The following is a 251629-nucleotide window of genomic DNA, read 5'->3' as shown; positions in this document are numbered from 1 at the left end:
AATAGAAAATTGAATGTATACTGAAAACTTCACACAATGAATAAACTTTCACCATTCGGATCCAAAAGTCTGCATTCTGAACGTGAAATTTTGTTTGACTGAGAATCTGAAATTCAGCTGCTTCAGGCTTGCTGGCATCCCTCAATAGATTTGATTTTGGCAGGTAACGAAAGATGTTGAAGAGGCCATCATTCAGGGTTGGAGCCTTAGCCGATAGTACCTCCTTGAATCTATATCCTTTCAATTTCCCCAGGTGTTTCACCTTTGGAAGATCTCTCTTATTCTGCTTTGTATATTATTTTAATGCAACTTTTAAGCATGTTTTTGTGTGCTGGCTATTTTAATGGATTGCACATGGCTTTCCATGTGCTAATGAGGCGAATCCGTCAGCAAAACTGGGGCAGGAGGCCTTTTTGTGATTCATCCACCCTCCTCTGTGCAGCCCCCTGTGACCCCCTCCCAAATCTGATGTCACTTTCCAGAGCGGATTTAGGGGAAAGCAGGGGGCTGCAGGGGAGGGGGGGCAACCACCCAAAAATTGTGTCCTTTAGCCCAGATTCCTTCCATCCATGGACAGAACACATCGGCTAATATCTCCTCCATTGTGCTTGGTAGTCTTTTATTATTAGCCACCCTATAATTTGATTGACTGGTGGAGGAAGGTCATATCACTCTGTCCTGCTTCCTCCTGATTGTGCAGGAAGAGACTTTCCTTCATCTATGGTTAGCCCAGAAGCCAAGCAGGCTGGGAGAACAGAAGTGATCATTCCTTTCCCCACTAGCTCGTTCACTCGCCTGCATGTGATTTCTGCTCACCTATGACTACCAGGCAAGCCGTTAACGAAAAGCCTGGATTCATGGTCAGATTCAGTTTAAGCCTGTACACCCATCTCATAAAGGCATCAGCTGTCAAACACTAATTAGCACTGCATGTTATCTACCAATTGCTGCCAGATTTATTTATTTTATTAAAAAAATAGCATTACATGTTATGTGAAAGACAATTTATTAAATTTTGTGAAAGACAATTTATTAAATTTTCCAATTAAACACATTTAAACAAAAACAAAACATACAACCACAAACACAACAACACGTAATAAACATAATAAACACACAAAAAAATTCTTCTTAACATCTTATCAACTATTACAATTTTCATTGCTCTGCCGAGCTTTGACTTGCCTCCTTCCCCCCAATCGGTTTTCTTATCCATTCTTATCTCACAGTTCCTTTATTCCTTCTACTTAAAGTCAATTCGTAGGATTTATTTCAGTCCTGCAAGTGTCTTTAAACTTCTACAGTTCTTCTCCGTATAGTCCACAAATTTACTCCAATCCTTTTGGAACTTTGACTCTCGCTGGTTTCGAATCCTGCTAGTCAGTCTTGCTAATTCCGCATAGTCCATCATTTTCGTCTGCCACTCTTCAATCGTCAGTAACTCCTGGGTTTTCCATTTTTGGGCTAACAAAGTCCTAGCCGCAGTTGTCGCATACATACATAATACTTGATCTGCTTTCACTATCTCTTGTCCTATAAGTCCTAATAGAAAAGCTTCCGGTTTTGGGGGGAAAGGTGTATTTAAAAATCTTTTTCAGTTCATTATATATCATTTCCCAAAATCTTTTGATTTTTTCGCATGTCCACCACATATGATAAAATTCACCATCCTTCTCTTTACATTTCCAGCATGTTTTGCTACTCATCCTAAACATCTTAGCCAATTTTACTGGTGTTAAATACCATCTATACATCATCTTCAAAACATTCTCTTTCAGGGCAGTACATGCAGTAAATTTCAATGTTTGATTCCACAATTTCAACCATGCATCATATTCAATATTATACCCAAAATCTTTTGCCCATTTCATCATCACATCTTTTGTCAATTCATCTTTCGTATACCATACTAACAACAAATCATACATTTTTGACAACAATTTTGTTCTGCCTTCCAACAAATCTATTTGAAATTTGGACCTTTTATCTTCAAAACCTATTTTTTTATCATTTATAAACACATCATTTACTTGGTGATATTGCAGCCATCCAGTCACATGTTATGTCAGCTATTAAATATTATGCCCGTCAGCAAATGCTATTGCGAGCCAGTATTGCCCACTATGATACAGCGATAGTTTCCAAAGTGTCTTTTAGGGAACTATGGATTCTTTTGAATGAGAAAATCAGTAATGGCAGCCAGACTTTCCCCAGATACTATGAATCACTTTTGCTGCTTTTATTGGGGGGAGTTGGGGGGGTGTAATTTTTATCCCTCCCAAAGACAGCTTGCTCTTCATTGCCTCCTTCCTACACACAGGGGCAGATGGGGCTCATCCACCTGGGAAGGTAGCCCATCGAGGAGAAAGGAAACTGACTCTAAACTTCCACTGCCTTGTGAGGCACCTTCAGGAGAAGAAAAGGCTAAGGAGGAAACCCTACAGAAATCTGGAGCAGAGTCCCCAAGGCGGTTGGATGGGGTCTTGAACGCCTCCTTCCGGCAACTCCCGCAGGCAAGCTGGTGTCAAACGTATTGCTCTGCTTTCCTCTGGATCATGTCAGCGAGGCCAAGAGAGGGGCATCTTGTTGTCTGTCAGAAGGCAGGTGTGTCACTGCCTAGCGCAACAGCCTCCACTGGCTGCAGGGAATGGAAGAGGAGGGTGGCGCTCCGTAGCACAAATGGGAGCCTGTTGTGTGGACAGAACAGCAGCATCAGATACAGCCCACTGACTCCATAACGATTTCGTCAGGTGACTTCACTGGAAGGACTGACAATGGAGATACGTCATCAGAATGCTTATTGGGGGAGAGTGAAGCTGATGTATTCTTTTGTCCTCCTTGCAATTTGAGGATATGCTAAAATCAATTCTGCTGGTATACAATTAATGATAACACATAGTAAACCGAGTGGTACCTTGGGTTATGAACTTAATCAGTTCTGGAAGTCTGTTCTTAAACCGAAACTGTTCTTAAACTGAGGCACGGTTTCCCTAATGAGGCCTCCCGCCGGTGGTGCCCTTCCACCGTTCGGATTCCATTCTTAGACCGAGGTAAAGTTCGCACACTACTTCCGGTTTTGCAGAGTTTGTAAACTGAATTGTTCTTAAACAGGACTGTTCTTAAACTGAGGTACCACTGTATAGGAAAAAAAGTCTGAAGCTCTAAACAGAAGTTTTATCTTCATCTCAGCTACAGGGATAAGTATACATACACAATCTTGATAAATTTTACAGGATTTGATTTGATTTTACTGGATTTGATAATTTTTACGGGATTGATCAAACAGGATTTGTTAAAAAATAGACATATTATGGACCCTGTATGCAATGCTGTGTACTATGGAAAAGCCTCAGTAATACCTTGAACAATAGCCTCCCTAGACCTTTGACAAAGTTCAATGGAAACATTTATTACAATTTTTATCTAAAATGATCTTTGGAAATTACTTTATATTATTTTTGTATAAATTGTACAGCAATAGCACAGCAGTAGTTCAGGTGAATGGATTCAGAATACCAAAATATGCAAAGAGGCACCAAACAAGGATGCCACTTATCACCACTATTATTTGAATGGAAACATTGGCTTATGCTATTCGAACTAATCAGAAAATAACAGGAATATTGATAAATGGACGTATAATAGCATTGAACCTCTTTGCTGATGATATTGCCCTAAATGGACCCAGAGACATCCTTGTCAGAGGTCATAGGGAAGTCCATTTACCTTAACCGGTAACAATCGCTTTACATGAGAAATTAACTAGGAGAGTCCACAGCCCGAATGATGTATTTGATACCGATGATTTTGTTGAAATATGGCACCCCTTTATAAAATATTCCAATGAACATCCTGATGACTGGCCCCCACCCATATAGATTTATCAGCAAATTTGACACATTAGCCTTCTGTTTGGGGAGTGCGGTGGGGGGGGGAAACAATTGTATTGTTTACGTTTATGTCTTTTTCTGAAAAATTAATGAAATACTTATGAAACCAAATTAATGATCATTTTGCATAGGTTTTTGACATCTTACCAATAATGATCACCAAGCAATTAAGGATAATTCCCATGGTTTCCATTACCAAGAGATCAGCTAATCGCAGGCACTGTGTATCTATAGGGGAAGCTGAATTAGTCGACATCAAATGATTAAAATGTGACAGCAGAACAGCAGAAGTCATTAGCAGTCTGCTTTCCTCTGATGATATGTTACAATTGCGTGCCTCATTTTTTGGCTCACTGACTCCACCGCAAAATGTTTTCCTAGTCTTGCAACAGACACTTAATAAGATTAATTCTGTCCTTGTGGAACCAGAGAGCATTGTCAAGACACCGAAACCTCGCTGCATAGTTTGAATGGGTTTGAATAAGCCCCTCTATTCCACGCCTCCCTGCTTCTCCATGCAAAAAAAGAAAAAAGAGGGGGGGGTCATGCAACTAGATTTTTTTCAATAAAAAAATCTGAATCGGTGAGATTTGGGGGGGAAATAAATAAAAGATTGCACAAGAAAACATTTTTAAAAGCCTTGGTTTTGTCATCAGGTTTAAAGACGGCATTGCATTTTGGAAATTAATTAGCAAGGACTGTCATATCATTAGCAATCCTCTGACAAGAAATATAATGAATAGTCCTTGGGAACAATGTCTCTGTAATACCTGCAGAGCTAGATGGTAATTCATTCAGAATCTCAGAGTATTAAGTGTGAACTTTCTCAACTGGAATCACAGCACATCAGAGAGGCACACATGCAAGTTGCTATTAAGGACACACAAACAGTTAAGAATAGCCTACCTAGTAAAGTATGTGAATGCAATTTAGAATGTTTGTTGCTTAGTCCTTTAGTCGTGTCCGACTCTTCGTGACCCCATGGACCATAGCACGCCAGGCTAACATTTAGAATGTTAGCCACCTATTATGGTTAGACACTATCTAATTAAGTAGTAGATATATAGGTATATTAGTAAATATATGTAAAAGCAACAACACTCTGGTGTTCCAAACTTTGAACAAAATATACGCAAATGATATAAAGGCAAAACAAAAGAAATTCTCAAAAGTGACAGAGATAACATAACATCCCCCCCAAACAGGAGTAAAACAGAACTATGTTTTAACTGAGCTTTGTTGGGCCACATTTTCCACCTAAGATAGGCAGGTGCAAACTCTCTTTTAAAAAACATATACAGAACTTGGAACTCAATTTACCACTGAGCCAAGTTTATCATTTTGCTGTGGACTGATAAGGCCTTGAGCAGCTTGGAAGTGTGGGTTATTTAATAGTTTGATAAAGAATAAAATGAGAATTCTGCGAATTCTTAGATCCAGGTTTGGGGCAAATATTCTCATGGTGAGAGAGCCCCAGCAGAGATTTAAAATCATAGAACATGCAGCAAAAGGAAGCGTTGAAATATAGGTTGTTAGATCTTTAAAATATCCCTTTTAAGTTCCTTCCTCTTTAGCACAGAAAAGACCACACAGTTTGGTAAGTTAAAATTGGTTTTTACTTACAAACTCTTCAAAGGTCAGATTCATGTGCTTTTCCACATAGCAGTCAGAAAACACAGGCAGCAAAATTTAGGCTACAGAAATTGGCAAAATGTTTCTAAATCATTGGTCTAGATAGAAACACAAGTACCCAAGCCTGCCACTGCCTAAAAAAAGAAAAGGGGTGATAATTGACTCCCTTCCCTTCAATTGGGGCCATAGGAACTCAATGCATGCCTTCCCATCTCCTTCAGAAATGCTCCTAACAAATGGTAGTTGGCTTATGCATAAACCTAAGAAAATCCTACAGGAAGAAAAATTCTATAGAGAGACAAGCCAACAGCAGATATAAAGACAAAGAGGACACTATATGTGTTCCACTCCTTCTAATAGCGAACTCAGGACTTGAATGGTGCCCTGACTGTAGTCAACTTATCGTATAAAAGGGCTAGTTAGAAAACTGGAGAACCTACCAAAATACCAGAATCATTAACCAGCTTGTAGATGAAACAGAGGCCATCATTATCTATCTTTTGATGTGGTTTTAGGAAAAGAGGCTGATTTGGTCACCACACTGCCAGCAGATGGAAAGAGGAGTTTGGCACTTGTTATTTCTCTTGAATTTCTCAGCACCATTTTTTTAATGCCATTGAAAAGCAAAGATGAGAAAGGCCTCGGAGTGTGGTCAAAGAAAGGTTCAAAACCTCTAGTTGTGCAGAACTCCATCTAATTAAGCTCGATGCATTTTGAACCAAGTTCTGATTCCATGGCATTCATGGGCTCAAAGGGTTTCAGTCTCCAAACTCTGTTGCAAGGTTTAATTGGGTGAGATCATGCAGAAATTTGGGGTGTTGCATCATCCGGATGCTAATGACACCCAGCTCTCTGGGTGTCTCTCTTTTCTATCTGGTCTTGGGGAGGCAATGGAAATTCTGAATAAGAGTTGTGTCAGGGATGGACTGAATGAGAGAGGACAAACAAGCAAGCCTAGCGCAGCCAAGTTAGACATAATAGTTGCTGGGAGTATTGGCGGCCTGGGGGTTGGGTTCTACTCCTCGAAGACTTTGGTTTTACAGCCGGGGTGGAAAACCACAGGTCTATGTATCCTTCAAACAACATAGAGACTGAGGAGGAGAAAGAAGGCAATGCTACCATTTGGATTGGGTACAAGTAGGAAGGCAGAGAGATGGGAATCCCTGAGGAAGGCACCACTGTTTCTAAGCATCTCTGTCTGACCCTTAGGACTTCCTCTAGCCCTCTATCTCCTCCCCAACCATACCTTGGAATGGCCCAGCATCTTGGATCTCTTTGTGTCTTGACATCCAGGATCGTGGATGCCTTTGCTTGGCAGGAATGTGTCATTGAGTTCTGGTCAATGCCAGATTTACGTATAAGATAAGCAAGCCATAGTTTAGGGTCCTACTCTCTTGGGGCTCCCGAAAAAATTAAACGAAAAATATGGATGTACATTTCCAAAATGTAAGATATTAATATACTTCTTCTTAATTGTATTTCACTATTAATATACTTCTTCTTAATTGTATTTCAGTTCAACATTTACTTTGATGAAATACATATTTTGTAGGTGCAAAGCAATTTAAAGTGAAAGCCTTCGCAGACGATTTAGTTTTAACATTGGAAAATCCAAAGGAAAGTGTTGCAGAAGCTATAGAAGTAATGGAGAAATTTGGCCAATTAGCAGGATTCAAATTAAATAGACAAAAAACCAAGGTTATGGCAATGAATATGACGAAAGAAGAAAAACAGGAATTACAGTTAAAACATGGACTCGACGTGGCTAAAAAGGTAAAATATCTGGGAATATGGATGACAGCAAAGAATATTAATCTTTATAGTGATAATTACGAACAAGTATGGAAGGAAATAAAGAAAGACCTGGAAAGATGGACTAATATGAAAATGTCATTCTTAGGAAGAATCGCAACAATAAAGATGAATGTATTACCTAAGATGTTATTCCTATTTCAAACTATACCTGTGGTTAAAGGTACGAGGCAATTCCAAGAGTGGCAAAAGATTTTATCAAGATTTGTCTGGCAGGGGAAAAAACCTAGAATAAAGAATAAAATTTTGGTAGATAAGAAAGAAAGAGGTGGATTCGCCCTGCCAGACTTGAGACTTTATTATGAAGCGTCTTGTATCTGTTGGATAAAAGAATGGATAACTCTAGAGAATACGGACTTGTTAGATTTGGAAGGTTTTAACAATAGATTTGGATGGCATGCATATTTATGTTATGACAAAAAGAAATCACATACCGGGTTTACGAATCATGTGATAAGAAGATCTCGGTACGAGGTGTGGGAAAGAAATAAAAGGCTGTTAGAGACTAAAACACCCTGGTGGGTCTCACCAGCAGAGGTATTAACAGTTAAGAAAGTAAATATGGAGAAGAGGCGGGCCACGTATGAGGAAATCTTGACGAAAACTGAAAAAGGATGGAGTTTAAAACCTTTTGAGGACATTAAAGGAGTGTTAACAGGATGGATAGAATACCATCAAATAAATGATGTGCTTAAAGAAGATAGAAAAATAGGTTTTGAGGATAAAAGATCCAAATTTCAAATAGAAGTGCTAGAAGGCAAAACAAAGCTTTTGGCAAAGATGTATGATTTGTTGTTGGAGTGGTATACAAAAGATGAGTTGACAAAAGAAGTGATGATTAAATGGGCAAAAGATTTGGGGCATAATATTGAATATGATGCGTGGTTGAAATTATGGAATCAAACTTTAAGATTTACAGCATGTACTGCCTTGAAAGAAAATGTATATAATATGATGTACAGATGGTATTTAACTCCAGTTAAATTAGCTAAAATGTATAGAATGAGTGATAAAAGTTGCTGGAAATGTAAAGAGAAAAATGGTGAATTTTATCATATGTGGTGGACATGCGAAAAAGTTAAAAGATTTTGGGAAAGTTTATATAACGAATTGAAAAAGATGTTTAGATATACTTTTCCAAAAAAACCAGAAGCATTTTTGTTAGGAATAATGGGAGGAGAGATTAGAAAAGAAGATCAAACACTGTTTATGTATGCAACAACCGCGGCTAGGACTTTGTTAGCCCAAAAATGGAAATTACAGGAATTACCTACAATTGTGGAGTGGCAGATAAAAATGATGGACTATGCTGAACTTGCTAGATTGACATGCAAGATTCGTGACCAGGGGGAGACAAGGTTTCAAAAGGACTGGAGTAAATATGTGGACTATATGGAGAAAAACTGTAGATCATTAAAAACTCTCGCAGGATTAAAATAAACCTTACGAATTGACCAATATGTCAAAAAAGGAACTGCAAAAAAGGGAATTAACAAGAAACCCGCATGAAGGGAGGGGGGGAAGTCATAGCTCGGCGGAGCAAGGTAAAAGATGTGAATATAAGATTTTGTATAAAAGATTGGTTTTGTTAATTTGTTGAATTTGGAAAACTGGAATAAAATGTATTTTTTTTAAAAAAAAGATGAAATACATATTTTGTTATGTGCAAATGGCTTTAGATACCTATTAGGTCTATAAATTACCATATAGCATAGCATATATTCAACACAAAAAACAGTGACAATTTGTTGTTGACAAAGGACAGCTGGACATATAAAGGGCCCCATTACCTTCAGTAGCTTAGGGCCTCCTCAAACCTAAATCCGTCCCTGGATCTGGTCATGCTTCTTTCTTCTCTGCATGGAGGATAGATGCCTAGTCAAACACATACAGAGAGTGTGGTTATGCGAGAACATAAGACGCTGCTTTGTACCGAATCAGACCATTGGTCCATCTCACAAAGAATCGTCTCCGCTGCCTGGAACTCCCTAGGGTTTCAGATGAAAGTATCTCCCAGCCCTTCCTGGAGATGCACTTCCAACAGGCAGCCCCCACATGAATGGGAGGAGGGAAGGCACCTGTGTCAGCAAGCATCATGCTCACACAGAGAAATAAACCCTTTGCAGCTCTTCTCTGCTGAGGATGGAAGGGAGGGATGCTGTCCAGTCCTGGCATCCCATGAAATGTAAGCATGTTTACAATGGCATGTTTAATATAGGAGAGGCTGAGCCTGTGCAAGCAGGAATGGAGCAAGAAGAGCAAACAGTCTCTTGTGCGTAGTAGAAGGGATATTTACAGAGACCTTTCATGGGTGCCATAAGAGGAACTGGTGAGCACACTGGTAACCATTGGCTACTGGTAGGTTAAAGGTGCAAGGCCTTTTCAACAGTGGCACCAGGTCTGTGGCGCTTTCTCTCTGAAAAATCCCACTCCACCCTCTTTGTTTCATTTAGACACCAGGTGAAAGCTGTGGTTTTCCAGAAAGTCTGTGATACCATCCTAGACTGGGGGAAAATTCTTTGTCTGATTGCTTCTGTTGGTTTTATTTGACTTCTGCTTATTTTAAATGTTGTTAGTTTTCCTTCTGTTTCACTGTTTGATCCTTGTTTTGACATGTAAATTTGGGAGCCACCTCGAATGTCTTTCTAGATAGACCCCCAAACTATGTGTGTGTGTTATATCACAAAGAGAGACTCGGAATCAAAAAACATTCGTTTAAAAGTGTGACCCCCGTCGCTGACCTGCTGAGCAAATGCAAAATTCAACCTTTGGAGGAAGCCGTGTCTTTCTCCCCCCAGGAGCCTTCTGCCTGAGGAAAGTGTTGCGGAGGAGTTTCATTTTGGGACAGGACACACCGAGAGACAGGGGGCTAGGCATGACAGTGCAATCACATACAGTCCCTTGTGCTTAGCCATGCGTCATGTACAATTGCTCCTCTGTGCACATTCGCAGCCACCCACCAGGGAGCCTTTCACAGAATCTGACAAGGACAATTGAAAACAAAGGAACCAAACTCCACTCCCCAAAAAACAGCAGCAAACTCCAGGGCTTTGAGTCCTGGGAGACTCATGTTCCCTAGTCCTTAATTTATTTATTTTGTGATGGGAACGGACTGGCAAGCGCTCACTCTTTTGACAACTCCAGAGGACAAGAGTCGTCCTTCCCCCTTGTGGCTTTGTCTTCCTGGCAGTGGAGCTGCTTGGTCTATTAGACTCTATCGAGCAGCGCATCCTGTCCCTGCAAAGCAACGGATGGATGGATGGATGACTCAGTTCTGCTGCTGACATGGGAGCGGAAGGCAAGTGACAGAGGAGAGCAAATTGATGTCACAAGGCATCTGGGTCATCCCCCGAGACTGTGGCTCGGGGGTAGAGCATCTGCTTTGCAGGCAGAAGGTCCGTAGATCAACCACTGGCGTCCCCAGGTAGGGCTAGGAGAGACCCCTGCTATATGGACCAATAGTCTGACTCAGGATAAAGTAACTTCCTACGATCTGCTTAAGAAGGATGCACAGGTGCAGCATCGAATGGTGTGACATGCCAAAGACATGGCCAGCTTTCCATGTAAACAGACTGTGCATCGTAGAACATGCCCCAGGATGCTCTGCAATGCACAACGACCACAATAGTTGCAATGGTCATACTGTACAGGGATTCTTTGGCAGACTAATCCACGTAGACAGGGAATCCTGAGACAAGATATTGAGGAGGAGGAGGAGGAGGAGGCTCCCTTGGGAGGAAGGGCACAATGCAAATGTAATCATAAATAAAATAACAACAATTATAATTAATGCCACCTCTGCTCTGTGCCAGAAAGCAGCATAGCAACTAACTAAAGAACACGTGGGCATTTCTTCAAAGAGGGATCCATGACAGCTGCGCAAAATGATGCTATTATTCCAAGGCTGGTCCTACCATTTCAGAGAGTGAGGCAGCTGCACCAAGTGCTAGAGAGCAGGAAGTGGTGGCGAGTTTTTGGAAGCCATAGCCATGTGTGCTATGCAACATGCGCAGCACAACCTAAGCTAGCCTGTTGCCCTCAAGTGTTGTGAAGGTTGCTGTCCCCATCACCACTACTGCCAGTTTGGTTTGGGGTTTTGCAAATAGAATAGGGAAGGGATGCCAAGCTTCCTTTGCCTGAGGCAGCCATACATTTAAAGTCACACACACACACACACACACACACACACACACACACACACACAAAAGAACCTGAGAACTGTAGGAAATTACAGTTTCTAAGGTTCTTTCAGAGGAGGAATGTGCTTTAAATGTACAGTGAGTCCACAGCCATCCACAAATGACTGATTTGCACTGCCTGAGTGCTGCTATGTGGTTTCCTACTTGGGCAACAGTTATTCCACAAACTGTAAACTTTTGATCCAGCTGGTGAACCTTTGATCCATGAGTCAGACTAATTGTGAGAAGAAATTGCAAAGATTTTCATAACCAGTATGTGCTAGTTTGTTCACTTTCCTTGAAGTCAGCATGCTTTTCTTTGGGTCTGTTTCCTGTTTGTGCCATAGATTATTGCGCAACTTTGTCCGAGGCAGGAAAAAAAAAGGCGGGTTCAACTTCCTGTTCTCCAAGTCAGCAACCTTCACTGCGAGAAACAAGAACACGCTTGAGGAAACCACAGGAACAAGTCTTCTACAGTACTATTTCAGGCTTCTATTATCCTGGTGCCCCCTACTTCTTTCCTAATACCGTGAGACTAATACCGACACTTCCATCAAAATGTGCTTCCTACCAGCAAGTCATTAACCACCTAGTTTAGTACTGTCTCCTTTGACAGGAAATGGCTCCCCACCAGAAGTTTTTCATATTATTATGCATTTAATTTATCAGTCACTTTTCACAGCAAAAAAATCTCAAAACAACTTTACAACCAAAGAATGCAGCATATAAAAACAAAACCAGAGAAAATTTAAAACACTAACAATGCAAGAGATGTTAAAAGCTCGTCCAAAAATGAATTAATAAGGGCCAAGTCCTGCCCACTCCAGAAAAAGATGAGGCCTTTCTCAGCAGTGGCACCCTCCCTGTGGAGCACCCTCCTCACCAGATGTCAAGGAGATAAAGAACTACACAACTTTTAGAAGACATCTGAAGGCAGCCATGTACTGGGAAGATTTATTATATTATGTTTTTAAATGAGCTGGGAGCTGCCCCAAGTGTCTGAGGCAACCCAGCCAGATAGGTGGGATATAAATAATGTTGTTGTTGTTGTTCTGTTGTTGTTGTTGTTGTTGTTGTTGTTGTTGTTGTTCTGTTGTTGTTGTTGTTCTGTTGTTGTTGTTGTCGTTAACAACAACAACTGAAGGCCATGGTCAACAGAAAAATCTTAGCCTGGTTCCTAAAAACTGACAGAGATGGTGCCATGAAAAGGATGGACTCATGTTACCAGTACTCACTGTTTCATTGGGTGCTTCCAAACTCTCCCTATTTTGGAGGCAGGACTCAATCACATATTGACAGATTCAGGTTGCGCAATTAAAGTGGATCTGGTCTCCTGCACAAAAACAAAAATAAAGCTTTTAAAAATGGGGCTCTTTGCAGTAAGGAAAGTGATGGGAACATGCACTGGAAAGTGCAGGATTGTGATTGCTTGACATGACCTCATAAAAAAGGAGCCCTGGACGGTTAAGTAGTCCAGTCAAAGGCGACTATGGGGTGAGGAGCTCATCTTGCTTTCAGACTGAGGGAGCCGGCGTTTGTCCACAGACAGCTTTCTGGGTCATGTGGCTAAACCGTTTCTGGCGCAATGGAATACAGTGACAGAAACCAGAGCGCACGGAAACGCCGTTTACTTTACCGCCACAGCAGTACCTGTTTATCTACTTGCACTGGCATGCTAGGTTGGGACAGAGCAACGGGAGCTCACCCCATCACATGGATTCACACCACCGACCTTCTGATTGGCAAGCCCAAGAGGCTCAGTGGTTTAGACCACAGTGCCACCCACGTCCTCATTCAACTTCCCTGGAAGCATATCGCAACAACTGCTCTGTAAGCAGGTCACCTGGAAGCAAACAAAGTTTCAAAAGTCTACATTAGGGTAGCCAACATGGTGCCCTTCAGATGCTGATGGGCTACAACTCTCAGCTGTCCATACCAGTGTGGCCAATGGGCAGAGGTGATGGGCATCACAGTCTAACAATATCTAGAGGGCCCACCATATTACCTACCCCTATGCACTTCCTGCAGAGTCTACATGTGCACTTCCTGCAGAGTGTTACAATGAAGAGCGCTCACTCTCCTATAAAGAACATTTCAGAATGGCGTGGGAATAAATGAATGAACGAATTACTTATACCCTGCTCATTTGGCTGCTTTCAGCATAATATAAAAAATAATAAAATGTCAAACATTGAAAAACTTCCTGATAAAGGGCTGCCTTCAGATGTCTTCTAAAAGTGGTGTAGCTCTTTGTCAATAATAAATAATTGTTATGAATGAGGGGAAGAAGACTTTCACCAGTTATCCATGATGTCACATGCACTAACCAATAGGTGCCCATGACACTTCAGCAACCATATTTCAGGTGGGAACCGTACAGCAATGATTGTACTAGCCGGTGGGCAGGGGCATCTCCAAAGATCAGAAGAATTTTTAGCAAAAGATCTCATCCCACACTTTTGGAAAAGTTTTTAATGATAAAAGTCTGATCATCACAACACTGACTTAATGATATACAGAGCTTAGATCCAGCTTTAGAACATATGAGTCATGCTTCAGACATGTCCTTTGCTGCTTGTGAAAAGCCTCGTACAGTGTAATTATTTTTAAATTGTGTTCAGTGCTGAATACTTAAAGCCCAGCAATATCTTTCGACATCTGGTCCCTTACCCTAGAATACTCTATTATGCAGCAGTGATGGGGAATGTATTGTCTTCCGGATGCTTCTGAACTACAACTTCCATCACCCTGACCATTGGCCATGCTGGCTAGGACTGATGGGCTCTGGAGTCCAATAACATCTGGAGGGCTACAGGTTTTCCATCCCTGGCATGCAACCATGTATTCATTTAAACAAAGGAGGACTGTGTTGGGTATTAATGCTTAGAAGACCCCAGAATAGGGGTTTTCACATTTTATGCATTCAGGGAACGTTTGTACTGCAGTGCCAACTCATCTGCTACAGAACTCAAGCACATTGCAAAGGATTCAAGGCCACTTTGTGGTCTTTGAGACTTTGCCTTTTTACCTTGCAGAAAATTACAGTAAATCCAACAATACAGTTGTAGCTATGCACTACCAGGGAAGTTCAGTATTGGCAAATTAAATATACTCCGGGGAAAACTCATCCACTAATCTCTGAGGAACATCTAATCAGCTTCCAAGACACACCCCGCCCACACACCCAGGAGACCCTGGAAACAATTTAGAAACAGGGCTTAATGTGAGCCAGAGCCAAGTGCCCAAGTATTCCTGCTCACATGTTAATGTGTGCATGCACATGCACACTAGAAATCAGATATATGTATTTCCCCACACAGAAATTTGACTTCTGGAGACCCTGGGAGGAAGCCAGACTGAAGAGCTGGTTAGCAATTCTGGCAACTCACAAAGACAGCACTTTCACAAGCCATTCCCTGAAGTCACAAATGGGAACATGACAAAACAGGGACGGTTTTGTAGTGGAACTTGATGCCGGAACTTTCAAAAGTTGTAGAATGGAGAGCCTATACAGGTCCCATATTAGAAGTCTGGAGAACATATTGTTCCTGCAAGTTCTTGGTACAACACAGCTTGCCTCTCAAGGCCCCTCCAGACCAGTGGGTTGTTGTTTTTAGGTGTACTGTTCTGCAAGATGTCATTGATGCCATAACAGCACATCAGTGCTGGATTTATACTGGGCTGCCCACACATCCTTCTGCTTTATTCAATGTTCTGCTATTCTCCCCCAATGTTTCCATATTATTGCCATCTACAGGGGCACTCTTGCACTACAGCACAACTAAAGCTGGGCACACTTATACAAACCACAAAAAAGTTACAGGATTTCAACATACAATATACATAAGGGTCTGGTGGATTCTGTTTCAGTGTATCTGGCGAAGTGTGCATGCACACGAAAGCTCATACCAAAATAAAAACTTAGTTGGTCTTTAAGGTGCTACTGGAGGAATTTTTTTTTATTTTGCTTCGACTCAGACCAACACGGCTACCTACCTGTAACTAGGATTTCAACAGTCAGGAAGTTATGTGGCATGCATTGATTGGAAATGAAACAGTATGTCCATCCCTGAACCTTTGCATGCTCAGACAGTATCGAAAGCAGGATCATTCATAACAGCTCAGATACCATAATGAACACAAACCATCATGAATGCACAATAAAAAGACATTGGCAAGGACCCCCATTTGTCTCCATCTTCTGCATCAAGTGAAATAAACAAATGTTTGAAAACATAGACATGATCTGAGGAACAAACTAAGGGGTTTAGGAGCTGAGAAGCTTCTTTTGACCTCCAATTTCTTGGTGTTAGTGCCAGCATTCATCTTTCACACCCTAAGGTAAAACACACACATACACACCTATCCTGGCTCTGCTGCTGCAAGTCAGGCTGTGTTAGGTTAGTACCTGCCCAAACTAGGCTCAGTGCCTACCATACCTCTCTGTCCTCCTCTATAGCCACCCTGACCTTCCTGCTTCTGCCTCTCTGCGTCCAAGCCAGCTGTACATAGAGTGCAGGAATCTTTTGCCCAAGGTGGGGATTGAACCCACCACTTTGACATTAAGAGCCTCATGCTCTACTGAGTGAGCTATGCAGTCAGAGGCAGCAGCATTGAGCACTTCATTTTAAACTAGGATTCTAGTAGGAGGGGGAAACCATGGAAAGTCGCTGCTATCTGGGATAGGCATTGCTGATTTTGCTTAACCATCAGTCTGGCATATAAGGAGCTTTTGATATGTTCCTTAATAACTCCATCAGCTCAGTGGGGCACAATAAGCCTTAAGATGGCCTGTCATTGGCTTGGCAGTCAGAATGGTGGAGAAGGCCAAGCCCATAGCATGTTTACAGGCCAAGGTAAAGGTAAAGGGATCCCTGACCATTAGGTCCAGTCGCGGACGACTCTGGGGTTGCGCACTCATCTCGCTTTACTGGCAGAGGGAGGCGGTGTACAGCTTCCGGGTCATGTGGCCAGCATGACTAAGCCGCTTCTGTCAAACCAGAGCAGCGCACAGAAACACCGTTTACCTTCCCACTGGAACAGTACCTATTTATCTACTTGCACTTTGACATGCTTTCGGACTGGTAGGTTGGCAGGAGGAGGGACCCAGCAACGGGAGCTCACCCCGTCGTGGGGATTTGAACCGCCGACCTTCTGATCAGCAAGCCCTAGGCTCTGTGGTTTAGACCACAGCGCCACCCGCGTCCAAGGTATGTGCGTGCAATTGCGAATACCTTCAAAACTACAATCCGGAAACCTTCCTCTCCTCTTTTAAAAGCCTTGGTATTATTCATAAATGCAGCTCAGGAGCTCAGATGCTTTGCATCCAACTGCAAATGCCCCCAACAGGCATCCTAGCAAATAGACAGAGTACCAAAGATCTAACAGTCAATTAGACCCCACAAAGCCCTCAGATCTGTTATATGAAGAAAAAAACCCAGCAGAGCCAGCCCAAAAGCTGCTGTACCACAACAGTGGAGCATGTGCGGTGATTGACTCTCCAGTAATTGGATTTTAGCAGCACTGTGGAGTTGACTATAAGAAGCCACTGTCTCTCTGGTGTTAAATATTTGCACTTGGGATTTGCTCAATCTACTTCACAGGGAGTTCACGGGTGCCAGCCAAGGGAAGGAAACACTCAAGGAGGTGGGTGATACGAATTCTGCTCTCAGCTAAGCAGGGTATTAAAGGCTTGGTTCCACCACGATGTTCCTCGCTCACCTGTGAAAACAGGGTTTTAACATTGCCTGGAGAAGAACTCTCAGACAGGAGCACAAAGCACAAAACTTTGCCCCATAGAAATTACCACACTAGTGATAGGAGTGGAAGAGATTCCCCCAAAGACAAGTACTTTGAAGGGGTGCAAAGTGCTTGAACAAGCTTTGGTAGAAAGGTTGGGAGTTCATATTGCTTGGGGAGAACTGAGGGCTCTTCCAGCCAACTTATTTATTGAGCATTCATCCTGATTTGCTTGTACAAAGCTTACCTGGAGCTCAGATTAGACACAGCCTTTACTGAGCATTAATTCTGATTTGTTTGAGAGGAGGTGATACAAGAAGAGGGAAGAGGAGGAAATTGGATTCAATTCTCATATAAAGGCAACATTTCAGGCGGCACAACGTAACAGGTCAGCTAGGCCAGAGGGCTTGGAGACTTTCAATGTTTCTGTAAGAAGTTCATGTTTTGAGAGCTGGCACCCCAAAAGGCAGTCATGTTCTTCACAGCAACATTTGTTCAAAAGCCTTTGGATTCTGCTCCTCTTCTTTAAAACAAAAACAACAACCCTGAGCTCCTTTGCTGGTGGTTTGGTTGGTTCAGTTCTGTTATGTAAAGTTCTTTTTTCAGGAGGAGGGAAGCTCGTTAGGGCCGAAAAATGTTACCAAAAAATGTTACAAGGTATTAAAAAACAAATCATCCTATGGTATGGGAAATATTTTAATATCTGCAGAATGGCTCTAAATCATTTTGCACAAGAACACAAGGCAAAGGAAGGCTGAAGGAAAGGAATGTCCCTATTTATAGCATTCTGTGTCACTTCTGTGCAATTTCAGTCTTTAGAAAGGTCTTTAGAAAGGAGAAAGGTTGTTTTCTGCTGCTCCAGAAAAGCGGACACGGAGCAATGGATTCAAACTACAAGAAAGAAGATTCCACCTAAACATTAGGAAGAACTTCCTGACAGTAAGAGCTGTTCGGCAGTGGAATTTGCTACCAAGGAGTGTGGTGGAGTCTCCTTCTTTGGAGGTCTTTAAGCAGAGGCTTCACAAGCATATGTCAAGAATGCTTCGATGGTGTTTCCTGCTCGGCAGGGGGTTGGACTGGATGGCCCTCTTCCAACTCTATGATTCTATGATTCTATGAAATGAAATGAAATGTTGATGAACTGATACATCTGTTTTCCAGGCAAATATTTTACACACACACACACACACACACACACACACACACACACACACACACCGTTGCTCTTGGTAGCTCATAATTAAGATAATAAAAACTGTAAAGACAGACTTTCCTTTGTATCCTCTGTGGGCGTGGATGTGAGACAGGAAGCCAAGACAAAGTGTGAGCTGCTTGATGCAATGCTACTTTCATTGGGACTTGCAGCAGGTTCAGTCATTAGAGCATGAGAGCAGCTCGTTCTTATTTTAGACGTTAACACATCCTGGCAACAAATTTGACATTCCTCAATCTTCCAAAATGTGGAGTTTGTTGCTAAAGTCATGGGTGACTGTTAGGCTACAGCCCACCACTAAGGACATCTTTCTGTGCAATCCCCGTTGAAATTAATGGGAATAGAGCAACAGCTGGGCAAATGAAACCTGCCAGCTGGGATATTAACACCCACCCACCCCACTCCCATTGCAATGCCACTGAACATCGTTTGGATGTACAGTGGTAACTCTACTTATGAATAACTCTACTTATGAATGTTTCTACTTACGAATGGAGCTCCGCCCGCCATCTTGGATGTGGTTTAGATTTTTTCTACTTATGAATTTTTAGATAGGGTTGCTTCTATTTACGAATTTTTTCTCCCAATGCATTTCAATGGGATTTGACTTACAATTTTTTTCAACTTACAAATGTGCATTCGGAACGCATTAAATTCGTAAGTAGAGGTACCACTGTATTGCGTGTCCCCAGCCATAGAATCTGTTTGCAATACAATAAAATGCCTCAGCTGGAAGTTGTCCCCCATCTGCAGGCAAGGAGTGCTTCTCTCCTTTCTGAGACACCACAGCTGCATATCTAGGGTAAGAGTGCAAGATTTCTATGCTCCGCGTCGCACAGCACAATTACTCATCTCACAGAAAAAGCAAGGCTTGTTCTGCCATGGGGCCTGCACTGGTAATTATGCCACATGATGATGCCGTTCTTAATCACAGCTCTGGAGCCATAAAAGCACCATGCCTCCCAGCTATATTTCAATTATGGGCATGATACAGAGAGCTCCAGGGTATCTTCATCAGAATATATCCTGTCCACATTGCCAAAAAGAAGGAAATGTATCACACACACAAGAGGGGACAGGTTGGGGTGTGTGTGCATGTGCTAATGTATATATAGAAGCACATTTGGAAATAATATCTATAGCTTAAATAAAAATGCAATGGATTTCACCATAGTCGGGTAAACTGTGACCAGTCTGCTGCTCAGGCTGCTGTCCAAATGCTTACCTGTTGATGGGAAACTTCAAGGCCCCTGCTTTCATTTATGATAGTGCTTTATCTTGAAACTAGACGTGGCCAGCCCTTCAGATAGAAGATTTTCCTCTGCAGTGGTATTTTTTCTAGAAAAAGAGGTGCCAGAACTCACCACAAATGCCTCCCTCGTTCTCTTAGAATGGCAATGGCGCCCACCTGAAAGGTGCTGGAACTGAGTTCTGGCGAGTTCCGGCTGGGAAAAAAAATCCCTGGTTCTCTACATGGTCAGCTGAGAGTTCTGTATATTTGCAACACTTCTGAAAAAATTAAAAGGGAAGAGGATTGTGAGGAACAGACCGGGATCTGATCCATCGGAACAAAATTTCAGAGCATCTTAGCAAGCGCGAAGCGCTGCCGTACACCCTCGCAGGAAATATATGCAAAGAAATGTGCTGCTTAAAAATACAACAAAAACCCAGGATCAGGGAATTCAGAGTTATGGTCCCCAAAGCAGCTGTTACTTGAACCTCTTGCAGCATATGGAGCACTTTCGTTTACAATAGGAACATTATGTTTCAGCACATGGGTGAGTTATGAAAGCGGCGAGAAAGGGCACAGAGAAGGCCTACGATTCTGTACAGACCCTGCCTGGCGCCTTTGGCATGCAAATTGGACAGAGTCACATGACAGAATGAGTAAAGAGAATGTCCAGCGCAGGGTTTCTCAAACTTGGGTCTTCTGCTTTTCTTGGACTAGAACTCCCATCATTCCTAGCTAGCAGGGCCAGTTAGGTCAGGGATGATGAGAACTGTAATCCCAAAACAGCTGGAGACCCAAGTTTGAGAAACCCTGGTGTGGCGTGACCGTGTGCGAAACTGCCTTTCCCTCACTGCTGGGAAAAAAACCAGAGACATCTGAGCTACACCAGTTGGTGGTTTGGTCAGCTTCAGAACCAGCACTTCCTCTGCCACCTCCTTGAAGGCTGGGAATGAGGAGGAACAGAATGGCAATGCCTCCCAGATCTTCTTGTCGTCCATGGAAGAGTCCCAAGTCCCAAGTGGTCTGTGCACATCCCTGGACCCTTTCTGCTCCTTCCAGGTTATAGATGTCCCATGTTTCATAGATGGAATAAAGGCTTGCAAAAATTGGTACGTTAAGCAAAATTGCATGCAACATTGGGTATAATAGAAGAAAATCACACTAAATTGAGAATGAATTTTCACAAGGAATTCTCTCTCTTTTTTAGAAAATTGAAAACGGATATGGAAATGTGGAGAACCAAATAAAAGACTGGGGGTGGGGTGGGAAATGAGAAACTGAAATCGGCAGGTTTTCCCTTTCCACCCTGCAGAGCAAAGGCCTGGCAGCGGGAACAGTTTTCATGACTAAACATGAGCTCATATTAAACCCTGTCCTTACTAACAAATGCTTTTTGTTTGTTTGTTTTAAAAAGTGCAACTTCTGTTCCTTGCAAAGTTTATTGACTTCACCTGCACACTTCTAGCTAGATTAATAAAGCATGTGGAATGGAGGGAATTTACACACACACACACACACACACCCCAAATTGTAAAAGGTGCTGGGAAGGATTCGAAGGTGTCTTCAGTCTGAACATTGTTTAAATTTCCCTTCAGTGGAAATGCAAGGAGTCGGGATTATTGCTTTGGCCCTGACAGAATTTGCCATCATCCCTGCCAGAGGTTATTTCTCCACAGACAAGTAAAAATGCTGAGGAGCAAATTGCTTGTCTCTGGAAAGTGCAAAAGCAGGAGCTAAAGCCAGGAATCAGTAAAGAAATCTGAGAGAAGCTGTCATGAATGCTTTAGCTGAGACTCGTGCATTGCTGGGGGTTGGACTAGATGACCCTTGGGTCCCTTCCGACTCTAAGATTATATGATTCTTTGAACCAGCTCCCCCTAAAAAATCAGACAGGCACGCAGAGCTGCACCGTTAAGATGCACACAACCTATTTGCCAAAAATGGAAGATCAAACATGATTAACAAACGCCTGCAGCGTGGATCTGGTTGCCAACAAACCCAACTTTTGCGCCAGCCGTAGTGCGTAGCTTAGCAATATGAACTGTTCACAGAGGGCCACCACTATGCAGGGCCCAGTAAAACTAAATAAGAATAAGAATAAGGCATATGTTTAGTCCACTAAATGTGACAACCTGTAAGATTTTTTAGGAAACCACATAAATAATGTGTCATAGCTGCATAAACACGAACGTTTTCCCTAGGAAAAAATGAAAGAACTACGTATAATTATGTTGGTTTTTTTAAAAAAATCTTTTCTTTTTGGTCAAATGTATCAATTCTGTTGGGTAGCCCAATCATTAGGCAAATTAGAGTAATTTGGGGGTCTTTCCCTTGTCCTGAGTTGATGTATATCAACAAACACACACCCCAAGTCAGATCAAGAACCCCACAAACTAGAAGGGTTTTTTTAAGTTAAAAGCTTCATTTTGGAAGTTAAGTTTTTAATCCAATGTTGCTGTGTTTTAACAAACAAACAAAAACAAAACAAAACAAAACAGAGCTTCTATGGGCTCTGCAGGCAGCATTCTTAAAAGCTACACATTATAAGGCATATCTGGACACAGGAAGCTGCAAATGTTTTTTTAAAAAAACAAACAAAACAAAACAGGAATACACACCACTTAGCCACTTAATTATTTTAAGGTAAGCTAAGCATACATCAAACACCCAATTCTCCCCACATAAGGGATTATAGAGGAAATGAATCATTTTTACTTTCCGCACAAAAATTCCATGGATCTCTTTGTTTGGCAGGCTTCATCCACACTTGCAGATTTCACCTAGTTTAGCCAAAAGGTAGGAAGTTATAGCCATTATATATATATATTTAAATCCTCATTGTAGTGAATGGGGAACACAGACCTTCATTTTATACTGAGAAGCTCAGGTGACAAATTACAAATCAAAGCATAGAGGGCACAAAACAGTGCATACGCAGATTGGAATTTTATTTTATTTTAATGTACAGATACAGGATGACTCTCGAAGCCTGTTCAGACTCCTAGAATATATGCTTTTGACAGTTTGAGTTAAGTGCTTGATCTGAAATTTTTGTCTCTTGGATGATTGTGAACTAAAACCCATCGTTTATGTGGCCATTCTTTAGTTGAATGCATTTGTACCCACGAAGTTCCAAGTTTGAGGTGGCAGGAACACCTTTTACTATGCTCTAGAAAAGGGAAGCGTTTTCAGTATGTCGAAAACTCTCTTTTCAGAACTGCTGTGCTTATTAGAATTTACACCTCTCCTTGGATTATGTATATGCCTTTACATTCAGTGGGGTTTTAGTTTGTTTTACTGCTGTTGGGTTCTTGCAGCCAACAACTTTATTGATCAAATTGTAACTGGAAAGAGGAACTGTCAGGGACTGCTCTTTCCATAAAAACCAAAAGTGCTAGCTCTGCAACCTCCAAACCATTGTGCTCCTCCTCCTCCTCCTCCTCCTCCTCCTCCTCCTCCTCCCTCAGAATTTCAAGTAATACAGGTATGTACATTGAACAACTGCTGTAAAATGTACCAGGGAACTTTCTTTTCCTTAGCATTATTTAGTTAGTTAATGCGCAAATCAACACACAAGGCACTTTACAGAATACAAGGGCGACAGGTCCCTGCTCCAAGGAGCTTGCTATCTAAATTTAATGCAGGGAGTGGGGAACAGCAGAGAAGGGGCAGACAGAAGTCTGCTATCTAGGGCAAATGGGGCACAGACCAACCTCTGTCTTCCCTCCATCAGTCACTGCTTGCCTGTCTTCTTAGTTACAAAAAGTCTGGGGGGGGAGTGGGCTCTGCCTGCCATTAGCTCTGGCTTCACCTGGTAACTTTTTCTGCCACCTTGCCACCAGTAGACAGACGTCAGCAGGGAAAGGATGTGCAGTTGTTTCAGTTACACGCGTTTGGGCTCCATTAAACTTTAGTCACAGTAGAGCTGATCTGAGAGCAGACATGACAGGATATCTAAAGTAAAATGCGCATTCAGCTCACTTGATTTGAGCAGGGGGTGAGGTAGCAAAATGTTTCTAAAATACATCTTAAAATGCATTAAAAAATACATTTTGCCTGGACATCTGAACATCTGTTTGTGAAGCCTGACTAATCCTGACCATGGTTGTGCAAGTGATTATGTTAAAAACAAAACAAGGAATATTTTGGAGAGCAGCTAGCAATATTTGTTTACCCACTCTCACATCTGAACTAAGAGCTCATCCATACTTTTCTTTATGCCGTGTTTTGGTTGTATTCTATATCAATGACTTATCCTGGGTTCAAGAGCTATTTTCCGTTACCCCTGTGTGCTCCTGTCAAAACCTGATGTTAACATCTACAATCGGATCTTGTGAGCTCTGGGGAACATCTTGAGAGAGATTTGCCCCACTTCCTAAACCATTCCTTAAAATTGCTTATAAACAGGGTTCCTTGTACTTTTCTCCAGATTCCCCACCTCACCTCTTTTACCCTCTTTCACTTCAACAATAAATTTTCAGTTCAACTTCCAAGCAGTGCACTTCTGGTTTACTCTTACCATTTAGGAGCCGACCCTCAGCCTTGCAGGTTACACATGCAAGAGGTTTCCTTTCAACCTCTTAAGGTTGGGTTCATCAGAGTTCGCCTCTTATGCACTTCAATTGTCTATGGCAGGGGGGGGGGCTGTTGTCCTCCAGGTGTTACTGGATCCCAGTTCTCAGCATGGCCCATAATAGTTCAGGATGATGGGAGTTGTAGTCTGGCAACACCTGGAAGGCCAGAGGTTTTTATAGGTGTGATTGTAGATGTGACTAATCTATCAGAGAGACGAATGCGGTAATGGTAAAGATAAAGGACCCCTGGACAGTTAAGTCCAGTCAAAGGTGACTATGGGGTTGCGGCGCTCATCTCCGCTTTCAGGCCGAGGGAACCGGCGTTTGTCTGCAGACAGCTTTCTGGGTCATGGGCCAGCATGACTAAACTGCTTCTGGCACAACGGAACACCGTGACGGAAACCAGAGCACACGGAAATATTGTTTACCTTCCTGCCGCAGTGGTACCTATTTATCTACTTGAACTGGTGTGCTTTCAAACTGCTAGGTTGGCAGGAGCTGGACAGAGCAACAGGAGCTCATTCCATCCAGAAACCTTCTCAGATTGCCACTTATCACTTTGATAAGTCCTGTAGAGCTGCCTCTTGCCCTTGCCCTTATTGGCTAGTGTCTATGACATCATTGCTTCTGCTAGTCTCATGTCCAAAGTATGGCATTTGGTTAGCAGGGTGTGCAAGCCTATCAGTTCAACACAGGGATTGAGAGTCTGCCTGGAAATCTTCTTCAATGGGAGGTATGATCCCCCTCTCAGCTGCACATCACCTTAAAAGGAGTTCTGTACATCTATGAGCAAAGCAGCTGGGTTTAGTGGAGGTGGGCAGGGAAATATACGATGTCCATGTTTCCAAAGTCTCCGTACTTCCTTTGGAGTACAGTCGTACCTTGGTTCTCGAACGGAATCAGTTCCAGAAATCCATTCGACTTCCAAAAACATTCGAAAACCAAGGCGCGGTTTCTAATTGGCTGCAAGAGCTTCCTGCACTCAATCGGAAGCTGCGGAAGCCACGGAAGCCACGACGGACGTTCAGCTTCCAAAAAAGTTAGCAAACTGAAACACACACTTCTGGGTTTGCGGTGTTCGGGAGCTAAAATGTACATGTACCAAGGCATTCGAGAACCAAGGTACAACTGTCTTCACCCAAATGACTCTAAAATAGGTGTCCAAATTTCCTGTGCCTACACGTAAAACTAGAGCGCCACATCTACCAGCATGCACAAAATGGCTCCCCTCTGCACTCTGAATTGCACCCACCACACTCAACAGCGACATGCATCCCAGACTGAAAGCATTCTTAACATCACGCATTTAAAAAATGCCCTTTGGAGCCACTGCAGACCCAAGACCTGATTTGGGCTGCTCTGCATCTCATGCAGTCCTATTATTAGATGCAGCAACCATGAAAACTCACTATAAAAATAACACTGCCATGAATAATATTGCATGTATATTTGTTTCATACAGAAACAGCAGGATCACCAGGAACTAATTCTGCCTTTAATTGCTGGGACCACAGACACACCTTGCAGGTTTTGAGCCTCCAAAAGTTAAATGCACAACTTCTGGAGCACCTTGTAACATTTCCCAAAACTGCACTGAATAAGTATTCCAGAAATGCACAACAAGATCATCTACCGCAAACTTTTATTGGCCATTATCCTGCCCTGAATATGGTGCAATCACCCCAAATGCAGTAAAACTTGGTCGTTTTTCACAATGTTTCCCTGTGTAACTGACAAATTTATTGGCACCATAAAAAGGGCACTTTTTTTAAAAAATCCCAAGGGTGTCTTAGAAGTACTGGTGTCAAACATGTTCCTGTTTTCATTACTGTCCAGGCCACCACAGGGCCCAGCTAGACTCACTGTCTTCTCTCTTCCTTTTAAAGTTAGATCACGCTGGAAATTTACATCTGCAACTCTCGCTTATACCAGGACGGAGCGGCTGCCAAGACCCAGACTGGCAGGTCTGCCCCATTTGTGTGGGGCAGACAAAGAGGGACATGCGGTGAGGGTTGGGGGGTGCTGCTGCATGCATGTATCTCTTTGGTCCTTTAAATAGCAAGTGCCACCTCACACTTGCCTGGGTACTAGTGCCACATTCAAAGATGTAAGTCTCTGGAGCCACCATATAAGTTTTAGAGTGTGGAGGCTGACATTTCAGATGATGCATACCTGGCCTGCTTCTTCTCTGTTCTCCACCAGTACTATGCATAGCTGCCAAGTATCCTGTATCCGCAGGGAAAACCCCTTTTTTCTTACTGTTTCCCGGCGGTCTCCCATTTGGTGATAAATCCCGGCATTCTCCCTTAAATTCGCTTCTTCCCAGCGGCCATTTTTCTGGTGCCGCTTTGCCCTTCTATGGGCACCAGAAAATGGCAACGCCGGCGCCGGAAGTCGCTTTTACGTGTTTCCGGTCATGCGCGGAAGCGACTTCCGGCGCTGGCGCCACCATTTTCTGATGCCCATAGAAGGGCGAAGCACCACCGGAAGTTGCGTCACGCAACGTCCGGTCATGCGCGCGCTGCCGATCCCAGATCTTTACGACCCGGACTTGGCAGCTATGGTAATATGCCCTTCAAGTGTCCCAACTTTCCCAGGACATCCTGGAATTATGGAAGACACCCCAGCTTCTGATTTGAGCCTGGAATGTCCCGTTCTCCCTCCCCTTCCAGGGCCTAATAATGCTAAGTGGATGGCAAGGTGGGGCTTTTCCTCACTCCCAGAGGTTAGGGTCATTAAAACAGAGCACAGCAACTTCATATTCATATCACAGAAATTGTGCATTACTGGACATTGTAGGGTTGCCATATTTCAAAAAGTGAAAGTCCGGAGACAAAAGTTGTTGAGTTGTTTGAGGAATTTCACCAAAAAATCAGCACTTCTGACATAGGTTGCCCCAGACATTTTTCCCCAGTTTTTGGAAATTCCGCCCCAACGCTATTTCTGAAGGACGAATCCCAGATATATCCAAGAAACCCCAGATGTATGGCAGCCCAATTAATGGGGGAAAGAAGAGGAGAGGATATTTTTTTCGGCAGCATTCTGTTACATGAGATATACAGAGCACTCCCTTGCTACAGAAAGCCGGCGTAAGCTACCCCTATTCCAAACTCTGTTCAGGAGGAATTTGACTTTTTGCTGGCTTAGTTCCACTGGCTTGCTAGGTGAAGATGAAATGAGTTTGAAACAGATGTATGTTTCTTCTTGCCCTGTCCTACCCCAAAGGTAGGGTAGGGCAACCGGTTCGGCCACCTTGGGTGCTGTGCTAAAGGGGGCGCCCCAACAATGCTGTACAACAGAGCATGAGAGGCAGGGGCCACTGAATTTTAGCATCACACAGGGCTCCACTGACATTTGTGAGCCCAGTGTCTGCCACTGCCTGCCCACTCCATACACCCTTCACACCCACTTGGAATGACCTCTGGGGAGGGGGACTTATACCACCTAGGCTGTGAAAGCCCAAGGTCTGCTGAGTAAAAACTCTCTCATCCATTACTCCCATTTGGTTTCCACAGCTCCCTTAACAACTACCTAATTTGGCTAGAGGGGATTAACCAGATCCAAGCAGCCTTCTTTGGGTAAACTTTATCAAGTAGTTCAATTTGTGTAATGGCTATTCCTTCAGTCCAAGGGTGGCTAACCTGCAGCCCTCCAGTTATTAATGGACTCCAGTTCCCATCAGCCCCAGCCAGCATAGCCACTCGTCAGGGGTGATGGAAGTTGGAGTCCAGCAATATCTGAAGGGCTACAGGTTAGCCAACCCTATTGTAAAAGAATCTCACAGAAGTCTAGCAAACCTCTCTGTCCAAGTCCACCCGATACTTGCTTTTATTTCATTTTTCTGCATTTGCGCATTGTTTGAATACCGAAAAGATCAAATATAGGAATTAAATTCAGCTGTGTATGACTGTTTGTGCATACTTTCCAGGCCTGGAAAACGTCAATATAGCACTTAATCAATGCTATCTATAGAGGAATATCCCTTTAGCATAGAATATAGCCAAATAACACTATTTCTGGCCAGTTTGGGATTTTGTTCCCGCTTTAGATTCCCAAGAGGCTAAGAAAGAAAGAGTTCCACATGAGGAGATCAACTTCTGCTTCTTTTCACACTGTATGTCAACCAGCATGACATCATGCAATAAGAACTCTTATCTTATCCACACTGGGCTTATCTGTACTGCTGACTTAAACTGGTTTTAAGAGCCCTTCATTTCTCTCAGGTGCCTTGGGGCTCTCACTAGGGAGGCAATCTAGAAACAGCATTCCTTTGGAATATTCACCCGCCCACCACCACCACCACCACAGATAAAAATTTTCACAAAGTGCGGTGTGTGCTTTTGGCATTTGTTAAAAACATAGATTTTTGCTTGCCATTTCCTAGCCATTAATACTAGATCACATTGCCCTGTTTCTGTGATACTTGGGGAGAGTGGGGAGTTAAGACAGCTTTGGTTTTGTGGTGTTGTGTTACTGGTTTTGCCTTATTGAATGTTTCGACATCGACTTTCTACTGTAAACCACTTAAGATTTTTTTATATATACTGTAAGCAGCCTATAAATTCATCAGTTATAAATAAATAAGTCACAACACACATAAACACCCCAATCCCAATTCCCAGGGTTCTTAGATGGAATCTAAAACACTTAAAGTGGTATAAAATTAACGTGGGTAATTCTTCAGTTACAATCAAGACTGGGTTCCATTGTCACTGTCTAGGGTAGGCATCTCCAACCTGCAGCCCTCCAGATGTTTTGGCTTACAACTCCCATGATCCCTAGTGTAAGGGTGACTCCCTACAGGGAGCCAGCCCCCATCATCCTGACGTCCACCTCGTCAAGTACAGAGAGCACCAGTGGTTCTGAAGCAGCCAGAGGGGGAGGGGGAGACTCGGAGGAGGAGAGAAATCAGAGGGAGGAACAATGGGAAAGCTCGGGGGCAGAGGGATGCAGGCAGACGCTTAGGGATGCTGCAGAGCCAGGGCACCGATGGCTGAGGGAGGAAGCTGAAAGGGCATCACTCCTTCCGGCACCAGAAGTAAGGAGAGCGCCGCAATGCAGGTCAAGGGGGCGGCGTTTTGGGGTGCCCAGACTAATTTGCTGGCATAGGAACAGACGTACACCATTGCCGGATTCTGATTTGGGATGAGAGATCATGTTTTAAGCTGTCTCTACACTGTAAATAAATAGCACAATAAACGTCTTTGAAGACAAACTGGACTCAGGTGGAGCTACTCTAGAGTAGCCACGACGACCCTCTGACACCTAGTTTACAGGGCAAGCACAACAGCTGTTGGGAACTTCAAGGTCCCTGCTCTCCCTTCTTATGATCTTTATACTGGACCTGGAGACTCCAACAGAGAGCATTCCATGGCAAGGAGGGAAAATGACAGGGCAGAAGCTACATGGAGCAGGGCCTTTTCACTGGTGGTGCCCATTGTATGGCTTGCTCTTCCCAGACCTGCTCTCTTTTTTGCCTGTATTTTGGAGCTTTATAATTTAGGAAGACTTTGGAAGAACTGGTTGACAAGTCTTTATCAGTCGCTGACGTATGAGCAAGCGAATTTTATTTGCTGCTATTCTGGGCTTCTGCTGCACCAGGGTTTACACCAGCGTAATAAAGTTGTAATCCAAATGCAGATAGCAACAGCTGTTGGGACATAACAGCAGTGACAGCCACTCCCATAGCACCCTTCAAAATTCTGCCATTACCTACCAACCACAATGATGCACATTGATGAGGCACATTCGCCAGGCAGGGAAGACACCAATCGACAACTGCCGCAACCATGATGATGTGGCCTTGCACAGTTCACACCCCTTGACACATAATTTACCAGCCTGTTGCCAGGCACTGCCCACAATGTTTTCTCCTTGGGAGGCTGTTTATACAGCTTCTTCTTTTCTTTTCTTTTTCTTCTTCTTTGGCAATCACTCATAGCCGAGTAAGATTGTCTTCCATGAACTCGGTCTTAACAATGAGTCCATAAGTGACTGTGGAGGCCAATTCTGGATCCACACGTCCTTCCACAGTGGGGAGATAGGTTTCCGGGTGGGAGTTGATCATGGTGAGGGTTTGCCAAGCATGCATTCCTCTCAGCACATTTCTCCCTTTTATCCTGAGTTCGATCATCTTAGTCCATGACACCTTTGGTAAAGGTTGTTCTCCAACTGGAGCGCTCACAGGCCAGTGTTTCCCAATTGTTGTTGTTTATGCTACATTTTTTTAGATTTGCCTTGAGAGAGTCTTTAAACCTCTTTTGTTGACCGCCAGCATTACACATTCCGTTTTCAAGTTCAGAATAGAGTAGTTGCTTTGGAAGACGATAATCAGGCATCCCATCCCCACAACATGACCAGTCCAACGAAGTTGATGTTGAAGAATCATTGCTTCGGCACTGGTGATCTTTGCTTCTTCCAGTACACTGGGTGATTGAGCAAGTGAGGGCTAAAGCTCATTAACCCCCATAGGGAATAATGAGGATTGCGGCCGGACCCTGCAGAAAAGACTGTGTGTGTTTAGGGGGTGTGTCTAAGCTTAAGTGAGAAGATGATTGGAGGGCTGAGTGTTGCTGGGGTGAATTGCATGTATCCATTCTTTGATTGACAGGGCAAGTGCTTAAGTACTCAGAGTTTTAGTTCCCAGCTCATTCCTGGCTAGTGATTTTGAATCTCCCTCCTGCCCACCTCCTTTTTCTTGCAGGTTTAGACTGACCTTGCTATGGCACCGCCTGTATTCAGGGGCCAGTAGGAATTTTTTCCAGTTGGCTCATTGGCTGTTGCCTTCTGGTTTTTCGCCTACTGCTTAGCAATAGTCACAACTTGTTAGGTTGGCGGGTTAGGCTTTGGTTGATGAGTTTGGGAGGGGCATGGCATGGAGGTGCATGCCCCTCAGTGTTGCTCTTATAGAAGTATTCCATTAAAGGAATCCTGGGGCTCCGGGGCTCTAGTCCTTACACCCCCGCAATGGTGTGGGGCTGGGGCCAATACAGAGCACGAGCCTTGGGGAACATTTCTGGTGGGGGAGATGGCCTGGCCTCAGCTATCTCCTCCACCATGGGGTGTTTACTTGACTTTCCTACGGTAGGAAGTCAGAGCTGGTCCTGTCCCACCGTGGGGCAGAAGATTAACCAAAGCCTAATGCCAACACTCAAATTAATTTGTAATTTTGAATAAAGTTGTGGCCAAAATTATGCCAAAAACAAAACCTAAAATGATGTGTCTGTCTGAGTTATTGGTGGGAATTTTCTGGGGGTCTTGGTACGCAAACAGCAACAGGATAGCAACATACATTTGTAATCTCAAGGCTTAGAGCTCCAATAGAGAAGATTCAAAGCCAAATACATATCAGGAACAGTTGCCTTCAAGTGCAACCCACTACAGGTTCATTTTCACTGTGGGTTCTGTGCACATGCTGGTAGGTCCTTGTGAGCTTCCTGTAAGCAACTAGTTGGCAAATCTGAGAACAAAATGGTAGATTCAATGAGCCAATGCAGCATGGCTCTTGATATTTTTATTTGTTTCTTTAAAGAATTGCTATACCATCTTGAGAGCCAGTGTGATGTAGTGGTTAAGAGCGGTAGACTCATAATCTGGTGAACTGGGTTCGCGTCCCCGCTCCTCCACATGCAGCTACTGGGTGACCTTGGGCTAGTCACACTTCTCTCTGAAGTCTCCCAGAGTGGTTGTTGTGCCACTTTGAGACTCCTTAGGGTAGTGATAAAGCGGGATATCAAATCCAAACTCTTCTTCTTCTTCTTCTTCTTCTTCTTCTTCAGTGAAGAAAGGCTTCTAAATCAGTGCAAACAAGATAGTCCCTGCATTCAGGCTTTCAATCTCTAAAGATATGATACCAAAGGAAAATAGGAGGGAGGGAGGAATAAGCAGATTCAGGTTTAAGTTCCTGGCTACAGGTTCTTATAATAACCTCCTGGAGTGGAAAACATCAAAGACAAACAGCCCAAAGTTGGTGACTTCTCAGCTGGGAGTAAACTACAACCATGGTGTAAAATATTCTCCATGGTTTGGGAACATGTCAGAGGATTGGGAAAGCATCAGATCTGAATGATTCCCTTCTCTTTTCAGTTGTGCTGATACTGGAGCTCCAATGATGGCAGAGTAAGAGCTGCAGCAGCTGCAGAGGGAAGGGATCCAACATCTATTCTGTAGTTCTAAACCAGGCATGCCCAACCTTCGGCCCTCCAGATGTTTTGGCCTACAACTCCCATGATCCCTAGCTAACAGAACCAGTGGTTGGGGAAGATTGGGAATTGTAGTCCAAAACATCTGGAGGGCCAAAGTTTGGGGGTGCCTGTTCTAAACCCTCTCTGAAGTCAGAGCACACTCTCTGTCCTGTAAGTGGAACATCTGGTGCTACCTATGCATGCAGAATGCCCTAGGAAAATAAATAGCTCTTTGCCCAGCACCAAAATGACATCTGTGCAGGTGCCAGACAAACCTCTCTGGGAAGCGGATTCCGTAATTAGGGTGCCACCACTGAGAAGATCCTTTTCCCCCCCCTCACTTCGGATGGTGGGGGTACCTACAGAAGGCACTCTATATAGAACATCTCAACATATAGAGATAGCTTCTCCCTCAAGTCTCCTGGTCATTGTGAACTTCTTTGAAGGTCAAGATCTATAAATTTTACTGGTGGAGTTGTCTTTCCCTGGAAGACAAAGAGGGGTATCTGGGTTGCTTCAAGCAAGCGAGCTACAGCAGCACTGTGAGAAAAGTTCCTTGCACAGACATGTGAATCATGGCAGGATCATCCAGTTGAAAACAATAATTTGGACCCCCTCTCCAGAGCATTGATGCTGATACGGGCAACCAGATAAACATACATGCATTTCTAAGAAGTCCAAGACTACAACCATAGCACCCTACTCACCACTAAGAATCTCTGAGAGGAACCTGATGTCCCTATATGATTCATTGAAATATATTTAAAATTTCAACATAAAAAATGGGAGAGACAAATCAATTCCAGTTTCCAGCACTCTTCTCCAATGGTCAGTAGTGCTGTAAAGGAATATTGGCATCCCTGATAAAGGAGCGGCTCAGTAGAAATTAAATTTTAAAAGGATGGAGTAAGATATATTGATCCCAACCTTTCCAGAGTGTAAAATATTAACCAGAGGGCCTTTATTTTACACCAGACAGAGCTATTAGATCAATTAAAAACAAGGGAAACTTGGCTGCAAGCATGTGGAAAACAGCTCTGATTGAAGTCTTAATTTCACCTGTTTCCCCCCCCCATTGATATCCGTTAAGTTTGAGAAGATTAATTTGGGTATTTAAGCAGGAAAAGAAAAGAGATTTTCCTTCACTTATACATGTGCATTAAAGAAGACTATGGCTAAGAAATCCCAAGCAACATAGGTAAAATGCTCATTCTTATGTTTCGGCCTGAACACAAAAGCATCCCAGATGTTCCTCTGTTTGTTATTAAGCTGCTGTGGTAAAGGGGTCATAGCATGGAAATGGAAATGGTCCAACAAACAGCATTATTTGACTAAGGCGCGATTTGAAATCCATGCTTAGTCAAATATTTCTTGAGAAGTTGTTGGGAGATGATGGAGGAAAAGGTGTGCCTTTAAAGCACTATGATACCACTTTAAACAGTCATGGCTTCCCCCAAAGAATTCTGGGAGCTGTAGTTTGTTAAGGGCCCTGAGAGTTGTTAAGAGACCCCCCCCCCAATTCCCCTCACAGAGCTACAATTCCCAGAGTTCCCTGTGAAAAGGGACTGATTGTTAAACCACTCAGAATCATAGCTCTGGGCAAGGGTTGAAATAGATAAGTGTGCTTATCTTTTCCTGAAGTTGAAACATGATAGTCAGCCACAGGAATAAGAAGGGGAACGAAATAAATGAATCCATAGCTAAGGGTTTTTTTAAAAAAGCAGGAAGGGGAAGGAACTGGTGAGCTAAGAGTCTGATTTGAAGGTCTTGTGAAGCAATGCCAAAATCGCAGTCAAGGCTCTGAATTTCCAATCTACCTATCCATAGTGTTAGGGGCTTCATAAACTGGATGCTTACTTGGAAGAAGTTACTATTTCTACAGTAACTGTACACAAAGTAACCAAAATAGGGGGTGTCTCTATTCTGTTTTTAGTGTAACCAGCTACTGTATTCATGAAAGGCCTTCCAAATTTAGAGTTCCAGAATTCCTGATCCCGTTCACAGAATGGCTTTCTAGAATTTGTAAAATTTGTCATGGTGAATTTTGAAGTGTAGATACTTGCCATACCCAGGTTCCCATAACCTCATATCTTCTAAGGCTGTACAAGAAAAAGTAACTTTTTACCAATGCGGGGAGTATGGCTTCGATACCAAGTCAGTTCCTCACCTCCCAACTTCCCCACCTACCCATGAGTTTGCTTAACATTTTCAGCTTGATAAAGACTCCTTGCTCACTATTTTGTGGGTTGGTCAGAAGAAGTAGATTTTGGATATTTTTTGTTCCCCCAAAATGAGAATGAGAAATGTTGCATGTAACAATTATTCAGGAAAAGCAAATCCATCTCTATGGGAAGCACTGTTGCTCATTAAAATAAATTTAATAAGCCTAAGGAATTAGCAGAGTCCTTCAGATTTGGTTTGTCTTGTCCTTTTGTAAAAAGATTAATGAAATTTCAAAGGAGAGTAAATTGCTATTGGAAGGCATATTGAAAAGAAGGAACTGTAGCCAAAAGTAATTAAGATATTTTTAAGATTTTATTATTATTATTTCCAAAAATCAATTGCGGTTCCACATCCAATTCCTTTAAAATAGCTTCAGCCAGTATTCCCAGTGTGTAAAACTGTAAAAGCTCCAACAAATTTCTGTCCAAACCTGATTAGTTTCTCATTAGCAGGATAAATGTCTCCAATAAGCACTCTGCTTGGCTCCATTTTGGGGACTTAAAAAATATATTCGCTTTCAAGTTTCATACTTAAAAGGGTACACCTGGTGCAAGAGAAAAGGGAAGCATTTCCATTAGCAAGACTGATAATATCTTAAAACACAAATACCTTTAGCCATATTTTACACTGCTCTGATAGATCTCTTTAAGGAAAGGACAGAACGCCCAAATTAGTGTCATGTAATGTGTCATTAGTGAAATGGTCCTGAGCACTGTCCGGTTCAGTTTTCATGGGTGAATTTCAGTTACTGGGACTTTAGACAAAGTGCTTTTTTGAGTCCAGCCAACCACTTGTGTACTCTACAAAATCTAGCAAGAAGGGGGTGATTGGCTGGCTCAGGGGTCTTCCTTATCAAGAGAGAAAATGTTTCTTTACCCACTCCTGAAGAAACCGAAACTGCCCCCAGAATATGTTAACAACTACAGGGTGTTGTTTATTTCTTGGGCTAGTGTCTTGAGAGAGCAGAAGCCAGGCAATTGCAGTCATTCTTGAATGAAACAGGTATCTAGATCCCTAGATCCATTTCATTTGAGCTTCAGGCCCAGTTTTGGGATGAAACTGCCTTGATTACTTTGTGGGATGCCCTTTGATGGGGGAGAGACAGGAGGAGTGTGACTATGTCAGTTCTTCTTTTGATATCATCAATCATGGCTCTGGCTCATAGTCTGTTTCCAGGTCCAGCTTAGTCTTGTTTACACCAGATTTCCTTAACCTGGTGCCTTCCATATGTTTCTGGACTAGAGCTCCCATCAAGCCCAAGGTCAAGGATTATGGGAGTCGTGGTCCAAAGCATTGTGGGGTAAGCAGCCTCCTATAATTAATGCATGAAAGGGGTTAAGACCATAGAGTAAGCTGTCCTGCCAGGCTTAGCTAGGTCACACACACACATAGTGCCGGTGCAGTGTCAGAGCAGGTTTCAAGGTTTGTTCTCAGGCGTATAAATAATTGTAATTAGTTAAGCATTGGCACTGCTATTCACACCTTGGCATGTAGATTACTGAGGCAGCGGGTTGTCTTTATGGTACCCTAAGTGGAGACACTGATCAAAACCTGCATCTCATCTCCCTTGGGTCTATAAGAACTAGGTCGACATCGGTGGAGGCAGCCCAAACTGAAGGCAAGAAGGCACAACAATGTGACTCTGAGTCTGTTGAAACAACTATCCTCTTCTGGGGCTTTCATTCACTGTATGAAATACAACACAAAAGCAGTAATCAAGCAATTCACAATTGGGAACGATTACTGGAAGACTTTATAGACCCTTTCCAGGAATATCTTTCACTCCAGCACCCATAAAATAAAATAAAAACCTTGCTCTCTCCTGGACTAATTTCCCCTTGTAAAACTAAAGCTATAATAACTATCGGCTGTGCTTTATTCTGGCCTTCTGTCTAGAACTTGGTGCTTCAGAGTCCTTTGTCAGACCCTCAAAGTGTCCCTATTTTCCAAGGACAGTCCTGGATTTACAGAAGCCGTCCTGGTTTCTGATTTGATCCTGGAATGCCCCGCTTTTCCTTAAGACGTCCATATTTTCATCGGAGAAATGTTGGAGGGTATGGACTTATGCAACCCAGAGTCAAGGAGATAAGTAACTATACAAACTTTAGAAGACATCTAAAGGCAGCCCTGTATGGGGAAGTTTTTTTTTTTTAATTTATTTTTATTAAAGGTTTTCTCAGTTTACAAAGACATGGGCAGTGTCTCTCATAGCATTTTTACAGATCAGTTTCAATTGTTGAGACATTGGGGAGGAAAAGGGGGAGAGCGGTAGATAAGGGAAGGGGGTGGGGGTAGTGTGACAATGTTTCTAGTTTACTTAAAGTGTGTTGGGGGGGGTTGTCAGCATCGGTTGTGCAGGTTCTTTGTTGTACATTTGTTTTCCTTTGATGGTGAGAGTTGTTGGGGTTGGCCTAGGATATAGTTTTCTTTTGTGGTTGGCTGTGGTGGTCTGTTTTGTGTTTTTTAATGTTTAATGTTTAATTGTGTTTATATATATATTGGAAGCCACCCAGAGTGATTTAGGTGACCCACTCAGATGGCCATGTTATTATTATTATTATTATTATTATTATTATTATTATTATTATCATCCCTATTTTCATCAGAGAAATGTTGGAGGGTATGCTCTGTAACAGAAAGAAGGGTTTTTACAATGTGATATGGTTGATTTTTTTACTTTTACCAGCAGGTGTGGTCGATCAAGACGAGGATTTCAATTTAACCCTAATGAGGGGGTGGCATCCAGTGGTTATTGTTGTTGTTTGTGTGTGCTATAGACCAGGAGAGATCAATATCATGCCCTCCATATGTTTGGGGCTATAGTTCCTTTCATCCTGACCATTGGTCATGCTATTGGAGGATCGGGGGAATTGTAGCCCAAAACATCTGGAGAGAACCTCATTGATTACCTCTCATGAACTGGAGCAAGCTTTTCGAAAATTGCCCACTGAAAAGACATGAGTGTGCTTTTTTCCATGGAAGTTTTTTTTCTCCATTCTTAGCTATTGTTCTCCGCTTTTCCCAATGCACATGCCAAAAACTCTCTGAATCATGAGACCTCTAGCTGTCATCATTCCTTGCCAAAAAGCAGCTTCTCATCTGGTATGCTATACAGACAGCTTTCTTTTAACCAGAAGTATTGTAAGAATTGTTGGGTCACCATTCTGAACACTTTACAAAGAGTATCGGGTGGGATGTATTTGGAAAAAACTCAAAATCAAGTTTGGTCATGAGTTTGCCAGCCAGTTTAATCTTTCTGTACTTTATTATTACCCCCCCCCTCAAAAAAGGAGAGAGAACAGGTTTCTTTATAAGAGATATGCAGGACAAGGGACCTCTAATGTTGACATACAATAATAATAATAATATTTATTTATTTATTTATACATACATACATACATACATACATACATACATACATACATACATACCCCGCCCTTCCCGGTTGAGAAACCTAGGCTCAGGGTGGCTAACAACAAATTTAAAACACTTAATTGTAATACAACATAAAATACAGTATAAACATAAAATACAGTATAAAAGCATGAATAACAATAAAATTCAAAGTTCAAAAATCAATTTGGGGGAAATCCATGCAATAAACATTAGATAGTCACCAGGGCTACCTGGCTAAATTAGACCTACTTGGGCCAGCGAGGAGGCCAGGGGAGAATTAGCTGTGGGGTCCCAGAGTGGTTAATCTTCATAAAAAGAGGAGGGGGGAGAAAGAAGGGAAATAAAAGATCAAGCTGAGTTCAAAATTAAAGGCCATCCAACTGAGAAATGACTGCTGAAGAATTGACCAAAGCACTGGGCAAGAGATTCAACACCTCAAATTGTGAGACAAGAATACAGTAATTTTGTTCTTGTGCTGAGCTATTGCTCTTCCTTCAGTGTTAAGATGATACTCTTAGGGTTGCTGAACTGACCACATTTCTAACTCTCTCCTCTTCCTTCTTTCCATAAAAACTGAACTTTAACTTTAACTTTTGCACTAAATGAAAATACTGCAATAACCGGAGATGGGAGGGTGGAAGAAGAAGAAAAATGAGAGTTCATAATTAACACACACAAAAAAGAGAGTTCATAATTAACACAAGATGCAAAAAAGAAAAGAAAAGAATATAAATCAGAAGAATTTCCAGCAGTTAGAACATGTAAAAACAGCAGAAAACATTTTGTGATTGAAACTATGAAACGTTTGTAGCCATAATATAAAGTTTGCTGAGCATCCCTTCTGAAACTGAAGCAACGAAGGATATATGTACAGTGGTACCTAGGGTTGCGGACCCAATTCATTCCGGCAACCCGAAAGGTCCACAACCCGAGCGGCGCTTTCACGCATGCGTGAAGCACGCAGAATGCATCTGCGCATGCGCGCATGGTGGAACCCGGAAGTAAACACACCGCGTTCGTATCCTGAAAGAACACAACCCGCAGCGGACGCAACCTGAGGTATGACTGTAATTTGGTTCTTTTGGTCGCATTAGGGAGATAATGGTAATTTAACATAGCATCAACAGCAGCTTCTCCTAGAAATGCTCTCAAAATTATTTTGCCTTGTATTCCAGTCCTGTTCTGCCTAGCTGCTAGAAAACTGAGATTTAAACAGGACTGGAGGCTTGCCATAAAGGATAGATTTACTAGATTTATATTTCATAAGGCAAAATCAAATACTCCTCAGTGCATCAACTCAAGCCTGAGCCTAACAAAGCCTATTTTTCACAACTGGAAGCCACACACAAGCTTGCTGCTTTATGAAAGAATCCTGTTTTAGATTTGTGCACACATAGATTTTTACCCCTCTAGAAAAGGTGGGAAGGAAATATTTGTATGCCTGGCCAGGAGAGGCAAACAAACGAAAAGAAGCATATGATAACATCTTTGTTATTCATTCGCACATCAGGCATAGGTAATTTCAGTTCCTTTACTGTAGCTTCTCAGATCCAATGCGACTATAAAAGCCATTCTTTAAAGGCATACCTAAAAGAATTGCTTTTATGGAACAAAATTCACTCCACCCTATTGTAAGGGAGGGAATGAGGGAGGTTCCCTCCTTTTAACTCTCAGGATTAATGTGACAGTGACACAGAGTTAGTTTAAAATGTGATTTCTTGTTCTCAGCACCACCTCCGTGTCGTGCAATCTAAAAGACTGCCCAAAGGGAGATGCTACTGCGTCATTTACGTAGAAAAATAAACAAAAGATGTGGCAGTTTATTGGGAACTCTGTGCTGCTTATGTAAACCACCCCAGACTCTGCATTCATCTGAGGCCCTTCTCATGAGGCCATGAGGTCTGGAGGGTGGCAACATGAGAATGGGCCTTCTCCCCGTTTGTAGAATGCTGTTCCCCAGGGAGGCTTGCATGGGCTGGTGCCTTCTTTATACGTTTTTATGCGTCAGCCAAAAACATTCCTGTTCAACCAGGCCATTGACTGATTAATATTCTGCAGCCTTTTAAATGTGTCTGTGGGAAGTGGGTATTATTGTGTTGTTATTTTGATTTAATTGTTTACTTGTGTTTTATCTTGAATTTTATTCTGTGAACTTCCCTGAGATCTGTTGATGAAGGGTGGTATATAATTTTAACAACAACAACAACACTGCATGGGAGCTTTGCATAGCACTCTCATCAAAATGCTATCACATATTATTTTCCCATTTAATTCAAATTGACCAGTTCCATGGAAAATCTGATGGGGAAAAAAGAAATCCGGTGGAAATGGTCAGTCTGGATTAAATGGAGGAGGAGAGATAATGGTTGGCATATTAATGAAGATGACACCACACAGACTTCTGCACAAAACTTTCCTGCATGAGCAGGACCAATAGACTACCCATAGTGTCTGACCAAAAAGACGCACCTGCAATACATTTGTGCCACCAAATGATGCCATTTCTCATTGTTTGCAAGATGACCCAAAGGTCCAAAACAAGCTATCCAAGGTGCCGAGCTTCTTGACACACAATCAAAGCTTTCCCTGCGCTACTTTTGCTTCTCGAGTACAACCAGATATTACCATGGTATCTCCAGGTAGGGCTGTGAAAGTCTCCTGTCGAAAACCCTGGTTAGATACACCAACAGTCAAGCTAAGTTCTTAGCCATTTTTCTTCCATGCTCCATGCAGAACATGGCTGTTCCACAGTTAGGGGAATGAAGCAGAGAGCAGAGGGTAAGGAACCATTGATTTTGCTGAGAGTTGTGAATATGCAGGTGACAAGGTAAAGGTAAAGGACCGCTGGATGGTTAAGTCCAGTTGAATTCGACTATGGGGTGCAGCACTCATCAGGGAGAAAGATCCAGCGTTTGTCCGCTGACAGCTTTCCGGGTCATGTGGCCAGCATGACTAAACCACTTCTGGAGCAATGTAACACTGTGACGGAAATCAGAGCATACAGAAACGCTGTTTACCTTCCCACCGCAGCAGTACCTATTTATCTACTCGTGCTGGTATGCTAGGATGACAGAAGCTGGGACAAAGCGATAGGAGCTCACTCCGTCGCATGGATTCGAACTGCTGACCTTACGATCAGCAAGCTCAAAAGGCTTGGTGGTTTAGACCACAGCGCCACCCATTGGAGCCCATTGCAGCAGCGTGAGGGCCCAACAGAGCCCATCGCAGCCCTGCCAGGCCTTTCAGTGGGTGCACGAGAGCCCCTTCCCTTTGTGACATCGCACACGATGTTGAGCAAAACCTGACATGCCTGGCGCATGCTCAGAGTATGATTATTTTTGGAGTCCATGAAACTTCATGCCATAATAAGATGTCCCGAGTCTGGTTTTGTGGTACTTTATCTCATCCTTTGCTTTCTTAGGGAAGAGGAGCCCTATTCTGGGAACTACACCAAGGTCCCCAACCACATTCCCCCCCATGCACTTTATGGATTTTATTAAGTACAGTGGTACCTCAGGTTAAGAACTTAATTCGTTCTGGAGGTCCGTTCTTAACCTGAAACTGTTCTTAACCTGAGGTACCACTTTAGCTAATGGGGCCTCCTGCTGCCGCTGCGCCACCAGAGCACAATTTCTGTTCTCATCCTGAAGCAAAGTTCTTAACCCGAGGTACTATTTCTGGGTTAGCGGAGTCTGTAACCTGAAGCGTCTACAACTCGAGGTACCACTGTATTACAATTATTCCATTGGTTGTTCAAAATAAAGTAAGATACAAAAAGGAAAAATCAATTCAACATCATATGTCACTGATACATTAAATCACAGATAGATAACCTTCTATTCTTTAAGTGTGACTTCCAGGGCCGGCCCTATGGCAAGGCTGGGTGGCGCAGGGCTGCCAGGAAACGGGGCAGGGGGGGGGGCGCCGGAGGGATCTTCGCGTCACAGCGCCAGATATGCTTGAGACGGCCCTGGTGACTTCCGTCCACCTCACTACAAGTCCTTCCTTCCTTTTTTTAACTAAAAAATAAAAATCTGAATTTGCATGAAATGTAGCATGAGAAGTTTCAACAGGGTGTTTCTTTTCCTTTGTAGATCACTGGGGGAAATCCTATGGCAAGATCTGCTTGGATGAGCAGCTTAGAACACAGCAGATCTCCGGTTGATCCAGGATCCTGGCTCAGCTGCGCTTAGACAACATTAAGGTGAAGATGACGATGGCATAACTTGCTCAGCCAAGCTTTAGCTGAAGCTGACAGAGCCAAGGCCAGTTTAAGTCCCCAAAGAGCGGCATTCTGGGGGCTAGACCAGAGAGTGGGGACTTAGCCTGGATCCGAACCCCATTCAGCTCAGTCACACGACCTGGCGACTTGGCATCGAAGACTGTTTGAAAGACTTACCACCCACTGCTGAATGGCTTTTGGATCTGGCGTAACTATATGGCGTCTTAACTTGCTTTGCGCCAGTTTCTTGTGCAAAGCCTTGGTCCTGTTCTGAATGGAAAACACCATGTATGAATTAGCCTGAAATTGTTTAATGGGATTGCACAAAAACACTGATAATATGCACAGAACCCTCTGTAGCGAGAGGGTGTGTTCAATAATTCAATTTTTTGCGCCCGAGGGAATCAACTGGCAGGCCGCATTTTTAAAAAACAAGCAAACAAACAAAAGAGAAACCTTTTTGCTTCATCATCTACTTTTCTAAAGTTGACAAAATGAGGGGGAAAGCTAGAAAAGCAGCCGTTAATGGATAATGACAAGTAGTTTCTTGTGGTCTTAAAACAAGCCATCAATTTGCAGGCAGCCTTTTAGATTCTACAGGCTAAAAAAAGAAATTCAATACCATTCAAGCCGGTTGCATGTTGCTGAGTGATTTTTTTATATATAAAAAAACAAAAAAACCAGGAGGGGAGGGTGGGGATGTATTAAAATGAAATGATGCCCTTGTACTTTATCTGGATAATAATGCCATTTGGATAAGCATTCCACAGGCGCTTGGCTAACTTTCATCCTTGGGAAAATGAAAAACAACGCAAGGAACATTTGAAATGCTACAGCAAGGTATTCACTTAATTTGCTGCATCGATGTCGCCTGAGCTAGGAGTGAACTCGTTTTTTGAATGATCACAAGAGCCATGCTGGATCAGGCCAAAGTCCCATCTAGTTCAGCAGTTCATTCTCACAGGGACCAACCAGATGTCCGTGAGAAGCCCAAAGGCAGAACCAGAGTTCAACAGCACTGAGATTCCCAACAACTTGTATTCCGAGACATACTGCCTCCAAGAATAACCAGTATCATGCACAAACATCAGCTTGGGGACAGGACCGGCCCTACCAGTAGGCAGAGCGAGACAGCTGCCTCAGGGAGCAGCAGCAAGGCGTCAGAGGCAGATATGTGTTTGCCACGCTGTCCGTTCTACATCCCCATAATGATCCTGCTGCATTTGGGCATGATGTCCTGTCGCCAGTGTTGAAGTGAGATACGGAAATAGGGGAGAGCCACCTTGTCCTTTGCTTCGGGCAGCACAATCTCTTGGGCCTGTCCTGTTTGGGGGCGTTGTGATTCCTTTATTGGGACTAAAATGCTGGTTTAAGGCACTTCGGGCAATACACATGGTTAATCCCATACAACAAAGGCAGCTGCTCTAATTGTCAAAGTGTTATAGACGTTGAGCCAACACTGCCACCCCCCTTGGCTGTCCTATGTACAGTGGTACCTCGACTTACGAAGACGATCCGTTCCGCGGCGCTCTTCGTAAGTCGAAGTCTTTGGTTGTCGAAGCGCCCATTCTGCGCATGCGCGGACCGTGCGCGTGGCAAAAAGACTTCCGGGGTTGTCGACTTCATAAGTCGAAACCTTCGGAAGTCGAGTCATTTGGATGTCGAGGTACCACTGTATAGGAATGCCCCCCCCCCTCATTTTAGGCATTAAGTGTTTCTGTAATTTCTTGCTACACTTAGTCGGTGGAACCCTCTGTTCCTTTCTCTTTCAGCTAATCCTGGACCTAAGATCTTCTCAGTGGCTGCTCCCAGACTTTGGAACTCCCTCCCTAGAGAAGTTAGACTGGATCCCTCCCTATTGTCCTTCTGCTGGCAGGGGGACACCAAAATGGATGATGAGACAAGATAGCAAGTTGAGGGAGACCCCAACCCCAACCTCAGGGTCCTTGCTAGCACACTGCCCCACATCCTACTGGAACACTTCCTCGGATTTTTGGCCAATCCTGACTCAGCCAGCCTGTGACAAAAATAATTATACTGGGTGCTTTCCCAGGGGGATTTCAATGTGACTGGATCACTCCCAATATGACTAAAATTGGTCAACAGGGAGTTACATTTGTAGATGAGGAAAGATAGCCACGTATGACATTCAAAGATCTTTGCGGGGAACGCAAAATGCAAGAAGATACAAAATGCAAGAAGATACATTGATGAGGTTATCTTGCATTTCTGTGCTGTAACCCCATGGCACTTCCAGCCCGAGGGAGGCCCTGCTCAGTTTATCACAAGTGACAAAATACCACAAGAGATAAAATAATGCCGCCCCCACCCCCAAAAAGAAGAAAAAGGCATTCCTGGTTGCCACTGTTCTCTCTTACCTCAAACGGATATTGTCTCATTGAGATATGCCAAGCGGTGTTTTTTTTTTTTTAAAAAAAAGTACTCCGTAAGCGATTATTGCTGTGGTCTGAAGAAGCCACCAGAAAAAATATATATGCTGGCACATTGTTTAAATGTTTACAAACAACATCAACAACCCCTGTGCATTTAAATAAGTAAATAATTAAAACTACTTGTATTCGCTGAAGAAGAAGAAGAAAAGGCAGGGAATTGCCTCATGGATTGCAAGCGGTGAGCAGCTATTTCTCCTTCTTCCTGCTTGACCCCCACGCCTCCCCAACAGATCACTCTGGGCTGCTCAGCCACACGCAAGGCGATCCAGGGCTGTCTCAGCCCAAACCAACACCCAGATTTCCCCGAATCAGCCCAGTTTGGTTCAGGACTCATTCGAATCCAGTGTGCAGCCCTAATATAAACTCCTTGCATGTGAAATCTAGCACTTCAGGGAGAGAGGCTCCCATTCTGCTGTTTTCTGCCTTCAAGGATGCTTTTCGTATTATGTAAGGGAACATTCAACAAGACAAGTTTCCCGCCCACAGTTTGAAGTGATACAGTCCATTCCACCACTGAAGAAAAATACACCACATTCCGTTTGCTCTGCAGGCCAAGCTACGTGGAAAAGCTCTGAATTTCTACAGGGAGAACGGACATTGCACTTATCAGTAAGCTGCACCTCAAAATAGCTAAATATTTCATTTTTTAAAATTTTCTGCACACAAAATGGGGTAGAGTGAGCTGAGCTCCAGCAACATCTCAAAGGCTGCAGGTCCCTCAATCCCCATTTTAAACAAATGATGTATTCAAGAAGTGTGAGCAAGCCATACTCTGGCTCCCACTTTCAGTTTTGCAGCTCCACCCAGTTATGAGTTAGACTTTAAGATCACATTTGGTACCTCTCGAGTAGCCTTTGAGAACCTGATGTCCTCCTGGTGTTTTTCGACCACAACTCCCAGCACTTGCTAGCTAGGGATGATGGGAGTTGTAGTCCTGGAGACAGGTTGACAATGGCCGCTTTGTGGACAGAGGAGAACATACAAGAACACAAGAAGAGCCTGTTGGATTGGGCCAATGGCCCATCTAGTCCAGCATCTTGTTTTCACAGTGGCCAACCAGATGCCTGTGAGAAACCAAGGAGCAGAACATGAGCACTAGAGCACTCTCCTTTCCTGTGGCTTCCAGCAACTAGTATGTGGAAGCCTTGCCGCCTCCGACTGTGGAGGTAGAGCATGGGTTAGTAGCCATTGATAGCCCTTTCCTCCATGATAATAATAATAATATAATATAATAATAATTTATTATATATACCCCGCCCATCTGACCCACTCTGGGCAGCTTCCAACAAAATATTAAAATACAGAAATCCATCAAACATTAAAAGCTTCCCTAAACAGGGCTGCCTTGAGATTAGAGTTTGTCTAATCCTCTTTTAAAGCCATCCAAGTTGGTGGCCATCAGTGCCTCCTGGGAGAAATAATATCTTAGAATTTCGAAGTGTCAGGCATAGCTCTAGTGGCTTTAGCCCAAACGTAGCAGAGTTTTCCTGCACAGCGCAGAAGCTAGTTGAGGTGGAAATGACTAGTCGGCTAGACGCAGAATAACTATTTACAGGATTTATTAAAAGAAAATAAAAGCAGCAGAGTTTCTGCATACAAAGCAAAGCAAAATAAATCCTCTCTGTCTCTCTCTCTCCAACCATACGCAGCACTCCTACACCTAACACCCAACAAGAAACAACTGTGCTAGCATTCCTAGATAACAGAGTTCAGTGCTGGTCATTAACCAATCAGAGAGTAGTTTCCAGGCCAGGCAGACCTTGGCTTTCTGCCAAGAGTAAATTGACACTGCCTTGAGTTAATTGTATGAAGCAAGAATCTGTAAGTTTCCCATGAGAACCAATTAACAGAAACTGAACATAATAATAGTAATTTTGTTTGTTTGTTTGTACCCCACCCATCTGGCTGGGTTTCCGTAGCCACTCTGAGTGGCTCCCAACAGAATATTTAAAACATGATAAAACATAAAACATTTAAAAAAATTCTAAACAGGGCTTCCTTCAGATGTCTTCTAAAAGTCAGATAGTTGTTTCTTTCCTTGACATCTGATGGGAAGGCGTTCCACAGGACAGGCGCCACTACCGAGAAGGCCCTCTGCCTGGTTCCCTGTAACCTCACTTCTCGCAGTGAGGGAACCGCCAGAAGGCCCTTGGAGCTGGACCTCAGTGTCCGGGTGAACGATGGGGGTGGAGACGCTCCTTCAGGTATACTGGGACGAGGCCATTTAGGGCTTTAAAAGTCAGCACCAACACTTTGAATTGTGCTCGGAAACGTACTGGGAGCCAATGTAGGTCTTTCAGGACCAGTGTTATATGGTCTTGGCGGCCACTCCCAGTCACCAGTCTAGCTGCCGCATTCTGGATTAGTTGCAGTTTCCAGGTCACCTTCAAAGGTAGCCCCACGTAGAGCGCATTGCAGTAGTCCAAGCGGGAAATAACCAGAGCATGCACCGCTCTGTCGAGACTTCCATAGTTCAGCTATGTGCTGAGAAGGGAAAGGTTGCTGAGGTATCCTAAGCAGGATGGAACTTTGCCTTCTACAGGGACCTGTCTCCTGTCGTGCTGAGGGGTGGACAGGATGGGGAGAGGTCCTGATCTGCTTGTTTTCTTGTTTCAAAACTTCCCTCCTCCAGCCCTTCAGAGTCCTTCAAGGGCCTGGTGCTGTTCCTCAATAACGCTCAAGCCAAAAGGAATGAAATGCAGGGAGAACGGAACTGTATTTAATTATTCATTTTATGTAATCTGAAATGAATGGGACTGGAAAGTATCATAGCAGCCTGGAACAAAGTCTCTCGAGATGGCATCACTTTAATCACACCACAAGGTGGTCCTCTTAAGCACCGTTGACATAAGCTGAAATAAATCAGAACTATTCTCCATTATATTGCAAGCAAACAAAGCTCTGACAGAAGAGCCAGAAAACAAATTCTTGGGGAAAGAGCTGGGTGCAAAGAGCAACGTCATTTTTTGGCACATCCTCTTCACTCTTCATGTAGGGCAGGGAAAAGAAAACAGCTTAACGTCTTACAAGGTTCTTCCATTGAATCCTGCTAAAATGCCCCTTTGCCAAGAATCTTCCTTTGTTGGGCCTCATCTGCACTATACATTTAAAGTGGGATCATGCCACTTCAAACAATCATGGCATCCCCCAAAGAATCACGAGAACTGTAGTTGGTTAAGGGTTTTCGGGAGGCACCTTATTTCCCTCACAGAGCTGCAGTTCTTAGAATGTTTTAACCATCAGTCCCTCTTCCTTGGGAAATCTGAGAATTGTAGCTCTGTTATGGGATAGAGGGGTCTCCTAACAACTCTCAACACCCTTAACAAACTACAGCTCCCAGGATTCTTTCGTAACTGTTTAAAATGGTATGGCACTGCTTTAAATGTATAAGTGCCAGGGACCGTGCTGAGGAGGGCTACACTGAGGAGGAATGGTGGGAGCCACCCCCTCCCCCTGCTCCTGCTCCTGAATCTTCCCAGGAGCAGGAGGACAGTAGAGATTTAGAAGAGTGGTTTGCAAAGGGGCATAGTTCAGAAGGCAGAAGCTGGGAAATACTGGATGAGGAACAGCTAGGAGAAGAAACACTGGAAGAGAGATGGTTAACAGATTCACAGTCACTGGACAGCATTCCTCCGCTCTCCCCAAGGTTAAGAAGAGCTCAGAAAGTCTCAGAACAGAAAGCTCAGAGGGTACAAGCTCAGATTACAAGACGTAGGAGTGACGTAGATTAATAAGGATGGAGGGGGTGTGATCCTTCATTGGAAGCACCGCCATTCTAGGGAGACGTGTTCTTTGTTCTCTCACTATGATTATTAAAGATTCTAACTGGTAAGACCTTCCTTTCGTTTGATCCTTTGTTTACTGCCACGGGAGAGGAAGCTGATTCCCCAAAGCTTGACAATATGGTAGATGGGACCTAAGTGACCATAGCTATGAAACCTGGTGACAGGAAGGGTGTTTGTCAATGCTAGCAGAAAATAAACCTGCTTAGTCGTTGTTCACCATTCTTTGAAAGGCCCTAGACCTCGCTAACTAAACGTTCCCAACAGTTTGTGAAACCATTACCACAATTCTTTGGGGGGGAAGACATTACAGTGAAATTTTACACTTTCAAAGACATTCACATGTGTAAAGGCTGTTTGAACCAAGGCTAACGTGAAAGCTGTTGTATGCTTTCATAAGCCTGTATAACTCTATTAAAGGAGTAGGTTCATGGGCCAGACCACCAGCAGTTCATCTAGAGCAATCTTCGACAACTGGGTGCCATAGGTGCCAAGTTCCGGATTGAAAGATCTGGGATCAGCAGCGCCGCGGCGCTGGAAGTCACTTCTATGCACTTCCGGACATGCATAGAAGCGACTTCTGATGCCGTGGACATTTTGGAAATGGGCACAGCGGCATCGGAAGTCGCTTCTACGCATGTCCGGAAGTGCGTAGAAGCGACTTCCGGTGCCGGCGCGGCACCAGAAGAACATGGCTGTCGGCAGGAGCTCCGTAATCTGGGGGGAATACGGGGTATTTTGCCATTTGGGACACCTGCGGGAAACAGTAAGAAAATACGGGGGTTTCCCAGGGAAAATGGGGTACTTGGCCACTATGCTGGGTGCCCTTAATATGTTTAGGACTACAACTCCCTTCAGCCCTGGCCAGCACATCCCTCGGCCCAGTAAAAAATACAGACCAAGACAATGGGTGTTTATTATCATTAAAGAAAGCTACCTTTTAGTTAACCATTTGCTGACTTGCCTTGACACTCCAAATCAGCTGCCTGAGGGGACCATCTTACCCTGCCTAATGGTAGGACCGGCACAAGTGCAGATTATTGCTTCATAATCCTTCCCTGCTCTTTCCCATTTCCCACTGCATCCTGTGCTTTGCTCCTGTGCACATCCAGCAACATGCCATAATTAAGCACCTTTCTAATGATTTTCCAGATACCGTAAGTAAATCCAGAAGAAGAAGAAAAACCTGTGAAGTTCAGTTAGAGCTCGCCCACACTTCTATTTACTGGTGAATTAGAGCAAACAGCAATAGGGTTTTCTGCAGATTGACTTTGTTCCAATGCAGCAGGTTTTCCCCGAGGAAACAGGTGAGACAAAAGAAAAAGCTCTCAGACCCATGCCTAGAAATTGTGTGGATGGCCCAGGAATCGAGAGATATTGTTATTTGGGAGGGGCATGAAAAACATTCCAGCTTGCAACTTGAGCAAAAGCAGGAAAGAAAGGAAAAACTAACTTGAAAAGATGCCCTATCTTCTAAGGAAGGATTCCCACCTCCCCACCCCTAAGCAGGTTTTTAAAGCAAAGGCTTTTAAAGCAAAGGTTCAGCCACTGGCTGAACAAATGCAAGCTGGTTCACATTATTGAATATGGCATATACACAAGGGAGAAAAGCCAATGACAGTGGAGAAGCTGACTGTGCTAATTTGAGCCAGCAAGCTGAAATTCAACTGTGCAGAACCGATTCCATCCACCCAGCCAATGTTTGCTATTTATTATTATTATTATTATTATTACTACTACTACTACTACTATTGAAAACTAAACATTTAGTTAACCATCTGCTGACTTTCCTTGACATCCCAAATCAGCTGCCTTACCTTGCCCAATTGTAGGACCAGCCCATGGGCAGATTATTGCTTCATAATCCTGCCCTGTTCTTTTTCCATTTTCCATTGCTCACCTTCCTCCCTCAGCAGCTGAAGCAAGGAGCACTTTCGTTTCCCATCCTCACCCTGCAGCAATGGGGAGAACCAGACCAGAAAGCACAGCAGTGACCTTTCCTGCTGCATGGGCAACACGGAAGGTAAGAGTGCAACTTTGGGTTGGCAACCTGGCAATGCCAGCCACAGTCATGTTCCCCTGATGCTGCTTCTCCTTCAGAGACTGTGCCAGTTCTGGACTGTTGGTCAAAGGGCAGCCCTGCAGTGTCTCAGCTCTTCACAATGCCCCTGCTACTAGCGTTGTCAACTCAGCTCCTGTCCTTGCTTTTTATCCTGACACACTTTTGGGAGGGGGGGGGTGAGCTTTCCTGATGACTTCTCTCCATGCCAGGAAAAGCTTCCTCTGTTCTCGGTGTATTAAGATGAAATTTGTAGGGATTCAGGGGAATGGAAATGTGTTTTTTAGTTTTGTTTTCCCCCGTTTCATAAGTTGTATTTTTAAGCCATTCACCACCCTGGGCTCCTGCGGAAGGATGAGAGAAAGAGAGACAGATTTCCCCCTACATATATCCCCCTCACCCATCTGTTTTTCATTGATTTCCCTCTCTTCCACCAGTTTGCAAAATCAGAACTGAGCCTGTCTGTTCCTTCCCTAGAGTGATGGGACGTTTGCCGGGGACAATTAGCCGGCACAGGAGGGAGTATGCAAGCACTCCTCCTCAAATCCTTCCCTGCCAATGTCCTCTCCCCAGTATTCTCTTATTCTTTTTTAGGATTTAATTTCTGCTGAGGATGGGACTAATACATGACTGTATATACATGGCTTCTGGCTTCTTAAGTTCTTATGACACCCGTTTGCCTAGATAATGTCTAGCTTGGCTCTAAATCTAGAATTCTAGGGGAAACTGTATTGACTCTTGGTCTCCATCATGTCCCAGCAGGATGGAGATACAAAGATGTTGTCCAATGTGGTCTGGGTTCTGCATGATACATTACCCAAGCCCTGAGTGGGCCAGGGATCCACTTTGGGAACTGCACTCACCATATGAAAATGCCGTTTTATTCACAGCAGACACCTGGAAATTAGACACCAGACATATTTGCCATTATGGACACTTTAACAATTATGACGTTTATGGGAGTCTGGGTTAATGATTTTTTTGTCTCACAAAGATGTCTTGTTACACAGGATGATAAGATTTAGAAGGCAAGGGCTTTAAACAGAGGTGTACTAAACGCACCCTGGAAAAATAGCACTGGGGATATATCTTTGATTTTTGCCTTGAGTCACTTGACGCTACATCTCTGCAAGTTTGAACAGTGGGCGTGTTTGCTTTTAGAAGCTGCCAGCTTTAGGACATAGAATTAGAATGTCTTATTTCAGTACAGAAGAGGGTGCCTGAACTCTTAGGGGGAAATCTCATTGCATGCAGCTCCTCCTTTCATTCCTCTATTACTACTGGAAAACGCACCAGCAAAAATTCTTTGTTTTAATTCTCCCATTAAAAGGACAGGATATCAATGCTGTAATCCTGTGTAAAGGGACTAGGAAGTAAACCCTATTGACGTCAGGTTCAAGCTGCAAATTTGCCAAGCCTACATAGAAACCCTGCCCTTTCCTCTTTAGATGAACAAAGTTTGGTCAGCACTCTGATTTTAAAAACATCCATTGAAATATTTGAACTTGCATGCACTGTCAACAATCCTGTGCTCAGGTCAAGTGTGCTTCCTTTTGAGTCTCATCCCCGTGAGTCCCTAACGCTCAGAAATCTGAATTTACAGGTACCTAGCCTGCTCTGGCAGCTTTTTGAGATTGGAATGGGTGCCATAGTTTGAGCCCTGTAGTGGACAGCACATAACTCACCTCTGCCATCTAGGGTAACAGAATCGTAGAATCATAGAGTTGCAAGGGATCCAGGGGTCATCTAGTCCAACCCTCTGCAATGCAGGAATCTCACCCTTGAACTGAGAAGAGCACAAAGCATTTTATTAATTTTTCTGAATTAGAAACAGTTGCAATACTGGTTAATGCCTAGCTATCAACCAATGGTTAAATGTTCTGTACAAGATGTTTTTGGACTGGAAAAGTACAGTCAAAAAAGGTCAAAAGGGAAAGTTTCTCTCTGTGTTGATTAGATTTCACAATAACTAGAATAAGAAGTTCAAGAGGGAGATTCGTAATTACAAGAGAGGGAATGTATAGCACCTGGGGAGGTCTCAAGTGGCTTGCCGAAAAAAGGGGGGGAGATGATTGTATAAATTCTGGAGTTATTAAATTGAAGGTGGGGGTTTTTTGTTTTTGTTTTTTTTAGTTTTCAGAAATTTGAATTTTTTTCTTATTTCTACAGTTCTTTCAGCTGCTGTGTGGACAGATGAAATAATGCAGGTTTGGGGTAGGCTGAGAGAAGCTGATGAAGTGACCTTTATGTGGGCATTTTCACATACAATTCGGTGAGGCATGGAAGGCTTGAAATAATTTGCTGCCTGTACTGGAGGAGTCCCACAAAGCACAGCAGCGGTGAGTGTAGCAGGGTCAGGCGCTATAAAAATCTGTGTGTGGCTGCCACATATAGTGAACTACAAGTGGAAGCCTTCTTAGCTTCCAGATTGAGTCCATCTACCCAACCATTGGATCTTTCCGGGTAGGAAGTAGAAGAAAGGATTTTGTTTTGTAGTTTAGTATTGCTTAAGCGACAAGGTCTTTCTGAGCACACTGGTATGTTCCTGTATTTCCTCTGTGGTCCTGACGTCTGCCTTGCTCTGACAGGTCCAGCTCAATTCATTTTCCTGCCTGAGACAAAGGACAAGATGGCTCCTCCTGGCGCCAATTCTATGCACCATAGCTGACTGGACTAGCAAATAAATCTTAATTCAGTACTGGAAAGAGGATGGTGCTCTCCATTAGTGTACCTGAGCACAGCTTGCTAGTTTAGGGGTATTATGACACACACAGCAGAGGACAATGGCCTGGGAACTCAGGAAGAAATGGATTGTGGGGCTGTCCCATTGCTTCCCAACATCTGCTTCACTCTGCCTAATGGTAGGCCCTGGCCTCTTTGGTTCTGACTCCTGGCTGGTTCCTTAATTCTGCATCCTGATGTGTCCCTCAGTCCTGTCTTCATGACCCATAACGTTTCACGTGACTCTTAATTCCCCGTTTCTGTCTCATCTCAAGCTGCTGCTTGTTCCCCTGCATGTTCTATTTAGAACTGGTTTTTACCTCAAACTTGGGTCCCTGGCTGTTGTTGTTGGACTACAACTCCCATCATCCCTAGCTAGCAGGACCAGTGGTCAGGGATGATGGGAGTTGTAGTCTGACAACAGCTGGGGCCCCAAGTTTGAGAAATACTGGTTTAGAACAATGGCCTTTGGTGATGCTTTGATAGTACCATGGACAGCTCCATGCAGCCTCTATAAGACCAGAGATGAGATGTTGCTTCAGCAGCAGTCAGCCTCCGACTGCACCTTAAGCAAGAGCAGCAGCTTTATCTCAGGTGCTATCCCTGCCTTTGATGAGCAGAGCCTCATCATTTTGAAGGACCCAGCCTTCCTTTAGCAGTTGGAGTCCCTCGAGTCAGAAGAGGAGACTGTGATGTCCTCAGGCCTGAGAGGTACTCGCACCAAAAGCTTATCTTGCACAAGATCTAGGCCTGAGGGCAATTCTATGACAAGAAGGAAAGATTCAATTCAATTCCTATGAAATACTGCTCTTCACAACCTACTGTTCATGCATATATGGCAGGGATGAGGATCATGGGGTCTTGGGACCAAATGTCGCCACTCTACCCGATCCTTAGAAATCTCTGCAGGCCAAACACCTCTGCCCAAAGAAAAACGTCATTTTCTGCCTAATTTTGCCTCTGGCCCTGCTCAGCACTAACACGTTGCCGCTGGGAGGTTGTTCAGAAATGAATGTGTCCCTCAGCCTTGAAATGCTTCCCTACCCCTGACATACAAGGACAAGCCAGATCATTCCCCAGGCCACTGATCTTTAATGAAATAGCCTCCCCTTCTCATTTTAATAATCCAGTTTTCTAAAAGTCTTGAGGGAATAGGCATCAGTCAGAGAAAGGTGTTGATGGAATGAAATAAACCTTACAGCCTTTAAAAATAGGCGCACACAAAATATTTTGCCACCTGCCGTGCCAGCAATTAGTATACATCTCGAAGACAGCAGCCATGTGGCAACCTGCTTCAGGTTGAGCACGCTGCTCGTGGATGCTCTGCCATGGAGCGGCGCTTTTGACGGGATTCCTAGGGAACACAATGAAATATTCATCAGCTCATATTTGTAAATGGCCCAGCAACATACTGAGTAAATGACCTCCGATGAAACGTTCGCATTAAAATGGAATAGAAACCAGGCGAAGCGAGGGAGCTACAAACAACCCGTGTGTTTTCTCAGTGCTGAAAAGCAGCACAAAAAAAAAAAAAGAAGGATTTCCTGGTGTGGAGCCACTGCCTTGGCACTGAGCTACACACAAGGAGGATGCCTGTTTACCTGGGAGAGGCTCACCAGCGGGGCTGCCAGCACTAGATTGCTCCATAAGCATCTCCAGGAGTGCTTGTGCCTAGAAAATAGCTGCGGCAAGGAGAGGGTCTTGTTTTATTCTCTGCACTAAACACACACACCTCCAAGCTGCTTTGCCAATATGCAGGCCGCCAAAGCACATTCGGCAGCTACCTATTGCCATCTGAAAGGAAGCCTGTGCAATAGACAAGCCAGAGTTGCACCTCCTTCATACCTTCCAACTCCCTGTTAGAAAAATCCGGGATCAGCAGCGCTGGCACTGGAAGTTGCTTCCAGACATGCGTAGAAGCAACTTCCGGTGCCAGCGCCACCCAATTTCTGGTGCCCAGACATGGGCAGAGCACCCGACATGCGCAGAAGGATTCTCCCTGGCAGGTACTAAAATCTGGGGGATTTACAGGATTTTTTCCAATCCGGGCTGCCAGGGGGAAATGGTTTAAAATACAGGGGTTTCCCGCAAAAAACGGGAGACTTGGCAGCTATGACCTCCTTTCTTTCTTTCTTTCTTTCTTTCTTTCTTTCTTTCTTTCTTTCTTTCTTTCTTTCTTTCTTTCTTTCTTTCCTCCCTCCTTTTGGCACCTCTGTTGAAATTGAAATTGTGAGCTCTATAAGGCAAGGGTACACAAAACTTAGGAAGCTGCTTTATACTGTGGATCTGTCTAGTTCAGTATTGTTGACACCGATTGGCAGCAACTCTTCAGGGTTTCAAACCAAGATCCCCTCTGGTCCTATATGGAGATGCCATGAGCTATGGCCCATCTGAAGGACAAGATGTTTTCACTACATCACGCTGAAAAGTGCCTTGTATGGTCAAGGATGTTATTAAAATAGTAATGAAATAATGCAAGAGGCCCTATAAGATAAAGGCTGTCTTTCCCTTACGTAGATAGGTATACAGAGCTGGGCAGTTCTGCAAGATCAGTTCTAAAGCTTGCAATCTTTCATATTTGGAAAGCCAGCTCTTTTAAGGACGGCTTCCTTTGGGACCCTCCCCACCCAAAAAGAAAGTTGTGTAAGTAGGAACTTCTTTGGTCTTGCCTTTTGAGGCTGTGAAGAGAGATGAGTTTTCTCTCTTCCCTTTCGAGTCATCATCACTATGCAGGCAGTGAAATTTTCAAGGAGGTTTCCAGTTCTGCAGTGCATCACTGCTGGCGGTTAGGTCCCCGTATAGGAATGTTCCACTCTTGAGGTTGTGCAGGGAATACAAAACCATTTCAGAAACCTGCCAAAAAAAGAAAGATGTTGGTGTTCTGAGATAAGCACAGGCATCTGAGTCCAGCTGGTTTCCCCTCTATCATTCCTTACACGTAGGCCTGAAATAAAAGTTTGAAATTGATTGCTCTGGCACCTGCAGCAGGGTGAGATACACTCACTAAACCAAACTGGAAACAGACAGACACACACAGAGAGAGGGGGGGGAGATGTACGTATGTTAAATGTTTCACATTGAGAAGATTTGTCTTTAGGTCAATACTATATTGTAGAATGAAGAGGTGGCTTGCAGAAATTAGAATGTAAACAGCACCATCTGGTGGCTAATGGAAGGGGGAAATGTCTGGAGCAAAGACATTTTCCACAATAATTGCTTTTGAACACTCCATAGTGCCCTGCAGATGTTTTGGACTACAACTCCCATCGTCCCTGGGCATTGGAAATGCTGGCTAGAGCTGGTGGGAGTTGTTGCCTACAACACCCAGAGGGTGTTGGCAATTCCCACTAACACAATGGGGACTTTGCCCCCGCCCCCCGTGGTGCCTCTTCTCCCCCATCTTACAAGTCTCTTAAGACCCACCACTCCTGCTGACTCCAATCTGCACCGCGGCCCTTTTAAGCCCAGGTTCCTGTTTCTCTGCCTTCAGCTCCCAGTGGTACCCTGGTGATAGACATCATCAGAGTATGCCACCAAGCTCAGAGCTGACCGCCATGCTGCAAGGGGCAGAGAGGCAAGATCTGTGTGGCTTGTTTCCAAAGCACCTACAATTGGAGAGTCCAGTCCACCACGCTGATGGCAGGTGAGCCTCAGGCCCAATGTAGCTTCCATGATCCGCTGCTATGGTCACTCACTCTCTCACTCAATGCTGGGGCAGTGCTACGAGGGGTGGATGGAAAACAAAGCCTTGAAATCAGGACGCCCCAATTTCAAGTCAGAAGCCATGGTGGCTTTACCAATTACAGGACTGTGCTAGGAAAATCAGGGCAGTTGTGGGGTATGCCCCTCTCTCCACCCTCCATCAGGGTAGCCAAACGGCATTATCACAGTTCAACATCACACCTCACCCAAGAAAAAGCACTTGAGAAGGGAGTGGGGCAGGACGTGCCATGGGGAGAGGTGTGTGCCCTCCTTAGAAGAAGAGTTTGGATTTGATATCCCACTTTATCACTACCTGAAGGAGTCTCAAAGCGGCTAACATTCTCCTTTCCCTTCCTCCCCCACAACAAACACTCTGTGAGGTGAGTGGGGCTGAGAGACTTCAGAGAAGTGTGACTAGCCCAAGGTCACCCAGCAGCTGCATGTGGAGGAGCAGAGACGCGAACCCAGTTCCCCAGATTACGAGTCCACCTCTCTTAACCACTACACCACACTGGCTCTCCTTAGAGTCCTGGACCCCTGGCTGAGAGCCCTGGAGGGCTGCATTTTGCCCCAAAGGCCTGCGGTTCCCATCCTTAATTTAGAAAGAAGGATAAACAAAAAATTGCAGCTTGGGGATTTTAAAAATATGTGGGTCCCAAAATGCAGATTCGGGGAGACCCTGGATCTAGAAAGGGTTGAAGAGCAACACATGCCTCTTTTCATAATGTGCTAACATTACCAGCAATGTTAGCTTCCAGAGTGGATGTTTTTGAAAAGCGAAGAACAAAAATGACGGAAGACACGATTTGCATTTGTACCATCATAGCGGCAAGTGCTGCTGTCAGCTTGAACAGATCTGTGACAAACCGTACAACTGGAAGGTCAGTCGATTGCACAAGCCTCCGCCTCTGGGGCAATGGGGTTCCTGTGTTCCATTATAAGTGGCGACCCAAAGCAGGCACAGGTCACCGTTAAAAGGCGCTGAAAATGGATGCTGAAATTCTCTGTTTCCTCTAGGCATAGTTGACTAAGCCAGGCTGCATTACAAACCAGATTCCCCACCATAATGATCTGGGTATCACCTGCCTCTTATGAGGAGGATCTTCCTGCACATTTACCTCAGATCTTCCGTACAATTAGTGCATTGAATTTTGAAGTGGCATCGGTCCATTTAAAATTTAAAATAATCATTTTGCTACTTGGGTGAGATTTCACACATGCACAACGAAGCTTTGTCTCAGTACCAATTTTAAATGTAGATCTATTTCAATTATTTTGTCATTGCTAGTGCATGTGGTTTTTCCTTCCCAAACTGCTAATTGTGGCAGCTTACTGTCTAACAGCACCACAGGCCTACTCAGAGGTGAACCCCATTGATTTCCATGGGGATTACAAGCCAAATATATGAATTCGCGCATGGCGGTAAGAGGTCGGGCAGAGAAAGAATGTGTAAAATTGACTTTGCAAGCTAGCATCCAAATTGGACTCGCACGAAATTCTCAGTTGGAACTTTTTGTCAATATTAAATACAGCACATTTGCCGCCAGTGCCAGACACTCCTTCTCCATCACATTCCCTTGGATAATTGTTCTTGCTTTAACCAGACATTGCTATTGGTTTGTTTGATCAATTGTTTGATCAAACTAGACAGATCTATGGCCCCGCTATCCCTCTCCTGGGCCAACTTACGTGATCTGCACTGCAGCTCAGGTGTAGATGGGCTGACTCTGAGCCTGCCCACTTCTAATAGGAAGTGAAATAACACCAAGAGTGCAAACCTTGACTTGTGCTCACATGTGCCGCTCTGTATATAAAATGAACTCCCAATTGTTACTTTGCAAGCACTGATCTGCGCTGACAGTGAGCCCCACTGAGATCCTCATGGTGCCATGGGTCCCCTGGTGGGTTACCACCAATTGGGAACCACTAGTCTAATACCAAGTCATCGCAAAATATAATGCTATGGAAGCAGTAGGTTATGGGGAAAGGACAACGTGGGCAGCATGAGAGAGGTGTGTCCAATTATTCATGGTGTACTGTAAGTGGGTGGGGAAGAAATTATTCTAGTTCTCTCATAAAGCTAGAACCCAGTGCCATCCAATGCAGCTCAGTGTTTCAAGACATACATTTTCACACAGCGCACAGTTAAGCGATGCAATTCACCCCCACATGATGCTGCGATGGCCACCAACTTTGGATGGCTCTGAAAACCATCCTGGAGGATAAGGCTATTGTCAGGGGGTTGTTGCAGGGAGTAAAGACGCTCCAGTCTGCGCTGTCTTTAAGAGTTTTATTGTGCATACTATTTACAGTGCAGAGATATCGGAAAACATGACCGCCTAGTCACTTTCAGAACTTGGCAATGGCTTCTGTCTGCTTTTCGGCCAGCATAAAAGCCTGGGCACCCCAAAACGCCGCCCCTTCACCCTAGGTGTGGGCGCGCACCTCAATTCGGGCACCGGAAGGAAAGGTCTCCCCTCTTGCTGGCTGGGGCGGCGCCTGGGCTCCAACGTCTCGCTGAGCCCCTCATCTGCTGACCCTTGACCAGTGTCCCTGAGCCCCTCCTGCACTCTCTGTTCCCCGTAGCGTTGCCAGGGCTCAGGCGCCTCACTGAGCCCTCTCTCCATTCTGCTCCATTCCTCATTCCCTCCTCCTGACTCGCTGCTCGTGCTATCGCTAGGCAAAGTGCTGGTCAGGATGACGGGGGGGGAGGCTCCCTGTAGGGTGTCCCCCTGACAGCTATCAACAGCTACCAGCCACAATGTGTATATATTGCCACCAGATTCTACTCAATATTGATCCAGAGCAGATTCCAGCATATAGTTAGCAGAGTAAAAACATAAACATGCTGCAGGATTACCAAAAAATAGACCAGAGGCAATTGTATTTCATCCAGCAGAGCTTTACTGCTACTGAAGGCAAATGAGCAGAATGGTGACAAATCCAATACAGTAGTACCTCGGTTTTCAAACATAATCCATTCCGGAAAACCGTTCAAGTTCTGAAAACCGAAAACTCAACAGCCGACAGCTAGGTCTCAGGATCTTGGACTCAGCAGAAGCCACATGGCATGTTCGACTTCTGAGGCATGTTCAAAAACTGAAGCATTTACTTCCGGGTTTACAACGTTTGTAAACCGAAATGTTCGTCAACAGAGGTGTTCAAAAACTGAGGTACCAGTGTACATTCAGGATTGGCACTGTCCATAAGAAATCCAGTTGCAGCAGACTTAACTTAAACTTACAATAAATTATAATAAGACTAAACCTTAACACTATAGCATACTGTGTACAGAACACCACATCAGAAGTAAAAAAAGATAGAAAGTGAAAGTGAAACCCAGGCTCCTTCAGGCCTCTTATAAATAGACTATACCAGATCACAAGAAGTTGTTGTTGTTTTCTAAAAAACAATAACCAATGAAAGAGAATATTATTGAGTGGCAGAACATGGAACCATGTGCTTCAGCCTCCTTTGAAATTGTTCAAAAAACTTACTCTAAATACTCTGCCCACAAGCAGAGTGCAGCAACACTTTCCCCACTTGTTATTGTCAGTTTGCATTTCTAAGTGCAGAAAGTATTGATCTGATGTGTAGAGATCTTTCCTATTCTAATTAGTTCAAGAGGGTTCTGGAAGCTTCTCTGTGTGAAAGAAACAAGCAGAAGGTTCTTGATGCTTGGGTCATTCCTTCCGAGAAGCTGAGTACAGCTGGTGGCTTAAACTGGTTCTGTTATCTCTTCGGTCAAGGTCATAGTGACTATTCTCACATCATAGAACTATACTGGTGAAATATCCGCAACAATGTAGTAGGGAAACCCTAACCCCTTTCAGATATTTACTATGTAGATGACCACAGCATTCTTCTCCACAAGATTGAGAAGCCAACCGTGTAATGATTGCACATAACCGAAGGTGGAGCCGCTTACCACAGCGCCACTGCCTTGTTTCCATGCATGTATCAGTAGTATGAAGAATGTCTTTAAAAGGAGACCAGGAAGAGACTTTCTCCCCTGTAGTGAGATCCCTCCCTTCCTCACACTGATAAAGTTCTCAAGAACATGCGCCAGAGTAGTGTCCAAGGAGAAGTTGCTCCCATTGCCCTCTGGAAGCAATCATTTCTGCCTCACCCGAAGCTGACAATGCTCACTTGACAAATCAATATCAACACATCTTTTAAATTGGGATTTTTCACAGTATTGATGGACCTCATGCTTGCTTTTTTTCTGAAGTCATTAGGGCTCTGGTGTGTCAATGCAGTAGAGGGACATGAAATGTTTTTGAAGCTTAAAGTGAAATGATGATGGAGATGATGATGATGTTGGCTTTTGCTTTGCATACAGTGGAAACTTTTGATTATCCTTATAAGTTTTTCAGCACATAAGAATAACTCTCCTCTGTTCCTAGGATCCTTACACAGCATTACCACTGACGTTTTTTAATCTGTGAATGTGTTTAAATGCAGTCAATTCATCGAGTGAGAAGCTGCATTGTAGATCCATTCAAAAACATTAATTTCATTAATGCACATCTCTGCAGTATCCTCATTTCCATTAGTCTGCTAACACCTTGCTTTGCAAGTAGTTCCATCGAAGTAAAGTGGACCACTCAAGGCAAAACTACACATTTTATGGGGATCCATTCCCAGACCCATCAGATGTATAATTTTGCTCTTGTTAAAACACACACACACACACACACACACACACACACAAATTAAACACATCAAAATATGCAATTCTTATGTAATACATTAAATTTAAGATAGCAGCATTTTGTTGTTGTTGTTTAGTCTTTTAGTCGTGTCCGACTCTTCATGACCCCATGGGCCAGACCACGCCAGGCACTCCTGTCTTCCACTGCCTCCCGCAGTTTGGTCAGACTCATGTTGGTGGCTTCGAGAACACTGCCCAACCATCTCGTCCTCTGTCGTCCCCTTCTCCTTGTGCCCTCCATCTTTCCCAACATCAGGCTCTTTTCCAGGGAGTCTTCTCTTCTCATGAGGTGGCCAAAGTATTGGAGCCTCATCTTCACGATCTGTCCTAGCAGCATTAAAGACTTCCAAATCCAGACCAGGGAAATGAATCCCAAGAGCAAAAACACTGTGGGATGGAACACTGGGGCAGACAAGTCACAACAGTTCCTAGAGTGTCCACTAAGAGGGACTCACCTGAAGGGACACCTGACTAAGTTCAGCTTCCTGTTCCTCCAGATATGCAAATGAGATGGATTAACTGGCAGACAAAAGCTCCTAGCCAGCAGCCATTCTCTCTCTTAGCCATTTCTCCTTCAACGGGAACACATCTCCAGAGAATCTACAGTTAGGATGGTTCTCCCTCTTGGCCTGCAGCCAAGAGAGAGACCAAATGGAGCCTTACTTTACTAAGTAGTCTCCACATGCATACATTTGTAACTTTTCTACGTAAACCTGCCTTTCTGAGATTATGCTGTTAACTCAGGATGAAACTGTAAGTAAACTCTATCTTATTTTATAAACACTGTGTTGTGTATTTCTTTTAAGAGGGACAAAGGGGACTTTGCCAGGAAGTATAATATTGTACAGGTTCTAACAAACCTGAACGCACACGCTTTGCTGCGCACAAAAGGGGAATGTCACTCTGCTGATATTGGAAGATTGCTAACACAAGCTTGGATAGGATCTATCTAATAATATATCCTAATCCACATCCCTAACATTCCCACAAACACCACCTTTAAAACTCCAGATGAGCTGTTTCTAGAAGGGTTGTCCCTAGTACTACCCAATCATTACTTTTCTGTTGATGTTCTACAAGGAGAAGTGGAATTGACTTTCCACACCTTCCCTTTGCACTTCTTCTGTGTGTCATCAACACCAGTGGATATGATTATAGCCGCTGCGTGGTTGAGAACATTTAAAACTCAGCACTTATTCACTATAACCCGGGGCAGGGGAACTTAATGGTCCAGGGTTTTGTTTTGTTTTAAATCAAGCTACTGCAAAACAAAATCTGACATCTGGTTGGGGGGGGGCACATTATGCTCCTTCTTGAGTAGTTTGTCCACCTTTGGTCCCCACCCTGCACTCAGCTCTCACCTGTGGTTTCTAGAAGCTGGCAGCACGCAACTGCAACCACATCCTAGAAAGGGCTCCAAATGGCTGGCTAAACCAAGTGAGGGAAGACAATAGGCCTCAAACTCTCAGTGAGTTAGGGACTTGCCCTGCATGCAAAGTCATGCTCTGGCAGTTACAGGTAGGTAGCCGTGTTGGTCTGACGTAGTCGAAACAAAATAAAAAAATTCCTTCCAGTAGCACCTTAGAGACCAACTAAGTTTGTCATTGGTATGAGCTTTCGTGTGCATGCACACTTCTTCAGATACCAATCATGCTATGGCAGATTGAGCAGATGAGACCAATAGTGGGTCCAGTGGTCAAGAAGGCAGTTTCTACACATGCAGGGGAAGGTGGGGCTTGTCAACCTGGGAAGGCAGCCCATCAGGGAGAAGAATAACTCTTATCCTAAACCCATATGCAAATCTGGTAAACCATATGCAAATCTGGAGTGGAGTCCCTAGGACAGTTGGATAGCGCCTTGTACAGCTCCTTCCAGGAATTCCTGCATCCAAGCCAGTGTCAAACATATTGCTCTGCTTTCCTTTGGCAAACATCAGTGAGGCCAAGAGAGAGGTCTTGTTGTCTGGGCTGCCCAGGACCTCCATACACACTGGCCAGGCTTGCACACCATGGAAGGTCACTTTGGTGCTACTAATGCAACGGTTTGACTTCACCCCCAGAAGTGCACTCCATTGTCTCTCAAGACAGACAGGTGAGACGTCCATAGCTCAAATTGACACATGTAGTTCCTCTCTTCTCACCTCTTCTCATCTCCTAAACACCCGCAAGTTTATAATACAAGTTATTCTATTTTTTTAAAAAAAAACCAAAGCAAAACAATAGCAGAAAAGGGCTATTGCTATGTGCACATTCGTAACTGTGACATTTACTGGCTGGAGGAGCACGAGGCTACATAAGGGATGAGACTACAGCCACATAACTTTTCTCAATTCAGACACAACCTGTCATTGGTCTGGAAAAGAAAGCCCTGTGTTCACTCTCTAATAACAGGGATACTCAACCAAAGGTGCAGACCATCAGCTTCAAATTCCCTCTTAAAAGCCTTGCATCACACAGCAACTATCCCATTTTGTAAATGGAAAGAGCAGAGAGGCCCTTCCTTAGAAGTAAGTCCTATTGAACTCAGTCAGTAGGTTTTATTTCTGAGTGGATTATGTATGAGACTGGACTGCAAAACTGGTTGGACTTTTCCTTGTAACCTGATGAAGCATGAAGGCGCTATAAAGGCTTTTGGGGACTGCATGGGCGATAGCATGAGTGTTCTTGCCGCATGGAATTGAGGTTTAGCGAGTGACTCATTCTTGGACCCTTCATTATTAGCACACAGTAGCAGGAAACACAGCACAGAGATCTTAAAAGAGGAACACCGCCCCTCTGGTTAGCCAGTTGCTCACTCTTTTATACCATCTCAAGGCACGAGTCCTTATTGGATTAACATTTGTTTAAGCAGTTTGTGTAGTGGCTTGGAGCTGCTGCATTTACTAGAGGGAGGAAGTAGGCAAACTGACTGTTTTCAAGAAAGAGACGCAACCACACAGTCCCTCTTCAACAGCGTGAAGATGTTTAAAGTTGTTTCCTTTGTCTTTTTGTTGGTTTATACCACCCCCAGCGTTGAATGGCCTATGCACCTCCTCTGCAAGACTGATCGGCTGGAGGTAAACTACAGAAGCTGTGGTGAGATCTTTTCGCTCCATTTAACTTTTCCTGATCAGCAGAAAACAGGCAGCTGCAGAGCAGTAGGTGGCTTGCTAGAGTTGGACATGGCAGACCTGTGGCAGATACCACATTCAGCCAGAGATGTGTGTGTGTGTGTGTGTGTGTGTGTGTGTGTGTGTGTGTGTGTGTCCCTTTCATGTGCAAGAATCTCCATCTTTTTCCTCTTTTTTTGGAGGGACCTGATCGACATACAAAAATGATCCAGATACAAAATTACATTGTGTGGATTGTTTCCTCCCATTTATCTAAACAGAGAGACCATTCTGTGCAAGGAGCTTCTTGCGTACATCAGAGTTCCTCTGCTTAGAACTCATCACTAGATTGGAGCAATTGTTTTCCAACCTACTGGTGGGGGGGGATGAACCATAACTAAGTTGTAGAGCATATGCCTTGCGCACAAAAGGTTCCAGGTTCAATTCCTGACTTATCCTGGCACTGATTTGAAAGACTTCTGTCTGAAATGCTGGAGAGCTGCTCCTGGTCTGTGTAGACGATGTGGAGCTAGGTGGATCAATAGTCTCATTCAGTGTATCATTCATTCTGTGTTCTTAATCTGCTTCCACTGGGCCATGGGAGCTTTGCATCAGGTAAAACTGTGCCATGATGAAACTTTCAATCGTCAAGATTAAAAACAGTTGTAATAAAATAAAGAGATAAAATATTTGAGGGGACCAGGCCCCCCGAAATTGATGGACATTGGCATTCAAATGGTATGTGTGCCGCATCTTGTGATCAATTATATGGGAAGGGACTTATCTGCCACCCCCCACAATATTTTATTCAAGTTGGCACCCCTGCAGAGATACAAGAAAAGTCCCTAATATATGTCTTTCACCAATTCAGCATGAATTTGGGCTTTCAAACCAATTTCTAATAAAATCAACAAGGAGGTAAGGATAGGCCCACTGCAAAGATGACCCATGAGCAGTCAAAAAAATAGGTATAGCTCGGAATAATGCAATTTTGTAACTTAAAAAAAAAAAAGATTTAATCATGCTTGTTTATATACCAACTTATTTTCTCTCTGTAGCTGCTTGCCACAGTGGTGCAAAATTCTGGATTTCTCTCCCCCCCCCATTCATACACCCTTCCATTCCACCTGACATGAGGCTTAACGTGCTACTCAGAAGGAGCCATGTTATCGAAAGCTGGCGCCGTGCTCAGCCATGCGGCAGCTGCTCCTCGCAGCGGCATTTCCCATGGACTGTGGGCTTGTTTGTTCTTCAGGTCTGCTGGAAAGAATGAGGGAAACAAGCTGCTCCGAAATGAATGGAAACGCAGCCGCTTGGGAGTGCTTCCTTTTCAACTCGGCACCTCGGCTGGCCTTGTGCTGCGCTGATGCGCCCTGCAGTGGGGACAAAGGGAATTAGCTTCATAGGCATCTCATTCACAAGAGGCACGTGACGTGAAAAGTGATTAATGGCAAAGGAAGAACCCGAGCGTTTGTTTTTCCAATTCATCCAAACACAAAGCCTGCCCTCCCTGCTGCCGATGGGGCCTCTCCCCTCCCCTGAAGCTCAGGCTTTACACATCCATTAAAATAAAACCAGTGAGGGGCACGAGGAGCAAATAAATATTTGGAATGAAATCTTTTAGCAGCCGGTTCTTAGGAGACAAAGTTAGCTTTCAGGTATTATAAGCGGATTCCCCTCCTGTAATAGGAAAATAGAACTGGCGCTATGAAACTGGCTTGTTTTCTCCCTTGTTTTCAGATGAGGAAAAACACACAGGTATCCTCTTACTGGTAGTCCAGTACCTGCCAGCCTTAGCTTTCCTAGACTTGCTACCTGTGACCCTTTTCTCTAGTCTAGACACATGGGGTAGGGGGCATTTACATTTTTAAAAACCCATGAGGTAATTTATATGCATAGCTTCATATTTAGAAACGATTACTAGAATTCAAATAGAAATACAAATTTGCATCTCGCCACTGCGGAGAAGGTTGGGAACAGGAGACCTGGGTGCCGGCTCAGTCTGTTGTTCAAGTGCTGCTCGCCATTGATGGGAAACCTTGTGGTTCTTTTGCCTTTAAACTGGACTTTAAAATAGAAGAGTCCTGCAAACAGGGGACTGTCAACAGATGAGCCACTTTTTACAACCCAGTTGTAAAAGCCAGTTGTGAGTATCCCTGAGATCTAAGGATGAAGGGCAGTATACAAATACAATAAAACAAAACAAAACTCTCTCACACACATGATAAGCAGACAGGTTTATTAAAAAGTATTTTCCTATATATATATACCCCAAACTTTATACCATCTGGTTCGTGCCACAAACATTGACTAGTGAACACAATCCTATACCTTGGTAGAACATGAGGTTTTCATCAGCCTAAACATGGTTAACCCAATGCTGCATGTGTTTTTGAAATGTGTTAGCCAACCCTACTTCCTTGAATGTTTGATTTTTCCTTACAAATGGATGAGTAAATGAATTAACTCTGGTTGGTTAGCAAATGGGGGCCTCTAGACCAAATGTATGCCCCCAAGAGCATAGATTTTTGCCCATCCACTAGGTTAACTGTGGGGAAAGCGAAATTTGTGGCAGGCTACTTTAAAAGCTGGTGGCGTTGTAGTGTAAACCACTGAGCCTAGGGCTTGCTGATCAGAAGGTCAGTGGTTCGAATCCCCGTGGTGGGGTGAGCTCCCGTTGTTCGGTCCCAGCTCCTGCCAACCTAGCAGTTCAAAAGCATGTCAAAGTGCAAGTAGATAAACAGGTACCGCTCCGGCAGGAAGGTAAATGGCGTTTCTGTGTTCTGCTCTGGTTTCACCAGAAGCGGCTTACTCATGGTGGCCACATGACCCGGGAAAACTGTCCACGGACAAACGTCGGCTCCATCGGCCAGTAAAGTGAGATGAGCGCCGCAACCCCAGAGTCGTTCACGACTGGACTTAACTGTCAGGGGTCCTTTACCTTTTACTTTAAAAGACAGAAAGTGATAGAGTGATCCATCGCCACACTCATCCATGTCCATCCATTTCAAAATGGCCATTCATGAAAACTGCTTGCTGACCAGTCCTCCGACCTCTTTACTTATGGAGATCATGAGGAGAAATAAGCCCTGACAATCATCTTTCCTGAACAAAAGTGGATTTGAAGGGTCCCGTTTTGAGCAGAGAAGCAGCTAAAAATTTTTGTCTCCCTGCCATCCCCAGCTCCTTTTCTCATTGTGAGGTTTTACGTGCCAGCATTTGGAATCCTGTAGGAGAAGATGCAGCCAGGGAAGGGTTATTTGGATCAGAAAAATAGTCCATTAAGGATTCCTTCCCCTATCTGCCACTTCTCTGATCAAATTGGGACCCTCATTGAGGGGAGAAACCAGCCATATTGGAGCAGGGTTATGCACATTAGTCCCTGCCCCCCAGCAACAGATTGAAGGACAGTGAGCTTTGGCTGAATAAGGGCTTGGACCTGGATTAAACATCCAGCCCACTGGATGTACTTTGGCTGTGGCTCTCATGAGTTTTTTCTTCAGCTCATTTCTCAAAAGAGCTTAAATCTAAAAGCATGTGATTCGGAAGATTAGGCCTGTCTGAATTTCTGTGCTTCCCTTGTATCAAATTAGCGGGCAGAGATACAGAGAAAAATAAGAAGTTCATACCTGAGGAGAAAAAGGATCTCTCTCTCTCTCTCTCTCTCTCTCTCTCTCTCTCCCCTCTACACACACACACACACACACACACACACACACTTTTCTCTCTCCACAGCCAAAGTACTGTTCCTACCCTCTCTCTCAGTCACTCTGACAGATTAAAACCCGGGCTCATCAACCATCGTGACAAGAGATCAAGAAAAAAAACAAACCCAGAAGCCAGTACATTTCAGATTTGTCTTTCCCAGAGGTTGTGGGCTTAGATTAAACTCTGTCATTTAACATGAAGCATAACCCGGTGCTATTTCCAGAAATCAACACTGTGGCAGCAGGAAGAAAAATATCCCTAAGCTTCAAGGTACCAAAATGGCTCCCCAGTGCATGCTTAAGGAGAGTCAGCAATAAAGACAGATTAGGCGCCAGATGGTTTTACTGATCATGTGAGGCACAAATCAGGGCATGTCAATAGAGGGCGACTTATAAAGCACTCAGGTACCTGACGCACAGGATGACCTGAGCAGGCCCCAACCAGGCTCTGCTCTTCGGGCAGGCAGACGCTGCAGTATAGGCAGCCCTTTCCTTGAGGGCCAAATACCGATGCCTTCACACTCAACCAAGCAATTCAAGTTATATTGCTTGAAGTAGGCTCACGAGAACCGTTTCAAGTCTCAGCAAAGGGAGAGGAGGGGAGACAAAATTCACCACTTGGATTTAAACACTTCTGGATGTTTCCTAGATTAAACCACAAAAAAGTATTGTTGTGAGTTCGTGGGGGGGGGGGTGGGCTGTTTGCCTGAGTTCCCTTAAAGGGTTGCCATACATCCAATTTCCCAGACATATCCAGGATTTAGCCCTTGTATACAGTTTCTGGGAATTACGGACGTATGGCAACCCAGATGTTTGGGCAAAACTCTTTTTTTTTTAAAGCTCCCTTTTGGAAATATGGCAACCCTACCTTCATGTTCCTGAATCCAGCAAGGATTCCATTGCTGGAATAGCCAGGCCAGCTTCTTGGTGAGATAATGGCACAAAAAGCACAAAATCCAGAGGGGTGTGTGTGTGTGTGTGTGTGTGTGTGTGTGTGTGTGTGTGTGTGTGCTAGAAGCAGGAGGCTGCAGGCTGAAGTCAGTGAGGGAGAGCCATGCTTGATTTCTGATGGAATTCAAGGCAATGAGAGAAGCAAGACCTTCTTGGGGTGTTAATGCTGTGAGCACTGTGAGCACTCCATCATATGCTCAGGCAGTGTTTCTTTTCTGGGGGGGAGGGGAGGTGCCAGTACTTCACTGGCACCTCCTACGCCCTCACTGCTCTACCCATCATGAGCATCACCAGCAAGGAAACCAGGGTGCACATGGCAGGCAGCAGAGCGCACTGCATGGTGGAGAAGCACATGCCATGCCATGCCATGCCACCCATTCAATCTAATCTCAGTCTAATCAGCCATAGTTTTTTGCCTGTGTATTCTTTCCTCCCCTAGCATCCTTCTTTTCCTCACACATTTCAATAAGAACACTTCTCAGGGCAGGGTTGGGTGGGACATATCCTGGTTTGCAAAGGGAAATTAAATCATCATTTCCCTGTCAGAGTGCCTTAAGAAACTGTGGTTTAACAAACCACAATAGAAGTACCAAAGTCAAGTGTGTGCAGGGCCACATGCTTCATTCTTGGTCTAAAAAGCCCAGGTGTCTGAGATTTGAGTTCGTCATCACCAAATGTGTCATAGTCTTCATACCACAGGCAAACTATTGTTTGCAGTAATCAAAGTTTGCCCTACTCAATTGTTATAGAGAAGATGAAGCACATTTCCGAGCGCAGTTCAAAGTGTTGGTGCTGACCTTTAAAGCCCTAAACGGCCTCGGTCCAGTATATCTGAAGGAGCGTCTCCACCCCTATTGTTCTACCCGGACACTGAGGTCCAGCACCAAGGGCCTTCTGGCGGTTCCCTCGCTGCGAGAAGCCAAGTTACAGGGAACCAGGCAGAAGGCCTTCTCGGTAGTGACCCCGCCCTGTGGAACACCCTCCCACCAGATTTTTAGGAGACATCTGAAGGCAGCCCTGTTTAGGGAAGCTTTTAACATTTAATAGATTATTGTATTTTAATATTCTGTTGGAAGCCACCCATGGGCGGGGTATAAATAATATATTATTGTTATTATTATTAGCCAGAAAATTAGGGAGAGGAGACAACGGAAGCACATCAGGGGAAATGCAGGCATGAAACCATGACTTGGCTGTGACACCTGAACCAAATGCCAGTATGCCGAATTAGAGTGAGGAAACAGGTGTTCCTGAGAGACAAGGGTTGTCTATTATGGCCAACAGTGACTCTCTAGGGTCTCAGATAGAGGTCTTTCCTTTCACCTGCTATCTGAGATATTTAAGAGGAAAACAGCAGCAGCAGCAATAGCCTGGAGATGCCAGGGATTGAAATCTGTAAGGAAAGCGTGTACTCTGCCCAATGGCCTTGCATCCCAAGCCCTTGGGTGTGTTGGGGCACACATGCCTCATAACCGATTGACTGCCTGAAATGTTACAACTTCCTCCTTTCTCAGGCAAATTGTTTGGGGGGGGTGTTTCATCCCCCAGCAGGAAGTGGGGTGGCAGAAAGCCCAAAGTGTGTTCACAGTGCTGCAGACCTCTTAATAATGACCTTCTGCAACTATGCAAGTGTAAAGCTGAAATGTGGGGGGGGGGGAGAGAGCTTGCATCAGCTGTCAGAAGTTTTGGGAAACACTGCGTTCAGCAAAAACATTAAACTATGATTTTTTTAAAAAAAAATGTCCTGCAATCATTTTTTCATCAGTGCTGTTGGGAGTATTAAATGAGAGGGTGTATTTTTAAGGGCTTTGAAAGCACTATGTAGGTGTTAATAATTATTCGTTCATGTGTTTGTTTCCAGCTTCCTTCCTGCTCTATTTTAGTGTGAATCTGGGGGATGGGGGGAATGAGCTAAAATAATTCACTGCCCTGCCATTGTTTCACTGCTCCCAGAAGTGTAGTACGGAAAGGCCAAAGGATTCCAACCACCACCACCACCACCAAGAACTACATGAACTCAGCCAGATCGATGCCTTAGTAGAAACCCAAAGCAATAATGTGTTAGAAAATTATCCACTAACCGTTCAGGGTTATTGAACCAAATCATGCATGGGCAGTAAGAGGATATTGGTGGAGGAAGTGATGGAACAAGTCTAAACCCCTGTTCAGGTATTCAAAGAACAAAAGGGGAGAAAGAGTGGAGGGGGCAGGAGGTTGTGGATGCTAGCCCCTCCCCCAATGTCCCTGTAGGCTACGCCCCCCAACCTTCACTCATTAATGCTAAATGCCTGAACGGGAATTATTTATGGAAGGAATTCAACTTTGTGCTCTTCTGACCATTAGTATTGCAGCTTGACAGGCAAAGCGATTCCCCCCTCTCCTTCCTCTTAGGAGTTCTCCTGACCCCTCCAGAGCTAATTTCAGGGGGACAGGATGCACAAGGAAAGGATCCCTGCACACCCAGAGTTCCTGAGCACAGGGAAGGTTCTAAGCAGGCTCAGCCAAACAAAGAACCGCCATCAGATCTTCAACCTTGATATCCAGGGGATCTGGGTTGGTTCAGGTGGAGAAAGGGGGCATTGGGGGAGAGCTGGTACATGCTTTTATTCCCTCCTGTTTCTTTGAACACCCGAATTGGGCTCTAGCATGCTTCTATTAGTGATTCCAAAATGCTGGGAGGGTCTCCTCTCCCCAGTGGGTCATAGGAGCATCAGATACTTCATTGTTTGGGACAGAGCAACCTGTTGCTTAGATCAGTGTTTCCCAACCAGTGTGCCTCCAGATGTTTTGGGACTACAACTCCCATCATTCCTGACCACTGGTCTTGCTAGCTAGGGATGATAGGAGTTGTAGTCCCAAAACATCTGGAGGCACACTGGTTGGGAAACACTGACTTAGATTATTCGCTGAAGGGATGAAAGAGATGAGAATACAGAGTTGGACAGGCAGCTAACCAAGTATTTACCCAAGTTGTTCCCTGGCTTATGGCCTTTTTGATAGGGTGTCATTGCGCGCACACACACATCTCAGCAAGCTTCGTTTCCAGAACAGGAGTCCATTTCCTTTTACCAAGTCAGGCTGTGGGTCTATCCAGCTCAGTGTGGTCCAGTGTTCTCCAGGGTTGCAGATTGGGGGTCTTTCCCAAACCTATCTGGAGATGCCAGGAGCTGTCCTTGGGACCTTCTGCATGCAGAGTTTGTGTGGCACAGCATATCCCATCCTCAGAGGATGTAGGGTCCAGTTTGCCATTTTTTTCCTTTCTCTTGGGGCATTTCTGCTTCTCGTTGGCTCATGAGGCACAAGGTGCATATGCAGTTATTCTATGATCAAAAGGATGAAGTATGACGAGTAAACTTTGGATTCTGCGAGTGGGAACAGATTGGAGGAAGTGGGTGGAGGGAAGGCTGTGAATTCAACAGTGCCACTTTTTTTCTAGAATGTGGCAGCGAAGTGAAAAGTTGAAGTAAGAGTGTCATTTTCTCCTAGGAAAGAAGGGTAAACATTATGACTCTGTGAGAACGGAGGATGTGCACATTTGCAGCCTGCAGTTGGACAGGTGGGTGGATGGGGCTCCCTCAGTGAAATAAGGAGAAGACTGGTGCTTAGTCAGGACTGCAAAATTGGGCTGGGCTTCTTTGATTATAGTAACTCACTCTATGCGGGGCTGCCCTTGAAGCTGACCCAGAAACTCCAGCGGGTGCAGAATGCCGCAGCGAGGCTCCTTACGGGGTCCCGGCCGCGGGATCACATTCATCCAGTGCTTTACCAGCTGCACTGGCTCCCGGTGGAGTACAGGATCAGGTTTAAGGTGCTGTTTTTGACCTTTAAAGCCCTATGCGGCTTGGGACCCTCATACCTACGGGACCACCTCTCCTGCTATGCCCCGCGGAGGACCTTAAGGTCCACAAACAACAATACTCTGGAGATTGTTTAGGTGGCTAGATTGGCCTCAACTAGGGCCAGGGCCTTTTCAGTATTGGCCCCAACTTGGTGGAACGCTCTTTCACAGGAGACCAGGATCCTGCAGGATTTGTCATTTTCCACAGGGCCTGCAAGACAGAGCTGTTCCACCTGGCCTTTGGGTCGGAATCAGTCTGACCCTTGTGTTTTCCTCCCTCATGGTTTGGATTAATGGACTACTTAAAATGAGGCTGCATTTTAAATTTTAATATTGTATTTTAATCTGTATTTTAATTAATTGTTTTCTTTTCTTTTACGTCTTATTGTAATTTTATTGGTGTTAGCTGCCCAGAGCCTGGATTTGACTGGGGAGGGCGGGGTTATAAATAAAAACTTATTTATTTATTTATATTTCCAGTCTGTGCATTTCAACGTAAGAAGAGTTTGCTGGGCCATCTAGTCAAGCATTATATTTTCACAGTGGCCAAACAGATGACTGCAGGAAGCCCACAAGCACAACAACACTCTCCCCTTCCTGTGGTTTCCAGCAATGAGTATTCAGAAGCATTGCTGCCTCCCACAGTCCACTGCTTAATCTGAGCCAGAGCTCACCTGGAGTTAAGCCCAGAATCCGCTTTCAAAAGCATAGCTCAGCATCAAAACCTGGGAAATAATATAGACAAGAATGCATATATACAGCACCTTTCCTTTATCAGCTGAATAATCACCAACAGCCTCCCCACCACACAACCTGGGGAGCGCAGAAACACCAGACAGACGTGCAAGTTAGACGGCACAGCACCCAGGCTATTTTGAGCATCAATATCCATTAATCAAGATGGGTCGGGTTAATTGGCTGTCCCAGGCACAACTCACTAGCTTGTGTCTCCCAAGCTACACAGTTTTCTTAAATGGCCTGCAGCACCCTGTAGAGCAAGCATGGCCAAATTTGCCCCTCCAGATGTTTTGAGACTACAACTCCCATCATCGCTAGCTAACAGGACCAGTGGTCAGGGATTATGGGAATTGTAGTCCCTAAATAGCTGGAGGGCCAAGTTTGGCCATGCCTGCTGTAGAGGATAGGAAAAAATGCTGCATTGACTGAAATTAGCCCAATTTGCCATTCTGTGGATTGCACACACACACACACACACACACACACACACAAACACACAAACAAATATACACAGAGAGAGAGGTTTCATGGCATCTGAAACAAAGTACAACATGCCAGCTGCTGTACATCTCTCCCCACTGCAGGTGCGAAACTAATCCACACTTGAAGGCACAATGCACAGATAGAAGAATTACTGTTCTCAGATCTGTGACTTGTGCAGCATACAAGCAACATTTTGAAGAAGGAAGGAAGTGTCTCTCTTCCCCCCCCCCCACCACCACCCCTGACCTTCTGCACAAAAATAAAAAAGAAGCGAAACCTTCTCTTGCAGAAGTCAAATTATCATTATCCAGAAGAGGCTGAGGAGGAAATGGGAAAGGGGTAATGAAAACGCCGAAAAGAGAAGTCAAAATCAACCTGGTTTTGTAGGTCCTTCCCTAAAATACAATGACAAAATGACTGTCAGAAGTTTTTTAAATTAAAAAACCCATCAAACAATGTTCTAATGCTAACAATGTCAAAAAAGAAAGAAAAAGATTGCTGCCAAGTTTCCAACATACATTAAAGGGAGGTGCCTGGGTGCTTGTCTCTTTATGTATCTCCTTGGCTGAAATAAATGTGCGACATGGCTTCAACTGTGTTGGCATTTTCCGCAACCCGCACAAAAGGCAGCCAGTGAAGAAGACTGAGGGAACAGAGAAACACGAACGCCAGGAGATCACATCTGCAATATTCGAAAACCAGTAGGGAAATCTCGAAGCCTAGCTAGCTTTGACATGTAACCACTGAAAACAGAAATAGCAGGAATGGTGAGGGGCAAAAGTAGGGCTCCATTTCAATAATTGCCCCATAATTCAGGGCTGGCCTGCAGTCTTTTTTCTATAGCATTGGCTTTTAAACTGTGGCGTGGGAACCACCAGTGGTCCTTGGTGCCCATAAGGCGGTTCTCAGCACATAATGAAAGCAGAGGGAAACACTATGAGGTTATTGGGGGTTGCTCTGTTTCAAGTGCCATCTCAGCAGTAGGGGAGGGGGGGTCTGATGCCCCCCAAAAAGAGTTCAAGTTTGGATAAAATCTAGAAGGAGAGAAGAGGTGGCAAGACAATGGTTTCAGAATTCTGAGTGACCCTGGACAGCTCTGGACAGCTCTGTACAGAGCTCAAGTGGGAGACTCTATAAAAAGTTGTTTCAGATGTTGTTTCAGCCTCAGACTGAACCTCCAAAAGGAGCTGCAAATCTGAGTAACTGGGTCTGTCTTCTTGCTTTAGTAGTCGTCAACTTCAACTGAGATGGGGAGACTGTGGTCCCACTTGAGTTTCTGACCTGGAGTCCTCAAAGTCTCCAGGCATGACCTCCTTGGACCTAAGGAGTACAGGCATTGTGGGATCCTCTTGCACAAGTTTTTCTGGATTAATATGGATATCAGGGACAGGGGGCAATTGCTAAGCTACGCTACGCTACGCTACGCTACGCTACGCTATGCTATGCTATGCTATGCTAGAGTTTATTTATATACCACTTTTGCACCCAAATCAGAACAAGGCAGCTTCCTATGCTGCTATGTAACTGCAGCAGGTTTTGAGGTTCCTTGAGTTCATAGAATAAGGAAGAGTGGTGGCACTCATAGAGAAATGGAACACCACATCATCAGACCAAAATAGTGGTTCTCATTGCAACATTTCAGAGTGGCGCTTTCATAGGACATTTGATCTTAGGGCCCCTCCAGACTGGTGTTTTATTGCAGGTTTTATTCTTAATGCAATTAGTGCATTAGTGGGAGATATCTTTTACAGTACAGTACTTTATTTTGTCCTGTGATGCTTTCCCAGTGCTACCATATTATTGCCGTCCAGAGGGGCTATAGCCCAACAAAAGCCAGACAAAAATAACCAGAACATTTGTGGTCTAAGAAGTGACAAGATTTCAGCGGGAAGTTACAGCATTGGTACTGACTGGAAATACAGCAGTGTGGCCAGCCCAGAACCTGTGTAACTGCAAGAAAGGGGGGTTGTGTGTGTCCACCCTAATAGCATCAAATCATCATGAATGAGTATTCAGTGGAGCCACCAGATTAGCAGAACAATATTTTTTGGATATCTCTACCAAACCTGCCATTTAGGGGTCCACTTGCTCCTAATTCAAGTCTCCTTTGTAATGTATAGAAAATTGGTTCACCTGTGGCTTTCATTTTCTTTTCTTCACAGATCCACTACAAGATTTGGCTTTTAGCATTGACACCTGCTCCAGTGAAGTGCCCGAAACTCTTAACATCAGAATAGCAACCATTTTAAGTAAGTATAACATGTTTGACTGTCTCCCAGGATCCTCAGTCCTCAGAACCCAACCACAGCCAGATGATACCTCCAAGGATGGGGATTACTGAGTCCCTGAAGCTCCCAAGAGGCAATTGTCCCTGGACAATGAGGCCTCCATCCCTGCTCTCCGAAAAGGGCATTCTACTCTCCTTCCTTCTCAGACTCAGATGACTCCTCCCCTGAACTATCACCAGCTTAAAAACGCCCTCTTCCTATGCTACACCAAACACAAGGGTTGCAGGGTATCTTTCAAATATGGCATAGCACATACCTATGTAATGGGACACATAACCTTTATTTTCCAGAACAGACCCCTGCCAGGGAAGTGGGGGGCTCACCCTGACCTCTCTCTGACAGTCTGTATAATGCACCCATCGACTTCAGGCCAGTGCTGAAGCAACGCTCCAATTTCCTTACTTCCAAACTTGCTTTTATCTATGCAATAACAAATCACACGCGATGAATTGCCATTGCAAGAGTCCAATCCAGATCAGGACCCAGGGAGCAGGACAAGACTGAGTGTGTGTCTAGATACATTCAGCCAATCTGAGCCCTGATAATTGGCCTTTCCCCCAACATGTACTTGTCTAATGTGGCAGTTGTGGACATATGTGTTTAGTTGGACTTACTCCCAAAAAAGTTGTCTAATTTTGGAAACCATCACTATTTATTACACTCAGAAATGCATAACATCTTGGTGTCACCAAGGTCCTCTTCAATATGCGTAAATTTGAAGGATATCCTTCTTGGAATCAGCATCCCAGTAATGGAATTCCTTCCCTTTTCAGATTCATTGGACATGGGCTTTGTTGGGTTTTCAGGACCAAGCTGAACTTGTTGTTCATACTGTTGATTTCAGCTTGTTCATTGTGTTTGTTTTAAATGTGTGTTTTGTGTTTGTTTATTTTAATGTAGGGGACCCGTGTGGTGCTGTGGGTTAAACCACTGAGCCTAGGGCTTGCTGATCAGAAGGTCGGCGGTTCGAATCCCTGTGACGGGGTGAGCTCCCGTTACTCAGTCCCAGCTCCTGCCAACCTAGCAGTTCGAAAGCACGTCAAAATGAAAGTAGATAAATAGGTACCGCTACAGCGGCTTTGTCATGCTGGCCACATGACCTGGAAGCTGTACGCCAGCTCCCTTGGCCAATAATGTGAGATGAGCGCACAACCCCAGAGTCGGTCACGACTGGACCTAATGGTCAGGGGTCCCTTTACCTTTACCTTACTATTTTAATGTAACCCTCTCTGGGGTTGTCTTGGCAATGATGAGCAAGTAGGAAATATTTTAAATAAATAAATAGTGGTGATTAAACCCATTATGTAAACAAAGAACAAGATTTCCCTCCCTCCCTCTTCTTTAAAAAACAAAAACCTAACATAGTGACAATGTTCTGATTTCCATACAATTGCTCATTAGATTTATATTCTGTCTCTCTCTACAGGGTACAGCATCAGGAAACTGTCTGTGGAAGTAACTCTTGGCCTAAATGGGGGGAACTTTCCATTTTTCTCCAAGGAACTTTGCGGAGAAGATCACCCAGAGTTTCGTTACTGCGGAAAGAAGAAAGGAGGTGATTTATTTTTCAGGAATAACATGCTAAATGTTCAGTGGCAAGCAGTTGTAGTGAGCAGGGAGAAGATGCAGTGTCAGTTGAACACACCAGGTTGGAAATATCTGACCAGCCTGTTTAATTTCACACAAACAATTTTCCATGTCGAAATCTTATCCTACAAAAAGCATTGTGCTAGAATTGTCTTGTAGGAGGTTCTACTTACAAGGCAGAGCACAATGTGAAGGTATACAAAGCTTACAGGTAGACAGGTGTTGCTCTGGTCTGGTAAATGCATGGACGGAAGACTACCAGCAAAGCTCATGGGTGTCTTGTTGAATTCCAGGATGAGCAAAGATAGGACACAAACATCTTAAATAAATGCAAGCCCAAGGGATAAGTGAAGCACAGCACCTTTAGCAAGGAAAGGGCAGTAATTTAGTGGTAGAACACCTGATTTGAATGCAGAAGGTTCCAGGTTCAATCCTTGGCAGCTTCAGGTAGGGCTAAGACTGTCTCCTACCTGAGACTCTGGAGAGCCACTTCTGGTCAATGAAGACAGTTCTCAACTAGACGGATAAATCTTACTACTACCATTCATTCCTTATTACTGCAAAATGTCTACAAGTAGAAATATGACTGGGTTAAATTATGCAAGGAGCATGGAGCAATTGCAAAACACACAGCTGCCATTCAGTACATATGCAATAGCGCTGTTTTCGTTACACTGGTATGCATGGTATTGGTCACATTCAACAACACTGAAAAAATATCAATAGTCTTTGCGATAATGAACAACATTCCCACTGCCAAACATGCATTTCCACAGCTATATACCATAGGGGTAAAACAAATCGTATTCTTGGCATACATGACTGGTAAGCAGGGTGATCAATTCGTTAAAGATTTGTCAATCGATCAATCAATCAATCAATCAACTGCCTTGCTCGGAACAATTCACTAATGAATTTTCCATAAATATAATGACCTATTGCAAAGTCATACTAAAACAGCCTTTTTAAAGCTTCCTTCCCACATTACTTAAAATAACTCCTCATTTTATCCTAGCTTCTAATAAAGACAATAAGGGGAAGGCATATTTTAATTTTCTCAATCATCAGATTTGGCATTTGGAGGAATGCCTGGCCTGCAGCGTGAGAAGTCCTTCAGGAGTTTTAAGCGTTGTTATGGGCCCTATCAATTAATCAGGAGGAAAATGGTCATCTGCCATTAACACGTTAGTTTATTAAGCCTGAAATGCTATATACCAGGGGTGGCCAACTCCCAAGAGACTGCGATCTACTCACAGAGTTAAAACTGGCAGTGATCTACCCCCTTTTTAGGGGTTCAGGTCAAAGTTGTTGAGTTTTTTCAGGGAGGAGGTAAAATGTTGAGCTTTTTTCAGGGGAGCCACAGTTCAGCTTCTTTGGGGGGAGCCAGTGATCTACCAGTGATCTACCGCAGAGGTCCAGTGATCTACCGGTAGATCACGATCTACCTGTTGGACATACCTTCTATATACACTTACCTGGAATTTGGAGAGTCCAACAAGTTCTGCTGCACTGGGTGCCAGCACTAGAGGGCACTGCAGGGCTTCCCAGCTACAACATAGTGACTTGAGCAGAACGGAAGGTGAGAGGTGGGGCGGGGTGCCAAATTTTGGCTTCGTATAGGGTGCTGTCGAAATGTTAAAGACCAACACCTGCCAGTGAATTTGGGGGACTCAAAATGTCAAGCTTCAGTGACCAGGAAAAGGCTGAGCCACAGAAGCAGGTTTTTAGAGTTTAACTATGAGGGTAGGTTGAACATGCTACTGCTTGGTGGAGCATCAGATATTGCTCATTGCTGTGCAGCCCTGTAGCACACGCACAGACAGTGTGCAATAAATGAGAAACAAACGTGCTTTGGTAGCACAATAAGGTAATCATGTGCAAAGGCCCCCGTCGCTCTTTCTCTGCTGCGGTCACATCTCAATCTGAAACATAATAAACACTGCGCTGTGAGTTTCATGACCACGCAACAGTTCATCTACTAAGATGGCCTCGGAGGAATTGCTAGCACTTTTTAAAAAATATGTCACAGAATAATAGACAAATACTACATGAGCAACCAATCATGCAAATTATAGAAGTCGGACTGATGGAAACATTACATTCTGAGTCTCTCTTTCTCTCTCTCAATTGTATATTGAATTAAAGAAAAATGAGGAGGAGGAGAATAAAGGCACCCACAGATCTCCTGGCCGTCTGCCTTATTCTGATGAAGTGCTTAATAAGAACCTGTAGAAAATACATTAGAGAGTACTGGAGTCCGTCCGTCCCAACACAAACTGCTGTGCACATATTAAATCAGAAGGCCACATTTTTTCTGTGGGTTTGCAAATCCTCAGTAAGACAGGAAGTATTGTTACACACACACACACACACACACACACACACACACACACACACACACCAAAGTGAAGCATATTGTGGCAAAAAGTCACAGCTAATTCTATTAGATATTACTATATATCTTCATCTATAGACGCTGCTCCCAAATGCTAATAAAACTTTTTCCTCAGTGCTTTGAATTGAAGCTACTTTCCCTTTAGTGACATGTGATTACCGGTACAAATATGTCCACCCACATGCTCAAGGAGGATAATAGTACAGGTTATCTATCTATCAATCATCTATCTCTACACTCTAGATCAGGCATCCCCAGACTTCGGCCCTCCAGATGTTTTGGACTACAATCCCCATCATCCCTGACCACTGGTCCTCTTAGCTAGGGATCATGGGAGTTGTAGGCCAAAACATCTGGAGGGCCGCAGTTTGGGGATGCCTGCTCTAGATTCTAGTGTGTAGGACAGAGGTAGGAAACCTTTATGTCTCACAAGGCAATACTCTTACCAGGATGGGTAAGAGTTACCAGCACTAACCACCTGTCAGTCACATGACATCATTATGACATCGCAAGATTGCCAGGTGGATTGTCCTGCCCACTTGTCAAAATCCCCTGCAGGCTTCCCAAGCCCCAACTGCCATGGAGAAAGAAGCCTGCATTTTAAGGTGCAGGTTACAGGTAGGTAGCCGTGTTGGTCTGGGTCGAAGTAAAATAAAAAAATTCCTTCAGTAGCACCTTAAAGACCGCTACTGAAGGAATTTTTTTATTTTACTTCGACCCAGACCAACACGGCTACCTACCTGTAACCAGAACTATGGAAGGCACCACATTGAGCCGCATGAAATGGAAGTCCATCAACCTCACCAAGAAACTTGCACAGGTACAAACTGACATCCTCTTTCTGTCTAAATGCAAAAACCTGGACAACCTACCTAAGGGTCTTAGAATTAAGAACCCTCTTCAATCAACTTATCCCACAGAATATACTAGAAAACTATGCCACACTTTATCTAAGAAACTGCTCAAACATCTTATCGGCGTTCTGTATTCCAAACAGAAGTTAATAAAGGAGGAACTCTCTGCACTGGACAACTCCATCAGGAATCACCCAGCCTGGCAGAAGTTCCACAAGGAAAAACAAACCATTTACCACTCTCAACTGGAGTTACTGAAGAACCAGAAAAATAAAAAAACTCTGCAACCTTTCCAACCTACAGGCCACCAATCAAAAAACTTAGTTGGTCTTTAAGGTGCTACTGAAGGAATTTTTTTATTTTAAGGTGCAGTTACGCTTGCTTTCCACAGTGGCAGCAGCAAATGGGGAGAAAGATGTTCACACTTCAGCACTGGAAGAGGGAAGGATCAGCACAGGGCAGCTTCACAGAGCCACACTGGGAGGGATAAGTGGCTGCCATCCTCGAGCAAGGCTTACACCTACTGCTAATAATAATAATAATTTATTATTTATATCCCGCCCATCTGGCTGGGTTTTCCCAGCCACTCTGGGCGGCTTCCAACAAAATATTAAAGTATAATAGTCTGTCAAACATTAAAAGCTTCCCTAAACAGGGCTGCCTTCAGATGTCTTCTAAAAGTCTGGTAGTTGTTTTTCTCTCTGGTGGGAGGGCGTTCCACAGGGCGAGTGCCACTACCGAGAAGGCCCTCTGCCTGGTTCCCTGTAACTTGGCTTCTCGCGAGGGAACTGCCAGAAGGCCCTCTGTGCTGGACCTCAGTGTCCGGGCAGAACGATGGGGGTGGAGACGCTCCTTCAGGTATACTGGGCCAAGGCAGTTTAAGGCTTTAAAGGTCAGCACCAACACTTTGAATTGTGCTCGGAAAAGTACTGGGAGCCAATGTAGGTCTTTCAAGACCAGTGTTATGTGTTCTCAGTGGCCGGTCCCAGTCACCAGTCTAGCTGCTGCATTCTGGATTAGTTGTAGTTTCCGGGTCACCTTCAAAGGTAGCCCCACATTGCAGTAGTCCAAGGGAGAGATAACTAGAGCATGCACCACTCTGGCGAGACAGTCCACAGGCAGATAGGGTCTCAGCCTGCATACCAGATGGAGCTGATAGACAGCTGCCCTGGACACAGAATTGACCTGCACCTCCATGGACAGCTGCGAGTCCAAAATCATTCCCAGGCTGCACACCTGGTCCTTCAGGGGCACAGTTACCCCATTCAGGACCAGGGAGTCCTCCGCACCTGTCCCCCCAAAACAGTACTTCTGTCTTGTCAGGATTCAACCCATTATGGGTTGTAGACAGTGCTTTTTGATTTTATAAAAATGTTTAGAGGTACTCTCATTTTGACTCAAGAAAATCACCATTTTATAGTTCAAATCGGGGGAAATAAATATACAGTAAATGGACAAAAGTACAAAGATTCACATAATGTTTAAGGGTATGCGTACCCCCCCCCAAAGAAAAAAAGCACTGGTTGTAGGCAGCAAAGGAGCAATCAGGAGTCCACATTCAGCTCCCAATCGTTCCTCTGCAGCCTTGCCATTACCTGAAGTCATGCATGATGTCAGAAGTAGGGTGAGTTGGCATGGCTTCCTCAAAACAGCCTTGTGGGCTAAATTGGGAGGCTGGCAGACTAAGTCTGCCCCATGGGGCAGAGGTTCCCCACCCTGGTCTAGAGCAAGGAACTGTATTCCACAAGATGGAGGCAACAAGCAAGAAAGCCCCTTTTCATGTATCTTCCAGACATGCTTTGGAAATGAATAGCCATCTCTCTCTCTCTCTTGGCCCTGTTTTGGTTCCTGTCTTGTTGGCACTGGCCACATCTATTTGATATTCAGGAGGAGTCCTACTGCCCACACTCAGTTAAAACAGCTAAATACCCATATGTCCCGGTCACTGTGATAAACTGCTAGATGTCCAAAAAGTTTGTATGTTCTTAATGCACCAGGGCCCCTTCATGGATCAATGCCTTGTCGTGGCGAAGGGGCTTGAATAACTCGGAGAAGCTATGAGCTATGCCATGCAGGGCCACCCAAGATGGACAGGTCATAGTGGAGAGTTTTGACTAAACGTGATCCACCTGGAGAAGGAACTGGCAAGCCACTCCAGTATCCCTGCCAAGAAAACTCCATGGACAAAGACAACAGGCATATAAAAGTTATGACGCTGGAAGATGAGCCCCTCAGGTCGGAAGGCGTCCAACATGCTACTGAGGAAGAGCGGAGGACAAGTACAAGTAGATTCAGAGCTGATGAAGCGACTGGGCCAAAGCCGAAAGGACGCTCAGTTGCGGATATGCCTGGAAGCGAAAGGAAAGTCCGATGCTGTAAAGAAAAATATTGCATAGGAACCTGGAATGTAAGAACCATGGATGGAGGTAAGCTGGATGTGGTCAAAAATGAGATGACAAGAATAAATATCGACATCCTGGGCATCAGTGAACTAAAATGGAAGGGAATGGGCGAATTCAGTTCGGGTGACTATCATATCTACTACTGTGGGCAAGAATCCTGTAGAAGAAATGGAGTGGCCCTCATAGTCAACAAAAGAGTGGCAAAAGCTGTAATGGGATGCAATCTCAAAAATGACAGAATGATCTCGATACGAATCCAAGGCAGACCTTTTAACATCACAGTAATCCAAGTTTATGCACCAACTACCGGTGCTGAAGAAAGTGAAATTGACCAATTCTATGAAGACCTACAACACCTTCTAGAAATGACACCAAAGAAGGATGTTCTTCTCATTACAGGGGATTGGAATGCTAAAGTAGGGAATCAAGAGATAAAAGGAATAACTGGCAAGTTTGGCCTTGGAGTTCAAAATGAAGCAGGGCAAAGGCTAATAGAGTTCTGTCAAGAGAACAAGCTGGTCATCACAAACACTCTCTTCCAACAACACAAGAGACGACTCTACACATGGATATCACCAAATGGGCAGCATCGAAATCAGATTGATTATATTCTCTGCAGCCAAAGATGGAGAAGTTCTATACAGTCAGCAAAAACAAGACCTGGAGCTGACTGTAACTCAGATCATCAGCTTCTTATAGCAAAATTCCAGCTTAAACTGAAGAAAGTAGGAAAAACCGCTGGGCCAGTAAGATACAATCTGAATCAAATCCCTTATGAATACACAGTGGAAGTGAGGAACAGGTTTAAGGATTTAGATTTGGTGGACAGAGTGCCTGAAGAACTATGGATGGAGGCTCGTAACATTATACAGGAGGCAGCAACGAAAACCATCCCAAGGAAAAGGAAATGCAAGAAAGCAAAATGGCTGTCCAACGAGGCCTTACAAATAGCGGAGGAGAGGAGGCAAGCAAAATGCAAGGGAGATAGGGAAAGATACAGGAAACTGAATGCAGATTTCCAAAAAGCAGCAAGGAGAGACAAGAGGGTCTTCTTAAATGAGCAATGCAAAGAAATAGAGGAAAACAATAGAATGGGGAAAACCAGAGATCTGTTCAAGAAAATTGGAGATATGAAAGGAACATTTCGTACAAAGATTACCATAATCAAGGACAAAAGTGGTAAGGACCTAACAGAAGCAGAAGACATCAAGAAGAGGTGGCAAGAATACACAGAGGAATTATACCAGAAAGATATGGAGGTCTCGTACACCCCAGGTAGTGTGGTTGCTGACCTTGAGCCAGACATCTTGGAGAGTGAAGTCAAATGGGCCTTAGAAAGCACTGCTAATAACAAGGCCAGTGGAAGTGATGATATTCCAGCTGAACTATTTAAAATTTTAAAAGATGATGCTGTTAAGGTGCTACACCCAATATGCCAGCAAGTTTGGAAAACTCAGCAATGGCCAGAGGATTGGAGAAGATCAGTCTACATCCCAATTCCAAAGAAGGGCAGTGCCAAAGAATGCTCCAACTACCGCACAATTGCGCTCATTTCACACGCTAGCAAGGTTATGCTCAAAATTCTACAAGGCAGGCTTAGGCAGTATGTGGACCGAGAACTCCCAGAAGTGCAAGCTGGATTTCGAAAGGGCAGAGGAACCAGAGACCAAATAGCAAACATGCGCTGGATTATGGAGAAAGCTAGAGAGTTCCAGAAAAACGTCTACTTCTGCTTCATTGACTATGCAAAAGCCTTTGACTGTGTCGACCACAGCAAACTATGGCAAGTTCTTAAAGAAATGGGAGTGCCTGATCACCTCATCTGTCTCCTGAGAAATCTCTATGTGGGACAAGAAGCTACAGTTAGAACTGGATATGGAACAACTGATTGGTTCAAAATTGGGAAAGGAGTACGACAAGGTTGTATATTGTCTCCCTGCTTATTTAACTTATATGCAGAATTCATCATGCGAAAGGCTGGACTAGATGAATCCCAAGCCGGAATTAAGATTGCCGGAAGAAATATCAACAACCTCAGATATGCAGATGACACAACCTTGATGGCAGAAAGCGAGGAGGAATTAAAGAACCTTTTAATGAGGGTGAAAGAGGAGAGCGCAAAATATGGTCTGCAGCTCAACATCAAAAAAACCAAGATCATGGCCACCGGTCCCATCACCTCCTGGCAAATAGAAGGGGAAGAAATGGAGGCAGTGAGAGATTTTACTTTCTTGGGCTCCTTGATCACTGCAGATGGTGACAGCAGTCACGAAATTAAAAGACGCCTGCTTCTTGGGAGAAAAGCAATGACAAACCTAGACAGCATCTTAAAAAGCAGAGACATCACCTTGCCGACAAAGGTCCGTATAGTTAAAGCTATGGTTTTCCCAGTAGTGATGTATGGAAGTGAGAGCTGGACCATAAAGAAGGCTGATCGCCGAAGAATTGATGCTTTTGAATTATGGTGCTGGAGGAGACTCTTGAGAGTCCCATGGACTGCAAGAAGATCAAACCTATCCATTCTTAAGGAAATCAGCCCTGAGTGCTCCCTGGAAGGACAGATCGTGAAGCTGAGGCTCCAATACTTTGGCCACCTCATGAGAAGAGAAGAATCCTTGGAAAAGACCCTGATGTTGGGAAAGATTGAGGGCACTAGGAGAAGGGGACGACAGAGGACAAGATGGTTGGACAGTGTTCTCGAAGCTACGAACATGAGTTTGACCAAACTGCGGGAGGCAGTGCAAGACAGGAGTGCCTGGCGTGCTATGGTCCATGGGGTCACGAAGAGTCGGACACGACTAAACGACTAAACAACAACAACAACAATGCACCAGGGAAGAAGCGAGCTGGAGAAAGCACATTAGACATCTACTGGAACAGCAACTCTGGATCTCAGTTCGTTTCTGAGCAGGGATTTCATTTCTAGTTTTCTTCCAGTATATTGGAGTTATCCATTATAACCATGGATATTATGTGCTCAGACAGTACACTACCTAGCTGTAAAATCATTTCTGGCTCTCTCACTTGCTACTGATTTATTTCCTTTGCAGAACTAATCTACTATGAAGGGCCTGTCTCGGTGGGATTCCATGAGCTCCCTCAGGTAGGCTTTTTCTAGTTTGCCCTCTGAAATACAAGTATTATTCAAGTAGCAAAACCACCAGGGGCAGTGATGACATTATAAGTGAACATGCCCCCCAAAGGGGTGAGCCAATCATTGCAGGGTTATTCTGATCTAATGACTTCCTCTTCTTTCTTTCTAGGGAGACTTTGATGTGAAGGTGGAGCTTTTAAATCAAGACCATCGCACTATTATTTGTGGTAATTTCACTGTTAAGAGTCACTGAAAGGGTGTTGCTATATTTTTGATGCAGTCATTAAGGGACATGACTAAAGGCACCATGAATTAGAGAGGGGATTTGTTTTGCTTTTGGAAACCCTACTGTCTGCAGTCTGGCAGATGTGGCGTGGCAAAATAATGTAACACAAAGGTTTAGTTGCAATTGCTGTTTACATTCTGTTGACCTAAAGAAAGTGCAAGATCCCTGTGCGCCAATTTGTCCCGCCAAGGTTCAACGCAATATATTCAGCTTTCCTTCCTATAACACTCTGCTTCCTTTCATTACATGTATTGTTTAAACTCAAGAGTATGAATCGAAGGATAAGTACATTGAGGTTCTCTCAGTTACTCATTCTTCCAGTCTGAAATTCAGTTCCCCACATTTCTGCAGCTTTTTGCAAAATCCTATTTTTTTAAAAAAAAATCATGAAATTTCTTCAGCATTTTGCGCAACTTTTTCCTAATAAACATATTTTATACGCAGTTTTGATTTGTATACGCTTATGTGCAACCAATTTCTCATCATATAATGTATTTTAGTATGTTATTTTCTTGAATATATTCATTTTTATGCAATTTCCCCTCAATATATGCATTTTTGGAAACATTGTTTACAGTAGTTGGAAAACTGTATCACAAAATCTGCTGTCTCAGGGAAACTGGTGGAAAGTATTATTAAAGATAAAGTAAAGCATATGGAAGAGCAAGTCTTGCTGAAGAGCCAGCATGGCTTTTGCGAGAGCAAGTCCTTCATGAACCATTAGAGTTCTTTGAGAGTGCCAGCAAGCATACAGGAAGAGGTGATTTGCATGACATAGTATACTTGGACTTTCATCAAGCTTCCAGCAAGCCTCCGTGGTTTCCCACATTCAGTTAAAGCCCAGAACATGATGTCATGAGGTAACAGCCAGGGGCTGGCTGGTGACCCACATGTTCCACCCTGAGTGCTGTTGGTGGGGAGGAAGGCAAGGCGTAATGTAAAAAAATGGAACCTAGAAGTAAGTCCAGATGAGGCAAAATCAGAGCAGGAGATAGGAGTTACAACCATTTGCAGAGGAGATCAACAAGCGCAAATGAAGCTAAGCACCTGCCGATTCTCCCTTTGCAAGGCACCCTGTCCCTGCCTCACCTTTGTTTCGGCAATCGTGGGTGTGTGAACACATGCCTACCAAGGTAGCATGAAGTCCTGTCCTAATTTAGAACTGACTGCATCTGGCTGCCTGAAATAGCTTTGCAGAGCCAAACACAGCTATGCTTAGCAACCTCACAGATCCCGATTATAACCTGAGCGAAAAGAACACCCTATGGTGACACACAGCTCCAGGGAGGAGGTGGAAGATGCTTTTAGAGAAGCAAGGAAGCCCACCATCTTCCTGAATATCAAGAGAGGCAGAGGCTCAAAAGCTTTCTCGGTGTGTTGGAAAGAACTTTGAAGTTTGCGCCCCGCCCCCCCAAAGAGTAAGGATTGACTGTCTTCAAAAGGAGCGCTGGAGGAGGGGGTTGCGCAGCATGCAGTGATTTTATTTTTAACACCTTTGTGTTATCACTTTATCAATGAATTTTGAAGCAATGTCTCTAAGGCTGTTGCTCTCCACCTCTTTTGCACATTTGGAGACCTAGTGCTGGCAGCTCTCACAGCCAACTCTTATGAGTATAAATACTTAACAGGTTTTGCTAGGGTTTGACCATTTTCCTTGTCCCACCTTTTGGGGGGGAATACGTTGCATTATGCATATATTACCAGACTTGCATGGTCACATAAACATCATCATGACATGCATTGTTCTTATTTATTTGATATGATTTCTGTACCCACTTTCACCAGAGGATCACAGGGCAGTTTGCAAGATAAAAATTACCATCATGGAAATTTATGTGTAGATTACAGAACGATGTGTTCGCGGCCTGTAGTTTGTGGTATGGTTATGTACTATTTTTGTGTATGATCCCTGGACCTTTTTTGGAGGGGGGGAAAGAAGATGCTAAGTAGGCAGCTTGAACAGAACTGGGTGCTCATTGTAAGAAGGGATAGCATAGGAGACAAATCTCAAACACAGTGGAACTCAAATTCTTACTGAGATTCATTTGTACCTCATTATTGGCCCATCCATACTTCACACAAATGGCACCTCAGTACACAATCACATTCCTGAATCTCTTGCTTATGCTTAGAAGCTAGCGGCAAGTGCAAAGCAGCCCTACGCTGCAAACATTTCAAGCTACCTAGATACAGCCGTTGCACAGAGACCAGATCAGATACAGTGTCAAACTATGGTTTGTTGCTGTGCGATTCAGCCCTGTGTTCAACAGTACTTCAATTTATCTCATACACTTTTGATTTAGCAGTGCAAGAGGGCCCCTCCAAACAAGAATCGTGCATTGCAGGACAACCAATAAAATAGATTAACACCACCACAAATGCACTACTATTGCATCAATGACATTTTACAGAATACACCTGCAAAGAAGGAGGGGGAGAAAATGCTGCTCTGCATTGGCTCTTGCTTAAACAGCAATCCTTAAAACCAACTAGCAGGTGGCAGTGTTAACCTGTCACACGGCCTTGAGGCAGCCATAATCTTTTGGCGGGAAGCCAGGTTCTAACTGACCAGAAAGCCATTGAAATGGCTACTTAAGCTTGTTGTTGCTGTTGTTGTTGTTGTTGTTAAATGACAGAAATGGGAATTTTTGAAACATGCAGCAGCATTATGGCTGTGCTATAATCTGCCGTGTTTTTTAAAGCACACACCTTCCAGGCTTCTTGACAGTCATTGGTAAACTACCTAAAATCCTAGTTACTGAATGGAAACAGAAGTTCAGACAGGGCTTTTCCCTCACGTGCCTAAACTGCTAAATTTGGAGGATTCTGGGCACTGTAGATTACCGCTCATAGAATTACAAGTCCCAGTAAACCGTCACAATTTACAGTGCTCAGAGGAATGGGGAAATGTGCTTTGAATTTGCTTTAAAAGCATAGTGTTTATGTATGTCACCATCAATTTAGCAGTAGCATTTCTCACAACTTGCATAGGTTTGTGTGAGCAGGCCCTGCCCTCTGTCGGGAGCATGCATGGGTTTTGATAGCCCAGAAACAACTGTTAATGTAGAAGCCAAAATTCTCAGAATTTTTGGAACGGCAGGCTTTCAGAGAAAAACTTGCAAATCATTCTGTGATAAAATTGAGGTCGTAACAAGTTGAAGTGCATCAAACTCTTGGGGCCCCGTTTGCCAATTTGGTATGTGTGTGTGTGTGCGTGCGCGCGCACGCACGTGAGTTTTCCGGTGGGGATGCTGGAAGAATCATATTCCACTGTTATATTATTTTGTAAATTGCTTTGGGTTACTTTTTGTAAGAGGAAAGCGACCAGTCAGTGCAACCGATAAATAAAAATAACAACAGCATCCTTCCATGCAAACATAAGAACAGCTATTTGGGAACTGTGTTTGGACAGTAATATGCCAACAACATCACCAAATCTTGGCCAAAGGCAGCAAAATAGCCATTTAGCTCCGTCCAAGCCACTAGCAAACTGCCAAGTGATTTGCTACTCCAGCTAATCTGAATCGCTGGTGGGCATCTGAATGCTTTCTCCTCTTAATTATAGCCTTTGTGTTACAGTGATTTAGACTGCTCTTGCCTTTTGTTTGCGATGAGGGCTGGGCGTGCATAATAGCAGGTAACACAGTACGGCTACAGGAGGGGAGGGCAGGCCATGCCAGCATGTGCAAGAGCGAGCTAAAAAAACAAACCAGTTCATCTGGAAACGAACAGCACAGCAGCAAAGGAGTGTTACTCATCGTCCATCATCTCCCCTCCATACTCATGCAAGGACAAGAGGCAGGAGGCCAGTGAGTCTTTGTCGTCCCCGCCCCCCCCCCACAGTGTTTGCATACAGCTAATTACTGCCACCAGTCTCCTTGGCAAGATAGGAGGGCATTCCTTCTGGGTGCCTTTTGAAAGTCAGGCCAATTATGTTCAGTGCACTGTCCCAGACTTTGCGTGTTGTGTTGTTGTAGCTAACCAAGCGAAGGAAATGAGAACCCCACTGCGTACACACAATTCATTCAAAGAGCATATACTGTAAAGCACAGCCCCCTTCCAAACCATCCAGGGAACTGTAGCTACAATTCCCGGCACCCTTAACAAACTACAATTCCCAGGATTCTTTGGGTGTGGGGTGTGCTTTAAAAGCATGGTGTGTGAGCGCTTTCACTTGTCAGCAATTTTGTGTTGTTTTTTTAATGCACAGTGCCAGCTATCATTAGCAAGTGCTGAGCTCAAATAAATTTGCTTGCTCATTTGTTTGTTAATACGTCTATATTCTACCTATCTTCCAAGAGTTCAAAGTGGATGGGCTTAGTCTCATAGGCCAGATGGGAAATTTTGGTCTCAATAATCTGGATTACAGTGGTACCTCTAGTTACGAACGTAATTCGTTCCGGAGGTCTGTTCTTAACCTGAAACTGTTCTTAACTAGAGGCGTGCTTTCGCTAATGGGGCCTCTTGCTGCTGCTGCGCCGCCAGCACACGATTTCCATTCTTATCCTGGGGCAAAGTTCTCAACTCGAGGTAACTCTTCCAGGTTAGCGGAGTTTGTAGCCTGAAGCGTTTGTAACTCGAGGTACCACTGTATTGGTATTCCAAAAGTTGGCAAATTGCCCTTCTTTTTTGGGGGGGGGGAATCTCACATAATCTAGAAGTATTCAGGGGCAACGTTTTTGAGATCACTTCTTTGCCATTTGTTTGAATTTTATTTTGTATACAAAGGGTATCAGGTTCCACTAATTATTGACCACACATCCTTTCCCTCTTGGTATGATATATTATTAACTCAGTAAATTGCACACCTGAATGCTACACTTCTTTATTGGCAATTGTGACAACTGAATCTCTCTCTCTCTCTCTCTCTCACTCATAATGTTTTTTTCATTATTTTTATTTTTGAAACTTGTTTGTTCATATTAAAACTCAATTTTAAAAAAATGGGGGAGGGGAGAGAATTAAACCTGGAGGGTTTAATTCAGGCATCCCCAAACTGCGGCCCTCCTGATGTTTTGGCCTACAACTCCCATGATCCCTAGCTAAGAGGACCAGTGGTCAGGGAAGATGGGAATTGTAGTCCAAAACATCTGGAGGGCCGAAGTTTGGGGATGCCTGGTTTAATTCCTCTGAAGAGCGCTGGTTGACATACATAGTCAGGATGAGAGATGGTAAGCTGCCCAAGGCTGCTTTGGTGGCTGAGCACAGATCCCAGGTCTTCCTGGTCCAAGTCCAACGCCATGCTCCACACACCACACACACGCTTCAAGCTCTCTAATCATGCCTTCATCCATTTTGTTATCATCCTTCCTCCAGCCCTGAACTTTTGTCCTAAGCAACATACTTGGTTCCCTGCCAAAGATGACTGGATTATATTTTGCAATTGTTCTCTCCGTTTCATTAGTCATTAACCCAACACCACCTTTCCACTCCCCCTTGTGTTCTTCACTCTACATTGTGCCCGGATCACTTTGACATCTTAAAGTCTCTCCTGGGCTTGCCAAGAAAAAGAACATGCTCTGCAAGGCTGATGAGGCACTCCCTTGCACCACAAAGAAATGCCAGTTGGTCCTTGGAGGCAAGGCATCGTACCTTACTCCCAACAGGTGCAAGTTCTTCAGCAAAGAGCGGGGTGTTTAGTCCCTGGTCCTGCTCACCCAGGTCGGATAGAGTACAGATCGCTTCCTGAGGACAGGACAGGAGTTGTGACATGTCCAGTTGTAAACTAAACAGAAGTTCAGAAGCTGGCTCACTCCTACAATAAAGGTTTGTTGCTAAAGTAAACCACCTGTTAAATATTATCCAGCTAGATCGCTAGTTCTCAACCGTACAAGCTGCAAAATTACAGATGTGGAAGTTACTCTTTGAACTCCAGGCAAGAATGGATTCAAAGAGAGAAGATGTGCATTTATTTACGGAACAAATTCCAGGTCATGCAGGATGGTGGAGCTCAGCCGGCCAATGTCAGACCACGTGCTGTGAGGGGATGCAAATCTGGAAGATGTGATGCAAGATGGAACCGGCAAATTCTGGAGCAACAGCAGACAGCCTGGTGACAACTCGGACCAGAGACAAAGTCTTTATGGGGACAGGTATATAACCCCACTGACCACCTCAGGTCTGAGCTAGAAGCTGCAGTTCTGCCCTTTGGCCATCTGCAGTGAGGGCTCTTGAGAGCAACTCCCTCCTCTGTCGAGCTGCCACAGTGGAGCAGATAGCACTGGCCCTGGTTCTTGCCATCAAATCCCTGTTTCAAATCCAACAGCCCCTTTCATTCAGTTGATTTACTGGCTTCCATGTTGGACCATTGGCTATCTTCTGTGTCTGTTTCCTTGCTTACTTCCTGTGTGCCATGCACACTGTCAAGATCCCTGCAATTTGCATGCTGACTCTCCAACCTACCCATCGTAATCACAGGAATTTGCTAGCAATAATAAACCAGGTATTTTCTCCACAGCATTGGCCGTCTCAAGCCAATCAATCAGGACAAAACTCAGTAAGAACCATCTCCCTTAAAAAGAACAGCAATGCTCCAATAACAACAACAACAAAAAGTGTAAAAAAATAGGGTGATGCTCTCTCACCTTTGGAGTGCCCCAAAAGGGAAGGTCCCCACTGGTGTTTTCCTTTCAGAATCACCGCACAGAGTGGGGCTGAATTATGGTGATAGGTGACTGAGTGACAGAGAAGTTGCCAGGTCTTATAAAGCCCACTGACCACTACCCCTTCTTTCTGATTCATGTGGGTACCAAAAATACTGCCATACATAGCCTGCAGCACATAGCAAGGGGCTATGGGACACTGGGCAGGGAGATGAAGAGACTTGGGGCACAGGTAGTCAATCAATCAATTCTTTATTGCATTAGCATTTAACAAGATAGAACAGAACAGTGCCAAATGCATGCCACCCAAACTTAAATCGATCGATGCTACAGACAAGACATGGCATAATAAAACTAAATTACAATAAAATAGGTAGAGCTAAAATCTAAACACTAAAGACCAAATATCTAAAATTACTAATAGATATATAACAAATAAACCAGGGGTAACCTCTACAAATTAGACTAAGAACAAAATAAGGAGGGTGATGATGGTCCAGGGCTGAATCGCGCTACCTTGTCAAAGAAACCATGAATTTCAATGCCTGTAAGATGAAAACAGCATGAAACTTGCGTGTTTGCGTCCACTAATAGGAATTTCAAACAGTCTACCTTAGTTATAATGGTGGGTGGGATCAGGAGAAGCAGCTTAGATCTTATTGAATCATATAAAGGGCAGTTTAAAAAAATGTAAAAATTCCCCCATCTCTTTCATATTACAGGGGCAGAGGCGCTGATCAATAGGGATCTTAAGGTATATACCCTGGAGGAAGGCTGTGGGTAAAGCATGCAATCGGGCCATAGAGAAAGCTCTTCTTAGATTGGGCTCCGTCAGATCACTCAAATAGTTTGCAAGTGATCTTACGACCTTCACTCTGGGGAACTACATAGAGAGATGGGCTGTCTTTGACCGCGCCAAATCCATGGCTTCGTCTTTAGCTAGGATCCAATCACGAATTTTGTTTTTTCATCAGTCCTTCCTGTTGAAGGTCGTGTGGCCCAAGAAGAGAGAGGAAAATCCCCTTACTGTCAATGTACGGGCCTCATGGCATCATCTCAAAGGAAGGAGTGGAGATAAAGCAGAACGCCTGGAGAAAAACTAGCCTGATAGGCGCAAGGGTCATCGCCAGGGTCATAGCCAGCCACTGCATGGGTACCCGCTACCACTTATTTTAAGGAGGCCATATATAACAAAAGAATTTCAAAGGGAGGCTCCAGCCTGATTACAATCCGCTGGATCACAGTGAGTCAAGACATTCCCCTCTGTTCCTTTGGATATGAATAACAACAATGGTTTCCTTTCCCATTGAAGATGTTAATTAACACAGCATTGCAAAGTTGCATTGTTTCATCAGCTATGACTACTGTTGTAAAGGCGCACAGTGCTTATCTTGCATACATGCTGGTTCTAGCTGAATTGTTACTTATCTGTGCTTCTTGTCTTCCACTTCCCTTTGATCTCAATGCTTACAGCTCTTCCGCCTTACTACCGTGTGTGTGTGTGTTTCTGCAACTGAGGATTATGCCTCATCTAATGAAATCTGACGAAGTGTACTCTAGTCCAGAAATGTTTGTGCCATTTGTAAGTCTTCCAACTGCCACCAGACTCTCTGATGATTTTGTTTGCAGCAGACTAATGCAGCTGCCTCTCTGGAAACTGATACTGTACGAAGGTATGGAAGTACGACAGCACCCAGAGAGGTTAGCCATAAGAGGGCAGCATGCACTTAAGATAGATATACTGTATAACAAATTGAACAGCGCTTCCATTCAAAATGTCCTCAGCTAGAGGAACAGAGGTAATTTAAAACAAACCACACAGGAAAAGGAAATAAACTCCCGGGATAACAGTGTGTGTGTGTGTGTGTGTGTGTGTGTGTGTGTGTGTGTGTGTGTGTAAATAATATTTAATATTAATAATATTTCCCATATAATATTCTTATCTGTTATTTAACTAACCAGGAGATCTGGCAACTGCAGTTTTAGCTTAAAGGTAAAGGGACCCCTGACCATTAGGTCCAGTCGTGACCGACTCTGGGGTTGCGCGCTCATCTCGCATTATTGGCCGAGGGAGCCGGCGTATAGCTTCCAAGTCATGTGGCCAGCATGACAAAGCCGCTTCTGGCAAACCAGAGCAGCACATGGAAACGCCATTTACCTTCCCGCTGTAGCGGTTCCTATTTATCTACTTGCATTTTGACGTGCTTTCGAGCTGCTAGGTTGGCAGGAGCTGGGACCAGACAACGGGAGCTCACCCCGTCACAGGGATTCGAACCGCTGACCTTCTGATCAGCAAGCCCTAGGCTCAGTGGTTTAACCACAGCGCCACCTGGGTCCCTGCAATTTTAGCATAAGATGGGTTAATTTTCACTCAAACGAAGGAGAAACTTACATAATTTTGTCACCTTTTTTGTTGTTGTTCTGTCACGCCACCGTAATAGGGAACAAAAAGGGGAAAGTAGGGAATGCTGGTCTCTGTTTCTGCTGTTCAATGGGTTGTTCCTTCAAATCTCATAAAAGCGTTTTGCAGACAGGTATCAAAACACGTAAATTTATTTAACTGTAACTAGCCAACGAATGATTTAAAAGGCAGAGAAGTCATCAACTAAACATTATTCGTTAACTGACAGTTCTGCTTTGCAACCACCTGATGCCAGGAATCTTACATTTGTGGCTGGGAAGCCTCCAAGAGTTACAGGCATTAAGAGGCTGAGAAAGAGGAAGATGGAGGCAGACAAGGACCAGGTTCTCACACAGAGTTAGCATGAGAGGGTACATGGAGAGAAAATCACGGCCATTGTGCTCATCCCCCAAGTCCTGAAGCCAAACTCAGAGAGAGGGAGCATACCCTCACATGAGATTGCCGAAATGGTGAATAGGAGCGTGGAGCCGGGGTTGAGAGGAGGCTCCGTATTATGTTCAAGCAGTGAGAGAAAGATAAGCAATAAAAACCAAGCTCACATCCACACCATGCATTTAAAGGCTCCCCCCCCACACACAAAGGTCACTGGGAATTGTAGTTTGCCAAGGGTGCTGGGAGCTCTGCAAGGGGGAAACTACATTTCCCAGGATTCTTTGGGGGAAGCCATGTGCTTTATGGTGTGGGTGTGACCTGAATGCATTTATTGCAGTGGAGGGGGTATGTGTAGATATTAATGAGGCAAAACAATGGCTGGCAGCCTGGAGTCTGCTGTTAACTCTCTCCCCATCCCGCAATCTTTGAGTGCATGAGATAGGTCTGTTGATTGAACAGGGAGAGGGGGTCGTCCTCCAGTGGGGCACCCCACTCTAAAATTCACCCCTCAGGATACAGAAACAGCTTGGCGTGCAGATGTTTTGTGGCCATGACATTATACGGGCATGGCGGGAGCTGTGAAACTCGATCTCGGCACCTGGATACAATCTTCAGTACCAGACTCTGGAAATGTTAGCTTGGCTGCCGAAGATATGCATCACGCTTCGAAGAGCGTAACAGCAAACTGCCAAGATTATAAGTGGTGGGGCTTCCCCCCATCTCCACCTGGGGGGCCAGGGGAGAGGACCATCCTGCTTTGAGCAGCTAATTTATATCAAGCTGTTCTCTCACCCTCTTTCTCCTCAAGGTTAGCAAGCATCCAGCTGCCAGTTCTGAAAAATTGTGAAGTCCTCATTCCACACTCTGAATGAAAGACTCTTGCATTTAAATCAAAAGGATCACATCAGCTTGTAATAAATGCAACAAGGCCAAAGTATCCTTGAACTTCAACATTGCCATTTTTTTCCTCTCCAATTCCACCCTAAGACGAAAAATTGCCTTGGATGTGGTTTAGCACAGTAAGAGAAATTTGATGATGGGGACAGATAAATAATAACGCATCATAAATAAAGGGCATGGCCCACCCACCTCATCTTCATCTTCTATTACTGTCTGTGATGCAGGTGAAATCCTTGGTGGGTTGGGTTCAAAGTCAGATAAGGATGTTGAGTCGATGGTGACCCAGCGAAGGCCACAGTGAGCCCTGAAGCGTGAATGACTCAGTAGAGAGAGGAAGGAAGGAAGAGAGAAAGGACAGCTAATTAGGACTAACGATGACCAGGCAGCTCAGGGGTTAAGTAGGCAGCTGGGGGTACAATAGGCCAGGGGCTAGCAGTCATAGAAATGAAGCCCAGGGTTTTCTGCTGGAAAGAATAGCTATCCTGCCATCTACAGATGTTGAATGAGAAGGAGGCTGAGAAGGAGACATTTTTTCCAATCCATTCAAACCAGGGTCCTGCATTGCAGGGGGTTGGACTAGATGACCCCCGAGGTCTCTTCCAACACTACAATTCTATGATTCTATTAAATGGACTCTTCAAGGTTGCTGACTTTCCGCTTTGTGATTAGGAGCACTGCTTGGATCATATATTCTCCGAAGTACATCCAGGAGCTTCACCTAAGGAAGAAAATAGCTTTGTACATGCAATTATAAACACAACAACGAGCAGGGTTCATCTAATGAACCCCATCAGTAGGACTTCTGTTTGTGCAATCTCCCTGCGTGCCCCCCCCCCCAAAAAAATGGCTCAAAGGAAGTTGGGCGGACCTCCAGGACAGTTCAGGGAGAGGACGTTCCCTCTGACAAGGTGATATGCTTGCATAAAGGAAACATTTGCAATAGCACAAGATTGAATTTCACCCAAATATTCTCCTTATAGCAGGCAATAGAGCCCACGTGCAAGGTCTTAGCTTTTCTGCCCTCTCCCCCAAGCACAGTGTGACGTTAATGTACTTCAATGGAAACCCAACACAATGACAAGTTTGAAGCCTGCGTTGCTTGATCATCCCACAGCACAAATCAATAATGAAGTGATGCTCTTTCCCAGTGTCCACCCCAACTGCAGAAAGGCCCAGCTGAGAACAAATGGGAGCAGTCTGCAAATCGCTCTGTAGAAAAGAGCAGGCGTCGGATTAATGGGGACTACAGCGATCTATCACTCTCCGTGAAAAGGAAAGGAACCCTGTGCTTCCTCCTCCATCCCTTTCTCACCCCCATTTTCATCGCAGCTAATCGGGCTGCCACAGCAAACACTCTCATATTCCAGTGTCTTCAAGGCATATTGAAGGGGGGGTATTATTATTATTTAGAAAAAAAGAACAGAACAGAACAGAACAGAAAAACCAGCAGGAGTCTCATTCCTGCTCAATAACACATCGTCATTTAAATTGATTTAAACTGCACTAATTTCCCCAAGGAACCATGAGGATGATTGCTTAGCGAGGAAATTCCATTTTTTAAAAAACTAGCTTTATGGCGGAAGAGGGTTACCTACTAAGGGGGAACCCTCAGGAACCAGCTTGTGCTTCTCAAATAGAAACAGTTTAAGTCAGCGGCATAGCTGCCAAGTTATCCCTTATTTTAAGGGATTTTCCCTTATGCTGAATAGGCTTCCTCGCGAGAAAAGGGAAAACTTGGCAGCTATGGTCAGCGGTGGTCAGTTTGGGTCTAATGCAAGCTGGTCAAGAGACCCTCCCAAGGAACTGGAAGCGCAGTGGACCAAGAAGAGTGCCATATACCCAAGCTAAGGAACCTGCCAAGTGCCATTTCAAATATGAAATATGATGCCCTCGAGGCCTCAGGACGGGAACCTCTGCAACCCTCCATGACTATCTATCTGGCCCTTGGGATCATCCGAACAACACACACCCATCTCAGGCTATAGCCCTCACCATCCCTGCTTTGCACCTCCTTGGCTGTTTTCGCCTTGCTGGAATAATAATAATAATAATAATAATAATAATAATAATAATAATAATACCCCGCTCATCTAACCGGAGTGCCCCAGGCACTCTGGGCAGATGGGTGGAATGTGTCCTGAGATCTGTTCAGGGCCGACCTGCGCATGAGGCAAGGTGAAGCAGTGGCCTCAGGCAGCAGATCCAGCCTTCTCTGCAGTGGCAAGCTGGTGGTGGCAGTGGTGGTGGGCAGTGGCAGTGGCAGAGGAGGTGGCTGGGCCACAGATGAAGTGACCACAGTGGTGGGCGGCCATGGAGGAGACAGGGGTGGCATTTTCTGTTTTCTTGAAGCAACAAAATGTTCTGGGCTCGCCCTGACTCTGTTAATACTGTGACAAAAAATGGGTGCCACCCTCAGACACCCCTCTCTGCCCAGCAGCAGCAAGATTCCAGGGGGTTCCAGGCACTCACCCAGGGTCTGTGTTCCTTTGAGAATCAAGACTTGGCAGAGACTGTTGTATCTTTAAGAAATATGATTTATTCACATATTTACACCTGAGATTGAAGGGAGGGAGTCCAGATTTTTACAGCATGGTCATCTCAAGAGGGATTTGTTTCCCACAGCAGTGCAGCAAGGCATCTCTCCCAGCCAGCCTTCAGCCAGCCTTCCCAATATGGATCCTTGTCTTTTTCTCCTCCTCCTCCTCCTCCTCCTCCTCCTCCTCCTCCTCCTCCTCCTCCTCCTCCTCCTCCTCCTCTTCTTCTTCTTCTTCTTCTTCTTCTTCTTCTTCTTCTTCTTCTTCTTCTTCTTCTTCTTCTTCTTCTTCTTCTTCTTCTTCTTCTTCCCCCAGCACACCTTGCTAAAGACACTCTTTTCCTGTCACCTCTCTCACACACCCTGCCACCTTGAGCCACCACCACCTTTTGTCATGTTAACGCCTCTATCCCAGGTGAAGCCCTGACTTGGAAAAGAAGTTGAGCCTGTATTTTTCCACTGACCTGCAATCTTCCCTTCAATACTCCACGTGGTTGTTTTGCATATCCCACGAGGTCAGGGGATTTGAAATCTGATCCCCAAGCATCTGTATGTCAGAGAGGTGGGTGAGAGGGTTTGTAGAACCTAATACATTTTTTATTGGTGCAACTGATGCAATTCATTTGCCTCCATGAGATGATGTTGACCTAGAAGCACCTACGAGGGCTCTTAAGTCTGCACTGTGTGTCTCTGTACTTCTGAACATAAAAGCTTAAGTGCATCTCAAAACGATGACCTTCCTGGTAGTTGTACTGCTCTGTCAATCTATACAGTATATCTAGCCAGGTCCTTTTCAACCCAGGTGTTCAAGGGCATCAATCCTGCTCATTGGTTTAATCCCCACCAAAGTTACAGATGAAGTAGAACCATATAACGTCTGGATGAGTTTTAACCTCCAAGGTCCTTTGTGCCCCAGTTCCCAAACGTATTATATGAATGAAGGAGCACTTCCTTGCATGCACACAAGTGGCTATTGTCAGAATCATTAGCTGTATGAAATGAAAAGGGAATTTACGGTGCTGGGTTTCACAGTGGCATTCTGAAGCTTAAGATCAAGGGCTGTGACATTTTTATAGTCCTTTTCCTCTATCCCCAACATAAAGATGAAGCAACTTTAAGGGAAAACATCTGGTCTCACTTTTCTTTTCTCCACCGCCGTTCCCATCTGACAAAACTGCAACGCCCGCCAGTTCTCCCTAGCAAAATTAGCTGTTTGTGCTTGTTCTGTTCGAGAGCCCAGGCTCTCTCGACTGCATCATCTCAGCGAGGCGAAAGAGCTCTAAGCATTGCGAGAGTGCACTCTGCCTCAGGCCAGAGGCATCCTTGGTCTGACCACTTGAAAAAGCAACACCTGGCCCCCAGGGCTTGGGCTACCATACATCTGGATTTTCCTTGACATTACCGAGATTTCAAAAGCGGAATTGACATTTCCAGGGAGAGTTTCCAAAGGGTGGTGCTTTGTCCTGGATCTTAGTATCTTTGTGTTTTTGTAAAAAGCTCAACAACTCCAGTGGTTTCCTTAAAAAAAGCTGAGCCAGGGGTGTCCAGGTTTTGGCAACCCTACACAGGGCCCAAAGCTGCCTTGTGAGCCACGCTCAACATCTCTACAAGCCACACTGCTTGTTAAAAGCATTAGGAAAACAAGCCATTTAAACTGAAACTGAGTCTGTGGGCTACTGCCACAACATTGAGATCATCTTTTACAGTTCAAGAACAGGGCTTTCTTTTTTCCCTTCAGAGCAGATTTGGTGAAGAAGCCAAAAACAACTTACTCCAGATTTCTCCTGTTAAGAGGTCCTATGGTAGCCTGCAGGTCCCCATACATGCCTCTTAAACGTCTCACGACCTCAATACTTCAAGGACTGTCTCTCCCATATGAACCAACACAGACCCTACGGTCATCATGAGAGGGCCTTCTTTGTGTGTGTTCTTTGCAAGAGGTCCGGAGGGCAGCAACACAAGAATGGGCCTTTTCTGCAGTGGCTCCTCATTTGAGGAATGTTCTCCCCAAGGAGGCTTGCCTGGCGCCTTCATTATATATGTTTTAGGCACCAGGCAGAAACATTCCTCTTGTTCCTGTCCGCCACCCATCCAGAGCAAACAGGCACCTGTTGCTGCCACCCCAGCCATTGGCCATGCTGGGAGGAGCTGAAGTCCAGCCACAATTGGGGGGCCACTGGTTCCCCCTCCCTGCTCTAAACAGTTGCGCTAGGAGACAAATGGTCTCCGACTCTGAATAAGGCAACTTCATAGAGGCTGCTGTCTGTACCCATCGATTCATGCCAACTAAAGGAAACAGTTTGTGCATGTGACAATGTGGATTTTTACCCACGATGAAACTTTAAGCCACCCAAAAATAAATTTAAAAAAATGGTTTAGTCTGTTAAGGTTTCACCAGAAAGTCTCCTTCAGCCTCTGCAATATGTAACAACAAGGACAACTTTAAGCCACCCAAAAATAAATTTTTAAAAATGGTTTAGTCTGTTAAGGTTTCACTAGAAAGTCTCCTTCAGCCTCTGTAATATGTAACAACAAGGACAACTTTGATGATGTGAATTGGCTGTACCCACAATCCACAATTCATTCCAGTCAATGTAAACCCTTCCGTTCCTTCCAAATCAGAGAAGGAAGGGAGAAGGAAGTAAATGCTTTGCAATCTCTTCCTTAGCTTTATATGCTTTTTTTAAAAGTGCTTTATTTATTTATTTTTACAAGAAACACACATAAAAAGAAAAAGGGGCCGAAGCACTGAGACACACACAAAAAGGCCTCTGTTTCTCTTTGATCTGTTGTTGTACAAGTACCAGGGAGAAGGGATCAAAGAAAAGCAGCTAAATTAAACATGGTCTTAGAACAGTTGTTGCAAAAAAAAAAATGCCCCAAGTGTAAATATTGAAATATTTCCACAGAACCACCTTCTTATTTCATAGCACCTTAAGAACTCCTCTATCCCAGATACATTTCCGAACTATCTTCATGGAGGGAGATCCCATAGTTCTAACTGCTCCTATCTACTAGGGATAGTTCCTGGGACCTGCAAATCACTGTCTCTTAAATCGTTGTCATCATCATTACCATCAAACAGGATTTATATACAGCTCAATTATCAAAACCTCAAAGCACTTTACATAACATGCACTTTAAAATTACCGATAAAATCAGACAACTGACACCATATTATTGTATAGAGCAGGGTTGGCTAGCTCAGATCCAGCTGCTCTCCACACCCCACAGCAGACCCACACAAATTTGGGCAGCGGGGACAAATGGGACAACAAAGGATGACACTGCCCTGGGGTAGGTGAAGAGGTTTGAACTTCTCTGCCCTGCCCAGTGCCCTGATGAGGATGTGAAGTATCCCTTCCCCGGTCATCGGATCAATTGCCTGATTATCAGGGAGGAGAAATAAAATACATACCGCCTCAGCTGATATCAGGTGAAGAGAGAGAGAGGCCGGTTTGGTGTGTGTGTGTGTGTTGGCCAGCCACACCTGCTCAGGTGACTGGCCAGGGGTGAACCATTAGCTGCCGCCGCCCCATCAGAGTGTCAGACTAGAAGTCCTGGGTTCCAATCCTTCCCCCACCATCTTCACTGGTTGTGAGAACGAGAGGGGGGTAAGAACTGTACATAAATCACCCAGAGCCACTTGGAGGAAGGAAGGCTATAATTAGAAGAAGCAAAATAAATAAAGGCAGCACCAGATACAGCACAGTGCACTCTAAGAACTGCCCTGAAGGATTTCTTTGTGCTTGCATTAAACTCTAGATGAACTCCCACCTTTCCATTGCGAAGGGTTCCTTGCGTCAATTCTGTTATCAAATGCCCCGTCTCCTGAGAGCCAGTGTGGTGTAGTAGTTAGGAGGGGTAGACTCGTAATCTTGTGAACCAGGTTCGAGTCTCTGCTCCTCCACATGCAGCTGCTGGGTGACCTTGGGCTAGTCACACTTCTTTGAAGTCTCTCAGCCCCACTCACCTCACAGAGTGTTTGTTGTGGGGGAGGAAGGGAAAGGAGATTGTTAACCGCTTTGATACTCTGTTGGGTAGTGATAAAGCGGGATATCAAATTCAAACTCCTCCTCCTCCTCCTCCTCCTCCTCCTCCTCCTCCTCCTCCTCCTCCTCCTCCTCTTCTTCTTCTTCAGCTTTGCTCAGGCCGGTTTTGCAGCAGTATGTGAATGACAGCTCTTGTAGGAGACTCCCTTTATTTCCTCAGCAAACATTTTTATTTTTTTTATTTTTGGATGAAATGCCATCAATGACAGTTGCAGATTATATAACCCTAAGGCAGAGCAGGATTTCCTGGTGTACAGGAAAAAATAGTAAAGATGCACCACAAATGCCCTGGATTGCAGAGAGAAACTAAATGCAGCAAAGCAGAGCGAACTGGTTCTGGATCCCCCTTTGTTTGCTCTTGTCTCCAAAATACAGAAGAAGAGCCTAGCAGGGAGCAGCGGATGTCAGAGTTGGCAATTTCCCTTCCTTTCTTTGCTTCAGCTCCTCAAAACTGCCCTGGCTGCCTAAGTGCCCACCCACAGGCCTGGCTTGGGAGAAGCAGCCAAGCATATTCTGCCCCAGGAGCAAACCGTGCGAGGCTTGAGCCACACACCTGTGAGCCACACATGCAGGCACCTGTGCGAGCCGCTCACTCGGCCTCTCCTCTGCCGAACCTACTGCAGGACCTGAACCGGGGCTGGGAAATGCCAGCCCATTCTGCAAGCCACGCCAAAGGAATCACAGCAGCTGTCGAAATGCAGATCGCCCGCAGCCTGACAGTTGGGAGGCTTCGAGTGCAGCGGTTTTTTCCCCTGGCAGTGGAGAAAGCTGCGTAGAGGAGAAGAGGTTAACAGGGACAGGAAGCCTCCAGAGTTAAGGTAGACTTCCGGATGTTTTCACGGAGAGAATCAGAGACACAGTAGGCCATCTAGACCGGAGGAAGATAGTCTCCAAAAGAAGACTGTCGAGCATCACCCTTTAATACAGGAATCAGGGCCGCATTCCATTCTGAGCAATCCTCCGAGGACCATATGGCATGGATGGGTTCTACACTCACTCAACTCCATCCCAAAAGGCTCCAGACTCTTCTCTGCAGGCAGATGCAAGGGCAAGGAGGAGATGGGGAAACTTTCCACAAGCATCCTTAAGTTAACAATATTTTAGGATCCAAGGGTACATCCCCGAGGGTGTATCTGGCCCGAATTAGGATACATCCCCGAGGGTGTATCTGGCCCGAATTAAATTTCTAAGCCTTTACACAACTATCAGATTTGCAAGGCAGTTTATTCATGTGATACTAATTCCAGCAACAATGCCATCACATTGTTAAATCAGCCACAGTAATGCACTAAAGCTCGACTCTGTAGAAGTTCTCACATATGAAACAATCTTCGAAGCGCTGTTTTAGCTTCATTGCATTAAAATCCACTGGGTCCCATTTAAACATCAGTGGTGCTGCATAGCTGATGTCCGCAGGGATCTAGGACAACCTTCGAATCTTCTCTTTAAAAGCAAATCACACCAAAGTTTTTCCCACCAAGCTGCACAACTGACATTGGAAGTTCTATCTAGTGTGACCGGGCAGAACCGTGGGGGAGATGTTTTTACAGCCACAGGAAACTGCAGCCCAAGATGGGCAATTTGGGGCAACCATGAAGCTATTGATAAAATCTTTGAAATGGATCTGAGTGGGCATCTGAGATGATTCACTTGAGCAAATCCACTTTTATTGTTGTTTGTTTAAGCAAGAATGATTCACACACATACCAGGTCACAGTCAGGCAGGGGTGTGGTTAAGTAATTTTAGATGCTGAAGTTACAATGGTCACGGCCATCTTCCTTAGATGGCAATGTAAATTACTTCACTTTTTTCACTACTGATTTTTAAAAGCACTTTTTCTTTTCTTTTTACCAGATCTGCCTAGTATACCATTGTACTGTAATATTCAAAAGGGAACCTCTATGGCAAATCCCTGCCAATGCAAGAGGGTTTTGATTAAAGACCTGTTTGTTGTTGGTGGTCTTTGAGCGATAATATACGTTCCCTTCAGGTTTCCACTTAATGTGGGAAGATCAGGGCGGAGACACTTCCTTACTCCATGTGTAAGAATACCAGAGGTATCCTTTGAAGACCTAAATAGGGCTGGTGACGCTTGGAGATTGGGTAGGGTTTCCTCGCCATCTAGGCTCCAGCCCATGGCAACTTCCAGTCACTGCTGACCCTAGCTGTGACACATCTGTCCAAAGTATGCAGGTGGTGCTGTGCTCTAAACCACTGAGCCTCTTGGGCTGGCCGATCAGAAGGTTGGCAGTTTGAATCCCCGCAACGGGGTGCTCTGTTCCAGCTCCTGCCAACCTAGCAGTTCGAAAGCACACCAGCGCAAGTAGATAAATAGGTACCGCTGCGGCGGGAAGGTAAATGGTGTTCCCGTGCGTTCTGGTTTCTGCCACGGTGTTCTGTTGTGCTAGAAGCGGTTTAGTCATACCGGCCACTTGACCCAGAAATCTGTCTGCAGACAAATGCTGGCTCCCTCGGCCTGAAAGCAAGATAAGTGCCACAACCCCATAGTCGCCTTTGATTGGACTTAACCGTCCAGGGGTCCTTTACCTTTTACCTTTTTTTTTACCAGCAGAAACTGACCTCTGGAGGCAACACTGCAGATTTTATTTTTATTTGTTCCTTTGGTCAGGCATGGGCCCACACTGTGAGAAATTACGCTCGTGACTTTGTGCAAAGGATGCAGTGTACTTGTAAAATGCTGCAACACAAGATAAGACACCTCAATTCACTCCTATCCGGCACTTGTGTTTTGAGAATGTAGACAAAATTGCTTTGCAACTTAGAAGGCCAACCAGACCCAACCAGTAACTGAACGCTTTTCTTCCTTTTTTTTTTAAAAAAAAGGAATAGGCATTGAAGCTGCAGGAGGCCAAGAAAACAATGGAGCTCACGCTCAGATGCTTCCCTGAGCAAATGGAAAATTGGGAGTGTGTGTGTGAAGCCGCAAGTACCATTGCCTTGTGCTGGACCAGAACGGATGGAGGCCTGCCATTAGGTTCGCTGAATACAGCAGCTGATACAGAAGCTCAACTTTTCACCAAACGTTGTTAATTCCAAATTCTGTCTCAAAAGCTCTTTGCACTTGGTTGCTTCCGTTCCAGAAACCGAATGCATCAAGCTGCCTAGCTAACAGCCTGCTGGGTTTTTCCTTCCTCACAGAGCAGAGAAGGGAACAAGAGGAGAAGCTGTTGGGCTTGTCGGGTTTCACAGAACTCTGCGTGAACCACTTTTCCACATCCATTCAAGCAGCTCAGGGGAGCCTGTCAGGGTCAGGAACCAGGACAACAGTGGGAGGGTCCTCACCACCCTGCTGTAGCAACAAAAGGGGACCGTTTATAGAAAGGAAGGAAGTTCTCTCTCTCTCTCTTCTCTCTCTCTCTCTCTCTCTCTCTCTCTCTCTCTCTCTCTCTCTCTCTCTCACACACACACACACACACACACACACATATAGGAGTCAAACTTTCAGACTTCCACATCAATCATGGATGTTAAAAAAGGAGGGGGGGAGATGAGATGTTGGAGAGGAAATGCTATTTAAAACAAATTCCCATGTGCAAAATCACTCCGACACACTGTTCCTCGGTGCCTAGCAGCTCTTGTTTGGTTAGAGCAGTTTCTACATGAGCTGCAAGGCAAACCCATCTCTCTGCCTGAGAGGAAAAATGTCTAATCTACCTTAGGGGGTTTTTCTGAGGATGAGACAGAGAAGACTCAAGTAGTATGTTCCTTTTTGTGCGTTTAGCAGAGGGTACATTCTTCCTTAACTAAAAGCAGCTTGGGGGTGGGGTGTGAGGAGAGAATCAGTGTTGGATCGCTTGCACTCTGGACCGGTGCCACCCTTGGCTGATAAACATTTAGCAGGGAGGGGACAGGGAGGAGATAAACGTCTCCCTGCGAGAGGGGGTGGTCCATGCCTGTTTGAAGGGGGCAGAGGTCAAACCACTCCTTAGATTCGGAAAATCTAAGTAACTACCGGCCAGTTGCCAGTTTCCCCTTCTTGGGCAAGGTTCTTGAGCTGGTGTCTACTTCAACTAGGCCTTGGGCTGATTAACATTCTACGGGCTTTTAAATGTGTTTGTGGGAGGAAGTTATTGGTTTGTTTTTTTGTTTTATTATGGGTTTTGTGTTCCCATGTTGTATTTTTATATTGTGAACTGCCCTGCAAACTTTGAATGAAGGGAAGTATAAATTATTATTATTATTATTATTATTATTATTATTATTATTATTATTATTATTATTCCCAATTGTGACTGCAGTGTATGTGTGTGTATGAACCCTTTCATCCCATGGTACACCTTAGGCATGCTGCAACTGGCACCCGTTAATTTGGGTTTTCAGAAATAAAATGGTTTGGTTGTGTTCCGGTGAGGAGCAAATGGAAGGGAAAGGGTTGTGGTAGAGGCTACCCACCAAAATATCACCCCACACATAGCAAACCACCCACCAAAGGGGGAGGGGATGCATGAATGAGCTTACACATCAGGAGTGACAGTGGCTGTATAATGGGTTTATTAGTACAACACAGAGAGACACACACACAATTAGATCAGTCGGCATTTTGATGATGATGTAGTGTGAACCCTGCAAAAAAACTTACCTGTGCAACACTGATTCCTACTATGGCGCAATGGGTCTGGCTGTTGCCCAGAAGGCTGGTGGTTCGACTGTGAGCAGGATTCCTGCATTGCAGGGGGTTGGACCAAATGACCCTTGGGGTCCCTTCCCACTCTACAGTTCTGTGATCCCTGGTCTGGAAGCATTCGAATTAAACCAATTGTTCGTTTTATTTTAAGCACCCATATATTGACTTTCAGGTGTACAGCTTCCCCAAGGTGTTTGTAAAATGTAGAATAGAGTGGGGGCAATGATGATAGTATTCAATAATGATGTATGCAAATAGCAGACTGGATAATAATAATAATAATTGTCTTCATATGACACTGAAACACCCCCAGTTGACTTTCCCTGGAGAGTTTCAAAGGCAACACAACAAGTCATTACTGCAGATGACCCAGGGACCCACAAATGGGGCTCAGACGAACTTTATAGAATCTGCAGTGCTGTTTTACAAAAACAGATGCCTTCCAGCAACTCGTAAATGTACCGACTGTCAGCAAATACTGTCGCTGCTGGGACGGGGTGGGTGGGGAGCTGCATTAACAATAACTGTTCGCTTTCCCTGCTGCATGGGCTTGTAAACAACACTTGCTTGGTTAGCTCTCTGGCAAGCAAGCATCAACCTCACCCCCTAAGTGACCATGCAGAAAAGCTCCCTTAAAACATGGAGAGTGTTGTGCCATTCCTTCGCAGCCCCTGCTCTTCAAACTGCTTTTGAACCACCAATGAGTAAGACAGTGGGCAAGTTGGCAGGATTTGGGGGGGGGGCGCTACTAACTTTTACAGCTCAATTTCCAAGGCTGGGTTCCTACATTTGTCATCAGGTACCAGAAACTAAACAAGAATAATGATGGCCAAATGTTGTTTACTTGCATGTTTTTTTTCCCCCAAACTGCCAGCAAGAGACATGCTGGCATCTGTTGGCAATTCTGATGCAAAGCTTCCACTACACACCTGGGTCTTTTTTCGGGCTTTTATGCATCCCGAGTGCCACAGCAGGCTGTCAGCTGTTATTTTAGCAGCTCACGCTAGCCTTCATTACGAAACCTGGAAGGGGTGCAGAAGCTGAAACTGGAGAGGTTTCAAACAAGAACCAGAAGTGGCGTTGGAAGACGTGCGGAGATATGACGACACCCCACGCTCAATTTTGGGTGGTCCGCTTTTCAAAGCTGCATACACGGGAGCCACACACATGCACTCTCTCTCTGTGAATGGCTTAGGCATCTGAGCACTCCACACGCCCCAAAAGCAAAGGCAGATATTTCAGTTGCTTAAAAAAATGGACTAAGGATCGACAGTCATGAGAGCCATAAAATTAGAACTTGCAGCAGATGCTTCAAACTCACATTTGCATCTGGCCCTTCCTCAGCCATGCAGTTCACAGGGCGACCTGGGACCAGTCAGTGCTTCTCAGCCTAACCTACTTTGCAGGGCCATTGTGAGAATAAAACTGGGGAGGCAGAGAATCAGTTGGACGAAAGCTGGAATAGACATGAAATAATATCAGAAATTATTCCATTCCTCCGATAAGCTAAGCAACAAGCATCATGGTGTTATGAGTTGTGAGGGGCCAAAAACTACATAACCACTATATTCAGTGAAAGGTTAGAATTTGGACAAACTCATAAACTCACGAATTTCGCAAAGGCTAGGAAATAATAGTGGCTATCTTCCTCAGGAGGTCAGGCTAGCAATGGCTCACTGGGTCATTGAAGAAACAAAAGGCTGAGAATGGCCTGGGTTTGTTTGATAATGGTAAGCCATGGGCGAAGCAGAAGACCCTCTGGCCTAGTAGTTTTGGGGAAGGGCTACTGTTGGCTACTGATGTCATATCTGCCAAGTGTCCCGGAAAAAGCAGGACATTGTGGCAGCTATTTTGGGTGCCACAATCTCTCACTGGGCTCACCGCCTGAAAAAACGCTTTCTTCAGGGCCAAGTATTTGGGCGCGGGGAAGAGCACGAGGCGCAGGCCACAACTTGCCAGAGTGTATGTCCCAGAAGGTGTGCATCCTGGTTTTGGGTCTCCAAATTTGGGCAGTATTTGATGTGAACAGTGGAGGGAAATGTCTTCTGCAATGGGCTTGGGAAAGAGGGGTCGCCAGGGTGACCAGGTTGGGATGCTGGAAGCAGACAGGGAGCTGCTGTTTTCAGCAAGTGCTGCTGGGAAGGAAAATGAACTCCATACAGGAACTGAAGGGCAGCTGACACAGTGGATGGTTGGTGAAGGCTGTGACAGAGAGACAGGAGATGGTGCATAGGATGCCTCTGAACCCAACGCCATGCTGGATCCAAGCCCCTCTTAGGGTGCAAATGCTCTGCATCCCCTCCATCGAGGTGCAGGTTGCATATGTGTGTAAATAAATCATCTCTCATAAAGACACCATAGTCTCTAATGTGTCTTAATTGCCCCCCAAGGGAACGCGGACCCCAGTAAGTGCCCCTTGCATCTCACCCTGCTCATTGAGATTGGGCTGGTGTGGAACATTTAAAACTTGATGCAGGCTCGAAGAGCCTCCCACACAAATCAAGGCGGTGACAGTTCAAGCTACGCAAACCTACGCAATGTTGGCAAAGCTTTAGAATAGAGGCAGGGAAACGTTTTAAGTCTGAGGGTCAACTTTCCATGGGGCGCATGTCTGTGTGGTGTGGTGCTAGAGGCATTTGTGGGTGCAGCAACAGTACGCTACAAACTGCCTACCTCCTGCCAACCCGCCCCCCCCAAAAAAAAAATCTCAAGAGGCAAGCAAGCTTTGCCACATTTCAAGGATAAACTCTAGTCTGGCGCAGAGGAGGCCTGTGAAGAATTTAGAAAGCCAATAATTTTATCCCAATTCAATCTGGCTTCAGACCTCCTTTCAGCACCTGAAACTTGGAACATGTTGGCGGCCCACTTCCTTGAGAAACAGGCTCTCTCTGGGCCACGTTTCACGGTCTCCACATCAATTGCAAAACTGTATTTGAGGGCCTTAGGCATCTCAAAAGCCTTGTTATCCACCTCCTCCTCTGCCCTAACTGCATTTACACACATTGTGGGATGGGCTTTTCTCGATTTCCACCCTCCCTTCTAACCAGATCTACTGCAAAATGGGCAGCTTATTTAAAATACTTCTTAAAATCACACTCAAGGCAGTTCCCAATAAGAAGAAATTATTAAAAGACACCACAAATCAAACATTAATGCTGCTAGGACTGCCTGTTCTTATTTTCAAATCCTTCTGCACATGGAAACTTGGCCGCTATTCCTCTATTGTGTGTGTTGAAGTTAATTGCCTCCAGGGGGGTTACGAGTGTCCGTGGCCAGTTTTTACAAGGAAGTGTCAGCGTGTGAGAGAATTTAAAAGAAGCCTGATCTTCTTCCACGGTTGCTTGTCCTTATAAGTGTGCCTCCCAGTGGTAAAGGAGAAACATGACCAAGAGCAATTCCTCCCATTTAAGAACTAAGAATCCTTTCCCTTTCGCTATTATTTTTGATTATTAGTCAGGCAAAGGCACTGTTCCTCTAAGCTGGATTTTGGTGGCATAAATTAAAGGGAGGAATGAGGGAAAGTAATTATGATATTATCTATTCCAATGGCCTAACAAGCTATACGTCCAACTAAATAAACGATCAAATGATTCAACAGAGGTGAAACAGCAAGCACGACCAATTTAAATCACTACTAATAAACATAGTGTTTTGGCAACTTAACTCATTTTTTTAAATAATGGCATAACACTTTCATGGGCTAAAGCCTACTTCATTAGATGTACTCTAGCGCATTAAAGTTTACACCATTCCAAAAGTTGCTAGCCTTTCAAGGTGCCACACAGCACACTGTTGTTGATTTTGATGCAACAGACTAACACTGCAGCTTCACTGGAAATTAGTAGTGAAACACACATACGGTTTTTATGTTTGGGAGAAAATTTACTTAGCTGCAGTTGGCAGGACAGAAAGAAATGTGAACCATCCCTCAGCACATGTTTCATTTAGAAATGTCACCTGCAACACACTGGATTAAAATACAATACAATCACATACAACACCCCCCCCCCAAGAAAAACAGGTGCACATTTTGCGACCTCCGAGGTTGTTTCTTTGTTTTTTAAATATAACATTTTATTGCAAAGATTGTTTGATACAGAACAGCAATTACTTTCATCGTGTTGAATTTGGAAGTAACATACAACTGAATGAGAAGAGGAATAGAAATAACCAAACAAAACGCGTGATTCTCTGTTCATGTGGCATAAACCAGTCTTGTACATAACTTGTAGCAGCAGTTTTTAAAAAGAAGTTCCCTTTAGAAAAAAAATTATATATATATTTCTATATATATATATATATATATCTGCATGTGGATTCTACACACTAATTGTTGTTTCCTTGCACAGGCTGAAAGTTTTAACGATTGAACTTCCTTCTCGAGGGGACAAGGGGAGAGGGACAACAGAGACAGCCCATGCCCCGTCCTCTTATCTCTAGCGAAACTTGACTCAACCAGCCCAGGGACAGTGCAAGGGGGAGAACCTGCAATGGATACGTTGGCTCCTCAAAACCATTATGATGTTACCCGGGCTAAAAGAAAGAAGGCAAGGATTTACCACAACACATCAGTGTATAGACCTTACTGTATTTCCTTTCCAGGACCTTTTCCATTAATCGCTTTGAGGGGCTAGATAGAACAAGGATGACAAAGCTTCGAAATCTTCCTGGACTCCAGCTCACATCAGCACCACTCAGCATGGCCAACTGTCAGGGAGAATGGAAGATGCAGCCCAAATGCACCTGGGAGGGCTGCAGGTTCCCTACGCCTGCACTAGTGGATCTGCTCCAAGTGTCCTGCTCTGTCCTCACAAATCATCTCACCACAGTTTCATGATCTAACCAACACAGGGGGTAGAAAAACAAGAGACTCATCATGGGGCATGGAGGTAACTCCAGTGTCTGCTCTAGGGTGATGGGAGAATTGGGGGTTTGGGTGCTAGGTGCTAGAAGATAAAAGACTCTATAAATCATTGGGAAGCTGAAATCAAATCAGCAGCAGAGCTAGCTCCAGATGAACTATGCCAACCTTCCCCAATCTGGTGCCCTCCAGAGGTTTTGAACTAGAATTTCCACCAGCCCTGACCACTGGGGCTGGGGCAGGTGGAGGCTGCCAGCCAAAGAATCTTGAGGTTGCCAGGCCTGAGCTATGCCATTACAGCTGCAAACGTCAATTGTCTCTTTTAAACCTTGCTTCCATTCTTCCACATGTATTGCTTTCACAGTCAGGTGCTTATTGTAGTGATTGAATTTTCAGCATTTGCTCCTTTGCAAATCCAACAAGAGAATTTCATAAAGGGGGGGAAGGGGGGACATGTTGTTTTAAAAAGCCCTGAGAGAAGAGGAGGTGGGGAGGGAATAAAAAACAAAAAAACAAAAAAAGGTGTAGAGACGAATTAGCTGAACATGCAAACTAAGCCTAAGATTCACCCATAGTTTAAACACGTTATAAATTTCACAGTTTAATATTGGGGGGGGGTTGTGATGTGAAGAGGATGGAGGGGGGCAATCAACAAAAGGGGGAGGGAAACAAGAACAGAGGGGTTTTCTTCCTCCATCAAACGCGACTAAATAAAAACATCAATAAAATGTGGCAAGATTTTATAATCTACTAGGATATAGATAAAGGCTAAATAAAGCTTTAAATCAATAGTGATTATTGCTAGCAGATGTCCCGGCAGGGTGCTGGGAAAATATTTGCCACATTATTCCTGCAGCATAGAGTTTAGTTCACGTCTGTCAAACCTGCGTCCGCCCACCCACCCCCAAAAGACAGAAATCATGTGAATTGGCCTGCGATGAGCCTTGGCATGTCCATGGAATGACCCACACAGTCTGGGGTGGGGGGGTGGGATCAGTTTTTAACAGTCCTGGTTTAGTTAATGGCTTCTCCCCCACAGTATTGCGCAGTTTAATGTGGAGAGCTGCAAATATATATATCTATATATTTTTTAAAAACCAGACCAAGAACAAAAATACCCCCAAATAATAATAATAATAATATAATAATAATAATATAATAGCAATTAAAAATTAAGGGATGCATTAAATTGGCTTTGATGAAAAGACTCATTTAACAGAGGGATTTTGTAAAAAGAATCATTGGTACTGATTTTATACTAATCTGGAGGAATGGTTTCAAAACATTTTTTTTTTAAAAAAAATCCTCAATAACAACAAAACCTTATCTATACCTCAACACCTTTCCCCTTGCTTCTTATTATATATTTACTATTTTCAGCTCAGAATGATTTCTACCCTCTTCCTGTGCAGTCTGATTCGAAGTGCTAAGAAGCAGCAGACATTAAAAGATGATCGGTGTTGGGTTTTGTCCTTCCAATTGCCAAACTGAATACAGCTGTGTGAGTGCAGCTGTGCAAGATCACTTGAGGTACGGAGCCTCACTGAGGGCAGGAGAGGTTAGCAGTGTGGTGGTGAAGAAGAAGAGGAAGAAGAGGAGGAAGAGGAGGAAGAGGAGGAAGAGGAAGAGGAAGAGGAAGAGGAAGAGGAAGAAGAAGAAGAAGAAGAAGAAGAAAAAGAAGAAAAAGAAGAAAAAGAAGAAGCCGCCGCCCAGGGTAGAAAAACAGCAGGGGCTCCAGAAACACTTAACTTCCCCCTTACCCTGGAAGACTAAGGGGCAAGTCTGGTATCCAACTAATTCTACTCTTAAGACGCATTGAAATTAATGGAACGGAAGCTAGCCATGACTGATTTTAGCGGGTCTCATTTGAGAGTGACTTAGTTGGATACCACCCAGAGCATCATTTCCCAAACTTGGGCCTGTAGCTGTTTTTGGACTACAATTCCCATCATCCTTGACCACCAGTCCTGCTAACTAGGCATGATGGGAGTTGCAGTCCAACAACAGCTGGAGAGACCAAAATTTGGGAAACCCTGATCCAGAGCTTTCTGCACAATGCCCAGCTACTGCAGCAGAATGCTTATGCTTGATCCACAAGTCAATCTGAACAAGAATACTTGGGTCTAAGCTGGTGAACAGCCTGCTGCAGACTACAGGTTTAACCCAGCAGAACCCATCCTACAGAAGTTGGTTCTGTTCTGTTTTCAGTTTTGAAGGTTCGCACACCTACAGTTCCACTGCCCACTTCCAAAGGCTCCATTCTTACAGGAGAGATGGGAAGTCAATGTGTGGGAACTGGACTCAATTGAACTGAGGGACGAGCCCAATGTTACTTCCCAACATTTTAAAAAAGGAAGCGACAGAATTGGTGAAACCATCCAAAGATGTGCGCTTCCATCAAGCTGGAAAGGTGGAATATAGAGCATGACACACAGGCATCGGAAAACTCATGAAATGTATCTGCGAGAGCCATTCTGCAGAGCCTGATGGCAGCAACATGAGAGGCACAATTTAAATCCAACTCTGTGTCTGTATCTTTAAATGCAAATGAAGGAATGTAACAATGCAGGTAATCTTGATCATGTGATTCAAGAGAAGGAAGTTCAAACTAATGGATTATTTTCCTCCCTCTAAATAAATAGGTTCAGGGTGAAAATAAAGCTTACATCCCAGCATGCCAGCTTAACTGGTCTGCAGGTCACAGTCCTAATGTGGTTGACTTGCAATGGCTCCTGCTGCCAGCAACAGGACATGCAGTCTAATCCTGGCTCCCAACTTCATGGGAAATTTTGGGAAGGAAATTTATTTTGTCAATCCCTATTTTTTTTATCGCCGGTAGTATTTTCTTTATTTTCCTTTAAAGCACGGTAAGGTAGCTGCATCATTTAAGGCTTGCAATTTTATTTTCTACATTTAATCTGGAAGACTGAATCATCATGCTCATTAATATAAGAAATAAAATAAAAATGGTAACGCAACTATTGCAGTTTCGAACGTCAACTTCACAGAATCCTGCAGTGCCTTCCTCATGCAATTCGGAGGACCTCCTTGCCCCTAGCATCTCTCTCCACGCAGTCTGCTGCTAATTCCATCAGTCCTTCTCCTTTCCACTAACTCACATTGAACTGTTCACCCATGAAATGCCAGGGGCAATTTCGACAACGGCTTAGGCCTTGTCAATGCAACCAACTTGGATAAACTGAATGCACAGCGCGAAGGAGGGAGTGGGAGGAGGGAGCAGCAGTGCTCAGGTGACCATGTGAACAACCCTACAGTCATGCCACCTGGATGGATGCATGTGAGCTTGTCCATACAACCAGGGATCCTGCAATTGGGGGGGGGGAATCACACACACACACACGTACAATGTGTATGCGCGTAGGGCACAAGTGGTGGGTTTTCCCCCTACAATTCCACTCTCTCCCTCCCTGCCACACTCGTTCGGTCTACCTGCTCAGGTTGTGTGAACGGGGCTTGAGTTGGCCTACACTTGATTCTCCAAATCAGAGGACTCCGTGTAAATACAGTAGAAGAGTTGCCGTCCCGACAGGGAGAGTCGGTGAGAGATTAGATCAGAAACATTTAAGCAGGCAATCCAAACTGCGTTGTAGATTTCCGTGGGCAAATATTGCCCATTGGTTTCTGCTGAACGCAGAGATTAGCAAACTGACAAAAAAAAATTTTTATATAAAATATTAAAATAACAATAATATATTGAAGCACAAATCAAACATATATATATAACAAGTGGGTGCATAATTTCCATAGGGTTTCTTTTCTTTTTTTTAAAGTCGCTATGCAACTCTTTCTGTAGAGTCTTTTAAGTCCACAAGGGCCAGAAAGAGCCTTTTACAAAAGGACAGTAGCTAGGACATCATCATCATCGCTAATGCGGAAGGGGAGAGGCAGAGAAGCAGAAGTGAGTGAGGTTGAACATTTTCCTTTTCCTGGTTTTTTGGCTTGGACCAAGTTTAATCAACCATGTTTATACCTGGAACTGGTTTTAACTCTCCCCTCCCCCCCTCCCCCCATGTGGCAAAGTACAAAAAGAAAAGTAGCAAATCAAGAATAGGAAAACAAAATCAACACCTTATTTCTAGTTCCTCCGTAGGGGGTTTCTCAAAATCTTCTTCCAGTTATCGGCTGCAGTTTCCAAGGGCTTCCTCGCCCCAGTGACTCCTTGTTTCCAGGTCAGAGAACACACAAAAGCGGCTATCACAGATATACAGTAACAAGCTCACACACCCCAATACAAAAGGTAACATTAATGCTCAAATGAAAAAGGTCCTCTCCAAATAAATTTCATTAATATTTTTTTTCAATCATCTTTTTGTTTGTGTGTTGTTGTTGTTGTTTTTAATAAAAAACCTATGATACCAAAAGACCTAATAAAGTAGTAAGGCACTCAAATCAGTATATAACTGTAGTCTTTTGCATTTTTTTTTTATACTGAAAGACTTATGGCACTGAATCCAGACTGCCGTCTTCCCACTCCCACCAATCCCCCAGCCCTCAAGCCCATTCCTGCATAATGACAGCAGGCCAATTCAGCATCTCAGAAAAAGAAAATAAAAAAGCTTGCATTGTCAACTTTATTCCATGTACGCTGGGTAAGTTCACTGGGGGTGCGGCTGATGATGCCGCAGCTGTCATTCGACACCCAAGAGCTGAGGTGCACTCTCTGCAGAGGCGAGAATGTGACTCATGGAAGATTTTTTGTTGTGAATCTCCAGCAAGTCCTGGATAAAGCCAGACGGGCTCCCGCGATCCCCCTTCCCTCGGGACTCTGTTTGCTTCTGGGCATTCTTGCTGGACTCTGCAGGACAAGGGCCTGCCGTCCGACTCCCACTGGTGGGTTTGTCTTCTTTGCAAACGGCCTCCTTTGCGGCGTTGAGTAGGCTTTCCTTGCGGCTCCTGGTGACTGGGGAATGGCTTCCGAGCCCCGCAAGCGAGTCGGACTCGTTTTCCGAGATGGGGTTGGTGCTGCTGTGGAGAGACTCGTTTTCGCTATCTTCCTCGCCCCGAGAGTGGCCATCCTCTCGGTCACTCTCCTTCTCGTGGTTCTTAGTACTCTTTACCTTCTGATGGATACGCTGGTGGCGAACCAAGCTGTGCTTCAGAGTAAAGGTCCGTTCGCAGGTTTGACATTTGTAAGGTCGCTCCCCTAGGATAAAATTAAGATAGAAAGGTTTATAAACTCCTCCTTCCTTCCTTCCTTCCTTCCTTCCTTCCTTCCTTCCTTCCTTCCTTCCTTCCTTCCTTCCTTCCTTCCAGGGTTGGAATGCAGTCTGCCATGTAACACAAACCTATTTAGCAGAAGCTGGCAGAAGGCAAGTGATTGTGCCATATAGTAATACAAATTTAGGTTTCTTGGAATCTTTCCGCCCATAAAACGGCAACCCTGCATTAGAGAGTTTCATCTGTCAAGACCGTGAAAACATCAGCAATATCGTCACCTCTGATTTCCCACCATGGAAGAGGTGATTCTGCCAGAATGGAAGCTCGTGTTGGTTTCACTAACAACTGATCGTGTGTGTTTATTGTCAAAGAAAAGGGACACCGGGTTTCAATGAGATCAGGGATGGGGAGCCTGTGGTCCTCCAGTTGTTGTTGATGGCAACTCTCATCATCCCTGACCTCTGAGCCATATAGACTTGCACTGATGGGAGTTGGGAACCCATCATCTGAAGGGAGGCAGGTTCCCCATCTAACCACTCACAACATACTAAAAGCAAGAGCTTTTACAGCAAAACAAGAAACTCTACGGACCACAGTCTGAATGTACTCCATGTTTTCATTTGCTTGCTTAACCCCTGACTCTTGGGAGTAAAACCTGGCAAAACCAGTTATTGTACTTTTCTGAAGATCTGTGTGCTTGTGCTTTATTTTCATACTGCATTCATCTCTCTACAACCATAGTTAAGTGCCTCAAAAAGATTGTTTCCAAGGGGGCTTTCACTTTGCAAAAAGATGGGATAGAGAGATGCTCTTAGCAAGAATTAGGCCAAAATTAGTTTGACATGCTGCATGCAACGTGAGCGATTTACAAGGTGTTCATCCTCCCCCTTCTGCTTTCTGCAGAAATTTTGTGAAATGCATCCAGCAGCAGTGACGATGCACTTTCCCTCTGCAGTGTAAACAGGCTTCCTTCTCTTTCAGGAAAAAACCCACACAAATTTTTCACTTATTTTCCAATTGGCATAATACAGCCCTAGGAACACGAAAAACAGTCCAACAGCTCATGAATCAGCACTTCTTTCTCAACCTTCAACGGAAGAGCAAATAAAGTAACACACATGGAGAATGAACTGAGTTCTATTTCCTGGTGGTTGTGCTTTGCTATAAGGAGACTGGTTAATTTATTTTATTCTTTCATTTTTTAAAAAAGGAAGGCCTGGGAAAAACAGTTTAAAAAAAACTACAGCAAAAATTTAAAAGGGGGTAACATGCTGCAGCTAAAGGATTCTGGATATTATAAGGGTTGAAGGGAGCACAAGAATACCTCTTTGAAAAGAAACATAGTAAGCACTCTAGCTATATATACAAGGTGGGAGATCGAAGGCTGTTTTCCCTCCTCTGCCTATTGCTTGCCTACAGAAATAGGCAAGTCAAACCACTGGCCTTCCTGGTTGAGGATCGTCTAAACTGGTGGCAGCGCTCTCAAGTTTTCAGACAGGGTTGATGCTGGGAATAAACCTAGGAGCTGCTCCACCCAATACAGCCTTTCCTCACAGTCATACTGTTGTGAATAACGCCCTCTTACCTGTATGGGACCTCATGTGCCTTGTCAAGTCTTGCAGAGACCAAAATCGCTTGTTGCACACTGTGCAGACTTTCTTCCTCTTGTCTGCCTTTGACTCACTCTTAGTCCCGCCATTCACTTTTGACTTCCTGTCGTCGTCGCTCTTCTCCGAAGACTTCCGCTCTGTGCTCTCCCCCTCGGAGATGCTCTCGCTTTCCTCGTTCTCCTTCCCCGTGGCCTCGCCGTCCATGGGAGACTCTGCTGCTTTTAGGTCTCCTGTGGGCTCTTCCTGCTCAGGAGAAGACTCCTCCTGAGCCATAGGAACTTGGCCTCCGTCTTGGACGCTCTTGCTTTCGTCCTCGCTGCTCTTTTCGTCCTTCCTGTCATCGCGCTCGTGAGCCTTTTTGTGCCGGCTGAGAGTGCCTGCGAACTTGAAGGACTTCCCGCAAATGTCACAGGTGTGCTTCTTTTCTGCCTGAATGCCACTACTGGTGCTCTGGTCACTCTCAGCCAGCTTGAAGTCCATGAGCTTGCTAGCAAAATTGAGGTCAAGGCTCCTGTTGCTGGCGGAGTCTTCTTCTGGCCCCTCTTCGTCCTCGCTGAGTTTCTCTTGTGCATCTTCTTCCCCTTGAGATGTGTTCATCTTCTCCTCTTTGGGACTGCGCTCAGGGTCTGGAAGCTCAGCGGCCTCCTCTAGGTGGTCTCTTTCGCCAGAGGTCAAGTCTAACGCTTCACTTCCCACACTTGCATTCTCCAGATCCGATTGGCTGTCTGCAAGAGAAAACAAGAGAAACATTGAAGTTCTTCAGCAATCAAAAGCACCAGGAATCATCACACACACAAAGAGTTTCACTTCACCGCCACCCACGCATCAATTTGTTTTGAGTCAGAGTCCAACACATTCCTGGTCAAGGATAACATCAGAAGGCATGATTGGATGTGTTTTTTCACCAACTTAAGAGCTATTATTTTTGGGTCTCCAAGTCAAATCAATAGTGTTACAACAGCCAACCTTGGTGCAAAACACTTCAGCCCAACTCACATGCCCAACAGTAGCACGGCAGTGCCTGGCATAGCACCCCTAAGCATCTGTTCCAGGGGTCACCAAACTTTTTCAGCAGGGGGCCTGTCCAGTGTCCCTCAGACCTTGTGGGGGGCCGGACTATATTTTGGAAAAAATATATGAACGAATTCCTATGCCCCACAAATAACCCAGAGATGCATTTTAAATAAAAGGACACATTCTACTCATGTAAAAACATGCTGATTCCTTGACCGTCCGCGGGCCGGATTTAAAAGGCAATTGGGCTGCATCCGGCCCCCGGGCCTTAGTTTGGGGACCCCTGATCTGTTCCATGTGGCTAACTGTTTGGGTGCCATCCTCTCGGTCGCTCTCCTTCTCGTGGGTGACTTCCAGCTGAACAAAGCCAGCATGAAGACACAGAAACTTGTATCTGCACAAGATTTGGTGCGTACAACAACAAGGATCTCCACATTTTTTTCCAACTAAGAAAAAACGAACTGCATGTTTTTACTTTTGGCGAGTTGGCATTTTTATTTTAAAAGGTATGTGCTTAGATGGACAAAGCCTAAAAATGTAAGAAAAATTATAGAAGGATCTACCTGTTAGAGGTACTACTTCCGGGTTAGTGGAGTTTGTAACCCAAAGCGTTTGTAACCCGAAGTACCACTGTATATGATTTCTCCATGCCTATCCCTGATGGGGAATCTATTTGGGAGGGGTTTTGGAGTTTTTGAGAAGGCCTTCTACACATGACAAGCACAAGGTGGCTAAAAAGCTACAGATAACAAGTCTAAGCCTTCAACTCATGAATGCTTAACAGCTGCTGAGTAACTATGGGGGATTTACAAACTCTTGATAAAAAGAAATGTTTCGGTTCCTTTCGTGCTGACACACAGAGCACATATTTATAAATGAGAACCTCAAAACCTAAGATAGGGAGAGTTCTTGGAAAAGAAGATGACTTTCAAGGCCGAGACGAACAGAAATCAACAAGCTGTAGATGTTTTAAAGCAGACTGGTGATAAGATGATGGGATTTCATGGGGGGAAATGAGGAGAATTGGACTGGTGCAGAGGCCGTGTGGAACCACCCGAAGACCACAACGCACACATTTGTGAGCTAACCGTTTTTAGCCGTGGAAATGTTCAGCGTTTTGAGAGAAAATGGCAAACATAGCTAATCCCCAGGAACAAAACAGAGAAGATGGTTATGAATCTAACCATATTCATCACAACAGATTGGCAGCAGCTTCATCACAACATTCCTGTAATTCAGAATTTATCATAGCAGTTAGGCTACAGCTCAAGAGATGGCGTTATGAGCCCAAGAACCCAGAACCCAGACCCCAAGAACCCAGAGCGCAGAATGGAAGGCAGAGCCCCAAGAGCCAATTCAGTCCGTAAAACAACCAAATCAGCAATACTTGATCAAATGAACTATTAAGTGGCTTTCAGTGGGAAAGAATATTTCAACCCTATCCTTCCTTTATAGAAAGAGGAGTCATCATTTACCACGTTACATACAAACACACACAGTAGAAAACAACAATTCACACACACACACACACACACACACACAAAATCAAAAGCACAATAATTTTTTATTGTCTCTGGCGGCAAATATCCCAGAATCTCCCCTTGAAATCACAAGTTTGCATTCTGCCTTTCTAGCAATTATTTGCTAGCATTTCTCTTTTTTTCTTACAACCACAGCAGCTTCCTAGTTCCCCTTTTATCAACTCCTCCTTTAATCAGCATCCATACAGCTAAGTAGTTTAAGCTCAAGAAAAGCAAAATGTAGCCCATCCACCCACACCAAGAACCTCCTGCAGGGGCAACCACATTTTGACCGTTGTCATAGCATGGGGGGGAAATCCAGAAATTTTGGTTGCTTCAGGTAGCAGAACCAATAGAATGCAGTGGCTAGAATCCTGAGTTTGGACATAAGAAGCCCAGGTTCAAATCACCATTAGAATCATAGAACTGTAGAGTTGGGAGGAACCCCGGGGTCATCTAGTCCAACCGCCTTGCAATGATGCTCAAATGGTGGTCTTGCTTGAATTATTCACCCTAAGGCAGGGATCAGGAACCTGCTCCCATCAGCCCCTGCAGGCATAGCCAATGGATTATGAAGTTGTTGTAGTCCAACAAGATGATGAGATCATGAGAACCAAAAGTTTCCCATTCCTGCACCATGGGATAACCTACCCTACAAGGTTGTTGCAAGGATAAAATCGTGTTCTGAGTGGGTATTTAATATCATTTTTGGATACTAGAATGTGGGAATTATTCCAGTCGGATTATCTTTTGTGCATTCCAGGCTTAATTTCAGGAGCAACCAACTACTGACCACATGAACTAATTGGGGTTAGGAAATAGGATGGTGAGCTATGTGTGGTATTTGGAAGCTGCCTTCTCTCTTGAAAACTAGGTGGTATGCCAGTTTTAAAAATAAACCTGCAACTAGACTCCCTATTCTTGGAAGTTGCCCACCTTTTAGTATTCACTTAGCACATTTTGTTGACTTTCCTTGAAAGAGAGGGCCTATTTAGCAATACGTATTGCTCTGCTTTCCTTTGACCACAGCCGTGAGTCCAGGGGGGGGGGTCTTGTCTGGGCAGCCCAGGACTTCCATACACACTGCCCAGGTCACTTTGGTACTGCTAACACAACAGTTTGACTTTACCTCTAGAAGTGCACTCCATTGCCTCTCGAGACAGATGGATGACAACAAGAACAGCAGGACCTATTTTAGCGTGCACACACTCCAAAAAAATAAAAACCCTTAATGTTTCACTAAAAAAATACATGGCTGTTGCATGTATTGTCCCTATAAGCCTATTTAAGGGTGGCAAAACGCTTGTGGCTTTTGTGAAAGAACTGCTGACTAGGAAGCAAAGTGTGAACAGTGCATTCTTGTTGTGGCTAAAAGGAGGAACTCTTTATGGGGTGGGGCAGAAACTGGAATTCACTACTTAAAACCTTGAAATCTAAGAGACTAACTGGGTGGAGCCTCCGAGGTATTAAAAAAAAGCAAGCCCCAAAACAGGTCTAACTGAAATGCCTACATATGAATGCGAGAGATAAAGGACTATATCATTTGCATAACTGACAGTTATGCAACGCAAGCATGCCAGCTTCCAGGGATTTCAGTTATAAGCTACTGTTCTGGGTCCTCAGGAGGACTCGTTTTTTTCTTTCTTTCCGTCACGTACCAGGGGCGGCAGTAGCAGTAGCAGCAGCGGGGAGGACCAGAAAAGGCCTGAGTTAACACCTGCTTCTACACACACACACACACACACACACACCATACTGAGGAGGCAAATAATGCATGCAACTGCAATGAGAAAGAAGTTATACTAGGCACTTGCCTTGTGCTGCACTGATAGTTGCAACAACCCTATGGAAAAACAGTGAAGATTGACTGGTAAGTGCTCCAATTCCAAGCACATCCACTATAGGCGCTTTCCATTTTTGCAGAACAGCCAGGTTGTTTTGGGGTTCTCCCCCCATCATCACTCTCCAATCTCAAACAGCATCCACTAGGTGGAACACTTTGGTAAGCTAGGAATCTTACAGATAAAAGGATTCACCAAAGAGACCTTTCTCATTTCATGTCTGAATTTATCAAGAGGTACCTGTAACAAATGCCTCACCATCGTCACAAGCTGCCCTTTATTCATCCATCTGTTATAGGAAGCAACTCCAACCTATCGGGGGGTTGGGGGGTTGGCAGGAGGAGAAGACAACTTTCCCCTAAACTAAACCACCATAATGGTATATTCCAGGACACACACCAAACTTCAGGATCCCTCCTCAAGCTACTAAATTGCCTGTTCTGAACTTACCTGCACAATTTAAAATTTAAAAACTTCACAACCAAAGCACCAACACTTTTTTGTTGTTCTTGGGATATCAGAAGTTTCATGGTCTTTTTGCAAATTCATCACATCACTAGAAACATGTCCTAGTCTTCAGATTCAGGGGGGAAGCGCCATGCACATCAATGCAATTGGCTGCCGTTAAATGAGGGTTTCAATCAATGAGAAGAATCTGATTTACATCCAACTAGTGAGAACAATCTGATTAACATACAACTGAAAATTCCAATTTAGTTTAGAATTCGAACTACTGTGAAATTCTGAATGGATTGGCAAATCTGAGAAAGAGGAAAAATGATCAGAGATGATATGGGGATGAAGTTCTACACAATCTGGACTTTTAAACTGGGAGCATCTTTGGTAAGGCGGCTGTAATATTTTGTGATCAAAACATTCCCCGCTGCAAAGACTAACTCAGGAGATCCAATTGCTATTTAATTTCCTTTTGGTTCAACCAGCTGTTCAACAAAAACTGGGTCAAACCTAATCAAAAACTTCCTCAGCACACAAGTGTGTCCTTTTTCTGTATGTCTGTAATTTTAACAAACTAGACTTCATCACAACTACAATTTGCAGAACTTAGTCATAAATAAGGCAGTGTTGCTGGCAAAGCTCTCTTGCTGTAACGATGGTTGTTGTTTTTTTAAAAAAAGGATCTAGGTTGCTTAACCTATTTAATCAAACCAGAAACAATGAAAACAACAACTGCCCTGGGTGCTATCAGGTGATTATTTACTCAGCACCCACCCCCTTCTCAGGGCTAAGCTGGATGCAACAGAAGCACAGCTATTGTGTAATACACATCATGAGCCTTGGTGGTCTTGTATGAAGCACGGATGGGACATCTATGTCCAGAATGAGGGGACAATGAATGCTCCCCTCCTTGTTCTGAAACTACCTCTCTCCAGCTCTGGGTGCCCCATCTCGAAAAAAAACAGCCGGTTGGGTCAGGAGGAGATGGGCAGGATTTAACACAGGGCCTTTTCTACCTATAAACACTGAACTTTAAAGGAGATGGAGGGCATTTACAACAGAGGAGGACTGTAGCGCAGTGTAGCACCTGCTTTGCATGCAAAATTGATGTGGTTTGAAGTTTGCACAGTTTGCTTCCCAGCATGGCTGGGAAAGATTCCCAGGCTAAAACTCATTGCCGGTCAGTGTAAATAATACTGGAGGACTTTTGGGAGAAGGAATGGCGGATTGACCATCTCACTATCAGCTCACCGCTGATAGAAGATAATTATGTGGTGACTGGTGATAGGCAGATGGCCTGGCTATTAAATCACCCTGGAAGATAAGAGTGATCAGACAGGAGCAAGCTGAATGCTTTGATCAAGTGTAGACAGTATTGGGCTAGTATTCAGCAAACTTGGCCCTCCAGCTGTTTTTGGACTACAACCCCCATCATCCCTGACCACTGGGTCCTGATAAGAATGATGGGAGTTGTAGTCCAAAAACAGCTGGAGACCGAAGTTTGCGAAACCCTGGACTAGGTGGACCAGTGGCCTGATTTGATATAATCTTCCTGAAGGAGGGCATCCCTCATTGTATTCACACATGCCTGTGCTGCTGTGACATCTAGCCAGTCATTCATCTAAGGGGTCCGAAGGAAAAAAGAAACACGACTTTGTTTTAAATTCTGGAACAACCTAAAAGAGCTACCTGTGCTATCATGAGCTCCAGCATCACTTTCTTTAGACTGGGGGATAAGCCCGTTTCTTCTCAGGCAGTAGTTGGCAATTCCGTGTTTGCGTAAGAGGTGGCGTTCACAGTTAGATTTGGTGGAAAAGAAGGCATCACATTTTTGACAGGGGTAGGGCTTCTGACCTGAATGGAGCAGGGAGAAAAAACACATTTATCTTCTTTCTAAAGTGTCACAGGAACTCCTGCGTGTCTTTCCATACCCTCTGCTTGCTTTGCGCAACTGCGGCTAAGTTTATAGTAGCTCAATCCTCCTCTGAAGGAAGTCCAGAACAGAAAGGGGAATTACTTCCCAAACAGCACTTTTAAGACTGCAGCTGTGGCCTAAGTTAAACTCGCATATAAAATAAAATTAGGAAGGTTGAATATCAAGGCTCTGAAATTCAAGCCCCCTGAGAAGTGTCCAATACAATAGGACTCAAGTTTAAGCTCTTCTGGGCTTAAAAAAGCAGAGCAGCTATTTAGAAGCAGAGTGGTTAAGAAAACTCAACTGTATCAGAGTTAACTACTGTATTACACAGCTGCACATACACCGCCTGCCCTTCAGACGCCATGATCCTGTGCTAACCAGACGAATCCAGAAGAAACTGCATAGCCAGCTGACTGCGAAGGATTGTAATACCTGCTTTTGGATTGGTTTATGCAGTAGTGCACTTATCACACAGAGCTGTCTTCACTGGATGACTCCCCCTTGTTATCTCCATCGGACATATCTCTATATACGGTAGTTTGTAGGATGTTTTTCCCAGTAGAGTATATTACAGCACCAAGAGAAGACTGGTCACATTGCAAATTTTTGACGAGATAACATGCAAAACTGGGCGTCAGGGCTACAAAATGAGCTGGACCCAGAGGAAAACAGCTGAAACAGGTGGGAACTTAGGAAGAGCAAGGGGGATTAGGATGGGAATGCGTTATGGATGCCAAACAGAGGCTGGCTGGAAAGGACTCCGTGTGCTCTACATCATACATCTAACAACCACAGAAATGTCTGGCAAAAACACAAAGACACCCTTCTCTGGGAGATGTTTGAGAAGCACATGGCAAGTCATGTTTGGGAGAAGGGCAGCAGCGGAGTGGTAGAGCACATGCTTCGCATTCGAAGAGTCCCGTGGTTCAATCGCTGGCTCCACCAGGTGGGACGAGGGAAACGTTCATTCGAAACCCCAAGGAACCTGTGCTATTCAGGGTAGACCCTATTGATAAGGGAGCTTCCTTGCTGTTCCAGCTGCTGCAAGGAGCCATCGCCTTGCAAAGCCCATTTTAGCCATCTGGCGTTCCAAACAAGTTCATCACACTTTAGAATCCAAGTTGAAATGTCAGTGCAGCTGTCGTGATTCTGTACCATTCAACACAATGTGGACTCTGATGAACAACTATGACTCTGCTCCATTAAAAATACCCCTAAGCTCAGATATCTCCCCAGCCAAGCTCTCTTTCAGCTGCAAAAAGTTTAATGTCCTTAGGAGGAAGGGAGTCTTCCGTTTCGCACGTTAACACAGCGCCAACAGCAACCTCTGTGGCGCCACAGGCCTGATCTCTACACACCAGTAGGATGCAAAAAATAATGGCGAGAGAACAGGACAAGAAGAAATCAGCTGCTATAGCAAAGTCAAGAATGGGTGCTATCACTGCCTCTCCAAAACACAATGCAGGCTTTTAAGGGTGTTTCTGTCACATTGATCTTGGCTTCTGCACTACTTAAAATCTGAATCTGAACCTGAACTTGAGAGGGTCATGTGGTGTTTAAAAAAAACCAAACCACTTGGTCATTTCCACAACATGCAGAGGCCTGGAAGTGGAAGACTTGTTAGCTGGCTTGCTAATTTAAGGTTACCATTCCAAAGGTCTCTGGGATGGTACACATGATGTTGCTTTTGTTTGTTTGACTACACAAATAGTGACTTTCTCTTGCCAACAAAGAACGAAAAAATGACTCCTTCAGATTGGAGAGATCAATGCTGATTACTGATGTAAACCTATAGAAAATACTTGAAGTGAAAATGGGCTAACTTTCCATTTTGCAGAGGAGTTTGTTCAGTGATATCTGAAGAATACAGCACCAAAACATGAAAGCCTGTTGACAAATTTCCAAAGAGTACTCCAGCCACTGCTCATTTCCAAGATGAGCTAACAACCCACTGTTTTCACACACACAGGCTTCAAAGAATACATCCCATATGCCATGTCACAAAATGAATACTTCTTTTGCAAGCTCTGCAACGGATCCAGGTATACATGCAGAATTGGGCTGCACTAAAGACAGTGAGGGTGGCATTAAGAGCAATCACCAGGAGCAAGGACTTTTTGCTTCCCTTTTTAGCCTTTCGTTTGTTAACATGGAAAGCATCTTGCTAATGTAATGTCGCAGCTGGGGGGGGGAATCTTCCCTGGGCGCTGTCACATCTCAGGAATGCAGGAGAAGTTCACATTTTGTCATCTGCTTCCTTCCCCATCTACCCCAAGTCTGTTGCACAAGCAAATGAGTCATCAACATTTTAGTGCTGGTGGCTTCAACCACAGCACAGGCAAGAGCCAGTGGAGACTTCCAATGGTGTTCTGAGCGGCTTCAGACTCTGGGCTAGCAGAGTTAAGGCTCTTCAGGACTGCTCAGAGCCTCCTTTATTTATTTATTTTTACTTTGTTGATAGTTCACAGTGTCAAAGGGGGGGATGCAGAGATGACTAGCCTGGAGCTGAATTGACTGGGGGGAAATGATGTTCTTTCATCATTTGTATGTATCATATGCATCATATGTATTTTGTTGCTAATGATCTGAAAACTAAGCTTGAATATATGTGATTAAGTAGGACAGTCAATACTAAAGTAGCAAAAGGCAATGAACGAATAAGCTATATAGGTATGCTATGCACTGAGTTTTCTGAAGGCTCCCCGTTTTTCGGAATGCTCTCTCCCCGGGGAGGTTTGTCTGGCGCTTTCATTATATATATCTTTAGGCGCCGGACGAAAATGTTCCTCTTTAACCAGGCCTTTGGGCGATTCATATTCTGCAGCCTTTTAAATGCGCCGGTGGGAGTTGGTTGGTTTTGTTTTAACTACTTGTATGTATTTCTAATCTTGGGAACTGCCCTGAAATTCTTTTGAAGAAGGGCAATATGTAAACCTAATAAATAAATAAAAATTAACAGTTGGTTAGCTGGTGCTTAGACTGTGGGGAAATCATGTGAACATGGGTGATGGAGAAGCGCTCATTTCAGTCCCCAACCATGTTATTTCAGAAGCACCCCCGTGTTCAATAATTTAACCAGGGACTATGTTTACATGAACCTGGAATGTGCAATCTCTCCGCGTGCCCCACCCCACCCCCATTTTGAGGCCTATTCCTCACTACCGTGTACTGCTACAGAGAACAGTAAGTTTACCCCATTTCTGTCAATACAGCTTCAGTGTGCTCTCATCACCTGCCTCCCTTGCAAAGCTAAAAGGTAACCCAGCAATGCATGTGCAGGAACCCACCAGTATCTGCACACCTGAGTGTCCCAGCATTTTGCAAGCCATGTATCCGAAAGAACCTGGATAAGATGCGCTTCAGGTGAGCGGAAAACTGCTCCTGTATCCCACTCACTAAGATGCCTCTGCAAAGTAAGCTCTGTGCAGTGGAAAACTCTATAGAGGTTGACCCTTGCTCCCTGCTACGAATGTGGAAGTATGGAGGGTGCTACATTTCAGACTGGAAAGACTACAAATATCTTATTTGGAACCAGAGAACCATCAACAGGAAAAATTCCCCAGGGATGCTCGAGATCCTTCAGCGGTAACACCACTTCAAGATGTCTACCATGAGCACAATCCACAGGAGCAGGAGTTTTCAGTAGCAAGCCAGTGGGAGAAAAATATGCTACTATGATAGTTGCTCAAGTTTATTTTGTCCTTTGCTCTGCCTCTTTCTTTTTTGAGAGCAGCTGTGGCCTCTGAACCGCGCAACTAAACACCGTGAGCTTAGATATGAAAACAGAACCACCAACTATGGCCATCCACTGCAAGAAAGGAGGTCTGTTTGGTTATTATGGTGTGTCTGGGGATTGGTAGAGGCAGGCCAGAGCTGCAGCCAAACACAACATTCACAGCAGTCTTAAAATTTTAGAGGACTTAAGAATTAGGCTTATAGTAGGGCCCAAACTATGTGTTACATGCAAACGCTCTTTTAAACGGTAGCTCAACAGCTTGTTTAAGGTAAGGAAAGCCACTTTTGGTGGTGGCAGATGGGAGTAGAGGCATGGTGAAAAACTTGGGATGCTCTTTCGCTTTTCCAAATCCCACCATTCCCCCAGAAATTTCTCTGATCCTCAGGATTATAAATGTGGAGGAAATGAGCACTGAACACCCCACAAGGGAGAATAGCTACTATGGGGGATCTGAAGCAGATATATAGGCTTGGGGGGGTGGTGGTACTAAGGAGCACTCCCTCTGCTGTTTCTCCCCTTCCGTTCATCCCCTTTCAACAGTTTCCTCAGACTAGTGTGGCAGGTAGCCCAAACCAAAAGATCCATTTAACCCAGTAGAGTCCACCCAGACTGGCAGGGACTCTCCAGGCAGTTGGCCAGGAATGTTTCCCAGCCCATCACAGTTATCTAACTAGGGATCCTGAACACTGAACACCCTAGCAAAACCATTGTTCCAGAAGTCCTTCCAAGTTTTGCATTAGGGCAGAAGAAAGCCCTCGAGCAAAACAGCCCTTATAGATGCTATGGGATCAGTTCGCACATGACACTGAGCCGTTTCTGGCAGAATGGGGACAATCCCCGGGCTTGCACATGTGTTCCCTCCAACTCCACTCCCATCACTTCCTTCCTGGTTTCCAAGGCACCATGTTTTAGTTGTGCAAGCTTATATTCCTGTAGCATTACATGCATGCTGATCCAATACATCTAGCATCAGTCATTACAAATGGCCTATTCAACAACGTATGAGCACGCACTTGAAAACTTGAGTGGGATTATCTCAAAGATGACCTGCTAGGTGGTTAACTGGGTAAGAGCTCACATCATTCTGAACAACCCCACCGCACCCTTCCAGGCTCTGTGTACTAAAGCGGGTTCATCCTGGCAATTTCCCTTGGGCCAGAATGACCCCCCCACCCCCAATCTATAAGGATGTGCTCTACAGCAAGCATCCGTTGCATAGGTCCCCAAAGCCATTTCACAATAAAAACTCTCTTACCTGTGTGAGTGAGCATGTGCCGCTGTAAGGAACTCGCCCAGGGGAAAACTCTCGGACAATGAGGACAGTTGATTTTCTGAAAGCAATTTGAGTAGGCGTTTCTCTTTCCCCGCAGGAGTTTGTCTTCGGCAGTTTCTTTCTCCTCCTCACTGGTTCCGTTTGGGTCAGCCGCTGCTTCTTTGAAGTCCTCCGTCGACTGCAGGAACGTGCTGAACTTATTGGTGTCTGTGGTTGCCAGCATCTTCTCTATGCTGGCGAACTCCCCGCTCGACTCCAGGTCCACGCTGCTGCTTGCCTTCAGCTTGTTCTTTGCCCCTTTCTTCCGGCCCCTCTTTTTCACAGACCCAGACGTGGTGGACTTCTGGGGCCCATTGGGGCTGCATGCATGCGGGGTCAACTCAGTGGAAACGATGGGGTCTGCCTGGGCAGCAGCCACAGAAGCTGCTTTCGGTTTTGGGGTCCTCAGCTTCTCAGGGCCAGCAGCTGCTTTGGAGACAGAGTCCGCAGCGTCCGTTTTCAACAGAGCGGGAGCAGACGACACGGACGAAATAATCTGCGCAATGGAAGCAAGGGGTGGCAGCTCTTTTGCCACGGGGGGCTTTGGCAAGAGGGGTGGTGGCTTAGGCCTCAAGGGCCGAAGCAAGGCAGCATTTCCCAGGAGGGAGGGAGAAATGATTGGGACTGTCAAATGCAGTGGACCCTTCAATGGCTGGGAATGTCCGGGAGCTCTGTTTTCCGGGTTACTGTTTGCTGGAGGAGACTGCTGGCCGTTGTGGAGATTCTCCTCGTGCCCTTCCTTCGCATCCTGACTCGGGGCACCGTCGTCCGTTTCCTTCTTTGGAGCTTTGGGGATCGACAAGTCTATGGGTTCCATAGAGCCGTCGTAAACAGAAGACCCGAACGGGGTCTCCTGCTTCACCAGCACAGAGTTCAGGTCTTTGTTCTTTTGCGAGAAGTCCAGAGGCTCGTCGAATTCCATAGGGAAGCTGCTTGCGTTTTCGAGTTTGATCGATGTGTGAGAAGGGGCGCCCCTCAAGAAGCCGTTCTGCGACTCCAGGAACGGGGCGATGGGCTTGCGGTCTAGGTAGGCGCTGTCTTCGAGAAGCAGGGTGCCCGGCTGGCTCTCCGGAGGTGTGCAGTCCACAGCCAGCACGTAGCTCTCAATCTCCCTCTCCTGGATGTGCAAATGCTGCTTGAGGATGTGGTGGATGCAGTTGCGCTTGGCCGAGAAGGCAGTGCCGCACTCCTTGCACTCAAACGGCTTCTTCTTCTGGCAGCCGCTGTGCGTCCGCATGTGGATGCGGAGGGCTCGGTAGTGCTTCAGGTCCTCCCCGCAAAACTTGCACACCGTGTCCGGAGAGCAGAAGGCGTCCACCATCTCCGCCGCGTTGCTGGCCACGTACTCGATGTTCTTCTCTATGTCCTTCCGCGTCGTCTTGAGGTGCTTCTTCCGCAGGTGCCGCTCGCAGTTGGCCTTCACCGTGAAAGGGTAGTGGCAGATCTTGCAGATGTATGGCCGCTCCCCGCTGTGCGTCCTCAGGTGCCGGATCAGCGCCGCCTTGTCGGCGGCAATGTAGTCGCAGATGTTGCACTGGTACGGGGAGATGCCCAGGTGGGAGCGGATGTGAGCCCTCAGGACCCCGGAGAATGCGAATACTTGCTTGCACAAGTGACACGGGAACGTCATTTTCCTCACGGCGGGCGCCTTCTTGCTTGCTGCCCCGGCAATCATGGCTTTGAAGTCCCGCTCCATCACCTCCTGCTTGATTTTCCCCATCGTCAAGGGCAGCAGGGCCTCGATGATGCTGTCTTGTTCCAGCTGCGTTTTCATCTCGCTCTGGCTCAAAGGCTCCGCCTTGGCCTGAGGAGAAGGGCTGGGTTTGGTTCCTGCTTTACCATGAGGAAGGTGAGAGGCCAAAGTTGACTCTTCAGAGGTTCTGAGTGGCTTGGGCGCCGCCGGAGGAAGGCTTGGGCTGATGCACCCGGGCGAGGCTTGCTGAGTGCTGGCCAGCGGAGGAGGCGTCGAAGCTGCGACGACCGTCCTGGGCGCCACCAAGGGCTTTGGCTTCAGTGGAGGCATGTGCTTGAAGAGGGACTGCAAGGGGACAGGAGGCGCCTTCGAGAGGGGCGGGAGGCTTATCGGCGGAGTCGCAGAGGAAGCCATCTTCAAGATCTGCTGGATGTCCGCCAGCTCGCCGGAAATGGGCTTGACGACAATGCTAGTGTCGGGCTGAATGATGAAGCCTTTCTGGAAAGGCTGTAGTGACAGGAGCTTCATGTTTTCTTTCGTAGGGGCGAGGACAGAGAACGGCCCTCCCACGGAAGCAGCCTCCAGAGGAGACATGTTCAACTGGTTAGCACTACCAGGTTCCTGAGGTAGGTTACATTTCAGTGTTCGGAGCTGCGTTTCTTGGGCCTCATCTGAAGCCAGCTCCTCCTGCTGGGCAGGTTCAACGTCTTTGGTATGCTGCAGCCCCAAGGATGCCATGTAAGCGTTCCGGTCCGGGTCCTCCGAGGGCAGCTCGTGCTTGTCTCTTTCCTGATCCGCGGCGTGGGTCTCTGCGTGCAGCTTTAGCGCTGAGCGCATGGGGAACGCCTTGTTGCACACCTCGCAGACATACCGGTGATATTCACTAATGCACCGCCGCAGGTTCGTTTCACACCAGACCTACAAGACACCACACGAGAACGCAAATAAACATCATGGAGAAAACATCTACCTGAAGCAGCTAGCTTGTATACTCCTTGTACACAATTATTAATTGCTGGATTTATGGAGTCACCCATCAAAAATATTCCCTGAGCAGCATACAAACAAAACAAGACTTGAACCGCCCCCCCCCCAACGGAATAGGGTCGAAACCAACAAAAGAAAATAAATTCTGCCAAAAAAAACCAGAAACTACCTTTCAGTACAACAGATACAGCAGGCATCCCCAAACTGCGGCCCTCCAGATGTTTTGGCCTACACCTCCCATGATCCGTAGCTAACAGGGAAGGGAAGATGGGAAGTGTGGTCCAAAACATCTGGAGGGCCGAAGTTTGGGGATGCCTGAGATACAGCATAAAAGCAGCCAAGGTTTAAAATCACAGATCCAAAAGCCTGTGGTCCAAAAGACCACAGTAAAGGCACCCAGCAAGCCTCTCTGGGGACTATTCCTTAACTGGGGTGCCACTACTAAAAAAGGCCCTTCCCTTGGCAGCCACCTGCCTCACTTCATTTGTTGGGGGCACCTGACTATGAAAATTATTGCAGGTTTTTAGATCCTTGACAATCAGCTGTCCTAAGGAGGCTCTTTGAAAAGCGACTATGGGACTGTGGGTCAAAATGTCATCTCAACCCTCAGGTGGCTCATCAGCAAGTCCCTCCTGTTACAGAAACTGCCCCTTCCACACTCTTCTCTAATTATTAGCAGGCAATGGGAGAGTCCATTTGCACCTCTCAAAGACCAAATTGGTCTGAGGGGTCACCTAGGTATTGAACTCCTGCCTTTCATTTACAAATCTTTTAAGCTGCTTGACCTTCTCTCCAGGGTGAGCATCTGGGCCACTGATTCCCTGTGTTTGCTGGGTAGGCAGTCCTGCATGCTTTGGAGTGTATACCCATATCAGAGGCAGAAACCATTTTCAAAAACATTATCCTATAAGGTAAGGGGTAGGCAATGATTATTTTTTCCCCTGTTGGGAGCTGCAGACCAATTGAGATTGGGCAATGCAGTGAGTAGAGTCAAGAGCCAACAAAGAATATGCATCAATAGGACTCCCAAGATGCCATTAGCATCTGTTGTTGCAGCACAGCTAGGCTCTGGTAATTCGATTTCGTGTTTATACATACCCTATCTCACAGTTTTATTTTTTGGGAGCTGTCAAGCCCCATAGAGATATGGCTTGCTGAGGTGCTCCTATTTTTATTTTCATTTAAGCAATACTTCCTTGTAAAAGTATCCTCCATGGCTTCTGTTTAATATTTAATTCTTCTCTATGGGATGCAAATGTGTGCAGGTTTTAAGTATGTTGATTTGGACCAAGCCAGTTGATACTCCAAGTGCTTTGTTCCCAGAAAGAAAGAAAGAAAGAAAGAAAGAAAGAAAGAAAGAAAGAAAGAAAGAAAGAAAGAAAGAAAGAAAGCCAAATGGGGCAGATACCTGAGAAATCCGAGGAAATTTCCTGCAGGAGAAATCTGTGAATCCCAAATCGTGGAAGCCTGCAGGAATCGAAGGGTTATTCTGAATAAAAGGCTTTCCCAGTGGGTCCCTTGGAAGTTGTTTATGAATAACCGCATTATGCCGCAGCAAACCCCGGTGCGTGCGGAAGGAAAGGCAACAGGTGTCACACCTGGAGGGAGAAGAAAAAGAACTTATGAAGAATTTAAAAGTACCATCTCACATACCTGGTTAAATGTTCGGCAAACCTCACACCACCTACCCCAACAAAAACAGAACACCCATCTATCGTCGTGTACTCCGTTAGCTACTTATCAAATAATACCAGTACAATCACCAAAACCAACAGGAGTTTGCATTTTACAACTTGGCTAAGGGCAAGCTGCACCTGTTCTCTTACTCTTGTCCATCTTCTAGTCTTATAAGGCCAGCAGTCCTTTGAGGCTACAAGAAGAAAAAGTCAGCTAGCTATATACCCTTGGCTTGATACACAGAGGCTGTACCACTGTCATGGTGTTGGAGGAGAGTGTGAGGGGACGGTGACAGTGTGGGAATGCAACACAAGGATGTACCATATTTGAGTTAGTATTTTCAGAGTTGCATCAAAAGGAAGCACATCACGGAAACTCTCTAGTTAAAGTCAGCACAGCCAGCTTATAACCCAAGCTGCAGGCTGCTCACCAGCCATATTGACAAGCTTAGTAAGACTCCTGGCTCCTCAACAAAGGCCGGGATACTTAGACCGCAATGCATAAACAGTAGGCTACAACCCAGCCTGGTAGGCCACACAATGGGTAGGTATTTCCAAAGGACTGGTCATTGGCATTTTGACACCTCAAATCCCTCCCCACCCCCAATTCCACTACCAGCTCCTGGAGTTCCTTGTCCCAGCAGCAAATCCTTGGCCATCCTCCCTGGTCCTTGAGATTGTTGTGTCCCATTGTGTCTTCTTTGGTCACACAATACAAAGATGGCAGCAAGCCAACCACTCCTCAGAGGTTTGGAATATATGGATCTTTACTATCTAAATAACTTTCCACGTTATCATTTGGAGCCCCCTTCCAGTCCTCTTCTTCTGGTGCAATATGTAAATGCAAGTGCTCTGGTATGTTTCACTGGAAATTGGGTTTTCCCTAAGCATTATTATTTTTTTGTAACATAATTTTTTGCTTGTCATACTGAATAAGTGAGCACCACAAGTCCAAATGCAAAGAGAACGGTTCCAGTGGGTGCAGGAAGCAGTTTTTATCAAGCACTAAAAGCTTTCCAATTGCCTTTCAAGTTCTGGTTTTGTTTTGTTTCTAATTTCCCTTTTCTTTCCAGGAGATGCTGCAATGCTGCCTCCTGCAACTGCTTCAACTCAGTGATTTGTCCAATCCTCATAGTGCGTTGGTATCACTGCAGTTCTCAAGAAAACAGCTTCCTGAACCCATTGGAACACCTCACTTTCCACTTTCCCCCCCTTTTACAGGCGTTGCTGGCAGGCTGACGTTGTTGTTGTTTGTTATTGTTGCTGCTGCTACTATTACTATTACTGCAACAGCATTTCCACTGCAACACAGACCACTGCAAATTCAGAGCCCTGGGGAAAATTTATAGGCAACGCTTCACAGAGAGAGAAGGTATCTTGGAATTACTTCATATAATGTGAGTACAGAATCACCGCAAGGCCAGAAAGCATTTGAAGTAACACTCAACACCTGTTGTCATGACTGCAGATGGAAAACTGAAGCAAAAGCCAACAGGGGAAAGTAGTCACCCAGAAACATTTGAAACAGCCTGTATCAGCCAGACACTCTTGATTTCAACACACCACTCTTCCCAAGACCTCCCACCTACTCTCTGGCACCTTGTGTCTAAATCTCACCAGAAAGACAATGAGGGTCATTGTGAGTGCAGTCTCTCAACTCTCAAGGTCTCCCAGGATTTGCAAACCCCACTTGGGCTTCTCAAAAACGCTTGCAATTCACAAGCCGCAGTGAGATTATTATTTAGCAAACCACTTGGGTCCATGGAAGATGGCAAGGACTAAGGGAAATATTAACAAACTCACGTTTTCCTCTGCTAGTGACCTCAACAATTCACTGGTACTGCAGGGAGGCAGTACACCAGGCAGGGAGGACAACAAGGGCTTTTCAGAGCAAATCTCAGGCAGCTCAAGGAGTAGCAGACCTCATCTCATCCCAGCGAGGTCTTGCAAATGTCAAAAGTTACTAGTCCACAACATTTGCTTGTTAATTGACTAGCCTCCTACCACCACGGACACAATTATTTGGCGAACACAGAGGCAGCTGGCGAGTTGTTTGGCTGCTCCCCAGCAGCTACTGTACATCAATAAAAGGAAGAGTCCTGCCCTTATTTTTCAAGACTGATAGGTAGCAACCAGGAGGCACCATAGACAACAGCTTGCAAGGGGCAGAGTAACTCCACCAGGGGGAAAGGTACCATTTGGCCTCTGCTTCAGGAAGCCAGTTTCTTGGACTGGCATTGCCAAGCTGAGCACCAGAATACACTTAAATCAAGTTAACAATAAGCAGTTGTGTGGTCTCTCAGTGATTTAGTACTAACTGTAATAAAGGGTAAGAAATATAAACAAATATTTGCTTAAATATAGTGAGGCTCCTTTTCACATTTTGGGGCCTACTTTCTGCTGCTGCTGGTGCTACTACTGTATGAGAAAAGTACACAATAAGCGCCAACTATTTGTAAGTGCTGAAGAAAGCTAATAATAATAATAATAATAATTTATTATTTATACCCCACCCATCTGGCTGGGTTTCCCCAGCCACTCTGGGCGGCTTCCAACAGAAAAATGAAATATAATAATCTATTAAACATTAAAAGCCTCCCTAAACAGGGCTGCCTTCAGATGTCTTTTAAAAATCTGGTAGCTGTTTTTCTCTTTGACATCTGATGGGAGGGCGGGCGCCACCACCGAGAAGGCCCTCTGCCTGGTTCCCTGCAACTTGGCTTCTCGCAACGAGGGAACAGCCAGAAGGCCCTCGGTACTGGACCTCGGTGTCCGGGCAGAACGATGGGGGTGGAGACACTCCTTCAGGTATACTGGACCGAGGCCATTAAGGGCTTTAAAGGTCAGCACCAACACTTTGAACTGTGCTCGGAAACGTAAAAAAACAACAACCCAACAACCACTTTTCTTCTTCTGTTTAATGGCTTCCGAGTGAGCATTATTTAAAGGCAAGGAGCTGGACACCTCAAACTGAAAAAGCTTTAGAAACATATGGAAGCACTTTGTGTGTGATGATGCCAAAAAAAGAGAGGGAGGGAGAAGCTTGCAGTCTAACAAGGATACCCCACACAGACTGTCAAGTCAAATAAGGAAGGGCTGAGTTACGTAACAGAGAGACTAAAGGAGACAGAAAGAGTTAAGCAGAGCAACAAATGACAGCAGAAGATGATATTCTTGCAAGGCAGTCCCACTCGGCCACACAACACGCTGGGTGACCTACCTACCTCACAGGGTTGCTGTGAGCTTTAAGTGAGAACCATATATACCACTTTGAGCTCATGTTAGAAAAAGCTGGGTGGGTTGCATTTATATCTCTTTTTTGTGTTACTGTGCATTCCTCGTTTGCAGGTCCTTAGCAGTGAAAGGAAGGCATTTTGTCCATGCTCAAAGGCACTTTGATTATCCATACGTGAATGTATTTTCAAAGACAAACTCTGTTCCATTTTACATCAGCCCTTTTAGGTTCTGCTTATTTTCAATGGGCGCTTAAGCACATAGTTAACTTCGCTCATGTAAAAGCCAACAGGAATCCAAAAATACCTAACTTTGTAATGTGCCCAATGTTAGTGCCTAGGCCTATACTACATTTTTTTAAAAAAAAACCATGTAGATGTTAGCCACTGTAATAAAACAAAAAACAAAAAATAACCCAAGCTGCACTGACCCAATGCGAGGCTTGATGATTTACACTGAAATAGCACAACACTGGTCCTTAACAGAAATCATTTTCTTAAATCTACAAAAATGCTACTTTGTTTGAAAAGCAAAATTGAATCAAACTCGCTTCCAGGAGGAATGCTGTTCTTTAACATAGTTATATAGCAGCTTTGAAAAGAAGGAACACCAGTTAGCACTTTGAAGCAAGAGACTTATTCCTTGTTGAAAGGATTTCATTGTTCACCCTTGTCAAAATGTGCACTGGTTAACGTCCCTGTTAACACCAGCCAGCTTGCCACATTGCTCTCCTTTTGGGACAAAACTCTCCTCTGTCTCTCCACACATGGGCTCCGAGGAGGAGAAACAGCATCATCAAACAGCTGCTCCGCAGTTGCTGGTGAGCAGAACGAAGGCACAGTGGCAACTCTCAAGAGCCGCTGTGATGTCCAAGGAAGATGCCAAAGTTTAAAAGCTTCCCCCGCCTGTGTGTGTGTGTGTGTGTGTGTGTGTGTGTGTGTGTGTGTGTGGCTGGAGCAACAAGACAGCTTATAGCTATTGCCACCCTTTTGCCTGAAAAAATAAAAAAGGACCAGCACCATTACTGAACATTTAGGCCTGTATCCAATATAGCACTAAGCAACACATTCCATCAGCACAAGGATTTCTGCTTGGAAGACGCAACTTTCCCTCCAATAGCCTCCTCCCATGCACCCCCTTAAATCTGTTCTGGGGTTCCCACAACACTAGGAGCAAAATTGGAGACACAACATAGGAGGAGACGCAACATCTTGCACAAATGGAACGAGTGTTTCGGATGGGACTGACAATCCTCAGCCTAATTTCATACAGGAGGTATGCTTGGCAGGGGGTTGGACTAGATGGCCCTTGTGGCCTCTTCCAACTCTATGATTCTATGAAATCAGAGAAAGGCCAGGGGTGGGGTGGTGGTGGAGGGCACAAGCCCCCTGCAAACAACCAGTTCAGAACTCCTTGGCTGAGCGCTTCTGCAGACGTCCTTCCCAGCCCTAACTAGAGACGCTAGGGATCAAACCTGGTTCTCAGCCTAAACTGGGACTGGGTGAGGTATCAATACATCATCCATAACTGGTTTAAAGTCCACACTTTGGTAACGGTTTCTGTTGTAACACTGTGTTAAAGGTAAGTAAAAACGTACCAGTTTTAGACATCTAATTAGTAGCAGTTGCAAAGACATTATCCTGCTTGCCTCTACAGTAGTACCTCGGTTTACAAACTTAAGCCATTCTGGAAGTCCGTTCTTAAACCGAAACAACGGCTTTCCTTAATGAGGCCTCCCGCCGCCGGTGCCCTTCCACCATTCGGATTCCATTCTTACACCAAGGTAAAGTTCTCAAACCAAGACACTATTTCCGGTTTTGTGCAGTTTGTAAACCAAACCAGTTCTTAAACCGGACTGTTCTTAAACCGAGGTACCACTGTACATAGTTCCATCCTTATTTCAGACATTGTGATCTATTGGTATATTGCGGCGTTTAGCTGGGGTTATATCACGATGTTGGAAACTAGACATTGCTCAGCCCTAGCTGAAACCATGCGAGAGAATTGTGGTAAATTGAGTAGTGGGGCAGTGATACAGAGCGGAGAACCTTTGGAGGAAAAGGCAGGATAAGAACACGACACAACTAATGTGTATCGGCCCTTCAGAAAACCGTGTTTTGAGTCATGAAGCCGATGAGCAATTTAAGAGAAGATTCATAGCCTCGGCAGGAATAGAAAGCCGCACACAAGGGAAAAGGCTCTGAGAGAAGAAGCCCAAGGCGGCTTCTTGTTTGCCCTATTGGCTGTGTGGCATTTCCCTGCTCTGCTAATTATATCGGTCATTCCTATGTAAACGCACCGAAATAGCTGGAGCCTCTCTGGTGGGGCAGGCTGCAGAGAAAACTGTTGCCTTTAAATAGCCCTAGCAGGAGGGGAGCGAGGATGAAAAGGATAGTGTTGTGCCTCTGACACCAGCCAGAGATAATAATGGTCCTTCACAGGAGACATCCTTGTGGTGGCCTTGCTCTGTCTAGCTAATGCAGCTAATTAGGGTGTAACTTCAGGACAGTTCACTGGGAGGAGAGACTCAATGGGAAGAGTTAATTCCATGGCAAGAGGCCTCACTGCTCCAGCCAGTTGTCTTAACATAACAAAAGGTCCCACTCCCCCAGGAGACTTGTCTTTACCATAATTATCTGGCAAAGATGCATAATGTAAAGGCTTTACATCATCAAAAGAGACTGCCCTAAAAAGGAGGGGAGGGGAGGCGGGGGGGGGGAGTCTCTCTTAACCTAATCAATGGATTAAGGATGTGTTTTTCCTTGGTGGGTAATCAAGAGAGGGGCTTAACCCTCCAGACTTTTGTATTTCAGAAGATAATAGGGCTCACTCACCAAGGCGATACCAAAATCCAAGGTAATACCAGGCATTTTTTTTTTGTTCTTGTTTTTATTTTGCCCTGGGATTAATGTTGCTCATTTGGTAACACCAGAACAGGGTAGGGGGCCAGCCCTGTCACTAGTTCATGCCCACTCGTTGTACCAATCCAAGCCATGTCACCCAAATTTTACGGAGATTAAAAAGTTCTCTTCAAGTCAATGAGAAGAAAGGAGTGGCAGCGTTCTATGGTGGTGAAGTTTTTTCTTGTTTTTTTTTAAAGGTTCTTAAATTGTACTCCTCTTTACTGAGAACATTAGTTACTGGGCGGTGTAACAAATCTTGTTTCTTTGTTTATATACTGCTCTATCATTAAAATATACCACAGCGGTTCACAACAATATAAAACCATGTAGTAAATTCATAATAAGTTGAAAACAAGTTAAAAGCAAAAGAATTTAAAAACTTCAGTAGAGCATTGTGGTGGATGTACCCTTAATTGCCTGCATAGACCTGGCAGAATAGAAAAGACTAGAAGTTGGCACAGAAGGCACCCCCTGAATCTCTATTGGCAGGGTGTTCCACAGGACTGGGCCAATGACACGAAAGGCTCGGTTTGTCGTTGTCATCGAATGAGCCTCACCAACTTGGGGAACAATCAGAGATGTTCCTGAAGATGATCTTGGTGATCAAGCTGGGATGGAAGGGTTCAGGTGGTCCCTGAGATAGCCTGGACCTAAGTTGTTCAGGGTGTTGCAAGTCAATGCAAGAACCTCTGAACCTGGCTTGGCAGTAGATGGGCAACTGGTGCAGCTGTTTTAACAATGGTGTTACATTTTCTCGACCGGAACCTCTCATCAGCAATCTGGCCATAGCATTCTGCAGCAGATGGAGCTTCCAAACCAGACCCAAGGGCAGCCCCACACAGAGAACACTACAGTAATGTAGCCTCAAGGTTGCCAATGCGTGGACTACAGTGGTCAAGCTATCCCTGTCAAGGAACGGCCACAATTGGCAAACCAACTGGTAAAAGGCACTCCTGACCCCAGATGTCACTAGGGTCTCTAGTCACAAGGATGCACCCAGGAAAAACCCCCAAGCTATGCACTTGCTCCTTCAGAGAGAGTGCAACCCCATTCAGAACAGGTAACTTGCCGATTTCCTGAACAAGGGAGCCACCCAACCAAAGAGCCTCCGTCTTCCTAGGATTCAAACACAGTTTATTGGCCCTCATCCAGTCCACCAACATTGAATCCAGACACAGGTCCAAAGCTTTCACAGCCTCTTCTGATGTTAGGGAGAAATGGAGCTGCGTGTCATCGGCGTATAGGTGACACCTCGCTCCAAAACTCCTAATGACCATTCCCAAAGGCTTCACATAGATATTAAGCAGCACTGGGGAAAGAACAGAACGCTGTGGAACCTCATAGCACAAATGCCAGGGGGCCAAGAAACACTCACCCAGTTAATGAACTAATAAAATTAAGCTGGATTTTTGTTTTAAGCATAACCAAACGTGTGCTACCTTTCCTAGTAAAAGTCCTGCACACTTGCTCTAGCACCCCCCCCCCCAAAAAAAAATATTCTGGATTTAACATGCTCAACATGAATAGCTCCCTGATAATAGGAGTATCCTAGGAACTCAACTACATCCATCAATGCATGCTCCATGAGAAAGGTGAATCTTGTTCAGTTTGCCAAGGATTCCCCTTTAACACCCACCACACGGAAGCATTATATGCTCATACATTAAGATGCATGCAGGGCCTCTTCCCACTGCTGCCAAATGCACAACCCTCAGGCACATTGATGGGGGAGCTTAGCTATGCAGTCTCTTCACATGCGCTTTTAACACACGGAGTTCATCTGGACTCTGGTATCTCATCTGCAAGAAGCAGATGACATAGAACGTGGGAAGTCGTCTTGTACTGAATCAGGCCATTTGGTCAGTCTAAGCCAGGCATAGGCAACCTTGGCTCTCCAGATGTTTTGGAACTACAACTCCCATGATCCCTGACCACTGGCCCTGTTAGCTAGGGATCATAGGAGTTGTAGTTCCAAAACATCTGGAGAGCCAAGGTTGCCTATGCCTGGTCTAAGCTCAGTATTGTCTACCCTGACTACTAGCAGCAGCAGCTCTCCATGGTTTCAGGATGAGGGTGTCTTCCAGCCCCGCCAGGAATTGAATTTGGGATCTTGGGCATGCAACGCAGATGGCTCGACTACAAAAACATAGCCTTTCCCCTACAATGGTTCATCACGACTTGCCAACACAAAAATCCTATCATCACCATGCCAGCCCCCCAAGCTTTTGCCACTTTGTCAAAAACTTACAAGAACTGGAATAATATTTAAATAGTTTTAACAAAAACGTAACCTCAGGTCAGATTCAAATGAGGTTTAATACATAAATAACCTTATTTACTCAGTCCCACTGAATTCAAGAGGGCTTAAAATGTGTTGGAACATAACATTTGCATCAAACAACCACCTTCCACAAAGCCACATCTCCTACGCTCTTTTCTTACCTCAGTGAGGTGTCTGGATGTGCCTCCATGTGGCTTTCCAGCCCATACTTGCACGAAAATTCTTTGAAACACACTGGACAACGATAAACTTCATCCTCGGCCTTCTTCTCAGCTTCGCCACTTTGTGGTTCCTCCACGGCCTGTTTGGTAGAGAAGGGAGAGTTCTCTCACGCAAAAACCTGACTGAGCGCACCAATTCACATGGAGTGTGATTCCAGCCTCTTTGGGCTGCTTTGAACATTCCCACTAAATACTCCCCATCACACAGAATATGAACACATAAGGGGAGGGGGTGTCTTTTTGTGTGTTTTTACATCAAAGAAAACAGCTTTCCGAGAAGGGGGTCATTGCCAGCCATGAAATTTGAGGGATTCTGAGAAAAACAATAATATTTTTTAACCAACAGAGCCTTATAAGAACAGCAGACATAAAAATGCTGTATTCAATGAGGTTTGCCTTGCTTAAGCTGTTTTCATGACATCCTCTTTTCAGGTCAGCCACTGCAGATATGGAGATGATCATTTGGACCTTTGGACTTCCTTTGTGTCTGTCTGTACAGTAGCAGCTATCTGCCAGGTTCATTCACACTTGCCCAACGTTGTACTGCATTAAAAGGGCACCAGGCTGAAGCAACGCAGAAACTTGCCTGAATGTGCCCTGGTTAAAAGCTGCGACGGGACTGAGGCACCCAACCAAGTCCCACCCGGCAAAACCTTGGGACACATCCAATCTTGTGTGCGTTGGCCCTGATCGTCCTGCACTGAGCAAGGGAGGTCCATAGGGGAGGTGGGCTCTGACTTGCATTTGCTTGAACACGAATAAAAATCTCCACTCCGTTGTAGTCTCCGACAAAGCAACGCCCCCAGCTACATGGAGGGGTCAACTCCCATTCAGGCAAACACGAATGAAAGCCCTCAGTAGACCTTCCCTACGTAGGGCGTGTGCATGACTTTCAAATCACCTTCAAAAGCATCCTACTTCCTTACGGGCGACGCCATAGCACATGTCACTTCATAAAAATGAATGCGTACAACACACACACACATCCCTACATTTTTGAAATTTTAATTTTGGCAACCACAAGCCTATTATAATGTCCCCACTTCCTCTCTTCCATTCTCATGTGATGAAGAGAATTTCTAATGTCTAATTTTAAGCTGGTCATCTTCTTATTAAAAAAACAAACAAAACAACCCACCCCATGCATAAATCAAGGATGGAGGACCTGCAGTCCCCCATATTTTTGTCCGAATACAACTCCCATCATCCTTGACCATTGGCCACACTGGCTGGGGCTGATGGGAGTTGGAGTCCAAAAACATCTAGGAGGGCCGCAGGTTCCCCCATCCCTGGAATCAATGGAAAGATATAAAGGGAAAGGGTGAGGGAGGAGAATGTAACTTCGGGCAGATCCACGCCCTACTTTTAAAGCACATCCCATAACATTTAAAGCACATGACGTCCCCCAAAGAATCCTGAGAACTGTAGCTGTGTGAGGAGAAAATTACACCTCCCAGGATTCCTTGGGTGAAGTCATGTGCTGCAAATGTGTGTTGGGTGTGCTTTCAACGTAGGGTGAAATTTTACTCAAAACATCCTAGATTCCAACCTTTTTGGCTGGAATTCGCTCCTCTTTGTCTGCCTCCGTTTCTTGGCTGAGTTTTCGTTTTGTGGACAACCGCCTGCGTTTCAGTGGGGAGGCAGGTGCTGTACTTGTAGTAGTGCCGTTTGGATCCTTCTCGTGGATTTTCATGTGTCTAAAGTCAGGTGGGAAAGGGAAGAGAAGAGAAAATATATAAAAAATGAGCCAGCTGTTCCACTATAGATTTTGAACCAAAAGGAAGACAATGATGACGATAATAAAATTATATTAATTCATACGACTTATCTACAACCCATATATTGCGCCTTAAAGTATATCTAGTTATATCGGAGGTAAGCTGATATTAAACCTTGATTGTCAACAATGAAACAGTGCCCGTTAACGATCTACAGCAACAAGAGAAGACACCTCAATTTCAATGTTATGATACTGCCAGTACGGTATAATGGGCAGTGTAATCTCACGGGGCGGGACCCCTGCTGACACCCCACCCACCACTGGCAAAGCAGTAGTGGATTCTGGCAAGATCTCGCTAGAGTTCAACAAGATTTCATCAGAAGTTGTTGCCACGCAACCCCAGTAAGCAAGGCTTCAGTGGGGGCGGCAAAATGGGATGGGCTGCCCCAGACCAGTATCATAACCTGAAAGATAAATTGGAATTTTGTGTGTAATAACTGGGGAAAATGTATATTATAGAATGATCCTGCTATTCACTACAGTAAACTGGTTTATTCTTTTAACAAGTTCAACAGGTTCCCCCCCCCCCTCTCAAATAAGGGTAGGGCAAGAGATTAATGGAGTTAGCAATACCAGAGATTTTGCGGTATAAAATACAATGAGAACAGTTCTTTCCACGCTGGCCCTTAGCAAGATTAGATGCCTTTCACTTTTCCCAGACTTGCCTTCAACAGATATTTGACAGAGAGCATGCAAAAGAAACCCTCTCAGCCACACATTTAAGCTCATTTCAAAAATGATATGCAATAATGACGTGGCAACGAAGTTTAATCCCTAAAAGGCACCCTAGACATATCTTACTAGTGTATCTTTTTTAAAAAAAATCATTGTAGTTATTTCCTATTTGCAGAAGTAAACCTGAGTGAAAATAATCAGTTTTCCTTGTACAGTGGTACCTCGCAAGACAAATGGCTCGCACAACGAAAAACTCGCAAGACGAAAGCGTTTTGCGATGTGTTTGGTGACTCGCAAGAAAGTTTTCTATGGTCGCGCTTCGCAATAGGTTTTTTCCGCAGGGTTTTTTTTTTTTTTTGCTGCGGCAAACCGCGCCTTGCAAGACAAAATTATCGCAAGACGAAGCAACTCGCGGAACGAATTAATTTCGTCTTGCGAGGCACCACTGTATTACAAAATTCAATATGAAGTTTTAAGACTACATAATTAAAAACATAACTAGTATACAATCCTATGCTCCATTACCAGGGAACTTTTGAGTAGATATATATGATTACACACTACTTTTCTCACCACCAGTTGCCAGTTAAAATAGTCTCCAGACCCCACCAGTTGATCAGCCACAGGGCAATTCATTACAGCTTTTGAAGCAGAGAATTAATGACACAGAGATTAAAACACACACATTCTCCAAATAATGAGAGGTGCAATACTATGGGAGAATGGGGAATTTGTATTAAGCAAGTACGGAAAAGCAAGGACTCTTTAATGTGTGAGATTTTTATTTAAAGAAACACGGCAGCATCATGGTTTCTGTTTATTTCCTACAAGGAAGCTCTTCAGGTTTCTGATGAAATTCCAGTCAAGTACAAATGCCTATTATTTTTCCTGCCTATGATGTATATCATACCTTATATATCATTCCATAACATATATATGCTACGGCTAGTGAGTTTCTCCTAATCCAGTTTCACTCCATTTGTCTCACAGGCATGATTTTAAAAAATAAAAGAAAGATAGCAGTGATTCTTATGACTCTTCCTTTTAGCAAGGAGGAATTTTTCAGTCTCTTTAGGGCATTTTAACCACACCCTAAATCTAAAAGGGCATCAGCACAATAATCTCCCTCCAAGGCCCCAGAGGACGGATGATCACACAATGGGAAAATATTAATATAGATATGTGGTTGCACTAAAGAGTTCACAAACATCAGAAGAAGAAGAAATGCCATTCACAGTTCCAGAAAGCTTCATCTTTTAACTAGACTTTTAACTAAAGAGAAGGAGGAAGGAAAACAACTGATCTTCAGGACAGAGCCCAGTTGTCCAAACAACTCACATTCAATCACAGCTCTGATGTCACTCATTGTCTAAAAAGACTGAGCAATGGGAGCAGCCAAGTTGGCTCATCTCAATGAAATGACTTAGATGGATACTTGAACATTTTGCTTCCTAACTTTTTTTGTAGGAGGGCTAGAGACTTGCCTTCCTTTTAAAGAAAGGAAAGCTCAGAGTCTGGTTCCCCTGCTAGCTTTGGGCCTGATAACCAGTTAACCTTTCTGCCGTTTTTGACTACGTAAAGATCCAAATTTGGAGAATCAATTCACTACTACCTTAGTACGTACGAAATAAAACCGCAGGCAGAAGTCTTTACTAAGTGCACAAGATAAATGCTTGAATGAGCATCAATGTGGTCCATTTTGAATCATCGCTCTATAGGGCTAAGTTAGGTTTCACAAGGAAGTACACGAAATTACAAAGAGAATGAGGAAAACAAATCACTCGATTATGTTTCTCTCAAATGCGCTTCTGGGTAACTGCTGCTCTGGTTCCACCTTAACAAGCAGCTAGATTCAACTCCCACCAACTTGCCCAACTGGTTCTGCTTTGGCATGCAAGAATGAGCAAATATCAGAATGTACCTTTCTTGTCAGCTCTCTTTTAAACAAGACCAAGAAACTGTCACCAATTTCATTCTGGTTTTTTTTTATAAAAAAAAAAAGAGGAGTAAAGACAAAGAAAATGAAATTCAGCATGGGAGTTTGAAAGCGAACTGCCTGTCACATCACCTCCATTTTCTCATTTTGCACGCAACTTGCCTGCAGACTCAATGATCAAGAGCGTAATCCGTGCATAAGAAGTTGGCTGTCAATGCCCATAACAACAAGCAAGGCAGAATAACATGACACTGGGAGCATTATATGTTCTGGACAATTGTAACATAAGGACTCGATGATAAACCATATGGGAAAGGGAAAGAAAGCCAGCAGTAGGGGGACAGAACTCACCACTTAAAGAAATGGTGCCTATGCTAACACAGAACTGACCCAAGGTAGGTAAATATAACATTACAAAAATGTAAAGGGGCCACATCACTTCTTTTTTTAAGTGCACACTTAAAAAATTATGTGTGCTTGCAAACATCTCACTTTCTCTTTCTCATACTCAACACTAAAGGGGCTAGGATTGGCTATTGCTCCCATTCCATTCAAAGCATGTTTGCAAACTGTTCTCAAAGAATGGCTTAGGACGCTCAGCATTAAGCTGTACTTCTCTTGCAGAGAGAGAAAGATCAGCAGCTGCACCGCTTAGAACTAAACTGAAAACATTCCCATCACTCTGCCACGGAGTTGTGCCTCTTTGCTGTCAACATGCCTCTGAATGCAAGTTGCTGGGAATCACAAGTGCGGAGAAAGTTGTTGTTGCAGGATCTCCCCATGAGCATCTAGCTGGCCACTGTGAAAACGAAATCTTCGACTACCGGTACGTGGGTGTTTGGGCCTGAGCAAGAGGGGCTCCTCTAACGTTCGCTGAAATCCCATGTTTAAATTATCTGATGCAAAGCAATTTAGGGCGCACCTGCAAACGCTCCCAAAAGAACAGAGAAATATTATTTATTTTCCCATTATATACGCCACTGTTCAACAAGCTGGCCCATTGCTTTTAGTCCTCTCTTGGTGCTGTGTGTAGCTCCCAACTATAAACACCCTAGGAATAAATCGTGACTTCTTCTTGGATTCCCCCCTTCGTGGCAATAAGTGAGGATATGCAGACTCTGCCAGTTCCTCTGTATTTGAGGGGAATAATGCAACAGTGCAGGTAGTTTGTGCTGGTGAGATGCATTGCTTATGTTGCACCCGATCCCTAAAACCAATAATCCTGTGGACATGGCCTTAGACTGCATCCAGTCTGTTTAAGACCTTTGGTTCTAGAGCAGGGGTCCCCAGACTTACCGTGCGGCGGGCCGGTGCCCGCCGCGCCGACCGCGCGGTGGGCCGGAGGGCAGGGGAGTGCGCGCGCAGCGGGCCGGAGGGCGGGGGAGTGCGCGCCCGTGCGCATGCGCACACGCGCCCGTGCGGGGAAAAAATCGCCGAAAATCGCTTGTGCGCATGCGTATGGGCCTCCCCTGACCCGGAAGTGCACCAGAAATGACCTCTTCCGGGTCAGGAGAGGCCCATACGCATGCGCACAAAGGATTTTCGGCGTTTTTTTGGCGTTTTTTTAGATCGCCGCTGCGCCGCGCGCCGTGAGAGCGGGCGGCGGCAGCGGGCGGCGGGGGTCGTCGTGGGCCGGATTGGAAGGCCGATTGGGCCGCATCCGGCCCGGGGGCCGTAGTTTGGGGACCCCTGTTCTAGAGATACATTCTGCATATAATACAAACTACTATACTGTTAGGAGAACCCACGCCTAGGCTCAGGGCAAGATCAAAGCTGGAGCACAGAATTCCCGAAACATCTGAAGACTCATGGATGGGAACTCTCTCTCACACACCTCCACACCCAGTGCATGAAGTTGGGTTTGAAAAGATTAAGGGGTGACGTGTAAGTCACAGAAAGAAAATTAACAAGCCTTGCTATTTGAGCAATGTGCTTGGGGGGGAAGGAGACATGAAGGAGGCACCAAGCAACAGGAAAGGGACGGCAAAACCCAAAAGGCTACTGACAAATACTTTTCGCCGATGCATTGACTTGACAGAAGAACACTTCTTCTGCATCTGAGAAAGCTAGCCATAAACTGCAACTTGTTGGGCATTTTACTGTTGTTGTTTTTTAATATTAGGGCTATTCTTCCAGATCCATTTGCCAGCATGATTTTGAGGTGCTGCCTCTCTCTTTTGCTTCCTTGGCTTTTTGGCGTTATCCTTCTGACAAAGGAGCTCAAAGTCAGAAAATGGCTAACTTTACACAGAAAGCAGCAACCCTCCCCCCCCCCCAACATAGAACTTCTTTAAAATGAACATGCTATACACAACGAAGTTTAGAGGTACAGTCACGTTGCTTATTTCCATTGCACATAATTAAGAAAAATGGAGAGCAATTGTGTGCATGTCATGGATATGAAGGAATGGTTGATTAACAATTTATAGATAAGAATACATTGTTCATTGCAAATGCGATGGAAGAAAAGGAGAAGCCAAGAGAGAAAGTGAACTTTTAAAAATACAGGCAATGAAAGGATCTTGGCTTTGGGCAGGGAATTTGGAACAGATGGACGCTGGTCCTTTCTTGGGAGTGGGCATCTTTTTACTAGTGTGCTGAGTTTTCATCAAGAATCAGTACCAGGCCTCCAGGCTTATCTCCACAACCTTGAGCGTTGTAAACTGACATTCTTAGGATTCTCAAGCGTAGTGCCTGAGAGCAGCACAAACTTGCTTTGTGGCAGCTCATGTGCTCTCTGTTCGGTTTAGAATCATGGAATCATAGAGTTAAAAGAGACCACAAGGGCCATCCAGTCCAACCCCCTGCCAAGCAGGAAACACCATCAAAGCATTCTTGACATATGCCTGTCAAGGCTTAAAGACCTCCAAAGAAGGAGACTCCACCACACTCCTTGGTAGCAAATTCCACTGCCGAACAGCTCTTACTGTCAGGAAGTTCTTCCTAATGTTTAGGTGGAATCTTCTTTCTTGTAGTTTGAATCCATTGCTCCGTGTCCGCTTCTCTGGAGCAGCAGAAAACAATCTTTCTCCCTCCTCTATATGACATCCTTTTATATATTTGAACATGGCTATCATATCACCCCTTAACCTTCTCTTCTCCAGGCTAAACATACCCAGCTCCCTAAGCCGTTCCTCATAAAGCATCGTTTCCAGGCCTTTGACCATTTTGGTTGCCCTCTTCTGGACACGTTCCAGCTTGTCAGTATCCTTCTTGAACTGTGGTGCCCAGAACTGGACACAGTACTCCAGGTGAGGTCTGACCAGAGCAGAATACAGTGGTACTATTACTTCCCTTGATCTAGATGCTATACTTCTATTGATGCAGCCAGAATTGCACTGGCTTTTTTAGCTGCTGCATCACACTGTTGACTCATGTCAAGTTTGTGGTCTACCAAGACTCCTAGATCCTTTTCACATGTACTGCTCTCAAGCCAGGTGTCTCCCATCCTGTATTTGTGCCTTTCATTTCTTTTGCCCAAGTGTAGTACTTTACATTGCTCCTTGTTAAAATTCATCTTGTTTGCTTTGGCCCAGTTGTCTAATCTGTTAAGGTCTGTTAAGGTTTAAATGCACTAATTCGGACACCAAAACCATGTTTATTTCTGCTGCCTCTGAAATTACTTTAGGAGACTCAAAACATAACATATGCAGCAGAAATTCAAAAATATAGGTATGAATAGAATGGCTTGGAAAACAAAGCTTCTAAAGATTACATTGTTATGGTGCAAGCAGAGGTGACCAAAGACCAATCCACACAAGGAAAGAAATCACATTATAGTACCCATCTCACCAGTGTGCAGAGTTTTAAAAGTGAGCACAGGTTGTTGTCTCCCCCCCCCCTCCCGCCCTTAAAATCTAATATAACCCAGAAGAATATTGGCAGAAATTATCTTATCTCAGGTTGAACTAATTGCCTATCTAGTTTGGCATTTTGCATTCTGACTGGCATCAGGTACCCAAGGTCTCAGGCAGCAGTCTTTCCCGTATCACCTTGCCACCACCTGATACTTCTGAACAGGAGATGCTCGGAACTAAGCCTGGGATTGGACCTGGGAACTGCAGGGTGCAAAACTGTCCCCTTCTACTGAGCTATGCAGTCTTACACGATGCAATCTATAAGCCTGATTTCTCAACATGCAAAGGTCAGTCCACAGGCCACATTCTAGTGAGCAAGTGTGGATGAGCCACAGAACCTTGCTCCACATCATGTGACAGAACCTGCAATCAATCGCCCCCTTCTCTTGTGATTTGATTGTGCCAGGCTCTAGGGATGAGGGCTGCTTCCAAAGCCATCAATATGCGACGCTGGGGGTAATTTCTTCTGCACTATCCCCACCCCCACCCCACCCCCAGTTTATGGCTCAGCACTTCCGCACAGAAGAACCAATGGCTGCTGCTATGCCAGCCTAATGGCTAAGGCAGTGACCCTCCAGATACAGAACTACAGTTCCCAAATCCTAACCAAAGGCCATGCTGTCTGAGGCTGATAGGAGCTGGAGTCAGCCGCCATCTGTAGAGAACACCATGCAGCTAGGACACTGGCCATTTATTTAATAAGCTGTGTTGGTAAACAGGTACTTAAAGGGAGGTTAAAACGCAAGGTGCAGTGTGATGAAAGAGTCCAGTCCAAAATAAGTAGGGCAGTTTGTTAAAGGACATTCTGTTCAAGCTCTGTCCTGCAGAATCGGCACAACAGGGGAATTTAGACCCAAGGGTGACAACAAAGGGGAGCAGAAGCTATGAGCAATTCGAGAGAAGCTCGTGGGAGGAATCCATGTTCTCCAGCGCAAGCCCCACTGAAATCACACTCCTGTTTCATTACAAAGAGTTTGGGGCAGGAAAACTTCCGTGTGCCCTTTGCCGCTTTATCTTTTAAGGCTGACAACAGAAACTAGACCGTCCAGGTGAGAAAACAAACAGGCACTTCAGGAAGATGCTATCAGCGAGATCGTGTCTAAACCAGTTTGTCTTTTATGAGGATTAGGCATAGGCAGGAAAAGTTCAGAAGATGTACCATGTACAAAAGACTGGAACTCTGTCTCTCTTTTTGTACAAAAAAAGACCCCTGCCTCTTAAATGTGATCGTTTGAGTTTGCAGGCTCAGAATTGAAAGCCACCTAATGCAAGCCTTTGAATGATGCAGGAAATCTAGAGCTAGAGCATCTCCAATGCACAGACTTGTACAGCCTCTTCCTAAAGAGCAGTGGTGGCCAAACTTTGCCCTCCAGCTGACAGGACCAGTGGTGAGGGATGATGGGAACTGTAGTCCCAAAACAGCTGGAGGGCCAAGTTTGGCTACCACTGCTATAAAGACCTCTAGTGAGGGTTAGACCAAGGTAATTGGTACCATTGGACTATAGGAGCATGGGAAATCCAATTCTCTCCCCCCCCTTCTTAGATCACCTTTTTAATATGCTTATTTTATAGAATTACATTTTTAAAAAGCAAAAAGTCTACAACTCTGGAGGAAAAGGGGGTTAGTGGGGGTGATAGAATGATAGATGCGGTTTTGTCAAAGGTACACACATTTCACCCTAGCAGAGAGCTACCAACCCCCAGAAGGCCCTCACTTTGCAAACCTGCCTTGTTAATAGAAGTTAATGCATTGTTAATCAATGTTAATGCCTTCTCTCCTGCGGCCTGTTACCTTGCAAGCAAAGCCTCCAAGAAGATGGAATTATGTTGTGCTTGAACACACACATTGCATTTTGGGGCAATGCCACGAGATGCAACTAAGGATAGGGCAACAGGGAACACCTGCACGGAAAGTAAGTTGGGAAGTTGAGTAAAAATGGTTGAAGGAACTGCAATTCCAAGGGTGGGTATTTTTTTCCTTGGAAAAGAAATCTAGGCATGTTATTAACATGCGTGACACAAGGCATGCCCTTGCAGATATGACTCAAGCACAGCAACTTGAAACATTTCAGCCCAAAGAGCCCCACCTTTGCTTGATTCAGGATAAGCTCACTGTTTTCTCAAGGGAATGGGATGTCTCCTGGCATCGGTTTTTGACGCAAGAAGGAAACTGCAAACCTGCACGTATTAAATTCGTATTTACTTTTATCAATGGAGCATGTGAGCACCTCCAGCGCTGCCCTCTGGACCTGACCAGAATTCCACAGGCGCCTCAAGTTTTAAATGGGGAAGGAATTGGGGGAGCGGGGAGATTTCAATAGCTTATTTGGAACTTTCACACTAAGCTTCAGCATATCTGTTACTGTTGTTTTAAAAAAAAGAATAGCACAAGGATTGCACAAGGCAAGGCATTTAGGGAAGCAGTTAAGACATCTCCTCTTCTCTGGGCCTCTTCTCTTTTTCATATAAAGTATCTAGGGAGTTGGCAACATGTTTCTTGGGAAAGCGGCATGGGAGATGAGCACAGTGTTTAAGTTACGTTCTTCTTGATTCTCCGATCAGGAGTGAGCACGTGCCAGATAACTGAAGTTGCAGAATTCTGCCCGTGTGACCGAGGAAGCAGCAGCATGGGATGTTGGGGTAAAAAGTGCTTGGTTTGGGCAAAGAGCTAGGACACAGTGGCTAGGTGCATTAGAGCAAGGGAGGTGACCGTTTTACCAAGACCCTACCTAAGGCACACATCTCAGCATATCTGGATGGGCAGCCCTGCAGAGCAGAAAGATATGGCAAGTGGCGTCAACAAAAATTCTATGCTCATTGTCTCCCAAGATGCACAGCTCGCCGAAGTGGTTCTGCGGACACATCATTGCTGCCTCTCTCTTATACTGGGCTTCTCCATAACATTAAACTGAAAGATAGGGAAGAGCTATGAACATGCATGGTCAACCTGACACTATTTTGCAGGGTCAGTGCATGGAAAAGTATTGAGGAGAGTGATGGAATACCAACACTGTGGTTCGCTCCTTGAATGACTATACCTGTACAACACAGCAGCATCCACTAGCTACATGGCTTTAGGAAAGATTAAACCAGCTTTCCCATGCCAGGCTCTCTTCCAGGGGTTGTTGAACTGTAGCTCCCCTTAGCCCTAGCCAGCATGGCCCATGGTCAAGAATGGTAGGAATTGTATTCCTGGAAGCACCTGGTTGGAGGAGGCTGGACTAGATGAATTCATAGAGTAGGAAAAGCAAAAGTCATTAGCCAAAGACAATTAAAGAGAACCTCCATGTGCAAGAGAATGAATGAACCTCTGAATGTTAATCAGGGACACACTGCTACCTTAGCACCTTGCCGGAAGGTTTCCCGAAGGCATCTAACTGGACGTTCTTAGAAACAAAGACGCCAGGAGGTTATATGGCACCTGAGCCATCCATATTCAGAGGAGCTTGCTTATGTTCTCATGGAGTTGGCCACCAAAATTCTTAACCTTCAGAAATTTCAGACCAGTTTCTAGGCACAACAGATGCGTAGACATATCTGAGAGCTTGCCAGAAGAACGCATTTGATTATGTCAAATTCTATGTGCTTCCTTCATAAAGTAATGTACTGCTAGAGTTGGTGGGGAGACGTCTCAGTCCCAGGGGCTGAATCAACCAGCCTCCAGCCTTCTACACCTGGCCCTCAGTGTTCCTCTGAAGGCCACACACCCTCTTCAAGGCTGACCCCGCTCCTCAAACCATGCTTCTGATCCAACTCTGCCCCACACTCTCCTTCTTGAGTGCTGTTGCCTGGCTTAAAAGTGTCTCCTGAACTGTAATACTGCCTCTTCCGTGCCTGGTTAGAAGATGAAAAAGGGCTGTGTATTGCTGAGGGGTGGGGAGGATCAAGGGCTTGCCCACTGTACAAAAGAATCACATTCATTGCTTTGCCCAATTTTGCATTTGGCTGTGCAAACTAGCAGCGCAAGGCACCCAAAAGGCTCCCGATGAAAGCACATGGCCACCAGCCTGAAAAGGGTAATCTGCTGCTCATTTATCTGTCTCTCCCCCCCCCCTCTCCCTCATTTTGGCACTGCACCTCTTTACCTGGTCAAAAAAGCATCTAATTCAAAATAAAAAATAATTGAGAATTCCTGTGTGCAAATAAAGCAACTACCTTTGTTTGCATCACTGGGAACGCATCTACAAAACAAATCTGCGTTATAGTGTCTTGGGCACTGGATTCGGCTCTTTAGCATAGAGTATGATCATCCTGGGAAACAGAGCGCCCTATAAAACGCTAGAGGGGGTGGGTGGCAGGGAAATTACCCTTCCCTCTGGGCTTGCCTGGCTAGAAATTTGTGCTTGAAAGCTCACATCTAAAGATCTGCCTAGAGACACGAGTTAATACAAACTGCTCTGTGATTAGCAATCGGTTTACAAAGATCCCTATCTCATTTCATACTGCTTGTTGCATAGAGTACCAAACCTTGGGGTGGAGAAGTGCAATGTGTATTACAGCTGTGATGCAAGAGGCGTTAACACCTTCTCTGCTCTAGTTCCCTATTGAAATCCCACTTGCCTGCAAACTTTGCTATCAGCCATGGAGGGGCAAGGGAGGCTGGGGGAAACAGTGCCAGTTTTACCAATCCAAGTCACTCCTCCTCCAGGCAACTACACGAAAGCATCAGGAACGAAAACAATAGATTTTGAAGAGTCCAACATGGATCTTTCACATGATGCAGAGTTGGGCCTCGACAGGAAACATCCATTACCAGTTCTTACACCCTTCACAATTCCTATGGATTCTCTTTTGTGTAGGCTTGTTAACTATGTGTGCTTACTTGGAAGTGAAGCCCCACCGTAGTTCACTGGTATTTACTCTCTCCCCCCCCCCCAGTATATTCATAGGACTGAAGTCTTATAAAACTCTGCCCATTTTAGAAAGAAATATTTGTCGTTTAGCAGCCACACATTTCAGGAACTGAAGTATATACGACACAACATACAAATCAAGCGCAAATTAGGGATGCCTTTAGAGGGGCAGTATTTTAGTGCAGTGGTACCTCAGAAGTCGAACAGAATCTGTTCCGGAAGTCTGTTTGACTTCCAAAACGTTCAGAAACCAAGGTGCGGCTTCCGATTGGCGACAGGAAGCTCCTGAAGCCAATTGGAAGCCATGGAAGTTGCGCCGGATGTTCAGGTTCCAAAGAACGTTTGCAAACCGGAACACTCACTTCCGGGTTTGCAGCATGCGGGACCCAAAACGTTCAACTCGCAAGGCGTTCGCGAACCAAGGTATGGCTGTATTTTAGCTGGGTCCTAAAAATGACAAGAACCTCATTGAGTATTAGTAAATTATTGGTATTAGGAAACTTGTTGGAGAAAAGCACCACGATCCATGGGCATCACAAACGGATGCGTGCATAGTTTATCAAATCACCACCACCAAACAAGCTATCCATTCCTGCATTTCAGGGGGTTGGACTAGATGGCTCCTGGGGGTCCCTTCCAACTCTACGATGATGCAGCTCTATGATTCTAAGAAGAAAAGGTTTGTCAACCTAGACAACATCTTAAAAAGCAGAGACATCACCTTGCCAACAAAGGTCCGTATAGTTAAAGCTATGGTTTTCCCAGTAGTGATGTATGGAAGTGAGAGCTGGACCATAAAGAAGGCTGATCGCCGAAGAATTGATGCTTTTGAATTTTGGTGCTGGAGGAGACTCTTGAGAGTCCCATGGACTACAAGAAGATCAAACCTATCCATTCTGAAGGAAATCAGCCCCGAGTGCTCACTGGAAGGACAGATCCTGAAGCTGAGGCTCCAATATTTTGGCCACCTCATGAGAAGAGAAGACTCCCTGGAAAAGACCCTGATGTTGGGAAAGATGGAGGGCACAAGGAGAAGGGGATGACAGAGGACGAGATGGCTGGACAATGTTCTTGGAGCTACAAACATGAGTTTGAACAAACTGCGGGAGGCAGTGGAAGACAGGAGTGCCTGGCGTGCTATGGTCCATGGGGTCACAAAGAGTCGGACACGACTAAACGACTAAACAACAACAACAATGATTCTAAGGGACATATGCAAGGAGCTGCTGGCAGGAGGCTACAGATGCCGAAAAGAAGGGATTATTTGGATTGTGGCCCTCAGGTGGAACAGGGCATGTAGTAAACGGTCACCAACACACGCTCTCACATTTATCAACCTTTTCCCACACTGTCACCTCATGGCCAGGTCTCACCTGTGCATGTTTCCATTGGTGGTGAAGGACTGGTCACACACCGAACATTTGTAAGGCCTTTCACCAGAATGGACCAGCATGTGGCGGTCGAGGGAGCTTGCGGAGCTCAGAGACTTTCCACAGATGCTGCAGGAATGGTCTGTCCCTCCAGTGTCCGTGTTATGCTAAAGAAAGCAACAGATTGTTGGTTTTGAGTTCTTCCTGTGCAGCTTCAAGGACATGTCAGTCAACTGCAACCATCATCATCATCATCATCATCATCATCATCTAAGAAGGTTTAATGCAATGCATTTAAAATTAACATGGCATACCTGGGTAAAGGTGCAATTCTATACTCCCCGAAAAGTTGGCTGAGGGGCTTTTTAGCACATGACCTAGTTGCATCTCTGCTGGTGGAGAAACAAGGTACATAGGCAAACGATGCGTATGTCACCTGAAGCCCCCCCCCCAAAAAAGACACTGACAGAAATGGGGTGGGTCAGGGAGGTATAAGGTATGCCGCATCCAAACTGTGAGAAGCACCAAATTAGCTTGGGACCTGAAAGGCTTATGCTGAAACTACAGACCACTTCTTCCTTGGCAGAGTAGCTTTGTAAAACCTCTGATTATTTTACTATACTACCGAAAGGGGAAGGGAACCTTAAGAAGTGGCAAAAAAAATATGGGAAGGACAATAAATGCAAAAGTACAGTTGAGGGAGTGAGGGAAGAAAGCAAGCATAAGGAAACAAGCTGATAGCCTACTACCGGTATAATGTCTGAGTTTGGATGGTTTTTTTTTGGGGGGGGGTAAAACCAGTATATTTTACTGTACTGACAGCTGTTTGTCTCCAAGGAAGACACCTTCAATGCTTTTTTAAAAAGTTTTTAAAAGTCACCGGCTTACCTGACGAATATGCATTGTCAACTGATGCTGAGTAGTGCAAATCTTTTCACAAAGAGGGCAGGTATAGGAAGACTTGTCATCTTTTGTTTCCTGTATACAAAATATTTTTTTTAATAAGCAATTGATCATAACACACATTTTAAAAGTAATTAAAAATGTACAGACTTGAGGTTTTTCTCCCTCGCCCATTCATGCAGAGAATGCACATGCAGCAGCAAAATATAAATTTACATAGGAAATTTTTCTAAATGAGACCCCTTTTTTAAAAAGAAAGAAAGAAGGAAAGAAAGAAATTTGAAATCACAGTCTGAGTCAGTGAAATTGAGTGCGGTGCAGGGTGTTGGCTAGAACCTAATCCTTCATCAAGCATTAGGACTATCCAGCCAAAAGTCTACCCAATCCAGCCCAGTGGACGACCAGATGGCTTTTTGGGAAACCCACAAGCGAAGACATGAAGGCAATGCACACCTCCAAGAGTTGTTGTTTAGGGAGTGGCGTTCAGGGGTATGATCTGTGAAACAGCCCACAGAGGGAGGAAAACTTCCTCTCTCCCTATGCACTTTCACTACACATGCATAATCCCCCCCCCCCTTGGAATTTCACCAGATGGCATCTGAACAAGTAACATGGCACACCTCAGTTTCTCCACCTCAAAGACTTAAGGTAGAGGTGAGGAAGCTCCCCCACCGAGCAGGGACACCCGTTCTCTCTTTATGCTCCTCCTCCCCTCCCCCACCCCGTTTCTCCCCCTCTCACCAATTCTTATCACCGCATGAGGACCACCGGTCCCTTAGCACCTGGCTATATGGTTATGAATCGGGTGCAGCGGTGGATTCAAGGTTTCCACTCTGCATGGGACAAATTGATTTTTGCTTTAATCTGTGCACTGCACTCCACTGCAAAGGGGAACTCAATCCATATAGGGTGCCAGCAGTTGCCACCCTCACACATACAAGGCACCCAACATTCCCCTGCAATTGTGCACTGCAGGGAACTGAATGGTGAGAGATTGGCTGTCTCTCTTAATTCAAATGACCTTGACAAAACATTCTTGATCCTCCAATAAGCTTCCGGTGTAGGGGGGACTACAAGGGGAAAGGAAATGCTATGACCTTAAAAAAAAAAAAGGAACAGCTAAAATTAAGGGGTTTTTTTTGCTGGGGGCGGGATAGAGAGAGAAAATTACAACATAGTACGAGGAAGAGATAAATTCCCTTAGCTAGCTGAAAGGCTGGCCAGTTTGAAACTTCCCCAGCTACAACTTGGCCAGGATGTTTGTGCTAACAGAAGAGATCTTCCCCCCTTTCTTTTCTTTTAAAAGTTGCCCACGGGATGCTTCATGAGAACAAGTCGCCCACACACCCCTGGCATAAGTGTAGGCTTTGCATCACACCTCTATGACAAAGCAGCAAGTTTCTACCCTCAGCACCAGCCATTCCAATATCGTCTTCACATGTAGCCCCAAGAATGAGCCACACCCACTTGGCAATCAGCCCCACTTCCTGGAGGATCCCAAGTTTCCTCCCCCCACCTGGAAGGAGATCTAGGCTCACTGTTGAAAGCTGCAAGGAAATCCTAAATAAAATCATCATGCCCTTTGGGTGGTAAGGTAAGTTAAGGAAGGTAATTCTTGACGCAAGAGTGGCATTTGCATTCAAATAAAGAGCCTGGGTGTAGGCATGATTGACACTGTCCTTAGAGCTGCTGCAATCAGAAATTAAAATGAATCTACTCGTATGTAAGAGAAGAACACCCTGTGTTTCCTTTTCTTTTTAAGGATGCCCTTGAGAGGCTGAGTCAGACACCAGCCTTTCCAACCAAGGACAGAATGGGAACTTTTGGCTTGAACCAAGTCTTCTCTTGCCCAAATGTTTTAAAACAGGCAGCTTGATTCCCCAGAATCCACAGATTCCACAGAATGGGGCACTTGTTTCCCACACTTTGTTGTAGGCTTGCAGATAAGCCCATAAAAGCTACTGGCCAGCCAAGAAGCTAGTAACCTGTGTTTGTTTCCTTGCTGGCAGCACAAGGAAGGGGAACACAGCCTACGAGCATCATGGCAAGCTAGCAAAAGGAAAAGCAAGGCAAGGCAGGCAGACTGGTTGAGCGCAGGATATTCCTGGAGGCCTCAACCTGCACACAACTCCTGGTCGCCTACAGGAACCTGGTGATTGCCATACACAAGGCTGCCTTATCAGTAAAGTTCAAACACTCCTGTTTCGAAAGAATCCTGCCTCTCCACTAACTCTACTCTCCTTTCGTTACTCCATTACAAATAAGGATATCATTTCCATTTTGAAGAAAAGGCTGAACCGGTGTTTAAGCTTCAAGAGTCACTAAAAGTTTAAGAGTTGCATCATGTGTTATATAGAGAGCATTGCAGGTACCGAGCTGCCTTCATCACCCTCTTTTTCCTCCCTATCAACCTGTTATTGGGGTCCAAAAATCCCCTTTAAATTCCCAGCAATTATTACCAATTTTAAAATGACTCTAGTTTAACAGAGAAAATAAGATTTGATAACGGAAAGCGTCTGGACCCCACGTTAACCAAATCAAGGACAGCCAACATGGTGTTCTTGAACTACAACTCCCATCGGGCCCAGCCAACATGGACAGCGGTCAGGGATGATGGAACCTGTAGTCCAGTAACATGTGCAAAAGCACCATGTTGTCCACACCGGCTATCTCAATGGGCTATCAGGGCCCATTGGATCTCAGGAGTAAGTTTCACCCTAAGGGGATTTGGCATTATCTTGGCAGAAATGACACACAAACAGCACAAAGGAATGTTATGCACGTATGTTTCGGACTACAACTCCCGACAGCAGAAGTAGTGGCCGGAGATTATGAGAGTCAACGACATTTGGTGGATATTATGTTGGAGAAAACTGTTCCCTCTCCAGCCATGCATATAGAGAGATATATCCACTCAGGATACTGTAGCATTTAATGCATCTTATGAAGAACTGAAGCTTGTGCCATAACGATTTGCTATTTAACAGGTTATCACAAAACTCTAAGTTTTCTGGTGTGGTTGTTGCTCAGAGCCCGGGTTCTCTCCCGGAGACCATTTGGACTCATTGCATTGTTCCTATGAGGTTCCGTAACACTCAAATATACAAATGCATCCAACTATTTCCATCTATCTTGTTTTGCGTTGAGCTACCGTGTTTCCCCCCTTTTAAGACACCGTCTTATAACTTTTTTCCCCTCAAAAAAACACAGGGCGGCTTACTTTCAGTGGGATGTCTTATTTTTTAATTACTGGTACGGTTTTTACGGCTCAGGGCACTGGCTCAGGGCGCTGCTGTGCTCTCTTGAGTGCTCAGCACTGCAGCAGCCACCGGTTCCGGGCGGCGGGGCAGCAGGCGTCCTTGGCCAGGCCAGGCGGAGGCCACTGGCTCAGGCGCTCCCCCCGCCGCTGCAGGGTGCTCCAAGCTCCTTGGCTGGGCCAGGCAAGGAAGAAGCAGTGAGCCCAGCGGTGGTGGCAAGCGGTGGTGGCAAGCGGAGCACGGGGATGCAGCCAGCAAGGCGGGAGCGCGATCAGCTGTTAAGCAGAGCTCTTGGCCGCATGGAGCGACTCTGTGAGTGGAGGTGCCTGTGGGGGTTGGTTTCCATGGCGTGGAAGTATGGCTTATTTTGGGGGTATGTCTTATATTTCTCAAATGCTTAAAAACCCTGCCATGGCTTACTTTATGACTATGTATTAAAAAGGGGGAAACAGGGTATTTTCACCTATCAGGGTTTTCCTAATTATTCTTTTCAAAGAAAATCAATGCCGATCAGTAAAAGTGTGTGATTGTAAATCAGCTCCTTTCACTGGTGAGAGGATCAGCCTACTGTGCAGAAGTAGGTGTCTCAACAGCTGCTCCGCCCACCTTTTGCCTCTGACTCCACCCACTATGGGCATGGGTATTAAGATTCCTCACCCCTCCTTCAATCCATTTATATTTCCAGCCTTTGCCATTTCCTCTAGCAGCGTGTCCCCTGAAGCTTAAAAGATCATCGGGTAAAGCAATTTCTTTTCGCTGGTCTTGAACCCTGCTGCCTACCGTAACAAAGTTCAAGGGTCTGAAACAGGAGGTACCCACCTCCCCTTGACTGCCATTATGATGATGATGATGCACACATTTTGCCTAACGCACCACGCAAACACTCCTGTGCACCCTGCACACAGCTCCTCCCAAGGACCTTTCATGTTAATTTACGGGAACAGCCTTCAGATCCAATTTTACTGCAGCCCTGTTAAATGTTGTCTCAGAGCCGAGAGCACAAACAATATTGGGAGGAAAATCCTTGCAGCTGTGCTGACCATTTCAATGTTTAATCCCTAGGGCTATTCTCTGAAATCAGGCTACGGTTCTGCTTGCTGGAGGAAGGAGCTAGCTATCTCTCAATGCAATGCTATTAATTGTTTCGAAGCCTTGCTTTCGACAATGGCCCCCTTTGAAATCGGCAGATCAACAAAGGGCAATTACTTCTCACCTTGAAAGCAACGAGCAACATGCACAGTGCGGCACTGCCAGAGTTGATTAGTGCAAGCCTTCAGATTTAATATTAACCCAACCCCAAAAAACCTCTTCCTAGCATTCACTCAGGGTCCAGGTTGCATACCATAACAGCAGTGAACCAGGCAAGAGAGCAGCAATCCAAGGAAGAGGATTTATTTGACCCAGTATCAAGCACAAACAGTTTAGCATAACTTCTCCAGCTTGGGCTAGAGAATTTGAACATGCAGCTCTGCAATGACAGAAGAGTACTTCCCCAAGTCAAGAGACAAAAGTACCAGCTAATTTGATAACAACTCTGACTTTATTAAAGTGACCCGACACTCCTCCACTAGCAGCAAACATCTCTTTAGGCATTCTGTGTTTCGTTGCTCTACTTTCCCTTTTGTAGAAAAAGTCAAAAGAGTCCCCATTTCATGACACAGATTAAAGGAGGGGAGGAAACATGGTGTGATTTTCAACAGGATATAATCCTAACCAGAAACTAAGTCGTCTGTCACAACACACACTTAATGAAGGAACCAAAAATTAAAATGGCTAATGAAGCAGTGACCAAGACGTTATTTCCACAAAAAGATGATGGATTTTTAAGAGCTAAAAACTAAAAGTTTTACCGTGAATTGGCCAGAAGAATAGTCAAAGGTGGCTCCCAAATAATCCAAAATTCTACTATATTTGGGGCAGGAATTCATCTGGTTCTACATTCTATGGAAGTGGTCAACCAAACACTTTTAGAAAGTGTACATGCAGCTCCTAAAGGCCACCAACATCTTTTTTGCTTGGTATTTCCAAGGCACACAGGTTCTTAAGAAAATGGTTTCATGTGTCTATCAAGACCAATAGTACCAGAACCACCACAGTAAGACTGATTGCCAAAAATCAAACAATCCACAGTTCTCCTCCCTCTCCACTCCCACTTCTCTCACCATGCCAGAGATTCCCTATGCGAATTTTAAACCTCAACACAATCTTGCAATTGCCACTCCCTTCAATTGGATAGAGGGGACTGCTGTTTGGTGATAACACTTTACCCACCCTGCAACAGCCTTGGCGGGTAGCTCCCCCAGAAAAAAAAGGGGGGGTTATTTGCCTGCATGCTGTCTAGGTACCACAGGATGGTTTGAACAGTCAAACCTGATTAGTAGCGAACTTCTGTGCTGACCTACAGGGAAAGCCATTCTTGGCCTTCCTCCCTTATTTATTTATTTTTATAGCGCAAGTATCTCTCTTAATCCAGTCACATTTTCTCCCTTGATCCAGCGCCCAGTGAAACGGCTGGTGGAATTAAAAGGTCAGTGGCTCCAAGCAAAAAGCGACACACAGCCAACCCACCCACCCTTTCATGCTTTTGCAGCAGCCAGCTGTACAGCAGGGTCTTCACCACCCACCCTGTTCCAAAGCTGAGCTGCGAAATTTTGTCCTCCCTGAAGGAATCAAGCTAAGAAGTCCCCGATAGGGCATGCAAAACACACACTGCGTTCTGTAAGTTATGCTGCAGAGTATCCAACAATCTGACTATCTCTGGGATTTAAAATTTCTTGTTATCCAGTGTTAAGTTATGCCCAAGCCTTAGGTCAGTGGCAGGAAACACATGCTTTGCCAATCTGCACTCAGTTCCCAAGAAATTTTGGTCCTGCCACAAACTCTTTAAAAAGATTCGTAAGAATTGCAGCATTCGTTTTTATTGTTATTTTAATCCCAACAAACTAGCAGGCTGTTGTTTCTGGTTCACATGGAAGGGATGGGCTTTAGAACACAGTGACAGGTCTTTAAATTAAAAAATAGAATGGCTTGACAGTTGCATTTGACCATTTGATGCGTTCTTTCTTCAACTCATGATATTGAGAACTGGTCTCTGATCACATGCAAATTAAAGCATTCAGATTAGCTATGATGTACTAGTTTGTGACATAATGGGTGGTATCCAACCAAGAGCTTCCAACTAGCCTTGAACTTTTGGCTGAGCAATGGGATTTTGTACTCCCTCTCCCCCTGTGCAGCCTATGTTTGTTCTGGGTGTCTACCAAACCCCCAGAGCAGATTTGGGGAGGGCACAGAGGGGGTGCAGAGAGAGAAGTCCTGCCATGCAAGCAGAAATCCTTATGGTAATGGGAATTGGATACCGCCCAATTTCTCCCAAGGGTGTACGCATAAGCGCACTCGGTGCCCTCAAAACAGCTTCACGTGAAACGGCATTCGTTTATATCAAAGTCAGTGTGTTGATTCTTTACCTGGTTTCTCCTGCCAATCCGATTGGGAGCAAGAGGTTTTGGTGGGGACTTGGCGTTCTGAGATGGTGCGGTGCCATTTTCAGCGATCTTCCCCAAGCTCATAACAGCTGCCATTATGACGCCGACACGCGGCAAATCTGCGCCTTCAAAACAGTTTGAGAACTGTGGTGGTGCTGCTGCTGTGCAACCGCTTTAAGCCTCCGAATTTATTCTCTGGAAATGTAAACAGAAACAAATTGTGTTGTGAATTTCTGAGATGGAGAATGAGATTGGTCGTGGGAGCAATAAGTAGGGTAAGTATACACCAGGCATCCCCAAACTGTGGCCCTCCAGATGTTTTGGCCTACAACTCCCATGATCCCTAGCTAAGAGGACCAGTGGTCAGGGATGATGGGAACTGTAGTCCAAAACATCTGGAGGGCCGAAGTTTGGGGATGCCTGGTATGCACTATTCACTTTTTGTACACACAAAGCAATTCCAAATCATACAGTACATTACATCTTGAATGGGAATCTGTGGCCCAAGTTGCTGTTGGACTCCAACTCCCATCAGCCCCAGCCAGCATGGCCAAGGGTCAAGAAGCATGGGGTTTCTTGAACAACTAGAGTGCCACAATTACAGACATTATAACCACTGCATAAAGGTAAAGGTAAAGGTAAAGGGACCCCTGACCATTAGGTCCAGTTGTGACCGACTCTGGGGTTGCGTGCTCATCTCGCATTATTGGCCGAGGGAGCCGGCATATAGCTTCCAGGTCATGTGGCCAGCATGACAAAGCCGCTTCTGGCAAACCAGAGCAGCACATGCAAATGCCGTTTACCTTCCCGCTATAGCGGTTCCTATTTATCTACTTGCATTTTGATGTGCTTTCGAACTGCTAGGTTGGCAGGAGCTGGGACTGAGTAACGGGAGCTCACAGGGATTCGAACCGCCGACCTTCTGATCAGCAAGCCCTAGGCTCAGTGGTTTAGCCCACAGCGCCACCTGCCCTTCTACACTAACATGCATGAACCAGGCTTTCAGTTATTCTGGTTAGGAAGACCTATGTGGATTATTCACTTTTAAAGAAGTGGAACTGTAAAAGGCATGTTAAATTGAAACACATGTACAACATAACCCCACGTATATTTACTCCAAAGTGAGTAAATTAGGGTTAGATTATTTAATCACACTTATTCCAAGTAATTCAAGAGTGTTTAGAACTGCAGCACTGATGTATGAAGAAAAACAGGACTTCCATGCATCACCCTTTTTGCTAAAGGAATATCAATTTTTGTCTAGTTATCTGGCATGACCAGCTATCCACAATGACATACTGTTTTAAGCAACAGCGACATAAACCAGTGATTCCAGCAGAGCCAATTACCTTCATTTTCCTTTCTTGACACTGTCTTTCCTTGTGTGCTGCTTTTCGGTATTTGCCTAACAAGCTGAAGATCACCTAAATCCAGAGAGCCTTTCCTCAGCAGCACCTGTTAGCAATGAGTGAAGAGAAGAAGGGAATAGGTTAAGTTATTTTTTCTTTTCAAGGAGGGAAGCTGAGAAGTAGTGTTAAAAAAAAGAGAATTTGGTACATATTCAGTTGCTGAAAACAGAAGCAAAAGCAGCACAAAGGATTAGACAATGGATCTCTTCTTACATAAAACTTTTTCAGCTAGGCAAAACTTTAAAGATGGAGGCTTCATACAGGCTGTCTCGTTCTTGGGGGAGAGTACAGTACAACACTAATTACGAGGAAACAGAGATGCCTCCAAATATTATCAGGTTTTTAAAAAAGCATTAACAATACAGGAACTATAAGCGCTCCTCCACTTCAGACTACTTCAGACCACTTCAGACTACTGAAAATTTAACTGTCTTTTCAAGTCAGCTCCTCACAATCCACCCATAAGCGCTGGATCAGACCCAAGGCCCATCTAGACCAGCATCCTTCACTCAAAGCAGCCAACCAGATGTCTGTTTTTATTGCATTCTGCACACTGCCTTGAGACACGTGTGAAAGGCAATTAACAAATGAATGATAATGTGTTTTTCAGCCGGAACTTGCCGGAACTCAGATCCGGCATCTCTCAGGTGTGTGCCATTGCCATTCTAAGAGAATAAGGGAGGTGTTTGTGGTGAGTTCCAGCACCCCTTTTTCTAGAAAATTTGCAGTTGACAATAATGTAATGCAACACTGAGAATGCTAGTTTTGGTTTCAAGAATTTGTAATGCTTAGAAATCTTTCTGAGGCCTTGGGCCTTCACAACGTGCTCCGTCGCCTACAAGATCCCTGCCTTCACACCTTCAGGGGAATCTTCCGCCACTCAAAACGATGAGAGGCTAACAGTGCTGTTTTCATGGCTGTATTCTCATGAAACTCTTCCCTGAGGAAACTGACCTTTGCCCTCAAGGAGCGAGTTCCCAGGACATTCGTGTACGTCTGATGAAAGCTGCACAGAAAACGGCCAGCTACGCTATGAAAAAAAAATTGGGACCCTCTTAGATCAAGGGTAAAAAGGAGAAGTATTAGCAGAGGTTAAAGTTCGCAGGAATGCTCCACCACTTCCATTTTGATGCTGGCACTCTTAAGGGGTGTGGGGGTGGGAAGGCACTACCAGAACTGTTGGCTGGGAGATCTGTTGCAGACATAAACAGGCTATCAGAAGCTACAGGGCAGCAAAAGAAAACGGCTGGCTTTTGACAAAGGCCAGCCCTGAAGCAATACCACAGTAGTCAGCCAAAAACATCCCGAAAGAGGAGTTTAAAACAAAAGTGATTTTTTTTGGGGGGGGGGGTTGGGGGAGAGAGAAATGAAGTTAAAGTATGTTGCTTCCCATTCAGTCTCAACAGGAAAACATTTGCTAAATCTATTTCCTCCTTTGCCGTTCTTTTTTGAAGTGCTTTTTGACTGTGTGCTGAAAACTCAGACTTTTACAATATTCACTCCCTGTAAATTTGCAGTATGGGGGAGACAGTAAATGGATGTTTACAGCATCCTTTCTTTCCTGAATGATAAGAGGAAAAGACCACCTTTCAGTTTTCCTTTTCCTCTCTCCATCCCCCACCCACCTCAGCCGTTCAGGATGCTACCGGTATAGTGTCTTTGATTTACTTGTCATCAATATGCTTCTGCAGAAAAGGTTTCCCCAAGCCACAGTTTCTCTGGACTGGCCTTTGCATTGATTACTCCTTTCTCTCCAGCCACTGACCTTTCAAGTTTTGGGTTTGCTCTTGTTTCTAAGATGCTGGTGCAAATGGGACCCTGGTGGAGGCGTCAGATCTGTGTCAGCACAATTGGCGGACTACCTAGAAGAAAGAAAAGCAAAAATAAATTAAAGCTCTTTACCAACTGCAGATTTCTATTGTTGTTTCTTCGTTGCATTCACTGGGTGATCATTATCTACCTCACGGGGCTATTGGGAGGAAATCTGCAAAAGCGGGGAAAACGTATTCTCTTCTAACTTCCTTCGGCAAGGAGTAGGATAAAAGTGTTCAAAATGAAATACTTAAAATGGGGACAGTTTGATAAATAAAGGCATGAATTCTGGAGCAAAGAGGACTCTTTCATATTCAAGCATATAGGTCACTTTGAACATCTCCGTAAGGACTAGGAACTGAGGAGGAATTTATTCGATACATGTTTCAAAGTGAGCCAATTCCAAACTTGCTTGTGGACCTGACTGCAACCTCCAGACAGATACTGTGATGTAGTTTTGGTGTGCAAGAAGTACACACAAAAATGTGCATTTGATGTACAAAATGCATACACCTTTGTGAACAGGGTGGAATGCACCTATGGTTGAGCACCCAACTGGAACAGGACTGAATTAGACAGCTCAGTCCACTCCTAATGAGGACTAGAAACTTGTATTTTTAATGAAAGGTGGCATTCTTAGAACACAAGCCTGCAGAATGTACTAAATTGGTGGTTGTCCGGTGCGTGCATCTACTCTGACTCAATGAGTTTCGTATTTGTGAAATAGGTTTGGTGGTAAAGATTCATAGTGTGGAATCTAAATGTCTAGCAGCAAAAGAAGAGCCCTCAGTCTTTGGGACAGACTCTGCCGTATGATGCAAACAAAACTTGATGACCTGAGCCAAAGGAATGAGAAGTCAGTGCCTGGTACTTGGGTATATCCATTTTGTGTCAGCAGACTGCAAGCCTCTAATTCCCCAAAATATTTTTTACTGGCTTTTATAACTTTCACAAATGGCTAAGTTCATTAGCAGCTAAAGGAATCAGCCACTGCATTGCCTTAATTAAGAATATAGAATTTAGAATATAGGCATGGCTGAAGGTCTATGGTTCTCCTAGCTAGAGACAAACTTTTCAGAAAATTCTACGCATTGGAGGAAAGAGAAAATCATTCGTTTCCTTCTAAAAACCTAACAGAACATTTCATTCTCTGCCCCTACAGGTTTTAAAACTAAATTCTAGTTGGCTGAGTCATTTTTATCCTGCCTCAATGCCAAAAGTGCCCTCTTGGTAGCGAACAATAAATGGAATTTTAAAGAGAGAGATTATCTATCGATACCAAATAAACTACATATGCTACTACGAACACTGAGCAGCAGATACATCTTAAGATATTTGCAAATGCCTGTCTGAACATAACGTAAGAGTGAAAAAAGCTTTCCTTGCGCTCATCTGCTTAAAAGAGCACCCTGGCAAATCAGCTACATCCCCACTTTAAAAGTTTGTTAGCAAATATTGGCATGTGAGGTTGCAGTAACAGAGCTGGTTCAATAATGTAACACACTCTTTACACTGCTGCTGGGACATGGAGCAGCTTTCAGGAAACTGCACCACCCAACTTTGTGGCTGGATAGATGAGGAGGGATCCTGAACCACCGTGTTGATTTTGCACCCAGTGCAACACTGCACCAACTAAGAATAAACAGAAGTCACTCCCTGGAACAAACGGCAAATGTTCTCACCCAGTGCACTGTTAGGCTGGAAGCCAAACCTGCCACCTGCAGCTCCAATGCCTAGGGGAGGAGGTGTCAAGACTCACAGAACTGTGAAGTCTGGAAAGGACCCAAGGGCCAATCTAGTCTAACCCCCTTCAATGCACAAAGCATTGACGTCACTTGCCCAATGAAAGAAATGTGCATATGCCTGTGTTCCAAATTATGGACCGCCCACTTGCAGTACACAATACAACAGTACCCACTGAGTCAACCTACATACATCTGATGCATAGCCAACTCTGGGGTACCATGACATGGTGGGATATTTGCATCATGGGAACCCTGGAGAACAGCTTTTATACGTAGATGTCTCAAATTGGGGGAGCAAGAAGTGAGACAAACTGGCCCCCAACTCTCAACAGCAATTCCCAAGTTATCTTGTAAAAAACTGCCTTTGCTCAGTTGTCGAGGATGTTTATTATCCTGCTAACCTAGGCATCCCCAAACTTCGGCCCTCCAGATGTTCTGGACTACAATTCCCATCATCCCTGACCACTGGTCCTGTTAGCTAGGGATCATGGGAGTTGTAGGCCAAAACATCTGGAGGGCCACAGTTGGGGATGCCTGTGCTAACCCAACACTTAGCCTAACCTTACTAGCATAGCAGCATCTCTACAAAATCACAGGGAGAGATCGATTTTAGCTCCAAGACTCAAGATCCTTTCAACTGCATTAAATCAAGGACCTTATCTACGAAAAACCTACCCTAGGCACCATGGAGCTACAGCCCGTCATCTGATTCTATGCACATGATGCGTCGAGAGCTGCATTCCCTCAACATGTTGCCTCACAGCCCTTTTTTGTTCAATCAGCTGTCTGGCTTATCTCGTCTGCTAAGAGAATGCCAGAAAACAAGGGTTTGGTCTGTTGCAGGAGGCTTCAGAGAACATGTCCAGGCAAACTGGAAACCAATATTTTCAAAGAGGTGCTTCAAGCAGCATCTTTGGCTACGCAAGTCAGAACAACATGGGCAATTTCAAATGCGTACCACCACTTCAGGCAACAGCTTGAGAAAATTGGAAGCAAGCGTTCCCCATTAAGCCCCTTACACGAGAAGGGCACATAAGGAGACAGCTTTTCCTGTAGCCACTAGACACTACCCATGAGATGCTACTTTGTTGCAACAGTAAGTAACCAGATACACATATTCCCAGAGTCATCCTTAAAAAAAAACAGGCAGCAGTCACTAACTAAGCATCCTTGTCTCTCCTTTGAAAGCAAGAGTTCCCTAGATTGAACTTGCAAGCCACCACTCTGCATGCGTCCCAAAGGCTGACCGCTTAAAGGAGCGACCTAAAAGTGCCAGCGCATGAATTTCCGGCTTCAATCGTGTGTGCGCGCACACGCGTGTTTGAGCAGCCCTGTCATAGCCATGCCTGCTTCTCCCTGCAAGACTGGCATGCATGGGCTGTGCTATTCTGTAGCTGGGAAACAGGGGCTTGTTGCAACACGCCCTGTAATACTTGAGGTGGTAGCTTTGATTCATGATACCTCTTGCTTTGCATCTTCCCTTCACAAGGTGATTTATCGGATTTGTACCCCACCCTTCCTCCAAAAGGAGCATCTATTCATTACCACCGTAAGAGGAGTGACTTCTGCAAGCCTGCGAGGAGAATCATCAACAGGTCCCTCGCTCTGCCAGTTTCTCTCCCAATAAACGTGATGAATCAAAACAACCAAAGGAGCAGCCCGTACCAAAATCGGGCTTGAAACCAGTATGAAAGGGTCATGGTAATCGGCTTCATTCTAGCATGCCTGAAATATTGCCTATGTTCTCTCAGGCACCTTGCTAGAATAGGGGGTGCTGGCAACTGGGCAGTCCATCTTCCAAGCCTCTGGAGCATGTTCTATATACTGTCAACCTAGCTCAGATATGAGAGACTGGGTACCTACACCACACCTGACTGCCTTCGTTCATTGACAGTGCTACTTCCCAACTTTTAGCTAGTCTTGAAGCTCACCTTCCACTCCTGCCCTTATAAATTCTTCTGTTTAGTAAAAGATTCATTCTCCCATTAAGGGTTTAAAAAAGTAATGCTGCTTAAAACATTTTTTGTTTATTAAAAGGGCTTTCCCTGAAATGTGACCCAACCACTGACACTTTTGATCAAATTTATACTAATGCTTTATTTGCACCCTACAGCATTTTATTGTTTTATATTGGACACCACTCTTGTATTATTTCTTTATTGAGCGGCATACAAGCAAAAATTAAAATGCAGTGTTCCTTGTTTTGGGACCTAATCTCACACTGCGGATACAACAGAATGTTTAATCTGCACTTCCAATCCTCAGGACCACTGCAAGAGTTCCTCATTCATACGACAAGTTCCCGGCCATCTGAACTCATCATCTGTGGTTGCAAAGGTTCCTTGGGATCAATGGTCCCAAGAAAACTCAAAACAGCCAAGAGAGATCTGCAGCTGTTTCAGCCACTCAGCTCCAAAGACTAAACTGCGAAGGCAGCAGGAGACAGGAACTAAAGCCAAAAGCAAGGTGACGGGAAAATGAAGGAAAGATGCAATGCAAGAGGTTCCAGGAATGAAAGCTGATTTACCACAGAAGGCCAACACGCTTAATAAAATTATTTCCCATCCTGCACTCATCCCAGACATACAACTGACAAGCTGCTGTGCAAGTTAGGGTCTGTACAAGCATAAGGATGCTGCACAAAAGATGGTTTCTCAAGACACTCAATTTAAGCACACACCAGGTTTCTGATTTCCATGGAGATGGACAAGTTTAATCAAATGCACACTACGCAAATTCTTTCCCCTTTTACCTCCAACTCCTTACCAATATTTTTTTTAAAAGAGTATTTTTCAGGTGTGTTTCACAAAAAACTAATCTTCCTTATACTTATCCCAGGTCTAAAAACCAGGACATAACATATGCAGCCTCTGTTCTTGAATAATATTCCAGCCTTGATGAACAAAAATAGTAGCCACTGTGCTTTTTGAGGTTTGCAGGTTTGTAGAAGGAAATTTGCTTTCAGAATACACAAGCAAAATGCATCCAGCTTTTTTTAATAAAAAAAAAGTGGAAAGTTTTCAAGGCCACTAAAGTATTGCAAAGAAGTTGGACCAGAGTCTTCATCAACATGTTGGTTAGATAACAGAGAAGAAACAATTCCGCTAACTGGGCCACTCTATATTTAAAATGTGGAACACAAGCTTTCAAGTTTCAAAAACCTTTCTTTTCTTTTCTTTTTTCTTTTTTTCTTTCTTTCTTTCTCTCGCTTTAATTAGTCTTTATTAAATATTTTCATGTGTTGCAAACAAGTACATATAGCATCTCCATTTTTTATTCATAAAGTCATTTTCATAGTTCGTTTATGTTCTGCATGAGACACTATCATCATGAAAAAGAGGGAAGAGACAGAGGGAAACATTCATTAATTCTATTGCGTAGCGCTTGTGTAGGGTATTGTTGCTTCATCATCACATGGGGAGGTCCTTTATTCGTACATTTATTTATTTTATTATTGCATTCAGTTGGTTGAAGTGTGGTTTGCTTGTGTGTGTGTGTGTGTGTGTGTGTGTGTGTGTGTTGTTGTTGTTGTTGGGTTAGATTAGGCATATTCTTTCAGAAGAAAGTTTATAGTCTTTTCTTTCTTTACCACCTCTTCCATGTCTGCAAGAAACAGCAGTGAGGTTTAGCTTCCCCTACAAGGCCTCCATCTCCATCTCAAAGATGCATCTTTAAAATGCAGAGTTAAGCTATCAATTAAAAACCTATTCATCCCAGACGGAAAGTGGGCTATCTCTACATGACAGGGAAATACTGCAGCGGTAGGAAGCAGAACCACATAAGTCACAGTGCAACGCTCATTGCTACAGCTGGTCCTTATTTATTTTTTTAAGTCAAACCAAACCTTTGGGCGGGCAATCTGGGACTGCAGCAGGCAGCGTAATTAAGAGGCTTGCTGCAAATTACCGTTTTCAGATACCAGTTTGCACACTGGAGACGCTTGCCCCCCCCCATCAATTGGTCATGCAGATGCCTAGGCATGCAACACAATGATGAACAGGCCAGGAGCAATCAGGCCTGGCTGTTCCTATTAAGGCATGGTGGAAACCAGAGAAGCCGTAATGCCGCGACGAAGGAAAAGCTGCAATTCAATGATGTCAGAACTCTCTGTGGGCATTTGCTCTCTGCACCTGTTATAGCTGGGAGGGGAGGCAGGGAATCTCCCCTCGCAGCCCCCGGCTTACAGGCCTGGCAGGCACAACCAGAGCATGCCACAGCTCTTGAAAACTTTGGGAACAATACATTTACTCTGTTCATCTTCACGGCAACACATGTGCTTTCCTCCGCGCTTTGAAAAGGAAACGGTTGAAAGCTAATCTGGCCAGTGCACATTTATGCAGCAGTTTCTCTTCTAACTCTGGGGTGTGGGTGTATAAATGTGTTTTTTTCTTGCTGACTGCCCATGTTCAGTTTGTTTGTTCCATCAGCAAGGTGGAAAGGGGGGTAGATGGGGGGGGCAGAAGAGAATTTAATCAGCATAGTTCATGCACAGGAAGCAGTGGAAAGATGCTCACCACCCTGCCTCTCCCCACCAGGTTGCCCTGGTTATGACCTTCAACCATCTCAGAGACTTCCCCATCCTTTCGGCAACCAATCCTTCTACCATTTCCCCACTGGAAACGCTTCCAGTGATAGCACTTTAAGTAGAAACTGCTGCTGCTAACACCACCTCACTTGGAAGCTATCAGCGAGCAGCAGAATTTCCCCAAATCTTGGCATTCTCAGGTTCATGAGCAATATGGAAAACGCCTCTCCCGCCTCCCGGCTGCAAAAAGAAACAGGAATCCAGTAACCCATGGCTAGCCACACAGCTACAGTACTCGTGTGTAACAATGAGGCACAAAGCTCTGCCATGAAATAAAAGTTCGCGGTTCCACCTAGAAGCTACTCGTATTTCCAGGGAGCACCTGATCTCGTCCTTTGAAAACCACTGGTTTCTAGTGATTTCATTTTGGGATTGCAATATTATTTGCACCTTATTTTGCATGTGAAAAGTTCTAATCTACTTCTGGTGTGCCCTACTTTTCTCTCTCTCTCTCTGCAACGAAAAGAGGTGGAGGAAGAAACCCATTGGTTCATCCTGAAAACTGCATCCCATAATATGCACCTCCTATGTTGGGTCATAGCTCAGAGGGCACTAGGGAATGGGATGCAAGGAACAAATTCTCCTCCTAAGGAAGACCATCTTACATTTTACACCTGAACTATTTTTTGGCTCAACAACTTTCAGAATGTCCTGGTTTTTACTTTTTGGAATATGGCACATGTTGTAATTTAGTGAGTGGGGCGGAGCACCACTGCCTTGTATCTGGCATAAAGGATGCTCAAAATCTCATTGTATTTGATGCTAACTGAAAACCCAACTAATATTTGTTTTATATAATGCAAAAACCAACAACACTCTCCTCTGCACATAGAAGCTTTCTTAATGGTGGCAATGTCGACTGCATCCTTGGTGCCTCTTGTTGTGTGTGTTTTGGTTTTTTTCCAAAATAAAAGCCAGCAACGGAAAAAAAATTAACAAAGATCAAGACTGAGGAAGGATGAAACTATTTTTTAAAATCAAATAAAATCAAAAATCACATTCCACAGCATGGATTTTGATCAATTGTAATACAGCCCCTACGAACTTAGTTTTAAAGCGGCGTTTGCAGTCCTGGCTGCTGCTCTCTTCCAGGATGCAGGCCCCGCTGACAGAATTAAGTCCAGGCAGACTCAAGAAGCCGGGAGACAGCTGCCACATAGTCATTTATTACAGAGTGCCACTCCTCTGGAGTCGAGAGAGAAACAGACCCTCTTATTTTCAGCTGTGTTATCAGCAGGGGTTTCTTTGCTCAGAGGGCTTTAGTGACTAGGCCTCTCCTGAACAAATATCTCCTTGGCTGTCTCTTCCACACACACAAACCCCACCCCGCAGCTTATCTTTCTCATCCTCTTGTCCTCTGCTTCCAGTCAAACACAGGAACTCTCCCTTCTAGGTTCACAACAATCCAGGGCTGGCGTTTCTATATTGTAGAAGCCTCCATCTTTTCAGCCATGAGTCTCGGGGAAACTCCACTGAAACGCCGTTAATCCTAGCGGAAACATGTGCAGGGTGTCCCGTCCCCCCCGTTTTGCTTTTTCTTCTCGTTTTTGACTGCTCAAAAGTATTTGCCAAGTTGCCTTCCATTTCAATAATCAAAAGGCATTGACCTGTGCTTGTCACACCTGAAGCCTATGCATGAGAGCCAGTATGGCGTTATGGTTAATAATGTTGAGATAGGACCTGAGAGGGCAGGGTTCGAATCCCCACTTAGCCAAGCAGCTCACTGGGTGACCTTGGGCCAGTCACCATCTCTAAACCCAGGCATCCCCAAACTGCGGCCCTCCAGGTGTTTTGGCCTACAACTCCCATGATCCCTAGCTAGCAGGACCAATGGTCGGGGAAGATGGGAATTGTAGTCCCAAAACATCTGGAGGGCCGAAATTTGGGGGTGCCTGTCTTAACCTAACCCATGGTTTCCCAAACTTGGGCATCCAGCTGTTCTTGGACTACAACTCCCACCATCCCTAGCTAGCAGGACCAGTGGTCAAGGATGATGGGAATCATAGTTTTTATATATATATAAAAAAGTGGGAGACCCACGTTTGGCCTAACCTACCTCACAAGGTTGTTGCGTGGATGAAATTGGGGGTGGGGGGAACAATGCACACCATGTTGAGATCCTTGTAAGATGCAGGTGGTATTAGAAATGAAATGAATGCTACTCTAAGGGAAAGTCCTGCCTGTGTTCAAAAGGGCTCACTTTCAGAACAGCAGCCTTGTGCTCCCTTACCTGGCATAACCCTCATTAATTTATTGGGATTTATTTCTGAGTAGAGATGAATAAGATTGGGCTCCTTGATCCCAGACCTTGCGCTGCTCCTCCACAAGGGGCTGACGGGAGTCTCCCAGTTACATGGTCCCTTCATGCATACCCTCCAAAACTGTCCAGCTTTATTCCACAGCTTGTTACAGTTCCTGTTATAGTTGCATTGCACCCTCTGAAGCTCAGTGCAACTGGCAGGGGATGAACCCCATCCCTCCTGTTTAAACGAGGGATTTTTATCTTTTTTTTTCAGAACTGCTTTTCAATAGCCACTCACCTGGGACAATTATCCAGCTTTTTATTATTTATTAAATCTGAAGATCACGCTTCACACAACACAAAAACACAGGAACATTCCAGAAGTCATGATTGTTTTGTTGTCTCCCCACCACCACCACCACCACCCTTCCTTTCACGTCACCAATGGCTAAACACAAAAGGTCTGCGAGAGTGAGCAGGCTAGTAAAAAGGTTTGTGGGCCGGTCACTTTTGCTGACTTCTTCGCCAGGCTGGCTTTAACAACGTGCTAAAACAAAGGAGGTGAGAGAGATGGAGAAGTCATTCCCAAATAAGGGACTCGGTACAACATGTGGGAAAGTGGTTAAGTGAATCTTAATGTCGGCAACCAGATGGCAGAACACACCTATCGAGAATTAAGCCAAAGCTGACACAGGCTCACTTCATGGGATCAATGTCTAAATTGTGAAACAGGGAGCAGCAGCGAGGGAGCCCCACTCCCTGTCAACAAGCTATGGCAGAGGCAGAAAAAGGTTCTGGTCTCACATCTGGTATGGATTTCCAAGTTTCTGTTTTGCCTACTGGGAATTGGGACAGAGGAAGAACTACTTTCTCGAGGCAATTCGATGTGTAGAGAGAAGAACATAGGCAGTTGCTTGACCACTGGTCTTGCTAGCTAGGGATGATGGGAGTTGTAGTCCAAGAACAGCTGGAGACCCAAGTCTCCAGGGATCTAACTCAATATTGTCTACACTGACTGGAAGCAGGGTTTCAGGTGAGGAACATTCCCAACCCTACCCAGAGACTGAACAGGGGACCTTCTGCATCCCAATAAGATGCTCCACCACTACAGCCTTTCCCAAGAAGGGGAAGACATGCAAACTCAGTGGGGCTTCATTGCACCACAGTATTTCCGCATTCTCAGCGGCTAGCATCAGATTATCAAAAAACTATTTTTGAGGAGTGTTTGTGCAGGGCTGAAGAAATTTCTCAAGCTCCTGTTCTTCAGAATTATTTTTTATATATATCCCGCTTTTCCTCCACAGAGCTCAAGGAGGTGTGCATAGTTCTTCTCATTTTATCCACACAACAACAACCCTGTAAAGGTAGATTAAGCTGAAAGTGAGCAAACTGGAAAACACAGCAAGCTTCATGGCCAAGTGGGAATTTGAACCCGGGTACTGCATTGCAGAGGGTTGAACTAGATGGCCTTTGAGAAGAAGAAGAAGAGTTTGGATTTGATATCCCGCTTTATCACTAACCTAAGGAGTCTCAAAGCAGCTCCAACTCCACAATTCTATGGTTCTAGGTCCTAGTTTGACGTTCTATCAAATTCTTAGGCATCTAAACAGCAGAGCACCTAAGATTCTTCTACAAACTATACTAAATTCCAAATGGGCTCAAAATAAAGAGCAGTGAGCTTGTTTTTTGACATCTCCATCATAGTAACTCTTAACACTCATGCATGTTGGCTTATAATATAACATGACACATTATATATTATATATATGCACAGACTTTTAATGCAGATGCCTTAGCAGAATACTGATGCCCCTAATTTCAGAAACAGAATATCTACAGTGTCGCCTCCTTTTCAGAAATCTTGATCTGGCCAGCCTTATTGGTTAGCTGCCTTTCCGAAGTAACAAAAGGGCTTTAAAATAGCAGTAAAATGGCTCAAGGGAGCGTGGCTCGATTCTGGGGATTATTGCGTTTTGGAGGATGTCAAGAACGTGCATCCTGGCTGTATTTCATACCCTCATGCACCCAGGGGAGCGATTAGTTCATGGATAAGGCCATTCCCTGGAGTGCCTAATTGCTTAACTGGCTTACCAAAACAAAACGGCTGTGCCAGTCTGAATCACACCAGATTACAGGAGACGCCTCTTCCCTTTTCTTCCTTTACAATCTCACCCATTGACTAAAACACACAAAGCACTTGGGAGACCTATGGTTTTTTGAGAATGTACTCGCTGCTTAATTGGTAACAAATGCTCTGGAGTTTCTCGCCCCTTCCCTTTGGGTGAAGCGTCAGCAACTATGGATGCGAAGAGAAAAACCAGGGGGGGGGGGGAGGATGCAATAAATATAGATCAGATGACTTTCAAATAGTAGCTCCATTCAGTTATTGCAAACTGCTGTAATTATTACAGAGCCTATAATCAACAGGGAGCTCTAAGGCAGAACGTTTAAAGGAGAGGGTGTTGTCTGGATTCGGTTGCGAGTGGTGGTGGGGCTAAAACCTAGCGCTATCTGGTGCTGTTTGAAGAAAAAGATTCTATCGATAAGCTAGGAAAAGGGAGGGGGGAAGGAAAAACATTGCTGTGTGTGTAATTTCTGTGCAAACAGCCTAATCTGCCACATTAAAAAGGGGCAGCAAAACAGAACCTCACTGTTCCAGGCACCAGAACCCTTTAAAAAGTCAAGCATCCGTTCGGCTTATGCCTAGCTTCTTCTGTCTTGAATTTGTAAGAAGTACCCACAACAGGGCAGCCCCTGTTCTGTGCCTTTGGTTCAGCTTGCCATCTGCCAGCACAAGGGAGTCCGTCCCCCCTACACACAGCTGCAAATGTCTGTGTGTTTTTCAATCTTTCGCTGACCACGCAACGGCAAGCTGGATTTCCTGCTGCCTTCCTAAAAGGGGTTGGTTCAACTTAAGTAAATACTTCTTGCATTGAGACCTTTGGAGTCTTGCCCAAGCAATGTTACTGCACAGGTCTCTTTACGTTCCACAACGCATTATGCTCTGCCTCGCTGAGAAGGGCCTGATGCGGTTAGATATTGGACAGTCTTCCATTTATTTTCTCTTTTTTTGAAGACCTAGCCTCTTTCCACACGCCACAGTTTATTGCAAAGCTGGGAGGGCTTCTGACTCCTGAATCTGCACTGACTTTAATTCTCAAAATCAGCACATTCAAATTAGCAGGTTGAGCTACTGCCAAGAAGAAAACAGGCATGTGCCCATATATTGTTACTAAACAGATGTGTACAGTTAGCATTAGTTCATTACTTTACATCACAAGCACAATCCGAACGGCTGCAGAATTCAAGTCTTACAAGTTAATTCAAGCTCCCCGCGTTTGTAATTCTTCCAAGACAACAAAAATGCTGAAAGAATTCCAGGCAGATCTCTCAGCCAGGTCACAAAATATGAGAAACCAGCAACTCGCCAGAAATAGCCTTGGGACTGGGGTTCAAATCCTAACTTAGCAGGCAAATCATTCTCATCTCAGCCACAACTGGTTTTCTGTAAAATAGTGACTTAGGGTGTAACAATATTACAAAAGCAGCAAAGGTGCTAAAGCTGGATGGATTTTGAATGGTTATTTATTTATTTATAGAAGAAAAAAGCATGCCTTTACAATAGGCAAACCTCTCCGCCAAATTATCTGGCTAAGTCTTTTATTCCTAATAGGATGTTTGGATAACCTGTGGTCCTAAAATGCCAAAACATGAAAAAAAAAATGTAAACACTGGCTCAGTTTCATTTCTGTAGCTATGAGGGGAAAAACATGTTCTTATTTAATAGTTAAGAACTCAGAAATACAGACGGGAGCCTTGGGATGCTAGTGGTCAAGTCTGATCATCAAATGGTTCCTTCCACACAGCAATAGTTCTTCCATAAACAGAATTTGTTCCAATGCAAGTCAGCTGCTCCGCACTTAGCAGCACTGCCTGCTAAGGACCAGGATAATCACAGGCTCAGTTTATCATCTGGGAAACATGCATCTAGCTCTCTATGGAAACTGACACCAACTTGCCTACTGGGCTCCCTTAAAGGAAATGTGTTGCAAGCCAGCTCCTGCATCAGAAGAAAGCTCATGTTCTGCAAATTCCATGAATCATCCTTCTCAGCACTGATAGGGAGTCTTTTTTCAAAAGCTTTGCCCTTGAGAGAAAAGGGGGAACAAGAAATTGCAACCCTTTTAACAGGCTTCAACTGATGCTAATAAAAAAGAAAGATGTGTGTCTCAGAACAGATAAGTTCATCTCTCGTGAATTTTGCAAAGTGCTTCCTTCCATCCTCCTTTCCTAAAGTTTGCTTTGTTTCTTTCTGAATGTAATCTCTGCCACCCACCCCCCACAGCCTCAAGACCAAAGGTTTTACCATTCCTTTTGAAACACTGCATTTCGCTAGCTACTCTCGCACCACTTGCCTGGAACAGAAACACAGCACCAAGGTCAGTGCGGACGTGGGGGGCTTGAAACTTCAGCCCACAGGAAGCAGAAGCTAAGAAGCCTCACCAAGCCATGTAAGGACCAAGGTTCACTTTCAGCAACCCCCACTGATCAATTTCTGCAGAGAGACCTATTCAGAAAGCTTCGCACAAATGCCATTCAGAACCACGATGGAAGAAAGTGTCCCTTGCAAGAGAAAAATATATGAAATCACCATCAGCCAACTATAGGCAAACCAAGAGCATCATCTAAGTTTCTGCCACTGAAACTCTCAATTGCAGAATTTTATAGTGAAAACAGAATTTAACCGCTTGGGCACTAGAAATCAGTAAACAATTAACGCTGGGCTATGGGAAATTATGGGAAATTTCTAAGTGTCCTGCAATTCAAAATTCATTCATTCTTGTTTTCTTAACCACTACTGTCCTAGACTGCGCAGTCCACTTAGGTCCCAATATTCCTTATTTATTGGGCTCCTGAAAGTAAATCATTCCAGTTTCTCTGAAAACTTTTGAGGAAAAACTACAGCGCTAGTTCTGGATTCCCTTATGGCTAACAAGTGTGAAATTAACTCGCAACTCCCATCTTATCTCACCACTTTCTCAATAAGGATTGTTGCAGTGTCTCCCCGCCATCACAGATCAAAAAAAGAAAAGGAAAGAAAAGTTTGGGTAAATCCATGCCATACATTAAGAGCACACGACTTCCTCCAAAATCCTGGGAAATGTAGTTTTTTCAGGGTGCTGGGAACGGCGTCTTTTGTGAGGGGGACAGTACAATTCCCAGGATTCTTTGGGAAAATTTGTGCGCTTTAAATGTGCATCAGATGTGTGTTAAATGTATAGTGCGGATCTGCCCAATGTTAATACAATGACACCAACCAGACATCTGCCTACCAACAAACAAAACCAACTACAGTACAGGGCTGTAACTGCATGGCTGAATTTTTTAAAATGATTATTCCCATTTTGAGCTATGTACACATGCGCAACTACCCTTACAAATCAGACTAACTACAATCTTATCAGGAAAACAGTGGGGAAGACCCAGAGCTTTTGCCTCCAGCTGGAACTCAATGGAACTCAGTTCTGGCACCTCTCAGGTGTGTGCCATTGCCATTATAAGAGAATTGGGGGGGGGGGCGTTCACAGTGAGTTTCAGCACCTCTTTTTCTGGAAAAATAGCACAGGGCAGACCCAACTGTTGAAGCACCTTTTGTTTTCAGTTCTTAAATCCCAACTATAGAAGCCATTTTTATTTCGTATGAAAAACAAAAATTACTACACTCAGAATCTATGGAAATCTGCATGAATACCAAGGACCTTTTCACACCTTATTAAAAACAACAACACCCTTCTGTGATAAGAGATCATATGGAACCCATTGTCATGCTGCTGTATCGAACAGTATAGCACAATTGGGCTTTTTGCTGTGTGGACAAAAAGCCAACATGCCCAAGATGGCACCCGCACTTACACAGACTCCAAGTTAATTGTGTACAATGGCTTGAAAGAGAATCCCGACAATCTCTTCTTAAACAAAATGCATGTTTCTAGCCCTCATGGTGCCAAGACACCCGATTCCTGCATTGCAGGGGGTTGGGACAAAGTGACACTCACAGCCCCTTCCAACGATTCTATGATAAAGCTGAACCAGATTTTTTTAAAAAAGAAAAAAGAAAGAGGGGGGGCAGTGCATTAGGATTTTGCTAATGATGAGCAAAAACTAAGCACAATAAAATTCTTTATTGCAGGTCTCGTTCTTATGGGGCCTCCTGAGATGCTGTCCTTTTGTCTTTCTCCCCTGACTCTGGTGGGTGTCAGGACTCCTGTGTTCCCCCATATATGTGCCATATTAGACACACTGCATAAATATGCACACCAGACTTGTATTTTAAGCACTAACACAATAGCCAAAGCTATCAGGAGCTATATACAGGAAAGTCCCTGTACTCCCATGAGGTTGAATGTGTGAGCTGGCAGCAGGAGAATGGGGAACTCTGTCCCTCATCCACACCCACCACAGAAATGAAGTTTGTGTTGCTTCTATCAGTCCTGCAGCAGGCCAGTTTAAAAACAAAACAAAACCAAAACTGTTGCAAGCTACTGACTTTTGCAGGCGGATTCGCGAAGCTGGTGAGCATCTATGCACAATATCCAGAAATTTAGCAGCCTGGGCCAATGTGGTAGGAGCTACAGTATATGCAAGAAAGCCAAAGGCCCCAGGGCAGCAATTGTGGGAAGCTTTGCTCGACAATTTAATTCAACAACTTCTACCTTTTTAGAAATCTCTGCCCTTCCCTTTGCCAGGAACTCCACATAATACGAGCAAGCCAAGTTACAGATTCTGAAAAGCTGCACCTCTGTAATGGCGCGAAGCAATGAACAATGCACGGAATCCCCTCTGTTTGCAGAAAGTATTCCAGTTCCATAACTTGGAATGGTGGGATGTTGTGGGAGGGCAGCGCTGTCGGCCTGCATGCTGCATCTTTCGAGACATGCACAAAAACCATAAAATGTGATGTGCCGACTATGTAAGGACACCTGGCCAAAGGCATCGTGGTGCCAAAAGGACTTTCCCCCATCACTTCAGCCTTACAATGAGCACAGTCAATTAGCGAGTTAAGAGAGAACAGCAGCTCAGCAGCTCCAGTCTCCCAAGATGAATTAAGGGCTCTCTTTGCAGAAAACAAACTTGATCTCTGCAGGACGACACTTGCCAAGTCCTGACAAACAAGCCAATCATCATGAGTGTAGCTCGAAGTCTACTAAATCTTAATCTTTGTTTGGAGACACTCAAAACCAGCCAATTTTTTTCACGGGTTACCTGTAATTTTAGCATCGCCAGGCCTTCCCAGCTCAATTTCCTTCCTGGCCCTTCCTACGATATCAACCACTATTATATTCCTCACTCAGCAGCCCGGGGGGGGGGGAATCCAGGGGGCGGGTAGGAGGGGCAGAACAGGGCCGATTGTCTGAGAAGATCCCATGGTAATGCAAGTGTTTTAGCTTTCCTCGAGAAAGCTCTCTCAAAGCTTGTAGGTGTGTCACATTCCTTTTTCTGAGCATTCCCGCTGTGTAGAAGGGGAAGGTAAATATTGGTGCAGTGCACTGCAAATGCACGTAGAGATGGCAGCTCACAAAAGATACTGACAATCAAGCGAAACAGACTGCAGATGCAATCCAAGAAACACATCCTGAAAACAGAATTTCAACAAGGGCAGTCCTGAATACAGTGGTACCTCGGGTTAAGAACTTAATTCATTCTGGAGGTCCGTTCTTAACCTGAAACTGTTCTTAACCTGAGGTACCACTTTAGCTAATGGGGCCTCCCCGCCACCGCCGCGCAATTTCTGTTCCCATCCTGAAGCAAAGTTCTTAACCCGAGGTACTATTTCTGGGTTAGCGGAGTCTATAACCTGAAGCGTCTGTAACCCGAGGTACCACTGTACTGTCTGATGCAGAGATCTCTTCTAGCTTGGACCAGATAATCCCCACACGAGGTAGCAAAGTCAGCTCACTGAGGGACCGCTGAGATGGATCATTTTAGGACTCCCGTTTGGGGTGGGGAAAGGATTACAGCTTTTGAGCATTGCCCTACATTAAAAACTATATGCTAACAGGATATGAACATTCTAGCTCAGGCTTCCTCAAACTCGGCCCTCCAGATGTTTTGAGACTACAATTATCATCCCTGACCACTGGTCCTGCTAGCTAGGGATCATGGGAGTTATAGTCCAAAAGCATCTGGAGGGCAGAGTTTGAGTTCTAGCTCAAGCTTCTGTGTACAAGTCGGAAAACTGGCACGGCAGGAAATGCTTCGTGGAGGGAAGCATTAAAAACGTGGATTCTTCTCACCTGAAGTGGTGCAAGGAACTCATTCTGGTGCACAGGCAGGTTTAAACCTTAGGATCCCCTACATTTTAACTTGCTCATAATGCTCAGGAAAGTCAGAAGCCCCGGGCCATACAAAAGGAGCTGTGACTCTTCTCCACAGTAGAAATGGGCAAATGTTGGCACAGGAACAAACTGCAGGGTAGGGGTGGGTGTGTGTGTGTCCTAAAAAAAAAAACATGGCCCAGGGGTTCTCCAGCTAGAGTAGCGTGGGAAGGAAACATACTGCAGCTCCCGTACCGCGAAGGTAAGTGTCAGAAAGGGAAGGGATCCGTACCACTTTTTACAATGCTGTAAAACCCTCTCTTGTCCCAAGCCTGCTGGGCCTTTAAAGCCGCTCTCCAACACTTTCAGTGGCATATGCTACCCATAATACAGAACTGAGCCTCATCGTGCCATGGAAGAGGCAAGCAGGTATGGCAGAAACACATCACTGACCACATTTCGGGTGGTATTCAAAAGCACACCAGTGCTCCGACGTGGAACATAATTACAAGGAAACAAATCCTGTTGAACTGAGCAAGACTCGCTTCGGAGTAAACCTGCTCTGAATCATAGACTTCTCTACTCTCTCAATCACCCCTTCCTAAGCTTATATAAACCCAGTAGTGACCAGCATGTTCTTAGACTACCACTCCCAGAATTCCTGCACCTGGCATATTGATGGCTAGGACTGAAGGGAGTTGGAATCTAGCAGATTCCTGGGCAGTGCCTTGAGCATCATAGTTAGCATGGCACTGCCTTAATGGTTAGTCATGTAAACACTCGAGAATGGTTCATTCCCAGCAGGAATAAGCATTAGAACTGATTTTACATAGATAGCTAAGGCAGACAAACACATACATACACACACAGATCTCAATTATTACTATAACTGAGCGGTATTGGAGGATGGAGTTGCCCTGTATCCAAATGTCTATGCATGAAAAAAGCTCAAATGAAGCAGAAATTCACTCATGGGAGCAGAGGAGGAAAAGGACAAGTCACCTGCTCCACAATTCTTAGATCCTGTTCAGCAAGTGCGGAAGGTGGGAAAACTTTGCTTCTTACTTGTGTTCTCCCTCTGAACATTTTTATTAAAACCTGAAGCAGATGGAGATCTTTGAAGTTTGATATTTAAGGCAAAAAAAAAGAAAGGCACACACAAACTCTCCAAGGCATGCCCAAGTTTTACTTAAAGGGTGTAGAGAGCATCGAAAGACGTACATTTTCTGGGCAACCGTGGGGAAACCCACTTTAGCTTCAAAAGTGAATAGAAACAGGCCTGTAGCCGAACGAGGCAGTTTGAAACACGTCTGATCGCTTGATTATATAACCCATTAAATAGGATGTTAAGCTACTGGTTGCCAAGCCCCAGCTGGGCGCGGGGGGGTGGGGGTGAGAGAAAGACTCCCATGCTTAAATTGATGTGAAAGATACAGCTCCTTTGCCTGTTGCATCTCCAGCTGCACAGCAATTAAAGACACTGTTCCTTTCTTGTCTTCAAAATTACGCTCTCAAGGACAGTTTTGACTCCAAAAGTAAGCTCCTGAAACAACCATCCCCATGGATGATCAGATTCTACAAAGTTAGCTTCACCTGGCAGCATGGGCTTTGTAGGCATGGAGCACAATGTTTATCCATTCATTCATAAATACATTTATATCCCACCTTCTGTCATGGAAGCCCACGCAATATGCTGTACACATAGTTCCCATAGTTCCCACCATCTATGGTTCCCTCCTTCTTGCCCTCCAAAGTTGCTGCCATGGCCCAAACATCTCTGAGAGCCTGGCTTGTTGTCACACTGCAATTCACAGCGCCACCTGTTGGCAGTCAAGCAAACTGCAATGTGATGACATCCTTAGGAAAATATGTATAGGAGAGAAAGTTCAGAAGGCGGCAGAAATGTTAAGTAGCTTTCAAGGCCACATTTCATCTGTGGCCTTCCTTCCTGCCTGCTGTCTACCCCAAAGCTGACATTAAGTCCACCACATGAGTCTCTCTGATACTGTTCTTCGGTTCTGTTAAGGCACTTATGAAAGAGGGGAGAGAGTTTGTTTTATTTCTATAATAGCCATAATTTCTTGATAGTGTTCACTCACCACCACAGATCAAAATTGCTACCCCCACAAATTTGCAAGAGCCTTGTGGTAAACAACTCACCTGGGTCAACAGAGATATGGAACTCCATGAAAGCAAGTGGCCTCCTTTGGGCCTCAATGGCTAGCATGGAAATGCAGCTTCTTATAAGGGTAGTAAAAAATAATTTTGAAAAATTACAAGCTAGTAACTTCTTGCTTATACAGGTGAAACTTGGAGAATTAGAATATCGTCGAAAAGTGCATTTATTTCAGTAATGCAACTTAAAAGGTGAAACCAATTATATGAGACAGATGCATGACATGCAAAGCAAGATATGTCAAGCCTTTATTTGTTGTAATTGTAAATTATTTGTCATTAGGTGGGTCAATTATAAATGGAATGTAATTAATGAAATGTAATAGCGATGGTTACTTTTGTTTATTTTTGTATTATTGTAACTATTTGTTTTATGAATTTCCAAAAGAAAGCATTTGTAAAAATTAAAAGAAAACTAAAAAGTTGCATTACTGAAATAAATGCACTTTTCGACAATATTCTAATTTTCAGAGTTTCACCTGTATACAAGGCTGACACATAATCATAAAATGGTGGGGGAGTAGTAGTGGGCGGAGGGGAAAAGGTTTTCAAAAAAATGTGCATCCTTAATATACTTTTAATCGGTGCGGCTAAATAGTACAGTGGTACATCGACTTACGAGTAACTCGACTTCCGAAGGTTTCGAGTTACGAAGAGAGTTCCGTCCACCATTTTGGATGTGGTTTAGATAGGATTTTTTCAACTTCCGATTTTTTAGATAGGATTTTTTCGACTTCCAAATTTTTTTAATTCCCCCCCCCATTGGCTTCTACTTACAATTTTTTCGACTTACGAAGGTCCGTTCGGAACGGATTAACTTCGTAAGTCGAGGGACCACTGTACTTTGAAAGGGCCAAACTAATCCATGTAAAGTGATCTTGAGTGCAAGCCCTTAAGTTGCAGCAGGATTTGCAAGGGACAAGGGAACGCAGAGCAGTAGCATTCGGACACTCTCCTCTTTGCAAAGTCAAGAGAAACATTCCAAAAAAAAAACACACACAACCCAGCTGTGAGGAGGGGCAGGATAGTCTCCCATCCATTTCTGTAGCAGCATTCCCAGCAAAAGCCATTCTCCTCCTCCTCTTCCAGCCAAAATGACAGGTTCACATTTAGCCAGTCTTTTTTAGACAGCGCCGTCAGAGACTCTCAATTGAAGCTCAGAGGCAGCAGCTACGTGCAACTTGTGTGTTTGTCACCACCACAGCAGCACACTGCTTCCATTTCCTTCTAAAGCGTTTCCAAAGGGGAAACACACTGCTTTAAAAGTTGTTCTTCCCACCTCACACCCCACCCTGTTCTCTCCAAAAAGCACAGCCACTCCTTGCTTCGGCTGATTACCAAGCAAGGTTAAAATTTCCCTGTCTCACAGAGGCTGTGTGTGTGTCCCTTGATGAAGTGTGTTAATCGCTAATCCCACAATACTGCCCAATACCCAAGCAAGACCTTTGTTCCATCTAGCAGCTCTCTCTGTCTGGCAATGCCTCTCCCAAGGTCTCCGGCAAAACTTTCGCTACCTGATCCCTTTATTCCTGGAGATGCCAGGATCGATTCTGGGCCTGGGATCAGCCTCCCACAAAAGTAGCTCTCTCTGGCCCCTGAGGGCTCTTTCTGAACCAGGTACAACACACACAGGTGAAATGTTAAACTTAACCTCTTAAAAATTAAAGACAGTAGGAATTAGTCTTTAAAATAACCTAGGAAGATTTTCCTAGGACCAGGAAGTATGGCTCAGAAGCTGAGCTGCGAATCAGGAAGTTCCCTCTGACAGGAACTCACGAAGCAGCCTTAGGCAAACCACACCGCCTGTCACCAATATAAAGACAATATTCTTCCTTACCAGTTGTTGTAAGGAGGAGTGCTAAAATTTATGTGAAGCTGCTCACATGCTAAGGACAAGTAAAAAAAAAAATTAGAACTAAAGGAAAGTAATACTTTGCCTGAATAAACACTACTATGCCAGTATAAAGGCTGCAATCCTACCATGGCCCCTTAAACCCCTGGGAAACTCTTGGAGAACGACAGTCATGTAGTGTATCCACAGCAGTGACCAGAGGAGGAATGACCGCTGGGAAGAGGGAAGAGAAGAAGCACTATGGTGAACCTGTAGTAGCAAAACCAGATCCCTTCACCTGCCCCACCTGCATTGAAGCATGTCTCTCCCCTATCGGTCTCTACAACCACAGCAGACAATGTAACTCTCCAACGGTTTGATGTTACCCCCGAAGATGCACTCTACCATTGTCTCTCAAGACAGAAGGATGCCCCGAACAACAACAAACAACAACAACATGGGTTCTGGCAACTAAACTGAATGCATGGTTGCAGGCTAACTACAGTATATAGATAACTGTGTGTGTGTCAGTAACAATAACTGCTAAGCATTTTCTCATAGTACACTGTGCTTAGAATGTTTAGTGAATAAATAAATTATTCACCTTCCTAAACAGTTTATCTTTTATTTTGATTTAAGAAACAAACACTTGTAAAGAGCTTTCAAGTGTTCTGCAGGCATTATCGAGCTGCCAACCTTGCAAACAACCCTGTAATGCAAATTAGTATTAAAATCCCTCATCATGCAGATGGCGGAACAGAGAGAGACTAAACAGACTGACTTGCCTTTGGGCCACCTTCTGAGTTCATAGCATGGGCAAAATTCAAAGGGCTTCCCAGTTTGTGGTGGTTATGCTACTACACCAACTGTTCACCAGGAGAGACACCACTGGTTCACCAACTTGCAGGGTTAAGAATTGTAACAACTCTAGAACAGGACACGGCGAGCATCAGATAACTTTTAACAAGTTCTTTCCCTTTGCAAAAGCTAACAGGTATCAACCCCATTGTTGCACAGTGATCCAATTTTTTCTTAACTAGCTTGGGGAAAATGCTAAATTGCAGCTAACAGCTGCTTTGTAATTGTGCCAGGACTCCATTGCCTTTCCATAGCACACCCACCTTAAAATCCAAGAGGCAACTGGAAACTAATAGCAGGCAGACAATAACAATAAATTCTTAAGCCATGTGAAGTTTATAATCAGCCGCTGAAGCTCAGAACCCCACTCATTAATGTTGTGGGAGGGAACTCGATTCAAGAACGGCACAGGCCATCATTTTTTCCCCTTTTCGTTCTCGTGAATTCCCTCAATCAGGGAATGAAATTCTCCAATTCTCTTTTGAGTGCTTCCCCCAAGTGCTTACAACTAGACATTGCTTCAAGAAACATTCGCACAGACTTTAATTGCAGAGCAGCTAGAACACATTCAATGTAATAAAACACACAGGACACAAGGGCAGCTCAAATTAATTTAGGTTCCTCAAATAATCTTTGTTTTGTGAATGTACTACCAAGGTTTTAGGGGTGTTTAATGGGGGGGGGGGTTAGAACAAACTGTTTTCCATTTGGAAGAGGGACCTTTCAACCTTGACGTGTGATGTTAACACAGGAACAGGGATATGTGTGAAATTGATCTACATTAAAATCCAGGGACACGTGGTAGAAACAGAGTCTGCATATCGTCAAATAACGTGGCTTCAACTCAAAACCGGCGTACTATAGAAGCAGCCACACTGGTATTAGTATGTTTTATACTAGAGAGAGAGATTTACAGGTGAAACTGGGAAAATTAGAATGTCGTAGGAAAGTGCATTTATTTCAGTAATGCAACTTATTTCAGTAATGCAATATATGAGATAGATGCATGACATGCAAAGCAAGATATGTCAAGCCTTTATTTGTTGTAATTGCAATTATTTGTCGTTAGGCGGGTCAATTATAAATGGAATGGAATTAATGAAATGTAATGACAATGTTTATTTTTGTATTATTATAACTATTTGTTTTATTACTGTGGAATTTCCAAAAGAAAGCATTTGTAAAAATTAAAAGAAAACTAAAAAGTTTCATTACTGAAATAAATGCACTTTTCGACGATATTCTAATTTTCCGAGTTTCACCTGTATACAAGGCTGACACATAATCATAAAATGATGGGGGAGTAGTAGTGGGCGGGGGGGGGGAGGTTTTCAAAAAAAATGTGCATCCTTAATCGGTGCGGCTAAATAGTACAGTAGTAGTTAGTCATGCTTCTGAATACCAATTCTAGCACAGGTCAGGGAGAGTGTTGAGAAGGCCCTGGTTCTAGTAGAGGCTAATGTGATTTCCTTCGGGCCCGGGACCTCTAAGGCATTACTGTTTATGGACCTTAATGAGCATATTTTGATCTGGTGCTAACCAATTTGCGCAAGAACAGAAAACTGAGCATCTTTTGGTCTGGCGGGAGAGGGCAAGACCAAAACAAACAAACAAAACAAAACAGGACATTCCAGGATCCAATCAGAAGCCAGGATGGCATCTGTAATTCTGGGAGGTCCCACTCAAATCAGGACAGTTGAGGAGTTTGTAGCAGCCATATCCAAACCAGGACCTGGAGGTCTTTCCAGTGCAGAATCCTTGAGGTCTAAGAGTCAGGGCTTGACTGAGAGACGCTTGAACCTAGAATGCCATCCAAAAAAACACACCAATTGGCTGATCAGGCAAAAGGCTCCCTAGTCCTGGCCAATCCAGAGGTTTCCTACAGACTGCCAACTGCAGGGGCCATTGCTATGGAGCCATTCTGCACCTCAAAGTCCTGAGAATTACATACCGTGCTTGTCCACAGAAGCTCACTAGACCTAGCTCAAGCCTCCCTCCCCAACACTCTCTTTCTCTTTGCATCAAGTAAACCATCTCCCACCCACCCACCCCCAAAAAATCAATACCATTCAAATGAGAGCCTCTAAAAATTCTTGTTCTTCTACTACTGCTCAAGCCCTAATAACTAAATGAGCATTAGAAGCAGGCAAGAAAGGATGCGTTTACATGCATATCTGTTACACCAGACTGCACCTTTACTTCATCTGTTTGTTAAACTGGCCGTTTTGCTTTAAGAGAATCCGCAGAAGAAGACGACGACAGTGGAGGAGGATTTGGAAGATCTTCTGGAAAAGGCTAAGACGTTGGAGGATGTTGTGCGCACAAAGATGCAGCTATTAGAGAGACCACAGTGCCCTCATTTAGTCCAGCAAATAGGAAAGTGGTTATTCTGTTCTGCAGCAGCTTTAGTAAGTTCTCAAACAAAGAAGCTTGATGAAGGCAGACAGAGAGGGACTTATCAGCTTAGGAAATGGGAAGGATGCTCCAATTAACTACCAAGCAGTCAGACGTAATTCACTCTGATGAGGCCAATGAGAGAAGACAAGATGGAGAAAATTCGTGGCCCAACCACTTACACAACACTCAAAACATTCCCCTGCTGGCAGTTAAGCTGCCCACTCTTTTCTACAACTTTCCCCAACCACGTCAAGAGGTCATAGGTACGTTTATCATCCTAGGGAAACAATCCATGGGAGAGTTGCTCTTGTACAAGCCCTAGTGACACATATCTGTTTCCATTGCTTCAACTCCATCTCTACTAGATGAAGGTTTACCTGCTGAGAGTCCAGCATGTCAGAACGGCTGTTGAAAGGCAGCGGACAAGACGCCGTGAATCTAGTGTGTAGCAGTGGCAGTGCACCAGCTTGAGCTGGGATCCTGCTCTTTTCTGGTGCCGTTTCCGCCCCAGGAAGTGTGCACAAAAATATTATTTCACATTAAAAAGGCACGCATAGTTAAGTGTTTTTAGGGTTGGAATGCAATCGGATGCATTAAAAAAATGTGTATTTCACAAGAAGGATGCATATAAATTGTGTGCGTTTAGCATACAGATTTTTCATGTGTTGCTTCATTATGTCCACAAAGAACAGGGACAAAATGGAGCTATAAGTGAGTGCCAGTGAAATTGACACAGAACAGACTTAAGCTAGTTGTGTGTTCTGACTTGTCATAGACACGCTATAATACTGTATTCACCAGATTCTGGAAAAACCAATTATTTATTACAGGCAGTGACCATTTTGTGCACATCTGACACACGGAGGCCGACACAGGCACCACTTTTGGCCCCCAGCGGAGGCAGAATGGGACAAAATGACCCGGAAGGCAATCCCTGTGCAAACAGGAAGTTGCCTATATTATTATTTATTAAACTGTATGCTGTCCTCCATCTGAAGATCCCATAGCAAAGAGACATGGGTTAAATAAGAAGTTGAAAAACCCCAAACTCATCAGCTCTCATGGTACAAGAATAGGCCTTGAGACTCTTCCACCTAAAATCTGTTGTTTGACCTGGATTTAAAGTAATTGTTACTAGTCACAGGGATACTTCAACCTCAGTACAGATCATTGCTCTGTATTTAAAAACAAAAACAAAACAAAAACAGTTCGCTCTCCCTTCTGTCTGTTTAGCATTATAGCCAGTGCGAAGGGCCCCATTTTAAAATTACACCATGTGCAAGAAGTGTTTTGCAGTGAGCTGCATGCCTGTAGTGGCTTCACCACAAGGATCAGGCAGTTTTCCACATGTCACCTCCAACAGTCATAAAGTGAGGCTCACATCATCATCTGCACTTCACCAGAAAATGGCTCACCATGTATCAGCAGCCTAATCTAGAGTGGTCAGCCCATGGCAGCTGTATAACCTCACCCTAAGCTAGTCATGACGTAAGCCTGAGAGTATTTCAAGTTAGCCAGTTTCAGCAATGAAGTACTTATCTGGAAAACGCCGGCCCTGAACCATTTCACTCTTCACTGCATATCTATGGAGATTTATCAATTAATCAAGCATCCCATTTGTAAGCCACCTTTCCAAAATTAAAGTCATGCTCAAGGCAGCTGACACACCATACGAAAAATTGCATCACTACAAGCATAGCAAAAGGAGTCATAAACAAACAAGACGTCAAAAAAACACACAACCAAACTGAACGATTCCCACCTAAATAATGAGATACAAAATAAAGATACAAAAAATTAAAACCATCAACAATCCACCCCAACAAAAACCCTTAAACAAGACCCAAATCCATGAGTCTGTTCAGCACTCAGCTTTTGTAACTGGAGTCAGTCAGAGCCCCACCTGCCCAGGCCAGGTGGGAAAAGGCCTACAAGATAGGGAGCAGATCTTCCAGGACTCATAGTGAAGGTGGTGTCTACCCACCCCAACAAACCACTCTTGCTTTGCATGCTATTCAGAAAGTCCCATTTCCCCTTTGCACCCAAAGAGCCCCACAAAAACAAATAAGGAAATGATTAGTAGAGAATGGGGAAAGGTGCAGTCATGACAAATATCATGCGTTATTTCACATCCCAGGAAGCCAGGAATGCCAGCTCCAGACCTTTATGGAAGTGTGAGGTGCTCCCCACACACTGCCCACTATCTGCATATACCAACACATACAGTCATACCTCTGTTTGCAACCGCTTCGGTTTCCGACCACCGCGGGCCCGGAAGTGTTTACATCCGGGTTCTGCAGTGCTCGGGTGCGCAGAAGCACTCTATCAGCACTTCGCGCACACGCAGAAGCGTGCATCGGGGAGCGACCAGCTCCGTGGAACGGATTGCGGTCGCAAACCGAGGTATGGCTGTACGTATTATATATATACAGGGCTGCTCCTCAACTGGTGTGCTCTGCGTAGATAAGATCTGATGAAGTGGCCGTGGAAGCCTGCCTTGCATGCCAAACTGTCCATTGTCAGGAATCTGGAGAGTACCGTGAAGGAGGGCCTGGAGTTTAGGATCACAACTCAGTCAACAAGAGCCTGAAACTCTTAATCTCAGGGCCATGGGTCCGAGCCCCACGTTGGGCAAAAGATTCCTGCACTGCAGGGGGTTGGGGCAAGGCAACCCGTGTGGTCCCTTCCAACTCCACAATTCTGACAACCGCAGCAGCCTTTTGGAAGCTCCAGTCAGTGACGGGTCACCTGCTGGTCTGCAGGCCTCATCAAGATGCCAGACTCTGCTAACCTTTGACAGTAAGCATGCATTCCACATCCTAGCATACATCTAGGGGCAACACAGCATCCTTTTAAAAAGCACTGTTGACATCTCAGCTTGCTGGAAAACCAATGAGTGTGTGTGTCTTGGCAACCCAGGGTAATTAGCCTGTGCCCTTTTAAAATGAGTTGGGGGGGGTGTTACCGGGTTGTTCTTGCTTTAATTTTTTTATCATGCAGTTCTTTTTTTTCTTTATAAAATGTTTAGGGGGTACTCTCATTTTCCTACTCATTGAAATACTGCCCCTCAATGAGGCCAAACTTAGATTCACAACATGTTTAGGGGTATGTGTACCCCCGCGTCCCCCCCAGGAAAAAAGCACTTGCTATTATGTACCTTGTGTGATTTCTTTGTGGTTTTATGTTGCAAGCCTCTCTGGGACCTGTGGGTTATAGGGCGGTATACAGTGGTACCTCTACTTACGAATTTAATACGTTCCAAACGCACATTTGTAAGTAGAAAAAAATTGTAAGTCGAATCCCATAGGAATGCATTGAGAGAAAAAATTCGCAAGTCGAAAAAATCCTATCTAAACCGCATCCAAGATGGCGGACGGTGCTCCATTCGTAAGTAGAGTTATTCGTAAGTAGAGGTACCACTGTACAAATATATGGTGGTGGTGATGCAAGCATGCTTTGTATTCTTGAAGAACCATCCTACATCACAGTGGGATGATGGAGCAAGCAGAATCCCAGGCTCTATATGGTATGTTTATCCAACGATCCGACATAAACAGGTTACCAAAAAAAAAAGACAACGGTGAGCAGAAGTCTCAGTTCAGATCCAGAGTTTTCTGACGACCTGCCATTGGCCACCAAGTGGCTTCACCTCATTCCTTGCAGGCATGCGAAGCGAGGGTTCTTGAGAAGGCTCTCGAAAGCAGGAAGAGTTCCACTCTGCTATACCAAAGAGCAGCTATCTCTCCAGAGCTCTCCACAGTTGCTGGCTCGGCTCCACCCCTGCATTCTGCTGCTGCTGCTCCTGCCCCTCCTCTCTGCCCCATTCACAAGGCAATCCCCATAGAGGGCACGAAAGTACATACGGCAAAGAATGCTGCCTGTTCCAAAGGTTGACGAGCACCGACAAGTGCGCCATCGACTTTCTTTAAGGAACAGCTGGGAGCAGCCAAGAGCACGGCGCTCTCTGCCCACCCTAAGCACAGGCAAGAGAGGACCTTTGTAAGACCATTTCATAACAGATCCAAAAAAGAAAGGGATTTTTTTTTTTGGAGGGAGGGTAGTTGTTTAAAGGGGTGGAGGGAGGGAGATTTGCTGGAGATGCCTCAGAGCATGTAGAGCAGACTCGTAACTAGATTTAGAGTCCTGCCTAACCTGTTTTGTGGTATGTACTGTTTAACTGTGCTTTCCCTTCCCTCCCTCCTCCTTTCTTGGCAAGGAGATCGCAGCCCCTTTTCCTCCTCTCTCTTTCACTCATTTCTAAGAGGCTGCGCTGTGTTTAAAGTGACATTTCAAAAGAAGCCCATCAGACTGGCACAAATGTTTATTAAGGCATACAACATCTATATTTCGTAGCACTGAATTGTTCGGCGCATTTTGCTTTCATAAGTTCCTTTATCCCTCTTAGCCACCTCTCCTATTGGAAAAACCAAAGGTTCTCAAATAAAGCACCTTTTTTCAAAGTAAAGATTTTGAGACTTTTTTTGCAGTAAGCGGCAAATACTTATAACAAGTCTAGCCAGTCCTAACTTGCAAACCACCCCACCTCCCATGCAGTAAAAGGAAACAAACCTTTCCTTTAGCATTGCAAGGACACATGTATGTATATATGTCAATGGAAGGAAGGGGAGGGGGGAAATAAAGAGGTTTGCCTGCTTAAAAAGAAAGAGCACCACAGCTAAACTTTACCACAGGACAGAACAGCACAGAAAAGAGGGCATTCTAGTGATGGAAAGAGGAAGATGTTCAGCAGCTGTTAAGCAGCTGACATCAATCATGGCAAGGGAGCAGTTAACAACAACAAAAACGAGAGCAGAGAGGGAGGAAAGAGGAAGGTAGGAAATAAAGAGGCTTCTCAAAGACTGGTAATGTTATTTGAATGCACTTCAGAGATGCTCAGTGCAAAAGCTGAGCTGGACAGAAAGCTAGGCACGAAGTTCTAAAAGCAAGCCTCCGTACCATTCAAAACCCATCAGGCTGAGGCCCAGTTTCTGAGACCCACTTTGCTCCAATCCCCAGCATTGCAACACAGAATCTGGAGTAACGCTGCCCCACGGCTCTGCAAAGTTACCCCTTTCTCCAGGTGTGCATGGCTTCGCCAAGGAGCTATTTATTGCTTGAGGCCCTTTCGCTCCTTTTATCGTTTTTCAATGAAAAGCACGACAAGGGTCTCTTGGGATCCAGGACGCTGCTTCAGCAGTCCAAGCCCTAAACAGAGCGAGCTGTGTGTGTGTGTGTGTGTGTGTGTGTGTGTGTGTGTGTGTGTGTAAAAAGAACTGAAAATCTTAGAAGTGAGATCCATGGTAAAGCTCATAGTGGCATGGTTCAGACGTCACCCTAAGCTGAACCATGGTTTGGAACAAATGTGTGAGCTCCTGAAAAGGAGATCACAGCAGCTTTGCGAATCAGCAGTCATTTTACTGCTGCTCCACACTGACAATGCCAGTTGATCCAATCCTAAATCACACAATTTAGCCCTCTCTGCGCTAACCACAAGCTGTAACCAAGGTAAGTTTTGTCTGGTGATTTTCTGAGTCCTGGTTTGTTGGCTTAGCACAGCGGCAAAACTAGGAGGGAGGAGCGAAGTGACCGTTCTTGCCTCTTCCAGAGCCCACAAGCCAGTCCAGCTAAACCATCATTTGGCTTAGCATAACAGTAGGGAACAGGCCATACATCAGCTGCTTTAACACTGTACCCTCAAGGTGCTGATACTCCACTTTGAATAAGCCTGAATATTTTGGAATAAATTTTATTTCCTTGTTTCAAAGAAAAATTATCTGCTTAAAAGTTGTGCTGAGCCAATGCAATACCTCAAACAGACAGGGTCAATGTAGCCCTATGAACCCCTCCCTCAAGATAATTTCCTCACATCAATCTGAATTTGGGCCTTGGCTACAACAGTTTAACAGCTTCCATTCTGGAAATCTTTTAATTTTGTGTATCTTCTGATGCTGCACATACCAAATTACAACACGCAATCTCCAGCGGCGAGGTGATAAGGACATTTGTGGACCCCTGCTCTGCAAAAGAGAGGCAAAAGAGAACAAGGCTTCTGCGTCTTTAAATGGTTACAGGGGTTGGAATTCCTATAGTGACCACTCCTCTCGTTGTATGAGATGGTGAACGTACTAAAACTTCCTCCATCCAACTCTTTAAAACAAGCAGTGGTCCTGAGGTTGTGTTTGAAGACTTTTCTCATCAATAAGAGTGCACACAAGCTGAATAAGCACAATGAGGGACACCTTTTTTTCCCCAGTCACCCCACTGCCCCTACTTGACTGGATATCCAGACTAAGGGAGATGGTGTTTGCAACTACCGTGTTTCTCATATTATAAGACACGTCTTATATTTATTTTTTCCTCAAAAAAAGACACCATGGCTTATTTTCAAGGGATGTCTTATTTTCTTCCTCCTTCTCCTGCCGCGGCCGGCATTGCTGCTGCGCCTATCACTATGTCTTATTTTGGGGGTATGGCTTATATTCCTTGAATGCTTAAAAATCCTGCTGTGGCTTATTTTATGGGTATGTCTTAAAATATGAGAAACAGGGTAAAATAATAATAATAATTATTATTATTATTATTATTCCAACCCATGCAAATAACTGTACTACCTCCACTTGTGTTCTGTTTCTGCAAAGCCACCCAAAGCATTGGCATCATAAGCCTCGAGTGTGTGTCTCTTGCAAATGTTCCAATACCTGCAGTGACAGCCAAGCCAGAGAGGTTGAAATATAGCGCCGTCAGCCTTGCCAGTTGCGCTAGGCAGCTCCTTCTCTGCTCTAAGGTGGGGGCATAGCAGGTGCTTATTATTAATCAATGTGTCATTCGGAGGGACCTCTGCAAATCTGCAAGGGATCATTAAGACAAGCCCCAAAATACACAGAAAGCAAGAAACGTTACAGCCATCACCACTTGAGCATGTCCGCTAAATAACAATTTTGCAGTTCTCATCTGCACTGCTGCATTTATTTATTGATTGGTTGATTGTGTATGCATCTGGGGAGGAAAAGGTGCATTACTCTTTTTACAGATGGAAGAGGGAAAGGGATAAAAAAAAGAACTCAACTGCCAGAAGACAAAATGATGTTGCTTCAAACACACCCAAGAAATCTGCTTTGTGCAAAAGACCTTCTGCAGACCAAACGGGACCCAAGCAGAGTGGGATGCAGCCAGTTATATCGAACAGTTGTGCTTCCAGCAACAAACAGGGCATTCATAAAAACTGGAAGAGCCACTGTTCTGGGGCTTTAAGTTCTGCAAATGAAACAATCCACTGCTGACGCTTTTCAGAGGGAGTGTTTTTTTAAAAAAGTGTTTCGGCGAGGGAGGGAGGGAGATGCCTCAGCTGCAGAAAATGTTATATGCAGAATATCAATTAAAAATAAACACACATGCGGCGCTGAAAATGAATGAGAGCTACTGTTGAAGCATTGTCACTCATTACTGAAAAGGTTGCCCCAAGGCAAAATGAACAGTATAATAGAAAATATATGGAAAGCTGGAGTTGGGGAGGAGGAATGGCAAAGAGGAGGCTGAGTGAAGGGGGCGGGGCGGGGAGACAGACTACGCATTATGCGCTTTATAAGTAAAACAGGAAAATAAGGCATTTTGACACTCCAACATACGGATTTTGCATTTTCATCAACTAAACAGGAGCACCTAGCTTGCTTTCCTAACAGCAGCTACACCATTTCCACACTTGAGCCAGAAAAAGGAAACATCTGGTGCTAACTGTCAATGTAGTCCAACCCCTTATAAATGTTTCAGGGAGTTTGAGCGATTCAGCCAGAGGCTTTTTACACAAAACAGTATCCCTTTAGTGGTACCAGGGTGATAACGAACCCCAGTCCATACATCCAACAGGCTAGACCATGCCTTCTGCCTAGATGGCAGAACAGCAGTTTGCAGATCCCACACCTTAATGGTGACTCTCGCTTGAGACAAAGCCAGCTGAGCTCAGAATACCTCAGTTATGTCAATGTTTGATCAGTATGTGAAGCCAGCAAGCAAGCTGGAGGTCGAGGGGTTGCAGGAGGAGAAACAGGAAAGGAGAAACAAGTGTGCAAGGTTCTGTCGCATTTTAGATCGGTCCACATGTGACCTTCATAATTGACCAAAAGGGTATTTTCAAGGCTGTCCTTGGAGTGGGGAGGGGGTGTCCCTGTTATTTTGCAAATGCTTGTCCACAAATCTTCTCCTGGGTTACACTGGGTGTTGAAACAGTAAGGAAGATTGTTTATCTTCCAACCATGTTGTGTCTCAAGCCTTCACAAACCTCCCTGAAGAGACCAACAGTTATCTTACATCATGTGCAAACATTCCAAATTTAACTGGTTTGTACTCTCAACCCCGAAACCAGAGTCCCCCCCTTCCCCCCTTTTCAATGTGGAAAAGAATATTCAGATGTGTTTTATTTTTCCTGAACGATGCCAGGCTGTCAATTCCACAGCAAGATGAACCTCCGCTTCCTGGCAACATATAGGAAATGCACAGCTTTTTCTAACAAGATAACAAACGTCAAAATTATTAAGTTCTATACGGGTACTCTTTGAGAACATTTTGGTCCCACAGACTAGCTTTAAGGAGTAACAGGTGCATTCAAGCAGAGGACAGGAAGGACATTGCCTTTTAGTGATAAGAAAAGCACAAGGAAATCTTTGGAACATATTTATTAAGAGAGAGAAGGAGGTAGTTAAAGTTAAAGATAGGATTGGTCAGGGTTTGGAAGATGCTACTCCCCGCCTCTTTAAAAAGCTGCAGTGCTCCTTTTCTAAACTACATTTAGAAGACAACCGCACTTTCGCTGGAACGCAAGAAAAACTTAAAATTCTGTTGTTGTTTTTCTAAGGGCTTGGCATATTTCACATAGTATTCTTGACCCCAGCCCTGTAAGGTAGACCAGCACTCTCCCCCTACTACAGGTTGGGGGCAGGGGGCAGAGGCTGAGACATATCAACTTGCCTAACGTTTCCGTGCGAGCTTATAGAGCAGGTGAGAGTTGAGCAGAGGCTTGCCTGGTTCCTATTTTATTACCCTCTGGAGGCTTGGAGAAGACTTATTTCCCCAATTTTTAAAGATAATCTTAATCCGGCTGCTTCGGGCTGGCCTGGTGCCAGCACGATGGGGGGACTGCCAAGGGCTGGTACCAGATCAGCTAATGCAACTCTGCTGGGTGGCAGCTATGGCAAGCAGAAATCCATCCTCTTGGCATGGGTGCCGCCCTGTTAATGGCTACAGAGAGAGAGAGAGAGACAGAGACAGAGACAGAGAGAGAGAGAGTATATGCATACACAGGGCCGGCACGTCCATTAAGGCGAACTAGGCAGCTGCCTAGGGTGCCAAAATGGAGGGGACGCTGGCCAGCCTGGCCACTGCCCGTTGCCCCCCGGTGCTGCCTGGGGCCGCCTCCACTGCGCCTGTCAGCTGTTGAGCAGATTCAGGCCGCTATCCCAAGGCGCGCGTGCCTCCGGAGAGCGGCCTGAAGCCGCTCAACAGCTGACAGGCGCAGTGGAGGCGGCCCCAGGCTCGTGCTCCCCGCGCGAAGCTCCAGAAGCCCATGGAGAGTGCGAGCCTGGGGCCACCTCGCCGTGCCTCTCAGCTGTTTTTTATTTTATTTTTTATGTTTATTTTTTTCTACTTTTTATTTTTTTCTATTTTCTATTTTTATTTTATTTATTTATTATTTTATTTTTTATTCCACTTCTATTTTTTCTTTAAAAAAGGTCAACAACTCTAGGAAAAAAATTTGGGTGGGTGGGTGCCAGAAGGTGATCTCGCCTAGGGCGCTAAAAACCCTAGCACCGGCCCTGTGCATACACCATGGTTGGGGTTGACAGTCTTAGCAGTGGCGCCAGCCAAGTACACATGGGTGGGCCATTAAGGTGGCAACCTGGTTCTAGCTGGTTCTAGCTGCACTGAGCAGGGCTTTGGGCCTCACCAGTGTGCATGCTGGCACACCACACGGTTTATGATGCCAGTCCCACCAACGACATATGCATGTCAAAGGGCAATGCCGGTGTCCTTAACAGGGTGGTGCCGGGAAATAAGTGCAGACTGAGTGGGGCCAGAGCTCTGCTTGCCACTATGGGCTGCACCCACTAGCTATTAAGGAGCCGCAGGGATGCACACACCACAAGCGACTTACCTAGGGGCCCAACAGAGCCTGAAAATCCTGGGTTGTCGTATTTTAATTTTCGCTTCTAAACCTAGTTTTTTGCTAGATTGGCTTGTTCATTTTCATAGCATTTGCTGTTATGTTGAAGTGAACTAACCCTGCCAGAATCAGGAAAGAGTTCAAAACACACCAGATCATGGGCAACGCAACACAGCAACTGCAGAAATAGAAGGTGTTTTTTTTTTGCTGAGAAAAATAATGTTTGAATTAAAATATCACGAGCATGGCTAGCGTCTTGGGGATTCTGATGCTCTCAAAAGAAAACTTTTAAACTCTTCCCTGTTCCGTCCTGGTTTAGAGTTCATCTGTTAAAACATCGATAATGTTTAAGTATCTGAAACAGTAGGGTAGCTGTGTTTGTAAGCCATGTGAAGGCTGCAATTGCAATGCTGCCTTCTCAATGTAATCTCTCTCTCCCCTCCCCTCTCGGTCCCTTTCAAGAGCTACAGGCATGAAGATGCAGGCCAAAGTACAAGCAAGGGATATTAGGCAACCGGAGCTGCGGAGGCTCACCTCCTCCCTAAGCCCATGTGGCATCTCTGGACCAATCAACAAGCTCCACCCAGCTGTTCAGCTCTGCTCCCAGCACCCAATGACTGACAGCAGTGCACTGTTACTGCAGAAGGTGTCATCCGTCACTGGAGAAAGAGCTTTTCAGTGTACCAGAAACTTTAGACATCTTAAATCCATCCTAACACCTGCATTTTCTCCTTCCACACCCTGTTCTTTTCTCTCCTTTTAAGGGGGCGGGGTGTGATTTGAATGCATGCACACATACACATAGAGAGACCCAAAAGCGGACCCCCCCAAAAAAAACCTTTTAAAACTTCTTGTTATGACAGAGTTTTCAGCCACTGCAAAACAATAAAAAATAAACTCTGCATACAAACAGCTTGTCAAGGATCTGAAACACCCTGCCGTTGCGTTGTTCTTCCAACATTGTGTAACGCACAAACAACCTTACGTTTGCCTCTCCTGAACCTTTAGGAGCTATGGGTGGCATGATATTGCTAAAAAACAGAAGAAAGAAATAGACCTGACAGCATATAATATATGCCCAGATGACAGAAGACTGGCTTTACTAAAGACTCACGGGCATGCAAAATGCTTATCGAATGAGGCAGCTAGTATTTCCAATGTGGAGACTCCTCTAATTTCTCTACAGAGTCTATTTTTAATCACCAACTACATGCACCCTCGTGTGTGCATACGTTCCACAGTATAAGTGAACAAGCTCAGTATTTCAGTGGTTCTATTTCACAGTTAACTTTGTGCTTTCAAGTACTGTATGACAGGCACGTCCAACAGGTAGATTGTGATCTACCGGTAGATCACTGGACGTCTGTGGTAGATCACTGGCTCCCCCCAAAGCAGCTCAACAACTTTGGCTCCCTTAAAAAAGCTCAACATTTTAGCCCTGCACCCCCCAAAAACGATGCTCTCCTCCTCCCTAAAAAAGCTCAACAACTTTGACCTGAATCCCCAAAAAGGGGGTAGATCACTGCCAGTTTTTAACTCTGAGAGTAGATCGCAGCCTCTTGGGAGCTGGCCACCCCTGCTGTATGAGAAGAAACATTTCTCCCCTTTCCTTTAGAAATTTTGCAAAAAGCAGCTAAGGGCACAATCCCGCTGCCTGATCTGAGATTCCCACATCCCCAAAGTGCAAAGTAAACCGTTTGTCAAGTGCATCCCTTAATTCTTCCCATCAAGCCTGTATTTCCCTCCTATCTTATAACTCTCTTAACTTATGAACAGCAATTGAAGGATTAATGACAGAGCTGGGAATTTTAACCTAGGGCTAGGGCCAGAGATTTGAAGGCATCTATAAAGTACGAGAGAGAGAGACCAGGTACAGCTCACTCGCTCTCCATGTCCCATTTACTACCTTGAAAGCCTCTTGCTATTTTCGCGTCCAAAACTAACATCTCACAACTGCTCAGTTTGCACAAGGATAGTTTGCCTATCACGTTACGCAGTTGAGAACTGGTGTCATCCAAGCAAAGCCCAGCCAACCCCAGAACATTTCAAATTAGAGCTACGTAACCCACCATCTCCCAAACTTAGGTCTAACCAGGGTTGCACACTGTGTCGGTGCCAATCGGTTTCATTCATGAGCAATAACATGACGCAACAGCAGCAAGGCTACAGAGCGTGCTCAGACGGAACAAAGTGACCTGCAAATCTGTTTACCCTAAATTTGTGCTTTACTTTTGAGATCAAAAAAGTCCAATCCTCATGGCACTTTACAGGCAAGACCTCTTGGGCTAAGCAACTCATTTAAAGTAGAGCAAAGCATTGTTGGTCTAGAGAGGGCCATGCAAGTAGACTGGAGATTAATTCGCCGATTAAATTTTCTAGTTATGGAACAGAAGAGACAATAACGGCTAGGGAATTTACTGCACGCTTATCAGGGAGGGCGTTCACTTGCACGTCAAGATTTGAAAACGATACACATTTTGAAAACGGAAAAGATCAGGTCCAGTTCCAGACCATTTTTCTCCAACATTGTTGCCATCCAAAGTGGGAGGTGAGAAGCGTAAGACTTTCTGCAGACAGGAAATTGGCATGGTTTTTCTTTCCCCCAGTCAGGCAGTAGGTTGGTGCAGCATATGCCCTCAAAGGACACAATTTAGATGCACCTTTTTGATGCACAAGAATTTGCAAACATCACCCCTGACAAAAAAAAAAAAACACTTGTGTGAGACTGGACGGTTTAATTGCATTAATAAACACTACACACTTTCTTGGACCGTTGCTCAAGCTTCATGGCCTCTCTCTGTTATATTTAAACTGCAAGTTGCACCTTAAGCATGGAAGGGAAGGGCACCCATTTGCTTTCTAGCCCCTACATCCCCTTATTTAAAACCAAAAAAAATATTAGTAATAATAATAATAAAACTCTTCCACCCCCCCTTTGACCTTGGACTTGTTCATTTTGTCGGTGTCTTTCAGCACATTCTCTTTGCTAACTATTCCACACACTGCGAGCCCTGATAAAAGTGGTTAATGTTTACTGAAACCTGCGCATGAACTGTACTAAACCTGATAGGGAGGGGAAAAGGCAAAACGTTCTGCTAACAGCATCTCTGACATTTTTTATTTTATTTTATTTTAAAAGCTGCACACATTTTGAGGTTTTTAGCAAACCGTTTCAAATAGACTGTATGTAGTTTTGGAGTGGGGGAGGCTGAGGAGAGAAGGGCAGGCAGCACGAGATCAGAACAAGTAATAAAAAAAAAAGAATGAATTTCTAGACTGCCTGCACAGCAGCTGACCCAAACACAAAGATGTGTACCAAACCAGCCTCTTGGAGTCTGGGGAAAGAATCCATTAAGTTTTCTTCATACAGAAACAAAAGGTGCAGTAGCAGGGAGCTGAGAAACCAAAGATCACATGTGTACAAGGTTAGCAAATAAAAGCTGTCAGAAGAAACATATTGGCATCTATTCTAAGGCAAAGGTGCAAAGGTTGTGGCCCTCCAGATGTTATTGGGACTACAATTCCCATAAGCCTCAGAAGCATGGCCAATGGCCAGAGTTGCAACCCAGCAACATCTGGGACGGCTATAGGTTACCCATCCTTGTCCTCGGACTCCTACTCAGGTGCACAGGCATGACCTAATATCCCATTAAACCCAGTGCCTGCAGTTATGCTGCTGCACATTACAACACAAGGTTTCTGTGATGCGCAAAGCGAGAAGCCAAAAGCCAAGATTTGGGGTGCCAGAATAATTTTATTGCTTTGGTCCTGCCAGCCTTCCTCAGGACATCAACAGAGCTCTCCCAAATTTTCCAGGCTATCGCTGTGCTATTGCTATCATTTTGTACAGATTAGCTATCGCTTTGTGCTGCTGGTTCAATGGTTTCTTCCACACAGTCATTGTTCTGACCCGGATTTTTTTTTGGGGGGGGGGGAGTGCATTGTAAGCCATCACCATAATTTGATCTGATAAATTTTCCATTCTTCTTCTTCCTCCTCTTTACACATCAAGAAGGGCACTGGGGGGAAAATGCTTTTAATTATGTTAACATATTTGTGCATAAGGATCAAAACTCAAATCTGAACTCTGCAGTGGGAGGAGGGAGAGCCGCTCTTCCCCCACACACACACACTTTTCTTTTTGCTTTTTGTAAAGCAAGATGCTCTTCCAGGTGTTTAAACCAACTTTCCCCCACTCTTCCCTACACAGCAGCAACAGAAAGGCAGTCACCTTGGAAACAAACATTGCCCAGTGTTTGCAGAACAAACAATGGTACCTTTTCAGCCAGTATGAAGCAGGCAAGGCATGGGGCAGCCAAGCAATCCCGGGGCTTACGGGAGTGTTAACATATTGCATTCATTCAGAGAGTCAAAAAATAGTTCAGCACTAGAAGTGAGACTCTCTCAAAGAGTGAATCTTTGGCTGGAAACCACAGGGAGACAATCTGGTGAGGTCAGCCCAGTCTCCCAACTAGGTGGCAAACTTAAGCCTGACAATTATTTTAATTGCCTCATGGAGAAAGCAAAGCAGTTAGCTCATCCCTCCAAAGCAAACTTTGAAAAAGGAGCGAATGCATGAAATGCATATCCGTTTGCACCCATACGCTAAACATATTTTATTGCACTAATTTCACAGGTGCTTCTCACCAGGTGACAATGTTTAGGATTGCAGTCTCTGGGACTGAAAGGTGTTCTATTATTTCCCCCCTGAAAACTGGATGCAGAATTATGCAAGCACATGCAGGCATCTCGTCATGGACCCGGGTCTCAGCCGCAAAAGAATGCTGCATTCAGCAGACAAAAATTGTGATTTATAAAAAGTCACCACCTCAACCTGAATACACAAACATAAGCAGGGCACTCAGGTCACAATGCTAATTTCAAAAAAAGTTGTTGGGTTTTTTAAGAGACACTGGCCGTATGATTCTGCACAGTAAACAACTAACAAGCTGTTAAAAACAGTAGCGCTTTAGCCTATCATAAAAAGTAAAGCTGTTATGCTTATAGAGATGCAAATGTAAAGATATGGGGGGGGGGGCTATGAGCTTGACACCCAGCGACACCACTTTGCATAGAAGGAATGAGATGTAACAGAGTCTGGCTGGATCAGGCCAAACACCCTTCTAGTACAAGCATCCTGTTCTCACCATTGCCAAGCTGATGCTCACGGGAAGAACTCAAGCAAACCCCTAGTGCAACAGCATTCTCCCCAAATGTGATTCCAAAAAACTGGTTCTCAGCGTTCAAAATCAGCCGAGCGCCAGGCGCATTTTGCGACAGGCAAACAGCCTTTGCGAGCAAGTTGAGATGTTTGGTCGCCAGGTTTGGTGCCTAACATCTCCATCTGGCTGGCTGGCGTGGGTCTTTTGGTGTTGCGGTGCCCCACAGACCATTTGCCTTGTAATCTTGGGGGGGGGTATTTAAAAGGGGGGGCGCTAAGCATAGTGATGTGGCGACCATAACCTAGTTTTAAGGTGCCACCTGGCTCCTAGATTTTAAATCTCAGTTTCTAACAGTGCAGCGGTACTCAAAGGTCACTGCCTCAAATAGTGGAGGTTGAACATGGCTTCGTAAGTATCAATGGCTACTCTAGCCACGGTGACTATGTCAACAACTGTATGTTGCACCTCTGCACCCAGCAGTTAGTATCTAGTAGTCCTTTCTCGTACCAGCAGGAATATAAAAAGGTCAAAAACTGCTGGGAGTCTCTTTGCACGCGGTCAACCGAACTTGCCAAAGCTCAAGGCGTGCAGATCAATTAATGTTTTAAGCTGTGGTGGAAGTAGTGAACTCCACACCCAGAATTCTGTTCAAGCAACCAATTTAACCCACAGTCCAGTATGCAAAAATATCTGACACAGAAACACAGGAGCCCTGGAAAATGGTGTTAAGCTGTGTGATGCTCGCTTGGTTTCCCCTTTGGCAACCCCAGCAGCTGATCAAAAAGAAGGAAACAAAACCCTAAGACGATTAAGGAAAAAACAGCATTCCGAGTGGACCATCGCTGTGCTTCATCGCCAGCTCCAGCTCTGCCCTGAAATCCTGGCTACATTCCTGAGAACTATTACATATAGGAAACGCCTGTTTATATTAATTGCATTAAAGCAGAAGAAGCTACTGCTTAGCGGCCTTTATTGTCGCAACCCTAGAAAGCTAAATCCCGTTCTTCCTCTCCCCCTCTTAGCAAAGCCTGAGAGGCAAAGGAGGAGTTAAAAATGTATAAAAACATGGTTCACAATGACCCGTCGCTCACTTAATAACAGCGGCGCACAAAGGGAGCGCATGACTGGAAGCAGAAATGTCTCGAGGATGCTGTTCCTATGTTAGCATGCTGCACTTTCTAAGGAACTTAGAAAGAAAAGGGGGAGGAATAACTGTTTCTGATGCTAAGTTGAAGCAACTTCGGGCCTCATCCGTTCACACCCCTTTCCACCCTCCACTCCCAGCATTATTTCTCCCTACGGAAACTCAAAGAGTAAGCAAGCCCCCTCTTACCCCCCCCCCCCGCCCAAAGATGAAGGAAGAGGAGATTGTGAGCTTCTTCGGCAACTGCCAAGGAAGAAAGGGGTTAAGTGTGACCATCTTGCTGAGGGAAACAGAAAGGAGCAGAAGGCAGAGGTGCAGCAGGCACAAACAAAACGAAGAGTGAAAGTTATCGGTAGCTTTCAAAAACCGCACCCACAGAAAAAACGCCTCTCCTCCACTACAAACACAGGCAAGCAAAACAGTTGCAGCAGAACAAATCCATCTCTATCTTTATCCCTCCCCATCACAAGTTTTCAGGACAAAACTCTTTCAGTTGCAGGGGGCTGGGGGCCCTTTGCTAATCAATAACATTTTAAAGCCTTGGTGACCCTTCCCAGCTTCTGCCCAGCTACAGTTAAGATACTGCTGCACACAAAACAATAAACATCTGCAGTGTGTGTGTGTGTGTTTTATAAAACCCTTTGCCTCCCCAACACATCCCAGCCACCTCCACTCCTCTCTTAAGCAACCCCAAAACTGTTGTACGAACTTCTGGCCGCAAAGGCTTGCTTCTACTCGCTGCACGATTTTGACAGGGAATTGACAAGCAATGTGGCATAGTCTTCCTCAAGTCTGAATTATCAGAGGCACCTAGCTTCTCTTCCTTCACAAAGTAGTTCTCTTGTTATTTTTAATATTTACCTCACAAAAATATCTAGTATGAAGCCATGCTTTAAAAAGACTGCAAGAGGTGATGTCAGGGTTGCCAACTATTTTTTTTTCTTTTAACCATACATTGGCTAAATGTCTTGATCTGCCAATGTTCCTCTCTGTTCTGGGAAGCCAAGTGTTGTTGTTTTTTATAGGTCAGGTTGCTGTCAAGCATAGAAACAGGCCAGGCTATTGTTTTCTGGTCAGCTGGCAACCGTAGGTGTTACACCTTTTCTCTTCAACGGCTTTCCACAAAAAATAAAAAATGTTTTTAAAGACATCTTTGGCAAACCAACTATTGTCCAACTCTTACTGTGCAGAAGAGCCCACAATGTAGCATTCAACTCCATGGATGGTGTTCTTCACACCTGGCAACACACCTTACCTCTAGATCAGTTTTGAAATTACACGTTGGAGGCAAAAGTGAAACACTGGACTCCAAAAAAAAAAAAAAAACCAAAGCACCAGTCCTGAACACACCAATTCCAATTTAATGAGCTTACAAATCAGACTGCAATTCTGTAAGAGGACACAAGGGTCAAGATCCACAATATCAGGATGGAAGCGTGCTTGGAATTGAAGCCCAGCTTGTATTATTTAAACGTGCAGAAACCCAGAAGGTAACTAACACTTCTTCCATCCTTGTTGCAGATCAATGCCAAGATGATTTCCAATTTTGATTGTGTGGTTAAAGACACAGCACCCTTACAAGGGGGGAAAGTAGGCAACCTTACTGTCCCGAGGCTGGAAAACAAACTGAAGTACACTATCCTCCTATCAAACAGTCATGTTCCAGTTCCTCTTCCCCCTTCCACAGTCATTTTACCTTCCACAAAATGAAGCAGAACTTGCAGTAGGTGTGTTTGCCAGCAAACCATTTATTTTTAAAGTGGGGTGGGCACACTGCTGACTAAAAGCAAAGGTCTATCACCTCTTTTACTTTATGTATATTGCTGCCAACTCATTCCAGCTAGTGTAAGTCGAGTTATGAAACTTTTCAACCAGCTCCGGCAGCTGCACATGTCACAGAGCAGATGACCACATCCCTCTCCATTTGGGTACCAATTTTTGCACAGCATGCTGCAGTGGGGGGGGGGGAGACACAAGAACAGGCCAGGCGCTCTCCCACAGGACAGTCGGCAAGGCTAAAATGAGATGCGGCTGATCACTGTTCCCCGTGACAAACATGCAAACCTGAAAGACCGCCTCTCCCCATATAAACCGCCCCAAATAAACTGCGTTCATCATCTGAGGTGATTCGTGTGGCAACACGAGAACAGGCCTTCTCTGTTGTGGCTTCCTGTTTGCAGAATGCTCTGCCCAGAGAGGTTCGCCTGGCGCCTTCATTATACCGGTATTTTAGGCACCAGGAGATAACGTTCCTCTTCAGCCAGGCCTTTGGCTGATTAAAACCCTACCACCTTTTAAGTGTGTCTTTGAGAAACGGGAGGTTATTGTTTTGCTGTTTTACTTATTGTTTTTACTCCTGTATTTTATTCCGTGAACTGTCCTGGGATCTTATGATGAAGGGGGTTCTATAAAGCTAATAAATAAATAAGACGCGGGTGGCGCTGTGGGTTAAATCACTGAGCCTAGGGCTTGCTGATCAGAAGGTCGGTGGTTCGAATCCCTGTGACGGGGTGAGCTCCCGTTGCTCGGTCCCAGCTCCTGCCAACCTAGCAGTTCGAAAGCACGTCAAAGTGCAAGTAGATAAATAGGTACCGCTCCAGCAGGAAGGTAAACGGCGTTTCCATGTGCTGCTCTGGTTTGCCAGAAGCGGCTTAGTCATGCTGGCCACATGACCCGGAAGCTGTACTCCGGCTCCCTCGGCCAATAACGCGAGATGAGCTCCGAAACCCCAGAGTCGGTCACGACTGGACCTAATGGTCAGGGTCCCTTTACCTTTTTACTCCTGTATTTTATTCTGTGAACTGTCCTGTGATCTTATGATGAAGGGAGGTATATAAATCTAATAAATAAATAAGTAGCAAATGCATCACTATTAAAAGCCACTACTATAACATATTCTACTGATTTTTACAAAGTTCACTTTGATCCAATGCTCAATCTTCTTCCAACATAAGCAGCTGACCAAAGGATGACATAGTAAGAGCACATGATACAAGTGGAAAGCACTTACTGACATTGAAACTGCTCCAGAATTTTTTTTATTTTTAAGGCTGTCACTTTTTTTATACAGCAACAGCTCCATAGAACTCTTGGTAACCAACACGACAACTCTGCAAAGTAGGCCAGTAGCATGTCCGGATTGCTGATAGATGATCAAGGATGAAAGAAAAGACTGCTCAAAGTCGTCATCCAAGATGAGAGGTCTAAATTAGGGGCCTTTCTTTCTCACCAAGCTCAAGCTACTCCAGTTCACAAATTTGGCTCTACCTTATGTATCCATATACAGACTCACAAATTTGTAGAGTTGGAAGGGACCACAGGGGTCATCTTCTAGTCCAACCCCTTGCAATTGCAGGAATCTTTCACCCAACGTGGGACTCAAAACCACAACCTAGAGATTAAAAGTCTCAGGCTCTGCCAACTGAGCTATCCCTCCTCATACCATGTTTAAAACAGGTTTTGTTGGGTTGTTGTTTTTTAACAACCAACTCATTTTAAATTAAGTGAGCAATAAAAGAACGTGCAGTTATCTAGCGTGATACCAGAGTATTGCACACCTAAGTATTGCAGTTCGGTTTTGTCCAATGCAGTTGTAAACACTAGAAATTCATCTAATAGATTGTTAAACTTTTACTGTATTATGAATTATTGGCAATTCATATACAACTTAAAAACAAAAACAAAACCACAGTGCTTTATAGCTCCTGCTAATGATCTTACAGCTATTACCTCCATTCTACAGAAATGGAACCTGATGCTGAGATGTCAAACTTCCCCAAGTCATCCATATGGATGACAAGGAATTTGAACTCATAACTCCAACTCTCTGTCTATTGTACAATGCTTCATCTTCACATATAGCTCCATCAGTAGTAAAGCATGAGACGCTTAATCTCAGGTTCGTGGGTTCAAGGCCCCACGTTAGGCAAAATATTCCTGCATTGCAGTGGGTTAAGGCTAGGTGACCCTTAAGGTCCCTTCCAACTCTACTATTCTATGATCTCAATACATGACACCAAACAAGTGATAACCATTCCCATGACAGAGACACACAAACAACTCTCCTTCCCGACACCAAGGTCACAGTGCTATCCACATGGTAGCCATATGACCAGATATGGGAAGTCCATTCTGCCTCTCATGTTAACAGTTATATTCCAGTGCTCAGCTCCAGGACGTCTTTCCAATGCATGGAGTCAACCCTGAAAGATAAGAAGCAGCAATAAAGACCAATGATTTCCTATGCAAGGGCATCAGGCCTTTCGCTAAGCACTTAAGCACACAGGCAACTGACACTGTGGACCATGGAAGAAGGTGGATTCCATAGCAAGTCAATGCTTGTTTCCACGTAGACTTGAGGCCCAACATCTCACAACAATAAGCTGCAATACATATCAGATTCCTAGTGTTCTTAAAAGTTTTTTTCCCCAAGCTAAGGTTCATCTTCATGCTAGAATTAAATAATAATTCCATTTTCACATTATATGGAAAGTGATCCTAAACCTACTACTTATATTATTTATTATTATTATTTATTGAATTTATATACAGTGGTACTTCGGTTTAAGAACAGTCCTGTTTAAGAACAATTCGGTTTACGAACTCTGCAAAACCGGAATAGTGACCTCGGTCTGAGAACGGAATCCGAACGGTGGAAGGGCACAGGCGGCGGAAGGCCTCATTAGGGAAAGCGCGCCTCGGTTTAAGAACGGTTTTGGTTTAAGAACGGACTTCTGGAATGGATTAAGTTTGTAAACCAAGGTACCACTATACCGCCTCTATACCTGCAGGTCTCAAGAGTGGTTCACAGCACAAAATCAGAACACGAAACCACAAAATACATAATCAAAACAAAAACAGCCCGACAAACTCCCCAACACACTTCAAAAGGGCATAGGATGTCAATCAGCCCAGTTAAAACACTATATATGAACAATTTAAAAGCAATTTAAAAGAAGAAGCAGTACTCTCTTTCTTGCTGGGCAGCAGCAGTCCTTTTGAAGCCTGTCCAGCCCCGCCCTGGGCCAGGTGGAGAGAGGCAGAAGCAGGGCCCTCAGGCTCCCACCAAGACACTCCTTATACTGGTACCCGTACACAGGCCTGGTTTAGATGCAAGGATCACTGCCCACTCATCTCCCATAAAATGTGTACTAAAAAGCCGTGATGGACAGGGAGAAGAATGATTCATAAGAGCTTACTTTGACATGACTCATCCAACATCTGTTCTTTGAAGACAGGTGCTCAAGGATTACTACCTGGAGGCAACTGGGAACAACATAGCAGTGAGATTATGCCTCCCATCTCCTTTGCAATATTCAGTGGCAGATCCTGGTACCAGGACATGAGGAGCTCAGGGACATTCTGACCTCTGCCAACAAACTCCATCTCCAGTTTGAAGATCTATGAACTTGACTGGCAAAGGAGGATGGCTTATCTCAGTAACAGGAACCATACAACAGAAGTAGGTTGACCAAGTCTCATCACACATAAGATCAATTTACATCCTATTGCCAATGAGCACGAAGTGAAATACAGAAAGAGCGCGCATCCTTCTGCGCTCGTTTTCAAACTGACTTTTAAACTCGGCTTTTAAACAGAACAAGGATCGCCACCCTGTAAGTTTCCATCTCAAAGGGGCTCAAAACAAATCCTCTGCCAATAATACTGAGCCAGACTTATTCACACATTTTTATAGGGTTTACTTGTCCAGAGGTCTACTTCCCCTCAATAGTGCTGGGTCATATGACTCAACGCCTGTGAATGCCAAGAGAACTCTTATGCCTCTTGTTTATAGCATGTGACACTGTGGCACGATGGAACCGTGCTTCCACGATTCAAATTCCTTCACTCGCTTGACTGTATGATGAGCTACAAGCAGGAAGAATCAAAACATAATACAGGCTGAAGTGGCATCAGCAACAAGAAGCACCAGGAAACAAGAAAAGGACAGTTCTAGCGTTGCTCCTGTACTTCTCTCCTAAGCAAAAAACACACAAAAACAATCAACTACAAAGGATGCCATAAAGTGTTCATTTTATTAAACTGGTGCAGTATCTTTGTGTGTGGCTAATACAAAGGATACAAGTTTAACAGAGTCTTAGAAATCTGCTCTATTTCTGGTAAAGAGGCCAGCAGCAAAAAAAAAAAGTTTGGGATGTTCCTCGGACAATGAGAGTGAGCACAGTTTGGAGAAAAGGGGCTTGAAGGCCTAATTAAGGCCCCTGTCAGACCAGAGATTCTCCATCATTGCCACCAGAAAAAACACTTCCAGGGTGAAAGGTCACACACTCCCATCCACACATTCCACAGCATCTATGGTGAGCACACCGACTACAAGCAGATCCTAGGGATTTTGGAAGGAATCTAACTTTATACCAATATTGTTGTGAAATATATCTAGCCCCTAAAAATATTTTTTTTTCTGCAAGACCAGCACCACCGAACAGAATCCCATCAGTAGGCTTCACAACAGCCTTGCCTGTATGAACACACAGTGTGGTTTAATCTAAGTGCTGGTACCTGAAAGTCAACATCTTGCCAACCTGCCAGCGTCACAGAATGCTCAAACACCTGTCTCCCGCATGAGAGTGCCAGATACAGGGGAAAGCATTCCGGGGCTCCATCCTACATTTCATCCTAGAGCAGATCTGGGGGGGGGGGGGGAGAGACTGGTATCTGTACTCACCTCCCTGGATTCCAAAAATGAACATGGAGACAGAGCTCAGCCAAAGCGCCAGCAGGAAGAGGGAAACCGATGAGATGGATTGCAGAGCAGAAGAAGTAGGGGTCATCAGGATGGCAAGTTGGTTCCATAGAATTGCAGAGTTGGAAGGAACCATGAGTGTCATCTAGTCCAACCCCCTGCAGTGCAGGAATATTTTGCCCAACGTGGGCCTCAAACCCATGACCCTGAGATTAAGAATCTCATTCCAACCTCCTATAATACCTTTTGATTACATTCATATGTACATTTTTTAAAAATAAATATATATATATATTATGGTAACCGGCTCACTCTAGATAAGGACACCCTTGATGTTGTCACTGGGGAGATAAGTAAATATCATCCTTAGTTCTAACACTAACAGCCCAGAAGCACTGTGATCCCAGGTATGTACCCTAAACAAATTTTAGCCCCACACTATTGCTTTGGGGGCACAACTCCTACAGTAGAGGAACCTACCTAGTGGCAATTACCATAATCCACCTGCAATTATAGAGCCAGAGTCTCAACGAAATGACCACTACTCTGTGACCCAAAATAAATACTGCACCATTCTATCTTAATGGGACAAGCATCAGTTAACTCTCCGGGGGGGGGGGGTACTAAAGTCACTTGGCTATGGAACCAAGGAAGCAAAACTGACAATTTCCCATTTTTACATAGTGATTTGAGCGGATCAAAGAGCTGATTAAATGGCTAGCTAATCTACACAAAGCAAAAGCCATTTCCCAAACTTATATCAGTAGATGCAAGTCATCAAAAACACAGAAAACATTAAATATGTTTGTGTGAGATCAACCCATACAGCACACTCCCATGTAGGTCTACTCAAAAGTAAGCCCCACTGAGTTTAACGATACTTACTCCATGGTAAGTTTATTGGATTGCCCAATCATCCCAAAACCTGGAAAACTGAATTAAGATACCTGTCTAAAAGTCACCAATTATGTAGATCATGCAATGAAAAATCCATTCCTACTCTCTTCAAGAGTGCTAGCAAACATGACCATACATGTCCACAGGAGTTCAATTCAATTGCATGAATCCATTTTCTGTTTTCAGGAAGGTTCACTTTCGATACATATTCAATGATCACATTTGAAAGATTATTTTAGGAAAGACATAACTGTTTCAAAGAAAGATGCCACGAGCCTTATAAAGCATTGCATACACTGGCAGCCAGAACAGATGACAAACCATCTAAGGTTGCAGCAAGTACCCACATACTTGGGAAGAAGACCAAGTCACATCAACAGAATTACCCTCCAGAAGACTGCAAAGGGTTGCAATGTTAATTCAGCTCAATTCATTGGGCATTGACCTTTCACAGACATATACAACATCACTGCAAAATTCCCATAGGTCCAAAAACTCAAGACGATTTGGTCTCAATTTAGTGCAGTATTCCGAGGATTGAGATTATTTTGCATAAACACTATAGCAAAATCTAATTTTTCTGTATGTTTTGCATGTTTTGAGTCATGCACATTGCGTAAAGAGGAGTCTCAACCACACACACAAAATTGCTAAGGACCAAGAAGCATCTGCGCTCTTGAGAATTATTCCACCCACGGGATTTAATAACCTGGCACCCCACTTCTAAAAATACACCTATCAGCAACAGCACACCGGACAGCTTATTACCAAAATAGCATCCTGTGCAAGGCAAGTGGGCATGGCCATCTTGCTATGCCGCATGCCAGATCCAATGTAGTTTTATTGACAAGACAGCATGTACAAAAGTCTTGTCACAAGCACCACAAGCTGGTCTTCTCCCAGTGCAAACAATGCACAACATAAAACCTATTCAGGTGTTCTTTTTCCTCGGGGGATGAGGGGGCGAGGGTGTGTACGTGCTGGTCTGCTCTGCTCCCTCTCCAATGCACTGGAGGGCAACTGTCTATGGCAGGGAGCCTGCTGTTCTAATGGAGGTCTCCTTCCATGATTATGGAAGGTTGTCAATGGGACAGGGAACCCAAAAAAGCAGAGGAACATTCACAGGAAACAAACCCACTTCAGATTTTAGTAACTACGCCACATACAGTATTTATGGCGATGACATACTGTGTGTCTCAAAGTACTTGGGCGTTCAATTAACATTAAACAAGGGCAGCCTGATCAACCAATCTCAATATTGGATCTTCCAAGACCCAACTGTTACTATTGCTGCTTCAAGTGAATGAAACAGGGCATATGCTCAGGCACATTTCTGAGCATCAGTGTCCAACTGAGGGCTTTTTAAATATCAAAGCAGCATACAAAAAACGTCAACAGTTCTATATATTATTTAAGTCGCTAGAAACATGGAAGCATAAACCATCACCACTTTGGACACACAACAAAGTACTATGGGGTAAAGAAGAAGAAGAGTTTGGATTTAATATCCCGCTTTATCACTACCCTAAGGAGTCTCAAAGCAGCTAACATTCTCCTTTCCCTTCCTCCTCCACAACAAACACTCTGTGAGGTGAGTGGGGCTGAGAGACTTCAAAGAAGTGTGACTAGCCCAAGGTCACCCAGCAGCTACATGTGGAGGAGCGGAGACGCGAACCCGGTTTACCAGATTACAAGTCTACTGCTCTTAACCACTACACCACACTGGCTCTCACATGTATACTCAGAACAGTATGTTTCTACATCAAACGACACAGGAGTGTTTACACAGCCAATAGGGGGTTGCAGTAGTGCTTTTCTCAGCCATCAACCACAGGGCAGTAGTCAAACCTGGCCTGTTGCAAGTCAGTACACAACTACACTGGAAAAGCCAGGTCACATACCACTGGTGGCAGTAGATATAATGAGGCCCGGTTGTTTGTTTATATGCACATCAACCCTCTTGCCCTCTACAATACTGTATGTGGCTTTGGCTCACATCTGCCACACACTATAGGCCAGCGAGTCACAACAGGGCTCAGTTGTGCTAACACACCCGGAAGAATAGAATGGAAATGCTGCAGCTCTCCTCCCGAAAATCATAGTTCACATCTCTATTCAGTATTTTCTTCCAGCCTCAGGATTCACACAAAAAACCCACATGTGAATCACAACAGCCTGCAGCGTGGGCAAGCTGAGAGTGATCAAGTAGCAGAGATTTTCTGTGCACAATTAAATGCAAAAAAAAGTGATTAAATGTGTGCTTATACAGTCAGCCCCCCCCCCAAAAAAAGTGGTGGTGATTCCCAGATGACTATGGACTTCGCTTTTCTGGGAACTGCTCAGGGTTTGTATTCTCCTATCCACATTTTGTTGTGGTGTATAGGTAAAAAACTCTATGCATCCACTGCATTCCAAAGTATTTGTGGTCCAAAGACTAGTTAGCCTTTTCTTTTTTTAAAAAAAAAAGTGAGCAGGAAACATGAATTCACCCACAAATGAAGTTTAGCAATGGTACGTGCAAAAAAGCTGCTTCAGCCACAGGGTGTCGAGTAACAAATCACACTCCTCTACGCAACAGGTTGCTTAACATTTCATGCACCTGCCCACTGTCTTCAGAGCGCCTGGCTCTGCAACCAGTGGAAGCGGGCTGCTTAATAAATTGCAAGGATGCCAAAAGAAGGAAAGCAAAGGCATACACACGGGTAAATAAAGGATCTTCCCCAGGGTGGGGGAAAGAGTTTGTATTCTTTCACATATTATCGGTGTCTCGCTCCCGCTCTCTTTTCTTGAACGAGCTCCACCCAACTGGAAGACCCACTTGTCTTTTCATCAATACCAATAAGCAAAGCCACACACATCTCAGTACAGTTTCTGGGCTGGGGAGCAGTTGCAACAGTGCACAGAGCTGTTTGTGAAGGGGTGCAGAAGAGGAAACGGCATGTGTGCCGCTGGGAGTCAGCAAAGAAGAGAAAGAGCTCAGCAAAGCCATTAAGGCAAGCCCGGCAGTGAGGAGTCCTAAAAACACAGGGGTTAGAAAAGACAGATGAGCTAGAGGAGAGCTGCTAGGAACTCCATGTTATCTTTGCAAATCTCATTTTGTCAGCATGCTTGTGGCACCACAGAGGCTAAAAGACCGAATGGCCACTTGGGGAAGTCCCCTGCCTTGGCAATAAATGTGCTACGTAGCCTTAGAGCAGAGTTTCCCAAACTTGAGTCTCCAATTCCCATCATCCCTGACCACTGGTCCTGCTAGCTATGGATGATGGGTGTTGTAGTTCCAAAAACAGCTGGGGACCCAAATTTGGGAAACCTTGCCTTAGAGGAAAACTCACTCTATAAAGTACATGGGAACAGCAACATGGGTCTACCATTTCAGGTGTTTTGTAAAGATTACAGTAAGGTAGCAGTCACTTTGAACATTCTAAAATACGAAATATTATAAGCGTTCCAGTATTTCGAGTAACCCCAAATAGCTAAGATACCAAATTATATGAATCCATTGATTACACTTCCCTGGGCTTAATGTGTGCAAGTCCTCAGCCCCAGCATCTGTTCTCAAAGCTACTGCTCAATCGCAGAAGAGATGGACTGGCACTACTCAGCAGGTGAAGAGGGAATTTCTACTGTCCCTGGGCAACCAGAGTGGCTCTGGGCAAATGGGAAAAGCTTCTAGGATGGACTACGCTCCTTAAATTTCTGGAGAGAAAGACTTTCCAGCATACAAGAGCGGGATTTCTCTCTCTCCTTAAAAATTCATTTTGCCCTGGCAAGTAGTAATACTCAAAAACCCAAACCATTTTCAGTGTTGAGCATCATTTACCCAAGTATAATACTTTCCAGACACTGAAGCAGCAGGATAAGAAAATTTGCGGCCCTACGGATGCTGATGGGACTCTCAGAGACCATCCGCTCCAGCCAGCAGAGTCAATAGCCAGGGAGGGCAGGACCTGCAGTCAAATCCACATCGGGAGCATCACAGGTCCCCCACTCCCTCATTTAAAGTAATGTCCACTGCCTTGGAAACCACCAAAAATGGCATCGCCAACATATTCCATTAGCCACGTGCTAAGAGCTAAACATTTCCACCATCTTTATTTCGTGCCTCTTGTAACCAGTGTTCGAAATTAGCCAGGCGCATTTTGCGACTGGAGTGGGTCCAATTGCGACCATGTGGGAATCTCTGGATGCCAGGTTAGCGAAATGTCACTTTGAGAACAATCTGAAATTATTTTCCTTGAAGCTTAAATTAGCGTTATTCTGGATTGGTTTATTTGACGGTTTAATGTGCTGCAAACTGCTTTGAGATCTGTTCTTTAAGATATACAGCGGTATAGAAATGGAATTAATAACAATAATAGTAATAATAAATAATAAATTCCGGGGGGGGGGGACACACAGCACCGAGACATTCCATGGTGGCGACCGCAGCCCAGGTTCAAAGTGCCATTTGGTGATTATATTACATATCTGAGTTTCTAACACTGCTTGTAACTTCTGTGCATGCCGTAGATCAGGCATAGGCAAATTCTGCCCTCCAGATGTTTTGAGACTACAATTCCCATCATCCCTGACCACTGGTCCTCTTAGCTAGGGATGATGGGAGTTGTAGTCCCAAAACATCTGGAGGGCCGAGTTTGCCTATGCCTGCCATAGATGTGTTAGCTAGCACCCACTTCAAGCCCCCAAATAGAGAGCAATGTACAAAGGCCACAGCAAGCAGCAGGCTTCTGTTGTTGTTTTTAGAGACACTTCCTAGAATACCAATATGAGTAAGAGAACTAAGGGGTAGTCATAGCACATGACACGTACAAACACAGAGAGCAACCTCAGTAAAAGGCCACAGCCACACTTCACATACTGACACAGCAGAATTCCACATGCAATTGCGGAATAGAGCACAGCCTGAGCTCCGCTTGATCGTTTACCCATATTTAGGTCCTCGGCTCCAGCAGGGCTCAAAGCATGTTTCCACTAGGGTGGCCAGATGTAAAAGACAACACAGCTCTGGTGCTCGCTTAACAGCTGTGCAGAAGAGCAACCGCTGGCACAGCCAGAATCCCCCCCCCATCCACGTAAACCTTAAGGGTCATCAGAACTTGGTCTTGCCTTCCCCTCTGATCACCTTCACTTAGAAATGTCAAGTCTCTCTGAAGCCAAATATGTGTCAGGCAAAGTACTGTTGCCAGAAGCAGCAGACAACCAAGCACAACTGCAGCGTCTTATTGGTTTCTGTAGGATTTGTGCAGCAGCAAAATCAACCCAATGAGTATTTTGTGGGTTACTGCTGAAAGCAGGCATGAGGCCCAGAAGGTTGTGAGCATGAAAATAGTGTTAGCAATTCAGATATATAAACTCATCGCCAAATGTCACCATCAACCTAGGTTATGGTCGCCGCAATTGAAATGTATAGGTGTTTGCAATTGAACCATTATTATAATTTTTATTATTATTATTATTATTATTATTATTATTATTATTATTATTATACCACTTTATATATTAAGGAACAAGTCTCAAAAGTGGTATACAACACATTAAAACATCAAATAAAACAATCCAGAATAAAACAAACTCAAGCTTCAAGGAAAGTATTTCGGATCCTTCTCCAGGTGACATTTTGCTTTCCCTAGTTGCCAACCTGGCATCCAGAGATCTCCACATAACTGGACCCATGCCAGTCACAAAATGTGCCTGGCTAATTTCGAGCACTCCATGGAACTTGCAGGACTTCCAAACTCCCTACTCCTAGCTATTAGTCATGCTGTCTGGAGCTGATGGCAGTTGCAGCCCTCCCAAAAGGTGTTGCAACTACAGGTTTCCCATCCCCGAGAGAGAGACCTGTGTCTTAAAATCAGGGGCGAATACTTCCTTCAACCACTTCCTTAAAATGCAATGAATTTACCTGCTAGGCAGCTCCACCTAGTCCAGCAGTATTCAGTGTTTTTGATCCATAAGGAACCCTTTCCACACAGACTTATTTCCAAAAGAATCCCTGTAGAGGATTCTGGGGCACAGACAAGTCTGGGGCACAGACAAGCGCACTGACCAGGCCTATCAGGCTTTAGCATCACCTCACATGTACCATGGGTATATCCAAGAGTATCACCTGACACTTCTTTGCAGCAGAAAACTGACTGGTGATCCAAAATGGTGGCCAAGTCATGTTTCAATAAAGTTTGAGGAATGATAGCTCGGTTAGAGAATACATGTTTCACATGCAGAAGGTCTCCAGGTTCAATCCCGAGCATCAGGTAAAACAGGTCTAAGGAAAGACATCTCCTCCAACCCTGGAGAAGTCATCCTGCCAGTCGAAGAGGAGGCAATGTGGCTTCCTCTGTCAACCATGAAGCCTATGAACCCTCCACCCCTTTGTCATGTGGTGGGGAGGGTTGTTACCATTTCTCCCCCAGCCCCTCAAAAACACATAAAAGTGAAAGAGGAAGTGGGAAAGCATTTTCAAGACACGGATCGGCACCTGAGCAGCTGAACGGAAAGCAAAGCGACCAAAAGCGTAACAGATGAGCACGAAGGAAAAGTGGGGAATTTTTTTTGGGGGGGGGGGGTTCGAAATAGGCAACTGGGAGAAAAATGTAGCAACCAGAGAGAGAAAATGAGGTGCCACAGGAGAGAGAGAAGGCAACGGCACATATCAAATCCAATAACATGGAAGTTGCATTTTTCACAGGTTCCTCACACATAACAACCAAATCACAGCTCACATCTGCATCGATTGAATGAAGCATAAACATTATGGACCCAGAGCAGTCGTGGCACAAAAACATGGATCTGAATCACAGGTCTAAATGGATCTTCAGGAGGCTTACAAGGGCTTCCCTCAAAACCACCACATCATAGGTCACCTCACCTGTGTCCAGAGAGATGCTCTGTGATTTGTTGATAGTTTCGCTGTCATCCTATGTAAAAATAGCCTTGAAAATCCGTGAGGATCCATATATTGAATCAATGCTTTCATGGTGCTGGCTGGCTGGCTGGCCTGCACTGGATCTGTTTTAGTTGGTGTTTTAATGTGTTGCAAACTGCTTTGAGATTTGTTCTTTAAAATAAGAAGCAGTATAGAAAATGAAATTAATAAAAATAATAAATCCCATAATAATAAATAGACCTTCTATTGTGGCGACCATAACCTAGGTGTAAGGAGCCAATTGGCAATTAGATTTTATATCTGAGTTCCTGACACTGGGTTCTCACCCACAATTCTGAGATTAAGATTCATGCCCTCTGTAGTCTAAAGGGAAGCATCAGTTGCTGCTACACTGCTTTAAAAACCAAGCCTCTAAAAAACTACCAGATTAAGAAGAGTACTCCTGTCAAAAAGAGCAAGCTGCCTTGCAGTATTAGTTTTTCTGCGAGTCCGAAGGGCAGATCTATGCAGTTTTGTTTTGTTTTTTTTAAAAAAACAAGGCCACAGAAGCCTGCAGAGTCCTTAAGATTCCAGAGGCATGTGCCTCAGAGTGACAAACTTCAGCAATATGAGGTTATCCCACTAATTTTCTCTGAGCAATCCAAGCCACCTGTGTGTCTACACCGTCAGCCCTCTGTGCAACTACCAAGAAAAGGCGAGTCAACATTCTGGTCTGAGCCAGACAAGTGCAAACTGGATCATACATAAAATCTGGACTCAGAGGGGATAGGGAGGGTGGGGCACATTCCCTAGCAACCAGCTGCAGAACTTTAGGATGCCTCGGGTTCTGTTTCTACGAACCCTTGCTTAAAAGGTGCCCCCCCCAAAAAAAATTGCACGGAAAATCCAAACTGTATACAGAGTCTGTTGATGACGACCGAATGCATGTAGAAAAGCTGTCTGTGCAGAATTTTCCACACCCCTTTAATCGCATACAGTCGTACCTTGGGTTACGAACTCGATCCGTTCCGGGTCGCAGTTCGTAACCTGAAAAGGTCGCAAACCGAGCGCCATTTTTGCGCATGCGACGAAAACACTTCCGGGGTTGCGGAGTTCGTAACCCGAACTGTTCGCAACCCGAGCGGTTCGTAACCCGAGGTACGACTGTACTTTAAATGGAAGCCCAACATCAGGAAATGATAAACAATCCTTAACCGAGCAGCAATTATAACTCTTAATAAATTAACGGGCTTGCCCATTAATTCCCAGGAAGCAAAGATTCTACTTAAAATAAAATAAAAAGGACCAAAACAAAACCCCAATTTATTTATTTTTGCTAAGGGCCACCCACTAGCCAGCGCTGCCGATGCCATAGTTTGGCAACTTGGAGCAACCCATGTCTTTGCATACTTCTCCTCCCCACTTGCTCAGGCGCTGCCTCTTCTCCCTTTCAGTGCAAGATAGCTATAGTTAGCATTTTATGAACACAAGCCAGAACCCCAAATTAAAAAGGTATAAGCTGGGGTGGGGGGGGGGTTAAAGAGAGCAAAGAGGGGCATGCAAACCCAGAAGATGCTTCTGACTGCCAAATCATGGGCCCGTAGTTCAGTGGCGGAGCATTTGCTTAACATGAGGAAGGTTTCAGGTTCAAATCCTGACATCACCAGTTAACTGGACCAGGTAGCAAATGATGGGAAAGACTGTGCGGCCAGTGACCCCAAGAACCACTTTTCCCCCCTATGTATTTACCTAAGTAGTAAAGAAATACCCAGGTGATTTGTATGGATGTTCACTCACCCTGAAAAAACATTCACTCCAGGGATCTGCCAAACTGAAAGCCAAACCCCTGAGCACTTGCAAAAAGTGTTCCTAGAGCTATGCTTGATGCAAAATGGCATTTCAGAGAGAAAACTCAAGTCTCCCTTTGGGAACCACACAAGACCTTGTGGTGGTTCCAGAATTATAGAAAGGGACACATTTCTTTTTAATCTGTTGCTCCAAGAGTCCTGTGTCATCTTAAAGATAAAAAAACCTCCAAGAAATCAGAACGTGAGCTTTCAGTTAGGCAATACATCTGCCAGTCTTTAAAGGTACTACTACCCTAAGGCACTCTTTCTTCTGAAGGAAGGAGCTAGAGAATTTGCACTAAAAGGATACAATGCAGACTCACTGGTCTAAAGCAAAGGGGAACAACAACTACTACAAAAAAGTCAAGATCTTCAAAGCAACGGATAATCCTCTTTAAACATAACAATGCCTGCATGGGGGTTTCAATTGCTTCCCTCCGCCTTGTTGGTACAGACCCCTTGAAAATCTGCAGGTGAATTCCCCTTAAAACTATTCAGCTGCCCTGTCTCAGAGGCCTTCGAATTCCCTTAGCATTACTTACCTGAATCACAATGAATAAACAGTCCCCACCCATCACCTACTTCTTTTGTCTACAGCGCCTATTCACTGAGAGCTACCTTTATTGACTGCAAGGCTGGTTAGCATGAAAAACTGGAGAGGTAGCACAGAGAACAAGATGCACTAGAATGGCTTGCATCCTGCTGTAGGCAACGGAATCTACAGGCTGTTCTGCTGAACCAATAGGGTGCAACTCAATATTCATTCCAGATCTGCAAGGTTCGGTTAAAAGGCCCCTGCCCTTCACAGATGAGCTGCTGTTCAGCCATATAGCTCACTGAGGAAGCCAAAAGCTTTTTTTAAACAGCACACCAAAAAGTCAGTTTCTTTTGCATTTCACAGAAAAGCAACTGCCACGGGGTACAGCTTTTAATTGGGCACACTTAAGAGAGCACATCACATCCGCGTTATCCTTAAGATTCACACCAAGAAAGAAGAAGCAAGGATGCTTCAGTTTAGCTATTTCTTCTGCTAACACCTGTTGCTGCCTTAAATAATGTATGTCCTACCTGTAAAACCATTGCCCTATTTAATGCCAACTAGGAGCAGAACTGGGCTGCAAGGTGGGAACGTTTCAAAACCGTTTTTGTATTAGAAAAGGTCCAACCGCTCAATTTCTCCACTGGATCCTTGGCCAGGTTAAGCGCCCCCTTGTTTTCAACAGCCAATATTTCAGGGCGATAACGTTCCGTAACATAGAAATGAGCATCCTTTGTTTTATGCTACTGCTACCCAGAACAGTATCGTTTCATCCCATCGCTCATTTCCAACAACTGGATTTAGCACCTTTTGCACAGAAATGCACAGATTTGGAACCTGTTGCAAAATGAAACACATGAGGCTAATCTCCTCAAATTCCCCCAGTTCCTTTGTGTCCTAAAAACAACCAACTTCCCCCTCAACCTCACACACTTACATTCAACGCAACCTGGAAAGAGGTGCGAGAGAAGACACATAACCTCCCTATACCTGCATAGAGAAGATGCCAGGACCACCCTACAGTAGGTAGCAAATTAACACAACATAGCTCCCCAAAACAAGGGCAATGCTTCAACCAGGCAATATATTTAGCAGAATGTGATCGTGCAAGAATCCTACCAAAAAAAAACATTCCAGTTTGCGAGCAGTAAGAATTTGGAATTGGGTTGTGGGGAATCCACACTGAAATACTTGCTCAGCTATAGTGCTAGTTGACTTTGGATGTCACCGCTATCCATCTTGCAGCCAAATTTACTTCTCTTGGCTGCTGTGAGGCAAATAGGCTGCTCTGAGCATCTTGGAGAAGGGCAGGATACTAATAATCCTCCACAAGAGGTCCAGGCGGTGGCAACACGAGAACAGGCCTTTCTTGCAGTGGCTCCCCGCATATGGAATGCTCTTCCCAGGGAGGCTCGCCTGGCACCTTTGTTACATGTATTTAGGCGCCAGGCAAAAACATTCCTCTTTTCTGGCTTATTAAACCATCTTTGGCCTTTTAAATATTGGGGGGGGTATTTTGTTTTGTTTTGTTATCATGCCATGTATTTGTCTGTTTTTATATTGTATATTCGGTTTTTATATTGTAACTCAGATGAAGGGCGGTATACAAATTTAATAATAAAATAAAAATGCAATGAATACAACACACTTTTCTCCTATTCGAGCCAAGTCCTATTTCATAAGTGAAGAATTTCATTTTAAGAATAGGTATCTTTGTGGACAAGAGCATCCATAAACAGAACAGGTGTCAGGGTGGCAAATTTGCTTGAGAGAGAAACACCCACAGAACACCACCCAGTTTATTACATTTATCTGCACATTATTTTTCCACGAACCCAACAGGCATCAAATTAGTGAGTCACACACACACCGCACAACTTTCTTATTCACTTAGGAATCGATTCTTGAAAAGCAGTGTATATTTCTGCCCTGACATGCTTCCGTCCGCACTATTTGTTTCAAATTTAGTTTTCATTGTTCCTGCCACAACCGTGAGGACTAGCAACCACAGGTTTCTGACAAGACTTTGTTGCCCACACAAGGCCCGCAGAACATGGGATGATAAACCTACTTCTTATCACAACTGCTGAAGACTCCAGGGCAGGCCACAATTTCTGAGCCACTTTAGAAATTCAGAATTCCTAGTCTTAACAGGGTTTTCCCTATCAATTAATAAGATAGGGGCCATTGTCACCATTCATTGGGGAGAGTCTCTCTTATCATTCCACTTATCTGCTTTCCCAAGACGCTTCTTTGCAAGCTTGAGGGCAAAGGTATTTTAAAAGGGAGAGGGGTGGGGGAGAAGAAAGAAGGAAAATGTAAATTAATTCTTACCCCTTTCTAAGCTTCGGATCGCTCTTCAGAAATGCACTTTATATCTATAAAGGGGGGAAAGAGAATTAAAAGTTAAGCTAAGTGTGTAGTGTGAAAAAAATATGTAAACCAGTATCCAGAAAGTTAAAAAGTGATTGGGGGGGGGGGGACAACCAACATTATTCATCTGATAGCATGTCACATAGCTTTTCCCAAAGTAAAATGAATTGACACAAGCACACAAGCTTTGAGAACAGCACTAAAGTTACACACCAGGACTCCAGCTGTGCTGTAATAGACTTCTTTGTTTCCTACACAAATCTATCTGATGTTTGAGGGAGAAACATTTCATTCCACCTGTGTTTCAACTCACTACATCAGCCAGTACTGGGGGGGGGGGAGGTACGAGAAAAAGGAATTTCTGCTGCTAAAGTTTCTATAAACACCAAGTTGGAAGCAAGTATGTTCTCAGAACATTTCCTGATAAATTGCCACCATCAAGCCTAAAAAAAATATAGACTTATATGGAAGCACATCACATTTTGAAAGTTACCTGTAACCAAGACTTCTATCCTACTAACCCAGCCACACTTGGCAGGGAGCAAATTCAACATGACTTGGTTCTGAGTAATGTTTATTAAGCTCATGATGCCATGTGCTGTTAACTTCTCAACTCTATGAAAGCATCCATTAAGGGAACGCAGGTCAGAATTCTGCAAATACTTAAGATACAGGAGCTTACATATTAAGAGTGCGATATGAAAATATTTCCAACGTTGAGCACAAAAGTTCAGTCTGATTTTAAGTTCGAGATTCCCAGCGGGGTAATTTAAGAGGAAAAAACGTGGTTTTATTTTATTTACAAAAGGAAAGGAGAAAGAGGATGAATCCCTGATAGATGCACTTGGGTTAATTTTAGCATCCTTCTATTTAGCTGCTTAGCAACACTTATCCTATGACCTTCTCCGCACCACCTACTTTCGCAAGGGATAACATGTATAACCTGAGAGATCTAGCAATGATAGCCAGTTTTGACTAGCAGTGTAAGACAGCCGATGAAAAAACCAGCTTTTACTACAAGCAAAGGGGGGGGACCAGGGAAGAGCATCTCTAATTATGACACCTTCAGTAACGGAAAAGCTGAGTGTAGATGCGGAAATGCATCTAGAGTACATAAATCATCTTGAAGAAATCCAGGAAACCCATAAGGCTACAAGGGACATTTTGCAAAGGCCTGGAAGAGGAGGGGAGGGGGAATTTTGAAACACACTGTCTGCCCTTAGGGCCAAAACAAGTTTGCTAAACCCACTACGAAGTCACAAGAGATTTTCCCACCTGAGGTTTAACTTTAGCAATCTCTAGAGCAGGGGTTCCCAAACTAAGGCCCGGGGGCCGGATGCGGCCCAATTGCCTTCTAAATCCGGCCCGCAGATGGTCCAGGAATCAGCATGTTTTTACATGAGTAGAGTGTGTCCTTTTATTTAAAATGCATCTCTGGGTTATTTGTGGGGCATAGGAATTTGTTCATATTTTTTCCCCGAAATATAGTCCGCCCCCCCACAAGGTCTGAGGGGCAGTGGACCGGCCCCCTGCTGAAAAACTTTGCTGACCCCTGCTCTAGAGACTCTCAGAAGTCCAAGCAAGGTTCATCATATGACAAAGATGCAAGGATGGGCATCATCTATCTGGCTATTGAACAGTTCAATAATTGGGTGTGTTCCAGTTTTTAAAACTTTGTATTAAAAACTAATTATAAGAGGGGGGGACAGTTTTATTAAATGGGCATGAATTAGTTGAAAATTTTCAGGTAGCTGAAATGGAGCATGTTACTTTCCCCTTAAAAGGTCTGCAAAATTTTACATTAACACAAACTTAACATACTCCACGTGTACACGGCTGGGATTGCTATAAGAGGCAGACACACACATACACAAGACATCAGTTTCTGGCCAATTGCCCTGAAACAATTAAAGCCATTAGGTGTGTCTTAAGAGAAGGATGAAAAGAATTGTTGTGGTAACTTGATTGATCGGATGGTGGAGCCATGCTGTTTCTGAGTTTCTAACACACAAAGGGGTCTATTCTCCCAGGGATGTACTTGCAACACCAGTTAATGCTAATGGGCATTATGCACACACATCAAGGAGGACTATACCCCTAAGCCTTCAAAGGGAAAATAAAACCCTAAAACAAATATGGCTTGTGTGACCATGAGTCACTGGGTCCATGTCTATCTCCCCCTGCATGCGCATATACACATATCTATCTGAGGAGAGAGACCAAGCGGCTGGGCTGAGGGCAACTTTTTTAACCCTTCCCAAACTGCATGCCACCATACCCTTTTAAGGATATCAGTCAATATTTGGTGGAAGGGTCACAATTCCAGGAGTTACTGAAAAAGCAGCTATCTTAAAAGAGGCAAGCATCACCCCCCTATCGCACAGGCAATTTTTTTCCTGCCCAAAGGATGAGAAAAACTGCATTAACATGAGCGACTTTGTCCAAAAGGGAAGACATTTGCAAAGTAAAAGGCAGTCAGAAAATGTAAAGTTTCAAGCACTTTTCCCTTGCCAGGGATCAACCAAATAACTTAACTGCCTTCTCAGACTGAAGACACCACATTTATGCCCCCCCCACACACACATACCTGTTACAGATTTTCCCCACCTAGCACCAAAAACTCTGTAAAGAAAAAGGTCCTCAAGAGAAAAAAGAAGGGAAGTGCATCTACTCCGCCATCCTTTTCAAAGTCAGACACTTAGAAGTCAAGGAAATAGCATTTTAATGAGTTATTTTCTCCCCACCACCCAAGGGGGGGGGAACTAAAAACCCCAACCATCTCCCCAGGAAGAGTGCAGTTTGGGTATTGCTTAGAAGCCCCTGCCGAATTTGGGACTGTCCAGGGGGACCTGGGCTCTTCGTTCTCTCCCCTAGCCAGGCAAAGGAGCACAAATGTGCTGAGCTAAGAGAAAACTTATCAACCGACATGACAAAGTTCAATCCACCTCCACCATCAACAAGCGGCGGCGGCGGCGGCGGCTCCTCCTCCTCCTCCCTCTGCGAAAGTTTTCACAGCATCTCCAGCCTCTTCTCTCGCTGCTCTACTCTGCCCGGCAACGAGATGCCTCTCTCTCTCTCTCTCTGCCTGTTGCACAACTGCGAGCTAGAAAGCTGGAAGTTACTTTGGCCGAGGACGGAGGAGAGCAACCACCACGTTTTCCATGGCTGCTCTTCACCCACATACACACACACACACCTTCTCTCTCTCGGTTAAATAAAGGCAACAGCAAGCGAGCCCAACGGCAGGGAAAAGTTTGAACAAGGGCAGAAAAAAAGTTTGATCAAGTAGCAAAGAGCGGCGAGAATCTCTCTCTCTTTTTTTGCAAACTGGCTCCATGTTTGCATGGGTGTGGGGAGGTCATAAAAGATCTCCCCCTTTTTTCTTTTCCCTTTTTAAGTTCCCCCCAAAAAGGAGAGACATCATCTCTCTTTTAAGAAAAGAGAAAAAAGAGGGGGGGAAAGGGTGGCGGGGCAGGGAAATACGTCTTTCGACCAGGGGCGGGGGAGAGAGAGAGACAACCCTTTCCCCCGCTGCTTCTTAGCAACGATTAAGGTCGCAGTTTCCTAAGAGACGAGTCCCGACTAGTCTGCATTAACACGGAGAGAGGAGAGGAGAGGGGGGAGCAGGGGGGAGGACGCTTTTAGAGAAGTTTTGGATGTAGCAATTGTTTGGGGGGGTAGAAGGGGGTGCGAGAGTTAATAGTTGTTTGTCATCCGAAAGGGTCGATGGAAAGGATTAAAAAGAGATGCGAGAAGAATCCTTTTTTAAAATAACACAGAAAAAGAGAGAGACCTGGACCAGTTAAGTTCAGAATTCGACGCAGCATATTGAGAAAGAAAGAAAATAGAAGTAAATAGGACACGCGACATTTTCCTAGGTTCGGACGCACGCGGCTTCCTGTACTCGTGACGATGCGTGTGTGCGTTTCCTCCTATAATCCATTGGAAGGGGGTGGGGGAAAGAGAAAGATGTCCCTCGGAACCAGTACAAGGAGGGGGGGGGAGAGAGAAAAAGAAGCGCAGATCCCCTCCCGCACATACGTATACACATACTACCCCACACAGTACCATAAAACACGCCGAACCCTTCCAAACTATTCAAGGAGGAAAGGAGAAGAAGGATGACGCGCGTGCACCTTTGCTGAAGGCCAAGCGAGAGAGAGAAGCAGGACTGATCTTGTGAAGGCTCCGACCTCTCCCTGTCCCCCCACCCCCACCCCCGAGGGTGAAGGGGAGGGGAGGGCAAAGGGAACGAGAAGTACCAAAGTACAATTATATATATATTAAAAAGGAGCGACAGAAACAACACACGCAGATGCTTCCAGCAACCGACCTTGCAAACAAGGAGGGGGAAAAGTTAGCAGATGCCCGAGAGAGAGGGGGGGAGGGAGTAAAAAAAGAGACTAAGCGTCTGGATTTTTTTGGGGGGGGGAGAAGAGTTGTACCTTGAGAGAGAGTCGACTCCACTTCAACTTAAAGGGAGGGGAGCTACTTCGCTCCCCATCATCTTCAAATCATAAAAGCTTTTCCCTCTCTCGCACAACCCCAACGCAACAAAAAAAAAGGCTGGAGAAGGAAGAGGAGAGCGAGCCGGAGGAGGATGTAGTTGCAGGGAGCGGAGGCCAATTGGGTTAAAAGATGCTTCTCCTTCTCGCAAGCCCATCCAAATCGTTGGTTAAAAATAAACTTTGCAGTAGGAGGGGAGGGAGAGAGATGATCTGGATGAATTCCTGAGCTCAGACGGTTTAATATGGATGAGCATCAGGTCCTGCAGGCAACAGGCTGCAACGGGTGTTGCTGGTTGGTACAGTTTGCAACACGGAAGGAGAGGTGGGGGGAGCCGAGAAGGGGAGGCAGGGAGGAGCGGGGGATGGGAGAGAGAGAAGCTGCCCCAACTCAGCAGCAGCATCTGCTCGGCACCACTGCCAACCAACTTTTCAGAAACTTTCCTTCATAACACACAAACACACAAAAAGCAAACAAAAAAACACCCGGCCACCTCTCCCTCCCCAAACGCTACATTTGCAACACCACTAAGAGTAGTCGCGCCGCTTGAAAAGGGGGGACACTTTCTACCTTTCGCCACAAGTGTCCTCCTTCGTCATCCCCACCCATCCATCCGCACGTTCGGAAGGGAAAAAAGTTTCTTTGCACTCCTCTGAAGCTCCCCCGGGCACCTTCGCTCCCAAGCTGCGCCTTTCCTCTCTCTTCCTTCCCAAGAGGCGCAGGTAGAAAGTCGCCCTCCTGGCATCAGCCTCGCCTACTTACGTCGGACTTGCTCCGGGCTGGGCTGCCTGGCTCGAGCCATGATGGAAAGCGGTGCGGATGGACGGTGGTGATGATGATGCACGGCCGCCCCACCAGGCCTCCCTCTCCCCACTCCCCCGCTATAAAAAAAAAAGTTAAGGATAATAACCGGGAAAGGGAAAGGCCAGGGGACGCGCAATTACCAAAGGAAAGCAAAAGTTTCCGGAGGGAGGGAGGGGGGGAGAGCGAGCAGCAGCCGAATTCAAAATGGCGTTTCGATGGATGTGCAAAGTTCATCAACTCCCCCAGAACTTCCCTTCGTCCTCTCCTCCCTCCCGGAGAAGGATGAGGCGAAGCCGAGGAGCCCTCCGGCCCGGCAGCGACGCCCGACGGTGCCCCCAGTCTCCCTCACCCCAAACCGCGCGCCCCCGCTCACCCTCCAAGGCAGGCGCATCACGTGTGGCTCCGGCCAGGCTCCCGGGGACGTGTTACTCAGCCAGGCTGCTGCTGCCGCCGCCGCCTCTTGCAAGCGGTAGCATCCCTATCTCGCTCGCTCCCTCTCCTCGCCTGGGAGGGGCTCTGCTCCTCGCAGAAGAGAAGTGAGTAAAAAACTTTTCTCTTTCCTCCTCCTCCCAGTTGCACGGAGCCAGCTCAGCCTCCTCCTGTTGCTCCTCGCTTAAGCAACTTTTTGCTAACCATCGGGACAAAAGTCCAACCAATCTTGCAATAAGAAATAACTCCCCCCCCCCTCTCTCTTACTTGCTTGCTCTCCTCCTCCCCCTTCGCCACACACACACGCAAATGATGGTGGAAAGAGGGAAGTTTCCAGACTAGAAAGTCTCTCGGTGGTAATGTACCATCTGGCTGCTGCTGCTGCTCCCCTCCATTACAGGCTTGCAGTTGCAAGGAGGAAGCGCCGCCGCCGCCGCCGCTGCGCAGAGAGAGGCAGTTGAGTGTTAGGGACTGATAAAGCGCTAGGGATGCAGACGGTGCAGTATCGTCTTTGAAGGGATCGCCCGCTGCCTGTCTCGAGCTGCTTAATCCATTGTCAACCAGGTGCCGCGCATTCAGCTCTCTCTCTCTCCCGTCTAATTAACGAGAAAGGCAGAGAGAAGCCCCACGTCGTGGCTGCTGCTGCTGCCGCCGCCGCCTTCCAGCCTGGAGCGGATGGAGCAACAAGTCTCAGCAATTAGCAATACACTTGCAACCTTAGGCATGAAAGCCCTGGGTGGCGGCGGCGGGCATCCCTTCCGTGTCACCAGTTGCTCCACCATCCAGACGAAGGAGGAGGCGCGGGGAGGCCTACACAAACACACGCAGCCCTCCTAGGTTTAGGTTGATTGAACACCTGGCAATTAAAACGCAGACAATGGTGGTTGTAAAAAGAGGAAAAAATCCTCCTTAGGCATAAGGTAGGCCCAGACTCATGGATATTTTGAGGAGGATGCTAGTGGATTAAAAAAATCCTCTGTTTAAGAAATCTGGTACCAGCCACCTCTCCCCCCCCCAACTCCCCCCCTAAAGTCAGATTTCTTAGAAAAATAAAAATCCCTCTATCAAATTAATTTCTGGTTGGTTGGGGGTTGGTTTTTACAGTAGCACAGGGTGGTCCATCGCCCCTGCTATTTTTGTAAGCAGGATATGATCAAACGCTTAATCTCCAAGCGTACAGTAGAATCCTAAGCACATTTGCTCATATGCAGAGTCCAATAGGTCTTAGTCCCAAATAAATATGCATAGGATTGTGGCCTTAACTTGGCTTTGAGACCATTGAAAAATATGGAATTTGTTCCTGTTCGTTCTTTGCTTCAACATTTCCCCTCCCTGCTATACTTGACAAGCAAGTAAAAAGTAACCCATCACTTCATGCTCATCCAGACAAAACAGTTTGGTCCTCTGAATCAAAACACTTTTGGAGGTGACCTTGAGTTCTAGTTTTTGCATAACTATATAAACAGGTATACAGCCCCGGAAGCATTGTTATTTCTGGTTTTTAATATCATTTTTTCTATACTTAGGGGCAGAAATATATCTCCGTGGGCTTCCAGTCTTTCCCTTCCTGCCTAAATTCCTTCTGGGGATGCCAGGAAGAAAAAGAGCTCAGTTTCCAGGCAGTACCAGGGAGAGGAGGAAAGGAATCTTCCTCTTGCTGTGGCATGATTCAGTGTGTATTCCATCCTCCACCCTCTTCTGAGGAAACCGCATGGGGAGCTGAGCCAAGCCTGGGCTATGCCAGGGAGCAGGAGGATCATGCTGTTACATGGGGTGCCTTCACTTTCCCCACTTTCCCTCCTCAGGAAACTGAGCAGTGCTAGGGAAGTTACAGGTAGGTAGCCGTGTTGGTCTGCTGTAGCCGAAACAAAATAAAAAAATCCCTTCCAGTAGCGCCTTAGAGACCAACTAAGTTTGTCATTGGTATGAGCTTTCGTGTGCATGCACACTTCTTCAGTATCTTCAGTGTGCATGCACATGAAAGCTCATACCAATAACAAACTTAGTTGGTCTCTAAAGTGCTACTGGAAGGAATTTTTTTTATTTTGTTTCGAGTGCTAGGGAAGTACCTGATCCCTCCTCTCTTGCAAACAGCAGGTGCTCGTCTTTCCCTTCTAATGAAAGGGAAACAGGTGAGCAAGAAGGGAAGTTGAGGCCTGGGTGTGTGAATGGAAAGAGAAAGAGAAATGCCTCTCTCTTTATCCACCAAGAGGAAAGTTAGAGCTGGGGGTGTTATTAGGGCATGTCCTACGTCGCATAATTACATTCCAAGACGCAGCACGGTTAAGTGAAATTGCGTATATTTGAAAAAAAACATTGGAAAAGTCTGAAAACACCCCACCCCATTCCACCCCTTTGGGGGATGTTTTTGGGTCTCTTCTGGGTTAGGCGCAGTCACACACAAATCGGATGCACCTAAAACGGTTTCTGCCTGTATCATTGATTTTAATAATTTTCTAAATTTCATTGTTTTGTTCATATAAATTCTATGACAGAAATAAACACAACTTTTGACCGGCTGCACTGAAACACAAGCTGCTAACACAGTGCCAAAGTTCCATGTAACAAAAATAATAATCTCAAGAGGGCAGCTCACGTTGACAGTTCTAGTATTTAAATTGTCTTCTGGGACAGCACAGCAAAGCACTCACTTAGTTCCTGAATGCAAAAGGAAGCAGCAGTTAATGGAATATAATCTGTATGATGTGTATGACAGCTTTTTCCAACCTGGTGCCCTCGATGTGTTTTGAGATACAACTCCCATTGGTTGCATCCAACACTACTGTTTGGCTACAGGATGGGTTTCCTACAATATCTTCTTGCTCCCTTGAATTTTGCACACTCTTGCAGGAACCTTGCACCCACCAAACATGACATTCAGCTGCAGCAGGTTAGCTTATATTTGCTTCAGTATCTTATAAACAGACGCCATATATATTTTTGGGGAAATTTATAGTGTGGGGAAAATAACAGAGATTGATTATATTATCAGCAAAGGGACAGGTGATTAAAGATTAACTGCTTGACACCATCCTGGTATATACTGTCATATATTTAATTCTGCTACGTAATTCTGCATCCAGTAATAGTTTCAGGATGCAATTATAATAATTATAGTGTCAGTCCAAAGGAGAAACTTTAAATAATTACGGTGGATTCAGATGATCTAAGGGATTGTTACAGTTGTCATAGGGTATCTGGTTAACTGAAGCTTTCGCAAGAGGTTAATCGGCTGTGTCATTTTGTCTTCTAGGAACAATAGCTTACAAGGAGAAGGAACTTCCTTCGTGATAATGTTATCACCAGTCGGGAAGGGGACCCACTAAGGGCATCTCGCCCAAGGACCTGTCAAAACCTGGAGCCATTGTTGGTTCTTCCAAAAGCTATTGGCACAAGTGGAACCACCATAATGTGAGGAACTATGTGCTTGAATAGCGAATACCAGAGTGGTAGCCATGTTGCAACAAATCAAAGAGTCTTGTGGCACCTTCAAGATCAACACATAGGGCAAGGATGACAATGTGGTACCCTCCTGCAGTTTCTGGACTACAGCACCCATCATCCCTACCACTGGCAATGCTGGCTGGGGCTGATGGGAGTTGAGGTTGTTGTTTAGTCGTTTAGTCGTGTCCGACTCTTCGTGACCCCATGGACCATAGCACGCCAGGCACTCCTGTCTTGCACGGGAGTTGAGGAGTCCCCCCAAAAAATCTGGAGGCCCCACATTGACTACCTCTGTATCAGGGCCTAAGCTTTTGAGGGCTACAGACCACTTCATAAGATGCACAATGTTTGTCTTCAGCCAGTGGGTTTACATGGGCACATAGGGACAAAATGCAAAGAGTGGAATCGAATGTTCGTGAAATGTAAAAAGCACATTCTGTGACATTCAATTAAATGTATGGTGAATAAGCACAGCCACCATTAGCAACAACAGGAACTACATTGTGATAATGCAATTATCCTAGATTTGCATTGTAGTGAACGGCTATCTCTAGCATCCTTTTGATAGTCAAACGCCACCAGGCCCAGCTGATCACTTTGGGGAGACAGTAGCTGACTAATCAGCTATGTCATTTTGTCTTCTAGTTGATTAGTAGCCAAGCACTGCCACCATTCACAACAGAAGTAACAACTTGACAATAACACAAATTATCCTAGATTTGCATTGAAGGGAATGGCTAAGATTTACCGTAAATCACATTGACTTCTGACAATCATCCTTTTTATAAAGACACTACTCGAGCCAAAGAATTGATATCCTGATCCAGGAAGACAAATTCTTACGACAACTGCATGTTGCTTGACTGTAGAGCAGAGGTGGGGAACCAGTAGCCTTTCAGGTGTTAGATTAGAACTCCAAACGTCCTTGGCTGTCTTTTGATTATAATGGCTGGGGCTGATTGGAATCCAACAACATCTGGAAAGTCCAAGCTTCCCGATCTGTGCTGTTTTAAAGAGCTGAAAGTGACATGTTAGAGCTATTATTATCTGAGGCATGCACACACTTATTCCTTTTTGTCCCACTATCATTTCTGCTCAAGCAGGTCTGGCAGCTTTCGATGCACTGCAAAAATCTAAAAGGCCTGTTTGACCAAGGAATACAGTGAGAAGATGACAGAGGGCTTTATCGTTGCTACTTTCACCTTTGCGGGGAGGAAAACAACTACCTTTCATCTCCAGCCTTTGTGCCTATACTCCTAGATTCTACATCATGTCATAAGAGAAGAAGGAAGAAGTTGTGAGAGAATAGCAACTAGGAAGTAGCAAGGGTTGTGTCTGTTAGGCCTGGGGGGAAATGAGACAGCAACCAGGAAAAAGAGTGAATGTGCATGGGTAGTTTTGTGCAAGAAGGGCAAAGCAAATTTGTGGAAACCACTAAAGAAGACAAAACTCACAGTAGGAGTGTGGCCTTGGCAGCTGCTACGAGAGGGGAGTGCATTTAATCTTCCTCAAGTAACACTCAAGGTATTTTCCACATTTTCTCATGGTGATGGCCGGGGCAGAGAAATAACTGGCAGTCTAATCCGATACATGTCTACTCAGAAGAAAGCCCAACAAATACAGTTGCTCAGGTGACTATAAACAAAATTGCAGCCAGATTTTAATATGAAAGAAGGTTCTTGTGCAATTATTTTTTAAAAATAAAGGTTGTGCAAAGGTAGAGTTTTAACCACCATCACCACAGGAATATGGGAGGAGAACCTTTACTTGTTGCTTTTCTTTCCTCTACACCAGGCATGTCCAACAGGTAGATCGTGATCTACCGGTAGATCACTGGACGTCTGTGGTAGATCACTGGCTCCCCCCAAAGAAGCTCACCAACTTTGGCTCCCCTAAAAAAAGCTCCACAACTTTGACCTGAACCCCTAAAAAACAGGCCTTCCTTCTCTCAAAAAGAACCTCAGCAATTTTGACCTGAACCCCCCAAAATGGGGTAGATCACTGCCAGTTTTTAACTCTTTGAGTAGATCACAGTCTCTTGGGAGTTGGCCACCCCTGCTCTACACCATAGTTTTATAGTAAGGAATCCAGCAATTTGGGGGGGGGGGTTATGTCTGAACCTGACTTTCCTTTGATCTGGGTCACCAGAGTCTTTCCTAGGCATCATGGCTCATTTGAATATTTTTTAAAATAACTTTATTGTTGATAGCTAATAAAAAGCAGATAATGAAAACGTGTGTGGGAGGGATAAGTTCAACAGACATGCTTTACCCCTGTCACTGTCAGCCTGATCCTATGCATATAATTCGGATGTAAGCTCAATTTTAGTCGGCTTCTCCCAGGTAAGGAGAAGCAATAAAAATGCCATCTTGCACAGTGCATTACAATTGCTATATTGATGCCGAACTTAGTGCGGACACCTGATCGGCATAGCCCACAGCAGCCCCAAACTCCTGAGTTCAAGCGATCCGCCAGACTTGGCCTCCAGGAGTAGCTGGTTTACAGGCACGCGCCACCGCGCCCGGCTTAACAGGCCAAAATAAATAAATGGTCCGCCAATACCCTCAGTACTTTTCAAGTAGACTGGGGGTGCAGGGTGGGAACCACCGGCATATGAAACTTCAGACTGAGATGCGGGGAGAAATTCCTTTGTCACTTGTGAGCCTGCAGAACCCTTAACCGAAGGTAAACTTAGTCCAGGCTGGTTCCTAGCGATCCGGTACGATGGTAGAAGCTGTGTGCTGAGGCCTGTGTAAACCATCTCTAGATAAGTGGTTCTCATATTCCACAGGCCTTGAACACCTTTGCAAATAATCCAATCTATCTGAGCCTGCAAACTTGCACAAGTGTTCATACCAGTGTCCTCTCCCACAATCCACTACCTGTACCCTGTGAAGAGGAAAAGGAGCGAGGAATAGGGAGAGGCTGAACACAACGGCGTGTTTGATTCTTGGCACAATTTAAAGTGCTGCTTATGACCGATAAAGTCCCAAATGCTTTGCGATCAGGTTACCTGAAGGGCAGCTTTCCCCTCATATAAACTTACCTGAGTTTCAAGTCCTGCCAACATCTGGGTGGCAACTTAGGAGAGGGCCTTTTCAGTGTCTGCACCCAGGCTCTGGAACTTGCTTCTCGGGAAGAACCATTTCAGCTCCTTCCACAACAACCTTCTCCAAGCCAATAATAAAAATGCTATTGTTTAGATGGGCCTCTGAACTGAGTTGTTTTAAGTGGGCGCTTAACGCAGCAAAGTGCAATATCAGTTTAAACAAACATGCCACACCCCCATAGCACTTCCATAGCAATTCAGTTCTTAGCCTGCACACACACATTTACATCTGCTATACCTGTTGCAAATGCATTAGTTTCTGTATCCTTATCTTCCACCCAAAAGCTCAATATAGTTGATAGTTTATTTTTGCAGCAAACTTGCAAAGTGGATTCAGCACAGAAAGAGCAAAATGACGAAAAATATCACGTAGCTTCATGGCTGAGTAGGACCTGGACCCAAATGTCCCTGATCCAGCCCGTTCTCTATTATATCACACTGACTCTCTATCATCACCCAACTTCCCACTTTCTGCCGCAAGTTGTTTCCAGAATGACCAGGAGAAGCAGGGAAATACATTGTGCCTTTTCACCTGTCTCATAGCAGTGGCTGGGAGGCAGAACGGAATAAGCTTGCATACTAACTTTGGGACCAGTAATTCATACCCTCCAACTATTCTCCGATGAAACTAGGGACGTCCTATTCCAATAATGTTATTTATACGCCACCCATTTGACTGGGTTATCCCAACCACTCTGGATGACTTCCAACAAATATTAAAACATAACGTTTAAAAAACATTTTAAAAAATCTTCCCTATACAGATGTCTTCTAAAGGTTGTACAGTTGCTTATCTCCTTGGCTCAGGGGTCGCATAACTTCATACCCTCCAACATTTCTCGATGAAAATACCGTAAGAGCTTCCTAAGGGTAAGCATGGGACCCAGGTGGCGCTATGGTTAAACCACTGAGCCTAGGGCTTGCTGATCAGGTGGTCGGCGGTTCAAATCCCTGTGACGGGGTGAGCCCCCGTTGCTTGGTCCCAGCTCCTGCCAACCTAGCAGTTCGAAAGCACGTCAAAATGCAAGTAGATAAATAGGAACCGCTACAGCGGGAAGGTAAACGGCGTTTCCATGTGCTGCTCTGGTTTGCCAGAAGTGGCTTTGTCATGCTGGCCACATGACCTGGAAGCTGTACACCAGCTCCCTCGGCCAATAATGCGAGATGAGCACGCAACCCCAGAGTCGGTCACGACTGGACCTAATGGTCAGGGGTCCCTTTACCTTTACCTTAAGGGAAAACAGAGCATTCCGGGATCAAATCAGAAACCAAGACAGCTTGTGTAAATCTAGGACTGCCCCTGGAAAATAGGGACACTTGGAGGGTTTGGAAACTTGCCCTTTCCTCCCCTCTAGCATGGAAAGGAGGAGGAGAGTTGAAATCAATGCATTCTTCTAGCTTTGCCTATTCATCTAAGGTGAATAACAATAGCTTCAGGCAGGAAATTTGCCAATCCCACTGCCCAAGTTGCCAGTTGACACCTATGGGCTGATTGAACTTGATGTGCCTGGGACCAGGAGGTTTTCCTGAGTCTTTGCATAGCTGTTCCAAATGCTACCACAGTGTTTGGCCACCACAGTATGGAAACAAATTCCCAAAGACGTGTAAATTAAGTGTTTGTTTTAGGGATCCCTACCCTGTCCTTCAAATGCATTCGCAGGGCTGTTTACAAAATAGGTTTTAAGAAACAAAAATGAAATCCTAGAAGCAGTAAATCTAAAAGCAGCATCGTAAAGCCATCTTATTTCTTTATGTTATATGCCGCCTTCGAGCATAAAATTCTTCTAAAGGGGTGAGATTAAAACAGATTAGACGTAAAGGCCTCGGAAAATTATATCTGGAGCCAAAAACATCATCAAAGGTGAACAGGTGATATGCATGAACTGTGGATGAGAAATAGAAGTCTTACCTTGATTTAGGGAGCAATCCTGTAGCCCCTGGGTTACAGGATTGAGGGGGGGCCCATAGGATACCATGGGGGGCATAGGATACCATGGAATTCCTTGCTCAAAGCCAGAGAGATGCCCAAAGTCAAATACCTTTGCATTGCAACAGCAGAAAGCTTCACTGTCAATGCTCCTTATGCGATCAGTGCGGGTTGAGAAGGGGTGAGTTAGGGAGTACTGGAGATTTTGGATCCAACATGAGCCTGGCTTCACCAGGCTACTTAACTGCACTTAAGAATGCCAACCAGCTAGCATTTTACTGGTCCAAACAGTAAAACAGTAGTAATGGGGTCTGAAAAGGCAGTCAAATCAATATAGGCCCTGACTATATGACCAGTGTTGCTGAACTACAACTCCCATCATCTCTGGACATTGTCCATGCTTCCTGTGGCTGATGGGAGTTGCAGTTCAGCAGCATCTGGCGGGCCAAAGATTCCCCACATCTGCTATAGGGGAAGCATGGAGTTTTTGAAACCAGCTGTTGGCAGCTTTAATTGACAGAATAGTACTCTTATTTAGACTTCAGCCCAGAGAGATCCCGGTTCAAATACCCACTCGGTCATGAAGCTCACGGAGGTGATCTTGGCCAAGTAGTCTCTCTCCCTTTCTAGCCTACCTCTCAGGCTCATTGTGAGAATAAAATGAAAGGCAGAGAACCAGGCACAGCACCTTCAACTCCTTGGAGGACAGGCAGGATAAAAAAAACCCCATAATATATCAATATTTGGCACAGTTGGCCTCAGCAGAGAAAAAGCATTGTGTTGTTGTTGCTAGTAATGGCTCCATCACAGCATAATTTCTATCTCATAGACCGGGTTGCCTGTGAAATAATCTCACCCACCAGTCCTTTCTCCTAGGAAAGGAGAAAAATACCAAAACAAAATGCTAATAATTCATAGGCACGTTCCATTTCCATTTGTGGACTGATTTGTTTCCTCCTCTTCTTGACATACTCTGAACTGATAAGATCCCAATTATTGGATGACATCGTGTCACGTCTTTCTCGCGTATGGATAAAGATTAACCTCAGAGCCCCCTTTTAATAACATTATATTCTCTGACAAAATTAGCAATGAATGCGGAAAATGTAAGAGCTGACTGGGAAGCCTCTTGCAAATTGGGGGGGCGTGTTTATGAAGCTGAGAGCCCAATGGATTAGGAATCAGGCCTAGCCTTTTTACCTCTGGGAACCTGGATTCCAATCCTGATTAAGGACACAAATGGAAATAAATTTGATGAATTCCTCCTGGCCCCAGCTAACCTGATGTGGCTGTATAAGCAAAACAAAAACCACAAACCTGCCACCACGCCTGATATTTGGACAATGTAACATGCCCAATTTTAGAATTTTTTTTTTAAAAAAACTATCTTTTTAAAACACTCAAATGCAAATAATATACACAACCATAAAACCAATAGTATAAATGACACATTTTATATGGGCTTACTGTGTTCTTTTCTTATCATATCTGAAAGAATGTGCAGAGTGGATCTATAGATGATGTTTCCAGTATAAACAGTAGATCCCAGGAATACAATGATATACTATTTCTTTACTTGAATTTCTGTACTATCCTATAATTACTTTCCTCAAATAAATAAAATAAATATTGGAATGTCTTGCCCATTAATATTAGGCTGGTCCCTTCCCTTCCCTTCCCTGCATTGTTTTCAGTGCCTTCTAAAAAAAATCTTTTTTATTCTGGCAAGACACTAATGTTACTATGTATAATGGTTTTTGAAATTGCTGGTTTAATTTACATATTGACAACATTCTATGTTAATTGGTTTATAAGTTTGCTTTTACTGGTACAGTTAAATGAATGTTTTAGATTGCTCTTTGTAAACCGCTTAGAGTTTGGCTGCTGAGTAAGCAATATATAAATATGTTAAATATGAATAAATAAGTAAAATAGGTGCAGTGATTTTCTTACTTTTTTATGAAATAATTTATAAGCCACCTTTCAGCATATAATTGTCCTGCAGTTTTTTAAGACCATTATCTTCATCATCTAAGGCGGTTCAATTAGCACCCGCTTAAAATTGAGCAGTGCCTATTAATTCTTCACCACGAAATTAAAAGACGCCTGCTTCTTGGGAGAAAAGCAATGACAAACCTAGACAGCATCTTAAAAAGCAGAGACATCACCTTGCCGACAAAGGTCCGTATAGTTAAAGCTATGGTTTTCCCAGTAGTGATGTATGGAAGTGAGAGCTGGACCATAAAGAAGGCTGATCGCCGAAGAATTGATGCTTTTGAATTATGGTGCTGGAGGAGACTCTTGAGAGTCCCATGGACTGCTAGAAGATCAAACCTATCAATTCTTAAGGAAATCAGCCCTGAGTGCTCCCTGGAAGGACAGATCGTGAAGCTGAGGCTCCAATACTTTGGCCACCTCATGAGAAGAGAAGAATCCTTGGAAAAGACTCTGATGTTGGGAAAGATTGAGGGCACTAGGAGAAGGGGACGACAGAGGACAAGATGGTTGGACAGTGTTCTCGAAGCTACGAACATGAGTTTGACCAAACTGCGGGAGGCAGTGCAAGACAGGAGTGCCTGGCGTGCTATGGTCCATGGGGTCACGAAGAGTCGGACACGACTAAACGACTAAACAACAACAACAACATTAATTATTCACAGCAATTACCAAAAGTGGAAATAAACATAGTTTAAGTTTTTTTGTTTTTTGTTTAAAAATTGTGCAGATGGACCTACACAAAATTCCTTGGGTGACAATTCCACATTTTCCTAGACAAAGAAACGCTGGGCAAACACAGTTCAGTAAAAGAGGTTCACATGTGATCCATAACAAGAGAGTAGAGACTTAAGACAAAGGTAAGCTAAGATTTTCTAAAACCTAAAACTGTAAGGTCGCGGGCCGATTTCTGTGTACATTACCACAGAGAACAGCTGTCGGCAGGTTCTGTGTCCTACACAGAGAATGGCGCAAGCTCTGCTTTGCAGAAGTTGTTTGTTATGTCTGTTTGCCTGGCCAAATTGTATCCCTGGGCCTCCTGGGAATACATAAGAGGAAATCAGGAAACAGGACGTGTCTGGTAGATGTGAAGGCTACCTAAGATGCTGCTGCAAAACATATCTATTGTTTTAGGCCCGGCTTGCCTTTCTCTCCCTTGTCTTATTTTTCCTGTTCCTTCCACCTGTTCCTTACCTGAGGAACTGACTTCAGGTTATGTGCTAAGTATGCAATGAAGCCCCTATAATGTGTGTGTTCTTTAAAGATTTAAAACAGTTTCAGGAAGGGTGGTTTTGAGTGGAGAAGATGCTTAACGCTTTCCCCACCCGCTTTCCCTCTACTCCTAATAGCTTCTTCAAGTGGGCCAACAGGCTAAAGCTATATGCTGTGTTCCCTTGTGCAAAATGGGTACTTAGTTCCTCGCCTTTTCCAGCTGATTTTGGCCTCCTTGCATGTTCCTTCACAGAGATTCCTAAGACTCCTTCTCTCTCTTTTCCTTTGGCTTCTGTTTATACATAGTACCTGATGGATATGCCTGAGGTAAAGTCTGAATGGAGGGCATAATCCACTCATCCGTATTTACATATCAATGCAGTTACACGATCTATTCACACGTAATCAGTGTGGCTTAAAAAGTAGACAAACAGGGTTGTCCTGAACTCTCTTTTTACAAGTTACAGGTAGGTAGCCGTGTTGGTCTGAGTCGAAGCAAAATAAAAAAATTCCTTCAGTAGCACCTTAAAGACCAACTAAGTTTTTATTTTGGTATGAGCTCAGAAGTGTGCATGCACACGAAAGCTCATACCAAAATAAAAACTTAGTTGGTCTTTAAGGTGCTACTGAAGGAATTTTTTTATTTCTCTTTTTACAAGACATGTTTTGCTTGGAGCAGCAGTTCCAACTGATTTTTAAGATATTCTCTATATTTTACCCATTCTTTTGGGGATTTTTGCTTGGTTTGACCTCTAATTGTATCCTCCGTGCTTTAACGGTGTAGCCAGGATTTTTGTTGGGGGGAGGACTTTGTTAGGGGGGTAGAGCTGTCGTGATTGGTCAGTTAGTTAAGTGTTTCTGTTGTTTTACTTGGGGGGGGGCTGTCCCTCCCTGCCCCCCTGGCTAAGCCCATGAACCCCTCTAAGATATTGAGCTCAGTATCCAGGTTATAGCCTGACAAAAGCAATGAATAAAAGTGATCACAGCTATGGCAAAGGTGCCTGTAAGGCAAGGAATAATAATGCTAAGTGACTCAGTCAAATTAGCTGTGCCAGACTGGCTTCCAGAAAAGGTGGGGTGGACAGCAACGGGAAATTAATGCCTTTCTTTCTGCCCAAAGAGAGCTGACAAATTCCTAATAACAGAAACCTGTTCAGTAAAACTTCTAACACTGCTTGTGTCTGTAAGTTAACCATAAATGTAAACCTTACATAGATATGAACCATTCAGTTGCGATTGCTATTCAAGGTAGTTAACCATTTGCTTTAAAAGTACAAATACTAATATTTTCCAAAGCTGTGTTAGCCTGTTGCATCAACAATGGCAAAGGCTTATATCCAAAATAGTGGTAAGTCTCTCATTCCATTAACACAAGGATTTGCCTTTGCATGTCTGAACGTCCACTCCTCTCTTCCCTCTGCATGGCATGATCTGTTAAAACAAATGAAGGTTTGTAAGTGAACAACAAACCGTGGCTACAGAAAATGTCATTAAATACTCCTTGAAAATCGCTAGTGATTCTACACCAGTGATATGCCGCGGAGAAAAGTCAAACAGCTGGAGGTTTCCACCTGGATTTTCCTTTGCAGCCAACAAGTTGCTTTCTTTTTATTGTTGAATTATTATGGTTTAAAATCTGAAAGTGTCAAGGCCCTTTAGGACAGTTTGGATCAAGGAGGGAGAGCACTGTAAAGCAGAAAATAAATAAATAAACTCAATCAAAAACAGCTTACCTCTTCCATCTATACAAGCGGTCAGAGCCTCCATTAGTACAGTAGTTACGAACTCCGGTTACGAACTTAATTCGCTCCGGAGGTCCGTTCTTAAGCTGAAACCGTTCTTATCCTGAGACGCGCTTTTGCTAATGGGGCCTCCCGCTGTGTGCACGCCTCCAACGCGTGATTTCCGTTCGCATCCTGGGGCAAAGTTCGCAACCAGGAGCAGCTACCCCCGGGTTAGCAGAGCTCATAACTTGAAGCGTTCATAACCAAAGGTACCAACTGTAGTATAAAATGAATTTGTAACAATGATCTCTGAATAATAGTATATTGATTGATGCATCTGTAAAGCCCACCTATGCAAACTTCAGAGAATCCTGGTTGCGCTAAGATTCCCAAGTTATGTGCACAGAGGGGCTTATTACACACATGCACATCTTACACTCAAATCTTCCTGCTAGAGACAGTCATGCTCAATTTTGGCAATGACCTTTAGAGTCACAGGGCATGTCCAGACCTTAGAAATCCCCACCTGCTTCTTCTTGGCCATTCCATCCTTTCCCCTTTCACTCCACACACCCGTTTTCTATACGTTTCCTTAAAAGATGCAGCTAGGGAGACGCAATTCATTTGAATATTTATTTCCCCATCTTGGATGTTTATTTCTTGGAATCTTGCAACAACACTAAAACAATAAGCAAGCCATTTATTTGCTGGTGTATTTAATGCTTGACTATGCTGTTTCTCGTTTGAAAGCTTAGTTCACGCTACACACCATCAAATTTGCAGTGGAAAGATATGGAGAGAGTAGGGAGGGATCTTTTAGTCTCTTGTTTTGTTATTTTGCCTTGAGGCATAAGGGTGGCTGATTAGCTCTATCTTGGCAGATATAACTAACCGCTTGTTCTTGTTTTTTGAGACAGGCTGGCTAGGTGGAAAAACTATGGCATGACCAAGGCCATCCAGTAGCTTCACCAAACAAAGTGCTGGTTCGTATAATATTCTGCATGCAGCCTCTCTCTTTCCATCATGACATCCTCATTTCATAAAAGGGGGTAGAATAGTCAGTGAGCTTTTCCAGAAAGCTCTGAAGCCGGTCAAAAGTACTACTTCAGTGGGGTGGTATTGGCAGGCATTCAATAGGCATTCAACAGGACCCAGGTGGTGCTGTGGTTAAACCACTGAGCCTAGGGCTTGCTGATCAGAAGGTCGGCGGTTCGAATCCCTGTGACGGGGTGAGCTCCCGTTGCTTGGTCCCAGCTCCTGCCAACCTAGCAGTTCGAAAGCACGTCAAAATGCAAGTAGATAAATAGGAACCGCTACAGCAGGAAGGTAAACGGCGTTTCCATGTGCTGCTCTGGTTCGCCAGAAGTGGCTTTGTCATGCTGGCCACATGACCTGGAAGCTATATGCTGGCTCCCTCGGCCAATAATGCGAGATGAGCGCGCAACCCCAGAGTCGGTCACGACTGGACCTAATGGTCAGGGGTCCCTTTACCTTTATTGACAGGCATTCAGTGGGGTAGTATTGGCATGAAAAAAACAGCTGCACAAATATAAGATGGGGGACACCTGGCTTCCCAGTAGCACATGTGAAAACGATCTAGCGGTCTTAGTAGACCACAAACGTAACAAGAGTCAACAGTGTGATGCAGCAGCAAAAAAAGCTAATGCTATTCTAGGATGTATCAACAGAAGTACAGTGTCCAGATTAAAGGAAGTAATTGTACTGCTCTGTTCTGCCTTGGTCAGGCCACATCTGGAATACTGTGTTCAGTTCTGGTCCCCACAATTTAAGAAGTATATTGACAAACTGGAACATGTGCAGAGGAGGGTGACCAAGATAATCAAGGGTCTGGAAACCAAACCTAATGAGAAATGGTTGAGGGAGTTGGATAAGAGGAGACTGAGAGGAGATA

General features: G+C 44.6%; 2 protein-coding genes across 12 annotated transcripts; one reads left to right on the top strand and one right to left on the bottom strand.

Moving 5' to 3' along the window:
- The first annotated feature begins 58426 nt into the window (after positions 1 to 58426).
- Positions 58427 to 91239, top strand: LY86 (lymphocyte antigen 86). The gene is made up of 6 exons (XM_035126227.2): positions 58427 to 58432; positions 64507 to 64798; positions 76692 to 76778; positions 78244 to 78372; positions 87106 to 87158; positions 87319 to 91239. Exons 1-6 carry the CDS (start codon positions 58427 to 58429, stop codon positions 87400 to 87402), a joined length of 651 nt encoding a protein of 216 aa, XP_034982118.2. The 3' UTR covers positions 87403 to 91239.
- Positions 91240 to 117551: 26312 nt separating this feature from the next.
- On the bottom strand, positions 117552 to 236967 carry RREB1 (ras responsive element binding protein 1). Of its 11 annotated transcripts, none has more exons than XM_060277988.1 (15): positions 236574 to 236967; positions 230529 to 230572; positions 170694 to 170790; positions 169883 to 169958; positions 168869 to 168974; positions 167502 to 167714; positions 160763 to 160852; positions 159878 to 160041; positions 146953 to 147100; positions 145344 to 145483; positions 136497 to 136686; positions 132352 to 135019; positions 127132 to 127296; positions 120587 to 121336; positions 117552 to 118987 (listed from the first exon to the last, which is right to left on the bottom strand). In XM_060277988.1, exons 6-15 carry the CDS (start codon positions 167613 to 167615, stop codon positions 118473 to 118475), a joined length of 4944 nt encoding a protein of 1647 aa, XP_060133971.1. In that variant the 5' UTR covers positions 167616 to 167714; positions 168869 to 168974; positions 169883 to 169958; positions 170694 to 170790; positions 230529 to 230572; positions 236574 to 236967; the 3' UTR covers positions 117552 to 118472. The 11 variants fall into 11 exon arrangements, with proteins under 11 accessions (XP_060133971.1, XP_060133968.1, XP_034981399.2 ...); XM_060277985.1 differs by having other exon boundaries at positions 236672 to 236967; XM_035125508.2 differs by lacking the exon at positions 236574 to 236967 and adding an exon at positions 236251 to 236555.
- Positions 236968 to 251629: the final 14662 nt, after the last annotated feature.

Source organism: Zootoca vivipara, chromosome 8 (assembly GCF_963506605.1).
Source record: "Zootoca vivipara chromosome 8, rZooViv1.1, whole genome shotgun sequence".
NCBI lineage: Eukaryota > Metazoa > Chordata > Lepidosauria > Squamata > Lacertidae > Zootoca > Zootoca vivipara.
This window is presented reverse-complemented; position numbering and strand designations above follow the sequence as displayed.

What these genes read in the sequence shown, in the direction of transcription:
- LY86 (XM_035126227.2), top strand. An exon ending in GGTAAACTACAGAAGCTGTG is followed by an intron (nt 64,799 to 76,691) that starts GTGAGATCTTTT and finishes TTTTCTTCACAG; the next exon opens with ATCCACTACAAGATTTGGCT. An exon ending in CAGAATAGCAACCATTTTAA is followed by an intron (nt 76,779 to 78,243) that starts GTAAGTATAACA and finishes CTCTCTCTACAG; the next exon opens with GGTACAGCATCAGGAAACTG.
- RREB1 (XM_060277988.1), bottom strand. Translation starts at nt 167,615, where the DNA reads ATGGCAGCTGTTATGAGCTTGGGGAAGATCGCTGAAAATGGCACCGCA. An exon ending in AGCGAATTCCAGCCAAAAAG is followed by an intron (nt 145,484 to 146,952) that starts GTTGGAATCTAG and finishes TCTACCAAACAG; the next exon opens with GCCGTGGAGGAACCACAAAG. An exon ending in TGGAGCTCATGATAGCACAG is followed by an intron (nt 121,337 to 127,131) that starts GTAGCTCTTTTA and finishes TTTCTCTTGCAG; the next exon opens with ACAGCCAATCGGATCTGGAG.